General features: G+C 42.4%; 10 protein-coding genes and 1 non-coding gene across 16 annotated transcripts; 5 read left to right on the forward strand and 6 right to left on the reverse strand.

Annotated features, from left to right (window-relative positions):
• Positions 1-14,753: 14,753 nt before the first annotated feature.
• Positions 14,754-21,195, reverse strand: LOC124998700 (adenylate kinase 7-like). The gene is made up of 18 exons (XM_047573173.1): positions 20,888-21,195; positions 20,663-20,806; positions 20,045-20,159; positions 19,858-19,952; positions 19,659-19,769; positions 19,416-19,499; positions 19,250-19,338; positions 19,071-19,161; positions 18,842-18,919; positions 18,593-18,742; positions 18,274-18,402; positions 18,023-18,125; positions 17,616-17,744; positions 17,458-17,529; positions 17,169-17,366; positions 16,752-16,969; positions 16,506-16,664; positions 14,754-16,392 (listed from the first exon to the last, which is right to left on the reverse strand). The coding sequence occupies exons 1-18, from the start codon at positions 20,969-20,971 to the stop codon at positions 16,354-16,356; spliced, it is 2,088 nt and encodes a 695-aa protein (XP_047429129.1). The 5' UTR covers positions 20,972-21,195; the 3' UTR covers positions 14,754-16,353.
• A 4,417-nt stretch (positions 21,196-25,612) lies between these two features.
• actc1a (actin alpha cardiac muscle 1a) lies at positions 25,613-29,038 on the forward strand. Of its 2 annotated transcripts, none has more exons than XM_047573174.1 (8): positions 25,613-25,748; positions 27,115-27,268; positions 27,371-27,499; positions 27,592-27,787; positions 27,890-28,051; positions 28,156-28,347; positions 28,477-28,658; positions 28,752-29,038. In XM_047573174.1, exons 2-8 carry the CDS (start codon positions 27,140-27,142, stop codon positions 28,893-28,895), a joined length of 1,134 nt encoding a protein of 377 aa, XP_047429130.1. In that variant the 5' UTR covers positions 25,613-25,748; positions 27,115-27,139; the 3' UTR covers positions 28,896-29,038. The 2 variants fall into 2 exon arrangements, with proteins under 2 accessions (XP_047429130.1, XP_047429131.1); XM_047573175.1 differs by having other exon boundaries at positions 25,653-25,748; positions 27,118-27,268.
• A 902-nt stretch (positions 29,039-29,940) lies between these two features.
• Positions 29,941-37,189, forward strand: LOC124999452 (neuroendocrine protein 7B2). The gene is made up of 14 exons (XM_047574369.1): positions 29,941-30,199; positions 30,306-30,402; positions 31,087-31,343; positions 31,493-31,644; positions 31,734-31,841; positions 31,913-32,080; positions 32,155-32,245; positions 32,385-32,480; positions 33,333-33,342; positions 33,706-33,934; positions 34,635-34,784; positions 34,936-35,048; positions 36,110-36,163; positions 36,321-37,189. Exons 1-14 carry the CDS (start codon positions 30,021-30,023, stop codon positions 36,429-36,431), a joined length of 1,815 nt encoding a protein of 604 aa, XP_047430325.1. The 5' UTR covers positions 29,941-30,020; the 3' UTR covers positions 36,432-37,189.
• A 26-nt stretch (positions 37,190-37,215) lies between these two features.
• grem1a (gremlin 1a, DAN family BMP antagonist) lies at positions 37,216-38,611 on the forward strand. The gene is made up of 2 exons (XM_047573176.1): positions 37,216-37,414; positions 37,569-38,611. Exons 1-2 carry the CDS (start codon positions 37,237-37,239, stop codon positions 38,114-38,116), a joined length of 726 nt encoding a protein of 241 aa, XP_047429132.1. The 5' UTR covers positions 37,216-37,236; the 3' UTR covers positions 38,117-38,611.
• On the reverse strand, positions 38,607-64,689 carry fmn1 (formin 1). Of its 2 annotated transcripts, XM_047573171.1 has the most exons (19): positions 64,657-64,689; positions 62,064-63,578; positions 59,906-60,084; positions 55,222-55,330; positions 53,764-53,825; positions 52,042-52,790; positions 51,378-51,519; positions 50,782-50,869; positions 48,849-48,910; positions 48,685-48,773; positions 48,484-48,613; positions 48,267-48,413; positions 47,494-47,553; positions 46,896-47,016; positions 42,372-42,464; positions 40,791-40,842; positions 39,340-39,489; positions 39,092-39,173; positions 38,607-38,892 (listed from the first exon to the last, which is right to left on the reverse strand). In XM_047573171.1, exons 2-19 carry the CDS (start codon positions 63,508-63,510, stop codon positions 38,848-38,850), a joined length of 3,807 nt encoding a protein of 1,268 aa, XP_047429127.1. In that variant the 5' UTR covers positions 63,511-63,578; positions 64,657-64,689; the 3' UTR covers positions 38,607-38,847. The 2 variants fall into 2 exon arrangements, with proteins under 2 accessions (XP_047429127.1, XP_047429128.1); XM_047573172.1 differs by lacking the exons at positions 59,906-60,084; positions 62,064-63,578; positions 64,657-64,689 and adding an exon at positions 55,482-57,402.
• A 2,189-nt stretch (positions 64,690-66,878) lies between these two features.
• Positions 66,879-173,049, forward strand: ryr3 (ryanodine receptor 3). Of its 4 annotated transcripts, XM_047574441.1 has the most exons (107): positions 66,879-67,040; positions 81,961-82,080; positions 86,311-86,415; positions 88,773-88,793; positions 92,627-92,701; positions 92,984-93,062; positions 94,042-94,154; positions 96,278-96,377; positions 96,593-96,686; positions 97,605-97,679; positions 98,368-98,524; positions 99,836-100,000; positions 101,797-101,918; positions 102,031-102,211; positions 103,114-103,249; positions 104,768-104,863; positions 105,421-105,539; positions 106,477-106,610; positions 106,699-106,940; positions 107,688-107,880; positions 108,670-108,886; positions 109,317-109,421; positions 110,881-110,984; positions 111,458-111,541; positions 111,626-111,785; positions 111,887-112,031; positions 112,210-112,415; positions 112,628-112,802; positions 113,695-113,903; positions 113,982-114,145; positions 114,233-114,281; positions 114,371-114,531; positions 115,780-115,942; positions 116,761-116,847; positions 117,416-117,642; positions 117,743-117,955; positions 119,624-120,233; positions 120,366-120,566; positions 123,523-123,625; positions 123,791-123,925; positions 127,920-128,193; positions 128,317-128,431; positions 130,504-130,636; positions 131,571-131,674; positions 132,113-132,248; positions 133,028-133,211; positions 134,652-134,754; positions 134,993-135,113; positions 135,890-136,059; positions 136,230-136,450; positions 136,669-136,759; positions 138,228-138,368; positions 138,942-139,105; positions 139,214-139,292; positions 139,412-139,501; positions 139,731-139,874; positions 140,591-140,653; positions 140,764-140,839; positions 140,929-141,052; positions 141,712-141,827; positions 141,917-141,984; positions 142,072-142,193; positions 142,363-142,412; positions 142,498-142,558; positions 142,715-142,953; positions 143,850-143,931; positions 144,465-144,595; positions 144,687-144,805; positions 145,112-145,310; positions 146,664-146,758; positions 146,851-146,996; positions 147,599-147,686; positions 147,788-147,880; positions 149,058-149,225; positions 149,866-149,925; positions 150,017-150,151; positions 150,927-151,039; positions 152,823-152,919; positions 153,941-154,053; positions 154,135-154,186; positions 155,304-155,360; positions 155,445-155,544; positions 155,861-155,940; positions 156,027-156,103; positions 156,205-156,278; positions 157,929-157,943; positions 158,858-158,938; positions 159,018-159,106; positions 159,194-159,322; positions 159,416-159,520; positions 160,241-160,322; positions 160,420-161,705; positions 161,783-161,835; positions 161,920-162,082; positions 162,180-162,266; positions 162,815-163,018; positions 163,138-163,268; positions 164,736-164,778; positions 164,981-165,108; positions 165,331-165,391; positions 165,587-165,733; positions 166,763-166,897; positions 167,334-167,490; positions 167,613-167,677; positions 169,724-169,824; positions 169,917-169,968; positions 171,971-173,049. In XM_047574441.1, the coding sequence occupies exons 1-107, from the start codon at positions 66,993-66,995 to the stop codon at positions 172,064-172,066; spliced, it is 14,571 nt and encodes a 4,856-aa protein (XP_047430397.1). In that variant the 5' UTR covers positions 66,879-66,992; the 3' UTR covers positions 172,067-173,049. The 4 variants fall into 4 exon arrangements, with proteins under 4 accessions (XP_047430397.1, XP_047430400.1, XP_047430398.1 ...); XM_047574444.1 differs by lacking the exon at positions 157,929-157,943; XM_047574442.1 differs by lacking the exon at positions 88,773-88,793.
• Positions 172,900-205,421, reverse strand: aven (apoptosis, caspase activation inhibitor). The gene is made up of 6 exons (XM_047574446.1): positions 205,191-205,421; positions 202,878-203,052; positions 176,520-176,590; positions 174,971-175,066; positions 174,268-174,583; positions 172,900-173,400 (listed from the first exon to the last, which is right to left on the reverse strand). Exons 1-6 carry the CDS (start codon positions 205,374-205,376, stop codon positions 173,267-173,269), a joined length of 978 nt encoding a protein of 325 aa, XP_047430402.1. The 5' UTR covers positions 205,377-205,421; the 3' UTR covers positions 172,900-173,266.
• chrm5b (cholinergic receptor, muscarinic 5b) lies at positions 193,934-208,200 on the forward strand. Its single transcript, XM_047574445.1, has 2 exons — positions 193,934-194,866; positions 205,903-208,200. Exon 2 carries the CDS (start codon positions 205,953-205,955, stop codon positions 207,507-207,509), a length of 1,557 nt encoding a protein of 518 aa, XP_047430401.1. The 5' UTR covers positions 193,934-194,866; positions 205,903-205,952; the 3' UTR covers positions 207,510-208,200.
• A 2,658-nt stretch (positions 208,201-210,858) lies between these two features.
• On the reverse strand, positions 210,859-214,099 carry emc7b (ER membrane protein complex subunit 7b). Its single transcript, XM_047574425.1, has 5 exons — positions 213,738-214,099; positions 212,442-212,561; positions 212,218-212,356; positions 211,827-211,907; positions 210,859-211,502 (listed from the first exon to the last, which is right to left on the reverse strand). The coding sequence occupies exons 1-5, from the start codon at positions 213,968-213,970 to the stop codon at positions 211,353-211,355; spliced, it is 723 nt and encodes a 240-aa protein (XP_047430381.1). The 5' UTR covers positions 213,971-214,099; the 3' UTR covers positions 210,859-211,352.
• Positions 214,100-214,801: 702 nt separating this feature from the next.
• katnbl1 (katanin p80 subunit B-like 1) lies at positions 214,802-220,198 on the reverse strand. Its single transcript, XM_047574526.1, has 10 exons — positions 220,040-220,198; positions 219,354-219,478; positions 219,171-219,208; positions 218,676-218,955; positions 218,450-218,565; positions 218,302-218,352; positions 217,742-217,831; positions 217,362-217,466; positions 215,899-215,992; positions 214,802-215,405 (listed from the first exon to the last, which is right to left on the reverse strand). The coding sequence occupies exons 2-10, from the start codon at positions 219,465-219,467 to the stop codon at positions 215,373-215,375; spliced, it is 921 nt and encodes a 306-aa protein (XP_047430482.1). The 5' UTR covers positions 219,468-219,478; positions 220,040-220,198; the 3' UTR covers positions 214,802-215,372.
• Positions 220,199-271,888: 51,690 nt separating this feature from the next.
• trnaq-cug lies at positions 271,889-271,960 on the reverse strand. Its single transcript has one exon. It is a non-coding gene; the product is annotated as a tRNA-Gln (tRNA).
• Positions 271,961-288,358: the final 16,398 nt, after the last annotated feature.

Raw genomic sequence — 288,358 nt, forward strand, 5'->3', positions numbered from 1 at the left:
GCTACGCTAATGGCTAATGGTGTGTGGAGCCAATATTCTCAGCTAAGATAAAGTGCAGTTTATGGGACATTAATGCTGAAACCTATTCACATAGCCTGCACCAGTGAGAGACATTTATTCTTATGTATAATTTCTGCCTAAATGCAGAGTCATACAAATGTTTGAATCTCCGAATTTTCATCCAAAACAATGGAGAAGTAGCCGGAAACATTACAGTGAAAACATTCTGCTACCAAGTGGACCAATCACTCCTCTTACGGTCTACGTCACTGTGACCATGGCGTTACTGCGTTACTGACGCCAGAGCTATGTCATCAAATTGACCCAGGGGTATAAACCGTGCATAAGTTTTTAGAGCACCATTCATAAGGAAGTGGTTTAGGCACAACAGCTCCCCCTCCCCCACTTAATGACAGGTAGGTTTCCAGTCGTTAATGGCAATTAGTGGCACCAGTTTCTGGTTCTTACGAAGAGTTTCCTATTTAAACCTCAACTTCCCACCGGTCTCTTGGAACTGAAGAAGCAATTGGATGAGAAGTGAAACGTCTTTAAGAAACTGTACAAGTCTAAAACCTTTTGGGTAACTTTTTAGAGATTAGCTCCACATTTTGCTGTCACTCGTGGAACAGTAGAAGCAGGACAAATGAGCAGCTGCACACAACATTAACAACAATATGTGCTAGAATTTAAGCTAAGCTGCTTTCCCAGTAATAACTGTGGTGGCTCGCGGTAGCAACATGATACTTTTAGTGAATCAGCCCACCTGGAGGAGGTTGGGGTGGATGGTAGGTGTACAAAGTGTAGGACTCACACCAGGCTCTGATGTTAGTATCACACCGTGGTGAGGGTGTCTTGTCTTGGGGTTGTTTTGTCCTGTCATTTCCTGTTTTATTTTGAAAAGTAATTCTCCTCTCGTTTCAGGTCACTTGCCCTTCCTCATGTGTCTCAGTCTGATTGTCCTAAGCGTTTCCACCTGTCCCCTATTTCCCTCCATGTGTTTAAGTAGTCTGTGTTCCCCTTGTCTTATGCCAGAGTGTCATCGTCCTCGACCTGCACCAGAGCCTTGTTTCATGTCTAAATCCATAGTAGTTGCCAAGTAAGCCAGTTATTCCTCTCGAAGAGTGAATTTTTGTTTGTTAATTCTTTCCTTAGTTTAGATCCTTAGTCCTGCGGTTTTCCTCCATTCGGAGCATTTTTGTGTTTCTCGATTTGTTTCTTTGATTTGAGTTTTTCCTCCTTCTGGAGAGTTTTTTGTTCTCAGTAGTCAGAGTTAGCGTCTAGGTTTTTGTAGCCATTGGTTTGTCTCTCTGTCTGAGATCTCCGGAGAATCCAATAATAGCTTCCAAAGAAAAAGTACTTTGATTAAGATTAGGGTTTAGATATAAAGTAGTCTAGTAAACTGTCTGAAAATAGTGGAGGTATTTAACAAGGCCATTGCCTAAGGCCTCGACTACAGTTTTGTAAGCAAATGTTCATTTAAAACTCAAGATGTTATATTTATTGTTTTATTTTTGTGTGTGTTATTTAAATAATGTAAGCAAATTTTGCTCGTTTGTTAAAATAAACTATTTGTTCCAAATGCTTGGGTGGGGGCTCCAAGGTGCCTCTTGCCCCGGGGCCCCCAGAGTGTCTTGAAACAGCCCTGCACGTCCATCCCTGCAAGAGTCCTAGAGCAAGAGCCATCGACCATTTGCCATTTAATTGCTACAGATTAATGTTTTACTGCCAGAGGTGCAAGTTGCCAAATAACCCAGTCACAATACATCCAGCAGATACTATTACTAATCGTGCTGGGAGGCTTCCCTGCTGAATATCTGTAGCTTCGGTTTTACTTTTACCAGATTTCACAGACAGAATGTTCGTTTTACGTGGGTCTGATGTGACGGGAAGCTGGTCAAAGAAAAAACATCATAAAAGCAGAAAAAAAATAAAAAATCACATGAGAAAACAGACTTGACTATTTTCACATCACACACCTGTTTACCTTGAGCACTCGCCCGGCTCCTCCTAATCCACCGCTTCACTCCACCGGAGGAAAAATGACTCGTCCGCAAAACAGCTTCCTGCTGCAGACGCACTGTGAAGTTATTTCAACGAGTAACCCAACATTTAATCCAAATCCTACATTAAAGTATTATATGTTTGTTTGCTTTGTATGGCAGCGGTGGAAAAGTGAAGTTTGCATTGTATTACGACCATGTGTTTAGAGTTTGGTGTGAACCTGCGGCCAAATGAGAAAGATTAGTCTGCAGTCACCCACAGGAGAACATTTGATTGAACCCATTTTACTTTTGGCACATGGGTCCAGAGCTTTGGCACCGCATGCTGTCGCATGAACTGGAATAACGATAATGATGATTGTGTTGAAGCTAATTCCCAGTTATTGAAGCCTGAAGAGAAATCGGAATGAATAATTCCCACAAAAGCATAAATCAGAACATTGCACAACACAAATGGTTGACTATTAAATACAAATAAATTAAAATGAACCAAATAGATTCTGCACAAACATAAACTGTTTTCTTTGTCTTATTTCCAGGGACACCGCAACCTGGTTTGTGTATGGATCGACATTCCTGGGTCTGTTTATCTGGCGCTGCTCTTCTGTAAGCTCTTGGATTTTGTCATTAAGGTGGAAATTGGACATCTGATCCCCATTTTCGGATCTTTGCCAAATAACTCAATTAAAACATTTCTTGGTTATCGTCAGTGTGATTTAGCTGCAACACGATGATGGTCTTGTTGTGGGTTGGTGTCTCATCTTATTTTTTTTTTTTCTGCCCGTCTGCGTGCGTCCCACATGGCTGGCAGCTGTGAGGATGAACCGTGACGGTTCCTCAACATCAAAAACCAGTCATTTGCCCGTTGGAATAAACACACATTTGTTTTTTTGACTTTTTACTTGTCTCTCATTTTGGTAAAATGCTGTTGAGTGTTTGCAAACTCTCAGTAATGATCTGCAAAGATCATTAAGGAACAATCCCCTGCTCTCTCGGGTCCCTCGTGTTTGTTTTCAGGCTTGTATTTCAAAATCCTGTTAGAGTCAGTGCAAATTATGATAATTTTAACGAGGCCAAAGCTTGAACTGGGGCAGAGCCTGTTTTATTCAACTTATTCTGCAGCTGCACAGTAATTCATCATACTTTTTTTTTTCTTTTTAAATCATTAAATCATAGTTTTATATTCAAAAGCTTCAAAATGATTTGGGGAAATATGAAATGAGTCAGTGTTTTAGCGTCTTTTAGCATATTGTTTTGGTTTTATGTCCCATAAATTTTTTCTGCTCTTCTAGTGACACAACGTCTAAAAAAAAAAAACAACTGCGTGCCACCTAATTAGCACCAAACAAGCCAGACAGAAAAACCGTATGGCTAGCTAAAAATAATATGTGGCCTTGAGTTCCAGACATGTCCCTTGGGAGTTGGTGGAGACCAAAAACTGAGGTATAAACAGAGCTCGTATTGGACCAGACTCATCCGATTGCGCAAATATGCAACTATTTTGCAACATGCTCCCAACAGCTATAAAAGGATAACAATCAAATGTTGCGTTTACGACTTATTGTTATAAATAAATCTGGTTTGATTCACTGGAAACATGGAAGTCAATACTCTCTTGCTGTGGGAGCTGACCTGGGCTGAGTTTTTGTATTTTTGATTTAAAGATCACAGTTAATGGAGTTTCATTTAATAATTTAGGGACAAAAAACACCAGCTGTTTTTTATTTTTCATTTTATATGATTCTGATTTTGCCTCCCAGCAAGAATCTCCGGGTTGGAGTCCAGCTTGGGCCTTTCTGGGTGGAGTTTGCATGTTCTCCATGTGTTCGCATGGGTTCTCTCCAGGTACTCCGGCTTCCTCCCACCTCCAACGCTCGTTAGGCTGATTGGTGATTCTAAATTGACTCTAGGTGTGCATGTGAATGGTTGTTTGTCTCTGTATTAGCCCTGTGATAGACTGGCGACTTGTCCAGGTTGTACCCCGCCTCTCGCCCGATGCCAGCTGGGACAGGCTCCAGCAACCACCGCGACCCTAGTGCAGGATTAAGAGGTACGGAAGATGAGATGATTCTGATTTTGTCTGATTTTTTCCTGATCATGTTTTGAGTTTCCTGTTTTATTTTGTTAAGGGTCTTGGTTTCCTGTTTTGTGTTACTTGCATGTACCTTGCATGTACATTGTGATGCTTTTGTCCCCATGATATTGTCACCATGTTCAAGTCTTCATACTGCGTTATAGTTTTCTTGCCATGTTTTTGACCCCTTTGGATCATGTGTTCTGGGTCACCTGCCGTCCGAAACTTTTGTTGGACACCTGCCTCATCTCCAGTTGTCCTGCACGTGTGTCAAATCATGTGAGTATTTCAAAGACAGAAACAAGATTTTTTTATTATTTTTTTTATCACAGACACTAAGATAAAGTTTCTGCGCTGACGACAACAACACCTTTTTGTCTCTTGAACAGACGACTTAAATCAGAGGAGTTACTGGGGTTTATATGGAGGTGAATCTGGGCATCATCTGTGCAACGATGAAATAAAAACATCAGGAAATACTGAGACTAAGAGGAAATACACTGTATATGATATGTGTCTCCTACCTGGTGGGTCTGTTTCTTTAAAACCCGAGCCCAACGCGTGACCCTGTATAGACCCACAGCCAGACCCTTGGTTAACCCTCATCCTCTGCGTTTTTGGGAGGAGTTGCCATATAAAAATCCAACTTTCATTTCCCTCCCTCCGCTCAGAATAACAGAAATCCAGCTGAGACGACTGGAAACTGCTGCTCTCAGACACTTTGCCCCGCTGTCTGTTCTCTGTCTTTTCCTCTTGGTTTTATTTCCAGTGACGTTCGGCCCTTGTTGATTCTGTGCAGCAGCTCTGAGGGAGGTGGGCTGTTACACATTTAAGTAGCCTCTCGTCTGCGTGGTGCATACGCTGCCGAACATCTTCCTACACATAGTAAACAATCACACACATATGCAAAAAATTTCCTGAGTTTTGCTTGCAAATGTAGGGAATAAAGAAGAGGAGTGTGATGTTTTGTGTCCGTAACCTCATTTATATTCATGTGACGCACTCTGAACTTGAGTAACTGTTTGAACCTGTTCAACAAACAAGGTGTGTACTACCTGTTTTGAGACATTGTTCCTTCTGCTACTTATATTCACAAACATTTGAATAATTATGTGTAATAAGAAATCTAGTAACAAACCCAACGTCAGTCTCCCCTCCCCTCTGATCTACAAAACTTTTTAGCATCTTTAAGCGTATTGTTTTGGTTTTATGTCCCATAACTTTCATTTTTCTGCTCTTATAGATCTAGATCAAGATCTAGATACACTTTATACTACCAAAAAAGCCAGACAGAAAAACCTTATGTCTAAATAAATAGAATATTTAGCATTTAGTACCAGATATGTCCCCTGGGAGTTGGTGGAGACCAAAATGGAGATACAAGCACGGAAAGTATTGCATTTTCATTATTTATCCAACTTGAGATTGTGGAAATATGCAGCTATTTTCTAACATGTCCCCAACAGCTATGAGGGGATAACAATCACATGTTGTGTTTACAGCTTGTTGTTATGTTCCCTTGTTATAAATAAATCTGGTTTGACTCTAGATTCATTGGAGACAGTTTTGAGAGGAGGGCAAAATGTTCAAAGACTTGTTTTTAAAGCTGGTTATTTTTCTTCCTCAGAGACTCGATGTGAATTTAAGATATCACATATTCTGTAAATATGTGTTATATAAGCAGCCATATTGGACTTGTAGTGGCTAAGTGTCTGTTATGGGTGGTGCACAGGTTTGATTACCTTAATTGTTTTTGCTTCATATTTAATTATTTTCTTAACTTAATAGGGACACTGACACAGACAGTGGCCCTCACCAAATATATGTTATTATTCTTGATAGTAGTTGTTATATATATATATATATATTTTTTTTTTAAATAACAAATGTTATAGAGAACAAGAATGTGTACTGAGAAATGATATAAATCCACTTAAACATATCTCTTTGCAATTTAAGGTCAAACCATGAGATTTTAAGGTGATCTGCATATTTCTCCATAATCGGGTAACAATTTTCATGACGTTGGCAATTTAGGTCGTCAACAAGCATGTAGGACCTGACACATAAACTTGTGAAATTTATTAAAATACATATGTCATTTTAGAAACTGATCTCACCACTGGAGGAGGTGGTGGTGGAGCTTATGAACTATACTGCAGCCTCCAGCCACCAGGGTGAGCTCTAGTTGCTTTAGTTTCGCTTTAAAAGGAGACATTCCGTCGGCCATCTTTATACAGTCTATGGCATAGGTCTGGGTGGAGGTACTGCAGGGGGGGTCGCAAAATCTTTGGTTGATTAGACATATATATATATATATATTTTTTTTTTTCCCGTGAATATAAATTTCTTTAAATAAACATGAATTCAACACATTTTAGTAAAGGGAAGATTTGGAGGCAGAAGACGTTATATTTCAGTCAACACTTCACTCATTCAGAAATACAGGAGCTGTCTTTACAGCGCACTGTTTCACACAGAGCGCCCCACTAACCAAGATCTGTCAATCTAAGCCTCCTGTACACAGTAGGCCACGCCCCTATTGCTCCTGAGCCAATCACAAGGCCATATACTAGAGCCTCTTCAGTCCCGGGGTGAAATCCCAGAGACATACTGCAATATTTAAACCAGTGTATTATTTGAATATCTTACACAAATAGTGGTTTTCTAGTGGCTGTTTAAAGGCCAGAAAGTCTGCAGACTCACAGTGCGAATGGGGGGTGAAATCTATCACTTTTAGTTAAACCATAACCTGAATAACTGAAAATCACCTCATTCGTATTGAACTGAATCTGATTCCTCTTTGCTGTGACGATTTAGTTTAAAATCTAATTTGTGGAAATGTAACCGAGAGCTCTGAAGTCGTCGTCTCCGGCGTGTGTTCCTCTGCTTGTGTAATCTGATGTTTACTTGTGTGCAGTGACGTATATAATGCATAGTAGAAGCAGATGTGATGTTTACAGTGAGTCGGTGCTGGAACAGTATGTACAGCTCAGTGTAAATAAGCAGTAAACAAACACAGAGGGGCGAACGGGCAGTAATAGAGGAACAGCACTAGGGGTAAAGTTTTTGGGTGACATAGAGAAATGTGACAAACAAGAGCCAGTTTTCATGTAAACATTTCATCACAGATAATTATTTCCATGGGGAACAGATTATGGTGAGCCCATAAATGTGACAGGGCCTCAAATGTCGTGATAGCTGCTGCACGACTGCGGGTTTTTGTGGGAGTCAGGGGTCCCCGAGGCAATCAGAGATAATTGTGGGATGTTTATAATGTCGTTGCCTGAAACACACAAACATGAACTCACACGGAGGCAACCACCTACGCTACGACACATTCTCATGAATACACTCGTGTAAACACAGGATCTGGACAGAGTCCCCTGGTATATTCGGGGTATTTAGGCAGGACTCTGAAAAGCTCAAAGTATTTATGTCTTCTTTCTCTTTAAGACAACAGATTTCCATTTAAAACTCATTGTAGTGGGTGGCTAAAATGAGCAGCTTTCTGCAGGTAATTCTGTTTGTTGCATCACACATCACATTTTCCGTCCTTTAGACTCACAACAGTCTCTTTTTGCGGTCCAAACATTCCTCCTCTTGACTCCTCTGTCAGGCGAGGCCTCGGCAGAACTCACTGGCTCCCATTAGTATTTTGGAAACCGTTCAGATATTTGTTTCTGCGACTGATCAAAGACGACCCGCTCTCCCTGCACAAGCTGAAACTGCCTCTGCAGGAACTGATGCTCCAAGAGGGAAATGTTCGTCCGTGTTTTTCCGGCCTCTGTTTGACCCAGAATGGCTTTAAAGGGGCAAAAATGAATGATTATTATTGTAGCTCTCATGATGTAGATGACCAATGCTGTTTGACTGGAGGCCTTAGAGAATGAAGCTCATTCGCTTGTGATGTTGTTGTCTACATCATGATCATAGACGTATATAACAATAATGACTGAGGTACCGCTCCTCAAAACTGAAGCCAAAGCAAGTAGAGCTCCCCCTGGTGTCAGCTCCATGTTAGTGGATGGCACTCAAACAAAAAAAGGATGGTTTCTGTCATTTTAGGCAGTTACAACGTTCAAAAACAAGTACAGTTTAAAAGCAACATTTCCTAGTGACTAGTGGAGGCAGAGCGTAGTATTAATTAGTCTGGAGGAAGTCTGGCTCCACTCTTAGCATTAGCATTAGCTTGGCCAATGCAAGGAAATAGAGACGCTTTGTCTATATTTATACAATCAATGATCAGGACCAAAAATTCTTATTTCAATAAACCGCAAAGACTACATCCAATGGCCAGCGGGTAGCCTATGTTCATATGAGAGGTGGTGGAGACCAAAACATAGAAAAAAAAAGGTGCAAAACCGGTGAAGGCGCCATTAGCTGGAGGCGCTATCTTCTCCTGAATCAAACAGATAAGTTGGTCTACAGTTTATTCATCCTACATCACAGTGTGAAAATTACATAGAGGACTTTAACTGAATAAAAGTAGCTGCCATTCCTAATTTGTCGAGACCGAGAACAGCAGTGAATGCAGATTTCTCTCATTTGTCTTAATAAGTTTCATTTATTTTTTTTAATGGAAAGTTTATTAAATATAAACATTCTCCTAATTTACTTGTACTTCTATGGACAAAAATTGGAGTTGTCATTATTTATCGGTAATTATGCTATTATGTTGAGGTACTTTTTCCACCCCACTTGTGATCATATTGCGCTGTATGTGGTCCCCTGAACTAAAATGAGTTTGACACCGCTGTTCTAGACGATCACGTAAATATTTGTGTATTTCAGCGTTCAGATGAAATAAAAACACGCTTCACAGGGTTGTTTCTGTATTTCTTCTCATACACTAATTCTCTATGTCAAACAGCCAATCAGAGAGGGTTACTGGCAAACTACCTGCATGCCTGTGTTTTTCATATCCTGAGTCTATGTAACATCCATTCATTAAATTTCCTGTTTTTCTGACAAAATTGTGATAATATCTTCCTGCCACTGTCAAGAATTTAAGCGAAGGAAATGCTTTTCAAAAGGAAACAACACATTAACGGTTTTATGTTCTCGTTTTTCATCTATTTTTAAGTGTTTAATTTGACAATGGACAAAATATGCGAGGGGTCACGGCATCCTCTCTGCGCTCTTACCGTAAATATACACATAATCACAAACATGCAACGAAGACCGGGCTCGCACAAACACAGCCGGCGGCCAGATTGAGCAGCAGGAGTCCACATGCTCGGAAGAACAATGATGTCACTGAGCGTCTTCACAGAACACGATCACCTGGCATGTGTTAGCTCTTATTAAGTCTGTCCTCTGATCGTAAACTTGTTACGGAAAAATGACTGAGACTAAATGCGGAGAGTTGGAGCCACTGCAGTGAGCGGATGGGGACGATGTTCTTTTGAAATGTGCTGTTTATGAAATTGTGTTTGAGCTGCTGAAGGAATGAGTCACTCTCTTGAGCAACTTGACATTTCTTTTCAGAGGCATTTGGCAAAATTTGTATTCATGTCCCTCATTCTGCGAGGTCAAGACAAATTTATTTTGTATTTCAATAGCTCCTTACTTCACAAGTGACTGGATGAAGCGAGTCCCTCGCAGACCCCCTCACAGTTTGTAAACAGTGTGATGTTTTTTGAGGGGCGGGGCTTAACTGGAGGCAAAACATCTCAAACATCGTAGCTTATAAACGGCGGTTAGCATATTTCAAGAGACTGTTTTGGCAGGAATGGAAACACATATTTTTTATAACATACTAATACACCCACTCTCCGAGACTCTGACTGATGGGACTATATTCCCCTACACTCTCACTCACTGGATGGACACATAAAAAAAAAATCGTTAGACACGTATGACAATGTCTTGAATGGACATGTGCGAGATTCGCAGTAGAAGAATTTGAACAATGGCTTTTGTCAAGATGAACACAGATGGTCTGTCTCTCCTACAAAGACATTACCAGAAAAGTAACGTAGCAAAGCAAATTCAGCTTGGACCCTCCTTAGCTAGCGGTTAGAATTAACACACAGGTTTTCTTTCTCAGTGGCTTCTCCACAGGGTTCTTTTCATATAGTCTTCACCATTACCACAGATTTATTTTTCTTATTGGGGCATTATTTTTGGTAACATCTGATCTGACTTCAGGTTGCAGCATAAATTAACAAGCTACACTTTTTTTTTCCTGTCTAGGTGCCAAAACTAAGAGAAATCTTTTCATGAATGTTTCAATAATCTTCATATTTCTCAACTGAACCAGTTTGAGGAGTCAACGAGACATTTCAAAGCACATTTTCTTGTGACGTTCCACGTCGCCGTGTCCTCTCCCGGGAACTTTACAGCATATTTATAGTAACAGTCCCTGTAGCCAGGTTGCAGACCTCTAATCTGACTTGCCGTGGATAACGTCATTTTTGGAAAACTGGTGAAACCACATCTCCGCCGCCAGCACACACGGACGACACGTCGGTGGAAACAGAACGACGTCTGACCCTTCACGGGTGACCGGTTTACACGCGCAGTATAGCGTGTTTGCATGCACATGCACATGCACAGACACAGACACATCGGCATGGACTGAGCTGCCATGTCAGTTTCATTAGCCAACAAAAGCAAACACTGCTGTTGAACACTGGTTGGTGGAGTGTGTGTGTGTGTGTGTGCAGCTGTGGTGTGAGGGAGGTCAATATGGCAAGCACATGGCGCTGGAATGATTTAACAAATTCTTGAACTGTGAAGACAAGATATGTAGAACTACTTGTGGCATCTATGGTATTTCTTTGTGTGCGAAACAATAAAATGATTCACTTCACTTCCCCCGTCCAGTTAGGGCCACGGCATGTAAGGTGTGTGTGTGTGGTCCTCTTTTAACGTGATCAACCACCAGCAGATGTTACGGTGACCACCACGGGGGAGGTGCGCGCTATTTCCGTCGTGTGCAAGGGTGGTAAAAGGTTGTTGTGACTGGAGGCCTCGCAGATAAAACAACGTGGCAGAGACCACCTCAGCCCTCAGTCGGACTCCTTCCCCGAAGTCGCACAGTCACTGTTTTTTTCAGAGTTCGCTGCGTTGACTTAAAGTCTTTCGTAGGGAGACTATTACGCAACGACGACTTGGACTCAGGTCCTCACACGTGCTCCCGCAAGCTGTGTGTGCAGACTACCGGGCACCACGGCTAATTTTAACTCTTGCTTGTTGGGGATGCTGCGTGGAGAGGATGACGGCTTATTTCCTGCACACAGGAAGACACACAAACATAAAGAACAAGGGTGGTGAAATGATGTTGGACGCAAAAAGTGTAAAAAAAAGAAAAGCCTTTCATTGAGCCGCTCGGAGAAGTGTTGATGAATAAAAGATTTCCACCTTCAGACTTTGTATATGTCAGCCATCTGAGTCGACGCCCTGAAGCCCAGAATGAGACCTTTCTTCTTTCAGGTGAAACCTCTTTCTCTTTCAGTTCCACTGTATTACCTGGACTCAAGCTTTTCCACTGGACAGACGCCATCACGGTGGAGCAGACAGTGACCTCTGCTCCGCTGCTTTTGGAAGCCAACGCTTAGCTTTTTTTTAAATGTATTTCTTATTCATTAAATAGAAGGGGTGGAATTATATCTTAATTAATCTTCTGCCTGTGGTTTAGAAGTGTTTTTCTGAGAAGAAGTTTGGATTTTTTTTTTTTTTTTTTGGCGACTACCTGCATATACTTGAAGTTAAAACTATTTTAATGCAAACTTTATTACTTTTTTTTTTTTAAATGTATGCATAGAAGAAAACAGTTCATTTTAATGAGTGGCAAAAGAAATAGCATTGATGTCAATGGTAGCTGTTTAACAAGAAGATTAAAGTATTGAGAATAGGTCTGCAACAGGGGGTCAGCCCCCTCTAGGGGGTCCACAGAGGTACTGCAGGTGGGGTCACAAACCTTTTGGTTGATTAGACATTTTTTATATATTTCTTTTTTAATTTCTGCCCCACAAATTTAAAATTCTTTAAATTCACATTAACAAAATATTTTGGTGAAGGGACAATTAACAGCTTAATATTGAATGCAAAATGATAATAATAATGTATATTTATAAATAGCACTAGGCCGAGTTTAATATAGAACACATATAGGAGGTAGGGGGTCAGTTTTGGGGTTCTTAGCCTGAAAAAGACCCCTGGTATTGAGTATAAGGGGCATTTTTCCCAGCATGCAATGGAGCCGGTATAACAGAAACAGAAACAATGTTTTCTAAGCAAATATAGTTTCAGTTATTCACTGCAAATTCTCAGCATTTCTTCAGTCTTCTCTTGACGGCCAGGTGGTTGGAGTTTGACTGAATTGCTGTCCGACAGGTGTGAACGATAAATTTGCAAAAAAATGCTCAAAAAAAACCCCCAAAACAATGAATATAGAGGGACAAATATGTCTTAAAAGAGGGATCACATCCTCCTCTCGCGGCAGGAAAATACTTGGACTTCGGGGTCCGGCCGAGAGCTGAAGCGTCCATACATACTGCAGTCGTGAGTTATGGGAACTGAGCGTTTTTTTGGCACAACGTCATTTTCTCTCCATAAATATGAGGGTGGACGTCAGCGTCAGAGTTGGAGCTGCTCCCTGCAGAGGAAGTCCGTCATAATTTACTCCTTTCAGAGACACTCTGGCTCTCGCAGTGTCACTGCCAACACTTTTATTGTGGCTGGATGGCTGCGACCTCTTCACCCTCCTGCTACGTATAGGCCCCACTCTCCCCCAACACTTGCTACTTTCAAACACATGATATTCACCATGAAACAGTATTAACAGCTACAGTCCAATTTGATCTCAAGGGGGCCAGACCAGTAATGTTTCCCTTTGCTTTTTGGTGCAAAGCAGTACAGCTACCAATTTCTTAAGAAGTGCAAGGTGCAAGTGCAACTTCTTACTTTATCGAAAATTTTCAGCTAATATCTCACCCTCTGGCGGGCCGGTTTTGGCCCCCGGGCCTCATGTTTGACACCTCTGCTCTAGATACTAGAAATCCAAGACATGTAGACAAGTAGACACACCTTTTCTCAATATTTCAGTATAATTTACATTAATACAAGTCACACACACAACCTGTGCCTACGCCTTACAGTTCACCCTCTTTGTTTGTCAGTGTACAATTCATGCAGACTCTGTAAAGTTTCTTTTTAAAACAGTTTCTTCTTATTTATGCCATAATATATATCCTTGTTCTTATTTTTGGTTTAAACTTATGTTCGTTGCACCATCCAGTGAGCATGTGTGGTAATAAATGTGATTCTGAAATGTGAACCTGCTGCCTTCAAACACTTATTTGTGAACTTCTCGTCTCTACATGGAAAGTCACAAAATGCTCCAGAGGTAACATCAGTCATACTGTGAAATGTATTTACATGGTTCTCAATAGGCGACTCTTCATCGCTCATGTACTTTTATTCTGAACGCATCCAAATTTCACTAATACCTCGTCTTTCTCTTCTACCATTAATCAACTTCAGCGAGCACTTGCACACATGCTCTCAATTCATCTCCCCAGCAGACGCTGTTTTCTTCCCTTCAGCTACGAGCTCTTATCTGCATGTCGCTTGCCTTCCTTTTTGGACGTCTTCTTTCTCGCTGGTTTTCCCCTCCAGGTTTGTTTGGTCTGACTGCCTGCCAGCTGCAGATCTCTGCTTCGAATAATGAAACTTCTCCTCTACATGCTGTGTATTTGAGTTGAGCAACTTGTTTTTGAGTTTCCATTTGGGATTAAACGTCGGAAGGAAACTTAGAGCTGTGAAATGTTGTTGTGGAAATGTGCAGTCACTCAAACTTTAGGTGCTTCAGCTCATTGTTATGTTTGTAGGAATGGACTCTATATATATAAAAATGTACAAACCCTAAATGAGGTTAATTGTATATTTCTGGTCAAATCCTTTCAAGCCCCGGCATTTAAACGTGAGTTATATATGCATATACAGTTCTAATGAATGGAGAAATTAGATTAAAGCATGCTCCAGGTAGTAAATATGTAAAGTCATTTTTAATATTGAAGTTTATGGGGATAAACTTGCTTTAAGAGCTAGTTTCAAGAGGCCATTTGAGAAACTTTTGGCTGTAAGATCGTCAACGTTGTTAATGTTACAGACAGCAAAAAGTAGGTGGTATAATAGCGAAGGAATTCTGGGTTCAAAGGTGGTGGAGACCAAAACAGAGTTAAAATGAGATTGGATTATTTGAAAAGCGAAATAAATGGCGTTGCCAACATCCGGTTGCAGGAGGTATCTGGTATCCGTTGAAAGGCGGGGTACAATTTGTATGCGTTTCACCAGTCCTACACAGAGAGACAAATCACCATTATCACTCACATGCACGCCCACAGACGATTTAGCATCAGCAATTAAACCCAGTAAATCGTGAGAGGACACCAGAGCGTGCAGAGAGAATCCACACAAGGCACAGGAGAGCATGCAAACACAACACAGAGGGGTCCGGTGCAGATTTGAGCTGACCCTCTTTTACAACGTTAATGTGTGAAAGGTTGAGGCGACACCTTTTTGCATGTGATCAGATTATTTACTGAGTGAATTCAAAGGCCCTGCACACCCACACAGTAGTTTTATGTTACCCTGATCACATCTGTACAGCTTGGGGAAAGAAAAGTATGAACTGTGGATGGGATGAATGACTGAAAACACGTCCCGCATGAGGGTTTTGGTGGTTTTTAATTAGCCAATTGATGCACAGTCTAGGAAACAACATCGTAATAAAGGGAACTGTATGGCAGGAATGTCTCTTTGAAGGTCTGGTGTTGCTTTATTCTCTAAAAAACGACTTAATGCCTGTATGAGTGTGGTTTATAACCAACCTGATGTGGTTTGCGGTTTGGTTAAAGCTACAGAAACAAACCTAAAACAGTTTGTTTCTTGTGATTTTAATCTGCTATTTTTGGACGATCATTGTGATAAAGCCCGTACAATAATAATAATAATAATAAAAAAGGAAGTTTCCACTATTGTCATGATTTATTTTCCACATACTATGAGTGAGCTTGCAGACAACTCCTCAGTCACAAAGCAACTACAAAGCAAACTGCAGACACCGGTTTGTCTTTAATGACCACAACAACCGGAGCAACACATTCTTACTTTATGACCCCTTTTACAACAGCATCAGAACAAAGGCCTTTACTCTGGGCAGACTTATTTATTCGGCGACTATCACAGCAAGGCACAACACACCGTTTTCACTATGTTTTACGTCGGCGTAAACTCTGTAATGCATGTTACTGCGTCTTTCTCCTTCATCTGTGATGTTAATAGAAGGACGTTCTGCTCCACCTGGTGTTGAAACCGCAGACTGAAGAAGACGGAGGCCCTTCAGATTTTAGGTTTTCCAGTTGAAAATCTCATCCGGAGCTTTACACAACATGAAGTGTACACGGAGTTTACGTGGTCCCCGGATTAAAACCAGCACAGCTCTTCTTCCAGTAAATGCTGAGTCTCTAAAACACAAGCCTGAGCTGAGTCACCAGAGGAGACGGCGCCGCAATGAGTGGAAACCTGAATGAAGTCCTGTAAACAGTTTGGTGTAGTTTATGACGGGGCAACAGTGATGCATAGTTTTGTTCTTTTCAGTTTGTTTATACTGGAAAATAATATTGTAGTTCTCCCTGTAAAAGGTTAAGGTGTCGAGGCCTTGAACCCTCTCTTAGTGTACAGATAATAAATACTTTGTTCTGACTCTCGCACTTCCACCTGTTTATTATTATTAAATACTCCACTGATGCTTTCTGGTGATATCTTTGGAAAATCATTTTAGTTTGCAGTGCATTCACATTCCTCGTTACCTCGTTCCACGTGGAAGACTGGGGTTCGATTCCCCGAGAGTGAGACTCTGTGTTTTGAGAAATAAATAAAATATCTCTTTATGTTGATTCTCTCTTATGTCTTGCCACTTTATTAGGAACACCTGTTCGATTGCTTGTTAACACAAATAGCTAACCAGCCAATCACATGGCTGCAATTCAATGCATTTATTCATGCAGAGGTGATCAAGACAATTGTTGAAGTTCAAACTGAGCATCAGAATGGAGAAGAATGTAAGGTGTACCTAATAAAGTGGCCGGTGAGTGAATATGTGACCATTACTTCAGCCTTTATTGTGTTTTTGTGCATTGCCTAGAACTAGAATCGGTTGTGTGAATCTAATCAATCTTATCTCCATCTTTTCATATTTATTATGAGCTTGTGACAAATCTTTCTGCAGTAGAAACCGAAGCTGAGCACGGAGGTTAGTTCACATCCTCAATGGTCCTCTCGATTGTTCCGTAAAAGATATTCAGCCTGCACACGAGACAAAATGGACAGAATTACCTGCTGTGTCAGTTTCCTGACGTTCATTTTTTTTTTTTTAATATTTTTAGATATGAACAGATCGGTTTTAAATGTGCAAATACCAAGAAGTCGACGGGGTCGTCTGGTTTGATCCTGCAGCACTCCACCATGGCTTCAGTGAGCGAGGGCATCACGTACTTCATCAGGTAGCTCCTCAGAGGAAGAGAATGAGCTTCCACCAGCTCGTGCTCCTGTCGCCTCACCTCCGACAGGTTCTTGTGCTGATGGATTAAATAATTGAACTGAGCTGTTAAGAGTGTATCAGGAGTTATAAATAGTCACGCATGCATACTGTTCTCTGAGCGTACCCACTCCTCGTACTGAGCGGCCATCTCAGCCAGAGCGGCCTCGTTCCTCCGCTTCCTCTCGGCCACCTCCGCAGCCAACTTCTGCCTCCTCTCCTCCTCTTTCCTCCTGTCCTCCTCCTCCTGCTCCTCCGGACTCAGGCCATAGTTCTTGGGGACTCCAACCATCTCTGTGATCCTCCTCAAAACATGTGTGTACTCTGGATCATCTGCGGTGACAACTGGAGAGGAGAGGAACAGTTAAAAAACTGAGCTGCAAACAAGTCTACAACATCTGTGAGAGATCCCTCCTCATCTGGTTCTCCTGCGCCGTGAGGAGTCTTGGTTTTTATCCATATCGAGAAACTATTAAGATATTTAGCTTGACTTTTCTGACACCTGGTGGCCTGATATACAACAGTGCCACTTCAAGGTAAGTACCGATGTGTTGTGGCTGAATCTCCAGCTCGTCGAAGTAGTCCAGCAGCGTTTCCTCCGCCCTGCTGAGTTGTCTGTATCGCATCAGACGAGCTAGGAATTCATCCTGGGTGTAGCGCATCTTCTCTGCCACGCTTTCTGGAAGTCCTAGGACTCGGTTTGTCAGGAAGTCATCGGATGCATCCAGGGCAAAAACATGCTCTAAAAAAAAAGAAAAAAAAAAAGGTGTTAGAGTATTTTCTAAGTTTGTTAGACTCTAGTGGTGAATTGCCGTCAGAAGTTCTTCAGCAACCTGGAGTGATCTTCTTGTTGCATGCAGGTGCTTTCCCCGTAAACTCCATATCCTGGTTCTCCGTATCCTCGTCTGAGCAACAGAAACACACGCATACACTTCTGCAAAAAGCCTTTAATAAACTTTACACAACAAATACCTTAATGGATGAAACTCACCACTGAAAATCGCCTTAGCCTGCTCATAGGTCTTGGGGAAGCCATCGATTACAAATCCTTGGTTCTTGCATTGTTTGGAGTTTAGTTTTTCTTGCAAAATCTCAAAAACCAGCTGCTCATCCAGGCGACCTGATGCAGCAGAACATTGGTTTGAGTCAGACACTAAGAGTGAATAGTGCTATGTGACAAAATTTAGTTTAATTCTCTCCTAAGAGCTTCTGTCCCAAATCAGACCGGTTACAGCTCATAGCTGCTTTACACTTTTCTCTTAAATTTTTGAACTTAAATGTTTCAGACACAAAGTTTGAAGTACAACAAAAGTTGTACAAATGTTCTCAGATAACTAAAATTAAATGTCTATTTTATATTTTGTTTTAGACATTTATTCCTGTGCTTCTTTGACCAACCTTCATTCGCTTCCTTGCTTTTGTTAAAATCTTCCAGTTGTTTCTGAGCAGCAGCAGCTACGTCACTGTCATTCTCAGGGTCAGTGTCATTCACCATCGCCTCCTGTTACAGAGACAAACATGACAAACGTGTATTTCACATGTCATCACTGATCTAAGTGCTCATTTCCAGCTCTCTGGTTGACTACAACAGGAACTTCCACAAGAGGGCAGTATTTTTCCTTGAGTCACATGACAGAGAAAGAACGAACCAGTTGTCTGAACTTCTCTTCAATGATCTCCTTGATCTTGATGTGGTGTATTTGGTAATGATGACAGAGTTTCTCTGCAACTGTGGTTTTCCCCACAGCTGGAGGTCCAACCAGCAAGATTCGAACTGGCTGAAGAAATAAAACAGAAACAGGAAAAAGGGAAACTTAGGTTCATAAATAAGTCATGATTGTCTATTTGAATCTTTTCCTCCATTACTACCACTTCTCTTTACTCGTACTCTTTGAAGTTACAGAACTTCTTCAGAATACTGTGTACAGTATCTATCGTATGTTTCACTGGAAGGATTTAAACACTCACAAGCAGCTGCCTGGTGTTCTTGTATTCCTCCACAATGTTTTCCATGTTTTCAACCATCCCACCTTCAGACGTCCAGTGAACGTTGAAGGAGTGTTTTATATAAAAAGCATCCATGCGGAGGTTGATTTTTAGGAACTCCAGTTCCTCTGGCTGAAAAGGGAGAAGCAATATGTTTTATATTAAATATGTCTGAGGGAAATGTGCACTGACGTACTGAAGAAAACACCTTGTATATATCATATGCTGTACCTGAAAAGCCTTCGTAGTGATGGCATCCTGCACTGAGAGTTTGTTAGTTTTCTCTGGTCCAAGCACATCACTTATCATCTAGAGTTAAATAAGAGAAAGAGTTGTTTTTTTTCTGTTATTTTTTTTTGTTTGCTTGTTCTGTCGTCTTGGTCAAGCTGGATTCAAATCACACCACATTTCTTATCACAAATACATGAACCACTTTCCTAATTCTACTGCAGCTACTTACCTTCACGATGTCCTCTAAAGTGTTTTTAGACTCATCAACAGCAAGTATGTACTTTAACTTTGGCTTGAGTTCAATGATACTCTGGATCACTCTGTAAAAGAAACACAATCAAATATCAAATATCAAATATCTTTATGTATCAGGCTAACGATTTACAGTAGGCGAGTAAAGTCAATCACCCTCCAAGGTCATAGATGTGAATCATGGGTATGTGATTTGTGCCATCCCCAAATATGGGAACTTCTGGACTCTCCATCAACCAAGACACCTGTTAAAAAATACAAATTATGTATTGTTAGCATAGATAAAAACACGAATTATTATTGGTTATTATTATCTTAATACCTTGAAAAAGTAATGAAAGAGGTTCTCGCCCTTTCCGTACTGAAGACCAGCAGCTACAACGTAACCTGCGAGTTTGGACTTTTTCTGTAAGTTTGAAACATTCGATTATGATTCCATTTATTTCCCAGGCACTTTTATCACTTAAAAGTAGCTAATCATAAAGCTGAGACTACGCAAAAACACAATCATGGCCTAAACTGCTACTGTTGTGCTGGAAATAGAGGCTTTCATCAATCTACTCACTCCTCGAGTTAATTTGAGCACAAGCTTTTCCAGATTGTTGTGGTTTCTGAAGCTGGGGTGAGGCCGTCTCCTCCTGAACTCTTCCTCTGTCAGCAGAGCGTCCGTCTCATCCTGGAGGTTTAAATTACATTCACACAAATTGTTTATAAGCAACGTGACGAGTCGACAAGCTTGCCGACGGTCTTGGCTCCAGGCTCACCGGATTCTGAGGCTGGGTCACGGCCCACGTCATGACGGTGGAGACTAAGATGAACATTTTGCGAGACTTGAAGTTCTCCATCTCAGCGTGAAGGGCTGTTTGTACAAAGAAGAAACCGTAAGAGATGAGAGCACCATTAACACAGTTAGTTGACAGACCAAATTATCAGCCTGCATCCCGTCCTTACCTGTAAATGCCCACGTCGCCTCTTCGACCTCCTGTTGTGCGGTACTTTCTGAGATGTTGTACACCACCGCATCACACTCCAGAAGGTGTGGAAAGAGTTCCTCTCTGCTCGGTGACTAGCAAAGGACATTGTAAAAGATTTATTTGCATTATCCAGAAATAGATTCAACTTACCATTAAACGTTAACAAAACCTCGGTTTACTTATTCCTGTTGTAAACTTAGAAGAGTTAGCTTCATAATGAGACACAAATTAAACTAATAAATCTTGTATACGCTGAAATATCCTCTTGTTTATTTTAAGGATGGCATTTTCGAGCAGGAGAAAAATATCTAAAGAGGTTAAATACTACTCCTGTACCTCTTCAGCAACGTATTAAGCATTACGCAGAATGCCTCCTCTCAGAATATTACTATTATATGCTATTAAATTAGTAGCACTGAAAAATAAATAGACTATAGCAATGAATCAGGTCTCTACAAGTTGAGCACATGCATGAAATTAAGTGAAGTATTAAATGCATTTGCAGCCCTGCTGCACAGTATTCGTGTATTGTAATTTCCACAACTACCTGAAAGAGATTTAGGCGTTTTAAACCAGATTTTTAAGCCTCGCTCACCGTGTACTTCTCCCGCAGGAAGCTTGTTTTTTCGTCTTTGGGGGAAGAAGACACAGTTCCCACCACATGGAAAACAGGTTGTCCTCCAGGTGAGGGCAACGTGTCTGCTTCTCCTTCCTCTTCAGCTACGTAGGTTGACAAGAACTGTTCAGAAAGGTCAGAAAAAAATACTGTGATGACAGGAATATCTCGCTGTCTAATAAAATACGAGTGCTACGTCCTCACCTTGGCGATGTGTTTGGATGAATATCTGTCCACGTCGTTGACAAAGACTCGTTTGGGGCGAGTTTGTGACTTTTTGTCTCCCATTTTATTATTTTATTATTTTAAATGTCTGCTTTAAACTAACAAAATCTATCTATTAACTAACATTAATAGCTCGATGCTAGTTTCGTCAACAAAACACAGAAGAACTTCTTCCATGTCGTCTTCACCGTTGCTACGGACTCATAACGGTTGCTAAGGCTCGGTCAATGAAACCGCTGAGAAATTACGTAGTTCACGTAGGATGGAAACGTATTACGTCACTTTACGTAAACTGACTTTTTCAATGGCGCTGTCCTTAAACAGGAAGCAGATATTTGTAGATATTTCATATTTTATTTGTTGATTTATTTATATTAATACTTTTTATGAGTCACATGGTATCGTCTCCTAAGTCGAAGAAATACTAAAACTTTTATTTTATTTTTTATTTATTTTTTGATAATATAAAGCAGAAAAAAGTGCCCGAAATGAAAGAAATTGAAGCTTTGATAACATAATAAACTCTTTGCTGACCATTTATGTAGGAATTGCAGATTTTTCCAATATACTGTTCTTTAAGTTTAAATATTAATGAATAGGTTAAATATCATAAATATCATTTCAGGGCCATTTAAGTCGCTTTAAACCGTATTGTAAAAGATGCAGCAGTGTCTGAAAAAGAATACTTGACCAAATATTCAAAATATGAGAGCATTCGTGTTAACAAATGCCCACTGCAGAGTTACAGAACAGATTTAGCCTCTAAATAAACACGCCTGTGATGTGAAGTCTTAATATAAGGTTCACACGTCGCAATATCTCCTGTATTTTATTTTGTAACATGGTGTCACAATACGTTGACAGCCAATTTAATCCTCAACATCTTCCTAATGAACTCACACATGCACAAACTAGCCACCCCCCCGCGCGCCTTTAGATCTGATCACAGTGCAGGACAATGGCGCGATGACATGGAAACTTTCAAATCACCCCATATATTTTTAGAGCTGACACTATCTGAGAAACTGCTGGCAGTGCTTGATAGTGTGCGTGGCACACATGTAGTCAAAGCGCAGAGATACTGAAGGAGGCAGCTCATAGGATGATTGGCTGGTTCTTACCATTTATAGTCACACATAACCTCTAATAATCTAGCTAACTCCATCAGGACCTTACGTTAGTGTGATAGTTAATTATTTCTTTAATATCATTTCAGTTAAAGATAAATTAGTGAATATTGTGGAATGTATTTCAGGGATGTGGCTTCAGCAGATTTCTTTTATTATTCATTTAAAAAAAAAACTGTCCATGACAAAGTCTGATGTCTTTTAAAGTTAATATCACTATAAAACAGACACAAACAGCAGATACTCACATTTCAGATGGTGCTTCAATAAACAAACCAGAAGCATTTCCTCTTCAGTTTCTATTAAACGACAAACTGGTTCATCAACCAAATGTTTCTGGTGATTTTATAACATTTCTAGTATATTTTCTACATTTATTCACAGTTATTTTTTATAAAAGAAGCTGTAGTTTAGTTGAATGACATGTAAATGCACTGTACCTGTAAGCTGCCAGTTCATTAGGTACACCTAAAAGTAACAAAACTCACCTGTGACGTTTTTATTGAAAGTTATTTTGCTTTATAATGATTATTTTGAATAATGCAGCTTGACGTGCTGCCTGTCTGTCTGTCGTGCATCTCTTCACTCATATGTAACGATTTAACGTTCCTACGTGATGAATCTCTTGTTAACATCTCAGCCGACAATCAGTCTGTCAGACTCTGGCGAGCCGTCAGCTGTTTGCAGCAGGCATGCCAGACATCACAGTAACGCTGGCGCTGTCGCCAGGAGCAGCACGGCAACGCCAGGAAAAGAATAGTGATCATTGTCAGGGGAGATTTCTAAAATTTACTCCTCGACGGCCGCAGAGTTTTGGCATCGGCAGTCGTCTGCTGTTGTGGAAGTGTGGAAAACGGGGCAAACAAACAAACAAACAAACAGGCAATTAGTTATCATCACACGTCTCTTATTTCTCCTCATTCTGTTTTCTGAAAATGAAATGTGAGAAGATGTGGAAAGTAATCGCACAGTAAGAATTTCTTTTTATTCAAGTCGCCAAGCTACGAGCAAAATGTCTTCCTGTATGTTTCACCTCTAAAGAAAATATGCCACAAAACGTATCGTAAATTCCCAAATGATAAACAAACCCCTGCCTACGTTAGACGGACTGTTAGAAAGCAGCTGTTGCTAACAGCTGCAGAGGAGTGTGTGCATGTTGTGCGTTGGAAGCGGTGGTGGTGGAGTGCAGAGGGGGCAGCTGTCAAGAACAGACAAACCGTGAGCTTCCCCACATTCCCTTATAAGGACGAACGTCCCTCTAAACCTTGACCCATCTCAGGCCAATCTGCTTTATCCTGATAAAGACCAGGAGATGAAGATGAGATGCAGGGCTCTGCCAAAAAGTGTGGAAGTGTGTTGACAAAACACAGCGGCGGTTTCATCCCGGGACTAATAACAACAATCCTGCCTCAAACTTCTCCCTTTCAACCACTTACACTGGATATAATAATACTGAATGACTCATTAACGTTTATGTTTGTTGTTCTTTGGTTTTCTTTATTGGTTTGTTTTATTCACCAGAGAATCAGGAAAATATTAGAAGAAGATGATGAAGATTTGCAGTAGATTTGGATTGTTACCAATGTTGGAAAGTAATTAAATACATTTACTCAAGTGCAGCTTATGCACTGTTTTGAAGTATTTCATCTCTTCATACTTTCCCTCCTGTTATATAATTAAACAATTAAACTATGTACTATGAAGCAACATTAAAGTACATCTCATGCATGTGAAGCGAGCGATCTGCTTTTTCTTTGGATTCTTTACATAAGGTTTCTAAAGTCTAGGTTTTTTTTTTTTTTACTTTTGCTTCTGACTTAATAATAATAATCTGAAAACTTCTTCAAGGCTTCAACAGTTGCTGCAGACCATCATAGGGCAAAGTACCTCTAAAGCTCATACACTATCTCTGCTGCTGTTAAAACTTAAATATAGAAGCTGCTGCTGTGGCCAGAGGAACAACGCAGGGTTCAGATGTGACCGCACATAATCTGTGCGTGGTACAGCCGACACAAGCATGGGTTTGTCGTGTCTGCTTTTTCTTGTTGGTGTCATCGTTATCAGTCACACACTGTGTTTCATCCTGTTTACTTAGACTTACACAGGTTTTGATGATGATCCACGTCACAGGAGCTTCGTTGTTACGGAAAGATGAGCTGTTATACAGATGGGTAGAGCAGGATATAAAAGAAGTCCAGTAGTGTTCACTATGGCTAATTGTGTCTGGCTTTACTCAGGAAACACTCTACTATGTAGCACAACAAAAAGTTCGGTCGAGAGAAAAGAATCTGTGCACAAGAATTTGAGATAAACTTAAGTAAGTCATTTTGAAAACTAGTGTTTTAGCACAATTTCTGTTTTTTTTTTTTTTGATGTAATTTTGGAAAACAAACTGTGCAGCTGTGAACATGTCATTTACAGACGGGTTTAATACATTATCATCCACCCAAACTGTGTTAATTTATCAACTGGCTCATGATTTAAATGTCTCTGTTATGTAGAATCCTGGAATAGAAATGGACATGTAGGTTAGTAGTGTTTCTTTCTGAGGTACATTACAGCACATGGCTACAAATGGAATATTTGTTAGTGTGGGGTGGTGGGTGTGGGGTGTGGGGTGGGGGGGGTATTTACATTCTTACTGCAGTCACAGTGGCCTGATAGGGCCCCAGCATGTGGACATAGGAAGTAGGAGGTGACGAATGAGGAGCCCCAGCTCTCGCCGTTCTACCCCCAGTGTGCGGTTGATGTGCAGCCACCTGCTTCCCCCTCCATTTCCCTAAAAGGAGACGCCGGAGCCAATCGGAGCCGAGCACCTTCGGGCCGTCGCTCCCCGCCCAGGCCCGACGCTGGGATCTGTCGTCTGCTGGAGGTCTGGCCCCCGGGGCCTGAGCTAACTCCCTCCTCCTCCTCCTTCTTACGATGTTGCCTCTCAGCTGTTTGGCATGCTTTTACCCCCCCACCTCCTTCCACCCTTATCACACACATGCCGCCACACACACTGGTAAACTCTCACGGACCGGTCCCCTTAGACGGCTCCTTAACCAGATCGCCCAGACAACATCTCACATTACCATCACAGCCGGGAATCACCCACTTCCCGAGCGCCCTGTTCCAGCTTAGTCATATTAGCACATCCTTAGAGGCCGGCTCCACAGAGGACGCATGAAACAGGAATCTGAACTTATTACCTAATAAAAATGGAAATTAAGTCTTCTGAGTGACTTAAACTCTCTGTAGCTGTGAATTTAAAACACGTACATTGATTTTTTTTTTATTGCATCTAAATAACTAAACAGAGACTTAAGATCATCATGTGCAAAATGCAGATTTCTGTCTCAAATATTTCAATTTGAGTATCATACGAAAGCCCTTAATCACATGTAAAATACATATTCTGTCATTTATTTACGTATAATCTTCATTTACATGCAGTCACGTCCGTTTTTAATCAACCACCTTAAGTCTGATTTCCACTTCCCTCTATGGCCTTTAATCTCCAAGGCAACGTCACTCCGGTTTGGTGGCGTTCCCTGACACAGGATCCACTTCACCGGGCCATTTTGCTGAGCAACACTTAATTTGGGCTTGTGTGAAGTCCTGAGCCCGCCCACCGACCCCCCGGCCTCGGGACGGTGAGACATATTTAAGGACCCTCTCACACCCCGGCTCCTTTGTCCCAGTGGAAACTCCAGTCTTGTGGTTACAACTTGGTGAGTCCCTCTGCAGTTTATTTTCATTTATTTTTTTAATCTTAATAGCTGATGCATTTTGGAGTTTAGTGGACAGATACTACTGATACAACATGGATATGCAGTGTTTTATACAGTTTGGAGTTCTGATTCTTGGTTTGAGTAGATGATGGGAGGTATTAGAAATAAAATGTTGAGTAGAGGCTGCTGTAATGAATGCAGATTATCAGAAGCTCTGATGGTTAGGGTGCAGGAACAGGATGCTTGCCTGAAGTGGGAGTGCGAGCATCTTTAACTCAAGAGGACGCTTACACGGTTCAGTCATTGGTGGTATTTGTTTAGATTAAATAGATCATATGAAATTAAAGGAGATGTACATTTCAGACTGGATGTGATCCGTAGGATTGTTGAAACTACTCTGGAACTCATATAAGACAAAATACAGCCTTTAATGCTATTGATGCTTTCCTGGTTAAACTGATTTACATCCTGATAATTTAAGGGAGAAATAATTTCACATATTCAGCGTTTCTGGGAAGGACGAGTAAGAAGTGCAAGTAAAGAAACAATGAAATAGTGTTTAATTCAATCACACTAAATTAATAGGAAACAGTCCTTTGCCATTAATGGTACTAACTTGCAAAGTCTAAGAGTTAGATGTCAGAGTAGATTTCAGAGTGGAGATGAGGGTTATATTTAAGATATTTTTTTAGCAGAAATGTTGTATTTGCCTCATTTGGAGTTTCATTGCAATGATCACGTGTACGAGCATCACACGAAAATACTGTAGTAGTCATTAAATTATACCTCCGGATGTTGATTTGAGAGGGGAAGCCTCTAGGAAAGGGTGGTGGGGGGGTGATGCTGGCAGTTGGGATGCAGACCAGAGTCCAGAAATCCTGGAAGGATCAGAGCACATGGTCTGGATCCAAACAGAGGAGTCCACTATGAGGCGACAGCTGAGAGGAGACACAGGCCTCCTCTCTCCTCTTCCTCCTCCTCTTCCTCCTCCTCCTGCTTCACCGCTGCCACTTGTCAAAAAGACAAACCCCCTCAGCTGTCAACTGGCTCTGGCTTAACGATGAGATACAGAAGGGGGGGAGACGGAGGTGGGTGACAAGAGTCCCGAGGCTGAAAATAGACCTGTGAGTGTGCGGGGGGGCCGTTGGTCCATGTCCCGTTTTGGTTTTGCCAGGCAGCCGAAAGAGTCGCAGAGGAGATTAGAGCACTTAGACGTGTCTTCATCCTCAACATAGTAGCGCTCTGTTGTTTCTCAGATATGGAAATATCACACAATACGGGTCCTGATTCGGACGGACTAAAACACTTCAGAATAAATCACAAACTAACATTTTGCTCCCGTTTCCGTCCCCTCTCCCTCATGTAGCAGGCCAGCCCAAACCAGACCAAACATGTGCGACGACGATGAGACCACCGCCCTGGTGTGCGACAATGGCTCTGGCCTGGTCAAGGCTGGGTTCGCCGGTGATGACGCTCCCCGCGCCGTCTTCCCGTCCATTGTTGGACGCCCCCGTCACCAGGTCAGAAACCGATGTGTGACGCAGCGTTTCCGAATGGTCACATTTTTTTTGCAGGTAGTTGAATTCGAAGTTTCTGAGATGCGTTTTTTTCTTCATCCGCAGGGCGTGATGGTGGGTATGGGTCAGAAGGACAGCTACGTGGGTGATGAGGCCCAGAGCAAGAGAGGTATCTTGACTCTGAAGTACCCCATCGAGCACGGCATCATCACCAACTGGGACGACATGGAGAAGGTGAGAAGCCGAGATACAAACCTAGACTAGAAAAGGGGATTTTAATGCTGGGAAGTGGTACAAATCCTCACCCCTGCTCTTGTTTTCATTAGATCTGGCACCACACCTTCTACAACGAGCTCCGTGTGGCCCCAGAGGAGCACCCCACCCTGCTGACCGAGGCCCCCCTCAACCCCAAGGCCAACAGGGAGAAGATGACCCAGATCATGTTTGAGACCTTCAACGTCCCCGCCATGTACGTCGCCATCCAGGCCGTGCTGTCCCTGTACGCCTCCGGTCGTACCACCGGTGAGTCTCCAAACAAAGACTTCAACTGAGCGCCGCTGCAGGCTGATTTCACTCTGCACGTCATGTATTTTATTCTGACAAGCTGGCGCTTCCCCTGCACAGGTATCGTGCTGGACTCCGGCGATGGTGTGACCCACAACGTGCCCATCTATGAGGGCTACGCTCTGCCCCACGCCATCATGCGTCTGGATCTGGCCGGTCGCGACCTGACTGACTACCTGATGAAGATCCTGACTGAGCGCGGCTACTCCTTCGTCACAACTGGTAAAAAAGCAGCAAGAGTTACAAGAAAAAATAACTAATTTAACATACAACATTTAACATCTTTGGAAACTGGTTGACTAAATTGTGATGTTTCCTGTCTCCAGCTGAGCGTGAGATCGTGCGTGACATCAAGGAGAAGCTGTGCTACGTCGCTCTGGACTTTGAGAATGAAATGGCCACCGCCGCCTCCTCCTCCTCCCTGGAGAAGAGCTACGAGCTGCCCGACGGTCAGGTCATCACCATCGGCAACGAGCGTTTCCGCTGCCCCGAGACCCTGTTCCAGCCTTCCTTCATCGGTCAGTCACAACAGCCGACCCACTGCTAGTTCACAACAAAAAACATTGGAATAGCTTTAATTATTTCAGTGCAACCACCATCCTCACTGTCAACCAAGCACTTAACCATTTAACATCTCGCCTTCTCAGGTATGGAGTCTGCTGGTATCCATGAGACGGCATACAACAGCATCATGAAGTGTGACATCGACATCCGTAAGGACCTGTACGCCAACAACGTGCTGTCCGGCGGTACCACCATGTACCCTGGTATTGCTGACCGTATGCAGAAGGAGATCACCGCCCTGGCCCCCAGCACCATGAAGATCAAGGTGAGTCCGGCTGGTTTAAGTCAGGTTCTTGCGGCAAACGAGAAAATATTTCAATACGGTTGAAACTGAACTTTCATCTCCTCCCCCGTGCAGATCATCGCTCCCCCTGAGAGGAAATACTCCGTCTGGATCGGCGGCTCCATCCTGGCTTCTCTGTCCACCTTCCAGCAGATGTGGATCAGCAAGCAGGAGTACGATGAGGCTGGTCCCTCCATCGTCCACAGGAAGTGCTTCTAAATCTCCAACTGACGCCAAAAAAGAAAGAAAAAAAAACTCTAACACCAACCACACCAGCTTTCATTCTGCATCCATATTTCTATTGTTCCTTTTGTTGTATATACATGTAATGTTGTAATAAAAATAGTTGCTTTTAACAGTAATCTGGAGAGTCTGTATGTACTGTACAATTTTCAATGAGAAACAGTAGTTAGAAATATTTGTATGTTATGTTCAACTTAGCTCAAAGGAAATTTTAGGTACTGCAAAGATTTATTCATTTGATGACTTCAGGAAGTAAAGACAAAACAAACTTTTAAGAAAATTTAATTTTTTTGCAAGATGCTCAGAAGTTATACTACCTAAAAATAAAAAATAAAAATATCCATAGATAGATTTAGTCAGTGATCCTCATCAGGCCAGAGAATACATATTAATAATGATTTTATTTTATTTCATTTTATTTATAATGACCTTTTCATCAAAGGATCTCAAAGGGCTACAGGATAAAAAAAAAATCACATTTAAGAGAAAATAGAAAACAGAGAGAAAGACTTAAGTTGACAGTTGTATTTCAGTGTAAGCAGTTTTAAGCAGTATATGTTAATGACCAAATTATCCAAATTAATTTGGATTGAACCTTTTAACACTTCTGCTCCAACAGAAAAAAACTGTCTAGTCAAGTTACAGAAAGTTAAGTCTGAGGTCCTGACACTGCAATAAGTACGGTCCAAGTGCTGAATGTTCACAGAAATGCCTCCCAGTTCACATTCCCATGCCTCCTTCCACAATGAGCCACACAAACAGTAGAACAAGTGCAAAATCTCTCTGTTTTCAAACACTGTCTTCAGCCTTTTGTGTCTTCATTTTACTAATGTAGGTGGAAAAATACCAGATCAATGTGGCTAAAAGGCTAAATTACGTCTGTGTCTCACATTTACTACATATACGGCATTTCTTTGGACGTAGCTGAAAATTGGATCAACTGTTATGTTTTAAATCAAGCGCTATTTTCTTCCATTTTCCTCCTGTCACCTGAATGCACCACCGTCACAGGTGATACAGATGAGCATAATGAAGCCTGACTCCTTTACACAGGTGAGCTTTCACCCAGAGACCATGACGACACAGTGAACGGCTGAAATCATGAAGGTTACAGACAGAAACGTGATCCAGTTTCACCTTCAAGTCCTCTACGGGATTTCTGTGAAGAACCTCGAGAAGAAAAGGGAGAGACTGCTCATCATCACCGGTTCAAAGGTCTTCGGAGTTCCTCTGGAAAACCTACCCAGGCGATACATACCTGAGTTTGGCCTCGTACCGTGGTGAGTGGGCACGAGAACCGGGAAGATTTTTATTTATTTTTTTAATATCGCATAGGGCAAAAAGTCACTTGTTAAATGACGGTTTTGCACATGATTTGTGTCTCAGCTTTTTAGTGGATGCATGTTCGTTTCTGCTGGAGCGTGTTGCGACTGTAGGCCTGTTCAGGAAGCCGGGCTCTCTACCTCGCGTCAGGACCCTCAGGGTAAGATTTTGACCTCCTGGCTCATGTTCGTACTCTCTATTGGGACATTGGTGACATCTGGTGGTTTGAGTAAGTACTACAGCTCCTTCAAGCTACGGCTGCCGAGTAGTGGTGTTCGATACCACCTGGTATCCGATCCGATACTGACACTTTGTGAAAATACACCCTAATATATCTGGTAAACCTCTGATACTAGACATCAGAGTAATTTATTTTAAACTCAGAAGTGTGTTGAGGTAGTGGCCTCATTTACTATACAGCTGAGCTAATATAACGACAGAAAAACCAGAGACACAATCATACAAAATATGTGAAAATGTTGTTTCAAACACTGAAAAAAGAAACGAGTAAAATAATAATACCGTTAAAATAAATTACGTTTAATTTTTTAACAACTACTGTGAAATTACCTCGAATTACTAAAGTATCCAAAGTATCGATATTTTGGTATGAGAATCGGTTTTAGAGCACAAATATCTGTTATCGGAAGTATCGACATTTCAGTATCGATCATCACTACCAACTAGAAAAAGGTGAATTCACTAATGAATTATATTATGTTAGTGTTTCTTATTGTATCCAGCTTTATTTCAGCGATGCTAATAAAAACACCACTCAGAAATAAATTTAAACTAATTTTGTGACGCTGCATGTAAATCCCTGTCGCCCCCGTGTTGTGTTTAGGCCAAGCTGAACCGCGGAGAGGCATGTCTGTCCACAGCCCTCTCCTACGACGTGGCCACTCTCGTCAAGCAGTTTTGCCGGGAGCTGCCGGAGCCGCTGCTTCCCCACGAGATCCACGCAGCTCTGCTCAAGGCCCAGACCCTGTCCAAGCTGCAGGACAGGATGGCAGCCCTCCAGCTGCTGTCCTGCCTGCTGCCTGCCAGGAACTCCTCCTGTCTACATTACCTGTTTGACTTCCTCGCCAAAGTTTCCCAGAGGTACGAGTACAAACACATTATAACGATGTGGGGAAATTGGATCCTAATAGGCCCGAGTAAAAGACGCAATGATTTTTTTTTTTTTTACCAAGACTTTGGGCACCGTCTCCAAAAACAAACTAAGACATGTACATATATTTGTCCTTCAGATGCTCTGAGAACTTGATGACCGGCTCCAACCTCGCCACAGTCTTCGCTCCGTGTCTTTTGCCGCCTCCAAACAAAGCAGAAATGTCTGAAGGACGACTTGAACTCAGAGTTCTTGTCCTGCGCACGTTCATTGAAAAACCTCGTCTGTTTGGTAACGGAAGAAATATTCAGTGTTGATGGAAAAGATGGGGAAAAAAGTAAATGTGCAGTGTTCTGATGGTCTTCATTTTTTTTTCCCAGGTGTGATTCCTAAAGCTGTGATGGACAGTACGGAGTATCTCATGAACTGCCATTTTTTCAAAGACGTGAACTCCAAGAGAGGACATAGAAAAAGACACACTTTCAAAGGTAAAAAGACAAATCACCGTCCCGGGAAGCTGTGTCTGAAGCGTGTTCTCGACTTCTGATTTCTCCGACAGGAATAAGATCTGTGAAGACGGCGCCCTGGGTTCAGGCGAGGTCGAAGGTCAAGGCCTCCGATCGGAGCCAGGAGTCCACGTCCGGAGACAGGCCGACTCTGAGGAGAAGCTTCGGTCTGGACACTTTCCCCAACATCAGTCTGTTTAGGACCTGCATGTCTTCTGCAGGTAAATAGCGTATGTGATGTAAGAGAATTAATCTGTTTGATGGTGGATGTAAAGAAATTAAAATTTGTCTCAAGAACAAAGTTTCAAACCTGCAACAGCTTCGGTGGATTATTTGAATCCCGTTGACGAAGAGTTGTGCAAGACGTCACAGGAGAGACTGAAAAGGTAAATTCATTTTATGTGCTTCACTTTTCACCACCAACGGGAAGAAGTTTGAGCCTTAAGGGTCTTGATTACATCATATCAGAAGGAATGTTGATAATGTGGTGACGCCATCTGATGTTTTGTACCGTTTCCTTTTCAGAGACCTGCATTTGAGCAGCTTCCGGAGGATCAGCAGAGGACAGGGAGCAGACGACTCCTCGGTGCTCGGTGCCGTGGGGAAGCTGCAGCTCACACTGTGGAGAAGACGCTCCACGTTATAAAGCGGCAACGTTGTTGTGGTTGCACCAGTTTTGAACCGATTTGTTTATATAATATTTATTAGTCGACCGAGAGTGGTGATTTAATTTTAATATTTTAACAGAATTAATTTATCTGAATATTTATGTTGCATAACTTGTGCACAAATAAAGCTTCCATAATTTTACATGAAGGGGAAAATGATTATCTGAGATGCAAAATACAGGAGAAAATCCCTCAAATTACAAAATAAATAAGCAGTAGATTATTCTAAAAAATACCAGTAAAATAAAAATGATGGTAGGAGATGATGGGGTCCAATTTTCCACCTCAAATTATTGAAACCTTTGAGTGTGGCAGTGTCCGGATCAAGTAGAGACAAGATAAAATAGTATATTAAATATAACGGACAGCAAATGTAAAGAGAAAAGTTGGATAAAAGGGACAGATGCGCTGGTTTGTGCTTTTCTGTCAGGCAGCTGTGGAGTAATTACCACTTTGCCACAGCCAATGGGAGGGGAGGGTTTCTGGTTCCCTAGCAACTGCCTCTGAACCGTGAAGCGAGGCGGATCGCATCAACGTTGCGTAATGATGGCGCAGGAAATAAAGTGTCTTACTTCAAAATAAAACGGCGAGGAACGCAAATCATTTCTCCCAAGTGCTACAGAATAACAAAAAAAGAGAAACACGCAGACTCATAAATTAAATCGAAATTAATGAAACGCGGCGTGAAACGCGTCTTTTAACGAGGATCTATTTGTGGAAGAAAGGTTTTATTTTAGAAACCGGAAATGAAGGTTTTCTCTAGCTGACTTGACCAGAGCAGCAGGCAGATTGGTTCCCCCTTCAGCGAGGACAAGGTAAGAAAAACATACACAGAAATCAGCTTTTTGATGAAGTATTATCCATTTCTAGCAAGGATATTACGCATGTATTCAAACAATTGATATTTAATATACACGTAGTATGAATTAAGGTGGTTTTCGGACCATTTCAGCTTTTTATGTGCAATTTACATCGACCTTAATGACTCTGTTTACAAGCTGAGTGGCGCACTATTCTATTTAGACAACAGCTTTTTACGGTTTTCATTAAACGCCTCTATTTTTTATTTAACCCCCTGTTAATATTACGAGTCCTTATCATCTAATCATCACGTTTATTGCACACGCTTCTGTATCATTTATGTTGACTGTTTCTGCGCACCTCCACCCCCCGTGGAGATGACAGAAATGTGTTCGGCGGTGCGGTCGTCTCTGCTCGGCCTCCTGCTGCTGTGCCTGCAGCTCGGCGGGGCTTCAGCCCGCAGCCCCCGCACGGCGGACCAGGTGTCTGAAGCCGACATCCAGCGCCTCCTGCACGGCGTCATGGAGCAGCTGGGCATCGCTCGGCCCAGGGTGGAGTACCCTGCGCATCAAGCCACCAACATCGTCGGGCCTCAGAGCATACAGGGTAGAGATTTATTAAATAACCTCGCTAATATATCGTTTATTATTTTGTGTAATTATATTCTGATTAATTAACCCAAATAAGATAAGGTCAACTCACTGCTGTACTAAACCTTTGTTATTGGGAATGTCCTGCTTTGGGCTTTCCTGTGCTTATTGTATATAGTGATATACTGTATATAGTTGATAGTGTGAGCTTAAACAACCAATAAAACCTATAATGTGAACATGCATTATTATATTTATTAACCCTTTAACATTCTGCTGGGTGTTATATGGGGCAGCAGTAGCTTTTTGAACCAATCAGAGCTCTAACCTGTGTTTGAGTGAATGTTGCACGATGCAATATGTCATTTTCTAAAGATTTCATTGATAAAAGTCATTATAGGAACAAAAATTCAGGCGAACCCAACTATTTTTTTTTTTTTTTTTAAACTGTTCCAATGTTGATCACTCAAGAACAAAACCACTTAGTGATTCTGACTTCTTTGATCGAAACTTAAGAGTCTTTGCTTTCAAAATAGCTCCAAGATGTTGTTCACAGCATTAAATTTACTTTGGTTACGTCCTAAATACGCTTTTTTTCCACCAAAAAGGCTGGAATGATAAGATGTTAACGCCTATTATGTAGAGTGCATCGTTTTTGTCACCTGTCTCTGCATGTAGTGTTTTATGTTGACTGCAGCTCCCGTTTCCCCCACCAGGTGGTGCACATGAGGGCCTGCAGCACCTCGGCCCTTATGGGAACATCCCCAACATAGTGGCTGAGCTGACAGGCGACAACGTTCCCAAAGACTTCAGCGACGACCACGGCTACCCAGACCCTCCAAACCCTTGTCCACTCGGGAAGACGGGTAGAAGCCCTCATTAATTAACGGGCCGACGCCTTTACAACTAAAGCTAATGACTTCCTGAAACGTTAAAAATCATCTGCTGACCTTTTCTGTGTCACAGATATCTTTCCTAGATAACAGCTGATGTGTCCCTTCTCTCGTGCGTTTGCAGCAGCAGACGGGTGTTTGGAGAACGCCCCCGACACGGCCGAGTTCAGCAGGGAGTTTCAGAAACATCAGCACCTGTTTGACCCAGAGCATGACTACCCAGCCCTGGCAAAGTGGGTGAGTATGTTATTTTTTTTTTTAATCATTATTCTTTATTTAAATTAAGGACAGAGCATATTAATGAACACTGTAAATAATGTAAATATGCCATAAAGATTGCAGCTGAGCTGTTGTCCCTGTTCATAAAAACATGAGGAGAAGGAAAATACATTGAATAAAATGTAGAAAATACCCTGGGAGGAACAAAAAAACAGACTTGGCAATAAATATACAAACACAGACAATTACAGTGGGACAAAAAATGAGTATCCATTTATTAGTGACCAAGACAGGAAAAGGAAAATGCACACGATTCAGACTGTACATAACCCATTATTGCATATAGTCCTATTCCACAGTATATACCGCACATACATATACCCATACTTATTGGACTTAGCCCTGTTGCACATTTCAACTAGAGTAACCAGATGGTGATTAGACTGGTTAGACTGGGGCACTCCTTTATAGAGGGAGGTAGATTATTCGATTTATTGCAACCCTTAAACAACAGGACATTTTGTCCCAACAGAGTATACAGAACAGGACTGCAGGTATGATTTATTTTAATCCATTTTCTTTTCTCTTGATAATCTCTAATATTTAGTCTAGTAGAAAGAGCTTGAAGCAAATCCTCATGTTTTCAGGTTTAAATCAAACTTTCACATCAGGTGCATCAGTTAAAATGTGCTGCACAGCTCGTCTGACTAATGTAACATTTTTTATGTAAGATGTATTTGGGAGATACTTTTATGCAGAAGAATTTAAATAAAGATGTTCAGACTCGGCTACATAAAGAGCTGGAAGAGACTGATGGCAAATTATATTATTCAGTGATTTAGTTTTCTTTAAAAAAACAAACATTTTAGATCAAGACTTTTGCTTTTTTTTAAAAAAAATAAATAAATAAAAACAAACTTATTTGCGGATTCTTGTGGATCATTTTCCAGCCTGTGTCCTGTTCTGGTCTGAAGTCTTTTGATTCCCTGAAAACAGAAACTACATTCAGGCAGTTTATTGAGTGTAATTTAGGGAGAAAAATGCGAGCTGTGAACCGTTATTTCTGCGTTTCCTTTCAGAACAAGGAGCTTTTGTACCAAAAACTGAAGGGAGGACCCAAGAGAAGAAAAAGGGTATAACATTTCTCTGTCTATTTCTGTTTCCGAAACCACATCACCAGCCCGTCCTCTAAAATTGACGGATTCATTTTCTGAACAAGCTAAGAATCCCACTCAGTGTGAATGTTTTTCTATTCTTTTATTTATTTATTTTTTTGGTCTCCGTTTGCAGAGTGTCAACCCCTATTTAATGGGCCAGCGGCTGGATAATGTGGTCGCCAAGAAATCCGTCCCCCACTTCTCTGAGGAGGAGGAGGCAGCGCCGACCGTCTCCACGACCTAACCTCCAGCAGCGCTCACTCTGACGTTAACGTACACTCGCAGATGAGTTCAACACTGCACATTTAAGCATTTTGGTTCACAATGAATGCAGCTGTGATGTCAATCCAAGTATTTTATCTGTTAATTTGGCCAATTTATGAGGCACTGTTTGCTCTGTCCCAGACAAAAGAGAAAAGTCTGGCATGTATAAAGTTTTCAGTTCAATATTGAGCCAAATATTCGTTAATATTAAACAAAAGCACTGCAAAAACCTTATTACATTTTCTAATTTTAAGACGGGATAGTCCACGTTGTCAGAAATTCAAACACTGAATCCAAAATGCTAAAATATACAGTGTTAAATACTTAACTGGCAGTGTACGGTATATCTGCAACTGTATGATAATAATAATAATAATGAGTTGTATAAAGATATATTGATCTGGAAGAATTTTAAATCAGAAAGTCATCATTCCTAGCTGTACAGTTTACTCTCACATAGATATTTGTATGTTTCAGTATGAATCATTTCTTGTATCAGACATTAACTCGTAGGAAGTTTTGGTTTGTCCTTTATGGGCCCATCATGAACTTCTCCACCAGAGCAAGGAAAATGTTTTTGGAGCTTCTTCTGACTAGTATCTGTTCACTGCGCTGCGGTCACATGAGTCTCTGCAGGCAGCAGCACCGCCGGCTCTATCTCGGGCTACATCGTTCTTGTCAAACGTTCTGTTTTTGTTCTGTAAAGTAAAAAATAAACGATTTATCTGCATTCACAAAGTTTGGAGGAGGAATTTTCTTTTGTCTCTCAGAAAGATAAAGCTAGGATGAGGGTTTGGGCGGGAGGGGGCGTGTTCAATCTGCACAAACTCGAGGCAATGTGGAAACCCCCCCTCGGCGTGTCATTCATAAAGCCACAACTGCCGAGTTTGGACCTCCAGAAGAGACGCATGCTGGGGACTGAGTGGATAAAGTTTTCTAGTGGGGAGTTTAAAACAGCAACAGGTAAATAAACTTAATTATAGTTTATTACTTTTAATTTTCTGAACTCATACATAATCGTATATTTGTGCAGATTTATTTTGTGCGTAATGCGCGCGTAAAAGCTGTGCGTAAAATCCTCTCCTTACGCCTGACTGCCATGGTGTTTTCCTTTCAGCTTCAACGATGCAGAGACATTCAGTTCTGACCTTCGCAGCGGTTCTGGCCCTGCTGCTCACTCCGCTGCAGAGCATGGAGGCCGGGACGTTCCAAAGCGCTTTCCCGCATCCAAACAAATACAACCCGAACGAATCGGAGAGGTGCCTCCAGCCCCCGATCACCGCGCTCATCTCCCGCGGGACCGGCCCCGCCGCCTCGACCGACGAGGTGCTGGAGTCCAGCCAGGAGGCGCTGCACGTCACGGAGCGTCGCTACCTGCGGCTGGACTGGTGCAAGACGCAGCCGCTGAAGCAGACCATCAGCGAGGAGGGCTGCCTGAGCCGCACCATCATCAATCGCTTCTGCTACGGGCAGTGCAACTCCTTCTACATCCCGAGGCACATGTACCAGGACGGGAGCGCCTTCAAGTCCTGCTCCGCCTGCAAACCCAAAACCTTCAGCACCGTCACGTACACCCTCTACTGCCCGGGACAGACGCCGAGTACCAGGAAGAAACGGGTCCAGCGCGTAAAGCAGTGCCGCTGCACCACCATTGATATGGATTAGACCGAAACTGTTGACTGGTTGGATATTGCTGACTTTGGAAAGATTAAAGGAGGCACCAAAAAACAAAACAACAACAACAAAAAAAACTGTCTGAGGAACTTGCAGGATTATTACAGAGGAAAAGTGTCCAACAATTTAACACTAAATTTGCTCATCACTCTGTCAGATGCGGAGGTTTTGTTTGCACATGATTGATGCCAAAGTCAAAGGATTAGTTAAGTCAGAGTGTTAATGAGACTGGGTTTAAGCTAAAGGCACAGGATGGTTTGTAACAGTTTAAAGTGACACATTTGTTGCAGGTTTAATGAGGAGGGACTGTCAAGTGTTGTATAGTTTCCACTGTGTGGGACGTGAAGCCGAAAGGCGCTGATGATATAATTTTGTATTTTTTACAACCTGCACTGCTAAACGCCACTTGAATATACGACCGTGTACAGTTTCTGTATCGTGTATTGTCGTGTAAATAAAAAACAGCATTCAAGCTACTTCATCACAGTTCTCTGATCTGCCCAGTGATTTTATTTATTGGAAAAAAGATTACAGACGTTTACAGAACCAATGCAAAATGTGACCTCTATCTACAAACAGTTGGGGCTAGGTTACTGTTTAAACTGTATAAATGTATAAATAGATTACATGAAGCTGTCAGCTGAGTGAAACCGACTGTAAATGTGACGATGACGCAGCTTCTTGAGGACGACTGTTTGGCTTCGCCGATCCAGAATTTGCTTTTAACTCGGAGACACGCCGGCTTCTTTCTGGCGCAGTCGCTCTTTCTGTTGGGAGCAAAATTTGTGACTATAAATACAGACGAAGACGATGCAGAGAACTTTCCACTATTCAATCAAAGCGCCGTGACAGATATGGTTTGGTTTAGTAATATTTTCTGCGGAGACCGTGCACTTGCAGCGTATTTTCCAGGCCTCACTCGACAAATATTTTTTCCTCCAGTAAATCATCTGAATCCCGTCTTACCAGGCTGTTGGGGTTGATCTTCCTCGTCTCCACCTTCTTCTCGGCCGTGATCCTCTTCACTGACTGCTGAGCCTCTTTTAACCTGTTGCAAGTCAATTAGTTTGAAAAAGAAAAGTCTAAATTGTAATAAAACAATGAGGGGAAGGAGTTTGTCCCTTCGTGGCTCAGTCGGGCTCAAACAGAAAGTCTAACTTGTTCTAATTCTAATAAATGGCTCAAGGAAACTGATCAGAGTAGGAGACATTTACCTCTCTTTAGAGATGCTCTTGTTCTCTCGCTTCCACCTGGCCTTGAAGTCGGCGCAAAACTCGAACCAGAGCATGAAGAAGTGAACCGTCGTCACCTCCTTATCTCCCATCTTGGGCTTGAGTCCAAAGTACAGAACCAAGTCCTGAAAACTGAAATCAAGCGCAAGACACGTTTAATCTGGAAACAGCAGCTGGTTTCAGTCGATCAGTGTTTTACTAAAGACACGTATTACACAATCTATCACAGTTTATTTGACATTTGGCCTCATCTGTTCAACAAACACTGAGATATACAGTATAAACTAACGGCCAAAAGTTTTGGAACAGCACACAGGATCCTCTGGTATAGTTGGTCAGTGCTTCATCCTACAGCAAGATAATGACCAACAAACTTTAGTCAATGTTTTTCAGGCCAAGGACCCCAAACTAATGGAGAGATTAAGTAGGGACCCCCTACCTACCTATATAGTGCTATTTATAAATATATCAGTATCCTTTACTAAAATACATTAGATTGATGTTAATGTGAGTTTAAAAAACATTTTTGGGCAGAAATATATATATATATATATATATAAAATGTCTAATCAACCGAATATTTCGTGACCCCTCTTGCAGTACCTCTACGGACCCCTAGGGGTCCTTTTGAAGACCCATGCTTTAGTCCAGGCTCTACAAGAACTACCTCAGGATAAAAACAAGATGGAAAGCTTGAAAACATGCAGTGGACCATGTCTCAATGGCCCAGTCTCTAGACTTTAACCCCATGGAGCTGGTTTGTGATGAACTGAAGTAAGAAAGAGTGAAAGCAAAGCTCCCTACAAGCGACACACATTTTCTGGAAAGTTCTGCAACAAAATTGGGAGGAAAAATATTTGATTTCCGTTTTAGAGAGAAAGAATGTTCACACGTTACTCTGATGAGTCCAGGGTTTAGAACAGATTTTGGGTTGCATATTGATTCCATCATTTATTTATTTTCAATTCCAGTTGGTTATTTGGTCTTTGCTTTCATTTCAGAGTAAAATGAGACATTAAACTGCATCCATTTCAATAAAAAAAGGAAAGACGCATTGATCGGTAGTGTACGTAAAGCTAAACTCTCTAAATGACTGTTTCAACTCCTTCAACTTTTGGCTCAAGAGGAACAAATTTGATTGTATTTGCTGATTTTATGACTCCTGCTTCCACGAAATGACACAAGCGACCAACTAACTAAAAAATTTATATATCATAAAGAGGCCACAAAGAGACGCAAACTGAGCAGAAACAATCAAAAAGAGAATCAATCCAGTTAATTAGCTGACTGCACTGACAGGGAGAGACGATATTCAAGGAGACTAAAGCACCTGCTTCTCCTTATCCCAACCCAAGACTCTCTCTGATATTAGTCAAAAAAACTGCCCTAATAAATTTATTCATAAGAGACCGTACTGTAAATAACTGTCTCACCTTTCTTGTGCAGTCATCAGCTGATAGGAAGCTTCTGAGTGGTCTTTTCGTGCTGCAAAGAAACAGAACGAAGGAAAATGGTTCAGCTGTCGATTATATTTTGACCAGTCACAATCTCAGCGGATGGTCTCTGGATATAGATGCTCGTGAGGTCACAATGAGAGGCTCTTGCATGATGGTGACCTTGTGTAATGGAGCCAGATGACCATTTGGTCTCTTTATACAATCTGTTATTCAACAATGGACGCATCCTTTATGATTAAATAACAGGTGTGCTACTTCTAAACTGTGTTATTCTGATGCAACCTGCTAAAACCCATAAATCATAACCATATTTTAACATTTACCATCAATTTTCACCGTGAGGCCGAGACCGCAGAGTCAAAATCTTGCACAACACGGACTAACAAGGGCTAAGCTGGATGAATATTTTCTCAGTGAAACAGTGCCTGTATGTCTCAAGCAGGAGTCTCTCAGTCACTGCCAAATCTGTCTGATCCCTATCTGAGTGTCTAGCCTGTACGCTGAATCCACCCTATCTCCCTCGCACACAGATACCAAAGACAATCCAGGAGAAGGGACATTTCCAGGCCAGTAAATGGATGACGACTACTTCTGTCTCGCTGCTAGAGGAGGATGGGAGGTTTTTCTGAAGCTTCTGTGACCGTGTCCTTCTCCGACCTGGAAAAGGCCGATTGAGTGACTAAAAAAAACATACAATTTACTTAAAAAAAATACTGAAAATAGACGGAAAAATACCTTTTAGAAACATATATTTACTAAAAATCCATGTGAAAAGACCAAATATGATAAAAGAGCATCAAAGTTTTGCCAAAACAGACAGAAAATAACTATTAAGAGATTTAAGTCAAGACAAAAAAAATACTTAAAAGAGATAAAATACGAACAGGAGGACAATTACTGAGAGATAGATGAAACGACCAAAGGACAAACAGAAAATGCTTAAAAGAGACATAAAACAACGAAGACATGCAGAGGGACCACAAGAAGGTAACAAGGACTTAAAAAGACGCACAGGACAACTACCAAGATCTCCAAAATGAAATTAAAAGGGACTCGAAACATCCACAGAGTGACGCAAGCCATCAAAAAGACGCATAAGGACGACCCCACAGCCACAAAACCACTACAAAAGCCATGAAAGATCAACAGAAGGCGATTCAAGCACATTAAACTACTGCAAAGAGACACTAAACGAGCGTCTGCAAAGACAAAACAGGCTAAAAAAATGTCATTCAAAATGATAAAGAAGAGATAAAAATGACCAAAAATAAGAAACACAAATATCAGTCATATCTGTGTTTAGAATATTTGGAATAATTTAGAGTAGAAGGTTTTCTTTTTATATATCTAAAATAAAAAATCTGAGTAAATATCTTCAGTATTGTCTTAAGGCTCTTTACTTGAAAAAATAATTATATGAAAAATCTTGAAAAAAAAAAGGTCCAAGTTTGACGTATGACTCTCAACACAAAGCCAAACCTGTTTTTTTTTGTTTTTTTTTATCATAAGACACATTTAAGTCTGTTTTTTCAGCTCTATGTGATTTCGATGACCCACCGCTGACAACGAAAGCCTCCATCCTGTCCTTGAACGGCTGCAGGTGCTCTTCAGGCGAGTCAGAGCAAACTTGCTGAACGTCTTTCTCGCATCCTGGAAGAAATCAAACAAGGCGGGAAAATCAAAGACAGGGACACATCTGAGCTGAAGTTGGACCGTGAACGTGCTGGCGATGGATTACTTTGTGAATTTTTTTGTGAAATGGGAAGAACATTATAGTTTGAAAATGGGACAGTTTCTTTCTCTGCTCAGAAGAAACTTCCCGTCCTTTCAAACAGAGCCGGGCCATCTTACAACAGCAAACTCAAATCACAACGAGGCGATTCAACATGCAAATCATGTCACAGTGCATGTTTAACATTAAAAATTTGTTCTTATTTCTCATCAGTGACCGTTTAATCTCATATAGACTGTCAGCAGGATTAAAAAGACTGAAATTCAAGGCAGTTATTACAAAAACCTATTAAAATAAAATAATAAATAATTGACATATAATTATCCCCATTTTTGTTAGCCGTAACTTTATTTTTTATTTTTTAATTAAAGTATCAAATCTATTAACAGGACATGGAGCCAGATCAGCAGCAGAAAGTTTGATAAATGAACACGGTTACATTTTTACTAAACTTGATCACAGCAAAAATAACAAGAAAACCTTTTGCAGCATCTACTATATATAACTAGTGTTACTGTCTGTGGCAGCCAAGAAAGAAATATTCAAAACTAGGACTGGGCGGTATGATAAAAAAAAATGTATATCATGGTATTTTTCAAAATTCTGACAGTATATTACTTTTTTTTTCTATGCATAATCGTGTGTTCACAACATTTTCTACTGGATGAGAGAGGAATTAATGCAGTAGACTGACTAAGGACGGACTATTTTACTGTGATGATGAGTAAATATTATTAGTAGTAAACCAGGTTTGCATGGCCCCATGTTATCACTGCCTGCTGATGCGGAAATTTACAGCCTTCAGATGAAAATAAATAAATAATTATCGTAAAAATACCGTAATAACTGTAGTCGGTGTGCAACACTTTTTTTCTCATTCATAAGAAGCTAAAATCGGGGACATTTTCTGAGACAGCTTTAGCCGGGGGACAGATCATCCAAAACTGGGGATGTCCCCAGAAATCAGGGACATCTGTTCACCGTAAAAAAAAAAAAATTTTTTGGCACAAACCTTCTTGTTTTGCCACTTTCCCCATATTTCCATCTTCACCACATCTCACAGTGACACATAACGTTTTTATTTTTCACATGATATTGAGCTTTATGCATTTAAAGATTTTCCAAAGCCTGCAGAGGCCTACTGGGTTGAATTAGCTCCACCTGTGCCCCAGCGGGAGTTTATCTGCTCAGCTTCCTCCTCACGTATCACTTATTGAGATTCACCCAGAGATGGCGACTTGCTAACCCCCCACATCTCCCCCTCTCCCCCTCTGCCTCTGCCAGTCTGCGGCTCCACGTTGCCCTGCGTCCAATCAGTGGATCAGAGGAGCCAGTCTGCGGAGCCAGTCATAATAGAGGCTGCCCCCCCTCCCCTCACTCCCTCTGCCCCGATGCTCGATCAACATCTCCCAGATAAGATTACAAAAGAATACTGTTTTCATTCGGGTTTGTGTAAACTGTGGAGACGGGCATCTCTCCCTCGGCATTGTGTGGGGAGCCTTTCTTTCTTTTGTGTCTGACGGGAGTTTGCTCACCTCAGGCTGAAGAGGGTTACGGACCTTTGCATAAACACAGCCGGCGGATGAAGAGCAAATACACAACGGAAGCACCAGTTTAGTTCCATAAGGATGGGTGAAGGTGTTCTTGGATAGTTTTTATGATTAGATGCATGGATTGGCCATAAATCACATCATTACTTAAGTTAGATTCCACACTGACATAAATCTAACAGGGGAACTAAATAAAAGCTGGAGAGCTAAGGAGAAAATGAGAAGCTTCACAAGCTGTGAAAAGCAAAAGTAAAAATAACAAAATGTTTCACTTACTCCTTGAGACGTTCTTTAAGCACAGTAAAGCACTATAAGCTAACTTTAGCATGCTACTATGCCTGCACAGACCATGCTAACATGCTGAGGTGAGCAGGTAAAATGTAGTGTCTAGCATTTTGCTAATGTACTGTAATGTAAATCAATGCACTGACGACACTGAAGGAATAATAAACTAGAGACTAGAGTGCTAAGGAGAAAGCGGGACAAAAACATCTTCAGAAGCTGTGACTTCCATTAAAAAACATAAAGAAACCATGTTTAACAAGTGTAAAAATAACAAAAAGTTTCATTAACATTGCTCTTTGAGATTTTCTTAAGCACAGAAGTACTTTACAGCTAACTTTAGCATGCTACTATGCCTGCAAAGACCATGCTAACATGCTGAAGTCAGCAGGTAAAACGTTTTATAAATGTTTAGCACGTTGCTAATGTTAGCTAACTAGAACTAAGGACAACTAACGTTGCTAGTTTTGCAGGTATTGGCAAAAAGAAGTCAGGGAATCATCAGAGTTAAAGATGATTCATTTTTGAATCCATCCAACAGAGGAGTTGAGAACCTTGATTAGTCTCAATTGTTGCAGGGCCTCAACGTTAGCATCGTTAAATACACTAGACTGTACTAAAACATGGGATTCCTGAAGAGAGGTTGTGAAGCTCAGTGTGGTGCCTCCAAGGTGTCGCCATCTTGGCATTAATGTACAGATCGATACTGAAATATATATTCCAATACCAGGTCTTTATCGATTCTCAAATCAAAATATTGATCATTTCGATGCTTCACTCATTTGAGGTAATTAACTATTGTAAAGCACCTCAGGTTAAACTACAACACAGAACATGAGGCACTTATGATGAGGAGAGCACTGTGTCAGAATTAAGATGCAAGTTTTTGCCGATACCAGTCTGAATTTTACTCAGTTGTGGATTGGAAAGGAAATCTGTACTATTAAACATCACTACTTGGCATTACGTGTGTCCTCCCAACTCTCAGCTAATTAAGAAATGGACAAAGAGGCGGAGCTTGAATAACTACATAAATACATCCTCTTGGCCATACGTTTAATCATTCATAATATCAAGCCTAAATATAATTTAAACAGGTGAGTTAAATAGAAAAAATCACTCCGTGTACAGTCACACATACACCAATCATTTTTTTTGTACTAGGCTGTAAACATGTTGATTTATGCTAACATTTTAAGGAGGTCGATGGGGACTGACTTATTTTCGGAGGCAGCCTCAAGTGGCCATTTGAGGAACTGCAGTTTTTAGCTATGAATTAGCCACGTCGTAGCTAAGCGCTGTACGTAAGCCGGATATCTCCAGACGTGACCAATAAATCCAAATCTGGCTGGCTACATACCTGTGCAGGTGAGTGAGAAAAATGCTCTCTATTGTAGTTCGCTTGCATCATTTCAGTGAACAGGCTAATTTAATGTAAGGTAGCCTCAGCGTGGAAGGCTTCAGAGAAACTAAACCACAATGAACAGAAACATTTCATTCCAAGCAAACAGAAAACACAGGGAGAGTGAAGAACAACAAAAGCCGGGCTTCAAACCAGGCATGAGGGCAGTTCAAACGGGCAGAACAAAAGGAACCTGCGACGGGCGATCCAGATTGCACGGTGGTTTGGGTAGACGCCGCGATAAGACAAAGCTGTGTTGAGAGGTAAAGAAAGCTATCTGCGGCACACATCTGGGGGCCACACCGGAGCCCAGGTGATACAGCCGAGCAGGTTCAGGGATCGCTGCGTCTCTGCCGCAGATGCTGCAGATACCGGAGGTCTGGAGATTACATAAGTGGGGCGCTACGGTCTCCCTGCGCTGGCGACAGGGGCACAAAGGCACAGCGACGGGGAGATCTGATGGGCACGAGGATTAGGAGCTGGATCTGAAAGGCGCCAGGCCAGTATCAGCAGCACGACTCCTTCTAGTCTCCGAGTACACGCACATAGACACACATGCACCGAGAATGCATGCTAAACCGCAGAGGGACACAACAATGCGTTCACTCATAGTCCTGCATAAGCATTGTCCTCGGAGTGACTTTTAAACTGACTGGCATGCTGAGTGGCGTCATATGGGCACACTTAGGGATGTGAAAAAGAACGAGGGATAAGAGAGACGAGAGGAAATCTTTTGTTCTGGAGCAGGAGTTTGGCACTAAGTATAAACAGTTACTCAATGGCTGGGGCCAGAGATGGGAAACCAGGGTGGTGAGTTCTTTTTTGGAGGAGGAGGAGGAGGAGGAGGAGGAGGAGGAGAGGGAGACTGAAGTTTGGTCTGTGGGAACCTCTGGAGAGACGACGCAGAAATCACAGCGATAGAGTTACACGGGCTGACTCGGATTTTTTAAATACAACAAAATGACCACAAGTCGAGAACGTTACCAGTCGCACCGACGTCTGTCTTCTCGGGGCATCTAATATTATTACCCGAGAAGAGGGGAGTTTTATTTTTTTTAACTCGTCTAGATCTTATGTTCACAGTGAACGGGAGATGGGGCGGTGGCGTCACATACTTGTCAGGTCTCGTCCGAGCTGCCTCAGGTCTCTGTTGAGGTCGTCGAACTTGACCTGCGACGCCAGGAAGACGTCCTGAGGTTCAGGAAGAGGGAACATGCTCTTGTCTGTGCCGGCGTTCTGGTGATATGCAAAAAAAACAAAAAAAACAACAACAAAAAAATGCTGAATGGGATGCTTCTCAGCAATTTGAAACTCTTTACATGGACTATATACACTAATCAGGCATAACATTATGACCACCTTCCTAATATTGCGTAGGTCTCCCTTGTGCCATCAGTGATCGGTGTCAGGCTGCTGCCATCAAGGAGTGTCATTACTATGGGGTGGGGGTCCCTGGTCTGGTGTAGGTGGGTGCTACATGTCTAATGGTCCAAAAGTTTCACAACAGAACACTGAATCGCTACAAGATGCTCAAAGTTATTCACTTTTTCCTGTCAGTGGTCATAATGTTGCGGCTGATTGGAAACTCATCCTGTTAACTTAAAAACTTTGTTCCTCGAGATCTTTATCAGTGCAGCCGTGAAAATCAGAATCAGAGATATGAACCAACTGAGATATGAACGAACAAAGAGAACAACTGTTATTTTTCAGTACCTTGTCCACATTGTGCAGGTAGTACGACACCACGTAGTCCACCAGGTTGATACGATTATCCTGAGATAAAAAAAAATGAGGCAGACGCTTTAAAAAGAGGGAAAAAGGAGCTTGATATATTTTCATAATGTATTTGATTTAATTTAAAAAATGCTAGTTTATTTAATTTTTATGGAAGTATGGAAGTTTATGGAAGTAGTACGGGATGTGGCAATAAACTTTATTGTCATTTAATGAGCATTTCTGCCCAGTGTCTCGCCTCTAAGGCTACAGGGCACAGCATAGCCCAGCGGGTGGTGGAGGTAGTTTAATTTACATTTAATATTCTCCTCCTTAATTCAGCCTACATAAAAAGACGACCAGCTGCAGAAAGAAGCTCACCTATTGCCTTTTTGTTTCCTTTTAAAGACATTAACCCTTATTTTTGCGACTCTGTCATTCGACTCGATTCGTTTTATGTTGCTTCTTTCAAACCAAAATTCACATAAAAATTCTAACTATTTTGTGGAAAGTTTGCTCAGGCCTGCAACTTTTGCCCTCGCGTCCATGTATCACCGCTGTAATGGATGGGAAAGGATGCACAATACATATCAAATCTAATTATTTTAACAACTATGTAAAGTTCTGAAACCTTTGTCCACAGTAAATTTCAATCCTATCTGATGATTCTGCATCCTGCTCTTCTTTATTATTGTAGTTTTTAGTTTTTACTCTACCTTCCACCTAGGAACAGATGACTACTGAGTAACTAAAGACGCTGTATGAGGCTTTACCCTGCTCTTAACGTCCTTGAGTTTGGGGAGGATTTCCAGTCCGAAGCCGTCGGCCTGTCCTCTGGTCCTGTTGCCTCCGTTCATGTGGTTCCCCAGAGCCAACACCAGCGCCATGACCTCCCTGACGCCGTCGCTCTCCAGCAGAGCCTTAAAACACCAAACACACGTCAGAGCTGATCGCGGCAGTACATGAGTCTAAGTCTGTGTTTCACCTCACCTTACAGACGGACGAGACATTGCTGAGCTTGCGTTGAATGGAGGCGATCCCGTCCACGAAGGCTGCCTGGAAGATGATGCAGCGAGCCCGGCCGGCGAAGTCTGGGATCTGGGAGAGCTCGTACAGGAACCTGGAGAAACAGAAACGCAGTGATATCATCCATCGCTTTAACGGCGGTTTAAAGGTAGTGGAGATACTGACTGCTCAGGTTTGTCCAGCAGTTTAACGTCCTCCTCCTCAGACGTTTCGTAGTGTTTCTTGATCCTCTCCAGCTCCTCTGGCTGAGCTCTCTGATGAGAGATTCATACATTTGTACTTGCGTGATAAGCGCTTGTACTTGACTCAACTGTGATGTTGATACGTACATTTTCAAACAGAGCTTCAATGGTCTCCAGGTCCACCACAGAGTGATCCACCGTCAGCACGGCTGGAAGGATGGAAAGAAGAGGTGAAACAGACATGATGGTGAATTGACTGAGGTCAAGTAGTAAACGTAAGTAGTAAAAGTAATAAACAGATCAGTCAAAAATATCACAGTAATCATAATCATTGGTTATCACTGGTTAAATGAATTACACCAAACATTACGGCACACGTCAGTGGGATATATGTGAGAAAACGTTTTGTCCTCAAGGTTGATGAGTTGAGGCTCATTTAAAGTCCTGTATTAGTTTATTGTGACGTGGATGGTCCCTATTAATCTAATGTGTACAGTGGCAGTAAATAGCTTCAGCTAATGAAGCTAATTCCCTGCTCAGCTGGTAAAAGGCATCCTAAAAGTGAATTACAATACAAGCAAGAATCTCAAGTCTCGCATTTCAATAAGTTCACACGCTCTCACGACATTTCTCACGCGGAAAAGTGATAAAACTCCCTGGACATAGACTTTAAAACAGATTAGCAATGTATGCAGAGATGAGGCGTAGGCAGGAAGGCTCTACTTCAATCAGCGACCAATCAGAAAATCAGAAAATACCAGCCACCAATCAGAAAATAGTATATGTCGTTGCCAGGTGGAATAGGAGCGCCCTAACCACGCCTCCCACAAATACGCGAAAATGTGCACCTATCAAAGAAGAACTGGAAGTCCGTGATCTGGTAATCACTTCATCGGTTATTTATTTATTTATTTATTTATTACAACAGTTTCCTATTAAAGTCTAGGAATTATGCAGGATATTTGCTCATGAATCATGGTAGGTTACATTTACATCGAGTCTGGCTCTGTCTGTAACAACTCCGCCCAAACACTAGTCGGCGCCGTGTCTTTTTTTTTTTTTTTTTGCCAGTTGGGTTAATTTTTGTTTCTACTTCCTGCTTCACTTTTAGCAAAAAATACGCTACATATAAAATAAAAACAAACAGCCTCAGTGAATTGTGGTGGACGTGAAACTCAAAATACAGCACAAAAGTACTGGATGGACTAAAGAACTCATGGCGACTTAAGTATGTTATCATTTGTTTTTATCATTATCATTTTGTGTGTCTTTGTGTTTCTTATTATATGGTCTTGGTAATAGTATAAAATATTAACAGGAAAATATTGGTGACATGACAAAGCTAATTTTACTTATTTTATACACTTTATTTTAACCTTAAAATAGCATAAGCAAAGCTCCTCAGAATGGGATCAGTCTTTAAAGGAGACACTTGACTAATTAGTGTCCAGCAGCTGAAGGGAGGAGGCCTCCTAATGAATGAATCATTACTGAGTGCTTCCTGAACCGGACTAAATAAAGTCCAAGTGATCTTAGTGAATCATTAGAGGAGGATGAGTTCACAAATACACTCCAGCTGCCAGTCCATTAGGTACACTAGTGAAAACGACTATGCTAATATAACATGCCTGAACTAAACGAATGTTATGGCTTCAAATGACAAGAGAGAATTACTATTGAACGTCATTCTGTTGTAGCGACACATGTTTCTGTTGTGTTGAAATGCCTGTTTTCGTGATAAATTATGACACTTTTGCAAGATAAATGTTTTATATGTAGTGAAGCTCTGACATTAGAGCCTCTAAAAATATGTAATTATGATAAATTGTGATTAGCTGTAGTCATATGATTGATTCCCAGCCAGAGTCACAAAAATCCTGTTTACCTGCAAATATCGCTTAAAATGAAACATGCAACTGAATCACAACTCCAAAAGTAATTTTTCTTTGCGTATCGTTCACCAAAACAGTATTTTTTATTCATTTATTCCACATTTTGAACTGCTACATAGATGTTGTGTAAACCCTGACCCTCGTCGGTTCCCATAGCGACGCGTCCGAAACCAACGAGAGGCTCTCACCTTGCTGAATGTCTTTCATCTCCAGGTGGAGGCTCGATATGAGGATGCCCACAGCCTGAGAGCGCTTCCCATCCAGCAGCTTAATGAGCTAAAACACACACGGTTACCATGACAGCGTTACCACTGGAAACCATTAGCCAGCCATTAGTGGAGGAGACTATTGTGAGGAACGGAGCAAAAGCAAACAAAAGGTCATGTTACGGTTCACCCTAATGCATCCCTTTCTTTCATTTATTTATTTATTTATTTTTTCTTCTTTCTTCTGTCTTCTGTATGTTCCTCTGAATAATTTCTGTGTTTAAAAAGTGACGTAAATTTTAATCGATGGGTCAGTAGACACAGTGATACTCTGTGCTATAAGCTGAAACATGGAGTCATTTTTAATGTAGTTTAGTGAACGCTTTAATATTGAATGTTTAATCTGCTTCAAGTCTGAATCAGTAAATGGCATCAGCCCCCTCTAGTGGACAAATGTCTGAACTGAACTGAGGCATAAATGAAGCTTTATCTTTATACATTCACTGCGCTGAGTTATAATCGTCCGCTCCAGAAGCTGAATATAGTTTTTTAAAGTTACACTGAAGTGAATTTCTTACCTTCCTGGCTTTGGCTTTCTTCTCGTACGTCTCTGACAGCGGCTTCCTCTTTGTGTGGGTGATGACTTTGGCGAAGAGGTCCTCAAATTCTTTGGTGTTCACGAGGTTCGGCTCCTCTAAGACGTTCCACAGAGTCTTGTTGCTGAAGGCCAGAGAAATATAACAATCAGTTTGTTGCATTTGCTGTAAGAAACGCGTAAAAAAACCCACCCATTTTTACTATACTATACTATACTTTCTGGTTATTTTTGCAAATTAAACAATTTAATTTATTTTCTTTACAATTTATTGGTAATATTTTAGATATTTATCTATTAAAATATTATATATTTTATATTTATGTATGTTATTTTATTTATTTATTGTATTTTATATTTTTTATATTCATATAATTAGCTAAAATATGTACATATAAATATTTATAAATACAAATATTTAAAACATATTTATGCCACTTTAGACTCTTTTAGAGCATTAAATCCAATGGCAATTCAAGTTCAGACCTTTCAGTCTTTATTGTATTAATTAATATGTTTTATATGTGTGTTAATCCACATTTCAGGCCTTTTAAACAAATCATTTTGATCCAAAGATTAACAGTGATGGCCCTTAAACTAAATCTTTCCTATACTATTGACGGGGTCGTTCTTGGTGGTTTACCCACTTGTTGTCCTGGACCTGGATCCTGGTCCAGTAAAGAGGCTTCATGGGTCGGGAGGGCTCCACCACCGGTTTCCTGGGAGGTTTCTCAATTATGAAACCTCCAACTGGAGCAGGCGGAGGAGGAGGTGGAGGCAGTCCTGAGCCTGGCGTGGATGGAGGAGGAGGAGGAGGAGGAGGAGGAGGAGGAGGTGGAGGCAGTCCTGAGCCTGGCGTGGACGGAGGAGGCGGAGGTGGTGGTAGAGGCGGTGGAGGGAGTCCATTGGAAGTCTGCTGGAAGTCTGTAACAGGAGGAGGAGGAGGAGGTGGCGGTGGAGGAGGAGGAGGAGGAGGAGAAATGGCGTCTGGTGTGGCTGGAGAAGGTGCAGGTTGTTGTTCAGACAGAGGAGGAAGAGTTGGAGACGACGTCGTTGAAACTTCCCTCTGACCTGAAAAGCTGAGGCTGATGGAAGCCAGGTCCAGCTTTTTGGGCGCCACCTTCTGCTGCTGAGGGCTCGGGCAGGTCCTCCCCTCGCCTTCTCCGTCCTCCACAGGTTTGATGAAAGTCTCTCGGTCCGTCTGGATGCAGACGGTGCGGAACGATTTGTGCAGAAAGTCGTCGGCCGTGGACACGGCGGCGTCTCTGAGCTCCCCTCGATGCTGGGTCCCGACCTGGCAGAGCGTGGCCTGAAGCTCGGCCACGGCGTGCTCCAGACGGGCCACGTTGTCCTCGCTCTCCACCCTCAGTCTGGAGATCTCCCGCCCGTAGTCCTCCTGAAAAGATAAAGTTTACCCCCAGGTTGAGTCTCTGATATATTATTACAGCATTTCAGCCTCTTTTTCCTCCCTGTAAGTTAAAAACACCACCAGTGCTGCAGCTATTTGAAAACAGGCGCCAATGAAGAATAAGTAAGTAATTAATCTTATTACACTTCATCTTAGTCATGTTCGATACCACTGTTTTCCTTTTCCGATCCAATACTGAGAAAAATTCAAGGCTGGTGCTGATCCGATACCGATACTTTGTGTAAATACACTTTAATGTGTCTGGAAAACCTAAAAAAAAAGCAGTATAATTCAAATTATAGCTTCATAAAGAATACAAGATATCAGAGTTATTTATTAATTTATTTAAATCTCTGAAGTATATTAAGGTAGCAGCCTCATTTACTATATAACTGAGCTAATGCAACAACAGACAAACTAAACATAAAAATATGTTAAAATGCTGTTTCAAACACTAAAATAATAAGACCATTAAAAACTATTGTTTAACTGTTAAGAACTACTATAAAATGAAAACTTGCATCTTAATTCTGACACTGTTCTCATATGTCAATAGTTTAGTTACTTTCCACTATGTTCCTACATGACTGAAGTATCAAAAGTATCGATAATTTGATTTGAGAATCGATTTTAGAGCATAAAAACATAGTATCGGAAGTATCGATATTTAAGTATCGATCACCAACTTGAGGAGAACGTGAATATTTGGAAAAAACACTTTAATGGATATTTCTGAGACATTCAGCTCAAAGCTTCTCCGAAGTGAGAATAATTCATCCTCTAGAAATCAGAAGAAAATTTGAAGAGTTATACGCAGTATAATTGAGAAAAAGAAGGCTTATTTCTGCAACTTCACTGCTGTTGTAGATATAAAATAGCAGAGTGGGTACAGTGTCCATGCACCACTGTAGTTAAAAAATAATTCATTGCTTCAGCTGCGCCTCGCATCGTTCACACTGACCTGTAACTTCTCCAGCTCCTCTTTGCATTCTCTCTTCAGCTGCAGCAGAGCAGCCTGATGTTCTGAGAGGAGACGACAGGAGGACAACATCAGCATCAGCCGATACAACAGACAGCAGATGTTCATTACGTTACAACCCCGGCGTGCTAACTTATGTTTACACTGCTGCTGGAGGCTGTTGGGAGGACGTTAAGGTGAGAGGACGAACGTCCACCACACGGGGGCAGCAAAATCCTTAAATGTACCGACATTAGCGCCACAGCTGACTGGCATCATATAGGCACAACTATTTAAGCATTCATCTGGTAAAGGATGATGCAAGCTACTGAATGATATTTTGCACCAAACATTAGCTATATGTTTTTATTTATTTATTAATTTTTCATTTTTTTTTAATTTTTTTTTTTTATATGGGATAAAGGGGTCAGTGTGGGGTTTGGGGGGATGTATATTGTGGTGTAAATTATTGTCCTGATATGCTAATCAATGTTACAAATGTTGTAGCTCGTTGCTATTGATAGAATTTGTTAAAATTTCGTGTTGTAACAAACTAGAAACATAAGTATGAATAAATAAGTTTTAGCCTTTCCTACCACTAGATGGCACTAAAGCGTTTAATGAAGCAGAATAAGCTGCAATAAAACCTAAAACTTCTTGTCCCCATACGAGGACGCAGCATCTCAGCAGGTTTAAGTCAGTATCTGCCAAATGTACGAGCTTCTTTTTTTATGTAATTCTCAGTAGGACCAGCAGGTGGCACTAACGTTCTTTTTCTTTTTAAACCCGTAAACGAATGAATCTAAAAAAAAGTATTTAGTTTTCAGTGTAGTTAAAGTGTGGGATGTGAACACCGGTGTGCAGCCTAGTGAAATCCTTCACGTCCTTCACCAGGTGGAGTGGCACAGAGTGTGTGGAGGCTGCAGGGTGGAGCTGTGTTTACCTTCAGCTCGATTTTTACACAGGTCACATGATGGCACAGAGCAAACACAGCCTCTCACACAATTATAGTGCTTCTGTGTGGGTTCTTAATTATTCCTTATGGGAAAGTTACTTATATGTCATTTAATGTAATATTTTTTGAAGGATACCTTTTATTTTTGATATTTTAATGCTGCAGTTCTGTTTGAACAACCTTTACCTTCATAATTTGGCGTAAAGGCAGATTTTATAAATATACTTTGTGAAATAATGTAAATACATACAAAATGTGAACTGTTTTCTCATATTTATGATCCGTTTTATGTAGCAGCCAAGTTTGAAGCAACTCCAATTAATACAGCACAGATACTTTCAAACATAATGGATTTTAAAGGGGAATTCAACAATGTTATATATCAAAGTCAGGAACAGGACTAGTCGGGAGTTAAGTTGCATTGTGGGTAATGCACTCAAGGAAGAAAAATAAGTGTGGAAATATATGACCTCTATAGTTCAGGGTTCATATTAATTATTCAGTACCTGCTTCTGTGTACTTCAGCCCGACCTTTTCCTCCTTAAGAGGCGGCCACACGGCTTGTAGACGACCGGGGGTTCGTTCCTCTGCTTCTCCTGGAGTCCAGGCCTCTGGCTGCGAGAGAACAGATCGACAACAGAGAATTTTAACTTTTAATAATGACTGTACATGTTTGTTTTGGTAAAAGATTCCTTCGTTAACAGTGAACTGATCTCGTAGAGAGAGAACTAAAATGGTTTAATCTTAGGTTCGGTGCTCCCCGTACTTTTCCATCGGATGAGTCTTTCCTCTCTGGCGTCTTACTGGAGCTTCTCTCAAAAAGCGACCTGAACACGTCTTTATCGCCCCTCATCTTCTTCCTGACCGCGTCCAGGTCGATCTTCTCGGATGGGTCCTTCTTCAGAGGCTTCGGGGTGAAAAAGGCCTTGAAGGCGTCGAAGGCCGCCTCCGCGCTGGACACGGGGGACCTGGCGGCCTCGGACGACTCCGAGCCGTCTTCCTCCGGTTCGAGCTCCTTCCTGTCGCCCTCTTGGCTCTCTTCATTTCCACGCGCCTTGCTTTCATCCAGGTCCCCCTCAGCCTCCGACTCTTTCTTCGCCTCTTTCTCCTCTCCCCTCTTGTCCCGACTCAGAAACAGGGAGATCTGGTCCAGGAAGTTCCCCTGGATCTTGGCGTCGCCCTGCTTGTCTGCGACAGTGGTCCTGATCTGGGCCACGGTGTCGTGCTCGGGGCCGACGACCCCCTTCCTCAGGACCCTGAGGCCGCTGAAGAGGGCCGGGAGCTTGTCGGTGGGGGAGACCGGAGAGAAGGTGGCTCTGGTTAAGGTGACCACAGACGGGGGGGATTGGGAGGTTGGGGTAATATCATCATGTGGGATTAGAAGATGGTTGGGTCTAATGGGAGAGTCTGGAAATTCATCTCCTTTCCACTCGTCGTCATCTTTCTCCACAGTCGCCTTTCTTTCTTCATTTTCCTCCAACGTCTCTTCAGTCTGGTGCTCAGGGACAAAGTCTTCCTGGACGTGAGCGTCTTGGTTGATGTTTTCTACATCTCGGTTGCTCTCCTTAGCATCATCCTGCTTCACAACGATTGGTGCGACGCAGTCACAGTCGCCATTCGTGCACTCGACTGAAACGTGTTGACGTTCTGTCTGCAGAGCTTCGTCCTGAGATGTGCGACCCTCCGTACTGCAGCCGTTAACTTTACGCTCATCCGCAATCTTATTCTGGTCTTGATTTGTTGCAGAGGTCAGTTCCTCTGAGACATTTTCAGTGTTTGCAGCCACGCTTTGCAGCTCTGTTAGGTTAAAATGATTCCTCTCCTCCACCTCCTCCTTCTCCTCGTCCTCTCTCAAACTTAAATGTCCCGCTGAGCGAGACTCAGTCTTTTCACCTTCGCGAGGCCATATAACAAACGACAAGGACTCTTTAAAGCTCATTTCCACATTTTTCCTGAGATCAACATTTAGCTCTTCCTGCTTCGCGTCCTCGTTTCGCTCCTCTGAGATGGTCCTGAAAAACTTCAGGATGGCTTTTGGCTGCTCCATTTTTTGCTCTCAAACACAGCCAGTGACTGGGGTTTAAGGCATGCAACACCAGATCATCATCGGCAAACAAATGCAAGAAAAGTCTGAGTCAGTCGAGTCTTATCGCGTCAGAAAATCCGACCTGTTTCTGCTCCAGCTCGTTGATAATAAACCGACTGCTCCTTCCAACTTCAGCTTCTCCTTTATGTCTTACCAGAGAGAGCCGCTTTTCCTAAAACTGGAAGCAGCTGTTAGTGACTCAGACGAGAAATCCGCAAAGTCATGGAAAAGTGAAGGTTTCCAAGCCCCGGCTCCATGACTTTCTTGGCTGGAGCGACTCAGCTCGGCCGCAGTTAAAACCAGATCCAAGTTCACGCTTGTACTTCTTTCTCTTTATTATTATTTTCTCCTCTCTGGCTCCTCTGTAACCCGCTGTGGCGAGTTTATCGTCGTCCTGCTGATTGTCAGGGGGTAATTGGACGCAGATGGCGCCTCCAGCCGCCGGCTCTGACAACACCCTGACATCCGTGAGCCGCGAGGCGAAGGAAGCCACCCAGAACAGATGGGAGGAGAGCCACACCCAGAGCTCAAGGAGGGTAAATAGGACTGGCAGGGGAATCGCTCGGTAAACGTTTGGCCTGCAAATCCACCGCTGCACACGAAACGAAAGGGCCGCTCGGCCACACTCGGGGAACTGAAGGGACACCTGGCTAATCTGGCCGTCTTAGCTGCCGCCTAACTCCACCTACGCCCGCCTTGTTAATCAGCATGAATCTAATACACAGGATCAGTGAGCAGGAGAAGATTTGGAGGATTACTAGGAAAATAAAAGCAGCAATTACAATGTTATTGGGTTCATTTTCACTTTAATGTACTGTGAAATTACTTTTGAGTAAAAAACCTGCTCTACAAACACAGTTTTTGAGGAAAAAAAATAAAAAATACACAAATGAATGAGTAGATTTCACAATAAAGTTTAGTAGAAAGATTTATCTCATAATTATGATTTAATGAAGGCTTAAAGTTACACTTCCATGAGTTATAATGTCTTAAAGTATCTGAGAAATGTTCCCATTTTTGTTCCTCAATTATAATAATACTAATAATAATAAAAACTTCCTCTTTCACTGCTTCATGTCAGTTCTCACTAAGCTACACCCTTGTTTGCCTTCACGCTATCACAGCCAGCAGCTTGGCGACAGACCACATCAGCCAGGCGATAAGGTTTCTACTGTGTGCTGTCACTCTGCTGTGTGCGTTCCTCCGACAGGTGCCGTGCCCTCGTCGAGGCCTTAACAGGCTGCGCCGCAGAAGCTCATGAGCACTAATAATTAAAGAGTTTTCTTCCTGTCGTTCAGAGACAGTGCGGCCTCTGTGTGAGGTCCGTGTTTATGCAACAGGAATGTATCCGGATAATCCCCGTGGACTAGGTTTGGAATCAGAGAGAGAGCACGAAACAAGGTCTGAGCAAACACGTCGGGGCTACGTGGAGATCAGCCGATCAGCCATAACATTAAAACCGCCAAGGAATGTTCTTCAGCGATATTCAACCAGGCCTCCTGTCTTCCAGTGGACAGGGGTCAGTGTGAAGATTCCCCCGACTGCAGGGTTGTTGCAGGACACTCTGGGGGCCCCGTTAGGGAGACTCCCAGCGTGTCGTCGTTGCAATGTAGTGTCTGAGGGGAGCCCTTGATGTTAGCCCCCTTGTTAGCCCCCTTCTAGCCACTAGCAAGCGGCTGCTAGAAGGGGGCCCCCTTAGTGTCTGTAGGGGTTCAGTCATTGTCATTGATGTGGACCAATATCAGCCGTCTCTGGGGGACCCCTTCCAGATCGGGCCCTAGGCAATTACCTAGTTCAGGGGTCTTCAACGTTTTTCAGACCAAGGACCCCCAAACTGACTGAGAGTCTAAGTAGAGACCCCCAACCTACTATAAATATACATGGTTATTATCATTTTGTTTTCAAAAATTTAGCCATTCAAATAATACACAGGTTCAAACATTTGTTTTCTAAGTAAAGAAAGAAGTTAGGAAGTAAAAGAGGGAATAAGGAAGTAAAGGAGGACGCTTCGACATGTGGCACATTCCAGCGATGGAAGCTGTAAAACATATTTACACTAATCCGCTGGATAATTGTTGCCAGTAATTTACTGTAAGTAACTACTTTACAGCGCGTTTGTAAAATGTTGCTTTATATTCACATCAGCGTTTGTGCTTATGTACTTACAGCTGCATTAAATCCTCTCGGTTACGCAACCAGAAGGAACACAGGGGTCCTTGTGACGCTGTAGCGGTGCACAAGGCCGGTATTTGAACCTTAAAGGACTCATGGGACAATTAAGCAACGGCACCAAAGACATGTAAAAATGTAGGCTAACCTCATGTTGACGCAGCTCTGTTCACATCAGCTGATTACATCAGCGTGAAGAGCAGTGGAGGAGAGGACGGAAAGCAACACAAGCAGAATGTTATCTTAACTTTGGACGCGCGCACAATGAAGTTCTAACATTGTTCTGTTGTTTATGTCACATAAAAATTATACACCTTTGAAAAATGACTTCTGTTCATGTGCTGGACGTGTCTGTAATCCGCTAAATGTTACAAACTAAATGTTAAGCAAACACAAGAGAAGAAAAAGGTCGCAGTTTACTGCTCTTTAGCATGCATTATACTCAGCCTGGTGTTCTTATCACAATATGAGGCATTTGGATTTCATTATGTTTGTTTTCACTGATTAAAATTCATGCAATTGGACACTAACACAACAGATCAGAGGCACTTTGTCGAAAACAAAATCAACTCCTTGGCTGTCGGATGACGTTACTTAAACTTAGACTTTAAGGACCCGCGAGGGAAATGAATTGGTCATAATAGCTTAATGGTGACAAAAAGATGCTGAGCTGTTAAGGAATAAAAGAATTTGTGAAGTGTTCACTCCTCTGTCGCTCTAGTCTTTGGTGTAGAAATTTCCATCATTTAAAGCTACATAGACACGTAGATATAACCTCCATCACATTCATGTCCCTGTACTCGTTCACCAGCAGCAGCAGCACATTTTACCTCAACTGTCAAAAAAAGAGAAATTAAAAAAGAACAACAAATTCCAGCCAAAGCTGTCACCTGCAGACTTTCAGATTATCTGAGTAATGGAGCAGCTCCACTCACCCTCGGCTCTCGGGGGAGAGGGGAGGCTGCGGGTGAGTCGAGGATGTCATCGTCGGGCGCCGTGATGCGCAGGAAGTCGACGTGTTTCGGTCGGGACGGGTGAAAGAGCGACTGACAGAGGGAGAGAGACTCCTCCACCTCCCGCTGCCACGTCTCCTCCTGCCTCTGGAGAGCCTCGTCTGACAAAAACAAAAAAACAAAAAGCCTCTAAATTAAACTCAAGGCTCATAATAACTTTAATAAAGACAAAGATAAGATCAGGCTGAATTTGTTCAAGCACTGGAAGGAAACATGGCTCAATCATTTCAGGCTGGACTGTGCAGATGCAGAGAAGAATGAGGCCACAAACACCTGGTGGAAAGTGTAGTAGCTCAGTTGCACACTTGAGTAAAAAACAAAATAGATGTTAAATAGTTAAAAAAAAAAAAATGAAATGAAATTAATGAAAGCAAAAATAAAATAAAATAAGCAAAACGTATTAAAGAACGACTAGTAAAAAGCAAAATAGATGTAAGATAACTAAAAAAATAAATAAATATATTAAAATCAGTGAAAGCAAAAATAAAATAAAATAATAAAAATCACAAAGTGTGTTTGAGAACAATAGGTGTAACATGGTTAAAAATAATAATAAATTAAAATTTAAAAAATAATAATAAAAAATTAATGAATATAAAATGTATTTCAGCACTTTTGTCTGACCTGGAAAAAAGTTTCTGCCTGGAACCGCTTGAAATAAATATGAACCTCCAGATGCTATCAATATCCCATGAAGCAGACAAGGAGGCTGAGACTCATCCTTAAATGTTAAATTACTTTAGTAGCTCTGCTCCTTCTCCTGTAGTAAATAATGTGTGTTGAGCTTTGGTGTCACCATGAGGATGTGAGCGGGAATTTCAGCGCAGTCTCTCTGCACCCTGAGCAATAAAAAAAACATCTAGACATCTACATTAACTGATGTGTGATGAAGCATTTAATCCCTGCAACTAAAAATCCCAAACTCGTATGTGCAGCTGTGAGAGAGGCTCCTCGGATCAGGCGCTCACTATCGCGCCGCGCCTCGGTGAATGCAGATGTGGTGGTATGTGGAACCAGCGAGGGCTCATTATTCACAGACTGGCACACATCCTTCAGGACGACGGAGTGTGTGTTTGAGTGAGACCAGGCGTCCAAAGTCAGAGCGTTCTTTAATCGATGTGTAAACCTGACAGTCCAACAGGACTAACAGCATCTGCTCGTCCTCTGATGTTCACTTCACCGACCAGCCAGCGAAAAGTCAGCGTCACGCTCGCACAGACGCTCTGTTCAAACTCCAACACTGCCGGGGAACTTTCTCAAGGTGTTTTGTTCTCTTTAATCCGCCGTGTGCAGAATGATCACGAAGCGCGAACGAGAGAAGCCGGAGGATCATCTTTAACTCCGGAGTTAATGGAATGTGAAATATTTATCCCTTGAGATTCACCATTTCTCACACACATGACTCGAAAATAGCTTCGAAGTATGTATAGTTCATTACATTTGATTTAATAAAATTCAAGTTTAGGGCTTCGGTGTTTCTCAGGAGAACGGTCACGGGTCTGTTAATATTGGGGGGGTCTTTGAGGGGAGGGGCCTCTGTGGATACTTGGTCAGTTTGGGATCTAGTGAATTTGGAGGCCAGGTCAACACCTTGTGCTGTTCTTCGTGTTTTTTATTTAGTTGTTGCTAAAGCATTTTGTTTTCTGTGTGTCTGTGTCAGGCTGCATTCTATGCTGTGTCGTTGCTATGGGGTGGGGGTGCCTGGTCTGGTGTAGGTGGGTGCTACATATCTAAGTAACATCCACATGAATGAATGCCTGGTCCAAGTTTCCCAGAAGAACATTGAATTGTCACAAGATGGTCAATGTTATTTACTGTTATTTTATTTTCCTGTCAGTAGTCATAATGTTGTGGCTGATCAGTGTGGATCATAGTCATAATCCCCTCTTTGTCTTACAAATGAAGTTATACCCCCTCCCTAGGTTCCTCCATCTGAACATCTGAGGAGGACCTCCATCCTTTATCCTCCATCCTCTTTTTATGGGCTAAACGGAGCCTGTCACAGTTCATCACAGTATATTTCTAATACATAACTTTAAATTGACCTCTTTAAAGCAGCATTGTTTTCTAACATCTTTACCTGATGAGAGCAGATAATCTTCCTCAGGTCGCGGGTTCAACCTCCCAAACTGCTCCTGTTCACCTTCCTCATCATCTTCTCTTCCTCCCGATGTGTCTTCTACGGAGTCGGTCCACGCTCTGCGACTCTCTGAGAGACCGGACGTGAAGAGAGGAAACAGGATCGGGGACGATCCGTCCACGCTGCTGGACGTTCTCGACGTGTCTCCCGCCGGCGGAGCGGAGGCGAAGGGGTGAGGGGGTGACGGTAGATTCCTCACCTCTCTGAGGGCTTCGCTCCCCTCTTGGCTGCCCTCCATCTTCAGGACCTGCTGCAGACTCTGACTCAGAGCTTCGCTCAGAGCTCGGAGCTCCTCCACCAGCACTAGTTTATCTTCATCCTTGTCCTGGTCCTCTAACCAGGGACGATTCTTGATTTCAGCTCGGCCTCTTTTCAGTTTCTCCAAAGCTCCGCCGGAGTCCGCCTCTCCGGGACCTTCCTCCGAGTCGAACCGAGCTCCGTCTTCGCCATCATCTCTGATCCAGTTTGAGCTGGTGACGCTCACCCGCCGTATGATCCCTTCCACCTCCTCAATCTTGCCCTTTACTCTCTGCGCCGCGGCTCTCTTCCCCGTCTCCTCAACCCCCCGCTGACAGGACCTTTTGTCTAAATTTTCTGCCTCGACTTCAGCGCGAGAGATAAATGCGGAGTACATCTCGTTGTCGTATTCAGAAAGGTCAGTATCTGAGTCTGAGGGAGGAACTTTTTTGCTGTATCGCCTAGAAAAACTTGCGGACAAAGCGTCGGGCGACTTCACTGTTGGCTTTAAGTCTTGTGTTGATGCGCTTTCCTCCTTTTCTTTCCCAATAACTTTCTTTCTTCTGGCTGGAATAGCGCAGGAAGTCGGCCTCTCCTCCTCAAAATCACATTCTCCAAAAGCAGGAGAGCTCCTCATGCGGGTCTTCTTCAGTCTCCCTGCCTTCAGAGGCGTCTTCTTCCTGAGGTTATGCGGAAGGTCTTCGGTGTGAACCGACGCCTCTTCCCTTCTCCTCCTCTTCTTCCGAGGGATCTGGAGGGATTTGGGCGAAGCGTCCCGACTCTCCGCATCTCTGTTCGGCTTCAGTTTGGCGCCCGGCTGGTTCCCCATGCTCATGAAAGCCTGACACTCCGAACACGAGGGCAACAGCTCCGTCAGCAAGCGGATCCCGGGCGAGTCGTCCAGAGCTTTGAGGATTTCTTTTAAGTCAATGAGGCCGTTTTTGTCTACAAGACCCTCCTCCTCCTCCTCCTTCTTCTTCTCCTCCTCCTCCTCCTCCTCCTCAAAGAGCACAGAGGTTAGACTTTGCTGGTATCTGAGAGAGGCTTTAGAGGGGGAAGATGGGCCCCTGGAGAAGGAGAGGGATTGACTCTCACAGGACCGTTCACTGATGTAGCTATAGAGGCGTAAGGTTGTGTGAAAGCTCTCCATGGCGCTACCTGACGATGGCTTTCTGGATAAAAATCTCAATCAGCACCGACCAACCACACGAGACCCGCCTTGAAAAAGAAAAAAGACATTTATTTCACCTCTGTTTGATGACATTTATGCACTGAATACACAAACAGTTTATTTGAGGATTCAAACAAATCCTTAGATTCAGATTTCGAATAAACTATCACAATAATAGTTACATTTGATCAATTCAAAAAGATGTTTAAACTTCAGAAATAATGCAATAAATAAACATAAAGCACTATATTTTGAGCTCAATCCCAACAGCTTTTGGACACTACATGCATGGCTACAGGTATCATGGTCTGTCGCGCAGTTTATGACGTCACTACTGTCGCATCATTACGTTTCAGACTGCCGCGACTCAGTCAATGTGTTTATCCCATTGTAATTTACACATTACTAAAGCGTGACGATTTTTTTTAAAGAAATGTGTGTGAAGTTCATGAAATAAAAAAATAAAATTATGTTTAAATATGGTATATTTCCGTCGCGAGGAAACTTGAAATGTGTCTGACGAACAGCCATTAACGGCGGCGACGCTAGAGGCGCAATGCATGATGGGATATCAACCACCACACGTTGATCATAATTAGCAACTGAATATTTTACTTTTTTTCTTTCCTTTGTCTATCTTAACATTTAATTGGTTGATCGACAATGACATATAGTAGTCTAGACTACAGAATGGTATAGCTAAATTTAATAAATGAATGGAAGTGCAAGTGAATTATTATGTCTTTTAGGTTCAAAACCCCAAGTATATTCACTTTAATACCACCAAAGAGTTAAGCTGCTTTTAAAATTGACACATAGTCAGTCTGAATATTTAATTTTGGGGCATTTTTTCCAACCTATCATGAACCAAATTGTGAATCCAGAAAACAACTAATAGTATAGGTTTGCAAATGTAACATAAAAGTGAATTAATTGTCTGTTTTTACATTTTATTGTGAAACAGTACTTCTTATAAACTACACAGACTCAGTATTAGACGTCAGTATTTAACTGAAGTTATTTTGCTTTTAATTTTACTTTATCAATTGCATTTTAACTCAAATGACCTCACTGCTGCTCACATATAAGGTGAAGAACAAATATATCATTATTATATGCACTTACTTGTAGCCAACTGTTGCATCCCTCCTCTCTCGTCCTCTCAGCAGCAGGTTAACAGAAGACAACTTCCCACTCCACTACAGGGACACACAGACGGGTTTCATCCAATCAGAGTGGGCGGCTGGAAATTCAGACGACTCCCATTGGCTCCCGAGTTAAAGCTCACCACCTCTAATCCTCTGCAGGCTGACAGGTAGGCTATAGAGGACAGGGCACAAACAGTTAAACAGATGGCAGGGTCGGAGAGGTCGAGGAGATTTAGATTTCCCACCGATTCTCCTGTAAGGACAACTTTCAAAGTTAACAAACAGACGGTGAAAAGCTGCATTGAATTGTTGTTTAAGCTCCTTTTATGCTTCATTTATTTGAGATCAGTGCTAAAAAAATTAAAAAAAAAGCGGTTGAACTTTTGTTTGAGTTGAATTACATTAGTACAACACAAAAACAAAAGTCTAGCAACATAAATTCTACTTATTAATGCAAACATTTAACATTTTGTAACTTCTGGTAGGTTAAATATAACAAATCCATCATGTGCTGGGTCATTTAATTGATAATTCATCACCAGTTTGTATGTTTTATTTTCCTAATTCCACTACGATTAGTTTCCTTTTGAGAAAACTCTGAGAAATCCAGTCACTTCTCGCGAGTTAAGGCTGCGTGTATAATCTCTGCATTAACCTGGATCGTGTAAGTCACATCTGCCTTGCAGAGGCAGTACTGGTCACCATGTAGGTCACCCGTCCACCACGCTGAGCTGCACACCGGTCAGCATGTGTCCACCGGACTAATCTGACTCCTGGCCAGCTGTCTGCGGTGGATTTGCAAGATAAATTAACAGCTGTTGGTGGCAACGAAAGCACAACAGTGACACCTTTATGGACAAATGAGCAAAAAGAAGAGGAGAAGATGACCAGACAATACAATGTGTAAATATATATCAGTGCAATCTGAGGTCCCTGTTATATGTATAAGCAGGTTGTGTGCGGCAAAAAAAAGGGACACTGCTATGGCATCTCTTCTCAAAATAGACAGAGATGAAATACTCAAAACCATGAACATGGGACTCAACTAAAATATCTGAAGTGATTTAAGGCAATTGAACGTAGAACCCATTATGTATTTATATATAAAAACTAGAATTGGAAAAATTGGAAAATGCAATGTACATTTAAACTGCAAGTTCCCTCGATGGCCACTAGAGGTCAGTCATGTCTAGCTAGCAAACGTGAAACGGCACCTGTTCCTCCTCCCATGCATCTGAGTAATGTTTTATAGGCTTTTATTTCAATTCAAAGTGAGTTTAAAAGCAAAATAAATATCTGAGCATTTTTTTGTTTTGTTTTTTTAGGAGCTATTTATTTAATTTGTACCAGCATAGTGTCATGTAAAGCGCATGAGTGGAAATATTTTACACCAAGATGACCTTTAAGTACAACTTACTGCTTCTATAAAGCTTCTAACAAAGAAACAATGCAGTTTATGTATCAGATTAGCAACATTTTAAAAGTTCACATTATGTCAATATCAATCTTAATCCCAAACGGCATCTAATATAAAGGATAGACGATTAGACATTTGATTTAAAGACAGATAACAACAAGAATCTGACTTTCATTCATAGATATGAACCATAGGCAAGTTGTCAGGTGTCTCTAGCAAATATGCAATTAAACAATCCACTGAGTATTAATAATATGCAATTGGTATTGATGGAATTTGAATCAGCGTGCAGCACGAGGAGACTGGAAAGAAATGGACGTTCCTCTTAAGTGAAATCACACCTGTCTGCAGACTTTGGAGTTCTCGGTGTCAGGGGTGTGAATGTGAGTGGACACGGGTGAGGGAAGGTGAGTTGGGCCACGCTGCGGGGAGCCATTCACAACTTTACATTCTGGAGTCAGAGCACGCGTCACTGTCAGTCAGGAAAACTGCTGAATCAGCTGGCAAAGAGGGTTTGACTGCAAACATTTTCATAAGTATTTACCGCCCATCACCATCATCATCATCATCTTCGGCTGCAGCAGCATCACTACAGGGAGCACGTCCCCTGATGGCCCGGCGTCTTTGGTCCGCACTGCTGCTGCTGCTGCTGGCGTCGGGGCGCAGGGAGGAGGAGGAGGAGGAGGAGGAGGAGGGGGAGGAAGAAGGGTGGATGAGGGGGTAGATAGGTAGGAGAAGAGAGGAGAGGCGAGTAGAGGAGGAGGGGGGGCTCCGCCGGGCTGCCCTATATGGCTGTGGATGAGCTCTATGCTAATATCGGCTTGAGAGGCACAGCATCGCGTTTCTGCCGGCAGTCAGCGGTGGCTTCCAGAGTCTGAGCAGGCTCCTTCACAGCCATGGCTGAGGGCGGAGAAGGGGAAGATGAGATCCAGTTCTTGCGAACTGTAAGTAAAGATAATTTCATCGGTGCGTGCTGGATGAACCGTCTCCAAGCGTGCGCCTTCCTTTTCGCCAATTAACGCTTTCAGACGCTGTCACGCCACTTAAGAAAAAATCTACGAATCACGCACCCAAGTTGGATTATAGTAGAAGTTTTTTTTTTTTACTCATTTATTCATCTTTTTAAATAAATGCACTGTCAGCGTTTACGTGTTGCTTTTGCATGATTGATGGCTGTGGTGGAAGTTGCCGCAGGTTGCAGGCTGCACTCCGCGGCCACGGCGCACCTGTCGACAGGACTCTTGATGTGGAGAATGTCAATGAGACTCCAGCCTGCAGGTGCAAGGGCACACAAAAAAAAAAAAAAAAAACGACTGAACGCTGACTTGTCAAATCATAACGCACTCCAGCTGCAGATTTCGTCCTTCGTCGCTCTTTAGATGCGTCTGTTTTGCTCGGGGACGACTTGTGCAGAAACGTACATACGTGAACATGAATGCAGGAATGCGTGTATTCTTCTCCTCGGAGAAAGGAGTTCCAATAAGTTGTGCTCACACGCAAGCCTCCCTCTGCGATGACTGTTTTAGCTGTTTGACGCAGATTGCTTACGGTGTCTCTGCTCCGTGCGGTTATGCACAGCAGTTATCCTTGTAAACGATATGACAGCTTGTATGTTGGTGTGTTGGGAATATCTATGCGGTGGCTTTATCGGCGACTTCTCCCCTCGTACCCTGGCGTCTGTGACCGTGGTGTTGCATGAAAAGCAGCGAGATTTAAGCCACGTACTTCTTGATTGCACATGAGTGGATTTAGTTGTTTTTTGGACGTGTATACTTGGTTTAAATTGTTAAATGTGCGTTTAGCCTTGAAGATTTTTTTAAAAAAAACTTTTCTCATGTCTGGAAACTTAATATGTTGGTTGGAGTCTGTTGCTGTCTAAAAGGGAAACTCGATGTGATTTGTGATGACAAGGACTAAAAATTAGTCTGGGCTATAATTTTTCCAAACAAGTCTTTTATGGTTTAGAAAATGCTTTTGCTTATGTGGGTCATCGTTTTCTTGAAGTAACTATTGATTTCCATTAATTTGTGTGTCGTATAAAAACCCACTGCACTTCAAACTTGTTAAATTGTGCAATCTAAGTTTGCATTCTTTGTCACAAACTGCAAAATTATACTTAAAGTGTGCCTGTTTACTGTGAAATATTAGACTGGGTTAATATTTTTTATACATAAATAAAGGGAAATCAATGGCTGCTTGAAATTGTAGGAAAATATGCTTAAAATTGTTCATGTAAAGGCCTTTACGGAGGCAAAATGATCAAAACAGAAACAGGATATTCAGACAGTTTGTCACTTTAATCTGGGTCATGCCCCCAAACTCCTTTAATCCCATTGACGCAACTTGATAGCAACTCTCATTTGACCCTCTTTGACTGGTAAACACCCACATCTTTTAAACTCCACGCAGCCGAGCATCAAGACCCTTTTACTTTTACTTGTTGGTTATATTTCTCAAGTGTCTCAGGAAACCTTATACGTCTCTGCAGCTCCAATTAATCTCAACAGATAAAACTTTTCTTTTAATGTTGAGACTTAATTTGTTGGTTGGAATCAGCTGCTGTCAAAAACAGACATTCAGTAAGATTCATTACAAAGACTAAAATGACTCCTCTTTGACGTAACGTAGTAGTTTTACAAAGAATTTTAAAATGTGCATTTGCATGACATTATTTTGTTGAAGCAATCATTGACTTCCATTAATCTGTGTATGATTGCACTTCAAATTTGTAGTAATGGCAGTAAGATATCCAGATTTTAGTTGCTGTAATTCGAGTCAAACTCAAAAAGATCTTTCAGTCCCAGTGATGCAACTTGATAACACGTCTCCTTGACTGGTGAAATGTCCACAACTTTATAACTCCACGCGGCCACATATCTAGTGGACATTTAGATGAGTCAGGTGACGTCAATGGGGTTATTTTCCCTGACTGTGCTCTACTTCTCATCAGCTTATGTGTCTTCATTTGCAATATCGATGACAACCTCAATGAAGTAAAACAAACTATTTGAAGACACATTAAGTAAAGTGAGACCCTCTTTCCATTGACTCCCGTCTTGTTTATGGCTTTGAGATGTTGGTATGTACACGATGTTTAATCCATACGTAAGCCCCTTAAGAGGCCGACAGGCTGGTTGTTAGATGGAGGAGAGACCTTGTCCTCAACAGCTCCTACTATTTGTGATGCCAGTGATATGCTGACCCACGCCTCTCGGATTCAACTGTCTCGAAAGGCATCTGAGCTATGTGATGACAACGGCGATTCGAGAGAGGGGGGTTTCCCCAGAGCTCCACAGAGCCTTGTTATCAAACCTCTGTGGTGAGAGAAACGTGCTTCCACAGGAAGCCCTAGAATACGAGTGCTAATTGAGGGACGCCACTTTACGGAGTGTTGAACATTATGGAATAAGCCGGTGTACGAGTGGCGAGGAGTCGCAAGCTCTAGCTTTGCTCCTGTATTTGAAGGAAAGTAGTTGCAGGAAGTCTCCAATGGCTTTTGCTTGGTCAAAAGTGAAGTGTAATAATAGTTTGAGGCGGTGACAGAGGTCCAGACATTGTGATTCAGTTTCAGCATGCATTTGGTGAGAGCTTCTCTGTCAAAGGTGGAGACAGCAGTCCCTTCTGTAACTTTATACGACCACACTCGAGCTTTCTCCCAGGTCTGACTCTCTTATGAAGATGACTCTCTCAGCTTAAGATTTAGATCAGGATCAAGGCTTGTTTGGTGTCATTCTTCACTGAACACATACAGGGCAGCTGGTAGGTTTATCTTATCAGAAAAGGGGTAAGAGTTGAGCTGATTTGTAAGCCAAACTGAAGATATAAAAGCTGTAACAGTGAGTTACAGTGAATATTAGTATGAGAAATATTTCTTTTTCCATATAACACAAGGTCTTAATAGCTGTTTCTTTATCAGCTGGTGGGGTGACGGCCTTTTGTCTGGGACAAGCAGCTTTAGCCTTTATTACAAACACGTACAAATATAGCTACCCAGAACTGCAGGCTCATCCATGGCAGGTCAGTTAACGGGGCCATTACAGATGTGTGGCCAGTCCCCACTGGGTCTGTGGCTGGAGAGAGATCCCCTGTGATGACGTAATGAATGCAGCCAAGTCTGTTAATGCAGCCTAAGCAGCATGTGTTGCAATATTTCATCAACCTCGGAGGAGGAGCTGTGAATAGTTAGCGTGTATATCGTCATCATTTACAGGATTTTCACCTTTAAAATACATTTCTTGGAACAATTAAACGTTCTTCTGGGGAGTCTTTGTCAACAGGTCAGTTTTATTAACTACGGCGTTGTGGCTAATAAAGTCGGTGAAGGATATAGTACTTGTCATTTCAGTTGGAACAAAATCAAAATATCTCAGAACTGGGCACTGCCATCTCGTATTGGTGATGAAATTTGCAACCGGAGCCTGCATAGCGGTTACTGGTTTTTGTAGCCATGTTGTCGAGGACACAACCTTTTAAATTCACATTGCTTGACGTCACAGTCTTGACTCTGTTGTGTGCCACGCACTGGTTGTGCTCTTAGCTTTCTTGCTAGCCTTAGCCTAAGGTCTCCCAAAATATGAATTAGCACAGTTTTAACAACTAATTTTGTGGATTGAAACATTATATGATTAAGGAAAAGATCAGTCCTTTGACATTCAGGAGCTTCCGCAACTGTATAATGTTGGTATAATCGAAAAAAAAAAAAGTTTTTAGCATCACATACTCAGAAATATGGTGGATGTAAGTTACTTTAGGTTATGGAAGTAAACCTGGTTCTCTGAAATATGATATGGGAGAAATATGAGGTACATTGAAGCAAATACAAATGCTTTTATTAGCTCTTGGCCACATTCTGACTTAAAGTTGGAAAATCATCTTTCCTACAATCCAATCCTGAATGCTCTTGAACAGCTGTCAATCATGAAGCACTGCTTTACTATATTTTTAGGGACCCGTCCTGGCAAGAAATGAGAATACGGATTTTATTGACACTTATCTGACGTCAAAGACCAATTGTTAGATAGATTTTTATCATTAAGTCACATGAGAGCAGAATGCTACATAAAGTCTGGTGGGATTTTGCTAATGTTTAATTGAGGCTTTCCTTTTATAAATAGTCGGTTTGTACCTGATAAGAGTATGAGCTTTTTTATAACTCATATTGTTCAGATGAGCTGCTGTTACACCTTTAAAAACAAGGTGCTCGAGGCTTGCAGCGCACCCGTAGCTCCTCTGGGCTTATTTGGAGTTTATGTTGTTCTGGACGCCTTCTGCATACCAAGGCAAGGACTCTGGGGGTTTAAATTTAGCCTTTTTAAAGATGATGCTTCCACAGCACATACAGCTCTGCTCGCCTGGCACTAAACCACACCAGGGGCAGTGCTTCAACCCGGGGCAGCGCAAGACCAATGACACTTTAACACCATTTTTATAGGGATAAAGTAGCGTTTATAAATCAAATGCTTAATGCCACACAGTGATATATGACTTTTTCTGAAGCTTAACATGTCAAAGTAACAAGTGTCACTAGACATTTAAGGTGGGTTAGAAGTTGGTTTATTTTAACTTAGATCTGTTAACCTCCTGAGACCCTGTGTCCTCATATGGGACGTAAAGTTTTAGGTTTTATTGCAGCTTGTTCTGCGTCATTTAAACCCATTGTCCTCATTAGTGGAAGCTTTAGTCTGCCATCTAGTGGCAGCAAAGGTTAAAACTTATTTATGTATGCTTATTAATGTTTCCATTTTTGCTAACTAACATTTGAGGACGTTGAGGACGATTCTGTAATTGCACAGCCAAGTTCAGGTATTAATAAACAGTTTTATATTTTGTCACACATTGGTGACTTTATTATAAAGTAAATAATGAAATAATCCAAGTGTCATACATACGAGGACATTGTTTTTATTCTTCAAAAACTACTACTTCTTGTTCAAAGATGATGCTTAGTTTATCTTACTAATCCCAAATACCTTGGAGAAATTAAAAATGCATACCACGTAAAAGCTTGGGTCTCAGGAAGTTAAAATTGGATATGTTGGTTGCTGATCGAAGGGAACTTTGCCCTTGCAAAGTTGGAGCGTCGTCCTTCGGCCTTTCGGAGCTTGATCTAAATTGAACAGGAAAGATTTCCTCTGCACTCATTGAGCAGGCCGTGGTGGCAAAGCAACAGTGTTTTCTCTGGCAGCTCCGGCCCTCTCCACTCATCAGTGCTGAAGGACAGCGAGGCCGTTCGCCACCCCCGTCATTTACACAACCTTGGCGTAACGGTGGCAGGACCTGAACGCCACTAACTCTGCCGCCATGCTTTAAATTCATGAATGAGAGGTGAGGGCTCTGGCTTGGGTGTCTGGCCCCGTTTAGCTGAATATTTGATTAATTGATCATATAAGATGGCACTTCTATAAATATTTCATGGGGAGTTCCTTGGAATTGCACTAGCATGAAGTTTTCTCTGTCATTCATTACTCTTATGTCTGCTAAAAAGCAGACACCCTTTGAATTATTCTGTCTCCAGCCTTAAACTGAGGTTGAACAGCTTATGTAACACCCATAAAACATGAAAGAGGCGAGACTCCCATCTTTTCAGCATGAGGACTTTAGGTGTGTCTCCACCAGCAGCTTTATGTAATTGTTACATATTGATTTGGACATTCATCACACATATACAGAAAGTCACTTGAACTACTCAGCCTATTTTTGCTGTCTCACAAATGATTAGAATGTCACAGATTTAATTATATAGCAAATAATATACAGTCACAATCAATAACTTGCTAAAATTCTTGGCTCTGAATGAGCTTGATCAACAATTAAATGTCAAATCACTTTAGATTTCATGTTCTTACCGATAATATAAATAAACGTGCCCCGTGTCTTGAATACACTGATCATTTTCTTTTTTTTTTTTTTTTAGCAGTAAAAGACTGTGCAGTAAGTTGCTGAGGTAGAGTTAGTGGTACTGTCTCAGCAGGAACAGCAGCAGCAGCGTGAGCGGACTCTCAACCCAAATAATTACCTTCATTAATCAGCAGAGGACAGAGTAAAGTGCAGCCGGTAAACCTCTTAGGGTTTTGAGTGTCCTTTAGGTCACTTGGCTCATTTTCTTTTAACGCCAACAAGGTTCAGGTTGTTGTTATGTCTTTGGCCTTAATGTTTTACCCTCTTAAAACCAGTTAGCATTGTAATTATTCCACCTTAAAGTCCCTGAAAATTATTTGCTTTTTTTCCTCCCTTGGTGGTAGGTGAAGTTGCGCCAGAAATTAAACTTCTTACAAGTGCAAGAATGATACCATAGGGGCAGAAAGGCTAGACTAAAACAGTAAAACAGCGTCAGCGAGATAACTACACAATTGGTAGTCCAAATCCCAAAGTTTCAGTTCGCTGGTGGACACTCAATGCTTTGGTTGCCTAGGTAACCCTTTTGCATAGCTTCCACGCCAAATGTTTCTGAACAAAACAAGCTGAGCATACAAATATATTGCCACATAGTTTAGCTGAGTTGGTTCTTCTTGCCGACACTGCTGCCTTTTGGGAAATAAAATCCTGTCAGTGCCTCACACGACCCACAGGATTCTTTATGGAGCTGTTGGCATGGCAACTGGTTGTCGCCATTATGTCACATCCTGTTTCTGTTGCGTCAAATAACGTTTCAGTGTTTTTAGTTTGGTCCAAGTCCCATCCACTAACATGGAGGGGGTGGAGCTTCTCACCTATACTGCAGCCTCCAGTCACCAGGGGGAGCTCTACTTGCTTTGGCTTCACTTTTTAAGAAGCAGTTCCGCTATTCATCTTTACAACGTCAGTGGTACGAACCACAGTGGTAGACAAGGTTTGACTTGTACCTAGGCGTGGGAAAAAATGTCGATGTGGCAATATATCAAGATATTTTTTTCTTCCGATACATTGTCGATTTTGAAAGCAAAAAAAAAAGTCACGCTTTGGGCCGATCCGCATCTCCACCACAAATTTTTCTGTACTAGTGCAATACATTGGAAATGGATCATTTGGATTCATATTGTTTTTTGACTCAATTTGTCCAATGAATTATCAATGTAATATTGCAATATATCGCAATATCATGATAATATCGCAATAATATATCGTATCATGACTCAAGTATTGTGATACGTATCGTATCATGAAGTCCTTCCCAATACCAGCCCCTACTTGTAGCTGTGTTTTGCATCAATCAGCTGTATAAGTAGCTTCCACTGGTTGTTGCTTTAATCGCGTCATCTAAAAGTTGAGATCAGTTCACCTGCCTGGGTTCTTTAGAGACTTTTTAGAGGCTCTCTGTCAGATGCCTTGCTCACAGGTGCCTTCCAGGAATAATCAAGAAGGAAGATCAAGCACTGAATCATTTCCGCACCCAATTTGTCACGTTTTCCTTGACGTGCTGATCCGATTTAAATAATTTTCTGTCACTGTGAAGAAACACGAATCTGTCAGTTCTGTGCTAATAATTCACTCATGTTCAGTTTTTTTTTTTTTTTTTCCCAATGACATCACAGAAAAAAACTGTTTCCATTTGTTCTGTGCACCCAGCCGTGGCAGCTGCAGTCAGGAGATGACACCATGAAACCGGATGGATGTGGAAACCATTTTCAGCCTTTGTAGTGAGGGAGGTTTACTTTGTTACAGGCGGCTGCTGATGCATTGCAAAACACTTTTTCCGCTTGCTGAATTTACCTGGTGTCATGTCCTCCGTTGACCCACAGCTGTTCAGGCTTCATGAGGAATGAAAATATGACCTCCGGGGACAGTACACGACTTAATACACTGTTGTTTTCTGAGGCTTTAAAGTAAAAATCATTGAACGACTGCATCAGATTTGACTCGTGGAGCGCTGACAGCGTGGACGGTAAAATCACTGATGTCCTGCGTCAGGAGCCGAGAGCTTAGAACGTCTTCACTTTACCTGATATCTGCACTTCTTCTCTTTCCCTTTTTCAGCACAGACACAGTCAGAGGCTTTTTACCGCTTCACACCTCACTAGACCTGGCCTGTGTCTGCTCTGTCTCATCAGGCAGGATGACAGACTTTAGCCACGTCGCTGACCGAAAGCCCGCCCCCCCCCCTCATTTCTCAGCTCTTCTGCTGAGGTGGACACCTCGGCCTTGCATGCACGGCGGCCTCTATTATTATTTGAAGCTGATCTGAAGCAATATGCATACAGACTAAGCCAAGAAAATCCAATTTGTTATGGGAACACCATATAAATCTTTGCAGTCTGTGATCCATGGCAGTGTACCGCGGGCTAAAACCTGCCTGACTGCTGCATTTTTTTTTTTTTTTCTTAGACGTAAGGTGCATTATTCATTTTGACCAATGATGTTAGACATAATGTACGTTCGCGTGTCTGTGCTTGAAGCATGGCCGTGATAGTATAATGTTGGATGCGTCTCCGGTGACAAATTTTAGACTTCTGGACTTGAAAGTGAGCAATGAAGACGTATTTTAAAATAAAGACATTCATCATCGAGGCTTAGTGGCAGGTGGTTCCAAAAATACCTTTGCGGTCCTTTCTGGGGGATACAAGATATTTCTGAAAACTCCAAGTCATAAACAACTGTATTTATTCGAATAAATGTGTTGGTAGTTTTAAAATAGATGTGCACAAATCCATAGTGTTTTAAAGGGAAAGCCCAGTTGTTTTAAGAGATAACTTTCGGTGAGTTTTGTTAGTAACTGGCTCAGTAATTTTTAGCTTATGGTGGGTGTGTAGGTAAAAGAAGCTATCAAAGCTCACTAGTCCTCACAAATCTTTGTCCTAGATCACACAACATGCGTGTGGCACACATTTTCTGTCCCCATGGAGTAGAGGCAGCGACTGAAAGGGAAATTGTTTTCTGCTCCAGCCACTTGCGCGACCTAGATGTAAATCAAACCTGGTCAAGTTCAGAGCCCTGACACGCCTTGTCAAGAGGAATGAATGGAATAAAAAGGACGTACTCCAGGAGTCACCTGTCAAACCTCAAGGGGTGACAACAGGGCAGGAATAGTAAGCGACTACACTGAACGCCAGAGAAACGTCGGAACCCATTGGATGTGAGGATTTTCTACTGAGGCAACACATACTGTATGTGTGTTCTGTTAAATGGTTTAAAGCATTACGGCAGCATCGGGTAAAGCCCAATAGGTGGTTTAGGCTTCTGCGTGAATTTGACATCCGCTCAGACACAACGTAGATCCTAACGTCGTAGCACCTCCCCAGAAATGGTAACTACACAACAGCAAGAGCTGTGATTGGTCCACTTGGTAGTAGCAGCGTGTTTCCATCTCAGCAATTGTCAAAGGGATTGTTTTAGATCAATAACGATGGAACGCATAGAGGTTCAGAGATGAAAACATTCGCATGACTCGACTTAAATTTCGGGCAGAAGTTTCAGGCGGCGTTGTTGAAGTGAAGCATGAAGTAGACACCAAGATTAACCCATTTAGTGAAAAAAGACACGGTGACAACTAGAATTTGGGTTTTTACAGAGCGGGCCAGAGTGACGAGTAGCATAAATGGCTCACACCGGTGTAGGCTACGTATGTTTGGTTGTATCGTCTATTCCTGCAGAGGCATAAAGTCCTTGCTTAAGAAAGCAAGACCCAAAACACTGAGTAGAACAGTTAAACTACTACTGCTGCTTGAATGATGAACTGTGGTGTCGATTTTTGCCAAAGTTTAAATTTGAAACCAGACTCCCTGTCTCCTACTCTCGCTACGTCACTATCTGCAAATAAGTTATCCGAGAGCAAATGAATGGCAGATTTTAATGGCAAAGACGGTCAGGTAACACATTTTGTAGGACTATATAAAAAAAACAAAGAAATCTGACTGTACTTGTTTTGAGTATTTGGATCAGAGAAGTTGCAGACGAAATCTTAAACTTCCCACCAGTGAAGAAGCATCTTCAGGAAAAGTCAAACAAGTCCAGTTTCCTTTGTCTTAGATAACTGAAAATTGATAAAGATTAATTAGATAATTGGAATAATGGAAACTGACAACTAGATGACAAAAGATACGACTTTTTACATCATTGTCTCCGCTGTTTGCATCGGTTTCCGCTTGATCTTTAAGTTTTATGTTTCACTGTAGCTGCATTTTGTCTGACTTCCTTTGCCATCGATAGCTTCTTCCCATTTTCTCCCCGTTTCCTAAAGCTCTGCCAGGTTTTTAAATTTTAACACGATGGCTGGAACATTGTGAATAATGACTTCATCATTTATAGAATGGTGCTTGTGGTTTACAACTCACTCAAAAATAGCACCGTGTACTTGGAAGACAGGAATCACAATCCACAGATAAGTCATCTTTTTAAATAAATTATTGTTTCTCATATCAGCAACTAGCATCAGTTCTCCCCTGTCCAGCTTATCAGGTTGTCGTCCTCACACATCTACACTGTATCTTCTTTGCTGTCCATGTTGTTAGCTAAGCTTCACTAAAAACACGTAGCTCAACCTGCACTTAGCACCCTGCCTGACATTTATGAGAAACACGACTCCCGGACAGGCACCGCAATTTGGACATACTACACACCGAGACAGTGTGAACAAGGAGAGAAATGTGCTGGTACTTTCATAATTCTCTCTATTTTCCAACTCCCCTGTCAGTCTACTTTTTTTTTTTTTTCTGCCTGTGTTGATCTGCACTGGGCATGTGCAAAGCATGCGCGTCAAAATAGCAGCGCTGAGGGATCGAACAGATTCACCTTTTCTCAAGTTCACATTGGTGGCAGTGCCGGGTGAGTTGTGGGAGTTTATTTGGCACACTGGAGCATCGGGAGTTCTCGGGTTTCCGTTAGTGGATGCATCGCGCTGCACACACACACACACACACACACACACACATACGTACACACCTGTTGCTGTCTGTTGACTCACACACAGGCTTCCTCGTTGAGTGACAAGAGCAAGAAAAAAATAGAAGAAAACTGAGTCTCTGGTGAAAAAAGAGCGAACATATTTAAAAATAGCAATCGGTCAATTGAGAACATCTCTTAATTTGTTAAAGTGGAGGCAATTTTCAGGATCAAAAAGCGCGATTGAGAGGCAGCAGGAGGGCGGGTGGAGCCGTGTTGGGAGACGACGGGGTCAAGTTCCCGCTGTACACTTGGAAGCTGGGTAACGCAGCCACCCAACCCTCACTTGCCTCCTCCTGCTGCAGGCCAGGGCCCTATACATAGTAATGATGCTGCTCTTTAGCTGTCTAGCAGATGGTCCCACTGCTGTCGCGAGGATCACTTTGCCTCGGATTCGCCAGATTCTCTGGCCGGGGATCAAGACAGGAGTGCAGAGACAGACAGAAACTGTCTTAAAGCGTCTTGGCCGTGGGCAGACGCGGTCATTAGTCTTTTTTGGAGATCGGATCATGGCGGTTGGATTTTTATGAGAGAACGCCGCGGTGTGCTCCACCTGTGATGGTGAAGCCTCGCATACGGCGTCTCCTGTGGTTGCGTTTACTTAGAACTACGTTGGCATTATCATCCGTTCTGCTCTTCCTCTTGTTGCTTCACACCGATCAGATGACGGGATGGCACTCGGTCTATGTGGCTCTCTGATCTCATTTCAACTCAGGCTTCTCCTGGGTCTGAAGTCGCATTATCAAAGCGGAGAAAGAAAGAAAATCTATTATGGTGCAGCTGCGCCTTTCAGTTTCGTTGTCCACTTTGAGCATTTTTACTTCCAGGCTGCTGCTTTTCTGCATTGACAAATTGTCCCTTGAATTCGGTTGGTAATGCAAGCCGCATATTCTCATAAATATAGTATGCCAGTAATGGTGCTAGGCCCTGCTGGTTTCATAATGCCAACAGAATGCCAAACAGCCGAATAGAAAGAGGCGTATTTACTCGATTTTTAAGAGGTGACAAGTCTTCGGTCATCCCGCGTCCATCTTGAGTTTCTGAATCTGTAGCCTGAAACAACAAACTGCGCTTCCTCTCGTCACACAGCGAAAAGGAAAAAAGTTGCGGCGGGGACTCTGGGCCCACAGCGGTGCCCTGTCGCTATCAGTAATCACCTCCACGAAGCCCACAGTTGGGTGTTTAAAATGCTGCTGGTGTGGACTGCTGTGCCAGCTGGGCCCCTCATTTACTTCGCCGTGACATTTAGCCCAACTGCGCTTCACTTTAATGGTGGAGGATAGTTTTTTATTTCACACGAAACCCAAACTGACCAAGAAGGAGCTTGGAAACAAGAACTTCTAACCCCTAATTTGTTTATTCATTGATTTTAGAGAGGTCTTCCTTAGCTGAAGTGGTAATAAGACTGATCACGGCTATGATGCTGGTTTACAGATCGTTGGTTTACTTCCTGTTGCCATATAAGATATATTTCACATATAACCTAATACTTTTTAGGAAGAGCTTAAATGAATAACCCGAATGGTTCTTTAAACAATATAAACATGCTAATTTGGTCTCTTTCAGAGTGTTAAATGACTAAATTAATATCAGCTTGTTAGAGAGCCAGCTGAACCATTTTCTCCTCTCTCCAACCTTTAACCTAAGCCAATTAGCTGTGTACGTAGCATATAGAAACAGACTGTTCATTGAATGGTTGGCTGAGGTCCACTGGGTGTAAACCGGTGTACCATCCAGTCAGCACTTTAGATTTTTTTAACACCTCCCACATGCAGAGCACAGAAAGACACAGACTCTTTAGGCCTGCTACAAATGTTTACACCAACGACTAGTATTCCACTAATAGTGACAATAATAGCCCAAAAGCCTCAAACAGAGCAGAGTAGCCCAACCAGAAATATCAGAGTCTAATAATTACGTAGATGTCTGATCCGATAATTTTCTTCTGGTTGGAATAAATGCATCGTCTTGCATGTTGGAGGCAATGTTGGAAAAGGATGGGGCATGTTACACCAAAATCTATGGTAATTATTGTTAGCCTAATTTTGGGAAAATAAGAAAAAACACATTTTTTAGCAAACACATTGGTATCTGTATTGATATTTTAACAGGAACATGTCTTCCCCCTCCCCACTAGGTGGTGTGATATGTGTCTTTTCACTGGGTTAATACGGCCCCCTTTCTGGTTGACCTATTACATCATATAACAACAACTGGATTCATTCACGCAGCAGACCGGCATTTCAAACAACAACAAGATGGATAATAGTTCATCTTTTATTTAATCTTGTACGTAATGTGCGCACTTCTTATGGTGCAGATAAGATGCTTTTTGGATGTTTTTGTTCCAGGGTCATACGCCAGTGCAGTGGTTGTGGAGCATGCGCGTTGTCTAGTTAAACTCTGATTAAGGTGTATACATGATTTCCAATGGCATTATTTGGGCGTCTTAAACAGATAAGGAAAACTCCCATATTAGGCGGAGTAACGTGTTTACATTCACTTAAATTGTCCAGTTAAAGTCGGATTAAGGCAATAATTGGCTTTTATTCATGTGCATGTAAACCTAGTGAGTGGCGATATAAAGATGGACGGACTGCTCCTCAAAAGTGCAACCAAAGCATGTTGAGCTCCCCCTGGTGTCTTGCTGCAGTATAAGTCATAAGCTCCACCTCCTCCAAGATAATGGATGGAACTTGGGCCAAACTAAAACACTTTTTTAAGGATAGTTTTTGTCATTTTAATATATTACTGGCACAAACTGTTGTGTCCATTTTACTGATAAGCTGTGGGAGTGGGGTAAAAAAATAATGAGTACAGTGTATAATCCAACATCTACTTGTAACTGGTTGAGGTAGAGTAGAGATGGTGTCGCCTGTATCCCCGCGAAAATAGCTTCAGTTTGCCCAGTACAAGGAAGTGGGGGCAAGTTTTCCATATTTAAATATAGTCTGAGTCAGACACATGATCTGAGGGCTGCTGAGCTGAATTGGTTTGCAATAAAGTGAGTTTAATTAATTGCAGGACTATCCAATATCCAATACACGATGGGGTATTTTCTCTGTATCAGCTCAAACATGCACCATAATGAAATCCATATACCGATAAGAATCGAGTCTGGCTATGACAGGGTAAACATCTGCTGAAAGGAAATGAAATTCTGCCATAGGAGAAAATATCCTTGGAAAGACCTTTTGGTTCCAGTTATTTTCCCATTCACACTGCAATGTGATTTTTTTTTCTTTCTCTCCCGCCTCCTATACGCTATAGACAGAAGTGAGCGTGTTCCAGAGCAGAAACAAATGTCTGAAAGTATAAAGGATTCACTCAAAAACCCGAAAAACCCCATGACTATTCTGGGGCTTTTACTTTGTAATCCCACTAAATTCCCCCAGTTTTTTTGGTCCAATGTGCCTTTGTTGGAAATATTGTCAGGGTCTGCTATCTCTCGCCTCCCGAGTCTGTGGGCGCTGCACAGCCTGTATCTAAATCTATTGAATTAATACTGCTGTGAAGGAGGTGGGAGCCAGAACCATGGCAACCATCAGCTCAGATTAGTGTGGGACGTGAGCTGGCAGGAGTCACACGCACACACACACACTACACACACACACTACACACAGAAATAAATCAATATCTGTGCTTGTGTTGCCAAATAGAGGCTGACCCTCTTCACCCTGACAGATACAGATGTTCATTTATTGGTTTCGCTGATTGAATCGAGGTCTTCCTGTCTCCCACAGAGACACCAAACTGTCGCTCTAACAGGCTTAGAAATGATATTAATCACCACTGGTTGCCCTCCCTGCTGTTGATTCAGGGAATTGTTCTGCTTTTCTTGTCTGTGGCTGGATTAAACGCAGAATCTAGGGTTTTGTCTTTTAGGACACTTTTCTCTCCTGACTTTGTAAGACAAGAGAACGTACTAAAGTATATTTGGATTCCAGTCAGGGAGGTGTTTATTGTTTCTTTTTTGTGTGAACAACTCCCCTCCTCTCTCTCCTCTGGCAGGATGACGAGGTGGTGCTCCAATGTGTGGCCACAGTCCAGAAGGAGCACCGGAAGTTCTGCTTGGCCGCTGAGGGGCTCGGAAACCGTCTGTGCTACCTGGAGTCTACATCCGAAGCTAAGGTGAGTATGGAGTCTGAAGATAAAGGACAATGCAGGGTCCAAGCAAATCAATGACAGGTTTGCATGGAACAGGGTGTAGTATTGGAGTAGTATTAGATTGCTTCTTAAAGTCAGACTGAAATAAATAGAGGCGCTAAATCTTTTACCCAGTTTGCTGCACATGCAGCTAACTAATTAAATTGAGTTTTAGCTATTTCACGAAAGTCCTTAGGCTGGATTTTGCAACAAACCAACAATAATTTATATTCCATTTCAACTTCTCTTTTCCTTATTTGCTCAAATCCAATCTCAGACACAACAAGGTGCGTTCTGGTGCATTAGTCGACCTCTACGAGCTTTTTGTAGACCCTCAAGTCGATGCAAAAGCTCCAACCAGCCAACAGGTTCCTTGCTAGAGGGAACCGGTTCCTTGACAAAAGACAAATAACAAAGATTTTGCAAAACCAAATATTCATGTGAGACATTCTGAAAAATAATTAACTGGGTTCTGCTTACTGTGGACATGTTGTCTCACTCATTGTTTAATCCCAAAGACCAGGAGGAGGACGATGCTAATTCTGATTTAGTGTCACAACACAAACAAATCGGAGCTGAATAAGTATCCCTCTCTTCTCATCAAGTTTGTGTTGCCGCTCCAAAAGTGGATTACGTCTCCCAGTAATTTAATCCTCTGCCAATTAGACTGGGATCCATCCACACATGAAAAATTTTTTTTATCTTATCAGCTGCACAAAAGGGTACTGTATCCTGAATGTTTTTTTTGTTTTTGCGGTTTTGTTTCTTGCCATCTCTCCTCCCGATTGAATATAAATCAATCAGACGGCACCTCTCTTTTCCTTCCAACCGTTAAAAGGAGCTCCTCTGGCAAATGAGAGGGACGCAGATTCTGTGCAGACTCTCCAAACTACGGCCAATTAAAATAAAGAGCGTCTTAACATTGACCAGGTTGGGAACTAGCCCCGCCCCTGCAGCGATGCAGCTCCAGTTCCCGGCCGCGACGCCTCGGGCTCGGTCATCAAACACACCTGACAGTGTTTATGGGGTCAGTTCAGCGCCCTTCTCTCTGCTTCGCTGCGTCCCAGCGGTGGATCATGGGACTCGGCCAGACAAAACAATAAGGAGCCTGATTTATGGGGGACGCTTTTTGACCACTTTTGTAGCTTTGCTGTCGGAGGAGTGAAGCTTTTTATTGCGAGTGAAGGATGTGAGAGCGTATCTTATGGTCAGCGGTGTTGTCGAAACACAACCGGGCTGTCAATACTCTGTTACACGTCTCACTGATTTTCTTTTTGACGGAAGCAAAGTACAAAATGCTTGTCAAACGATGAACCGAAGCAGATCGGGCCTCTTATAATTGTTGTACAGTATATTTACAGGCACGCCATTAGTCACCAATTAATTATTTATCCAGTTCACACTGATCTGATGATGTTAGTTGCATGTATCAAAAGCAGGCGTGGTTTAGTTGAGCCACAGAGGAGCTTTAAATAAAACTCAGGGCCATGTTTTGTGATGTCAACCGCTGCTGAGCTGGAGGGCAACACCTGCCGAGATCGAAGGCAGACCATCACGCACACCTCTCACCTTGGTGCTTCAGGCGCCCCGGGTGGGAGAATGTATCGGGGTCGACGGCCGTGGTTTTTCGGCGCGGCGGGAGCGGCCGTCAACGCTCAGCCGATCTCAGGTGTTGGCACCTCGTTTCACAGACTCTAACAAAGCCTGGCTGCTTGTGGTGGCGGTGGAGCGAAAAACAAAAAACAGAGTCCCTGTTAAAGAGAGGAGATTGGGTTCTGGACGTAATGTCTCTCAGACATACGCTGATCAGCCACATCATTAATACCACTGACAGGAGAAGTAAGTAACTCCGACCAGCTTGTGACAGTTCAATCTTCTGCTGGGAAACTTTTAGACCTGGAATTCAGACACTAGACCAAATGCTCCTACCCCGTAGCAATGACACTCCTTGATGGCAGGAACTCAAAAAACATGAAGAACAGCGCAAGGTGTTGACCTGGCCTCCAAATTCACTAGATCAATAACTGTATCAGTGGGATGATCCATAGAGGCCCCTCCCCTCAACCCATAGGACCCAAAGACACCCACTGACAACATCCTGTTTGCTATGCTGTTTGTTCTATCACCCCACACTTAGTCTTTATTCGCAGATAACGGCGAGGAGAAGGGAGGATTCGTTTAATTTCCCTCTATTCGATCGCCTCTGACCGCCTCGCACGTGACGTGACACATCCCGCCCGTCCGATAATTCAGTTTGATCTCCTTTTTACTCGTTCCTACCGCCTATTGTTCTCGCCCGGGCTCCCCCGTAGAGCGTGAAAGACTTTCCAAAGGTGACTGCGACCACAGAGAGACTGTCTGTCTCTGCGACCGGCCAGGACGTTCGGCGTGTCTGCCAGCCCTGGAAGAAGTATGATAATTGGAAAATTGGTGGTGAATAATTCATAGGAGGCGCAAGGGTTTTGCAGCAGGTTGCGAGTTATCAGTGTAGAAGGTCGAGCGGCGCCTCAGGAGGAGCTGCCGCGTGTCATGTTGCGTCCCCTTGAAGGCAAAAGTAAATATTAAAGTGACCCCGTCCCGGATTTACTTGGCGAGGGAACTGGATTTTAAGTCGCCCGTAAACAACAGAAGTATAAATGGATTTAAATGGGGAAAATACGTGCAGGCTGTTGGCTGCATTGCAACACTGAAGTGGACGCACACACACACACACACGGTGGTGCCAGAGGTTCCCATGCATGTGTGTGTAGAGTTACAGAAGCAGCCCCATCCTCATTATCACCTAGCGGCCCTCCCCCTCCGCTCGCATTTCCCACTTCACTGCAGAGGTCAAGGGTCAGCCGGGGTTTGTTACCGGCGTGAGAGCGGGGCTCCCGGTGCCTTAAATCATTCCCCATCCTCCTTGTCTGTCGAGAAGACACGGATAGCTGTGTCACGGAGTAAACACTCATCGTCCGAGGAGATGAACTGATTTTGAGGGCGTGAGTGTAACAGGCTCAGGGCTAATTAGTCTGTTTACACGTCGTTGTTTACACCTCACGCCCGCGGTGGAATATTAATCAAGGGTGCCATCTAGCAAATCACGAATTCATTTCTCACACTGTGACAAGCAGACGCCTTGTTGCGTCGCAAGTGATTTACAAGCGTGAGCAGCCTCGGACGCTCAACTCTTTGGGTCGGCTCTGCGAGTAAACTTTACTTTCTTAGAGAGACGTACAGCACTCCCTTGTCGTAGGCAGTCTTTCATCACTGAATAATTTATAATCATCAGTTATTACCGAATTTACCGAGGCAGACACGATGCGGTTTCCGCGCTGAAAGTCGGAGCAGGAAGCCAAACAAACCTGCATCCTGGAGGAGCTAAAGTCCCAGACAAATTAATTACCGGTCACTGCAGCTCCGGGCGGCGCCGCACCTTTTTCGACGCAGTCCCCAGCCTCTCATTAGCAACACCTCTGGATGGCTGAGTTATCAGAATTATTTATGAGCGCCATTCCTCACCGAGCACTTTAATCATTTCTTTGTTGGTCTCTTGTCTCAGACCGGGGACCTGCAGTTAATCCGGGAGCCATCTCCCGCGGTGCAGTCGAAACGTTCGTCAAATGCACCGGCGTGCGTGCGCTCAGATAAATCAGCTCTACTTCACGGTGCCGTGTTTATTGTATGTTCATTCAGTTTAACGTGAATGAAGACGCAAACGTCCCCTGCGGAACAGCAACAGTATACGCCGATCAGCCACAACATTAAAACCACCGACGTCAAAAGTAAATACCATTTAGCACCTTGTTATTGTGTTATTGGTTTTTCTGGCCTCCGACATGAGGCGACGTCAGCGGCGCCTCGAGGCCGTCTTACTTTTAGACTGACAAGGTCATTTTTATCCAGGTCACTGCCTGCACACTGCAGTCCATCAAAATGCTTTGCGCACGACACACACGTCCAGCTTCACGACGTCAACGATAAATCATAAAACATGCTTATGGTGGAAGTTTCTAAAAAGTGAATTCTAAAGTTTGAGGAAAGAATTTTAATAAGAAGTTTGGCATTTTCAAGTGTAAAAAAAAAATCTACAGGTAATATAAAACGCACCCAGGAGAGGAGCCAGTTTCTGCTCAAAATATCCCGTTGAGTCATCAGCTAATATTTACTCCACTATGTCTTCTTCTCTTGTCCTTCACTCTCTTTCTCCCCACTTCCTTCCCTTCTGTGCTGCAGCTTGTTCCTCCCGACATGTGTATTTGTAACTTTGTGCTGGAGCAGTCCCTGTCCGTGCGGGCCCTGCAGGAGATGCTGGCTAACACTGGGCAGAACAGCGAAGGGGTGAGTGCCTCCCTCCTTCCCGCCGACAACGCTCCCCTCCCCGCCCCCGCGCTCAAACACACTTCAAACGCACACTTGCATAATTGAATCAGTCTAACATTAGAGCTCTGATGCAAGATACCCTTGAATGTTTTTTTTTTTTTTTAAGGTATGACTCGTCTCTGTGATCATGTGCAGGATCAGTGCAGCTAATATGCTTTTACACCATTTTTAACTTGAAGTAATGTAGCTAAGGAAGGTATTTATTGAACGAGCTTGAAAATACAGTCCTCACTGGCAGCACTGGAACTGCAAATGAATCAAATTTTTGAGGCCACCCAGTCAAGTCCAGTCGGCCATGATGCCTTGGCTGCTGTTCCCCAAAACGATGTTGTTTTCAGAATGAAGCAGCATTTAATATTCTTTAATTTAATTGTACCGTCTGATCTGATGCTGACAAACGTACCTGATGATGATGGTGGCTGGACTGTGGTACTGCCGGATGCTCCCACTTTCATATTTGGACTATTAATGCACATATCAGTGTGTCATGGACTTGTATCTGAAAGCAGATACAGTTTTCATGCAAACTCTTTTATAGAAAATTAATGCTTTTATTATTTCAACCCAGCTATGAACGAACTCTCCACATTAAAGACATACAACTACAGATAGAAATGACAAAAAAAAAGAAAAAAAGACAGGACATTTTTTTGTGTGTAAAAAAAAAAAATGTTAGTCTTTTGCAAAATGCATGATGGAGTTGTGTTTTGTTTGTTTCATTGAATTTTCAGGTCTGTATGGAAAATTCTAGGAAGGTCAGTAAAACTAACTTCTAAGTGCATTAACTCAGAACAGTGTGTATAAATGGAAAACTTATCAAAAAAAAGGCTATCTAATATTGGCACTGACATACAGTAACTGACGTGTCTAATTTGTTTCTCTGTCTTCATCTAAAGGTAATTGTGTATAAATTTCAGACTTGCTGTGCAGTGAGTTGTTAACTTTTATAAGTGAATGTGGTAAAAATCGATAACTTGGATCAAATCCCAACGCCGTTAAGGCCACGTGGACGGGCCACACCTGGCAATACCCCGAGCTACTTTAGCACCAACAACTGTAATTGAATTCTTAAGGGAGAGTGCCTCGCTTCATTTACTGTAATGCATTCCTGATTTGCAAAAATTAATCTGATGACTCTGATAGTGAAAAGGCCATCGGGGGGGGTCAGGGAAAGGAGAGGAATGATCCGTAAGTGCTCTGCTGCACCCGCAGCATCTTCCGATTTACATTAAACAGGCTGAGCGCCTTCCTCCTGGCTCAGCTCCAGCTCGCTTGGCATGTTTATTAGAGCAGGTAAGTAATCCTGGAACGGGCGGGCTCTCTGTGGCGCCTCGGGCGCGTCATCGACGGCACTGAAGCACTCCGATGGGTTGCGCGCTGCCCGCAAACCCGTGTCGGATGCTCATCTTCACTCATGCTGCCGTGCGCTAACAGAGTCATTTCATGTGTCGTTTAATCTCATTACCCTTCACTTCTAGCCATAGACTTAAAGGGAGAGGTCCGGAGACGGCGAGGAGCGAAAACAGCCGTGTCTGGATGAATTGTCAATGCCTATCCTGTGAATGTGTTTTGGGGGAAAACTGAGAGAAAACAGTGCTTAATTCTCTAATGAGTAGTAGTACTACATTTGGACACACAATTAATTGCTTGTTAGTGATTCTGTCTTTTAAATCCCTGTTCCTACTGAATACACATGGTCTGCGCTGGATTAGAAAGCATTGACGGACACAATTATTATTGCTATTCGCCAATACTCAAGATAGACCACTGGTATTCTAGGAACAGAGATGACAAAGATATTGTAGCATGAATCATTGTGCAGTACAGTTGCAGCAATTACAAAAATCCACGCACTGCACAGAATTCCTGTACCGCAGGCAACGTAAAACAAAAAAGAGAGCGTTCAAACGCCTACAGTGCTATAGTAGTGCAAAATGTGCTGTGCCTGGGTGCCCTGGCCACCACTGTACTTTCATGCGCAACGCAGCCCTCTGGCACAGATGGTTCTTTAAGTGTCTAATTTCATAAACCACTTGGGTCTTCTCTCCTGGAGAATCGGACCTGCATTGTTATTAGCCTGGGTAGCAGATTTGTTTTGTGCTCAACGGTGCAACATTGTTGGCTGGCCTCGTCTGGCAAGACAACCTGATGTTGGCCAGAATACAAACTCTCTGTTAGCAAGGCTAATAAATCACCCTTCTCCTACGGTCCACACACAAAGCCCCATTCTCCCTATTGTTGCTCTCAGATTTGTGTAATTGACCGGCATACATCCCAATAACCCATTGTTTTCATTTGTATTTGTGTGTTACTAGAGTGCTGACCATGAAAAATGGGTAGGTCCATCAGTTTGTTCATCCATCATGTTGTCAGTGTGCATGACAGACTGCCAAACGAAAGGGTTGGACTTCTGGCACTTTCACTCAAAGCGATGCCTATTGCTCGATTGCCACAAAGGCCGCAACTCTAGCCGGAACATTTTTTACTTTAGTAGTACATGACGGGTGCTGCATTGTGGGGAGACATTAGGCTAATGGCAATACATTTGGAATTTTCCACCTCACCGCACATTGAGCAAAATGAATATTAAAAAGACATTTATATCTGTGTGGACTCCCTTGGGATAGTAAATTAAGCGTTCACCTCGCCACTGCTCAACATTTTCCCTTTTCCCTCAGTCAGTCAGGAGACAATTAACTTGTCACAGATGGCTCTGAACTTTAACTATGGCAATCTTGAAATAGTCATCCACTGGTGTTGTCACCCTTGCGCACATGAGTCAGATGTTTTGCCTGTCCTCTTTGAAGACTACCTCGTGTGCAAGTGTGTAAGCACTTTAAAGTGAAAGTGTCTGCTTCTAATTTGCTTAAAAGCATTGATTATCCTTTTTTTTTTTTTTTTGCTTTTGTAATGTATTAAGGCTTCGTATTGAGTTTAAAAATGTTACATGCACGTATGGTTAATTGCCCACCAATTGTAGTGATGAGCTTTCATATTTGAATAAATCAAAATGGAAGGAAACCAAGAACCCACACGTTGGCAGAAAACACACTTTGTGGTTTGAGTGTGCTGCTCTGTTTTCTCTGGGTTTGGTCTCTAACATTACTTCATCTAAAGGGTGTTGACAAGAGGAAATGTCCTGAAATCAGATTTGATTTCAGCGTTTATGTGCACAGCTGTTCAAGGATTATTTATCTGTTCTGGCACTGGACTGTTTTCATTTTTAGGATTACTTTACTGGACTGTGTGTTTTAACTGCCTATAACAAACAGTCAAGTGGCCTAGACATCACAAGGCATTCAATTATTCAATATAAGGTTGTGAAGTAAATGTAAAGCAAATGGAGCACAATCCATGTCTCATTATCTGGACGATTTGAAGGACGGGGCATAAAATATGTACATGATAATCAATAAATCAGATGGTACTTAGCAAATTAGTCTGGCAGGGATCCTTTCTCTATGGCCTTAGAAAATTGATTAATACGCTATTTCCTATCCTGAGGCCATTCCATATAAGATAAGCTATTGAAATTATGTGAACATTTAGGCAAATTACTTAGTCACGGTTTGGTGTAATACCTCTGTAAGGCTCTGGCAAGGAGAAAGCAGAGACCGTTTCATTCCCGTGAAGACAAGCAGACATAAAAATGAACTGAGCGTTAAGGAGATTGGTTTCAGTGATTAGCTACAGGTACTAACAAAATCACTCATGTTTTTTGGGGGTAGGCTATTTAGGTAGCTTCTACTTATTAAAAATTTACATAACGTAATGAAATTGTGCACCTTTATCGTAAATAAACATATTAAACTTACAAACCATAAAATCATTCTATATATTTTACGTTATGAATTGTAATTTTCATTATAAATCTAAGCTAAAAGCCAAGAACTAGCATTAGTAACCCTTGCTAGCCAAGCGCAGGTTGATGACGTGAGCATCCAGCGCAGTAGAAGATTAAGAATAAATAAAATATAAATAAATACAGTTTTTTTTGTATGTTTTTGTTTCTTTAATAACGCAAATACACTCCCAAATTAAAATAAAATATATAAAGCAATAGCTTAATTCCATAAAATTGTTAGGAAATCACTGTAGTTAGCCGCGTTGTTATGGTAACCACGCTGACAGAACGGTATCTGAACCGGTCGCGCATCTGGGATAAGCTGTTACACGTATTTCGGGTTAAATAAAGTGCTTTAAACCCGGTTTTAATATTTAGGTTATTAACCTGCCGAGGTGCGGATCTGACGTAGACGTCAGGCGGATGCCAAAGGAAATCTGGAACTGACCGGTAAATTCCGACTAAATAATTCCAAGATGGCGTTCTTCGTGTACTTGTGTCGTAACTCTCATAATTAGTGTTAAAAGCATTTGAAATATCACACGAACAGGACTAAACTTTAATCGGGAGTCTCTATACGCCAACATATTCGTCTTTTATAAAAGTTACCGGTTAGCTATAATGGTCAACCATCAACAGGAAGGTTAGCCTCCGCCGTTAGCTTCCGCCAACAATATCTATAGTTGAGATCTTTTTCCGCCGCTTGAGCTCATTTACATCAATTTAAAAGTGTGTTTTCAAGTATTATCTTAGAATAAAGTGCAAAAAGTCAACAACAAGTAATGAAACGCTCCTCCTTTCACTTTCCAGACCCTACTTCCCGGAGATGTGAAAGTTAATATTATGGTTTATAGTTTGCATAGCTGTTTCTGAACAAACCTCAGGGCCCATATCTTGCAGTGATTTAATATGCCACCCAGTGCAATAACGTGGTTCAGTTATATTGAGTTTTGAAATGAGCTAAATCTGACTTTCAGTACAAACACAATACTTGTCAGTGGAATAAATGCATTGTTAGTTTCAGATCAGAACACAAACACGAACAACTTTCTAGCACCAAGCTGTTCAGGCGCTGCACTGCAATCAGCGGGAGGGGCACCAACCCAAAGGTCACAGTTCCTGGCAGTGATGTGTCAGCACGACAACAGGCCTGAAATACAGACCGGCTCCCCTCGCTTCCCTCTGTGCCCCCCTCCCTCACTCCCAGCTGTTGCTGGATACTCTTCCCATTTTTCTTTTGATCGAACCCTCCGTTTCCTTTTTCGTCTGCCTTACACAAGCCATCTGGGAGAGACCTGGGAGCCAAGGGGGAATTAGCCCGGGGTCGTATTCAGGGGACAGTTGGGAGTTCCCTTTAGGCCACTTTAAATGTGACCCCCGCCAGCGAACACACAAATTAATGCTGACAACTGGACAGGAAATGGGATAGCCTGTATGTAGTGAATGTTAGATAAACACTGCAGGGTGTGGTGGAGTGCTCTGGTTGTTTGTGTTAAAGCGTACATATTATTTACCACAGTGAAATCGGATAGACTGGATAAGCTAAATTAACTCTAGGCAAGAATAGCAGTGTGTCTGCTTACAGTCAAGTTGGAGTTTACGCTGTTAAAATGGGAAATAAATGACAAATTATCCATTTCACAATTACAATAACTTAAAACTAAGTAAAACCTAAACTTACTCCTTCTAAACTAAATGTATTCTCACATTCTCAACACACAAGGAGCCATTTGTTCCTGTTTGAGTAAAGTAAAAATAACTATAAAAAAAAAAATAGTGTTTATACAAATACCCAAACCAAATTTGAAATGCACAGGTGCTTTAGATGTGACTCCTTATGGTCTCTTCTCTTTCTCATTCTGCCGCTAGAGGTTAATTAAAAAGGTAAGTAGGGATTTCTTTTTTTCGCCGTGGTGACGATGACGATGGGAAAAAACAAATCTTCCTTTGCTCACATTTCCTCAAGCATTTTGCCGTTATCAGTTATTCTCGTTTGTCACAGGAATGAGCAAACTGTCTACCGAGTGTGGTTCCCTTCGTATGTTTGTTGACTTGCGAATGAAGTTTTGTGAGCTTCCCCTCCTTTCTATTTGTCTGTTTGCACTTGAATTTGGAAACGTCCAAAGTCGGAGACACTTTATCCTTTGAGTCCCTTACACTTTACTCACCCAAAGCAAAGGAAAGTCAGATTTAATGTCCGACACGGAGGTGTTGTATAAGATACTAACTTGGACTATAAATGTGATATGTGAAGCCTGACGTGGTTCCAGAGGTCAAGGATGTTAGGGCGTGATAATAATCTGTTACTTGTTTATTTGCTGGCAGGCGGGTCAGGGGGGTGGACACCGGACCCTGCTCTACGGTCATGCCATCCTCCTACGCCACTCCTTCAGTGGCATGGTGAGTACCAACAATAAACTGTATTTATATTATCTAATATCCTTATATATATATATGTGTGTATTATTCAGATTACTTCAAAACTAGAAATTTGCAGACTAGTGTGAAGTCCTCAAATTGTTTTAACTACAGTTAATCAACTAATCGATTAATTTATTAATCTACGATCTAATCGTTTACCTTTCACTGTTATTGTTTGGCTCATTTAAGGAGCTGAATTCCACTCACATCTGGTTTTAGCGTTTCCTCGCCTCTAATACCAATTCATCTCTCACTCACCAGTACTTGACCTGTTTGAAGACGTCAAGGTCTCTAACAGACAAGCTGTCATTCGATGTCGGACTCCAAGAAGATTCAATAGGTACAGTACGGCCGGCGGGAACTTTACAGAGTTCGCTGCTTTCGATTGAGTTCGGTCTCCCCTGAATGACTCGGCTGACTTAACCCTGAGATTGAATCAATACTCACGGGAGGAGAACTCCACGTGTTTGCTGTTTGTGTAGTAGTGCTGCATCTGCGTTGGATTTTTTGTGGCAGTTTATCAACTGGAAACGGTATTTTCACTTCTTTCTCGGATGATGGATGTACAGAATCAGCCATAACATTATGTCCGGTGCAGTAAATAACACCGACTATCTGGTCAATGTTGCACCTGTTGGTGGGTGGGATATGTTAGGCAGCAAGAGAACATTTTGTCCTCAGAAGGATGTGAGGCAAATTATGATGGATGGATGTCGGGATGTCCACACATTTAGAAAAGTAAATGCCTGTTCTGATGATTCATGTTTTCTTTTACATCATATGGATTAACTTGTGTACGCATTTTATGATGATGCACTATTGGGAGAAGGGAAGCCAGGGGAGGCTGCAGTGAGATGCTGAGTGAGACCTTGGGTCCCGCCATTCATGTGGCTGTTCCTTTGACTTGAACCACCCACCTAAGCGTAGTCGCAGGACGTGTGCACCCTTTCTCGGAAACTGTTATCCGAGCAGGATAATAGGCCTTGCCACAAAAAATGATCGCAAAAATGATTCAGAAATGGTTTGAGGTACAAAACAAGAAATTCAAGGTGTTGATCTCCAAATTTCCCACATCTCAATCCAACTGAGCTACTGCGGGATTTGCTGAACAAACAAGTCAAATCCATAGAGGCCCCACCTCGTTTCTTTCATATGTCGGCTTTTTTTTTTGGCAAAAGGTGCACGTTTGTCCTAATATCATGGCTGATCAGTATATTTAAAAGAGATGAAAACATATGTTAGAATTGTTTATATGTTGCTCAATAGATGCTCAAGGTTTTCATTACACTGAACGTCTTGATGTGTATTTGTAACGACAGGAGAGGCCTGCTGGTGGACCATTCACCCCGCCTCCAAGCAGAGATCCGAGGGAGAGAAAGTGCGCATCGGAGACGACCTGATTCTCGTCAGCGTGTCGACGGAGAGATACCTGGCAAGTCACAATTAATAAACCCCGCACCTTACATCGTCAGCTCTCAAACTCCCCAGTTACGAAGAACTGTGAGAGGGTTAAAGCTCTGACGTTCATTTATTCCGAAGCTGTAGCAGCAGCTTTCTGCCCGCTATGGGATAGTATACAGCGAGAAACCGTATGACCTGATAATTAAAGCACAAATAAGTAAGAGTGTCTAATTAACCAGAGGCGCACGAAAAATAATGAAGCCTCATAAAAAATTTATAGAAAATGTCTGGCGCTGTGCATTTCAAGATAATACTTCTAATTACTCTAAAACTGAGACAGTAACACTCGGCAGAAAAAGAATGAAGATGCAGATTTTAAAGATGATGGACTAAAAGTTGTCATGAAACTCGCAGGCCCTCCTCAAGTTCCTGGTGTAAAACTTTTCGGTCTCATGAATATTTATGGACATTCTGGATGCAGTCTCTTGTTTCTGATTGGCAGTTCATAACCTCTCATTTTCTTTTGCTGCTGCCTCCGGACTGCTGTGAATCCTCGTCGCACTACAGCCGACTTCAGAGCGACAAGGCAATTGGAGGGGAAAACTTGAGAACTCTAGTCTGCTATCTGTAATGGAAATCTGATTACCTGTAAAGCCGTATTTATTTTTCATATATATATATATATATACGTATTTTTCTTTTTTATGGAAGTCCTCTGTGGGACTGATGAGCTCCAAGTTAATGCCGTCTCCCCTATGCGCCGCTATACACCCGACCTCAATTAAATTAGTTTAGGAGGGAGAGCAGAGGAGGATTTTAAGAGGGAAAAGGAGATGCAGAGGGAAAGCGAGAGGACTGGTGAAAAGGGAAGGACGGCGACGTGCGAGGCATAGAAGAGCGAGTCGCTGCCGTCTCCTAGATGCTGCCCCGGCCCTTCAGGGAGGGAAATGTGCAATTAAAGTCAAACTGGCGAAGAGCCACGCTTTCATCTCCTCCCGTGGGGGGGGGTCTTCACCTGATGGGGCCCCCGCTGTAAGCTCGGCTTTTTGAAGAACGGGCTCCGTCCGGAATTTTTAGGCGAAAGCAATCAGCGCTTCATTGCTGTGAACGCGCGCAGACGTTGCGACGCAGCCTTTTTTAGGGCCGAGACTTTTGTTGATTTGTGTTTGCGTTTCCCTGCCTTCTGGAGAGTAATGTCAGCAAAGTTTCAAGCCCGCTGCCCAAATGTCAGGGCGATAAAAAATAATAATATTAGCGTGAGCCAGTGAATAGAAGGTTTAGCTTTAATTTTTTTTTTTTAATCCAGATGCTGATGCTGTGAATCGATTTATAGTGTTTGTCTGCACTGAAATGTGCCGTATATAGTACACACAGGATATAGAGCTAAATATACGTACCAGTAAAAACACTCAGTTACAATAGGTTTTAGTTATAGGTACATTCATTTAAATTAGAGCCAACGAAAGATTCAGCTTGATGCTTTTGCTTTGAACCGATTCTTCTCCGTTCCCTTAAACGCTGTTGCTGGCAGGTTGATTGTTCAAAGCAAATCTAAAATCTCGCCAAAGCTCTTCTGCGGATCTCATGGATGGACGATGCGGAGATCAGGACGCTATCGGAGCCGTCCCATCGGTTACAGGACTCCTTGTTGTTGTTGTTGCTGTTGTAACTGAAGACAATGCTTTATGACTCTGGCCATGAGTTTTGGATGATTTCCACGCTGCAGAGCTCGATTTGCGCCGTCGAGACATCTCCCCGAAGGAAGGCGTCGCACAGCGGACGACATCTAAAGCACCATACACATTACAAACCAGCACGACAGCTCTTACTCAGATTCATGTTCCCTCTCCTCTGAATGCTCCCCGTCAGGAAATGTAAGGCGGCGCTGAGTGTTTCTTCTGGACGCCGCTGCACAGAGAAACACTTACGCAGCAGTGCCTTTTTAGCCCGCAGCGTTATGACACAATTCGGCAGCTCCAGAGGGGGAGACACAGAGTTGTTTTTTAATCTCTTTTCAAACTCAAACACTGGGGCTGCTCCCTCCACCGTCGCAGCTTTGCAGAATCTCATCGTTTGATTCCCGCAACTTTTCCCCCGGCGGCCCACGGTTCCCTGTAAAGCCCTGCGTAAAGCCCGCTTCTCTCTCCGTTCCAGCATCTCTCCAACTCCAACGGCAACATCCAGGTGGATGCCTCGTTCATGCAGACGCTGTGGAACGTGCAGCCCACCTGTTCTTCAGGCAACATGGCTGTAGGTGAGTTTATAAACCCCCATCAGCGACGGCGTTCCTCGTTCGCTTTACAAGGACGTTTCACTGCATTTTAAATGTACAGTCGCTCTTAAATGCAGTGGCTGTCAGGTGTTTAATGGCTCTGTTCACACGTAGAACCTGTGAAGTCTTCAAATCATGCACCATCTTTTTTTTACTGGCTGTAAAATATGCTGACGTGTTGTTTTTGTGTCTGGTAGGGTATTTGATCGGCGGGCATGTGATGCGTCTGTGCCACGGCCACGATGAGAGCTTGACCATCCCCGGAGCCGACAAGAGTGAAGAGGAGCAGAGGTAATTTAACTTCATTTAGCCAAGCTGAGGTTTTTCTATTTTTATTGGCAAAAATTAAGATTGACGATGAAACTGCATCACTCACAGACAACAACTAGATGAAGGAAACATTAACGACAAGGCAGGAATCGCAAACATGGACCAGTAATTGTGTAGACGAGGGCAAAAGACAAACGTATGACTCGGATGCTTCTGTCAATTTGAACGGCCTCATTTTTTTTCCTGCACCTCAGGGAAAATGTGAGATAACGTCCGTTTAGAAAAATGAACCCTGTGTATCGTTTTAAAGTGAATAAGTGCCAAAGGTGCAGAGGATGAGCCAGTGGCCAACTTTCTAACCACTCCATCCCACCAGTCCTCATTGATTCGAAGATCTGTCTCCTCCTCCTCCCATGCAGTGAATAAGGTTATATAACACTGAAATAAGCCCCAAAATTAAGGAACTGGAAGGTAAAAATACCAAAACAGGTGGTTTGCAGGTAATTCATACAATGATGACAAAGCTACTTTTTTACCAAGTAGTCAGTGTTTTAAATATCTAAACTAACAACTGAGAAAGTAGTTTTATGATGAGAAATGAGGAATGCTACCTATTTCTGCCTATGTTATTTCAAACTTCTGTCTGTGTGTAGTTTATGTTATAAAGTGAAGAAAAAGAGGTCGACATTTTCTCAGTCCTGGGTAAAGATTTAGCCGAGCAGGGGTGAAATATCCTCAAACCGCTTCATGGTTTAGAAGGTCACCCTCTCACCTTTGACCTCGGATATTTCCTCCTTCCAGAATCAATATCACAGTCAGTGAGATTTGGTTGAGATTACTGGTATTCCCTGCTCCGCCGGCACACGTAATCTCTTCACTTTATTCCCGCTGAATGACTGAACTAACCGAGGCTCCCGCTTGCGTCCTTTCCGCTTCCAGGATAGTGAACTACGAGGCGGGTAAGGGAGCATCAAAGGCCCGCTCGCTGTGGAGACTGGAGCCTCTCAGGATCAGGTGAGATCAAGACAACAGAAAAACGCCGAGTAAATAAAAAAGTAAATAAAACATCGATATAGACGTCTTCCGTAAATACAGAACGGCGTTTGTCCGTGACCAGCAGACCAGCAGGAAAGCGGTGCTGTAGGTTATATATAAACCTCCCCTCCTTCCACTCTGAGCTGTCACTACCAATTAGTCGGCCCCTCCACAGCGCGCTTCTGTTTACCATCCCTTTCAGTCTGCTCCTCTCCTGCCTATCACTCTCCGTCTGCTTTCTTCTCCTTCCTTTCTTTTACTGGCCACCCACGCAGTCCCCCTGCAGTCACGTCGCCCGACAGCTCTCGCTGGGACTGCCTGTCACGGTGTATACACTTTGAAATGCTGCAGGTGCATCTGTTGAGGCGCACGCTCTCCTGTTCGGCGCTGTCTGCCCCGTTGAGTCGCACCACTGAAGCCACTAAAATACACTCAGCTTTTTTTTTTTAATATTTATGACTCTGCTTTTCAGATACTGAGTGTGAACAGCCAGTGGAGAATTTGAATTAAAAACTAAAAAGGCTTTCAATTTTGATTTCTGGACTCACACCAGACCAACTCAGCTCCATCTCATTCATAATCTAAGCTTTCAAAACAAAAGCACACACTTAGGCGCTACTGCCAGTGACAGTTCGGTGTTGTATCATCATTTTTTTTGTGTGTTTAGCTGGAGCGGCAGCCACATCCGATGGGGCCAGGCCTTCCGTCTACGCCACCTCTCCACCGGCCACTATCTGGCCCTGACCGAAGACCGTGGACTGGTCCTGCAGGACAGAGCGATGTCCGACACCAAGTCCACAGCCTTCTGCTTCAGGCCCTCCAAGGTCAGTGTCCCCTTCCCCCCGTGTGAACGTAAGCTGCCGTGGATCGTGGATGCAAATAAATATTCTTAGTTCACGCATTGAACGAGGTCTAAAAAAAAAATACATTTTCCCCGACAACCTTATCAAAGACCCTTGAGGCGAGTCGGTAAGCTCCTAATGAGCTCACGCCTCACCCCCGTAAATTGACCTTTTCACAACTGCTGAGTAGACGGCGCTGTAAACGTCGGAGCGTACATGCATCGAGTCGTCGATGCGATGCCTAACTTGCATTTTCAATGAGTTCCACGAAGACAAATTTACCCTCGCCCCTGTAGTATCGGGATACCTACTTAGCATTCTTTCATTCGCCTCCGCTCATTTCTTTCCCCCCAATTACTCACCCCATTTTTCTCCCACACTCGCCGCGTTGAACTCTGTAGTGCTGCCTCAATAGCTCGCACTCCAAAAATAATCTCCCGCCGCTAAAAATAACCTTGAGAGAGGAGCATGGGATTTGCTTAAAAAAAAAAAAAGGATTTGAATCTGTTTCTTGCTATTTCTTTATGATAAAAAGTAGACATAATAACACAATAAGATAATGTTTTTAAACCAGTTTGTTAAAATATCTACAGTGTAGATAGACTTTTCTCGGACTCGCTGTTTGTTGTGTAAGCGGCCCCTTATCAGTTGTCCTTTGCTGAATCGGCTTTACCGAATACAGCCACATAAAGACACAAAATGCGAAATGAGTCACCTTCCTGGAGCACCATTGTGTGTGTGGAAGCGCGCTTTTTATCTACATTAGGTACAGTTTAAAATCCTCCAGGGTACCGTCAGCTTCCACGGCTGTATTTCCCTGGCTTATCATCCTCCCGACAGTATAATTGCCCTCCTAGTAATCACTACTGTTGGATCATCAGTCCTTGTGGAATCACAGAGGACTCGTGCTCCTTAGGAATAATACAGATGACTTTCTCTTTTGCCGCCATCCCTTATCAACGCCTCCCAGCCCCCGGTCAGTACCTGAATCTGGAAAGGTCAACGCTTCGCCGTGTTGAACATTGGCAGTAATACGTTTCTTGCTACTTGCTGTCGACTGCAATCAGCTGCATTGCTCCATCTCTGCTGCACCGGAAACGAAGCAGAGTTAATGAGGCCAGCAGCGGCAGCAGCAGCAGCAGCGGCCTCCTCGCAGGCCAATGAGTGCACCCTCTGATTACCATCTAAACACAATACATCTTCATTTGTCATACATCCGTGCTCACGTGTGTGTGTGTGTGCGTGCGCGCGTTTGCTAACGTGTGTCCGTTGCTCTCGATCCGAACTCAACAGGAAAAGAGCGACGCCGGCCCAAAGAGGGACATCGACGGGATGGGCGTCCCGGAGATCAAGTACGGAGACTCCGTGTGCTTCGTCATGCACGTGGCGACCGGACTGTGGCTGTCTTACCTGGCCCCCGACGCCAAATCGTCTCGTCTTGGTCCCCTGAAACGAAGGGTAAACAGGAGCTAACGTTACATAGTAAAATGCACCATGTAACCAGAATGTATTATGCAGTGCTTAGGTCTTCAATACGGGGCCTGCGACCCCTATGGGGTCCCCAAAATCTTTGGTGGATTAGACATTTTTCATATATTTTTTTAATTTCCCCTAAAAAAAATTATTTCTTTAACTATGCATCAACATCAATCCAGCATATTTTAGTAAAGGGATCATTCATTTCACTCATTCAGAGATTCAGGAGCTGTCTCGACAGCGCACCGTCCCATACAGAGTGTCACACTAGACCTGTCAATCTAAGCCTGCTGTACACACTGAGCCCCGCCCCCATCGCTGCTCAGTTAATCATGAGGCCATATATTACACGCTGCCTGTCAGGTTCCCTGAAATTGGCCGAGAGCCTATTCAGTCCCCAGGTGAAGTCCCAGTATAAGCAGAAGAGAAGCTAACAGTGCTGCTCACTACTGAGGCCAAAATGGATCACTTTATTTTCTTATATTCTTTCTTATATTCTTTATATGTCAAATATACGCCAGTCAGGTATGTTTCTGACAGGTATGTTTACAGCAGTTCCACGGCCACCATACAAAAAAAATGAATATTTGAACCTGTGTATAATTTGAATAGCATAATATTGAATGCAAAGCACAAATAATAATGAAGTATATTTATAAGTTTAAGGGTCTAAAAAACGTTGAAGACCCCTGATGCTAGTGTAAGTGCTACAGTGAGGACAGGGCACCTCTACTGCTGACCCCACTTTTTTATCATTATACCTATAGAGTGAATACCCAAAGAGAATGAATGAAAATAATTCCCACTTTGCATGGTTTGTTATTCATTAAACCTGTTGACAATATAATCTTAGAAGAATGGTTATTGACTGTGTAAATGAAAACGTGTCACACAAACCTTATTATGTTGGCAATGATTTTCCATACTAATAATAATAGAAATAGATCAGAAAACACTTTGCGTGCTAATCAGACTTCTCTGGCGCAAGTGTCACTCAAACAGTCATGAACCAATCATCACACCGTTGCATAGTGATACAAAGCTATGTATATATCTGGTATCTGTGTAACTACGTGCTTCGCTGTTAACACCTCCGAGTCCGTGTGAACGGTAGCAACAATCGCACCCAGTCAAACAAGGGGAATTGACAGTACGGCCATTTTCATAAATGTTTTATCTCTCTTCTGGAACTGAAAACGTGTCACAGTCCTTCTTTGCAGACACCCAGTCTTCCTATGCACATGAGGCAGCGACCCGTTTAAATGTGATAATGGGCCACGCGGAGGGTAACAGTTAGTTTTGGGCGAGACAGGGGGATTAGGGCGCCACATGAACGCTGCTCATTGCCGGGCGCGCCTCCAGGGACATGGTCGCTGGCGCCAGGCTGTCCCTGCAGCCCTGGCAGCGCGCCAACGCACCTGACGTGTTTGAGGTGATGGTCGGTTTACTCTTAAATCCCCCTTCTCGATTACGCTGTTTGATTACGGCGAGTCGGGTTTCGCTGGGTGATGTATACTCCTCTAAGCGCTGGAGCCTCTCTCTTCACGGTCGCTGACATACATACTTAAATGCTTTTTCTTATGGAGTGTGGGTCAGTGGGATACCTGCTAAAATTATACAGTCACATCTGAGAACGGTAAACAAAGAGCATTGTTGAGCAAGGTTGCGCTTTTAACTAAAAGTGTTAAAATCTTACACAGAGATCACTTTTCCAAGGTTCTGTGTAGCTTTTATTTTCATGATAAAACCCTATTTAAGCCCGCGTTTGTCTCGTTTAGGCCTGCCTACATTCTGAGGGCCACATGGATGACGGGCTCATCCTCCAGCGCTGTCAGCATGAGGAGTCTCGGGCCGCGCGCATCATCCGCAACACCACGTTCCTCTTCACCAACTTCATCAAGTAAGACCCAGGGTGTCGTCAACAAGAAGACAGCGTAACAAATCACCGAGTTTTTTTTTTATTTTTTCCAGCTTGATTCTCCTCTCTGACCTTTCCCGTCTTTCCCCATCAGGGCTCTGGACAGCATTTCTGAGGGCGAGTCCTCGGCGGTGGCCGGGTACGTTGAAGAGGTGCTGCAGACGCTGAACGACCTGATCGAGTACTTCAAGCAGCCCGATTCAGAGCTGGAGCACGAGGAGAAGCAGTGTCTGCTCCGTTCGCTCATCAAACGTCAAGACCTCTTCAAAGAGGAGGTGAGAGTGGACGGCGAGGAGACACCAGCTTCTGAGAATGAACAGCCAGGAGGACACTGATTGTGAAGATCGTTTAAGTCTTTGTCTCGTTTTAGATGATCAGGATTCAGAGCTGTGGGTTCCTATCGTAAATTAACCTCCTGAGACCCTGCGTCCTCATATGGGGACGTTTTAGTTTTAGGTTTAATTAGAGCTTGTTCTGCTTCATTTAAACCCATTGTCCTCATTTGTGGATGCTTTAGTCTGCCATCTAGTGGAAGCAAAGGTTAAAACTTATTTATTTATGCTTATTAAGGTTACTGGTTTGATATTACGTGGGAATTTAACAAATTAGAATATTATTTTTGCTAATTAGCAAGTACTCGTTTGAGGACATTGGGACTTAATTGTTTGCGTGTTAATATATTTAATGAAATCATCCCTTTGTCCACATATGAGGTCATTGTTTTCTTTTTTTACTTCCTGTTCAGCGATGATGCTTAGTTTTTATATGTTTTAGGTCCTACTAATCCCAAATAAACCAAATAAATGCTCGGGTTTGAGGAGGTTAATGGATATATAATTAACAGTGTGACATATTTTTAAATCGGGTTCAGTTCAGACTTTGAAAAAGCAAAAAAGGAAATGTAATTAATTTTTTTTAATATATATTCATACTGAATTTTTCGTTTTTAATCTTTGGGTTAGGCCACAGTGGGTTTATGTGGTGTATGACAATCAAAATGAATACAAAGCAACACTGCAGAACTTTAACTATTAACTTTTTAAACTTCGCCCCATTCTGCGATTTAATAAAATATAGCTATGAATATATTGTAGCTACATTCAAAGAAGAATATGCTGTAGTTCTGACGTGATGCTATGAACCACATGTTATTCATGGAACTTCTTTTCTTTTTAAGGGCATGCTGTCCCTCCTGTCCAAATGCATTGACCGGATGAACTTGTACAACAGTGCAGCCCACTTCGGAGAGATGGCCGGCGAGGAGGCGGGCGCGGCGTGGAAAGACATTCTCAACCTCCTCTATGAACTCCTGGGTAAGCGGGTCTGAGAAATGGATTGAATTAAATATCCACGGTTTTAATCCTCTTCCTTCTACCCTTCCTTTCCTCCTCACCGTCTTATTGTCTTCCTAAGCCCACTCCTCCCTGCTCTTGTTTCTTGCATTTCACGTTTACAGTTCACAGCTGGTCTCAGCTTTTTGAGATGTATGCATGAGGTGCATTTGTCATCATTGGTGAGTGAAGGGAGTGAATAGAGAAACCGCTCAAACAGCTCATTTACAGTTTACCTCGCCTTCCATCGAGATCACATCCTTTTTTCCGACAGCACTATGTTGATATTAGAAAAGAACTGAGCTGAATATTTCAAGAAAAGATAGCGTCATTACCAAAACGCCAGCCATCTCAGGTGCCCGAGTCGTGAATGCCGACGCTTTCGACCCTGAAAAGTTTTATTTTTGGACAACTTTTTCTCGTGTAGTTTGTTTTTTTGCCATCACTGGATGTTTTCCTCCGTCAACATCTTCCCCTCGGCTCACCTTGACCGACCCCCTTATTCATTCATCATCCCCTCTCCTGCGTGTGCTCTTCCGCCGAAACCCATGTGCTCAAAACGCACTCTTCTGAGCGCACACATCGGCCTCCCCCATGGAGGAGGTCACCCCCGAGGATGCAGAGGGCAGGTTTTGTGTGATGAATGTTTGTTCTGACCTTCTCTCCAGTAAGCCATGTGGCATATTCAAAGGAAAACATATTTATTGATTCAGGTATTGAGCTCATATGTTAAATGATGAAAGTGTGAACATCAAATTAATCCTCATCATGTGCCCAAACACGGGGGATGATGCTCGTCAGATACAAACACGTTTACCGTTTGTCTTCTTTAAAATGCTTCCAGTAGCCATTATGTAATGCCAGTAACTATTAATACGCCGTATGCTAATGTGAAGTCTGTGTAACGTCGGGTTGTCCTCTCTGAGGCCCTTTCATTTCACGCTCACATCATTCACAGCGACCAATCTTGCCCCTGCGGTGAATCTCTCTATGTGTTCGTAGTGAACTACAGCTTTCCTGAAAAGGTAGAATTAAAGGAGATTAGACACCCATCAGTATTCCTTTGGCACAAAGAGCTCTTAAGTTGTTTCAGGGACATTATCAGTCTACTGTCCCTGAATCGAAATGGTGAGGAATGAGACCGTTAGGTAATAAGGAGACTTCTTAATGCCGCCGCAGTGACAGGGAAAGGGCACCGGGGAACACGACTCCACTTTTAATAGGGCGCAGAGCTCCTGACTTCACACCGCCTTTACAATTTTTTTTTTTGTATTTTCTGTCAGACAGCCTTCATAATAGGAAGTGACACGTAGATTTAATGCATTTTAATATCTATCGGTTGACCGTAAATGTCACACGGTGGCAATTTTTCATTAAAATTCATGCCGCCTGCTACGTCCAATCTTCCGGGCGTCATTTTACAAATATCGCTATTGTCCCTGCTGAAGACAAAGATGGGAATTTCCAGTAAACTTTGTGAAAACTTTGTCGTTTGTTAAGCTTCGCTGATCCGCGGGAACAGGAACAACTGCACCCAGTTTTCCCGGAAGTTGGACTGGTTGGTCAGCAAACTGGAGAGACTGGAGTCTTCATCAGGTATCACAAATCTGTTGTTTTTTTTTACAGTGCTATACTCACACTGGGTGTAATAAGTGATCACACTGTTGTTGTTTTGGATTTTATTGCAGCTTATTCTACTTCATTTAAACCCATTGTCCTCATTAGTGGACATTTTGGCTGCCATCTATTGGCAGCAAAGGTTAAAACTTATTTATTTATGCTTTTTATTCTTTATAGTTTGATATTACGTGGAAATTTAACAAATTAGCAATTTCTGCTAATTAGCTAGCACTGGTTTGAGGACATTGGGACTTTATTGTTTCCAATTCCGCCATTGCTCAGCCATGTTTAGGTATTAAAATAAACAGTTTCATATTTTGTCATACATTGGTGACTTTATAAATAATGAAACAGCCCCAGTGTCCACATTTGAGGACTTACTGTTCAAAGATGATGCTTAGTTTTTTTTTTACGTCTTAGGTCGTCCTAATCCCAAATACGAAATAAAAGCCTGGTTCTCAGGACGTTAAGATGTCATTTATTCAACAAGACATATGTTCTGATAATGGCAAATATTTTGTATAACCTCTCAGGAATCCTGGAAGTCCTCCACTGCATCTTGGTGGAAAGCCCGGAGGCCCTGAACATCATCCAGAGAGCGCACATTAAATCAATCATCTCTCTGCTCTACAAGCATGGACGCAACCACAAGGTGGGCAGCAATAAGAGGGCAAGAGCCTAAATATTAAATAAGTGCTTTTTGGACCAAAATGCCACATGTACTCGTTCATTACTATTACTGTCATGATCGTCAGTGCCAAGGTATCTGTCCGAGTTTGGGCAAGTCCAAATTTTGACTTGTTTTTTGGCGTTAGAAGTCTTTGGGAAAGTTTTGATTCCACTGCAGCTAAATGGGCCATTACACTAGATTGCATAGCGTGCAACAAACAGACCACCATTAGAGTGGCTATATAGCTGTGAAGATAGTCATCCAGGTCGGGGACATCATGCAATGTGTAAAATGAAGCTTAAAACAAAAGGCAGCTTCATCATTTATCTAAGTGACTTCTAAAAGCCACTTACAATAGATGAGCTGTGGAATGTCCGGTTGCTTTGTTTTTTTTTTATTAGTGATTCGAGTTAATGGACTAAACAGAATTTGTAGCATCTGTTATCCTTTATCTGAGCCGCCAAATCAATTCCCCCCCTCTCTCTGCCCGGGACAGAATTTCCATATCGCTTCATAAAAGTTCAATCGTCAGGCCGCGCTAGCAAATTAGATCTCAAAACAAATATCCTCAAATCTTTGTCAGGGGTTTGTGTTTGGTTGACATTCCAGCCGCGTGTCCTACACGCGATCTTCAAAATGTCACTGTCTCCTAATATTTACGCTGTAAATTGCGCGGGGCATGAAAGGGCATCCTCGTAAACCACAGCTGCACATCATGAGTGACAGGTTCTGCAGACTGGAAAGCTCCCTCAGCGTGGAGCGCATATGCTGCAAAGCACAGCAGCTTACAGAGAATCTGACTAAACAACCGATCAGTTAACAGAGAAACAAGGTGTAGATTTTTATCTCGGAGCGTGTGAATGACTGACACGAACGGAGAAAGTGAGACCGGCGTTATCTCGTCTTCTTCTCCTGCCAGATTCTAGATGTCCTGTGCTCCCTCTGCGTTTGCAACGGGGTGGCAGTGAGAGCCAATCAGAATCTGATCTGTGACAACCTCCTTCCGAAGAGGGACCTGCTGCTTCAGACTCGACTGGTCAATGATGTTCAGAGGTAAAGAGCGGACATGTTGTTTTGGATGATTCAAGAAATGTCTACGGTTCAACCTTCACCCCTCTATATCCTCTGTTTCCATTTCCAGTATGAGGCCAAACATCTTTTTGGGCGTCGCTGAGGGTTCAGCTCAGTATAAGAAGTGGTATTTCGAGCTGGTCATTGACCAGGTGGACCACTTTGTGACCGGGGAACCTACACACCTGAGAGTAGGCTGGGCCAACACTAAAGGCTACGCTCCGTACCCCGGCGGAGGAGAGGGGTGGGGAGGCAACGGGGTTGGGGATGACCTGTACTCCTACAGCTTTGATGGACTTCATCTGTGGTCAGGTGGGTATCTCAGCATGGTGTTATCACTAGTAGCTGGTCATCTCTGACTGTGGAAACATGAAAGTCTGAAGTCTCTGGAAATCAGTTTTCTCAATCAGCTTAGAAATTAGAAAGTCCCATATTTGTGTTTTTGTCCTACTGGTTTTTCTCTTTTTCAGGTCACGTCAAGAACTTGGAAACGGTTATTTCTTGTGTATAATAGAAAAAGAAAAAGTCTTATGGAAGTTCTTTGGCCTGACAGAACTTAGGGTTGAACAATGCCTCTCGGGATTGCTTTTTACTTTCTTCCACATTGCGAAGGACAAACAGTAACGACACTGATACAAAGTGCCACCATCCAACCTCTGTCTCATCTATTTATGTGGTTCCGCCCTTATTCTTTCACAACTTCTAGAAAACTTTACTCCTTCTCAAGCTGCAACCAAACCCATCGCCATTGACCTTAGCTGTAGAGCCAGGGTATTAGGCCGTAGTTTGCGTCTAGTCAACAGTTGGTTTCAGACTTTAAGTCCTTTCTCTCCTCCCTCCTTAAAAGCACGACACCTATTTCACCTCCTTCTAAATCTACCAAAAGACCCTTCGCCTCCCCTCATCCATTTCACGTCACTCCTTTTTAAAGCGCTCATCACCCCCCCCCCGCTCTCCTCGCGTCTCCTCACCCATCATCCTGTCCCACATTCGCAGTGACTTTGCAGCCGTAACAGCCATCTATCCTCCCTTCTCTGTCTCCGAACCGGCGTTGTCTAGGCCGAATCCCGAGGGCCGTGGCCTCCATTAACCAGCACCTGCTGAACTCGGACGACGTGGTCAGCTGCTGTCTGGATTTGGGCGCTCCCAGCATGTCCTTCAGGATCAACGGGCAGCCGGTGCAGGGCATGTTCGAGGACTTCAACACCGACGGCTTCTTTTTCCCCGTCGTCAGCTTCTCCGCGGGCGTCAAGTAAGGATGCAACACTTTGAAAGCGTTCTCAGCAGAGGTGCGTCCCGTTGATGGTTTTCGCCGTGGCTGCTGATGAAACTCCCAACTCGTCAGTCCACATAAAAAAGCAGTGATGTAGTGATAAATTGAGAACTTAACTGAGCTGGAGCTGGACCTGTCATGGTTGGGCCTCCACAGTTGTATTCCCCTTGGACACCTTTGTCACACGCTTTTCCCTCATCTGTCTTTGACCTTGTTTGGTGTCTTTGCCAGTTCGCTACTCCCTGCCAAAAAAAAAATAAAAAAAAAAATCCCTAAAGATTTCTCTAAATTAACAGGTGACTTAGCCGATATCCTGTCACGAAGCAAAACGAAACCATCATTGCCTCATGAAAGTTGTAAACAACAACCTCCTGTTTACTGCACATCTATTTACTTTGGAAATTGATTTAGTGGGAGAGAGTTTTATGTCAATACAGGAAATTAGCACATAATCTCTTGCATAATCAATTGCCTAGGGCCCCGACAACAGTTTTGTAAGCAAATGTGTAATTAAGATTTACTCGAGATATTATAGTTATTGTTTTATTTCGGTATTTTAATTAATTTAAATAATGTACGCCAATTTTGCCCCCCGAGTGTCCTGATACAGCCCTGTCTACTGCACAGTTGGTGCTATGAAATCAAGTGACGTTTGCTAATATTATCGAACTATATAATTATTAGTTTCATGGCAAACACCGTGAAAAGACACTCGTCAAATGTCCCACCAGGCTGCGCACAAGTCTGATCTATGATTTCTCACGTCAGGGTCCGTTTCCTGCTGGGTGGACGCCACGGAGATTTCAAATTCCTGCCGCCCGCCGGTTACTCTCCGTGTTACGAGGCCCTGCTGCCCAAGGAGAAGATGCACGTGGAGCCCGTGAAGGAGTACAAGAGGGACCACGACGGGGTCCGCGATCTGCTGGGGACCACTCAGTTCCTCTCTCAGGCCTCCTTCATCCCCACTCCTGTCGACACCAGCCAGGTGAGGACAATAAATGCAGACAAATATATTGACTGCACGGTAAAACGATAATCAATGGTAAAAATATATTACACATTATATTGAATAATAAAAACACTGATAGCAATCTGCTGTGTTGTCTGGAAACAAAGTTTATTCATCACGACACTGGTAGCTTTCAGGAGTCTAACATTTAGGATGCATTCACTTTGTGGTACACATCTGTTATATAATTTTCAAAGCAGCAGCAGTTGCCCTGAAGCACAAATGCAAACCAGATGCTGACTTACTTCCTCCAAAAGCACGCGAATATCTAACGATTGCAAAGGCAGAGGAAGAAAAAAACAAAACTATAACAGTTTCCATTTGTCAGCCCAATTCATACAGCATCTTTCTTTTTCTTTTCTTTTCTTTTTCAATCCAACTAGACCATCTGTTCTTTTTTTCACAGATTGTTCTTCCCCCTCACCTGGACAACATCCGGGACAAGCTGGCAGAAAACATCCATGAACTGTGGGGGATGAACAAGATTGAACTGGGCTGGACCTATGGCAAGGTAACGCCCGCCATCAGTCATCACGCTCACGCTGTGAGAAAATACGCACAAAAGCACTCTGGGTGTGTTTGGAAAGAGTGAGCGACCAAGGTCAACTACATCCATCAGCATTAAAATGGCTGTAAATGGCTCATTAACGCCCTTTAAATGCACGACGTGGTTTATTAATACACACAACTACAGAAAACACAGTTTGAAGAAGAGTCTTTATCGTCCTTATGTTTTACTGTAATTTGACTTTCGTTTCTACACACACATAAAGCAGTGGGCGCAGTTGGTGCAGTGCCAAGACGGCTCTGAGGATTAGCTGCCTTGCTCACGGGTACGCCTGCAGTGGCTTTGCACATTTCTTCCTGTCACTCCTGGTATTTTAACTCAGACGAGCACTAGTTCCTCCCCTCAATGTAGGACTTAAACAAGTGAAAGCAGTAAAAAAGGAAGGAGATCTCTGAAATCTTTGTATCGGCTGAAGACGAGAACAAAGCAAAGAGATATTTTCGGAAGGAGGAACAGGAGCACAAAAATAAAACCTGGTTTTCTTTTAAATGAGCCGACTGCTTGAAGGAACTAATGGTAACATTAACCTCCACATCCAAAATCAGCATTAGGAGGTGGTTCGATCCTGCAGCATTGAGCCACTTTATAATATACTGTAGGTTCGTGCATATAATGTTTTAATCTAAAATCATCTTAAAAAATGCTTCCTCTAATGGAGAAAGTTGGAAGAAAAACAAGTGAGCTATAGCCGGAAATCAGGTGAATCGTCTGGTCGCCCTAAAAGAAGCGCTACGTTGAAAATGCTCCGGTCTGAAACAGTATCTCGCTGCAGAGTTCCCAACGCTGTGTAATCAAAAATTCATATCATAATGGAAAAAAATACCAGTATTCGGTATGAACCGTCCAGCCCTACCATTGAAAGATCCTGCAGTCCTGCCCTGTGCACTGCTGCTTTATTATTGTGCTCAGTAACGACTCCCGTTCTCCCGTCATTAACGATGTGTCTCGTTCTCTGGATCAGCCCGTCAGAGGTCTGATCACACGCTCTTTAGTGGTTATCGCTGAATCGTTTCCCGCTGAGGCTGCTGCTGCCATGAAACAAATTTAATGAGTGTCTCACCTTCCAAGAATATGACATCCACGTTAATTAAGACCGGGAGATAGCTCCACTCGGGGGGTTAACGCGGGTCTTATAGTTTATTAAGGGCAACGTGTAGGTTCAAACAGCTGCTTGATGTCTAATTTTGCCATAACAAGCTTGATGAGATCAGAGCGACATTGCACTAAATCCAGGGTGGAAGCCTCTTTGGACATGAAGCAGGAACCGTGATGATACATTCGAGTGTGTCCTTGGCCTGAATGCTCACTGCTCATACCGTATGCGCACCTCAGTTCAGTCCCGCTGTTGTCATTAGCAGATAGCGATAGTCATCAAACATAAACCAAGCTTCTTTCTCCGCAGGTTCGGGATGACAACAAGAGGCAGCACCCTTGCCTTGTGGATTTCTCAAAGCTGCCTGAAACCGAAAGGAACTACAACCTGCAGATGTCCAGCGAAACCCTTAAGTAAGGCTCGGGCATTCCTCTAAATAATCCAATCACCTATTCATGGACCTGCCGCTCCCGGCTGAATGCTGAGCAAGAGCAGATGCAGGCTGAGATTAAAGCGGGTGCTTAGTAATGACACGCGACTCCTGAGTCGATTCCTGCATTGATTCTTAAGAAGTATTGGACCCAAAGTTTATTTGAGGCAGCTACTGAGTCATCTCACTGTAAAAACACTGGGCTTGATAAACCAACCTCCTCTTACAGTAAACTTTAATCAGGAGTGTATCAGTTCCATACCTTTTAAGCCCCTATCGACATGTTTTTCAGCGTTGCCGCATCGATTGACTAAGATTCATCTGTGTCTAATGAGCTGTGTTAAAAATGTAGCTGGATTCTTGTGGCGTGAGGCTGAAACTCTCCTGCTAACACAGTCCGCTGGGGCTTGAATATTATTCTGTTATAATCGTTATATATTTCTTTTTGCTCCTCAGGACCCTGTTGGCACTGGGATGCCACGTTTCCCAGGTCAACATTCACGCTGAAGACGATCTGAAGAAAATCAAATTACCGAAAGAGTACGACATCGCGCTGTAAACTGAATTCAGCGTAAGAGTTTTCTTCTAGATTTCAGAGGCTGAATATGTTCTTGTTGTCTGCAGCTATGTGATGTCTAACGGGTATAAGCCTGCGCCACTGGACCTCTCTGACGTGAAGCTGAACGCAGGTCAGGAGGTTCTAGTTGATAAACTGGCTGAGAACGCACACAACGTGTGGGCCAAAGACAGAATTAAACAAGGATGGACCTATGGCATCCAGCAGGTAAAAGACTCCTTCTCCTGCGCCGAAAAACGAAGAAACCGTTGACCGTCCGCCTGCATGTTTCCTATTTTGAACCGGTTTACTTTCTTTGCCCGTGGCAGGATTTGAAGAGCAGGCGTAATCCTCGCCTGGTGCCGTATGCTTTACTCGACGAACGCACAAAGAAATCAAACAGAGACAGTCTGAGAGAGGCCATCAGGACTATGGTTGGATATGGATATAATATCGACCCCCCAGACCAAGAGGGTGAGATCCTGCTCCTCCTGATCCTGCTTCACGAAACCATTCTGCAAATATACATAATACTATGTACTATAACATATAATGTATATAACATATAAGTAGCTCATAGTTGGTTCATAAAATGGTTTTTGTAAGTTGAAATTAGTCACGTGCGTACTATCCATCACTCCCTGGTCCACAGTCGTCCACGTTGTAGACGATCAGAGCATCGAGACCATCCGCTTCTTCCGCGTGGAGCAGACGTACGCGGTGAAGACGGGGAAGTGGTACTTTGAGTTTGAGGCTCTGAGCGGCGGCGACATGAGGGTCGGCTGGGCGAGGCCGGGCTGCAGACCTGACGTGGAGCTGGGAATGGACGACCAAGCCTTCGTCTTTGATGGATACAGGGTAAACCACGTGTTGATTTCACTCTTGGCACTTGGGCGAATGGCTGACTCTGCTAAATGTCATCATACGATAATTATGAATCCAAAACTAGGAACAGTAGACGTTTGCATATCAGTGCATTTTTGCAGCCGGGTAAAATAAAATCAGAATAGCATCTTTCTTATTCACTATATTTAGCAAAACCAAAGGTATCTGTTTTTCTGTTTCTCTAGGGTCGGCGTTTGCATGCAGGCAGCCGCTACTTCGGACAGCCCTGGAAGAAGGGCGACGTGGTTGGTTGCATGATCAACATGGAAGACAAATCCATGATCTTCACGCTGAACGGGGAGCTGCTCATCACCAGCAAGGGCTCCGAGCTCGGCTTCGCTGATTTCGAGACGGAAGACGGTGAGCGCTCCTTCCCCCGGTCATTTCTGGTTGCTAGTAATTCATTCATTTATTCTGAGTGTGTTTCCTCCACGGTGTCTCCGGGGTTAGGACCGGGGGGTTTGTCTGGTTTGCACGAGGAAAAAGAAAAACAGTTACAAGATGTTAGCAAAGCTGCAATTTAATGAAGCCCATTATGTCCTTGGCCCGTTGGTCTGTAAATAAACAATTTTTCTGAATAGCGTTAGTAAAAAGTATTGTGAGAGACGATGTATGATGGATTTTAAATCTAACCGCTGGTATTCATGCATTCGTTTTTAATATGTAACTGTTTTTCGTGAAAGGAATGAGATCACATTGCTTGCAAAGGTCTTGCAACTTCATTGAGGAAGCGTCCTGTAGAATATGGACAAAGGATGAATTGACTGATATATAATACTTGAAAAAACAGCATTACATTCTCATTAAAAGGATAAGATTTTATTGATAATGTTGCCATTATCGATTCTAGTTATCGATCCGATTCTTTATCAATTCTCTTATCAGTTGAATTTTTGGTTTAGAAAATTTAAGACGCTCGTGGTTTCATGTAAACATCAGGAAATTTATTGAGCTTTTGTAAGAAAACAAATAGGAAACTGATCACTGGGTCATTGGGTGATGTGAATGACATCCTTTGACGTAAAGTTTCTTCATCTTCTTTCGTTTTATGGTGGTTGACAAACAACTTTTAGGTGCGTTACCGCCACCGTCTGGACCGGGACGTAACAATTCGGCGGGAATCGATGAGCATGAAGCTTAATTATATCAATGAATTAAAGAGTTGGACTCGGTTCTCGATGCAAAACTCCGGTTAAGGGCAGACAAATAAGAGTAATTTGTCTCTGCTAACGAATCTTCCCCCTCCCTCCAGGTTTCATCCCCGTGTGCAGCCTCAGCATGTCTCAGATCGGCCACATGAACCTGGGCAAGGACGCCAGCACCTTCAAGTACTACACCATGTGCGGCCTGCAGGAAGGCTTTGAGCCGTTTGCCGTCAACATGAACAGAGACATCACCATGTGGTTCAGCAAGCGCCTGCCCACTTTTTTCAACGTGCCCCAGGACCACATGCACATTGAGGTAGAAACGTATTTTCATCACCGTCGCAAAGCCAGTCCTCTTCCTTGTGTTTTGACTCGCTGCTCCTGACTCTCACAGGTGACGAGGATCGACGGGACGGTTGACAGCCCACCGTGCCTTAAGGTCACACACAAGACGTACGGCACCCAAAACAGCAACAACGACATGGTCTACTGCAGACTGAGCATGCCGGTGGAGTTCTACTCTGCAGACAGGTTACTGGACGAGTCACTGAAACTCAGGTCGGACACTCAGTGAAGCAGTTTTCCGAGTTTTCTGTCAACATTTCCTCTTGTGCTCAATCCTTATTCATGTTTTTGTTTCTGCAGTCATCCCCCGAAAGAAGATGGAAGCATTGACTACGGCAGCATCACAACTGTAAGTCAACCTCAGTTCTCCTGAAGATATTCCACTAAATCACACTTCCTGTTCACTAACCTGCTGCGCTGTTTGTTATTAATCGACAGTACTACCACTCTGTGAGGGTGTTTGCCGGACAGGACCCCGCCTCGGTGTGGGTGGGCTGGGTCACGCCCGACTACCATTACTACAGCAAGAACTTCGGCCTCAGCAAGACGCGTACGGTCACCGTCACCCTGGGAGACGAGAGGGGCCGGGTCCACGAGAGGCAAGCTCCGCGCTTTTGTTTTATAATATCTGGTGTTTTTTTTTTTTTTTAAACGTGGGAAGAGAGCCCTTAAGGACACTACCTTCCTGATTTTTCTTTTCTTGATGCGCTAGTGAGCTTAAGGCTGAGATTAAACTGAAGGCAAAGCAGGGTAGCGCACGGTGTTGCAAGAAAATGTAACATGATGAAACACTTGTGGACTGAATGTAACAGCAGAGATATGGAATCTACTCTGTAGAGAAACTAGTACAAGGAAATGAAAATGTGGAACTATACCTGAGCTCAGCTACACTAACAATCAGAATGATGGTGTCATGTTCTTTAAGTTCACCTCCCTTAATCTATGGTACCAGTTTGAAACAACACATACAGCTTCACACGTTATTATTTTTTTAGATTCTTCTGTAGCCACAGACCTTGAGATCAACGTATTAAAGTTTAATGTATAGTCATAGAAATAGCTCTCATCCTCAGCTCTGTACTTTTCAGCAAATGTTGCGTGTTTGTTCTGAGAATGTCTTTTATGGGATTTTGATTTATATACTACACGTATCAGGCACACAGGTGGGTCAACAGTGTTTGGTTGAAAGTAAATCAATCTGTCCTTCTTCAGTTGTAAATAACTGGTAGGGAGTGTAGGTTAGTGAGGATCATCTGTGGGTGGCGACACCTGATTCACACGAGGGATTATGATGTATTTTTTTATGTCACAGTTTCCCTTAAACTCTTACTTTGAAATATTGTCCATTGTGCAATTAAGAAATAAATAGAAATCAAAGCTAAGCTCAAATGTAAAAAGTATACATGTACTCCAGTTGATGATCATTCATATCATGATTATTACCGTATTTCCTCTAATAGAGGTCGTCGCCTTTATTTACCCATCCGCCCAGACTACCCGGCCATTATTTAATGCTTTTTTATGTGTGGCAAACCTACTCATTAAAAGTTTCCTTAAGACATAATACAACCTTGGGTTGACAGCCACTTATTTTGGCTGAAGATATCTCGACTCATCTTTTATTGGCCCTGTTTGTTTCCGTCCTCATTCTGTATTCAGGAGAGCAAACAGGAAAGACGGCGTCTCAGTAACAGAATGAATATGAATGAGGCAGAAGTCGCAAGTCAACGCAGATCGATGTGTCGATGACATAATGAAAATCTATTGCGCCCTTTATTTATTTATTTATTTATTTGAAGCCTTTGTCACCCTGTGGAGATTTATTCGTGCCCTGCCTTTTGCCACAGCGTTCAGAGGAGTAACTGCTACATGGTGTGCGGAGCGGACGCCGTCGGCCCGTCGTCCTCCAGCCGCTCCAACTCTGACCTGGAGATCGGCTGCCTGATCGACCTGGCCACCGGCCTCGTCTCCTTCACCGCCAACGGCAAAGAGCTGCCCACGTCGTACCAGGTAAATAAACGTGATGCAGTGCAGCGCTGGGGATTGACGCTCAAGGCCGGCCTGCCTCGTAAAACTTCTTCTGCCGTGGTGAATATATCCCCTCCCCGTATTCCCTCAGCTTTCCAACCAAGTCTAAAAAACGGTGGGAAAATCAATCTCAATCGGCTCCTTAACGCTCAGCATCGTAAACCGTTTAAATAAATCTTTTGAAAGATGGCACTCGCCAGGCATTTGAATTTCTCACACGTAGTAAATAAGATCTTCTGTCCCCACTTCCTCTCAGGTAACGTTAACATATTTTTTGCTGCAGTTAAGTGGATCTGCAGAAAAGGCTCTTAGGAAATGATGCAGCTGTATTCTTGTGTTTTTCAATACCACAGTCGTAAAAAAAAAGAAAAGATGGACATCTGCATGGCAATCCTTAAAGGCAGCGTATTGAATACCTGACTAGACTCTGAAGCGATTCGCTCAGAAGTTTCCATCACCTGTTCCCTTCGTTATCTTTGTAATTGGACCCTGTTCTTCTCTCTTTTCTGATGTCTCTGGCATCTTTTAAAACGGGAAGTCCTATCAGGGAATCAAGAGGCTTTTAATTTGATGAGAAGGAGCCCCTGGTAGTATAACTGTGTCAAAGTTCTGCTCGTTTTGTATTCAATGTGAAGTCTGTGATCGGTATCGTCAATACGCTAATTAATTCGCATTGAGCTTGGATTTAAAACTCGAGCTAATCCATGAGCCTAGAGACTGGTCTCTAGAAGAACACAGTGTGCAGTATGTGATGTGGATAATTTTCCTTTGTTTTGTTTTTTTGTTTTTTCTTTTTTTAGGTGGAGCCAAATACCAAGCTCTTCCCCGCCGTGTTTGTGTGCCCCACCAGCGCGAACCTCTTCCAGTTCGAGTTCGTCAAGATCAAGGTTCGTTTCTTTCCCAACCCTCTCGCTTTCCATCAGAGCCGTTCGCTTCACCTCCCTCTCAGTAATTAACATGTAGAGCTATTTTTAAACGGTCCCTCGCGGGTCAGCGGGCCTACATTTTGACTCAGCGACCCGTTTTAGGGAGGGTTCTTGTAGTAATTAATTTAATGCTACTGCCTGTGCTTGCAAAAAACTGCCAACTTCATTAGAGATAATGTGAAGAAAATAATAACAACAATTGTTATGAGTTGTAAAGTTCTGTTCCCTCTGCTCAAGGATCCCTCAGTGTCCCCCAACCTTACGCCATCTGATCATAAGCACATCTCAACGTCGCAGGTGCCCCATTGCCTCATGTTTGTATGTGGATGCACATGATTGGTTCTTTTCTTTTTTGGTAATGATAACGAACTGCACAATGTTTCTCGGTGACCCTGATGAAGGCCACGAGCTGAAACCAGTCGGTCTACTGAAATAAGATGTAGCTGACGTCTCCCAGCGTAACTGAAAGCACCGCGCGCTTCTCTCCTCTTTAATATCGTTTTCCCTCTCTCCTCCGTCTGATTCCCAGGACGCCATGCCGCTGTCCTCGGCCATATTCAAGAGCGAGCACAGGAACCCGGTGCCGCAGTGCCCCCCCCGGGTGGACGTGCAGACCATCGTGGCCGTGATGTGGAGCCGGATGCCGAATACCTTCCTCAACGTGGAGACGGCTCGGGTCAGCGAACGGCACGGCTGGGTGGTGCAGTGTCTGGAACCTCTGCAGATGATGGCCGTGCACATACCCGAAGAGAACAGGTGATACAAGCGGATGTTAAGCCTTGGAGAATATTACACTACTGCAGTGTAATTAACTCCTCATGTCGCTTATGATTTTTTTTAACGTTGTCCCTTTTAGGTGTTTGGACGTCCTAGAGTTGTCGGAGCACGAGGACTTAAGGAAGTTCCACTACCACACGCTGAAGCTGTACTGCGCTCTCTGCGCTCTGGGAAACACCCGAGTAGCTCACGCCCTGTGCAGCCATTTGGACCAGTCGCAGCTTCTCTACACCATCGACAACCAGTACCTCTCTGGCATGCTGAGAGAGGGCTTCTACGACGTCCTGATCAGGTGTGTTAGTCGCGCCGCCATCGTTTACTGATAACATAATCATCGATCAGGTTGTTTTGGAATGACTTTTCATTTATCTCGGACTTCTTGTCTTTTAGAAAATTGTCTTGCTGGCGTCAGTTATACAAAACGAATGTCTACAAAAGACAAATAACCGTATCATGATGTTATTTCCTATGTTAAGATTATCACTTATTATTATCTCAAAGTGATGTATTGGCAAACAAAACCATCAGATATATTTATAAAAAGTTAAAATGCTTCTGCTTTTGCTGAGTCGCAAAAACATGGTGAAATGTATCAGTAAATAATTAGCAGATCAAATTAACCATTAAGAAATACGATTAATCACGATTAAATATCATTTAATCGTTAATCTATAATAATAGCGTGCACTGCAAACTGAGTATTTTGACATATCATTATTAAAATGTTCACATGATTGTACAGATTCATACAATATAAATGCTGTTCAAAGGCGCTGTATCTGAAAAAGTATAGATGTTTCTATATACATATAAATTATGTTTACACATGGGTCAATTTGTGTATCATGTTACAAATTGAATGACAAGCAGTGGTTAGAAAACGGGTACAAAACCTGTCCAGAAATCAGTTCTCCTGATATTTGTATGGACCTGATTTCAGCACAGGGACATATTATACTTACACTAAAGTATGACCTTTTGGTTCTTTATACGACACAGCTGCAGCGGCTTTGTACTAGAGTACCTCCTTATTTGGAAAAGTGGATTAGCCTCAGTGTAAGTTAGTTTTAGGTCATTTCAGTTTTGATAAATGTTGTTAAATAAAAGATGCTAACATTAAGAGCTTTACTGAAAAGTAACGTTAGTCATACAACACTGTAGCGTCAGACCGAACGTTAAAAGGACGACCAGGAGTGATCGCAAATATTCAATTTATTGATTAATCGTTGTTTATTGTTGGAACTGAAATAGTTAGGATTGGCCTCAGCTACGCCAAAACAACAACATCCACAAACTTATCCGTCAGCCCTCCAGTACGTAACTTAAGAAGTAACTTAAGGTATGACTTCATCAAAAAATACAGCATAAATTAATATAACCTGACAGTAAATGTGAACCACAGCACCAGGTTTCCGTGCAACGATCCATTTTTTCTCTATTTTTTTGGCAGATTTCTGTATAAATATATCTCTGGCTGTTTTTCAAATCTGTTGGTTCAGTCAATCGCACAACAGCTATTCACATATTCATTTTAACTTAATTTTACAATTTAGATGCTATTACAGCCTCTGATTCAAACTAATGCTAATGCTAATCTCCATGTTCAGCTGTCCCTGTCTCCATGGAGACTTCGCTTGCCGTGACCTCACGTGCACACCCTCTATTTCCAGCTCACATCCACTTCTCACATCCATTATCAGTGAAAATGCATTTTTAGCTGCATCTGAGTTAAAGAACTCATCTCCCCAGCAGGCAGTCAAAATCACGTTTATTGTTTATTAACGACCGCGTTGCCTCCTCCCACAGATCTATTACGGTAATTGTGTGTAATGGTGCTGTGAAGCTCTAACGAGCACAACATCTATTCTAATTTGGGAAAATTATCTTTAAACCTGGATCCTGGACGACTGAATCGTCTGGAGATGCATGTAATGATAAAACCAATTCTTCTCATTGGCAGCATCCATCTCGAGACGGCGAAGGAGGCCCAGCTAATGATGAACAACGAGTTCATCATCCCCGTGACCGACGAGACGCGCTCCATCCGGCTGTTCCCCGACGAGTCCAAGCGCCACTCGCTGCCCGGCGTGGGGCTGAGCACCTCCCTCAAACCTCGGGTCAACTTCTCCCCCGTGGGCATCATCAACACCAAGCGGCCGCAGTTCCTGCACAGCCCCCAGATCCCGCTGGGCATCCTGAAAGAGAAGGCCATAACCATGCTCACCGAGGCCGTGCAGGGGGGGGGGACCCACATCCGGGACCCGGTCGGCGGCAGCGCCGAGTACCAGTTCGTCCCCATCCTGAAGCTCATCGGGACGCTGCTGATCACGGGGGTCCTGACCAGCGACGAGGTGAGGCTGATCCTCCTCCTCATCGACCCCAACGTGTTCGGCGAGAGCAAGGAGGGCGAGGAAGCGAAGGGGGACGAGGTGGCCATACCGGGGGAGAAGGAGGCGGTGAGCAAGAACGAGGAGAAGGCTGTGGAAGCCGGGGAGGAGGAGACCAAGGAGAGCAAAGCGCCCGTCAAAGGGCTGCTGGAGAAGTCGCTGCCCGAGTCCGTCAAACACCAGGTGATCAAAGGGTCAAAGTCACATTTTATTTCAGAAGTATAATAACCTTATACATGATGAAGGAACATAAAGTAATCATAAAAACAAAAAGAACCATGTTTAACCTCTCTGCTTTTCTGTCGCCGCCTCTAGATGTGCGAGCTGCTGCACTACTTCTGCGACTGCGAGCTGAAGCACCGCATCGAATCCATCGTCTCCTTCTCCGACAGATTCGTGTCCAAGCTGCAGTACAACCAGAAGTTCCGCTATAACGAGCTGATGCTGGCTTTCAACATGTCCGCCGCCGTCACCGCCAAGAAGACCAAAGAGTTCCGCTCACCCCCACAGGAGCAGGTGCGTTAAGAGATTGTTTGCGACCTGTTTGAGATGTAATTTGTGCTCAATTTGTGCTTTAGCGAGAGTTAAATGTCTGTTATTTAAGAGCACAGTGTTGAAGTTTTTAATTTTCAAGTTAAGTTGAAGCTCTGGATGCATCGTCAAAGACGTTGCAGGTCGGCCTTAAGAGTGTTTGCAAGGTCAAGGAATATATTGAGTACAAAACCACAATAATACTCAGGCTTGTTTTTTTTTTACAGTAGATGATGCTCGAAGCATTAATCAGCCCAGCAAACGGAGCAGCGTGAATTGCTGTCTCGACCCCTCAGAGCAAAATGATCCTACGAAGGGTTGACTTACTTTCACAACAGATGCTGCAGCGAGTGATGGCTTTTCTCCTGGAGAGGTCAGACTTTCAGGCTGCATTAAAGTCAGAGGAATGGTCAGTCTTATGAGTAGCGGACAAAATCTGGATTATGAGGCTGGAAATATAATAATATTTAACAAGTTCAGTTGACAGATGGTGTTTCTAGGTGTGGGAGTTCAGAGTAAGGCATTTAATGTTGGCTTGGTATTTAATTTTGGTGCCAATTAGAAAAAATACAGTGGAAAAACATTGGCTAGATTTACACGAGCACTAGCATCAATAAACCTTCAATAGAACTGAGAAGGGCTTTCACCGTACAGTACGTTCAGTAGGAAAATATTATGGTTGCACTAAACAAATTAAGTGGGGCTTCTTCTTGGACTGTCTGCAGAGGACAGAACCACGCGTCAGAAACATGGACACATGTTTCAGAGCATGTAAACACACGTGTCTTTTCAATTCATTTTATTTAGAGTCCATGTAAACAGTCACAGGATGATTTCATCTGTAGAAATAAATTCCATGTACCCATTGTTTTGAATGGTGAGCTCTACTATTGTATCTACACTCACTCGCCACTTTATTAGGTACACCTTGTCAATTGATTGTTAACACTAATATCTAATCAGCCAATCACATGGCTGCAATTCAGTGCATTTATTCATGTAGAGGTGATCAAGACAACTTGCTGAAGCTCAAACCGAGCATCAGAATGGGGAAGAAAGGGGATTTAAGTGACTTTGAACGTGGTATGGTTGTTGGTGCCAGACGGGCTGATGGTCTGAGTATTTCAGAAACTGCTGATCTGGGATTTTCACGCACAACCATCTCTAGGATTTACAGAGAATGGTCTGAAAAAGAGAAAATATCCAGAGAGCGGCAGTTATTATGGTGTGAGAGGTCAGAGGAGAATGGTCAGACTGGTTTGAGATGATAGAAAGGCAACAGTAACTCAAATAACCACTCGTTACAAGGATGGAATTCAGAATACCATCTCTGAACACACAACACGTCCAACCTTGAAGAAGATGGGCTACAGCAGCAGAAGACCACACCGGGGGCCACTCCTGTCAGCTAAGAACAGGAAACTGAGACTACAGTTCGCACAGACTCACCAACACTGGACAAAAGAAGATTGGAAAAAAAAGAATTTGGTGTAAACAACATGAAAGCATGGATCCATCCTGCCTTGTATCATCAGTTCAGGCTGGTAGTTGTGGTGTAATGGTGTGGGGGATGTTTTCTTGGCACACTTTGGGCCCCTTAGCACAGACTGAGCATGTTTTAAATGCCACAGTCTCCCTGAGTATTGTTGCTGACCATGTCCATCCCTTTATGACCACAGTGGACCATCTTCTGACGGCTACTTCCAGCAGGATAATGCACCATGTCACAAAGCTCATATCATCTCAAACTGGTTTCTGGAACATGACAATGAGTTCACTGTACTCCAATGGCCTCCACAGTCACCAGATCTCAATCCAGTAGAGGAACCTTTGGGATGTGGTGGAACGGGAGATTCTCATCATAGATGTGCAGCCGACAAATCTGCAGCAACTGTGTGATGCTGTCATGTCAATATGAACCAAAATCTCTGAGGAACGTTTCCAACACCTTGTTGAAAGTATGACACCAAGAATTAAGGCAGTTCTGAAGGTAAAAGGGGGTCCAACCTTTTACTAGTGAGGTGTACCTAATAAAGTGGCCGGTGAGTGTATGTACTGCATACTTAGTGTATGCTACACAACAATCAATGTTGCATAGCTAGAGGCTGCTTTTGTTGTGAGGCTGTGTGATTGAATATTGGACCTTAACGCTAAGTGGCTCACCCTGGCACAAACTATTCACAGATCATAGTTCTTTTCTTGTTTGTTTTTCAGCTCTGTGGAGTAATAACCCCATCAGGGTTTTCAGATCTCTGAACCCAAAGAATAGGTCCCATTTAGCACCCATATGTCTTTTAGTCTGTCTGAGCCACAGCAGAAAGGAGGAGATGGAAACATACTGTTTTCCCTTTGTGCCCTGCAGCGGTGTTCTTGAATACGACGCAGTAGTCGGACCACAAAGCATTGGTGTTGAAAAGATTTAATTGCCTTCCTCCGAGTTGTAAAAACCTTGTCGGTGAGCACACGCCTGCAGCGAGACTCTGATCCCTGAGAAATGGGCGGCGGCGGCGGCGGTCAGCAGCAGGTGCTCACTGGAAGCAGCGTTCTCCGCCATCTCTGCATGTTCTTCCCATGGTTTATTAAAATGCTCTGCCAGAAATAGACATCAGAATAGCCTCATCTGGACTCTGCATCTCCTCAGCCCGAGGAAGCATCACATTTATATTTAGTGTTTTATAGTTAGCTCGGGACATATACGGCGAACTCGCAAACACGCTCCTCTGTGATGTGTGATCGGAATTGCTTCAGTGTTTAAAATTTTACAGAAAGACTCTGCCCGAACAGCAAGAGTGAACACTTTGTTTTTTGTTTTGCTGACCGTGTCACGCCTTTTTCCTCATTTTCCCTCTCTTCTCGTCATCTCCCGTTCTCTAAAGCACATCACAGCGCTCCCTCGTTAAACTCTCTCCTCCTCCGTTGCTCTTCGCCTTTCTTCCTGCAGATTAACATCCTGCTGAACTTCAGCGCCGGGGAGGACTGCCCCTGCCCAGAGGAGATCCAGGAGGAACTCAACTCCTTCCACGAGGAACTGCGACTGCACTGTGGTAGAGTCCAGCAGCTTAATCAGGAGATAAAATGTGCACACAGATATAGAGATATCAGAGCATTTCAGTTTAGGTTCATTCCAAATTTATTTTAAGGTCAACGTGACACACTCATTGTTAACGTGTTTTCTCAGAAAGCTGACAGAGAAGTGTTTTCCCTCGCAGGAATTCCAGTGGATGAGGAAGAGGAAGAGCAGGACACGTCGATCAAAGGCCGACTCCTCGCTTTGCTCTACAAGATCAAGGGCCCACCTCATAAGACAGAGCAGGAACCCACAGAGACGGAACAGGCTGCTCCGAGTAAGTTCTGTCACAAATGGCCTTACATAAAACTGTATTAACCATCCACGGTTTCTAAACATCCTACCGTACCTTCTTACACACACACTCACCCCTGCTGACAATCAAACAGATCATCGGTCACAACATTTCATAAACTGGAACTTGCACTAAGCTGCACTTTATGTACGTTGTAACAGTATTCACATTTTTCTGTACATATATTTCTTTTTACTTTAAGGGTGTTTTTTTTGTTTTGTTTCCACAAACGTCCATGTATTTATGTGTGCCTTTAAGCTGGGTGTCTCTGCAAAATTTCTTTATGTTTAGATTAGATTAGAGTCTTTATTGTCATTGCACGGTAGCATATAACAATATACATTGCACAACGAAATTTAGGTGCAGCTCTCCCGTCAGTGCAAAAGATAAATATTCAATAAATAACTAAACTAGACAAGGCATGTACAACAAACTAACTAAAAAGGACACTATATACAAATTAGAATATAAACAGGGCTGTATAATATTGCACTTGTTTGGGGAAAAGGAAAAAAACTTATTTCACAGTCATTATTTTCATGAAAATGCTCTCATAATGACAATAAAGACAAGTTAAATGTTTTTAAATCGTTCAGTTTCGTAGAATTGAGTTGAATCTCTGAACCTCATTTCAAAAAATTTCACGGTGAAGTCCACTGTCGAACCACAGGAGAGTTCTCAGCCTTTCAAAAGCTCTTTCCTTTTAATTTTCTAGAGACATCAGAGGATAAATTATAATGGGGGGGGGAGGGAAATGGCATCTTTATCCGTTCAGCTTTCATCACGGCGATGCATTATTTAAGGAGAGACATATGTGGTGGCTGCAGGTGCAGAGTGGCCTCCGCCGAAACGTCGCTACACTTCACAGCGGTGCGGATCTCAGCAACTTTGATTCGTCCAAAATGCATTTCCTCGTCCACATCTCTCATAGAAAATTAATGTTTACCTACTCAGATGTTTCCTCCCACCGTCCGAAGCTCATTAGGTTCATTGGCGATTCTAAAATTGTCTGTAATATGATTGGTCTGTCTGTGTCAGGCCTGAGATAGACTGGAGAAATGTCCATAATGGACCCCACCTCTCATCCAGTGACAGCTCCCATGATCCCCCGCCAGGACAAACGACTCTGACTAGTCTTCGTGCTCCGTCACTGGAGAGCAATGGTGACTAACGGGTCACTAACATAAGCTGCGATGTGGGCTCTGCGTAGATTCGTAGCAGAAGTATAAACCAAGCCTCGCACCAGATGGTCGGCGCGATTGCTGTCGAATCAATATCCAATTTATTTTACCTAGCTCGTAAAACACAAAAACAAACCTAACACATAGTGCATTTGTTTTAAAACTGAGTTTCTCGCCACTACTGGTGCCTTTTTTTTTTTTTTCTTTTTTTTTTTTACTTTAACCTGGGCTGAATGGTTTCAATATTCTCGCCTGCTGCCCTTTGCTGAAAGCACAGTGTGGTTTTGTTCGGTTTCAAATAATAGAAGAGTAATGGACGGCCCATTCTGCAGGCCTCCGCGCTATAAATTTTAATGCCTTGCTCCAGCCTCCCACACCTGGCCTGCATTATTAAAGGACCTTATAAATGGACATTCAAGATGATTTGGACGGACCTGCCTCACATTTCCTACATCACATCGAAGTAGGCTGATTAAATGATGCGTTGGGGGCACAATCTGTTCTTCTTCTATTCTCCTAATGCTAATGCTATTGGTTTTTTTGCAGCATGTAAAGGTTATTTAGTGAATCAAAACCTCTTGGGATGGAAATTATTTTCGTAAAATATGGCAGATGTGCCTGTGATTAAAATTCCTTCGATGAAGAACTAACCTTTCATATGAACAATGGCCTGGTGTTAATTACACAACATGGAGCTTTGTGGCCTCTGGGGGAAAAAACTGCGTAGGGATGATTAAATAAACTATTTTATAATTAAATAAAGAATTGTAAACTGTCTTTTCATATTAGTGAGTCTGCACAAAAGCTGTTATAGCAGTTAATCCTCATTCTGTCTGCTTTCACTGCTCGATAAGCAGCCCCTTCATTCTTTTTGATATTTTTTTCCCCTAATAGATTCATGTAATGTAATACTTAGCAGTTTTAGTTGATTCTGGAACACTCGATCCCATTTTTATTATTATAGAAATTATTTTCCTGGTAAGAGAGAGTCTTGCCAACTCAAATCACGGGCGCCATGTTTGCTACATCGGAGGGAAGATTCTACAGTGTAACACAATGAGGTGGCTGTGCTATGTTGAAATAAATGTCTTATTTTCACCATTAACGGACCTATAAATGTTTTCGCCAACGTCTGTCAATATGTAAAAGGCCCTCACTTAAAATATCCCAGCATCTACTTAGATAACTAGCTAGCATAAGGCTAGCATAAGACTTAGGTTAACCTTCGAACTTCATTCATTTGTAAAGCGGTGTTTTTGAGATGAAGGTTCACATTAATGATGGTGTGACTTTATTTTTCCTGTGTAAAATCTTAACAAACTTCAAAGAGAGACACTGACATTTACCTCACACAACAGGGAGAAATCAGTTGTCATCCAGCTCTTCCTTTTAATCCTTTTAATCAGCACGGCGGCATAGCTCAGACGGTCCATTCCCTAGTTGGCCGGCCTCTCTCTCTAATATACGGCTGTGATTTTTATGGGGACGCCCACTCAACCAGGTGACCTAGAGAGGTGCCCCGCTAATGCAGATCATCTTTGAGCAGCTATAAAACTGAATTAGAAATGATAGCGAGCTGACTTAGTGTGGTCATTTTCAGATTAGCTTGCAGACAGTGTCGTTTTTTTTTTTCTTCGTGATGATGACTCCCTTGTGACTGCTCGACATGATGAAGCAGAGCAGATGTGAGTCTGTGTTCACCTTCAGGGCAGCTCACCACCTCTTTCTTCGTTTCCGTCTACTCCCTCATTGGGATTCTGCTCGTACCCGACCCTTGGTTTGCTACAGATGTTGTACTGTCTGAGTTAAACGCTCAAAGTTCAGCTATAGGTTCGGATTAGCAGCGCTGTCATTTACAGAGGCGCGACGTTTAGCTGCAGGTCAGTGTGTTCCTCTGTAGTTGTGCCGTCCACTTATTGTTGCTTATCATCTGAGATGAAAGTTTGAGATGAGAGCTCGCAGCGAGGCGACATTTCAAACGCTCGGCTAGACTTTACAGGTTAAAAAATGCTCCCGTCTCCTCTCTGCAGTTTAATTGGTGCCTCTGCAGTCTCTGCGGTGCTACAGATACGGATTAAATAGATGAGAGAAGCTTTCTTCTTCTTTTTTTTTAATGAGGAAACTTTGTGAGGTGTCCTGGGAACAGAGACCACACATGTTTCTCAACAATCCTTGGAAATCGTCGACTTTTGCTCCCAGGTCATTAATTAGGACGCCAACAATTGTACCCTGAGCTTTGATACGTCTGCCAATAGTTTAGGGGAGCATTTATTTCTGTGCATGTTATTAGCTTAAAAATCAGTCAACATCGTCCAACATTTTAGAGTCAAGGTTTGTTGACTGAGTTAATGTTAATGGCAAGTCTTTATGATTTATTGGATTGGATTTATTAATGGAATCCCCATTAGCTGATATGTTGGAGGGACCCCAGATTAGTTTGACTGTATTTGTGATTGATTACACTGATTCACACAATGCATCTGCATCGCACATTGTTTTGCTTATCTGCCATCTTGGCTCTGTTGGCGAACATCTTGATCTCCTTAATGGCTGCTCTTCTTCTCGATTATACATTTTAGATTGTACTCTAGTACATCAGACTCCTCTGATCAGTTTTCCTTTCAGGGTTATTTTGCTACTATTAGCTAATAATAATTCTCTGCCAGATGCAGGTCTGGGTGTTGTGGTCAGACCTGCAGACACTATTAGCCTCTGACAGTAGATCGCCTTTAACTTTACTGCCTGTATATACCATTATTCACCTTGGGGGGGATGGTGAATTCTCTCCTCTGCAGCCAACCTGAAGGAGCTCATCTCCCAAACCATAACCAGCTGGGCTCAGGAGTCTCACATCCAGGACCCACAGCTGGTCAGGGTGATGTTCAGCCTTCTGAGGAGGCAGTATGACGGCATCGGTGAACTGCTCCGGGCCATGAAGAAATCCTACACCATCAGCGCCGCGTCCGTGCAGGACGCCATTAATCTGCTGGCGTCCCTGGGTCAAATCAGGTCCCTGCTGTCGGTGCGCATGGGCAAAGAGGAGGAGAAGCTCATGATTGATGGACTCGGGTAAGAGATCGCGATGCCCGTTGTTCCCCTGCATATATTTTCGCAAGCAGGCAATATTAGTAGATGTGTAGCCGCTGTTTAAATGTCCAGCACATTCCAGGAATCTCTTCCTCGTGTCCCCAGCGACATCATGAACAATAAAGTTTTCTACCAGCATCCCAATCTGATGAGGGTGCTGGGGATGCACGAGACCGTCATGGAGGTCATGGTCAACGTGTTGGGTGGAGACAAGTCACAGGTAAGTAAGACAACTTTTAGAGCACGTCCCACCCGGTTGCTAACAATTATTTAACTGATCACTCACTGAATAAGTCCCCAAACTGCAATTTATACCAACCCTGTCAAATTTGAATTGTCGACAGTTTCATCTAAAAGAGTGCTTACATCCATATTTTGGAGCTTTCGTTGTGAGCATCTCTTGTGTTTCCCTCCATGCCGACCTAAAAATTCAGCCTAATTTAAAACTGAAACCAGGGAACATTTGTAAGAAATTCTAAACATCTTCCCTCAAATGGTCTTTACTCCCAAAATAAGTGGCCACTTTTAACTAGGGATGCCACTAATTATTGTTTCTACCACAAATGTCCATCACAGCTTCCTGAACTGGTTATTTGCCAGTTTAACAGTATACATTAATATGAGACAGAAGAAGCAGCAAATTGGCAGATTTAGCGAGGATTTGTTTTCCGTTCAACCAAGTATTTAATTTAATACAAATCTTTATTAAAAGGTAAATGCACAAATGTGTTAAATGTACGCTTAGTTTCTGAGTTAGGTGTAGAATTTTCCTCAATGACTGGTGTACTAATCTCAGAAAAAAACAAAAAACTAATTTTATTGTAAGAGGTTTATATGAGCCAAGACCAACAGCCTAATACCCAGAAAAACCACAGGGGTGATAGAGAGGACAGCGGAGTAGAGTGGCCTCAGGATGGCATGAGGAGGGCGAGAGGGGCCCATTCAGACCTGTCCTTTTTGGGTAGTGCTGACAGAAGCTGGGAGAGTTGCATGTGATTTAATGCCACGGTCGATGCCAAGTGTGAACCTCAGATAGACGGACCTCGGGGGAGACGTTCAGGCTTCCGTGTCTGACTTGGTGTGATCGCACACGTCTCAGACATACATTCCAGAGCAGTTTGCTGCCACTTGATATGTGCGCTGAGCTTATGTGGCCATATAAAGTGGCAGCAGCGCGGCTCGTAAGCGTATATCGGGTTTATAATATTTACTCTTTGATTATCTCTGATGTTGTCTCAGCCGCCGCAGGGTGCTGTAGTACATCAAACCACGACTTCTTTGCCATGATTTTGGTACAGTGGAGACCAACGCTGATATTTACATGCAGCCCTGTGCTGCTGGAGATGCTGCAGTGTTGTGCAGCCCATACATTGCACCCTCCCCCACTAGCAGAGTGCATTGCAGCTGGAAGCTGGACAACACCTCCCTAAAAATAAGAGTTGGAAAAAAAGGGAGGGGTTATTTTATTTTATTTTTAAAAACTGTTATCAGACAAAGATCTGTTTACTTTATCAAGTAAGTAGTAGTATCAAGTATCGGCTCAGAAAAGTCAACGGCACGTATCGTCCAATGGTGAGGTGAAAAAAAAAACAGTATCCACCCTAAAAAATTCATATCGGTCGTTCTATATAGTAAAGCACTTAAGAATAGTCAACCCAGACACAGTCACACATTTAGTATTAACACCAGTAAACTGCTTATCAGAAGCTGCACATTCACAAGGTGAATTAGCTTTTGGCTTCCAAAAAAAGTTTGGCAAGATTTAAGGTTCAACAGTCGTCTGATAAGTGTGATTTTCTCCCCGTGCATTTTTTTAGATTGTAATTTGCTGATAGTGAGATGAGAACGTCCACTCTCGCTCTCTTGGAGTTTATCCCTTCCCCTCGTAGCTTTTCTGGCACGGACAGAGTGACGGATTTATGCTCGGTCCAAGCTGAGGCTTGGATCGGGTCCACAGCAGAACTTAGAAAAATGAGGATGACACAGTTGTAATAGCATTAAATGGAAAAGGGCGGTGAAGGTGAAATTATTTTCCTGTTGTTGTTTTGTTTTGTTTTTTAACAGAAAACGCATTTTATTTAGTGACACCAAGATAAACGAGACCTTTATTAGAGCCAGACAGACAGAATTACTTTTAATGCTAAAATAATTCTTCCTGAGCTCCTGCACTCTCTACCTTCAAATGTAAAACCCTTGTGTCGCTGCAGATTGGGTCATTTTGTATTTCCATTCTTATGGTGAGTATTTACAGTATGAGAAACAGGAAAAATTCATTCATTTCTCCTTCTTTAGGAAATCGCTTTCCCCAAAATGGTGGCCAGCTGCTGTCGCTTCCTGTGCTATTTCTGTCGCATTAGCCGGCAGAACCAGAAAGCCATGTTCGACCACCTGAGCTACCTGCTGGAGAACAGCAGCGTCGGACTGGGTAAGAAATGGTAGACCAAGTGCTTTTTTAGTGTGTCTTCCTGAGGAGAAAGCAGGTTTAAAGTGTATGAATGAATGTAAATATGAAGGAAAGTGTCAAAAATGCTCTCAAGCTTCCAAAATAATAGAAAATATAAGAGGTTTTTTTTTTTTTCATCTAATTGAAGTGAAGACTCGGGCTTATCAGCCACATTATGACAGGCGGCGGCTGGTGGGGAGGAGTGGTGGGGTGGGGGGGGGGGGGGGGGGGGGTAATTCAGAAACGCCTGGATATTAGGTTGAGATTGACAGGGGCAGAGAAGGAGGCAGGAGGGAGAACGACGGTGGGCAGGAGGACAATGAGGCTCGGGGTTTTTTACGCTCGCAGGGAAGGACTGATGAGTCACTGCTGTAAACTACAGCTCCTGCCGGTGAAAGTAGAGAGGCTCACGTGGTCCGGGGAGGACGGCTGCTGTGGTGCCCAGCGTGACACAATTTGATATTGGCTTATTTATAAATCACATGCTGTCGATGTGAGCATATTGGCAGGTTTTATTTTTGTTGTCTTCAGCGCTAATGGTCCCAAATGATGTGTGACCAGTGTGAATGGAGGCTTGAATGTAGGCAGGGAAAGTTTGCAATCATTCTCAAATTTTTCTTGATGTTTGTCTACACAGGAAATAATAGGAATCATAATAATAATGCAGTTTCTAATGGGGCCTTCTGTGATACTTATGGTTATTTCACATCACATACCATCATACAAAACATACAATAGTTGAAACCTTATTTCTGCTTATTACAAATAGACACACAATGTTTTAATTTATTATTGTATCTGCTATTCTGAGCTCTAACGATGTCCGAATGGATGTAGCATGATAATAGACTGCCCCCTGTTGTCTGATTGAGACAAATAGGAGGTTTCCTGGTGACACGTGTGCTTTGTGTTTTAGCCTCTGAAGCTATGCGGGGCTCCACTCCACTGGATGTCGCAGCATCTTCAGTGATGGACAACAACGGCCTGGCTCTGGCCCTGGAGGAGCCTGATCTGGAGAAGGTTTGTTTCTTAGACATAAAAAATAAAAAAAAACTTGTGGTTGCCAGAATTTATTCTGTACAATCTGACCTCTAGGTGTTTTCTAGGTATAAATGTGATAGACGTGGTTTTATTTCTTTTTCAGACGCTGTAAAATTATCAAATGAATCAAATTGTGCGTAGCATGCTGAGAGGAGAGAGTAAGATAAGTAAGATTAATCAAAAAAACACATCTGCAAGGACAGTCATCTTAACTACCAAAAGATCGGCAAACTCCTCTCGGTTAATAACAGCTGTCGCGGCGTCTCATTAAAGCTCTTCATCATGCCCACCCCAAGTTTTCTCCGTAAAGTCGCAGAGCGACGCAGCGTGAGCGCTGCCGCTGACAGCGACAGTCAGAAAGACAGAGTGCGCTATTATAATGCCCGGGAGCTGAAGCGGGATTGTTTGTGCGTGTAGGTGGTGACATACCTGGCAGGATGCGGTCTCCAGAGCTGCGCCATGCTGGTTGCCAAGGGTTACCCCGACCTCGGCTGGAACCCCATCGAGGGAGAGCGCTACCTGTCCTTCCTGAGATTCGTCGTCTTCTGCAACGGTGCGTCCGTCGACTTTCACGCTGGACTTGTTTTGTCGTTTCCGCTCACCTTCGCGTAGGAGTGTCAGCTGACCAACAAACTACCGGCCTGATCACAGCCTTCACTGTCTACGTCTTTACATACACCGATCAGACGTTACAGTAAAACCACTGACAGGAGAAGTAACGGGAAACTTTTGGACCTGGCATTCATGTGGATGTTACTTAGACATATACTGACAGATGACACACACACGAAAACACTTTAAGAATAACTAAAAAATTGGCCTATTATACGGATTATTAGTGAATGATGCAGGAAGTGATCAAATGTATCACAATACGTGTTTACATTCAGTGTTACCCAACAATTACCATGACAGTTATTGTAGAAAACTGAACACACACAGCGTGATTAATGTATACAATGTGCTCCACTACATGTGTAAGTGTGAGTAGTGTGTATAGATGCATTGAGGGATTAAAAACGTCACTCTTATTGGTGGAGAAACGAATAACAGGATTTGCAGACATTAAATCTGTCGGTGAAGGTTGCCAAGCTGCTGCTGCTGCTGCTGCTGCTGCGTCGCAAAGACCGAGAAAGTTCCAGAGAGTAATTGTTAGTCAGCTTTTCCCGCATGAAAAATGTAACAACCCCTCAAGCTGAACACCGCCTCCAGGGTTCCTACGCACTAATGGACTCTGACCTCGCCTTGTGGAGTTAATTCAAATCGCCGCCTAATGCGCGAGTAAGTTTAATGTACGTTCCCGTCCCTCGGTCGTCTGTGTTCGTCCACCAGGTGAGAGCGTGGAGGAAAACGCCAACGTGGTGGTGAAGCTGCTGATCAGACGCCCGGAGTGTTTCGGCCCCGCGCTCAGAGGAGAGGGCGGTCAGGGTCTGCTGGCCGCCATGAGGGAGGCCATCAAGATCTCCGAGGATCCTGCGCTGGACCTGCCCAAGACGCCCGCCGCAGTAACGACAGGGTACGAACCCGCAAACGCTTCCTTAACGTTCTGAATCAGCCGTTTGGTCACCATGAGACGCTAAAGACGCATTCAGAGGTCGGAAAAACGGGCTCCAGTGATTAAGCCTCCTATTGTTTGTTTTTGTGTGAGTAGTTACGTTTAATTAGATTTCCCTCTGCGTTTCAGTGTCTTCCTAAACCAGCATTATTCTTAGCTTAATGGAGCCTCATCAGTATGAATTAGATGCATCGTACGCTCAGATTAGTGGGAAATGATCCAGTCTATTTCATTTCGTATGCCTGGGTGAAGGAAAAGGAGCTTATTGAGCCCCGTGCTACATTACGTTGATTGAACCGGGGTAGTTAAGAGGGCTAAACACCCGTCTTTACGTAGGCAGTAGGCAAACTTTAAATTGCATTGGTGGAACCAATTGAAAACCATCTTTTCGATCGTTGAATTCTTAAACTCGACATTTTTAATATTAAATTCGTTTCATTTACTGGGTTTGCTGATGAACTTGTTCCGAGCGATTAGTTAAAAAAATAAAAATAAAATACAGAAACTGCTGGGAACAATGTGAAATACCAGTGCAGCTGAGATAATTGTTATTATTGTAATTATTGTTATTATTGTTAAAGTCTTTAAAGTTAAAGTCTAACATTAAAAGTGAGCATTGATGATGTCACCCATTTCTCCTGCTCTGATGCGTAGTGACTATTGTATTTCATTTCTCCCTATGACACTGCTTTGCTGCTTTTCCTTCTTTGCTCCTTATTTTTCATCCACTGTGAAACCGGATACACTCCACTAGAGCTTCAGTGTAGTAGCCGCTCGCCATCTCAATCCATTCCCTTGTCAAAGCCCCCGAAATCCTTCAACATTTATCCTGCTTTTTAACATCCAACTCTGAGGACAAAACATTCACTTGCCGCTTAATACATCCCCGCCCACTGACAGGTACGGCGATAACAACATAATCAGTCATTTTCACTTCCCCCCGTTATAATGTTGTGGCTTGATCGCGGTGAGTAAATCACGCTGACGTGCCAGTCTGGTTAGAAGCTCGAGAGAAAGCGACGATGCCGCCGCTGACGTTGATGGAAGCTGCAGCCAGCTCCCTGGAAGCGTTTGTCCCTGGCTGCTCTCATCTGCATGCAAAGGCCGTAACGCGCTGGCTGCATTTTAATGTCCAAACTTATTATAGCCTGTAGTAAGGCGAGGAATCAGGAAACAGACCGCAATCAATATGTATAACACAGCGGCCTGTGAGGAGATCACATATTGTGCCAAGGCATTACTTATAGATGGCTCACCAAAATTGCCCATCTCCCGCTCTAGCGTTGCTCGTTTTATTCTGAGGCTCCAGCGTAGAATCCAAATCCAAATCCAATCTCAGCTTCCGGGAAGATTCGCAGTGTTTTACGGAATAAAAAAAATCTTCATCTCTGTGCGTTTCAGGTCTGGTGAGGAAGAAGGAGAGGTCATCCACATGGGCAACGCCATCATGTCCTTCTACTCGGCCCTCATTGACCTGCTGGGACGCTGTGCCCCCGAGATGCATGTGAGGCTCTGGATGCACTGTCTACTACGTTATCACAGTCTCTTACGTTTACAATGAATAAATCCAAATTAATAGAAGTTGGTGCCTCTTAGCAAAGCTTTTTAACATAGCTTAAATTGGATGAATATACTTTTAATATATGTGAAAAATCCAGTTCTTTTGCTGCTTTCTAATCTAATTTTAGCATTATTGTTGTTATTATTGTCATTATTTTAGCTTATTTTAACATGTGTTATAGCTCATCAACGCTGGTAAAGGCGAGGCCCTGCGTATCAGAGCCATCCTGCGCTCTCTGGTCCCCACTACAGACTTGGTCGGCGTCATCAGCATCCCCCTCAACATGCCTGTGGTTAATAAAGGTACGCTAGCTTCTTACGGTAGCCTTAAAAAAAAAAAAAGGCTGAAGCTGAGAATAACTGAATCTACGCAGAAACAAAGGGCTACTGTATATCAGAATCTATTTGTGCTGAACTAACATGTCACATTATTTTACTGCTTGTTGGACGGGTTTCGGTGTTTGCTAGTATATGTGCTGTGCTGCCGGATCAAGGGAGCTGGAATGATTTCATATCACAGCTCTGCCAACTGGAGGTTTATCATTATAACTGTCTGTCTCCCACCAGCAGGCATCATTCAGCAGAGTCTGTTCACTTCCCTCTCTGCGTATGTCTCCAATGTGGGGGAAAATCTTGCCAACGCTGTGTTTTAGGACCTCTACGCTTTGTGCCTTGCCTTAAAAAAAATGTGTCTAGTTCATCATTTTCTCAAGGCGTCCCTTAGCGGCAGAAAATACACTTTATTTCCACGTCCATAAGAACTCATAAGATTGTGCCCTCTAAGCTTCCTGCCGTAAACATAAAGATACCTGACATAAACTAAAATTAAAAGATAAAGAAAATAAAAACAAAGCGATCCATTACTTGGCTGATGGGAGCGAGCTGCAGTGTTAGCTTCTCTTCTGCTAATATTGCGACGTGCATCAGGGATTTCACCTGGGGACTGAATAGTCTCTTTCTGTTGTCATCACCTTTCCTTTCTAAGCTAATTTCCCTTCCACTCCTTCCTATATGCCCTTTAAAATACGACTAGTACGAGATTCCCACGGTGCAACGAACGTATTTCTAATGTGTTGCAGACGGCACAGTGACAGAACCCGACATGTCGGCTTGTTTCTGTCCGGACCACAAGGCCCCCATGGTGCTCTTCCTGGACAGAGTGTACGGCATCGAGGACCAGAGCTTCCTCCTCCAGATGCTGGAGGTCGGCTTCCTGCCTGACCTGCGAGCCTCGGCGTCTCTGGACACAGTGAGTTGCAAAGAATTTTCAGCCTACACATCCCTTTTTCGCCTTTCCAACCCCCATTACTCATCACGTCACATCCCACTAGATTAACCGCAGCCTTTCTGTGAACCTTCTCTCGTGTGGATCCTGCCCTGCACCAGCCATCTCTCAGAGTTTCCTTCTCTGTCCCGCAGGAAGTGCTGAGCACCACGGAGACCGCGTTGGCCATGAACAGGTACATCGGCTCGGCCCTGCTGCCCTTGCTGACCCGCTGCGCCGCCCTCTTCGCCAACACGGAGCACTACGCGCAGCTGATCGACTCCACCCTGCAGACCATCTACCGGCTGTCCAAAGGCCGCTCGCTCACCAAGGCCCAGAGGGACGCCATTGAGGAGTGTCTGCTGGCTATTTGCAAGTAAGGCCTCGGCAGCTTTGTTCACACTCGGCTGAGTGAAAAGATTAAAGGCAAGCTGCGTATGTAGGTCTGCTCTGAAATCGTAAAATTAAACTTTGTCAATTGTCAATTCTCCATAAATCTGTTTATATTTTATTCCAAACGGTGTCTTCAGAGTCCACCCACGCCCTTTTCTTTCTTTTTTTTATTTTTCTGTTAATTCTATTCTCATTTCCCAGACACCTGCGCCCCTCTATGATGCAGCAGCTGCTCAGACGACTGGTGTTTGACGTTCCAATGCTCTCTGAATACTGCAAGATACCTATCCGCGTGAGTCGCTGATTTACGTTTGATCTATGGGTCGTCATGGGAGTTATGGTGTAATTACAGCACGCAGTCACAGGCGTCCTGTATTTCAAAATTATCTCCCTCCTATGCACTTATATAATCTCCTATAGTCCTATACTGAGCCACAAACAAGAAGCCAACAGACAAATCCAGTCTTACCATTCTTTCCACCTTACAATGTGCTTTATTTCCCGCCGCACTAGGATTCATAAAATAATAAGTTAACTTCCAATAAATAAACAACATAAACCACCAAAAACAATTCACGTACAGTCAAAAACTAATTTTCTTCCCCATCAGCATCCTTGCCGCAATAATCAATCAACTTAACAACGCCAGTCGGCCTCCAGTGCAAACCAGAGCCGTATATTACAGAGAGTCTGGCCAACTCGAATCACGGCCGCCATGGTTGCTGTATTGGAGGGAAGATTGTACAGTGTAATCCTATGGGGCCGATGTGCTATGTTGAAATAAATGTCTTATTTCACCATTAACGGGCCTATAAATGTTATTGCCAGTGTCTGTCAATATATAAAAGACCCTCACTTAAACATCCCAGCGTCTACTTACTTTAAATATCTTAAACAAGCCTGTAAAATACTTTGTTGCCCAATCGCTTCATCAGTCATGGAGCTGTGTTTACCTTCTCCTCAGTCTCCCGTGTTCATTAGCCTGTGTATCATCATTAGTATTATCATTATAACATTAGCAATTAGCTAGCCACTAGAAGTAACCAAGACAAAGTTATGTGACCAGTAAATTCGTCTATCTACATGTTTCACAGTATATATGACGGTAGCTGCTATTTTTCTAAGCCTTTAGCCTAGATAACTAGCTAGCATAGGGCTAGCATAAGACTAGGTTAACTTCAAACTTCATTCATTTGTAAAACTGCGTTTTTGAGATCAAAGTACACATTAATTATGGAATGACTTTATTTTTCCCATATAAAATCTTAACAATCTTAACAAAGAGAGACATTTACCTCACATAACAGGGAGAAATCAGTTGACATCCAGTTCTTCCTTTTAATTTTCTGCTCCCATAACTTTCTCGAATTATCACACTGTGGCATATTTTAACTTTTAATCTAACTTTATTCTCTATGGGTGAATATTGGTTAGATGTATCCAACATGGCGCCCATGAAACACGTGACCAGCTCAGAACCAATCAGCATAGCGGGACAGCTCAGATGGTTCATTCCCTGGTTGGCCAGACTCTCTCTAATAAGCGGCTCTGGGGCAAACACCGCTTGGCTGCCCTCCTGTGACTCGGAGGAGTATTGCACCCAACCATAAATTACTGCTCTTAGTCTCTTTCCCCATTTCTTCAATATGTATTTTAGTCTCTGTGCAACAAAACCTTTAGTTATTACCCCTTATTTTCCCTCACTGGCGTGTGGTAATATTAAATGAATCTAACTCCTTCATTTTCTTGTGTCTCTCCAGCTGCTGACCAACCACTATGAGCAGAACTGGAAGTACTATTGCCTGCCGTCTGGTATGGGCAGCTTCGGGATAGCCTCTGAGGAGGAGCTCCTTCTCACCAAGAAACTCTTCTGGGGAATCTTCGACTCCCTTTCTCACAAGGTATAAACAGACAACCCTGTTGGCGTAAATTATTTAAGAGAAGCTCGCAAGTGTGTGTGCACAGACCGAGAAATTATTCATTCCTTTAGAAATCTGTAATACATCTCAGTGTTTTTGTGTTTTTCTCATTTTCTGTGTCTGAGAATAAATCTGAAGCGTCAGGAGACAAAGGAAAACATTCCTGCCGTCTCTCTCTGTACATCCAGATGTTTGTTATTTGTCTGGTGTCGTTTGCTCGTGATCGTGAAGCTTTTCTCTGTTTTATGAAAATCTGGAGTTTTCAACACTTGCACCCGACTCTCTTATGAGAAAATTCTTGGTAGTCGGAGACAGGAAGGTGAAAGCTGAGTGAAGTGCTTGTGAGCAGTGGAGCTGAAGCGAAGCCAAAACCGATGCATCATTTATCAATCTATGACAAGCCTTTAGTTTGTGCAGACTTGTATATTTTATTCTCTCTTCCTTTTCTCTTCTTCTCGTGGTTTAACTCTGGTCAGTCTGTCATCTAATAGCCAAAGCAGACGTGTCCTTCCAAACCTCCTAACCCATTCTCTGCTGCGTCTTCCTCTTGTGTAGAAGTACGACGCCGAACTTTTCAAAATGGCCAAGGCGTGCCTGTGCGCCATCGCTGGGGCCCTCCCTCCGGACTTTGTGGATTCCAGTTTGGGGACAACGCTGGAGAAGCAGGCATCAGTGGACGCACAGGGCAACTTTGACCCCAAACCCATCAACACTGCCAAGTAAGTGGCCCTGACACGTTAGCGGGCCCACGGATACACACCAAGCTCAATGCAAGTAGAATAAACTGAAATAATCATAAATGTTTAAACACGATCTGCTCTTTCTAGCATCTCCCTTCCTGAAAAACTTGAGTACATTGCCAACAAATATGCCGAGCATTCCCATGATAAGTGGTCCTCAGAGAAGGTTAGCCCCCTCCCCATCTCTTGTTTGTGCATTTGTTTTCATGGCACGTTCCACAGAACGCTAAGGAACGCTAACTTGTGTGGTTTTACGGTGCGACCTGAAACTGTCTGTGGTTGCAGATGTCAGCGGGCTGGAAGCATGGAGACAATCTGGATGAGCAGGCCAAAGCTCATCCACTCCTGAAGCCGTATAAAGCCTTAAGCGAGAAGGTACAATCTGATTTCTCTTTTATGAAACGTGATCATCTTTTACTCGCAGATGGAGATTTTGTCAAACAACTTCTCTCTGAAGTGTTCGCAAAGGAAGAATGAGGATATTAGATTTCATTTTTGACGTGTTTGCAAACTGTCAGGGCAGGTTAGCAATAACTTATACAATAACTAATAATAGCAACTAGTTTGTTGTTTTCTCTGCGTTAAACCTATTTACCTGTTGTAGGAGAGAGAAACGTACCGCTGGCCAGTGAGAGAGTCAATGAAGAGCATGTTGTCTATGGGCTGGAACATTGAGAGGACCAAGGAGGGAGAAGCCCTGTTCCAGCAACGAGAGAGCGAAAAGCAACGAAAGATCTCAGAGTCCCAGGTAACCATTTGATTTACATTACAAACACCTTTCACCTCACTTAGTCGGTGTTCATGTCAGAGACGTTTTGAGCTGGTTGACCAGATTCAGTCTTTGGTATTTGACTGTAGAGATTTACACACGAACACAGAGATGGTTTATAATAGAGGCCTATTAAGATAATGTGCAATAACCCATATTTATACTGATATTGTTCACTTTCTTGTCATATACTTGTACATATTTCGTTTGATATTTACTGGACTCTGGACTCACCGTGTGCAATAATTTCCTGCCATATTCAGTGTTATTATAGAGAAACAACTCAGAACACATGTTCTCTTGTACTTGTACATATTTTTATACATATATTTTTTTTTCTTTTCAAAGCCACGAGAAGTTAGATTCATACAAATTCCACCTACTGCTGTAGAAGCTATTAAAGAGAATTTAATGAGAGATCTTCAGCCCTATTTGCACAGGACTAGGTTAACCCGAGGACCTCTGGTTATTTGTAATAATAGTGGAGGTCCTCCATGATATTAATCCCATCTGAATCAGGCCTTGTCCGTAATTTGTGAAGTCAAAATTACACCGCAAATTACCTACCCTTATTCCTCGTATCACAGAGGTCCTGTGATAATACTAATCCAGTGTGAACCCTGTGAACTCAGATGAATTTATTTCGTGCAATATTCCAATGTGACTGTTCCTTTCTTCCTTCCTTCTTTTTGTAGGGTTCTGGATTCAGCCCTGCTCCTATGGACCTGCATAATGTCCCTTTGTCCAGGGAGTTACAGGTTTGCTTTAGTTTGGCTCTTAATAACAGTCTCCACGTTATCGTCAGCACCGTAAGAGCACGTTCAGAGTTCAGGGCTGATAAAACCCCACGTTTCTCATGTTCCTGCAGGGGATGGTGGAGGTGGTGGCAGAAAACTACCACAACATCTGGGCCAAGAAGAAGAAATCTGAACTCATTGGCAAAGGTGCGCCGTTTAATTCTCGCACGTTTGAAGACACGCCAAGTTGTTGTTGGTTGATTCTGACCACGGTCCTGTCTGATCTAACCCACCAGGAGGAGGGACCCACCCGCTGCTGGTTCCCTATGACACCTTGACTGCTAAGGAGAAGTACAGAGACAGAGAGAAGGCCCAGGAACTCTTCAAGTTCCTGCAGATTAGTGGATACACCGTTACAAGGTTGGCCTCTTCTCACCGTCTTTTAGACTTTAATTGAAATAATTAAGTAAAAAAAAAAAATCGTTTGATACTAGTTACTAAGTTTACATTTTATAACTGACTGAAAGGATGCAAATAATCCATTTAATGAAAGTGTGGCCCAGTCTAAATCCTATATTTTGCTCGATGCCTGTTACTTTTCAGCTAGATAACCCTCCGATACGTTTCCTGCCACTAAATGTAAATGTCAATCAACTGCCTCAGCTCCCTCAGCTTTGTACCCGCCGACCCTGCATCATCTTTCATTGCTACAACTCACTGAATTACATTTAAAATTCACAGTCTCATGTCTCCACACCTCTGTTAGTTTCTTCCTGTGTACCCTCCTCTACACTGTAGTTCACAGGTCTTCAACAAGTACTGCAGGGGGATTGCAAAATCTTTGGTTGATCAAATTTGTTTTATGTATATATATATGTATATATATATTTTGTTTTTAAATTTTCCCCTACAAGTTTAAATTTCTTTAAATACACATTAACATGAATCCAACATATTTTATTAAAGGGGTAAAAGGAGGCGGAAGACGTTATCTTTCAGTCAGCGCTTCGCTCATTCAGCGATGCAGGAGCTGTCTGCTCTAGTTCAAATTCTAATCAGACTTTCTTTTTGTCTCTCAGAGGTCTAAAGGACATGGAGCAGGACTCGTCGTCCATGGAAAAACGCTTTGCCTACAAATTCCTCAAGAGGCTGCTGAAGTACATCGACTCTGCCCAGGAGTTCATTGCTCATCTAGGTTAGTAGTGTGGCGCTTTTTTAAACGCAGACAGTAATGTGAACGTACTCGCTAGCTGACCTTGCTAATCTCCGCCATCTTAAATCCAGAGGCCATGGCCACCAGCGGGAAGACGGACAAATCCCCCCATGACCAGGAAATCAAGTTCTTCGCCAAGGTTGGGAAGAACTTCTTCTTGCATCTGAGCCTCTTATATATACTGCTGTTACGGCTTTTTATTGAGGATTTTGTTTCTCCTCTCCAGGTGCTGCTTCCTCTGATCGATCAGACCTTTAAGAACCACTGCCTCTACTTCCTGTCCACGCCCAGCAAGAACCTGAGCAGCTGTGGTTGTGCCTCAAACAAGGAGAAGGAGATGATCACCAGGTACTGTGTAGAAGCAATGCACCATCACTGTACTGGGTTTCTCTGCATTTTCTTTACTCACATTTACTCAATTTAACAATGTTTCTGTATAACTTCCCTTATTCCTTCCTACTCCTTCGCCTTTTTCTTCTCCTCCTCTTGAATTCTGTCCTTACCTCTTTTTTTCCAGCCTGTTCTGTAAACTGGCAGCTCTTGTCAGACACAGGATTTCTCTCTTTGGTAAGATCGCTTCTGTCTATGTGTGTGTGCTTCTTTGTTTTTTTGAATGCCTTCCAGTACCAGTATGTAAATGTCTCTTTTACAGGAAGTGATTCTGCAATTATGGTGAGCTGTCTGCACATCCTCACTCACTCACTTGACACCAGGTAAGTATATATTGTTTTGTTTTTCTGTGGCAAAGCTCTGTAAAAGAGACATTTATTTCCCTTAAAATATATACATTTATGAAAAGTATGCCTCTGTTTTATGTTTTTTTTTTTTGCATGCACACTAATAATGATCCCGTTTCCTCCTCCTCCCAGAACAGTGATGAAGTCTGGCTCGGAGCTGGTCAAGGCCGGGGTCAGGGCTTTCTTTGAGAACGCGGCCGAGGACCTGGAGAAGTTGCTGGAGATGCTGAAGCTGGGGAAGTTCATGCAGTCCCGCGCCCAGATGAAGAGCGTCACTCAGAGCATCAACTACGTGACCGTGGCTCTGCTGCCCATCCTCACCGCCCTGTTCGACCACATCACGACGTATGAGTTTGGAGTGGACCTGCTTTGTGAGTTTCTGTGGACGTTCCCGTCATTTTCTGCGTTTTGCTTCATTTTCATTGCTCTTTAAAGTAGTAAAAACAAAAAAAAGGAGTAAAACCAACTAGGTCACCAGGGATAATATAATACATACGTCATACATTCATGTTAAGACTTAATATTCCTAATCTCCACAAAACAAATAAGGCCTCTCTTCATTTTATGAATATGAAATCTTCTTCTTCTAGGTTTAAACTATAGAACGTATAAAGACCATTGACTGTACATACTATGCACAAACCCATTGGATTCTGAACCTCGAAAATGAAGCCCAAAGTGGGTGGAGCCCGTGGTCGCCATGTTGGATGAGCTTTACTCATGTCCAAATATGGACATGGGGGTTGTGTTGGGGCGGAGCTAAAGCATATACGCTGTGACATAATGGTGACTACCACACCAACAGTTCCTTGGCAGCTGTTTCATGGGACCACAAGAACTGTAAAAACAAAACAACATTAGTGCAGTCAAACATTTCCTCATAACTGGTGGAGTTAGAAAAAAAACTGAAGTGTGCTCAGGTCATTAACAGTGACTCCACTCTAAATAGCGTCAGTTTGGCCAGAACAAGGAAGCGGAGACACGTTGTCCACATTTACACAGTCTGTGGTTTTTATAAATAATAATTCTTGTCATTTCGACACACTGTAATTACCTGTAATCACTGTCATTAAAGAGAGAGAAAAATTCACAATCTAAAAAAAAACCAGACCTTGCTGTGGTGGTGTATTAAAGCCATGTGAAGTCCAACAAGTGGTGCTTCAGAAACCATCTTTACACGTTCATTATGCGCATAATTCACACTCTCAGCGCGGCATGTTTGCTGTTCTCACTAATGACGCTTTGATGGGTCCTTTCTTTGTTCCAGTGGACGACGTGCAGCTGTCGTGCTACAGGATCCTGACGTGTTTCTACTCTCTGGGAACAGGAAAGAACGTCTTTGTGGAGAGGTGGGGGTTCGAACTCTCCTAAGGCAGCGTGAAATACCGATCAACACAGCGCATTACGTTCGTCACAGTCAATTAGCAAATGGCCCGTTGAGCTCTTTTTCATTAACTCATGCACTCAGGACCTTAGAAATGAATCACCGCTGCTCGTGTACTCCGGTAAAAGGTCGCCTATGATTTGTAAGCCTCCGTCTGCGAGAAATTGCATTTGTGGCAAAGTAATCGATTTGGCTGTTTTATGAAAATCTACTTAAAGTAAACGTGTTGTGAAATGTTTTTCTTGTTAGCTATTATTCCCATGACTGGCTGATGCGTGGTCATTTCTCACTATTAGCTGACTCAAGCTGGCAAATAACCAGAGCTAAATGGACCTCAGCCTTTTTTTTTGCTGTGTGGTCTGAAATGAACTTGGTATCATGTAGAGCTCTCAAACCTAAATATATATTTCCTTGCCAATTTCCAAGTGATTAATGTTGCCTGTCATTTTTTTTTCTTACTTTATATTTTACACTATGAATTTCCGTGTTTGTACTTAGGCATCTGCCAGCTCTGGGGGAGAGCCTGGCAACCCTGGTGGCGGCCATGCCTGTGGCGTTCCTGGAGCCTCAGCTGAACGCCCACAACCCGCGCTCCGTCTTCAACACCAAGACCCCCCGAGAGAGAGCCAGTGAGTGTCCCCCTTTACAATTTAAAATTTGGTCCACCCCATCAGTTTGGGCTATTTTCCTGACTGATGATCTGATGATGGTGTTTTCTAGTCCTGAGCATGCCCGACACCGTGGAGGAGATGTGTCCGGAGATGCCTCGTCTAGACAAGCTGCTCAAAGATGTCAACGACGTCTCCGAGTCCGGTGCTCGCTACAGTGACATGCCACAGGTCTGAAGTGCACATGGGATGTTTTAGTGTAGAGAAAAGAGACACTTGATTGTGTATTAATATGAAACTAAGGTTCATTTTAAGCTTAATATTGTATGATGGGACTATTGTATGTAACTCATTAGTGTTAAAATCAACTGAACCCTTTAATTTGTGCACATAAAAGTAGATGCTACTACTTAAAAGTAGCATAAAACACATTGACCTTTTAAATGAAATGTGGCTTTGGGGTGTTTCTTGGTTTTATAAAGTCACCAACTACTTTCTTTTTTCCCCAAATGTTCTGGGACGCCCTGCCTCCTGCAGGTCATTGAGGTGATCCTCCCTATGCTGTGTAACTACCTGTCCTACTGGTGGGAGAAAGGCCCGGAGAACTCGCCCCCGGATGCCCAGTGCTGCACCATGGTGACCTCTGAACACCTCAGCATCATTCTGGGAAACATCCTCAGGATCCTCAACAACAACCTGGGCATCGACGACGCCCCTTGGATGAAGAGGATCGCAGGTGAGTGTCCACCTCTGCTCCGCTGGGGGAGGTAAGAAATGAGATTGTGCTGGGCTGTTTCTGGGCGCGGAGAGTTAAGGGACGTAAGTAGTTCTTTGGGGAAGTCATTTAGTATTAGAGTTTTCTGCTTTTCTCCACAAACACAGAAACTTAGTTGACCATTTTTTTTTTTACCTTTACAAGGAAGGAGCCCATTTTCAGTAATGGAGGCAGACCAGTGTATTTTTTTTAAATATAGTTCAGTTTTATTTGTATGGCATCAATAACAATCCAAATTGTCTGAAGAAACTCTATGAAATGCAAAGCCTGAAATCGCAACACCAAGCATTAGAGCAATTTTGGCAACTTACATGCAGGTTAAATACATCATGCAGAGACGGGTACATGACACATGGAGATGCATGATACTTGACAGATATAAAGGATGGATGCAGGGTCCCCCTGGCCATGGTTCAGTTTAAGTTTTGACCTTAAAGTAGAGAGGGGTTCTGCATCATCAGCTTACCACAAAACTCAGGCAAGAACTTGGGTTTTTATACAGAAATAGGTCCAGTTTAAACCTCAGACCCCCTCGGTCTGTCCTAAACTTCAAGTCCCACAGATTCACTCTGATCTGGGAAAATCTGCCTTTAGTTTTTGTGCACCAGCAGCATGGAACAATCTCCAAAATCTACTATAAATATACACTCTCATTACTCCTGGACACATTAATACATTGCTCTAAAACCACCTCACCTCGGTGTGCACCTGCTTCATTGAGTTTGTTTTAATCTTTGTGTTGTTGTACCCCAATGATTTTCGAGACTTAAATAAAGAATAATAGTAATAACCCAAACCTTTGGGCTTGTTCCTTTGAAGATGAGTCTGATAGCTGAAGGCTCTGTCTCCTGTTCGACTTTTAAAAACTCTGGGAACCACAATCAACCTTCACTTTAAGAGAGAAGCGTTCTATTAAGTTAATGTGGTACAGCTAAGTGTTTAAAATAGGATGGACCTTTAAGGACCCTTTAATTTGATCAGATGTTTAAATGTAAACTCAAACAGTTACTGAGGCACTTTCTCAGTCTTTAAATCTTTAATCTTTTAGCACTATTCCTTTTATATTTATAGGATAGAGGTAATATTTGTTCCTTGATTTGATTTGGCATCCTGCTGAATTTATTCTTTTGTAATTTATGCATTTATTTACAGTTTGTTCTGTGAGAAGGTTGTTAAAAAAAAACTTGCTAAAACTATTTCCTAATGCGTTGACACAGAGATAACTCTTTCAACTTTCAGTGCAAATCCTTCCAGACACATGTGATTTGTTCTTGGAAGCGTCCAGGGAATAATTTTCCCCGTCTCTTTCTCCAGTCTACTCTCAGCCGATCATCTGCAAAGCTGGAGCAGATCTGCTGAGGTCTCACTTCCTGCCCACACTGGACAAGCTGAGGAAGAAGACGGTGAAGGTGAGAACTTAAAATACCCGGCGTGGCCTGTGGTTAAAGTGGGTTAGTTGCTGGCTCTGATGATGAGCTGCTGAGCTGTCGATGTGGTGCAGGTGGTTTGTGAAGAGGAGCTGCTGAAGGCCGACAGTAAAGGAGACAACCAGGAGGCAGAGCTCCTCATCCTGGACGAGTTCGCCGTGCTCTGCAGGGACCTCTACGCTTTCTACCCCATGCTCATTCGTTACGTGGACAACAACAGGTACTTTATACATACTGACTAATCTAGACTTGTAAACCAGTGGTTCCCAACCTTTTCCAACTCAGTGTTAATTTTAACTTAACTTTTAAGTCTCTCTTGCTGTAACAGGCTAATTAACAAATGATTCATAAATAACAGTATCCTTCAACAAGGGAGAAATGCATTCTCATATATAACAATTTGAGATCCAAACAAATTCCAAATATTAAAAGAAGAAGTACAAGAAATCCATTAATACATACGATTCAATTAAAAACAAATCCGATATGAAGATGATGGAAATTCTGCTCGGGTTTGTCCGGATCAAACTTCAAATTAAGCAAAAATACACTAAATAAAAACTGCTAAACACAACCAAAACCCATATATCAAATGAAATGGTTTCGTGAATCACTGTTGTAAATATTTCCATTGATGTATCTGAAAGATCTGGCCAACACCTTTTTGGCCTATTTTCCAAATGTCCTTCTTCTTATTATTATTATTAAAAGTTTGGGGCATTACTTCACAGTTTGATACTTTGTTTTCAGTCCAGTCCTGCACAGTTGTGACGTGATATTTAATGCACGTCAGCCAAAAATGTCTCTTGTCCCCGTGTCCAGGTCCAGGTGGCTGAAGGAGCCGGACGCAGACTCCACCGAGCTCTTCAGGATGGTGGCTGAGATTTTCATCCTGTGGTGCAAGTCGCACGTAAGCCTCATTCTGCCACGGTAAAAGATGCGCGATGCAACGACACTGCTCCTATTAACACGTTTCTTTTGTTTTGTTGTTTTTTTTTGTCCTGAATGCAGAACTTTAAACGTGAAGAGCAAAACTTTGTGGTTCAGAATGAGATCAACAACTTGGGTTTCTTGACCGGTGAATGCAAGTCAAAGATGTCCAAGGTAAAGATACAGACTCAGGGTGTTGTTCCTGGTTTAATAACTTTTGAATGTTTGTGGAGGAATAACTGAGCTCAGAGAGTTTCTTTCTTTGAGTTTAATCAAGGAGAATTCTGATCCTGCAACCAGAAATGATCAGTTATCTGCTATTGTTCAGATATTTTGTATCTTTTTGATTAAAATGCTCCTCCTACCATCAATATTTCTAGTACAGTCAGTGGAAATCATCGTGTGCCTTCTTTTCTTTTCAAAGTGGACCTCTTCATTCTGGGTGACGTCTTTCCAGATGTAATAAACCGCGGTCATGGATCAGAGCACATCTCAGTCCTCCTCTTTCCTCCTTCACTATGTCAGCAGTTTGAAAAAAGCACAATCTGAGTTTCCCGTCGGGCTCCTTAAGTGCTCCAATCTCACAGGCTCTGCTAGTGTAACTCCTTATATAGGCTTTTTTTTTTCTCCTGACACGTGCTGAACAAGCCAAATATGTAGATGAGAGATGTTTTACAAATCAACCGCATGGGTTCACGCCTCTTAAATTCGCTTCTCCATCAAGGGTTTACGACGTGCGACATTTGCGTCGCGGTGAAGTCGGTCGTATATCCAGATGCTGACGGCGCTCGGCGCAGCCGTCGCTCGGCCGCCCGTCACCGTGGGACCCGCTCACTCATTTGTTGTTTCCCCGAGACAGTTGATTTATTTGCGCTCTCTGGGTTTTTTGACTCGCGGTGCAGAAAACGCTCCCCGAACATAATTAATGTTCTTTACGTTCATCGTTTTTTGTGGAAGCGCTTTGGACCCGTTTCAACTATTTCATCTTAATCAGTGGTTTGAAGGTCAAACCCTCCCGGTCATGAGAAATTGGATTTGGGATTTTATGGCTAAATAAAATAAACTTCAGTTTGTTAAGAAAAGAGCAGCCTGTTAGAGCGCATAAAACTGATTAAAAATGTTTTCAATTATTTAAATTGCTTTGGAAATACAAAAAAAAAAAAAAAAATGCTTACAATCTATTTATATTCTTCTCTAATGGGCTGTAACATTTAAAGATGTGATATACAGCAAAATACAAAACACAATAAACCTTTTAACAAAATAAATAAAAAAAAAAATGGACAAATGAGATTATTTCAACATGTCTGGTTGGAGTTTCTCAGGGAGTGACTCCCGTGTCTGTCTTTAGTCCGGCGGGGACCAGGAGAGGAAACACAAGCGGCGCCGCGGTGAATACTACTCCATTCAAACGTCTCTGATCGTGGCTGCCCTGAAGAAGATGCTTCCCATCGGCCTCAACATGTGCACCCCCGGAGACCAGGAGCTCATCTCTCTGGCCAAGATACGCTACAGTCTGGTGAGTTAAACAAAACGGGGCCTGGTACAACGCTTTTCAGGCCTAGGACCCCCACACTGATGTAGAGATTGAGTAGGGACCCCCTACCTACTGTATGTGTTATATATATTAAACTCGTCCTAGTGCTATTTATGAATATATAGCATTATTATAATTTTGCATTCAATATTAAGCTGTTTAAATAATAAGCAGGTTCAAACATGTGCAGCAGTAAAAGACAGATAAAGAAAATAATTGACTTTATAATTGTGTAGAACCTGACAGAGTCGGGGCGTAATATGCAGCCTCGTGATTGGCTCAGCAGTGATAGGGGCGGGGCCTACTGCGTATAGGAGGGCTAGATTGACAGGTCTAGTGTGGTGCTCTGTGCTGTTGAGACAGCGCCTGTATCGCTGAATGGGTGAAGTGGATATTGTATTTATGCTAATGTGCATTTAAAGAATTTTAAATTTGTGGGGGAAAATTAAAAATAATATACATATAAAATGTTAAATCAACCAAAAACTCCATCTTTGTTTCAGTAGACAGAAAAGACATGTTGAATAGTGGTTGCTTTAAATGTGCACAAACGTTCTGACTATTCACGTTTCACTATCTAGAGATATCTAGGTTTTGATTTTTTCCACGTTTCCTTCCACAGAAAGACACAGACGATGAGGTGAAGGAGCATTTACGTCAGAACCTCCATCTTCAGGACAAGGTAGAATTATATATATTATTATACTGTAAAGCGTCTTTTTTTTTTTTGTGTGTAGTTGTAAGTATTGATCGAGCGTTTTTCTCTGCTACAGTCTGAAGACCCAGCGGTTCAGTGGCAGATGAACCTCTACAAAGATGTGGTGGTGAAGAGTGAGGAACCGGTCAACTCAGAGCACACGGTGGACAGAGTCCAGAGTATCTCAGCTGCAGTTTTCCACCTGGAGCAGGTTCACAAACACTCACATGTGCTCACATAGAAACAATACAGCACAGTAAATAAACTCATCCTGAAAAAACTATTAGCTGGATGTTATTAAGACATAAAACTGGACTGGTAAGATTAATTTACACAATTATACAGCGAAGCTAATTAATCACAGCAGTTTAAGTAAAAAAAAGGCATAAATTAACTCATTGTATATTCAATGTTTGTGGGTGAAAATGAATCAATTTGAATCAATCTTGAATGATTATGGACGATTGCAGTTATGACATTTGCATCTAACATTTATTTCAGTTAATGAGCCTGTTAGTTTCATGATTCATGTCTATTTGGTCTTTAAAAGTCAATAAAAAGTGAAGAGGAGGAAAATGGTTCCCGGAGGCAAAAAAAATAAATCTTTAAATTTCAGTCCAGCAAACAAATGCTTAACTCTGTGTTATTAATGCACATTGTTGCACCTTATTAATCATTTTTATATAATATATATTTAATTATGTGTCTATTTCTTGTAAATTTGTTCAAATTTCATATTTATTTTATTTTAGTAGATTTTTATTTATGTATTTAATTATTATTACTATTGTTTTTATTATTATTATTTTTGACCTGAAAGGTTTTTAAGATTTAGAAAAGCTAGAAATTAAATTTACAAAAAAAAATCTTTTGCCATTTTTACACCAGACTGATAATAGACTAATAAAATGTAAATTAGCTGAACTGCAGACAGTCTGCAAGGCTGCATGAAGAGCTACACACGACATTAAACTCTTACTCCTCAGGTGGAGCAGCCTCTGAGGAACAAGAAGTGTGTGATGCAGAAGCTGCTGTCGAAGCAGCGTAAGCGTGCGGTGGTGGCTTGCTTCCGCATGGCTCCTCTGTACAACCTCCCCAGGTGAGTCTTTCCCGTCTTCCGCCCGCCGCCCTGCTCCATTTTAAACAATCTAACCGTACATTACAAACAAGTCAGTGGCAGTGGCGAGTGGGTCATTATTTATCTTGACTCTCCGCCCGTGTAAACTCCTCATCAACCCTCCCTCCTCCTCTAATGACATTCTCTCCTCTGTGTTGTTTTCTTGCATAACACTGCCCTCACCCTCCCTCAGATACAAAAATAATAATTACTTCCTGAATGGCTATCGGGAGGTTTGGCTCGAAAGGGCGTTCAAAGCCTCCAGCTTTGACCGCCTGTTCTCCCTGCTGACGGTAAAGTGAAACTACGGGGCGAATGCTTCATCTGTTCAACCTTCCACCCCTCCTCCTTGCCCCCCCCCCCCCCCCCCCCCCCTCCCCCCCCCACCAGTCCTCTTCATCCACCAGGCTGTGGACTGATCGCTGCCTCGCAACCGACTCTTCTTCCTGCACTGTTGATTCTGATTGGTCAGCTAGCGTGAGCTCGAGAATTGACTGAGACAAACTTATTCGTAAAAAAGTGGAAAACGCAGTGAAAGCGCTGCGGGCCTCTTGTTTCGTTTCAGGTGAAGCCTGAAGGAAGGAGTGACGAAAGGAAAGAAGATGACAACAGAGAGATAGAAATCTCGACTTTGATTACTTGATTAGCTCGTTTACGACACTATGCAAATATGTTTTTTATGTCATTTTGCCTTCTGCTATTACGAAGATTTGTTTTTCTTCTGCAAAAGGTTGTGCAGTTTTACAACACATCTGTGCTTCTTTGTGAGGGAGAACATGGACTCTAACAACTGTCTAGGTCTTCAAAAGGGGATCTGCGACCCCTAGTGGGTGTGTGGAGGTACTGCAGGGTGGTCGCAAAATCTTTGGTTGATTAGACATTTTTCCACATATATACATTATATATATATATTTTTAAATTTACCCCCACAATTTTAAATCTCTTTAAATTTAGATTAACATGAATCCAACACATTTTAGTAAAGGGATAAACGGAGGCAGAAGACGTTATCTTTCAATCAGCGATACAGGAGCTGTCAATCAAAGCCTCCTGTACACAGTAGGCCCCGCCCCTATCACTGCTGAGCCAATCACGAGGCCGCATATTACACGCCGACTTTGTCAGGTTCCCGCAATTGGCCGAGAGTCTGTTCAGTCACAAAATTAGCAGAAGAGAAGCTAACAGAAGCTAACAGAGCATGATTTATATAGGTGACCCTAGTGTTGCACGTGTTTGAAATAAAAAAAAATAACATTTGAACCTGTGTATTGTTTGAATAGCCAAATATTGAATGTAAAATGATAATGGTGTATATTTATAAGCACTAGGCCGAGTTTAATATAGAACACATGTAGTAGGTAGGGGGTCCCTATTTAATCTCCATCAGTTTTGGGTCCTTGGTTTAAAAAACGTTGAAGACCCCCTGGTCTAATAGATCCACTGATATGTTGGAAAACCGCACATCCTCTCCTAAAGTGTGCATGCTCCTATAATGAATCTCTTTCTGACCTGATGGAAATAACTGAGTTTTTAGAGACCAAACATGACCAGTCAGAAGAGCCAGTGGATCCCACATTGCCTAATCACCACCCTGCCTGAAAAAGCACTTCCTGTAACCCCTTCCTCCTCCTCCTCCTCCTCCTCCTCCTCCCCCCCCTACATCTTTCCTTCCTCACCAGAAACCCGCCCTAATGCCACTGTACCTCCCTCCCTCCCCACTCCCCTTCATTCCTCTCCACCTCCCCTCACCTCCCCCCTCCCCCAGGCATCGCGCTATCAACTTCTTCATCCCGGCCTATCAGAGACTTTGGATAGAGGCAGAGGAGTACTCCTTTGAGGAGAAGCTAGTTCAGGATCTGGCAGTAAGTACTGGGCTCGCCTCGCCCTCCCCCCGCGTGCCCTGCGTTGGCGCCCCCCCGCCAGCCCTGTCTGCCGAATGCTTCTTTAGCGCCGTGCCCGTTGAGCCTTGGGAGCGCGCCCGGGTGGGGACCTCGCCCAAAGCCGCCAGAGGCCCCCGCCCTAGGCGTGCGAAACCCTTCAAACAGAGATCCGTCAGGGGTCAGAGGCTGCATGACCAACTCAGGAGACACAGGGCCAGCTCCGGCGCTCGCATCTCTAGAAAAGCAGGCTTTGCCGTTCTGACAGCAGTGGTAAGGAGGGCCCTTTTCGCTACAGTAGGAGACTGTTACTAGCTGTTGGCTGTCAGATCTGGACCCAAACCCCATCAGTTGTCTTTTCGCTGTACTCTGTAAGTCTGTAGTGTGTGTGAAGGTGGCATTACAGTGTGGCGTCAGTGGCATGCTCGCGTAGTCGTGTGAAGATCACATTTCATGATAGGTATCTGTGCGCAGATGTGCTGCAAATTCATCAAAACAACAACAACAAAAAATATGTATCATTGCTTTAGACGCAACAGCCCCTTTTATCAGATTATTCTTGTGCGAAGACAGTTTTTTCTCTCTGTGTTAGATTAGTTCGGTTAGTTTCTAAAAGATTTGTGTAGTTGTGGTATTTGTCAGGCTCCTTCACCATCAGGATCATTCTTCACGTTCACAGTCATACCACCAAATGGCTTACTGCTCGCATCTGTTTGCTGTTAACATGCATGTTTCTCAGAACTTGTTTCCGACACCGTCCACATCCACTCTTTAACGTCCTCATCCTGTCCTCTCCACGGACCACCGGGCCAAAAACTCATCTGCATGCCGGTGCTAGGTGAATGTTAATGACTCATTGTGCTGTTTACGACAAATGGTGTCATGTGAAGATAAAAATAAATAAATAAATAAATAAATGCTGATGAGTTAAAGCTGCTGTGGGATGAATGTTAAGCAGATGAGTTTTGGGCAAAGCTAACTTTTTGGTTTCTCTGGACTCCTGCAGAAAACCCCAATGAAGATTGTGGACGAGGAGGAAGAGGAGGTGGCTGAGGTGCAGCCCGACCCCCTCCATCAACTAATCCTCCACTTCAGCCACAACGCTCTGACGGAGAGAAGGTGAGACGACGAAATGACAAAACATGACAGCCTTTTACATGTGGAATATGTTAATTATATCTCTTATTTCTCTTTTTCCAGTTTCTTGGAAGTTGATCCTTTGTATATTGCGTATGCAGACATGATGGCAAAGGTAATCTTCTTCACCCATTATGAATATATACCATATTTCCCCTAATAGTGGCCAGTATTCAGTTAATAGCCGGGTCTCTAATAATGGCCAGGGATCAGCCTCAAATACATAGATGTAGTAACACACATGTACCACAGGTGGCAGTAGCTACATTTGAAGTGACACATGAACACAGATTTTCAACATAACGCTGTAAACACCAGAGATTTAGCAGCATGGCGCTAACAAGAAAATCTTGAAGGTTTTGATATTTGCAGAGCAAAATACAAGAGAGGAAGCTGCGAAACGCTTTAATATTGACCGGTGAAGAATAAGTTGTTCTGACACCGTTACTCTCTGGTAGCTACTCTCTGACCATTTAAGTTTGATACATACTTCATGTGTGTACGGTCCAGTTTAAAAAAAAAAATAATTTGTCGAATAATTGACCCGTTTATTTTAGCTCAAACTGATAAAATCGTGCCGTAAGTGTTAATTAACCTCCTGAGACCCAAGCATTTGTTTATAATGCATCTTAATTTCTTTAAAATAAGATTAAGATCTTTAGGTATTTGAGAGTAGTAGGTCCTAAGAAATATAAATAAATAAAAATAAGAGTTTTTCAAAGAAATTGTGTGGACACAGGGATTATTTCAGTGTATATTACAATATAAGTCACCAATGTGTCCCAAATTTTAAACTGGAAACGGTGAAGTCCCAATGTCCTCAAACGAGTACTTGTTAATTTGGTAAATTTCATGTCATATCAAACTAGAAAAGTTAATAAGCATAAATAAACAAGTGTATTTACCCTTTGCTAACAAGACAAAAGTGTCTCCTTTTGAGGACAACAGGTCCAAATGAAGTAGAATAAGCTGCAAACCTAAAACGCAATGTCCCCATATGAGGACGCCGGGCCTAAAGTGAAAAAGAAAAAAAAAATAGAGTAAATGGTGTGAAAACTAGGGAATTACAATAAAAAGCCTCACTCTAATAAAAGCCTGCCTCCAGAAATATCTGGGTATTCTGGGCGGTTGAGTAAATAAAGGCCCCGGCCACTATTAGAGGAAATACGGTAGTTCTAGTAAATATTTTTTTTAAATGCAATGTTTTGAGTCATGCCTGCTTGTGTTCTCAGAGCTGTGCAGAAGATGAGGAAGAAGAAGAGGAAGAAGAAAAAGAGAAGACATTTGAGGTACCCTGTTGCTTCATAGCGACGGACTTTTAAATTGTTTCCTTTTCGTTGGTTGCCGTATTACGTGTGTCCGTTGCTCTTCAGGAAAAGGAGATGGAAAAGCAGAAGATCCTGTATCAGCAGGCGAGGCTGCATGCCCGCGGGGCCGCCGAAATGGTGCTGCAGATGATCAGCGCCAGTAAAGGTAATAAGGATCCGGTGATTTAGAGCCGCTTCCAACGCAGCAGTAAAAGCAGTCAAGAGGTGCTCTGCTCAACTCTTTCAGGGATATTTAAAGGGAATTATACTCCTTTTAACCTTTACAATCGTTTACAGACACTTAAAGCTGACAGGTAACAGTGGTCAGACATATCTAAAACCATGAGTTTGAGTTTCCTTGACGATATTTCACCAAATAGTCTGACACAAACGCTTTTTCTCTTGGTTTATATGTTTTTTTCTATCACTTAAAGGTTCTTTATTGTATCAAGGCTTTCAGCTTTTTCCGTTTCCGTCTCCAGGTCGTCTGGGCTCCATGGTGACCTGCACCCTCAAACTGGGCATCTCCATCCTAAATGGAGGCAATGTGCATGTTCAGCAGGTGAGTTCATTCTGCTTTAAAACGTGCATGTATAATGCACAGGGATGATTTAATTTTTTTATTAATCTCCACTTCTCTCGTCGCAGAAAATGCTTGATTACTTGAAAGAAAAAAGAGATGCAGGCTTTTTCAAGAGTCTCTCAGGACTGATGCAGTCTTGCAGGTAGGCACCGTGACGTTATCCTCACCAGGAAAACAACTAAATGTGAAAAACAAATCGATAGCCGGTGCTCAGATTTGACTTTTTTGAGTTTCCTCTGCTAGCGTCCTGGACTTGAATGCATTTGAGAGGCAGAACAAAGCAGAAGGACTTGGCATGGTGACAGAGGAAGGTTCAAGTAAGTGAAGTCTTATTAGATTCTGTCATTTTTTGTTTTTATTTATTTATTTATTTTTTTACTCTCAAAGTTCAATAGATTCCCCGAACCGGATTACAAAACAGCACATACTATAATCCCCCCCCCCCCCCCCCCCCCCTACCAATCAAATGCTGAACCATGACGACGTTCAATGCTCGTTCCTAATTAGTAGTTTCTGTATGTATGGCCTTTGAAACAATCAAAATTTCATTGCTGTCAATGTAAATTTTGATCAAAACAGATAGTTTGTTGCTTGTGCTGTAGTCTTCAAGTAGAAATCGTCAGTGTGGTGTCTTTAACGTGTATTTTTTGCAGTAGACAAAGGAGTAAGTGGTGCTAAATCGTGCTTTCTGACTTTCTGGCAGCAATTTTTTAGGCGAAATCAAGGTTATTTACGTTAGGGGTGGGCGTGTCAATCTAAATGTCGATAGTAACGATAACGAGGCTGGAAATTGGTATCGGATCGATACTAGTGTGGTGAGATCGATTTCTTTGTTTCAGTTCCTCTTCTATACGTCCAGTAAATCTTCATCCACACATGTAGTAAAAGGTGGATATGGGCAGAGTTTGATACTTCTTAGTATCACAGCAGAATCACACAGCTGCCACTGATGCTGTTAACTTGTTTTATATTGTAATTAATTAATAAAAAACAGATTTGTTTTGCCTAAAATATTTGTCTGGTGTTTTATCATAATCGTAATCAGCTAACTAAAGGCAAAATTACAAAATCATTATTATTATAATGATCAGAATATTTCAAGTAGACAAAGTATCGGTATCGGGCGATACTAGCCCTGTATTTGCTTGGTATCGGATCGATACCAAAATTCCCAGTATCGCCCACCCCTGATTTACGTAATCAGTAAAGATGTAATAGTGAATTACGAGATTCATTAGCGATTAGCACCAGTCTTTAGCAGAATACTGGAGATCTTTACGGACTCAGGAGCTCAACCTGAACGTGGCGACAGGAGGAGCACGGGGTAGAGGAGGGTTGGGAATGTAGAGGAGCGCAGTAAAAGGTTGACAGGAACGATTGGCTGATTGAGACTAAACGGCTAAACTGAAAACGTCTGTAGTCGCCTGATTAGAGACGCAGGAAGGAGGAGAGAGTTGTGAATGAGTGAGACTAATCGTAGTCTTTTTTATGCGCTTCATAAAATATTCAGTCTTAACAGGACATGGTCCAGCATTAAAACAAAGCCTCTCATCCCTCTCTAACTTTCAGCACCTTTCACTTAATGCTTTTCACATCAAACTACGTCAGTCTTCTCATCATTCAGGCCTCCGCTAAACATTTCCACCGAGTTCTGTGTTTAACAATCCACTGTTACTACTCGTGTCTCTCTGTTAATGTAATGATTTCTTATTTGGTGCTCATCTTGTTAAGACGCAGCCTAGACTAGAACAAACAGACCTGAGACTTTTCTTTTTTTACCCTCGTCTGAAAAAACAAATTTCTTTTTAACTGCATGTCTGTGTTTTTCCACTCCTAGCTGATATATTCATATTTCTTCGTACTGTAACTCAATGTCCTCTCTTTTTGCTTATGTCTTCGTGTATTGTTTGTCTCCTTCTTGTCATTTGTTTTAAAAAAAAAAAAAAAAAAAAAACCATCGATGGCAGTCCACACTGATCGGGGTAAATAGCAAATTTAGATCATGCTGATATGGCTATGCTCCCACCCTGAATGTCGCCTCCATATCTGTGGCCATACTCCCCGCTTCACTTTATTTATCACCCTCCCCTGGATTTTCTGTAGGGACACAATGTGCATGCATGAATTACAAAGAGCTCCAGAATCCATTGCCTGACATTTTGTGTGATACTTGTTCCCATTCCCTTCATGTTAACATCTACTAACGCAAATCCTATTACTGATGCTGAAATATGTCATCGTAAGGCTATCAGCGCCACCTTTCCAGGGGGGTTTGACTGAAGGTCTGTGGACTCTTCCGCAGCCTAAGCAAAGCTTTGTCTTGCTTTGGACTTGGGGCCTATTTCACAAAGCTGGTCATGATACATACGTCTAACTTTCACATGACTTTTTTTGTCGTCTGCACTCATAAACGTACTCTGCTCATTTTGTATAGCTCTCTTGACTGGACTATGTGGTGACTTACGTGACCACATCTCTCTGCTGCTTTTTTTTTTTTTTTTTTTTTTCCGTAACGATGAACCCATCGTCGGGCCCAAACCACCAGGCCTGCATGTGAAAGTTATCAGGCTTCCTCCAGCTTATGGAAATGTCCTGTTGTTTCACTGTTGTGTTAATATGAGAGCATTTTTACCTCCCCCCCGCCTCCCCCTAAAAAAAAATTAAAAAATAATAAAAAGCACTTTGGATTCAGCTTTGAACCTGCAATCTAAAGGTCCCGATCTCCTCAGATACTTTGAACATGAAACCTGTCCTGCTTGCCTCATGTTAGTTGCTTTTGGGGGTGGGGGGGGGGAGTTTCACACATTGTTACACCTCCTTGTGTTTTGAGCGAATAAGGACTTTCCTGTTGGGGCTCACCTGTGTTCACCAAAATATATTTTTTTTTACCCCCAAGGCTCCAAGGTGCTACAGAACGACGAGTTTACCAAAGATCTTTTCCGGTTTTTGCAACTTCTATGCGAGGGGCACAATGGAGGTAGGTGCGCTTATTGAAGTCACGCATTGTTATCAAAAAATAGGGGTGGACGAGGTGACGTTATATCCTTTTCTGTCAGATTTCCAGAATTTCCTGAGAACCCAGACTGGAAACACAACCACAGTCAACATCATTATCAGCACAGTAGACTATCTTCTCCGTCTCCAGGTGGCTGCCCCCCGTTTCTTAATCGTCACCGTTTTCTAATTCCCTGTTAAATTTAACCACTTAACCGATGGGAATCCTCCTCTTTAGGAATCAATCAGTGACTTCTACTGGTACTACTCCGGAAAAGACGTCATTGATGAAACTGGAAAGGTGAACTTCTCCAAAGCTTTGTCTGTGGCCAAGCAGATATTCAACTCACTCACTGAGTACATTCAGGTAACGAGCCTGGTTCATTTTCTCAAATACATTATGATTCGTGTTTCTATTTGTTTGTTTTTTAATTATTGTTTTCATCCTTCTTTCCTACAGGGCCCGTGTATCGGGAACCAGCAGAGTTTAGCTCACAGCAGACTGTGGGATGCAGTGGTGGGATTCTTGCATGTATTTGCAAACATGCAGATGAAGCTCTCTCAGGTACGTATAAAAAATAAATGCATTTAGATTTAGTTTTACTTTGAAAATTCTGTCTGTTACTTCCTCATTTGAAGTTGCATGCTGTCTAAACTTTTATCAGGGATTTTGTGGGTAATAATTTACTGATAGTAGAATCTGCCAAATCCATATACACTGATCCGGCATAACATTATGACCTGTTATGTATGTCTCCCTTAACAATAATAATAATAATGAATTGGCTTTATATAGCACCTCATCATAGACACTCAGAGCGCTTTACAATTAATTGCATTATTCATTCGCTTGCAAATACCGTGAACTACCTCAGTAGTCACAGACAGAAACATGACTGCCAATATCTATCACCAACATTGCTCACTTACAGTCATACACCACTAGAGTTCACACTGGGGCCTTTGGATCTTATGGATTGAGGGGAGTGGCCAAGGTGTGTCATTGCTATGGGGTGGTGGTGCCTGGTCTGGTCTAGGTGGGTGGTACTACATGTCTAAATGTCTAAACATTCACATGAATGAATCCCGGAAGAACATTTAACTGTCACTACGTGGTCACTGTTATTTACTTCTCCTGTCAGTGGTCATAAACTTATGGCTGATTGGTGTATTCTCTTACGTTCGTACATATATTCATCAGGATGAAAATAAATGTGTTATAAACAACTTGGAGCTCTTATCTGAGAAAAACTCAGAACAAAAGCAGTTTTTAATCTCCTTGTAGGATTCCAGTCAGATTGAGCTGTTGAAGGAGCTGATGGATTTACAGAAGGACATGGTTGTCATGTTGCTGTCTCTGCTCGAGGGTAAGAGCCTGAAGAAAAGGTTTAAAATTTGACCCAAATATTCAGATTAAGTTCGCGTACCGTTTTAGTAGATGATTGTTTTTGTATGTGATTAAAGGTAATGTCGTGAATGGAACGATCGGAAAGCAGATGGTTGACACCCTGATGGAGTCTTCCAGCAATGTTGAGATGATCCTCAAGTTCTTCGACATGTTCCTCAAGTTGAAGGATCTCACAACCTCCGACAGCTTCAAGGAGTACGACCCCGAGTTTAAGGGCATCATTTCTAAGAAGGAGTTCCAGAAGTCCATGGAGAACCAGAAGCAGTACAGCCAGTCGGAGATCGAGTTCCTGCTCTCGTGCGCGGAGGCCGACGAGAACGACATGTTCAATTACAAGGAGTTCGTGGAGCGGTTCCACGAGCCGGCCAAAGACATCGGCTTCAACGTGGCGGTGCTGCTCACCAACCTGTCCGAGCACATGCCCCACGACTCCCGACTCGCCACCTTCTTGGACCTGGCCGAAAGCGTGCTCAGCTACTTCGAGCCTTACCTGGGGCGCATTGAAATCATGGGCAGCGCCAAACGGATCGAGAGGGTCTACTTTGAGATCAGCGAGTCGAGCCGCGAGCAGTGGGAGAAGCCGCAGGTCAAGGAGTCCAAGCGTCAGTTCATCTTCGACGTGGTCAACGAGGGCGGCGAGAGCGAGAAGATGGAGATGTTCGTCAACTTCTGCGAGGACACCATCTTTGAGATGCAGCTGGCCTCGCAGATCTCCGAGCCGGACGTGGTCGAGCAGCCCGAGGAGGAGGAGCAGGAGGACGGACACAGCATCCTGGAGGAGCTGTCCGCAGAGGAAGAGGCCGCTCTGGAGTCGCCCTCCGCCTTCACCACCGCCTGCCGCTCGGTCAAGAAGAAGATTGCGCACGTCCGCGATATGTTTTCCCTCAAAAACGTGCGCAAGCAGTTCAAGAAGGTGAAGAAACTGAGCATCAAGGAGATAATCACCGGCTTCTTCTCCTTCTTCTGGATGCTCTTCATCGGCTTCTTCAAGGGCATCTACGGCCTCATCTTCGGGTTCTTCCACCTCATCTGGTCCTCCATGTTTGGCGGCGGGCTAGTCGAGGGAGCCAAGAACATGAAGGTGACGGACATCCTCGGGAACATGCCGGACCCGACCCAGTTCGGTATCCACGGAGACGTGATAGAAGGGGAGAAGGTGGAGGCCATAGAGTCGACGGGAAGCTTGGACAAAGCCATGGCTCCGGCGGGCGACGTCGCCGAGGTCGACATGATGTTGGAGATGCTGTCGATGCCCAAAAGAGAAGGAGGGAAACACGTGGAGCCTGGCCTGGGTGACGTTTCCGAGCTGAGCGCCGAGTCCTCCGCCACCGACCAAAAGAAGGTGCGTAGTCATGAAAATGACTTTAAATTATCACTTTCACGTCCAGTCTCATGAAGATGCGTTTTCACGTGTTGCAGAAAGCCGCCGCCAAGCCTGCGGAAACCCCTGAGAGCGAACCGGAGAAAGCAGAGTAAGTAGATGAATTAAGACGGAAACCCAAAATAGTACAGAATAAAATGATCAGTTTAGTAAAAAACAAATGTGACTGATGCAGCACTGAGAAACGGGAGAAGGAGGATACACCAAAGGAGGAGGCGGCTAAGGAGCCGGTGGCTGAGGAGAAGCCCAAGACCAAATCGAGTCAGCCCAAAGAGGCTGCGCCTGCTTTCATGTCCAGTGTCTTTGCTGTTCTGGACGTCTATAAAAACAAGATGCTGGTGCGCTGCCACAGTATTCCACATTTATTTTTATCTCGTGTAACACGGTACAGCTGCAGTTGTTCTCACTGCTAATCGATATGTTATTTTCCTACAGAACTACCTGGCTCGTAACTTCTACAACCTCCGTTTCCTGGCTCTGTTTGTGTGCTTTGCCATCAACTTCATTCTGCTCTTCTACAAGGTAGAACAAAAAACAAAACTCTGACTGTAAAGCAAGTTTCAACAGGGGGTCTGTGCAGAGGGGGGGTCACAAAATCTTTGGTTGATTAGACATTTTTATGTATTTCTTTTAAATTTCCCCAACTCGAAAAAAAATTGGATTTCTTTAAATGCACATTAACAAGAATCTAACATATTTTAGTGAATGGATAAAGGATAGTTTAATATTGAATACAAAATGATAATAATAATATGTATTTCTAAACAGCATTAGACCGAGTTTAACGTAGAAAATATAGTAGGTAGGGGGTCCTTGGCCTGAAAGACGTTGAAGTAATTCAAACGTGCATGAAGTTGGCCTAAATAAAAGTCAAACGCAGCCAACATGTTTAATTTAATTAAATTAATTTAAATTTAAATTATATATATCCCCATAGTCCATGAACTATCCTTGAAGCATGTAATAGAACTTGAAGGACGAAAAAAAATTACTAAAACACAAATTTGACGTAAATGGAGCCAAATGTTGATTGTTATGTGTCGTATTTACCGTATGTAATTTCTCTTCAGGTCACCGGTGAAGCTGAAGAAGACGCCGACGATGAAAACCAGTGGGGCGGAGATGAGGAGGAGGACGACGAGAACACGCTCTTTGACATGGACGAGTTCGTGCTTCAGGAGAGCACCGGCTACATGGCGCCGACGCTGCGCTTCCTGGCGATATTCCACACCGTCATCTCCCTCCTCTGTGTGGTCGGCTACTACTGTCTGAAGGTGGGTGAGGAGGGAGGGAGGGGAGTGGAGGGAGGGGGGTGATGCCTGTGAATCTCTCAATAACTCTTGATGATGCAGCTGTTTAAGCTCAGTTGCCCGTGTCACTGTTTGGCTTTTAGGTTCCTCTGGTGGTTTTCAAGAGGGAGAAGGAGATCGCCAGGAAGCTGGAGTTTGACGGTCTGTACATCACCGAGCAGCCGTCTGACGACGACATCAAAGGACAGTGGGATCGACTCGTCATTAACACCCCGTGAGTCTCTGGCATCGTTCTCACTGCAAACTACAACATTTGGATTATTCTGGATCATTGAGATTTATTTCCCTACCTGCACAGTTCATCCAACATAACTGTCTCTTCATGCTCTTTGTTCCAAAGTGTAAATATCATTAAAAATATATGTATTTATTTAAAACACTAATGCGATAGTTAATTAGTAGTGAAGTGACGGAAAGGTAGTAAACTGTTTTAATTGCTAATTTATCATTTTAAGTTTTGTCTTTGTCAGTTTCGGCTTCTCGACCGTGTTGGAATTTAAAATCTCTCCATCTCATGTCATGAAGAACTGAATCGCTCGATTGGATAAAAGATTAATTTGGAAGAAATTAGTGTTTTCTCTTTGAATAGTTGACGTTTCAATTAATAAATATGGGCATTCAGAATAATTGGGCTTTTCCAAAACGTGAGCAGCCGACACCATAGAAGCTCATGCTGGAGTTGAAGTGTGTGTTTTGAAATCACTGCAACGCACAAAAGAGAGAAGACGACTGGCAAACGACCAAAAATCTATGTCACAGTATTTTTCAAAATTCTGACGTATCGCGGTATTTTTTGTATTTTTCATGTATTATCACGTATTCACAACATTTTCTACTGGTTGAGAGAGGAATTAATGCAGTCGATTGACTAAAAATTGACTATTTTACTGTGTAAATATTAAATTATTAATAATCACACATTAGTAGTGAAACAGGTTTGCATGGCCCCGTGTTAGGACTGCGTTTTGATGTGGAAATCGGAAAAAAAATAAAAATGTTATCAGGATGAAATGAAGAAACAGGAACAAATACAGTTTAATTCATTTTAAACATATTTATTCATATTTAAACATGTTTAAACTGCTTTTTTTGTAATGTCAACTGATTACCGTAATAACCGTAGTCTGCGCGCAACTTTTTTTTTTCTCATTCGTAAAAAGGTAAAATTGAGGACATTTTCAGGGACAGCTTTAGCCAGGGGACAGGTCTTCCAAAACGGGGACTGTCCCCAGAAATCAGGGACGTCTGGTCAAGTAAAAAAACAAAAAACAACTGACATGACACTTAGTTTTTTGGAGCTTTCCATCTTCACTACACCTCACAGTGACACACACCATGCGTGTTTAGAAGCGCTACGTTGAACATGGTCCAGTCTGAAACAGCGTCTTGTCCCAAGTGCTGTGTAATCAAATGCCAGTATGTTACAAATGTATTATATTAAAAGAGAGACGTGTTTGAAGAAATGCATCTTTGGACAAATGGCAGCTGTTGTGTCGCTGTAACTTCTAGTTATATTTCTGGAAATTACACATCAGGCTACAGCGCAAACCCAACGCACAGTTACAACTGAACATGTAGAATCATTAGCTGCCTCATTTTACTGTAGTAGTTATCAGATATTTGAAAGAATCTTTAGGCTTCATTATTAGTTTCATCACTATTTATTCACCGTCTATTACAGGTCCTTCCCGAGCAACTACTGGGACAAGTTTATCAAGCGTAAGGTAGGTGTGACTACGTTTAAGTTTGGTATTTTTCGGTTGATTCCTATGGACAAACCTGATTTTCCTCAAGTCATATCAGAGTTAAACATCTTAACAAATGTCATGAGATCTGAGTCCACGTCCTCTGTGGTCTCAGACACTTTCCTTCCCGTAGCTTTGTGTTTAATTAACGAACGGTGTCCCCGCTGTGCTCCCTCTGTAGGTGATCAACAAGTACGGCGACATGTACGGGGCCGAGCGCATCGCCGAGCTCCTCGGCCTCGACAAGAGCGCTCTGGACTTCGACCCCACGGTGGAGACGGTGGAGAAGGAGGCGTCCCTGCTGTCCTGGTGAGAGCAGCGTAGACACTAAACGCAGCTAATGTCTGCCATGATGATGATGATGATGAAATAGAGAGCAGGTGGAAAAATGTTTGAGTCACCGGTTCTGATAAACAAATTAAACAAATCAGTTGTTTTGAGGAGTTAAATTTATCCGGCTAGATTTGAATATCACGTGTGTTTCTGTTGTCGATGACGCTCACAAAAAACATTTTGTCTCCTCGTCGACAGGTTCAGCTCCATCGACACAAAGTACCACATCTGGAAAATGGGCGTGGTGTTGACTGACAACGTGAGTTTGCTTCATGTGTTACAGGCTAAAAGGACATTATGAAGATGTACAGTGGTTTACGTCCGTTAATTAAGTTCTCGTCTAACCCGTTTAAAAATTAAATGTGCATCAGAGCTTATTAAAATGTCGACCCTGACTTGTTTGAGCATCACGGTGACACTAAATGATGTAAATGTTCACTTTCCCTTCCTCCAGAACTTCCTGTATCTGATCTGGTACACCACCATGTCCATCTTCGGCCACTTCAACAACTTCTTCTTCGCCGCTCACCTGCTGGACATCGCCATGGGCTTCAAGACCCTGCGCACCATCCTGTCGTCCGTCACCCACAACGGAAAGCAGGCGAGTAGTTCCCCCAGCAGAGGGAGCCGCAGCACAGATAAAAAACAGACGCACAACCTTCCATTTCCTGCCTACGTCCGCACAGTTTTATAATGTTATTTATAATACAATGAGGTTTATTACAGATTTTATAAAGTTGAATTAACTCTTGCGTTCCTGTAAATAATCTGCATCTAGTGGCAGATCATAGTAATAATAACCAGCAGCGTGATTCATCCTGAACATAATCAAATCAAGGCATTAAAAGGGTAAAGCCTCAGGATACAAACAAGACGTCCAGACTCACCAGCTCATGTGATGTTGAGCCACGAGGGAAAAATTAATGGAATCAAGTGGTTTTTATTTTTGTAGATTCTGCTTCATTCGTATATATTTTTTTCCTTTTCATAATATGTCAGGGTCTAAGCCAGAGGAACGGGAAGGACAAATGAGTTACACAGCTGTTGGAGAGATTGTAGAGACTTGTTCATAAAAGTAAATTTAAACACATAAATAGTTGAATTCCAAAGCTAAAAATATTGGATAAAAGAGTGAATGAATAAACTGTTGAAATGACTAAAAGGTTGAAAGAACTCACAGTGAATGAATTAAAACTAGAGTTTACACTCGAGTTACTTCTTCTGTGGTATAAATAAAACGTAGTTAAAGGTATGAAAAAAAAAAAGAAGCTTAAAATCAGTTCAGGTGAATTGTCATCCGGTGCGATGGTGTCAAAGGCTCCTTCACAGCTGCTGATTTAGACTATTAGCTCAGTTGTTTAAAATTCAGCTCGGATAATAAGGAGGCATTGACGAGGAGGAATATTTGCAGGGGCGCTAATTGTATTTCCTGCTCTGCTGAATGCGTTCGAGGTCTGAATGCTGATGAACGCGGCCACAAAGGTGCGGGTTCGGCCTTGGGAGTCGTTCTTTTGTGCTCCTTTCTTTTTCCCTCGAAGCATTGTCGTATCGATTCACTTCCGAGGCGCACGCCGCTGCTGCTGTTTGTTAGGGATGAATGGAAATAATGGCTCCTCTCTCCGAAAAACAGCTCGTGCTGACGGTGGGTCTGCTGGCCGTGGTCGTCTATCTCTACACCGTGGTGGCCTTCAACTTCTTCAGGAAGTTCTACAACAAGAGCGAGGACGAAGACGAGCCCGACATGAAGTGCGACGATATGATGACAGTACGTGACACCTTCTGTTCTATGAGAGAGAAACGGCTGGAAATTAATATATATATATATATATTTTTTCCTTTTGTTAATGGGAAAAATAGACTGTTGGCGAGGGCAAATATTTGAAGCTGAAAAAAGATTCCTCAGGCTTTTATTCCGTAGTGGTTGGTTGGAACATTTTAACCTGCCGGCCTTGGTTGAGGTATGAAAGAAGGAAGTGAGTATTGTCTCCGTCTCCGCTGCCTCTAAATAGAAAAAAAACTCTTATGCACGAGGTCTAGTTATTCTCTTTTACACGACACATCCTTTACTTCCAAAGACTTTGTGAATACTTTCCCGACTACCTGCTCGTGCAAAACTTGCAGCAGCAGCATCGTGGACTAAATGAACTACTGAGTGTAACCCAGCCGTCTCCTCTCTCCTCTCTCCTCTCTCCTCTCTGCAGTGCTACTTGTTCCACATGTACGTGGGCGTGAGGGCTGGAGGAGGCATCGGAGACGAGCTGGAGGACCCAGCTGGAGATCCCTACGAACTCTACCGCATCCTGTTCGACATCACCTTCTTCTTCTTCGTCATCGTCATCCTGCTGGCCATCATTCAGGGCACGTTTATATATTTGTTTATTTATTTATGTATCTCACCTCGGAGCCTAAAATCTCCTCTGCATAATATCCTGTTGGCCGCGCTCAGGGCTCCTCTGACAGACTGTTTCAACTTCCTCCAGGTTTGATCATCGACGCCTTCGGTGAACTGAGAGACCAGCAGGAGCAGGTCAAGGAGGACATGGAGGTGAGACTAAGGATCCACAACCTAAGACTTAAACCCGCCCAGTTTCATTTCCTGTGTGTATAATGTCTTTAAAAACTCTTTGCTGAAGCTACTTTCCAGACTGTATTTGTCATCCAAATACTAGTAATAGTTTGAATTATTAGACATGAGCAGATGAAGCTTTGTGATGTTTCTGGGGCGAAAAGATTGTGAAGTGTCAAAGCCTCAAAGACACAAAGACGCACTCAGACATCAGTGGTCATCTGCCATTATGGTGCGTTCAAGTTCAAAATTGCAACTCGGAACCCGTAAATTCCGACTTCTGAGTACAACTGGAACGAGTCAGATTTTCTACTCAGAAAGTCGTAGAATCTGAGTAGAAGAAGTTGAGTTTCCAAGATGGCCGCCCTGTGTGTAAATAGTAATTAAAAGCTCCTGTAATATTCCGTTTATTAGCTCTTCTAATTAGTTTTTGCTGCATTAAATCAGTCGTACAGACAGTATTTTTCCACATACATATGTTGAAATGCTGTTACAGTGTAATTTAAGTTTTTCATGTGTTATATGGGAACTACAAACCCATGTCGCGCTAACAACGGCTTAAGACAATAGCCTGGTAAAACCAAAACGGAGGGAAACACCATGGTGGCAAACTGTGATTAATAGTGCATTTTTTTCCACATTTAAATTAAACAATCAAATTTCTTGTAGATTTCATCACTGTAAATAATTCTAGTTAAAAACTCATGAGTTGGCTCAATTTATTTGTTTGATTGATAATTTATGGAACTTAAATAGTCTAGTTTAACATTATAGCAACAATATCAGTTAATATGAAGAATTTTTTTTGGATGGGGCCATCTACTTTTCTGACTTCTGTAACTAAAACTCAGGTGTGACGTCAGGTAAATGGGTCCACGTTGATTTCCAGTTCCAACACAAACAAACAACAATCATAAAGTCAGTCTATTAGTGAAATTACTCGTAAAACTTTTGAATTTGTTGCCAGACTTCAGAGCCTCAGTGTTTAACGACCCATTTCTGTTAATTATGCAATTATGTGTAATTCTTATATGTAAAATAAACAACTGCCAGAAGATTGTAGCTGTGGGTGATGTACTTCATACAAATCAGGAGTATCAGGAGAGTCAAGAGTATGATGCACAGGATTTTATTCAAGCCGCCCAGATAAAACTGTCACCAACAAAAACAGAACAACATCTCCTCTTAAAGAAGAATATAATGAGTGTGGCCTTGAAGTGTGGACTCTCGGCTCTAATTTGGGTGCGTTCACATCCTAAACAGAGGAAGCGTTTAGTAATTACAGGCCTTTAATTGACAGCAACCTTCTTTCTGAAGGAACCAAATATAATTGGACAATTGAATCAGAACCAGAGTTTGTATCTGGAAACAGCTGCTGTGAAACTATGCTGTATGTTTAAAGGAGCGTTCAGTGGGAGTGAAACAAACATGAAAATGAATCTGTTCTGATACAACAGACCTGAATTTAAGCTTAAGTTTATAATCTAATGGTTATAGTATTCAGGATTGGTATAACATAACAAAGAGCCCTATTCCCACTTTTCTTTTGTTTTCACTGGTGTACCTAATAAACTGGCCAATAAGTGTAAACGTCATGTGATATTAGCATTTTCTCCTAACATGTGAAATAATAGTATATTATATGTAGGGCAAGGATTTCACGATACGATACGTATCACGATACGATTATTGCGGTATTATGATATGGTGATATATTGCAATATTCTACGTAGTTCACTGAGAAACTTTAAATACAACTTAAAATACACCTTGTATATATCTACATCAGATGACAGTGACTCAGAACTTTTACTTTCAAAATCGATATCGTATCGGAAGAAAAAGTATCGTGATATATTGCTATATCGATATTTTTTCCCACTTTTTTTTTTATAAATAGGAACCAATCAAAAATAAGTTCTTTGTTTATATTATGTAATAGATTTTGTGTTTAGATTTTAGTCGTATGACAATAATCAGCAGATTAATCGACATCCGTCGTCACCCTTCTCACTCCCCTTTCAGACCAAATGCTTCATCTGTGGCATCGGCAACGACTACTTCGACCGGACGCCTCACGGGTTTGAAACCCACACCTTACAAGAGCACAACCTCGCCAACTACCTGTGAGTGAAGCAGCAAATACTAAAACTTTAAGACTAATAAAATAAGTGTTTTTTGTTTTTTTTCTGATTTCCACTGTGAACATTTCCCACAGGTTCTTCCTGATGTACCTGATTAACAAGGATGAGACTGAGCACACGGGCCAGGTACGTGGCCGGACTCGCTGCTGTCACTGATCAGTCTTATTAAAACAAAATAGACACAGGAAGGTTACAGGATGCGGGAGGGTTTACTTGTGCAACATCTCAACCCACTTGATTTGTTGCGTAAGTAGCAGGAGGAAGAAGAGATGCGTGGGTTTTGATATTAACTGCTTCTTGTCGTGCACCTGAGATTCAAGTAGTTTTTTTTTATATGATCCACATTGTTCTCATGCCTCTAATTGCGACAAAAGGAAGCTTGTCGTAGTTCCTTCAAGCTGCAAACAACCAACTTGAGCTACTTGTAGGGAACTGGTAATAAAAAGCGATTCATATTTTAGTTTATTTTTAATCATAAACCTTTTTATGAGGAGGAGTGTGGACTACTACGCTGATCCAAGTCAGTTGTACACAGCATTGTGCCAACTCAATATCCTGCACAATTCAAGGTCTTATTCCAATTAGCTGCTCTGTCAAAGTGTCTATTTTCTTCTATGGCAGCTCAGGGGTAAAGTAGCATTAACTGGGTTATTATTTAAGGACGTGTTTTAATTTAGGCTGCCACAAGTGATTGTTTTTTCAATCGGTTATCTCGAGTAGTCATTTCATCCTTTAATTTACCACCAGATTACAAATACATAAAAACTTCCACTCATTTGAATATTTGTCTCATAACAACGTATTTGAATCAGGAAAGCATTTCAGACTTTTACCTCATTACTCTTCATTGCAAAAACAGAAGAGTTCTTCAGCGTTGGCCCAATGACACTATATTCTGTTATTAATTAGCGTACACAGCTCTCAGTAGGATTTCATTTAAATGAGTTGTACATATTGCAAATGCAGCTGTATTATTCATCTGCTTAAACCTGCTCGTGAAGTTAATGGAAACCCACATTGTTTTGTTGTATAGGTAAATGTGAGCAGAAACAGACTGGTTTGTAAAAGCACTGCCATGCTCATTTTATTTCACATTCAGTCCAGTTTGATCTCAAGGGCCGGACCAGTAACATTATAACATAATCACCTATAAGTAATGACAACACCACATTTTTCCCTTCGTTTCACTTCAAAGACGTGGATTATCTTTCATCAACAACCTGAAATTTCTTAAGAAAAATCTACATCTACATGCTCAAAACTTGACTTTCTGAACATGGTCCTTGTCCCAGTTTACAAGCAGCGGAAAAAATCCAATAACTGACAGGAACATGTCTTCCTCCTCCTCCGCACTAGGTGGCGATATGTGTCTTTTCGGCTGGTTAATACCATGTTAATACGGTCCCCTTTCTAATAAACAACTGGAGTCTTTCATGCGACAGCCCGGCATTTCAAACAACAACAACCAGATGGATAATAATTCAGCTTTTTTAACGTAATGTGTCGCTACTTCTGGTGCAGATAAGATGGCGCTGTCCCTCAGGTGGTTCTTCTACCGGCTCCGTTTACCTTCTTCTTCTGCGACCCTCTTTCTTAGATGTTTTTGTTCTAGGGTCATACACCAACGCAGCGGGTTGTGGAGCATGTGCACACATGCTGTCCAGTTAAAGTCTGATTAAGGCGTATACATGTAGGAGAAAATCTGTTTCCAATCACATGATCTGGGTTTCTTAGTTGGATAAGGAGAACTCCGATACTAGTCTGAATACCGCGTTTATGCAATTAAGTTGTCCGGTTAAAGTCGGATTAAGGCAATAATTCACGCACATGTTTACGTACAAGTAGATCAGTGGCGACCCCTAGTGGAAACATTTCAGATAAGTGCAAATTTTATTGAAAAATTGCTCTTAAGCTAAATATAATTTTTACACTTTGCAAATTCATCCCGTGGACCAGATAAGACCCTGTATCGGCCCAGGTTTGACACCTATAGAAGCAGCAGGCCACATAATTCAATGTAAACATAAAAGTATTTCTGTAACTATGTGTTCATTTATGTTGCTTAAGGCACTAAACAAGCTTTGAGTGATGAAGTGAAATGACTGTTTCCCTTCCTCCTCGTCTCCAGGAGTCCTACGTGTGGAAAATGTACCAGGAGAGATGCTGGGACTTCTTCCCCACCGGAGACTGCTTCCGTAAACAATACGAGGACCTGCTGGGTTAACAGGGCGGCCAACGCCCCTCCCTACTTTCCTACCTACTGGAGACACTGAACTGGACTTCCTCCTGATAACAGACCTGAACACGAATACACAAACACACATACAAATATTAAGAGGAAAAAACAAAACAAAAAAAACTCAACATTTTGAATTCAGACTTGACGACTGGACGGTTCGAGCATTCAAGTCTTTGAAAGTCTTCACCTGCCACGACGCCTCTTTTTATGCAAACTCTTCTTTTGGTTCTGATTCACATTGCCTTTTCACCTGCTTAACCCCAACCTGCTGCACAATCGTGTTGTGTTGTAGACATCTGAGACATGTGAAAGGGTTACAGCATGACAAATGAATGTCTGAATATGCACAATTTCTAGGTTAACGCCAGGATGTTAGCGTCACTTACTACCGAAACCCACTGAACGGACGTGTGCTGCTATTACTGTCGATCGAGATCGAGCTGAGACGAGTGAGACCTGATCTGCCTTTCTAAGCTGGTTCAGTTCTGCCTGATGAACTGAGGGGATGGTTCTTCCAGAAACGACTCACTTTAGATGTTTTACCAAGCGCCGACGTGCCTTACGAGAAACTATGCAAAAAAAAGCAATCATCATTTTTGTCCCTCTTGACACAAGCAGTGCTCTAGTTGTGGATTAGTTAGAAGCTAGGTTTGTGGCTTTAAAAGAAAAAAAAAAAGAGAGAGAAACATTTGTTGTATAAAATCTAGATAATCCTTGTGTAAATGTTGCTTAGTTTGGTTTTGTTCCTAAACTGTGGTGTCCTGCCCGCCTGCACCTCTTTCCACAGTAGAAGAACCACACACACACACACAACAGAGGAGAATAAAAAAAAAAAAGAACATTAGGATTTATTAACGACAAACTACTGCTATTGTATGGCCATTTGTATGTATGTAGTAGCTTTGGTAAACAAAACGCATTTCTTTTGAAGAGGGGGAGGAAATGAATAAAGTTATTCACGCAATAAACCAACTGTTGCGTCTGTCTGTGCGTCTGTCCGTCCCTCTGACGGAGACAGGCTGGCAGCGTCTCTGAAGTCGCGTTCAAGTCTCGTCTCAACGCCACTTAAAAACAAATCATCTCTTTGAGCTCCGGAGGGGTGGAAAGATGAGAGCATGGCGTGAAGCAGTAGAAACATCAGACGGTTGCATCTTCTCGTCCTCGTGTGCGTTTAATCGAGTCTTTTCAGGAGATCATGCTGTCGAGCCAGTCCTCCAGGTCCTCCTCGGTGACCTCCTTTCTGACGGTCGAAGGCTTCGGAGGAGTGACGTCTTTGTCTTTCACCTCCTCCATCACCTCCTCCTTCGCTTCTTTGCACTCTGCAGATCGAGAGGAGTATGACATGTTTAGAGTCTTAACTTTGACAGTCAGGTATAATTTTCTCATTGCTGTAGTTGAAGGAAATGTTGGACTTTTTGAAGATTGCTTTGTATTTTTTGCTAGTTGTGCCTTTCTTGGATAGTTAGCTTAGCTTAGCATAAAGACTGCATTCAGTGGGAATGTAACTAAATCCCCCAACCAGTAGTTCAGAAACATGTATTTTAGATAATGATTAGTTTGTATGATACCAAAGTTTAAGGTTGTACACTGGTTATGGATGAGATCTGGGTAGTTGCCTGGCAACCAGTCAAAACCAAGTTACCCTCCAGCCTATTATAAAACCGCTGGAAAATATCATTCACCTTCCTAAAATAAAATAATAATAATAATAAAGTCATTTTTTTACGATGTTTTTTTTAATAATAAATGTCATATATTCAATATTTGCTTCAGTTTTTTTTTTTTTTTTTTTCAAAACCTTTTTTTTGGGCCATTATTTTATTTTAGGATGACGACATGTAAGTTTCATTTTTACACAACGTTTTGAATGAGCTTGGGTTGTTTTTGTGCTAAGCTAACTGCAGCATAAGGTTCATCATTCTCTTCGGCATCCATTCCTTCAACTAAGCAGAGATACACCAATCAGGCAAAACATTATGACCACCTTCCTAATATTGTGAAGGTCTCCTTTGTCATGCTGCCATCAAGGAGTGTCATTGTTATGGGGTGGGAGTGTCTGGTCTGGTTTCGCTGGGTGCTACATGTCTAAGTAACATCCACACGAATGAATTCTAGGTCTGTCAGTGGTTTTAATGTTATGGCTGATGTGTCTCCACCAACACACGGGGAGCAGTGACTGTATTCACCTTCCTGTGGAGCGTCTCTCTCCTCCTCTACGCCGACGACAGACTGACTTCCTGTCACTCCTGAGACTGGTTTCTGTAAACTGAGCAGCTGGTCCAGTTCATCGTCTCCATCGTCCACCGGAGGAACGGCGGCGGCGGCGGCGCCGGGGGAAACCTGCGGCTCGGAGCGCACCGGCGAGCCTCCGGCCGCCACGGGCGCGTTCTGGTTGGTGCTGAGGCTTTTGAAGGATGCGGGCGGAGGAACGATTTTGGACGTTTTTGGCACTTCCTGTTTCGGCACGAGGGTCACGGACGGGAGTTCTACTGGTGTCGACACCTGAAACAAAGATATTTTGAATATCTTCAAGCCAACAGCTGTTTAATAGCTTAAAATGAAGACGTGAGCAAACAAGTAAATCAGCTGCATTTCAAACTCATTTCTTTTAGTTTTTTTCAGAGATTATTTTTTTATTTAAACAGAAATAGCTTAAATCGTGATGGCTGCATTAAATATCGACTTCTTGTCTTTTCATGCCATACAGGACAGCTAAACAATGGCAAGGTAATTCAATTAAAGTCCTGAAGGCTGGTTATCTGGATTAGGATTAAGTCGAAATCGTCTTAGACTCAGATTGTTCTTAATCAGTCTGAAAATCTTATCTATAACGTTTTCCTGGTTCTTCAAAGGAAAGAAAACAAACTTTAATTTTCTCTGAGGTTGTACCTGAACCAGCTCGGCCTCCAGGTTGAGTCTCTGATGTAGAGGCACCTGCTGAAGAGTCTGGGCCAGAGCTGGGAGGTCCACAAACACCGCTGACTTCTGCACAGGAAAAAGAAAAGAGAGTGTTAACAGCAGGAAGGCTCCACAGCTGATGCAACAGAAATACTCTTCATCTTAAAAAAGTTTTAAGAGCAATACAAAAACAAATAAAAACAACAATAATCCTAAACTCAGTCAGAAGCAGAGCTGGACTGAATCTTGATAGAAGAGCTGTTGAAATCTTTTTCCCTTAAGCCCCTTTTACCCTTTTTTTTGCTGCTTTAATAGTTTGTATCTAAGACTACACACATCTCAGTCTTGAGGGCTACTGGGATGCTTTGGTGAACCACTAGAAACACACAAGTAGCCACTTGACGACTGAGATATCAAGTGTAAGTGTGGCCGTTGAGAGCGGCTGCTAGCAAGCTAACGTGCTCACAGCGTCTCATATGGTTTTAGCACGTAAACGTTTTCCTGATTTAGCTCCAACCTCGTCATCAAGAGCAGTCAAAGCTGAATTAAGATGAAAGCGTCGACCTCCAGGGCCGGAAAAGCCGGAAAACGCGTCATATGCAGTTCCTCAAATGGCCACTAGAGGTCCAGCTCCAAGAGTGAGTCAACCCCATTAGACCTGCATGTTAAAATGTTTTGGTACAAAAGGTATAAAAAGTTTTTATATCACACTAACAGTGTTTAAAGTAAAAAAACTAAATAAAATCCTGAGCCTGAACTTTTTTCCAGGGGGATCAATTTATACAAAAACAACTGTACATCATGTTCTAATTTGAAGATTGCAAAGTTTGCATGCTAACATTTAATACTGTTTATTATTATTATTATTATTATTATTATTATTACTGTTTTTAAGTCCTTTGTTTGCAGTTAGGACACTTTCTCCTAGCTTCATAAAACGCAGCTTCAATGACGCCTTCACGAAAACTCAAAAATTCTATATTCCAACTCGGAAATTTCTGATATCATAGTGTTCACGTTACAGGTGAACTCAGAGGAGAAAAAATAAGTTTGGTGTGTTGTCACCTTTTGCTGAAGATTAAAATATGTGCAGCAGCTGTTTATTTCTAATTTGGAATCAGTCATTTCTGATTTTAACAACACAGAGTTAGTTTTATCCCAAGTTGTCTTGAATGCAGCATCAGCTGCAGCTGGATCTCAACTAAGTTTTCCAAGACCCACCCCCGTCCTACTTCTGATTGGCTAATGGAGAGAGAAAGCTGCGTTACTCTCATTCCATCGGTAGACGAACTCGACTGACTGCTCCAACCTGACAATATCCCGCTTTCTTTCTTTGAGTGTCAGGTGTTGTCGTTGCAAACCTACATGTCACCAGCTCAAGCTCTTTGCCCATTATTGAAATATCTGGGAGTTAAGAGGAGTTAAGGGCTCTGTCAAGATGGCGACGTCCAGAGACTACGCACCGAGCATCAGAGCGACCTCCAGTCGATGCGACTCGTCCGCTGGGAATCATCCAATAACCACACAGACTTAGATTTACCTGACTGGCAGCGAACGGATCCATCTCCCAATCCTTTTCTTCGGAAAACCGGAAATGAGTGAAGGAATCCCCTGAGAAAAAGACACAGAAACAAGAGGTTAACATCATCTGCCCTAGTTTAGCTTCACGTCCTCTTCAGTTTATTCCTCCCTTCGATATCACAAATCAAACAGGCCGAGAGCTCTAGTGCTCACAAAGATGGCGGGAATGTTTTCTTCATTAGCTGCAGAAATGGATAAAGGTGAGAAAACAACATCGAACACGACATGAAAGCGGGGTCAGATGTGAAGCGGCACTCTCACAGCTCCTCGTGCTGCAGGAGCGAGTCCATGTGGACGGAATAACTGGATATTTTTAGGTAACACAATGATACAATGGCAGCGCTTTGAGGCGACAGTCAGACGCTCCTTTGTCGGAGGTGAAGAAGACGAGAAAACCTTCAAAAACAAGCGAGAGATACAACCGTCGATAAAACAAAGCAACCACAAGAAGAGCCGAGAAACGTCGATTCGTAACGTTTACCGCAACAAAGGACTCGAGTCCCGTTTAAAAGCTGCATCCAGGGTTAAGTAGCTTCTGGATCGAGTTCGTGTCTGAAAGGTGTGAAAGAAAAGAGAGAAACTCAGAGCACCAACTCAACAAGGAGAGGTTTTTTTTTATGTTAGATATAAGTCTGGAGATTATCAAGGACGGGGTGATGCTACAAGCAGTGAGGTGGCAACGATGGAGACTATGGATGAAAAGGCATCTGATAACAAACGGCTGCGTCAGTGTCGAGCCCTGATTCTTTATGCCTGAGAAATGTCAGCATTAGCATTAGCCAGAGTAAAGTCCTGTAATCGTTACAAGCTTAGCAAGAGCTGGGAGGACTATCGACTGTGCACATGGATCAGCCACAACATTACGACCACTGACAGGAGAAGTCGATGACATTGATCGTCTCGTGGCGATTCAGTGTTCGAGTGGGAAACTTTTGGAGCTGTCACTCATGTGGATGTTACAGACCAGACACCCCCGTAGTAATGACACACACTAGTAAACTAGTTTTGTACCAGGCTGTAATCATCGTTCATTTCTGCTCAATGGACGGGGATTGACTCGACGTTGGAGTGAGCCTCAAGTGGTCGTTTGAGGAACTGCAGTTCGTGGCATTTTTTTGTACAGTCACTTTTGTTCGCTTCACAGTTTTCTTCTCATTTTATCCCATGAAACTGTAAGAATAGAGTGAGTTACACCGTGGGGAGCATTAACTTTAAGACTGATGGGCAGACAGATAGAAGCTCCAGGAAGTTCAGAATGTTTTTGCTACCCTTTTGACATTTAATAAAAACCAAATGAATGATTAAAAAATAATCCGCAGCAAAGGGAAGTAAACACTAAATCCAGATCTAATTGTCTAACTGGACGGGATAGACCGCGGTCAGCGTGCCAGAAGCAGATGGGCGGTCAGTGGGAGATCTGACGGAGGAGCCGCAGTCAGTCGCAGCCTCTCACTTCGTTCCTCTGCCCTCTGTGCATTGTGCTGCAGACACTCGGGCTTCAGGTGCGACCATCAGCACCATCTGCGGTTGTCCTTGATTGCTCGGCTGTTTGAGAAGTGAAGGAGGTCAAAAGGGAGAAGCTGCAGGAGGCTTTTTTCATTTTTTTTTTCGTTTTTTTTTTTGTTGTCTTTGTTGTCTTCTCCCGAATCCCTGCTGCCAAAGAAGCAGAGGAAAGGATGACTTATGAATAGGAGTATTAGCGGGGTCCGTGGGGCGGGCGGATGAGAGGAGGACATGTCAGCTTTATGTGACGGCTGGGAGCGAGGGAGGGGGCCGTCAGATGCCTTCATGTGGCGCCACATAAGTGTCTGTTATCAGCTGATTTTGTGACACTGTGAGTGAGTTAAACCTGGATTGGGCGGACGTGAAATCGATGCGCGTCGCTGTTAGCATCTAAAGCAGATCATTTGCTAAGAATGTTCGGTGAAGACGTCAAGAAACAGGCGGATATTAAACAAACCTGGGGCCTGAAAGTAAAAAAAAAGTGGTGTAAAGTCACAATTAGTCAAGTAAATTCCTAATGCTCATTATTCTGTGTTTTTAGGTGTTGAAAATTAGCACGTCTGCTATATACACCCAAGCAAAACATCTGGTCTGTCCACTGGGACAGTGTCAGTGTATTTGTGATGTACTTATCAAATACAACATAAACATAAACATAAATCCTTCTCTAGTTGTTAGTCTTTAGCTGTTAGCTACAATTAAATCTGTCTTCTTCTAATACAAGAATGTTTTGGTTTTGTTCAAAATTCAGTTTTCTGAATGAGGTCGTTGTTATTTACATGCAACAGAGAAAATCCAATAACTGACGGGAACACGTCCTCCTCCTCCTCCACACTAGGGGGCGATACGTATCTTTACAGTAGGTTAATATGGCCTCCTTTCCAGTTCACCTATTACGTCATATAATAAACAACCGGAGTCGTTCATGAGTCAGACCGGCATTTCAAACGACAACAACCGCATGATGGATAATATTTGAGATTTTTTAATCTTATACGTGATGTGTGCGCTACTTATGGTGCAGGGAGATGGCGCTATCCCTGAGGTGGTTCATCTACCAGCTCTATTTACCTTCTTACGTGTTTCTTGGATGTTTTCGTTCCAGGGTCATACGCCAGCGCAGCGGTTGTGGAGCATGCGCACACTTGTGTCTAGTTTAACTCAGATTAAAGCGTATACATGATGGAGAAAATTACAACGGAAGTTGTCCAGTTTAAGTCGGATTAAGGCAATAATTCAGTTGTTTTTTTTTATGTAAACGTATTGACTCACATTTTAACTAAAGCTGAATGTGTTACAGTCATTTCTTCATGATTTGATTTCACGCGCACAGAAAAGATCCAGAGCCCCCTCGACTCCAACGGAAAACTCTTCCCTCATTTCGGCTGTAATTTGCGATTCATCACGAGGAGCAGGAAAGCCTGCATTATCATGTCATTCCAATGTTATTATATGTCCACTCCAGTGTTAATGGAACAGCTGCAGGAATCGTCCTGGGAGGGGGGGTGAGGGGGGAGGGGGGAGCTGCTTCATTCCTCTCACTCCTCTCTAAATGAAACGAATTTGTGTTAAACCAGTGTCGAGGTGAAATCATCCCTCGACTGAAACACTCTGGCCTCTCACTCGGCTTCCGGGCCTCTGCTCCTCTCTGTTTAATATCTTCCACCATCCTCCTCCTCCTCCTCCTCCTCCTCCTCCTCCTCCTGCTCCGTCTCCTCCAGTCCGACGCACAGAGCTGCTGACGGGGTTGAACTGTCTCCCTCCTACACCTCAGAGCCCAGTGTCCTCTCCTGATCAGTGTCCATGGAAATACCGTCGCCAGGTAGTTCAGCGGCTTTGACACAACCATGGCAACGGCTGCCAGCGAGGATGAGAGAGACTTCTATCAAACCTCCAGAAGACACAAAGGCAGAGGAGGAGGAGGAGGAGGAGGAGGAGGAGGAATGAAAGAGAAATCCAAACAGATCTGAGACACAGTTTTAAGAGCAGAGTTACCCCCTGTCCCATAGCTATAAGACAATATGTCCGTCCCTTAAAGTTTCTGATAAGTTTCTACACCCACAGATGCTTCACTTTTAACCCCAAATAGTTCCTCAGATCTGAAGACGATACTTAAATGAAACCAAGTCCAGACCTTTCTTTAATGTTCTTGTATATATTTTATAAATATATATAAATGACCTGAAGTGTTGGTCCTGAGGAGCTTCATTCCACCACTCTCAATGTGATCATCCCAGACTGGACACGTTTGTCCAGTCTGGATTTAAATAACCACCGGAACATTTTTAGAGCTTTCAGCCTTTTAGGAAGCATCTCAGAAGACAAATGCGTGAAGATAAAAGCTATTTAAGCTCGAGGAGTTCACCTTTCTTCCTGGTTTCCTGAATATTCAAGATGACTGATCGGAATCGAACCGTTTTTTTTTACCAGAATAAATTTTCAATATACACCAGTCTGTCCCCAACCAAAACATCCAGCCCCTTTTATACAGTTTTCGCTGACATACACCGATCAGCCACAATATTATGACCACTGACTAGGATTAGTGAATAACATTGACCATCTTGTGACAATTCAATGTTCTGCTGGGAAACTCTTGGACCTGGTTCATCCATTTGTGTGGATGTTACTTAGACATGTAGCACCCACCTAGACCAGACCAGACACCCCCACCCCATAGCAATGACACTCTTTGATGGCAGCAGCCATCCCCAAATGGTTTAGGAACAACTCAAAAAAAAAACATGGAGAAGGTGTTGACCTGGCCTCCAAATTCACTGGATCCCAAACTGACAATTGACACCCCCAACGAACAACATCCTGTTACCAGACACCACAGGACACCCTCATAAGGTCATAATGTAACACCTCATTGGTTTAAGTCAACAACTTGACTTCTTTTCAGCAGATTGTTTCTACGATCGTGACAGGGATTAAATCTGAACTTCTACAAACATCAACAGTATCTCAGCTCCGACTCCTGTTTCATCTGGAAGCGATTGGCCCGACTCTGAAAACCGTTCCCTCCCAGCTGCCGGAGTTCTGATAAATGTTTCCCTCTCGTGAACCCAACTGATTAAAGATCAAATTCATACCTGAAAGTGTTGTTAAAGTGCGTCAGTGGCAGTCGGGCCGGTAGACCCCTGTGAGTTATTCCGCGGCGGATAAACACTGCATTACTCATGCTGCGCGCTAAGTGGCTCGGGCTGGCATTGTGTAACTTCTGTATAACGTGGTATCCTGTCTCTTGACATCTCGCTGGCCGAACCCCACATTAACAAATGAGGCTTTCTGCTCTGCAAACCGCCGGCTCCTCCTGAGCCGAAGCCCTGCTCTCAACTTTTTTTTTTTTTTTTTATATATATTTTGGGATGCGTTGTTCGCTCGCTGCTTTTCTGTTCCCCGCTCTGCTCTTTTATCTGCTCCACTCAAACCCCACTCCACTTTCACCCACCTCTCCTCCGCCGCCGCTCGTTCGGCGCTCGGCACGACCGGCGAGATCCAGCGCAGAGGACGAGGCTGATGCGGAACCAGATCACCTTGTAGCAATTCAAAGTTCTGGTTTAGGAACAAAAAAAAAAATCAAAAACATGTGGGACGATCCACGGAGGACCCTTCCCTCAACCCGTAGGACCCCAGGGCGGCCACGACGCTGCGCCTGACTGATGTGTAACCAGCGTTTGACGAGGCCTTCAAGGGGCTCCAGTTGGAGATGTTCTTCGTCTACTGTCAGCGACTTCCTGTATTCGTCCCTTTTGAATAATTTCGTCCCACTTTCAGGTGACATATTTTAAAGTTCCACCGTAATGGATGCACAACACCAGAGTGAATCTTTTCAAACACTAAAGCTCTAGAGCTGATGCTCCTTCTATAAACCTGTCACGGAGCTGGACGACCCAAATAAACAAGGACTCTGAAGGTCTGAAAACCATTTATTTTTTATCTGATTGATGACAGTTATTACAAATATTATTACAAATAGAGCCCATATAGAGTTTACACAAATATAATCCCAGTATGGCGCTGGGTTGTGTTGCCTTCTTGCGCGGGTGGCCGTCCAGAAAGCGGTTTGCCAGAGAGCGCGCGTGCTTGCTGCTGTTCAGCTTTAAGACGCACACTGTTTGCTGACCGGGCCACACCTTACGCACACATCCTTCTACACACGCCCAACCCTCCGAACGCAGACGCCTCCGTCGGCTTTTGTTTCCAGATCGGTGACTGGACACAAAACTAACGCCGCTGCTCAGTGTCCACGAACACCTGTGGTGAAATGTTGACATTTTGTGTGACTGGAAGAGGGAAACACACACATTCCCCTCAACCCCCTTCGTCCTCCATTTCCTTGTAGAGTTATGGCCTGAGATCAGTGAATAATTACTCCTCTATTAAACTGGCTGTCGGGGCAGATGCTCTCTTCCTGATAAGAGATAAACCGAGGCAGATCACAGAAAACTCTTGAGCAATTGAGTGTTACTGCGACCGGGACGTGTCCCATCTGATACGTGTTTGGTGAGGGACGGGAAGGGAAACATTAGAGTTTCGCCGGATTTATCGTTTTGGAGAAACGTCCTCTTCCCCGACGTCTCCGAGAGCCGAAGCGTCCCCCACCCCCCTGCATGCTTCCCGTCACGCCTTTTTAACCAAACCAATTAGCCTAGCGTGACACGGCGCTGAAACCACACCACGAGTCGATAAATCACTGTCCGCGCTAATTGCAATTAAAAATCCCCCGGCAAACCAGGCGAGACAATAAAGCGGGACGCAGCTATTTACTCTTAACTTTTTAATGGCGATCGGGGCGAGGCTGCGTTCGTGTCAAAGTCGCATCAGCGGAGCTCCAGCTCACCCGGGCTCGGTCTCATTAGGCAAGTATTTTTATTTATTTATTTATTTTATTTATTCAGCTCGTTCGGAAGGTAGGAGGCTGGAGCTCGGGCACCTCCTACCTCGGAGCTCATCAATCACACCCAGCATCTGATAGAGGAGTCCAGGAAAATTGTCCCATTACGGCCTTAGATGGATCTTATTAGGTAACAGTAAATGTGGTTCTTTCCTGTTTGTAAGGAATTAGAGACTGTTGTGATCAATTGTGTCAAAAAAGAAATATGTGGTGCATTAAACTGTCCTGCTGGTGGACAACACACACACACACACTCACAGTCTCAAACGGTTGCACAGAGCTCACAGAACTGTTTCAAAATTCAAGCAATTCAACATAAAAAAAAATAAATGTTTTTTTTAATTATTAATTAATTGGTTGCAGATGTCAGCAAGTTTACAAATCGTCTCAAGATGTTTAACTGAACCCAGAGTCTGAACCCTCCAGCTCTGAGGCCACAGTTATAAGGTTCATCTTTTATTACACAGATTAAAAAGTGTTGAAATTACTTTTTTAATTATTACTGTCTTATACAACCTGCATCGTTTCCCACAAGACTTTGTGAGTTTTTTTTGTTTTTTTGTGTGTGTGTCTCAACAAAAGTCTATAAATTAGCGTAATAATGCGGATAAATAGCAGCAGCCTGTGCAGTTCACACAGAGGAATACGAAAGCTGCAGGGACGTGGCATTTTATAGGCAAATGTGTGTAAAATTAAATAAAGCATCAGCGAATAAATCAAATGTTGACCTTCCGTTAGTGGGAAATAATAACAACAACGCGAGCGCAACGTTGTTTGAAACGTGCAAAAATATTTCCAAGAGGAGGGGTCAATTAGACCCTGATGGGCCACCGTAGTGTTAACACTGGTCCTACAAACAAAACGTGCAGTTCCTCATACGGCCACTAGAGGCCAACTCCAAAAACCGAGCGATAGGAGCAGATAATTTCTCTATTCATGACAACTGCTCAGGGGACAATTTAAATAACATGATGTGAATTATCAGGACATCCCTTGTTGAATGGTTCATACACTAATAAGCCATAACATTATGACCACCTCCCTAATATTGTGGAGGTGCCTCCAAAACAGTTGTGACTCATCAGAGAGAGGACATGGGTCTTCTGAGGGCGTCCTGTGGTGTCTGGCAACACAGTGTTGTTGGTGGGGGGGCTTTTGGGTCCTATGGGTTGAGGGGAGGGGGCTCTGAGGATCATACCACAGATACTTGATCAGCTTAAGATGTAGTGAATTTGGAGGCCAGGTCAACACCTTGTGCTGTTCTTCATGGTTTTTTTGAGCTGTTCCTAAACTGTTTGGGGAGTGTCATCGCTATGGGGTGGGGGGCGGGGTGCCTGGTCTGGTCTGGGTGGGTGCTACATGTCTAAGTAACATCCACATGAATGAATACCAGGTCCATAAGTTTCCCAGCAGATCAATGAATTGTCAAAAGATTATCAGTGTCATTTAGTTCTCCTGTCAGTGGTCATAATGTTGTGGCTGGTGGGTCTATATCTTCATATACAGTCGATGGTGTTTGGTTGTTTTTAAGTTTGCAGTTTGTATTATAATGTGTCTATTAATTTATCCGTGTCATTTATATCAGCGATGGAGCCTTAAATAAAATAAACTGTATAATTCAACACACTCATTTATCTGGATGGCACAGATAAAGTGCACTGTTGGAGTGGGTTCCTGGTCAGAGAGTGCTTGGATATCTAGTTCCTTATCATGAAGCTGAAAGTTACATCATCCTGGACTAATAGAGAGCAAATGCTAATCACCACCATTCATAAACTGGGTCAGTGATAGTAAACAGGAGCACCATACATCAGGATCACACTGCACATTTTATCTGACGAACAGCTTCACTTGGCAGAACATTACTGCTGTTTGTTCTTCCGTCTTCACAAAAGAGGCCCTCAAAAGGTCAGAGGAAGATAAGAACAACGCACCCACGGGTGGCTAAATAAAGAGCCGTGGAATCGCCTTAAATAAGCACCGAAAACCGCCAGAAAAGCATGGACGTTTCAACCCCTTACGGAGGCTTGAGCGGATGAAACGAGACAGCCAGTCCTCAAATCCAAACAAGGGCTCCAAAGCGGCCGCCCCGGCTGATCTATTCGCTTCAGAAATCCACAGTTCCTCTGTTCTCGTGGTAAATTCATCAAAAGACACTCAAAGCTGTCCGTGTCCGCCTGAATCATGGCGCTGCGGTCCCTCCGACACAAAACACACGCCGCCACCTGCACTCTGTAAAGACCCACTTACGAGAAAAATACAGTGTGTGGGATCCTTCATTGTGCGCAAAGACAATGTGAAGTTGAGAGTTCTTCTCAGCGGAAACGGTGATAAAAGAGTCTCCTGCTGTCTCCTGTGAAGCGCCCGTCGGGCTCCGTTAAGCTGAAGCTGAAGTTTATCATCCGCCGAGACTATAGTAATGTCTTCAAACTGCAAGCTTGCCGTCAAAAAACTGTCAGGAGAAACTAAATACGCTGAATTTACAGGAGGAGAACCTGAATTTGTAAAGCATACGCCAGATATTTGCAAAATGTTTTAACCTGCAGTGGCCAAGAAATTTCAACACACTGCGACTAAAGCCAACAGATAAAATCGGACACATCTTCATTAATTTGAGAAAACATGCGTTGGATATCCAGACAGATATAAGCTTTCTTCGTTGCCATAGTTACCTGCAGATCTGTCGACGTGCCCAGATCAGCAGAAGCACTTGAAGCCACGTTGATTATTTTTAGGGATCCACTGATGCCACTTTTTAGCTGGACCAATAATAAAATTACAGTTCTAAAAGTATCGTATTGAAAAGTGGTATCAGTGCATCTCTAAGCATTTTAGTCAACAAACAATTAATTGCGTTTAACCACAGAGTGTATAAAGATGGACGGCAGAACAGCTCCTCAAAAGTGAAGCCAAAGCAAGTAGAGCTCCCCCTGGTGTCTGGCTGCAGTATATGTCATAAGCTCCACCTCCTCTGTGTTACTTGGGACAAACTAAAACACTAAAATACAAGTCAAAACATTTTTTAAAGGATGTTTTCTGTCATTTTAGGTAGTTAATAAAATGCTGATGCGTGTTCAAGTGTCAATTTTTATAACTTTCATTTCATTTCCTTGTAACTGCTGGAGGTAGAGCAGAGGGTAGCATTAATTAAATAAAGACTCGAATGTAGTGATGGAGTCTGGAGGAAGTTTGGTCATTGATATCATGGCTCCACTCCTGGACGGTACTGATCAAACCCAAGCCACAAGATGGCGCCGCCCATATCCCCGGAAAAACAGTCTAAGTATTGGCCGAAGCAAGGAAGAGGAGGACTCGTCCATATTTATACAGTCTATGGTGCAAATAGTGAAGGAAATATGAAATTTTCTATTACAGGCCTGTACAGTACAACAATTTATGTTGCGAAGAGAAATATGCATCGACTAGCACACGTGCAAAGGAGTTGCGCTGGTATCTTCTTTAAAAGTAATGGAAACTAATCGGGCTCAAAAGGTGACGTAACGGCAGCCAAAAACAGCAATGCATTGAAGGCTTAGCAGGCAATTGGAAAGTCTGTTTACATTGCGCGACACTGCACTTGTGTTTAGTTGTTCGTCTTTTTAGCGTGTTAGCATTAACGTTTGCGATATAAAATGGTGCTCCAATGGTTCATCTGCTGCTCTGTGAAATTTACCAGCATTAAAGTGGCAGATTTGTGAATGGAGTACCAATGAAAACAAACAATCTTTGACTGCAAAAATAGCACAATGCATTACATTTTTAACTTGCTAGCACCAGTGCTACCACCTAGAAAAAAAAATAATAAGCGGACTGCCCTGTAATCCTTTCATCATCAACAACTAGACAAAATAACTGCAGTCATATCAAATAATTACAACCAGGTGATTATGTAATAATAGTTAAAGTCCAACTCAGACGTAGCTTTTTGGGGCAAATTGACGTTTAATGCCATGAGTCCTTTGTGTTTATCGTATAATATACAGTTTCCATTCTAAGGACATGTTGTTCCTAAGGTACAAATTGAATTGGACACAAACACCTTTTAGGTTTTCTGCTCCTGCTGCACCTAAACTCCAATCTAAACTTCAAAACGTAGTGTCCCTGAACGAGTTTTAACAGATGGTGAAATCTGTGCAATCCAATTTGTGTGGGAGCAAACATTTTAACTGAGCTTTTCTTTGTCGTGCGTAAAAAGAGATTGTCGATCTCAACGGGACAAACCTGGTAAAATAAAGGCTAAATGTTAATCTATAAAGTCAACCACTGGAATCGGCCAACCAATTTGTAATAAAAACATTGGAGAAAACGGGATTTGCATACGAGAAGAAGAGCCTCTCCGACCACTTTACCCCCAACTGTTAATTTGAAATGCTGCAATCAAAATAAAATGATCAGGGCCAGTATATAAATCGGAAGAGATCCGGCACCTCTCAAATTAGACATGCAGAGAGGTTGCATCATGGATTTCAACATCTTCAGAGAGCAGGTCCGCGGGGAGGCAACATTTTACAAGCCGGCCACATCGCCGTATAGACGTCTCCCTTTAACATCAATTGAGGTTTTTAACAGCTTTTCAGAGCCGGTGTGTAAAACATTTAATATTGATTCATTGAGCTGCGCGATGCATCACAGTATTCGTGTGCAATCGACATCTTTATCCACACACTACACCCACATGGCACAGGCAGACGGCGGAGCAGCCACACAGGGGTCGGCGGTGAGGTCCGGGTCGCTGAATAAGCGGCAGAGTAAACAGCAATTATCCGAGCTGCCTGTTGCGTTCTCAGCCTTTCTAATCTCACTGTCTTTAACTCTGGCTTTTAATGACCGTCATTCATCTTGTTTTCCCCAGTTTCACCAAGGTTACATTCTTTTATTCAGCGGTAAACCCCTTCAGACGAATCATAGACGAGTGGGGGTTAATTCAAAAGAGGCATTATCACGAAGGCTAAACGCAAAATATACTAATCCCTCATCAAGTCATTCTGTAGCATATCTACACTGGGGGGAATATTACGTAAGTAATCTCAAGTAGCTAATTTAAATGCTACTCAAAGCGAGGGCCATCATGGATTGCGGCATCTGTTTGAGTAAAAGACCATTTGACTCATGACAAACGCTACGTTTGGTTGGTCACAGCTAATAAGCAGCCGGCACAAACGTTCAGGGACAAGGTTGATGACAACCAAATAATAATTTATTTATTTTTTTCTTTGAAGCCATACATCTGGCGGAAAGCCATTGTTTTTCCGCCCTGCTATTGTTATTTACCACATGACAAGCAACGCTGTGTGGGAAGTGTGAAGCACACAAAGCAATTATCTTTAATTGAGGCAGAGAATCACACCATTAAATGACTAATTTGTTTTTTCTTTCTAAACCACACACTCTTTTTGTATTTATTTAAATAACTGTCTCATCTTTGGGGAATTAAAGGTTATTGTTGTTGCCTTTGACACAATTGTATACACACACACACACATATATATTTATATATATGTGCATAATCGTCTGTGGGCTGGAATCTATAGGCAACATCAATATCGATATTATCAATAGAATATCGAGTAACGTCATCGATGCACTGGATGACATGGTTTAAAGGGAGTTTTCGTCTTTGAATTACAAATGGTCAGATCCCACAGATTTCCCCAGCCACAACAGAAGTCTTACAGTTCTGCCTTGTTGCCTCTCTTAACTTTCTTAAAAACACAGGCAAAGAAATCTCAAACCGCCAAATTTCTTGCGTCATATTGATGTCAACCAGACAGCCCCAACACGCCACACGTCTTCAGCCTCTCAAAGGGAATCTCTACTGCTGCGCTGTCACAGAAATGGGGAAAAGAATCGTCTCGACGGAGCCTAGCGAGCTGGAGTTTCTGAAAAGCGTTCCTTCCCCTGCCAGACCACATTCCGAGTCAAAATGTGAAGTCCCTGTCTAGAAAGCCCAGAGCATGGACCTGCCTACAATTCTTGAGACGCCTGAGGGTTTGAACGAGTTTCTTTTACACCGACAGGACGTCCCGCACCCCAAATCTATCCCACAACACAGCATTCCCTCTTTTATCTGCACGTTTAGTCCCTTCTTTCTTTAATTTATCATTGTCGTCTCAGATAGCTGCCACGGATGACGTCCACCAGTGTAGATATTTGGAGCAAGGTTCATTTTAGTGTCTCCATCTACCCCAGAATGCTATTTTTTTTATTTATTGCAGATTGATGCTAATTGGTCCTGATGGACAATGCACTTAGCCAGAAATTCACAGTTCCTGGCGTATGTTATAGTCAGCTCATAAATGGCACCAGGATACAACATCAAATCAAACAGGCACCCCAGTTACCTCAAACCTAGGCCCCAACCAGAAAAATGGCAAAATACTGTCTGAAATAGATCACTCCCTCGTTTTTTTTTGTGTGAAAACTCAAACAAAGAGGCCCTAAAACGGGGGATACGGAAAGCGTCAAGAGTTCCCAAACTATAAGCAATGTCAAGAGAAGCCTGAAACCCCAAAGGAGACGGTGCTAAGACAAAACACTGGCCAGTGAGGTTTTGTCCAAACCAATAATGGAATTCAATTAATTTCAAGGGGGTATCTCAAGTCTAAAGTTCATAAAAAAAGGACGAAAAGCCTTTATCAAAGCTTCTTTTTTGTCTGATGCACATTCTAAAGGACGCCATTAGTATTTAAGCTATGTCATAAGTACGTCTTATAATTGATGGCAGCTGTATTGATCTTCCATATCCCTTAAGCCTACGCCAACTTCCATTCGCAGTAATGACTTTATGACATTTTGCCGGTGTCACCGTTGAACAGCCATGTTGATGGAAGTCTGACATGTCCTATCTACAGAAATTAAGCCCACAGTGCCTGCGGGCCTCATTAAACAAACTCCTGGAGGATTTCCGAACACCTTGTATTGGATTCTCCTCACAATCAATAGCTAGGTGGTGGATTAGCGGTCCACGGGAACATACATGATAAAGTCACATGAAACTTTTCACGAACCAGCCTGGTTTAATCACGCAGAGGGAAGATGAATCAGCTCACGTCCTCTCAGCTGTTTAATTAAGCAGTGATTTCTAAAAGGGGGGGAGATAAATGGTGGTGCTTCTATGGGTGGATGTAGGCTATTGTTAAAAATGTTTTATTAAATTGAATAAGTGTCACTGACACAGTAAGGGGCAATTATCGGGTCTCCACACCGCTGTGGATCGATTAAAACTAGAGCTGGGTATCACTGTGGATTTCCTGAATTGATTTTGTTTTGATTCACAGGGACCCAAAGTAATTCAGTACCGATTCATTTAGGGATATTTCTGTTTTGTAACAACTTTACTCAAGTTCCCTTCCAGAAATTTGTACTATTTAAAATATTTTACTCTTAGGGTTAGGGTTAGGGTCAGGGTCATAGTCTACACTGGTGCAAGCCACTGATACTCGTCTGTCCAGCTCGCTCTGTAAAAATCACTTGGGTTCATTTTTGTTTCTTGACTTTCAACAATGACGATTGAAACTTTTGCCAATGACGAGTCATACAAATAGTTGTACTCTCTCGAATCTTCTCAGTTCACCTTTCCTCACTGAACTCTATATTTACTCTATCTTTGCTGATGCAAAATAATTAATCAAAAAAATATAGAGATGGAGAAGCCGCTTGAAATACTAAAGCGGAAACACGCTATTACCAAGAGGACGAACCACAGCTCTTTGGGTCTTTGTCGCCGTCTGTCATGTTTTAGATTGCTCTCACAGGTGGACTAATCTTGTTGCGCTAATCTTGTCTTATGAGATGCATCTTGCAAAAACAGCCTCACAAGCGAGATTTCCTGATAATGGATCTTATTGTATTATTCTAATGGTCCCTGGTTTAATGCATTAAAAATAAACATGGCTCCCGTGGATGTTTCTGAAAGGTTTACTGCGACTTTGCACTGTTTAGCTACAAAGATTTCACAGAAAAGTGCAGCAGTTAATTACACACCAAACTGTGGCACGGTGTCAATGACTATTACCGAGTTGTGCCAATCACTATGGAGTAGTCTGCAGTGGGAGTTTGTTGCCTTTGCTTTCCAAGCACAGTGGGCCAAGAGCACAAGGTTTATATTTGGAATAATTTCTTGCCAGAATTTTAATGCCATCTGTGTGTCCTTGTACTCTTATAACTATGAAGTATAAGGTTAAAAAAAAAAGGTGTGAATAGCAGAAATCTCTACTAAGGGCCAGCTGTTTTCCTGGCGTACGCCCATTTGATGCAAGTGAATACAAATTTTGGGGTGCATGTGGACATCTGCTGAGGTTTCTGTGTGGACCTTCACAAACTCGAGCAGATGATGAAATCTGTGACACATGGACGGAAGCAAAAAAAACACACAAAGTTGTCTTATGTATGGGTGGAAGACAAGCCAGCATCGCCATCTGCTTCGATTGTACAAAGCCCCCCCGCCCAATTTGAACTAATGATAGAGGTCATGGAACTTTTTTTAATTTTGATAAGAGTCAACCTCCATTTAGACCCAAGCTGATTAATCTTTGTTCTGTGGCCCCCATTTGGCGTCAGGCATTGCAGGGTAACACTTTCTCAAGTAAAAAACAGCTTTAGCATAGATTGTATAAATAAAAAAATAAATAAATAAAAATAAAAATGGATGACGCGTCGCCACTTTCTCCCATTGGCCACACTGAGGCTTGAATTTCTAAAGACATGGTGGAAGACACTTTGCACCACCTTTGTACCATCACCAGTTACAAAGAAATGTTGAGGAAAAAAATGAAAAAGCAAAGCAACCAACATCAAAAATGACATAAATGAAAGACATTGTAAATGCTAACTTCAGATTGCGGACTTTTTCACCACAGAGCTTAAATAGACCCCTTCACAGTTTGAAAAAAATGTGACATTTTTGAGGGGCGGGGCTTAACTGGATGCAACACATCTCAAACACTATAGCCTGTAAACAGCAGTTAGCATATTTCAATGGATTTTAATGGACTGTTTTGGCAAGAATGGACGAGGAGAAAGCACATTTTAGAGAATATACTAATACACTCACTCCCCGAGACTGTGAGTGTTATTTTAAAAAGTTGACTCTGACTGATGGGACTATACTCACCGACATGACGCATTACATATTAATCTGACCTGATATGAAGTGTGCGTATTGCTGTTCATTGTCTCCCTCTAATCCTTTCTTTTAACAGCCAAGGTCGAACCAAAGATGTCTACGACTGGCAGTAGCTGGTATGTGATAAAACCTTCGACTTAGTCTTTTAGATTTTTTTTGGTTTTAGCAGCCAAAAACACAGCAAGACGACATTTTCACGTTTGAAAGTGACAGTGTTCACCTCAACCTTCCCTCTGTTCTGCCTCAAGCTAATGTACTGACGTCACAGCTCACTACATTTTAGCTAGCTAGGCAGTTACATTACCAATTAGAACCTCACAAAAACAAAAGTTAAGAGAAATTATTATTTTGACTTTTCTACTCTATGTCCTGCTCTCAAGTTCCTATGGGACGGCTTCACTGAGCGGTTGTCAATGCCAAGTATCAACCATCATGATGGCACATCCGCTACTTTCTGGATTTGGATTTTCTGCAGTCAGTCACCAGGGGGCGCTCCACATACTTTGGCTTCACTGTCATAGCTTCCTCTTTTTCTGCAGCTTATGAGCTTCAGCAGAAAGGTGACGGATGAGAAAGTGCTGGGATATGTAGCGTAAATTCTGCTCTGTGAACAGTTTTGGAGCTAAAATTAGAGCAAAAGTGATGCCCAGCAACACAAACATCTTCCTCCCTGCTGCTGCTGCTGCTGCTGCTGCTGCTGCTGGCTGCCGGGACGTTGCTTCATGTCATTACAGACGTGGTGGGTGCTGACAGCATGTTCCACAGCGACTGACGATGTGTTAGTCTCATTGCGTCAACAGCAGTCACCGAGCTGCTCTCCACTGGAGTGGACGCTGCTTACGGATACGAACAGCTGCTCATGAATCCAACAACCAGCAGCAAACAGATGAGCTTCCATCACTCTCGGGCCTCGGATTCCCATCAAATCATAAACCCTGAGGAGCACTCTTTTTTTTTTTTTTTTTTTAACCAATAAGAGACTAAAAGGGACCTCCTGAGGATCACAACCACTGGCATCGATTCAGAGCATGTTGAGAATTTGCTTGGAAGGTTTAAGTTTTATAATTGTTCACTGGCCTCCTGTCAATATGGAGCCATTCTCTTGCTATTGATATGTCCCTGCTCATCCTCATAATGACACACAGCTCATTACCTACATGTTCGTAGGCAGGAATCTGTCGCATATCTTGGTCATAACAAGAACACGTATTAGAAAATGTAATTAAAAAAGGTTTAGTGTGGATTTTAACAACCAAATAGCATCAGCTTCATAAATATCATAAATCCACACTACAAATATCCCCACAATACTTGTTTTTCTGTCTGCCCTTCACTGTGTGAATGCTGTTTCAGACACTGTTTGCTTCCCCTGTAAAGTTGCAACAACAGCAACAGCAGCTTATCTGCACAATGAAGGTCACACCGAGAGAAACACAAAGGAGACAATCATAGCGGTTCAATGAAAAGTCTGACACTTCTGCAGTTCACATTTAAAAAAGAAAAAAGGGAAAAGGAAAAGGGAAAAGGAAAAGGGAAAAGGGGGCTGCACGGTCAGATGCATTTGGGATTACCAACCAAGACACCATGAAGTGGGGCAAGTGTGGCAGATTGAGGAGCCGGGCAGGTGCGCAAATGCATTTCCTCTCCGGTGAAGACATACAGATCTGCTGCGCTGCCATCGCAAACACTCACCTCCTCCTGAACTACCGTTGACACCCGCATCAGCTCCTCCTCCTCCTCCAGCTCCTCCCTCCTCCTCCTCCCCCCCCCCCCCCCCCCCCCCCACACACACACACCGCCGCTCTGTTTCACACCACTCCTCCACCTCTTCCACCCCCTCACCTCTTCCTCCCTCCTATTCCCTGCTTTCTTGCCACAGCGCGAGGCTTCCACCTATGTGGGAATTTTCTCCTAATAGTGAGCCGCCACTATCGGGAGGCTGAGCGTTGCAGAGGATGTGAGGGCAGAGAGCATCCAAGCAGCTTTTTTTATTTTAGCAGGAGACGAAAAAAAAAAAAAAAAAAAAAAAGTCATTCAGCCTGTGCAGCCTTGAGGAGATAAGAGGCTTTACTTGTTGCTTAAACTTTGCAAAATAAGAGCAAGCGAAACGGCTCATTTCTGCCGATTTGTTCGGTTTCTTAGCAGATTCTGAGTTCACAAGTTCATCTCTGGTGAAAACGGCTTTGACGCGGACTTTCGGCCGATCGTCGCCGCTGAGGAGAAGAAGAAGAAGAAGAAGAAGAAGAAGAAGAAGGAGAAGAAGGAGTTCTTCTCAGTAACTCACCCTTCTGTGAGAAAAAGAAAAAAAGGAAAAGAGGTCTCATCTTGACACCTCAGCTGCTTCGTCACATGGACATTGACACTGAACAGCTGTTGCGTTTGCCATCTTCCCTCAGGAAAAGAAGCCGGAGCGCCGCGGGGAGCTGCGAGCAGCGTTTTTGACGCGGGAGCGATGCTGATGAACCCGGCTGCGCCAGAGTGCCTCGTACTTAGCAACTGACGAGGATGAGAGACGGTGTGATGACCTACCTGTATTTGACAAGAGTGTTTTTCACCTCGTTGGAGAGAAGCGAGCGCGAAGGGAAAAAGTCGCCGAGAGGGGGAGAGAGGGGAGGGAGAGCCGGCGAGGGAAGGCGTGAGGCAGCGCAGAGCTAATGAAGACTTAACGCAGCTGGAAGAAGAAACGGAGGAAACTCTGGCGGAGAGAAGACGGGAGTAAAAAAAAAAAAAAAGGGGAAAAAAGACAAATTAAAAGATGAAGATGTCGGAGCTGTAGAGCGTGAGTATCCTTTTGTGTTTGATGTGGCTGTTATGGCAGGAAATGAAACAGTTTACAAGAGCAGCTGTCAAACGGACCCTACTTACTGTTATAGTTGAATCATATTAGAAAGTCCAACATGACAAAAATTTTATTGCCGAATTATAAATAAATGTAGCGCAGAAGTATTAATGAATCATGGAACAAGTGCTGGGGTTCATCAGTTGTCACCAGAGCTTTTTACAGCCCGGACTCGGAGCCCACGGCACATTTTTTGCACCGTGGGGATTTAAAAATGACAGCTTTTTACGGCGCCACGACAGGTAATTAACTGAGCTTAAACAGGTTTGTGTAGGAGTTTACTGAAGGGGACGTGAGGCGTAATTGAAAAATGTTGTTCCATTGTGTTGTGAAGCTTGTTAAATTTAAAGATTTGCTTAAAACATTCCAAAATGACCAAATAATTTCATTTGTTTAATGGAAAAATATTAAGTTTACTACAATGTTATACCAAGAAAAGCTGCTAAATTTCAACCTAAAAGATTCAATAATGATAAAAAAAATGTGATTGTTGATATTAAACTGAACATCAATGGGATTTCAACTATTTCTTATATATTCTATAATTGCACACAATTAATATTTTCAGAAAATAATGCATAATTGATTGATCCAGAACCTTGCCAGGTCATATTTCTCAAATGTTTGCTGCTCTTTAACTGATTTTAAGTTGACATTTTATTTTTATTTTTTCAGAATAAGAACCCCTCAAACGAACCCTTTTCTTTTCTTTTTTTTTTGTTCAAACCACTCAAACAACCCCTCACATATTTAAGGGTGGAAGTGGGCAGACTGCTCCGTGGGATGATCTCGGTGAAGTGTCTATGATCCACCTGCGGCTTTATTTAGCCTCGCGCCCTCCTCTGCCGGCTTCGTCTTAATCAGCAGTTGCAGGGAAACAAAGCTAAGCACCTGTAATGCTATCGTTTCCTATCCCTGCCAATCAGACGGCGCGCGGCCGTCCTCATTCCTCTGCTTTGACGCCACCCTCCTCCAGTCTGCGCGGCTAATCAAGTATCCATAACGACACCGGAACATAGGAATTAATGGCATGATTGGGACCATGCGTCTCAGTTAGGAAAACGTCCTTGTGTTTGTCAATCCAGTTAGCCCGTATCACTGAAACTCTAATGCGATTTCCTTCTGTCTCATTATGATTGAGCATTGATAGGTGCCCATTAGAGGCCTCTGTGAACTACGGCTGCGGGGGAGGAGGATTGATTCTTGCGTTAATGTGTACAGATAGATGACTGTGTTAGGATGTAAATAACCGGCCGGCTATTTCCCCCCCGAGTCACACACACACACACACACACATGCACACACAGAATAAGGGAACTGCAGCATATGTGCATTGCCCCTAGCAACGGCACAATTAACCCCCAACAATGCAAGATGACAAAAAAAATAAAAAAGCTGCACAGAAAACAGTCAACAGCATTTAATTCCTTGAGGCTCGAAGGGAAACTTGAAGGACATTTAATTCAATAAAAAGGGATTAAAACATTTTTCGGCGAAATGCAAAAGCAGCACGGTTTCATATTCGAGAAGTCGTCGCCCGAGTCGAGGATATGAGAAGAGAAAATAATAATCTCCCGCTGCCTCTTGACACATTCAGTCATTGAGCGTTTGAATCAAAGAGCCTCAAAGCGCTGGCTGTAATAAAAAGGTGTAATCGGACTCAATCAAAGACGCGCGAACGCCGCAGAGCTGCAGGGATGTTCAGACAGGGAGCAGGGCCCACGTGCGTATAATAACCACTCGCGAGCCCAGAAAATAACAGAAATCAACCTGACCTTCAACTCAAATCAAACGGTCTGTTTACATACTTTCGTCGACAGGCTCCGTTTTTTTGCTAATCACACACGAGCACAGCGGCGCTTTCAATAGCAGCTTTTGCAAACACAAAAAAGTCAGGCGCCCACCGCGTGTCCCAACAACTCAATTATATACTTTTAAACAAAAGCGGCGAGGGAAATCCACTGAAAGGCTGCGGGTCGCTCTCCAGGCAGTGGTAAATGTCCCAGTTGGGGCGAATTCATAAATCCTCGCAGTCATCAGGTGAATCTCTAAAGCTGTCCGCGGGGAGAGTGAGTCACTCGCGCAGCGGGCGAACGCGTTTGGATACATTTGACGGAAGAAAAAGTCAAAATGAAATATAAACAGGCTGAAGTGATACAAATGGGGGATTTATAAACAGCGGTGGCAGGTTCTGCACTAGACCAGCTGAGCCAGAACGAATGAATGAATGAAAAGAATACAACGTATGGGGTAAAGAGAGAGTAGAACCATTATGTTTGGGATGTTTGAGAAGCTTTTAAAATCTATAACATGTCTCATCCATAGATAAGTACATAAAGATGATGTTAACCACAGGGTTTAACGAGAGACGTTTTGAAGCTCAACGTTGGTGGCTCTGGCCGTCGCCATCTTGCCATCGCACGACTCTCGTTTAGTTCAGTTTAAATATGCGCAAGTTTAAACTTTGACTATATTTTAATTAACTATGCCACATATGGAGAATGGAGAAATTAGACGTAAAGACATAATACATGGCTGCAGACGTGCTTATTTCCGCTGTTAAACATTTTAACATTGTTGACTATGGGGAATGACTCACATTTCATAACCAGCCTCAAGTGGTCATTTGAGGAACTACAGTTTTTGGCATCTTTGCATTAATTTCGTTGCTTGGTTTCATTCTCATTTTTCGACCGTGTCCATTTAAAATCGGCCATTGATCGTCCTGCATGAACACACGTCTTACAAGTTGAGCGTATAAGAGGTTGTTTAGACGACGACGGGCTGGCTCACACGTCCGATTACGCCGATAAATGAAGTAACCACTTCCAATGAAGCGCTCCTCATTAATTTCCAAGGACGGGCCACATGGTGGGGTCGATTTGATTTTTCAGAGAGCGTCACATTCCCACATTCAGCGGCCTTGGTAAAAAAAAAAACCACAGAAGGTTTTGACAGCTGTGCCTCGGTGGAAACTATAATAGCTTCAGAAACCTGTCGACTGTTGAGCCATTCTGATAAAACGATAAAACGTCTCTCCTGGCAGGACACTACGCAAACAAGGAAGCTTTATTTTTGATTCTTTTGTCACAGTAGTGATGTTACAATAAGAGGAGCCAACTTTCTTCCACCTACTTTGATTTTATTTTTGTCAAATGATCAACTCCCAGTGTATTTCATGAGATTTCATGAGTATTTTTTCATGAGTATTAATAACAGACGAATATGTTATGAGATGAAGTTTCCATAATAATGTAATGAGAATCTGATTATTATTATTATTATTGGTGTTAAATAAGAGACAAGTATTATATAAGATGAGGATTTAATAAGTTATGAGTATAATATGAGAGGAATAACTGAATAACTGAGTAACTTTTGATTAAATCAAAAGTTACAAGAATGAAATGTTTCTGTACATATGCAAAGTGCATGGTATATTCATACAAACACACACACATGTGTTCAGTATGTCACTATAATGACCAGATCAGTAATTTCTTCAATTCAAGCAAATTCATTTAACATTTTTACCACAAGTGACGACATTTTAATATGAACAAACTCAACCTGTTACATCCGTATCTGTTTAAAGCTTCAAATGATGATTACTTTTCATGGGTGATTATTTTAAATCAGATCTTTGCTCTATGAATCACCAGAAAACACTTACAAGCTCAATTTGCCAAAGTGCACGCTGACAAATTTGAATGCCGAAGACACGCTCGGGGCATTATTCTAACCGTGATCGTTTGAAAACAGCAAATCTATAAAAATCTGAGGAGGTGAGACGAGTGGATCCAGGATAATTTCCCGTCAGCTAAGAAATCAATCGATCAACTGCTGCAGCTTTTAATGGTTTTATTTATGATTTAACAAAACCTCAGAGCTTTCTTCTCCTAAATATCAGGCAGGATGAAAAACAATCCACCCACTCACAAATATATTTGTGCAGTTTTGTTTTGAGGCTGTTCAAATGTCCTCAGCTGCGAGCAACAAATATCTGGCAAATAGAGGCTCAAATATGTGATAAAAAATGTGCTGTTATGACAGGCCGAATCTCTTTGTCTCGCAAATGTGAAAACATCGCATCTACTTGATTAAAAACGTTGTAAACATGTTTTTCTAAACCGCGCTGGCGTCCGACGCCTCCACCACGCTGTAGGTAAAGCTCTGCCCTCGACATCTCTGCTCTTGGATTTTTGAATCTCGTAAAGAAGGTTGAGAAACACGACCGCGGGCCATTTTTATTCTGATAATGCCTAAAAAAAAAAAATCGCCCCACATGCACATTCTGTCCGGTCTTGACCGTAAAACAATATTTTCACTCCTTAGACACCAAAGGCGACGGCGATTGAAAAAGAAGAGGTGTTCTGTAATAAGTTAAGAGGAAAAGGGAGGTTTCTGCGGTGGATTCCTGATTTCATAGCTACCTTAATTGGCCAGAAAACGGCTCTTAAAAGCATCACCTCCCACATACAATTAAGTATCCTCTGGAGAGCCGCTGCCTCTTGCTGTACGGCATGACTAATCTGCCAATGTGGGCAAAACACAGAGACGAGAGATGGGAGTCGAACAACTCACAAGAGCACCTTTGGCATTTACACTACAAGAGAAGGAGAGGGAGCGAGAGACAGCAGCGACACAGCACTGCAGAGGCTGCTAACCGATCCAAACAAACAGCCTAATGGCTTCTTAATGGACAACAAGAGAGTCCAAATGTTGCACGGACCTTCAGAACAAACACAGAGATGTTGAGTTCAACCCAATTTCCTCATTCAGTTCTAATATTTCGGTCCTACATCCATATCGAGGTTTGAATGTATTTCTAATTTTGGGGCGTGGCCACTTTGAGTGACAGGTGGGTGTCCTCACAGGTCGCCTGCCTGGATGTTCCACCTCCATTTTTAAATTAGGTACAGGCAAGATGGCGGCGGCCAGAGCTGCCGCACTGAGCTTCAAAACCAGTTTTGAGGAATCCTTTTTAATATTGTGTAGATCTGCCTTGTTCCTCAGGAACAGTTGTGACTCATCAGAGGATGGACATGGACCGTCTGAAGGTGTCCTGTGTTGTTGTTAGTGGGGGCCTTTGTGTCCTCTGGGTTGAGGGGAGGGGGTCTCTGTGGATCACCCCACAGATACTTGATCAGTTTGGGATCTAGTGAATTTATGAGGCCAGGTCAACACCTTGTGCTGTTCTTCATGTTTTTTGAGTTGTTTCTAAACCGTTTTTGTGCATGTGTGTCTGCTGCCATCAAGGAGTGTCATTGCTATGGGGGGGGGGGTCTGGTCTGATCTAGTTGGGTGCTACATGTCTAAGTAACATCCACACGAATGAATGTCAGGTCCAAAAGTTTCCCAGCAGAACATTTAATTGTCACGAGATGTTATTTACTTCACCTCTCAGTGGTCATAATGTTGTGGCTGATCAGCAAATAATATCAAAAATGTATTATAACCGGCAAAAATCCTTTTTAAAGTATCTTGAACACAAACAGTTCATTAATAGTGAAATGCAATGATAATTTTTGATAAAACAAACCTTTATTTATTTGCTATTGCTCTACTACTTCTACTTCTACTTTTATGCAACTTTAAAAAAAAAAGTGTCAATCGTCACAGCATGTCTGGTTTACTTTTGCTAATTAAAACAAGGGTAACGTGTTGTTTTGACCCTACTTTGAACCCTGCTGTTTCAAAAAATTCTCTAATGCTAGATAACATTTTTAGCCTTCCACATCCAAACCCCTGTTTATCCAGTCAAGTACTCCTCTCCCCGCCGCAGTGCGTTATGAAACCTACTCAGTCAGGCCGACGAGAGGCTACAATGGACGGGATGCTGAGGGAAGGGAGAATCACACATTTATGGCTGAACATAAATGTCCTGAATGTATAAAAGATTCAGAATTCAGCAAGGTCCCCAAGAGATGTTTGGAAAAGTTTAAAAAAAAAAAAAAAAAACATTGGAAATAAAATCAGCCAATACTTCATTCTCACATTTATCTGTGTTGGCATCTGAAGCCGAGTCTTTGTGTCTGCTTCAGCTCAAGGCTACATTCTAGTAGCACAACACACTCACATCTTGGAGGAAAATCTTGGCTGTGATGTTGCATCGTGGGTAATGGAGGAAACTATTTCTGTGAGGAAAGAACAGAATCTCATTTTTGCTGCTAAAAGAATTGTGAGCGAGACACAGTAGGTGCCAGGGTAAAATAATGGAATAATGGAGCAGTGTTTTGTAAGCCATGTTTAAAAAATAAATAAATAAAAGTACAGGCAGCGACAGAGTGGATGGAAATGGAAGTGAATTTAACCGGTTGACCGTTGTGACACCACTACAGCAGATGGATTGTGTTGGTTTATTAATTTGAAGCAATCATGTTTTGTTTTTAAAATATGGGAGGCATTAAAAAAAAAAAAAAAAAAAAAAAAAGGAAGAGAAAACCACTTAAATGTGCGATTACTGCTTCGAATTGTGTTTAAATTCTTCCGTCTCAGGGGAAGATCCGAGATAAACCGGCCTGACTGAGAAAGAGGCCGTTCACTGCTGCCAGTTTCATGCTGTCCTCACTACAGACGGAGCTGAAAGCCGGCGTACCGATGCTAGCCAATCACAGCGTGTCTGCTGTCCAGATTTCAGAGGAGCTGCACCAGCTCCGTCCTTTGAATTCCTCTTTAGGCAGATCCAAATCTAAAATAGTTTGACGACATACAGGCAGAAGCCCATCCACCACATCACAACACATAGAACTGAAGCTGCAGAAGCTGTTCATTGATCAAGAAGAATATCAAGCTACAAAAAGACTGCATCTTAAATTCACAGTAGCTGGCTTACATGGAGCCAAATACTCCAATTACAATCGAATGAAAATGCTCCATACAAACACCTCAATCAGAACAAACAAGGTTTCACGGGGGTAGAATATTCCATTTCCCAAACTGATCGAAAGTCACGTAAACAGCGAATCAGAATGAAGTCGGGCTCTGTTCTGTCTGAGCATGCTCTGTCTTGACGTAAACGCTTTGAGTAACGTTTCCTCAACTGGTCTACGGCGCCGTGTAGAGCTTGTTTTTAATAACAACTCTGAAAGAACTAGACGTTATTGCAAGCTTAGAGGGCAGAAAAAAAAAACAGAAATATTGAACTGTTCAAAAAGGTTCATCAAAAATTAACTGAAGCAAAAACAGACTGAAACGTGGAATAATTTCAGAACCACTGGAAAACCTTGAAACCCGGCTACTATAAGGACAACACAACAGCAAAAGTGGATATGACCCCACAAGCTTTATCTGAAAAGACATTGCTTGAATAATAAAAGTGTAAAAACAATAGCAACTTCTGCTGATTAGACGAGAGAGCTCCATCTTTGATCAGTCACATGATGTTTTCATCGATCTGCGCACGTCACACATCTGTAAAACGGCCAGACACAAACACCAACAACAGCTGACCTGAAACCTGAAGTCTCCATGCAGAATCCTTACAACTAGCAAACATGATAGACCTTCATCTTTGTTTAATTAAACTTGAGTCCCGCATTGAATCCTATGGTCGGTCAGACAGAGCTGAGATCTCTCACTTGTGAACCTCGAGGAAGAGATATCAGCAGATTGAGAGACCGCAGAGAGACGAGGGGCTCGACCGCTGAGCTACGAGAAGAAGCACGTAAACCGCAACAAGGATCTTCTGTTCTTGACAGGATGGTCCACGCAACGCGATTAACGTCCTTTAAGACAACCTCCTCTGAACAAATTAGGACAACTTCAGAAAACTGCATTAAGACTCGGCGGAGTATTTGACACAGACGAACGCGCTTTTAATCTTTTAATCCCGAGGTCCTTTTAATATCTGTGGTAAAACTGAATACAGATGCTGGGGATGCACCAAGCACGTAAGCCTCCGGAGCAAACTAAAGCAGTCCTCCTCCAGCACCGTGAGCTCAGGTCTTACCTGCCGACTCCAGCAGCACGTGGTAGTCCGTTCCTCTCTGAGACGGCACGTCGTCGTCGGGCTCCTTCTTCTCCGACTCCTCGTATCGGTCCCAGTTTGACTCCAGCTTCCTCCTGGAGAACACCTCCATCCGGTCCTCCTCTTCATCCCGAAGGCCGTCCCCTTCATCTTTATCCTAAAGGACAAACATGAGCATGGGAAAGAAGCTAGGGTCAATAAGATTTAAAGTTTTGTAAATTAACCCTTTGTAGACCTGCAATATAAATTCAGCAAGATGAGCAAGTGTAAAATTTTACATGAAAAAAAAAAAAAAGTATTTGTGTGCAGATACAAAAAACCATTTAAGACTCTAAATTCTGAGCCTGTCTTTACACCTCTGATGCTCCATAGTGAGCAGGACCAATTTGCGCATTTACACCGATTCTGACTGATGTCTCGGGGCTTGTAAACATACGGTCTCATCAATTTATTTCACTTAGTGTCCATGCAGACAGGTAACCAACCACTAAGCCGAGAGGAACTATTTAACTTGGCTTTATTTCTGCTTTGGGAAACTCCCAAAAGGTGGAGGAGGTTCTTAAGAAAGATGGACGCAGGTTCCTTACGTGAGCCAAGTGCTCTTACAGCCAGCAGCTCTTTTGCTGGTATTGTAGGAATATTTACAAATTTATGATAATAAATTGAATACCCAGACACTTTAAGTACAGGTTTTAAAAAAATAAAATGCCAGTTCAAAATGATGGATACAGAGAGGAAAATACATGTGAACTTTTAGTTTAACCTCCTGAGAACCAAGCATTTGTTTGGAATACATCTTAATGTCTTCAAGATAAGATTAAGATTTCAGGTATTTGGGATTAGTAGGACCTTAGAAGAAGAAAAAATAAACACCATCTTTGAACTGGAAGTAAGTTTTGAAAAAAAAATATTAGAATTTAAGTCACCAATGTGTACCAAAATGTAAAACTGTGTATTTTAATGTAAAAGCAGAATTAGAAACGATGAAATCCCAATGTCCTCAAATGAGTACTTGTTAATTTGTTAATTTTTCATGTCATATCAAAGAAGAAAACTTAATAAGCATAAATAAACAAGTGCACTGACCCCTGACTAACAGTACATGGAAGACAAAAGTGTCTCCTTATGAGGACAACATGTCTAAATGAAGCAGAATAAGCTGCCACAAACCTAAAACCTAACGTCCCCATATGAGGACGCTGGGTCTCGGGAGGCTAAATAGTGGCTGCGAGACTTGTTTGTCTCCGTATAAGCAACTTTAAAGAGTCTAAAGACTGTGCCTTGGGTGCTGTGATTAAGACTTTCCTTTAACAAAAAAAAAATAACACACGCATTGACTGCATTGCACAAAGTCTAATTCAAACAGTATTTTGCAAAGTGGTCATTAACACATAGCTCATATTCATGACTGGTAGCTAAGCTTAACAAAGGGGTCAAGTTAAAAGGCACGTCCCCGCACTGTAATGACAGAAAAAAAAAATAAATAATAATAATAAAAGCTGTCTGTGCCAGAACCGAACTCATTAAATCCGTCTGAGTCATAGCTTTCTTCCTGTTTCTTTTTTTTTTTTTCACACAGCTGCAAAAATCTTTTGACACTGTTGCCGTGGCGATGTGACGAAGCTGTGGACTTGTCTCCACAATATCATCAAAGACCACATGGTGGCTTATGGATGCACCAAAGGAGATTTTTTATGATTGCAATCAAGCAGCACCACGTACACACCACGAATCCTGTGATTGCAATCAACCGAGCCCCTATTGTTTCTCCTCTAATGCTGTAGTTGCCATGGCAGGGGGAAATAACTGACTGAACATCCCCAGTGGAAATGAATCTGAAGCCTCTGGAGTCTGGAGTCTAGAGTCACACCCCAGGCCTAGACCCAGCCTGCACAGTGATAACGTTTAAGTGCTGTGGGAGACATTTCAAGTGCTTAATCACTGTGATGATACAGATAAAAAGGCTCAATTTGCTCTATTTGGTTGGCAGGCTCTCATATGTGCACTTTACATGTAACATGCACTACTGTTCAGAAACATTTCAACCAAGGTTCAACTTTTCAATGTATCTCTGTGGGGGTATTTTGTTTGAAATTAGCTTAAGTACCAGATACCCACTACACTAAAACGAGTGCTAACTATGCCGAATTGAATGTGAGGTCCTGTTAAGATGAACAAACTAGTTGACGAGTGTGTACGTTGAAAAAGAAAGAAGAAAACTTCAAATTAATATGATTTTCGAATGGAGTTTGGTTGAGTGATGTAACGGTTCGGGGATCCCATGCTCCATCTCACCCGCTGATGGAAGTCCGCGCCTCCCCCGCGTCCACGACCCCGGTAGTGGTCTCGTTTACCCCGGCCGCGGTGGTGGCCTCCTCTGCCTCTCCCTCGGTGTTCTCCGCCAAAACCGTCGCCGTCGTTTCCACCGCGGCCGCCTCTTCTCCAGCTGCCTCCTCTGCCTCTGCTCACTCTGCCCTCCATTACTGTCAACAGCCGGCGGAACGTTTAGCATGTGACACTTAGCATTTCAACGGCGCGGGTGTTCTACCGAAAAGTGTCCGATGGCAAAATGGTAGTAGATGTGAAGGTTCCGGGTCTCATTTGGACCAACGTGTGGTAGATACTTTACAAAAATGTAGAAAATTACTTTATATTATAATCATAATGACAAGTAAGCAAAAAATAAATAAATAAAAGAACATATAAATAAAATAATGGAAAGGGAAATTACAATAAAACAATATTCAAATACAAGAAACACAATAAACCACATTCAAAACATCAACAATGTACGACATTTAATATAACAGCAATGAAAATAAATAATAAATAAATATACTTATTATGACATTAAAAAATCAGAAATCAGATTTTATATGAATAAATAATTTTGAAAATGTGCAAAAAAAAACATATTATACCATTACTTCAAAATATGAAAGAAAAAGTGTATTATTTAGAATTTGTGCACAGTTATATCTCACTGCTGTTTCTCTTTTCACTTTAGGTAAGCTGCTCAGTCTGCATGGGGCCACAGAAGGACATTTTTCAGCTGTAATGCAGACAGAAGACAAAGCCATGGATCCTCTAAACAGCACTTTTGGCAACACTTCACATGTCCCGATTGCTCCTCACAGTTTGTGGGAGGTCATAACCATCGCCACAGTGTCAGCCATAGTCAGCTTGATTACTATCGTCGGTAACGTGCTGGTGATGCTGTCCTTCAAAGTGAACAGCCAACTGAAGACTGTGAACAACTACTACCTGCTGAGTTTGGCCTTCGCTGATCTCATCATAGGAGTTTTGTCCATGAACTTGTACACCACATATATACTAATGGGTTACTGGTCCTTGGGGAATCTCGCGTGTGATCTCTGGCTGGCTGTGGATTATGTTGCCAGCAACGCTTCAGTTATGAACTTGCTTGTCATCAGCTTTGACAGATACTTCTCCATCACAAGGCCACTGACATACCGGGCAAAGAGGACTCCAAAGAGAGCTGCCATCATGATAGGCATGGCTTGGGTGGTGTCTTTTGTCCTCTGGGCGCCACCGATTCTGTGCTGGCAGTACTTTGTGGGAGAGAGAAAAGTGCCTATGGACCAGTGTCAGATCCAGTTTTTGACAGAGCCTGTGATCACGTTTGGGACAGCCATCGCTGCTTTCTACATCCCAGTCTCAGTTATGACTATCCTTTACTGCAGGATCTACAAGGAGACACAGAAACGGACCAAAGATCTGGCCGAGCTGCAAGGACTCACGACGGAAAATGTTCCAGAGGGGAATAAGCCGCAGAAAACCATCATTCATTCTTGTTTTCACTTCACCAGAGAGAGGAGAGGCCACAATCAGGCGTCCTGGTCCTCGTCTAATCAGAGTAATGCCACTAAAACGACCATAAGATCAGACGACGCTTGGGCGAAGGCAGACCAGATCACTTCATTCAACAGCTACTCATCGTCAGAAGAGGAGGAGGCTCACGTTTCAATAGAAACTCCACAAGGATCTTTCAAAGAGCAAGGTAGCGGACAAAGTAATAAGAACGGACAAGTGGCTGACTACACGGGGGACCAGTATTTTTCCACTCCCCTAAAGAAGAACAGTAAAACGTGCATCTCTTATAAGTTCAAACCCGGCTCCAAGGGTAAAAACAGCAGTCCCACGAGCGCAGCGACGCCGTGTCCACCGAAAGCAGAGCAGCCGGACAAAAACGCCTCGCCGTCCTCCGCCTCCACCACCTCCAAACCCATGGACCCCGTCCTGAAGAACCAGATCACCAAGAGAAAGAGGAACGTGCTGGTGAAGGAGAAGAAGGCGGCCCAGACCCTCAGCGCCATCCTCCTGGCCTTCATCCTCACGTGGACGCCGTACAACATCATGGTGCTCATCTCCACTTTCTGCGCCGAGTGCATCCCCATGTCCCTCTGGCACCTGGGCTACTGGCTGTGCTACGTCAACAGCACCATCAACCCCATGTGCTACGCCCTCTGCAACAAGACCTTCCAGAAGACCTTCCGCATGCTCCTGCTCTGCCAGTGGAGGAGGAGGAGGAGAGGCGAGGACAAGCTGTACTGGGGCGGACAGAATCCAAATGTCAACAATAAAATGATATGATGTGCCCCCTGTAATGATACAGCAGAAGCCCCAGCTTGGCCCACATGTTGGATTTTGTTGCTATATTCTGTAGTCAGTGGTCATTATCGGCATGAAGTGCTGCATGTGATTTTTATGTTAAAATGTGTTGGTGGAAAATGCGCTGAGCCTGACGCAGCGCTTAAACATACGTTCCAGATTATTACAGGAAAGAAACCTCAGCAAGGGGCTGCGCTTTCGCATACAAATAAAAGGTTAAAGAACAGGTTCAGAGTTTCCTAGTCTATCCCAATTTTTTACTTTTCTTTTACTTGTCACAGATAAAACTAACCTAGCTGAGGACACAAATTTGAGGGTGTTGAGTTTAGAAAGAAGCCTCATCTTGTCTCTGCTTCAGGCTAATTGCTCTAGGTTACATTAGCCAATGCTACTGAGACAAACCTTACATTTCACTTCAGATAAGGAAGAAGTTTAATAAGAAATCTGTAGCCTGAGCTGTGCTTGAGGCTCAAGTTGATATTAGCCTTTAGCCTCATCTGTGCTTGAGGAACAGGTTCATATTTGCTTTTAGCTTCATCTGTGCTTGAAACTCAGCGTTCTATTAGCCATTAACTTCATCTGTGCTTGAGGTTCAGGGTTATATTAGTCATTAGCCTTATCTATGCTTAAGGCTCAAGTTCATATTAGCCCTTTTAGCCTCATCTATGCTTGAGGCTCAAGTTCATATTAGCCATTAGCCTCATCTATGCTTAAGGCTCAAGTTCATATTAGCCCTTTTAGCCTCATCTATGCTTGAGGCTCAAGTTCATATTAGCCATTAGCCTCACCTGTGCTTAAGGCTCAAGTTCATATTAGCCTTTAGCCTCATCGTTGATTAAGGCTCAAGTTTATATTAGCCTTTAGCCTCATCTATGCTTGAGGCCCAGAGTTATATTAGCCTTTAGCTAGGGAGAACAGATGTCCACTTTTTCCCAGACACGTACACTTTTTGAGACCTAAAAAAACAATATCAAACTTGTCTGGGATTTTGTTCTACTAGAACCTATAACATCAAATTTGCTTTGTGTTTTTCTGTGTGTGTCTCCTCCTGAAAGGTCTTTTTCACAAACTCAAATCTAGTAGCTTTACCTCATCTTTGAGTTATATTATTAGACCTTTAGGTCCCCTTTTATTTTACTCTCACAAAAACACACCCACTTAATCTGGCAACTGTCTCTCTTGTCTTTAAAATAAAGCAATTAGGATTCATTTCTGTTTTTTAATTTTTTGGTTGTTGTTGTTTTGTCACATTTGTACTGGTAAAAGTAAACTAGTGTAACAATTTGTATTCGCATAGTATCCATGCAAGTACAGAAAATAATCACTTTACACATCTACAAAAGAAAACATAACAGTTCAATGATTCCCGAGCAGATTCTGACATTACAGACGACAAATCTTTATTTTTCTAAGCAGACAGATAAAAAACCAGTTGGGCTAAATTACCAAACTCTGAACCTGCCCTTTAAATCTCATATAATCCTCTGTTATTCTAATGCTCAAATGCACTGTATATAAAGGACACAATACAGGCTTACACATTTAAAAACAAACAAACAAAAAAAAGGTTTTATATAATGAAGAACACGTCACACTAATTATTTTACACCTCACACATGGTAAATGTAAATCGTTTAGTGTATACTCGTGTTTCGTGAATGTTTTATTTTTCTTCTTGTTTTCTATCTCGGCTCTCTCAATCGATATTTGATCTTGTGTTTAAGGGCTAATCTGAATGTTTAAGTGTGTGCATTTACACCTGCATCGTGGCTAATGTGACATGTGTGATTGTTTATTGATCGCACCTCTGCTCCTGTCAATAGTCTGTTTAAAAAAAAAAAAAAAAACATAAAAAAAATAACTAAGACTTTGTACACAGGCGGTTGAAGCCGATGTCTTTCCCGACTGAAGCTGTTGTAGATTATCACACTTTTTTTCCCTGGTTTTTATGCTGTAATGTCCCAACGTTTCTCCCTGAACTCTGTGCCTTTAGTTCTGCTTGTGCCGCTTTGTGAATGGATCCGTGCTCAGTGTCCGTCTGCACAGTTTTTGTGAACATGAGCCCCGTGTGTGCTGATATGAACAGTGGAAAAACAAACTAAAACCGAAATGTATTCACAGCCAAATGTCTCATTTCCCTGTTCTTTAAGAGCTATGGAAAAATCATCGCCAAACACAAATAGTCGAATGGTCAAATGTGCCTTGGATAACACGCACTGAAAGCATGACTGTTGCTAAGTGGAGAACAGGCTTCCAAACCAAGAGCTCTCTGGAGACTTCAAAGCTCCCAAGACTCCCATCTTTACTCTGACGCAACAGCAAACGGTAATTAATTAATCCCTCCACAACAGTTGGCTTCATCACAGCTCCACACAGCTCCTTTGATCAATCCTGAAAAAGGGTCCTTTATTATTACAAAGAATTTGGTTTGACTCAATCCACAAAAAAAAACCTACTTTAAAAAGATTAAATCGTGTCTCGAGAGTCGCAGTCAAGCTGGAGGACATTAACACATTCTTACTTTCTGTCTTTTCATTGCATCTTCTGATATGAAAACCACAAAATATTTATAGTCTCTTCCTTCACATCACTGATAATCATAGTCTCTCGTCCTTTCAACCTTATAACCCTCCATCTTCATCAATGGACGGCATTCGCTTGGTTGTCAAGGAGCTCAACAGTCAAGTTTGGCACGTTTTTATTCACTGTTGCTGAAACAAACACGTCGTATCCTTGAGGTCTGATGCAGTTAAAAGTCTAATTTGAATCCTTTCTCAGAAACTCCCTTTCAGCGAATCGAGGCTTTATGTACACGTAAGAGGAAAATAAAACTTACTTTATAGTGTCATAAAGGGTCATTTTAAAGACACAGTCAGCCCAATTTGGGGCCTGTGGGCTAAACTTTGGACATTAATCTCAGAATTCAGATTTTTTTTTTCCTCATTCAAAATTCTGACATTAACGTCCAATAAAGTCTGAACTAAAAGAAAAATGAAATTCATTCATTCTAAACTCTTCCACATTACACGGAATAAAAACTTCTGTCAATCATTTTTCAAAATTACTTTGGACAGTGTTCATCTTGCACATGTTTGGACATCTAGATGAGCTTTTTTTGTCTATTGCTTTAAACCCTTTGTTATTTGTTATTATGTTAGGCCTCCTGTAACTAGTTTGGAGTGACAGAATTAGGATATTTTTCACAAACACATTTAATCCCTGCTTCATTAAAAGATTCTTCTCAAATCTTGAAAGCAACCACTCAGCTCTGTCACCACCTTTGAGAAGGAATGAGAAGATCGCGCTCGAACAAATGAGATGAAACCGCAAGTTGTCATATACCATCACAATTTATTCATCCAGGCTTTTAAATAAGAATTTATCAATGTTAAAATTCAATTTATCTTCATTCACAGTCATATTAACCAAATCGAGAAAAGAAAAAAAAAAAAAGAAAACCTCTGAATATGTATATATGTTCTCTTTCAGGTAGTGGAATTAGCAGCAGTGAAAAAAAAAAAAGCACAATGGAGGGTTAGCACAGAAAAGACTGATGCGTAGCAGGTTAAAGAATGAGAGTATTAGCAGAAATTTATATCAGTGCAGCATGGAGTGGGAAAAAATGAACTCCGCTCAGTTCTCAATAGCGCATTAGAAATAAAGATGTGCTCAAAACATCTGTCAATAAAGAAATCTGTACAATAAACCTAGAAGAGGGGGTGGTGGGGGGGAAATGACACTTAAAAATCTTGCTTCCATGGCATAAGTCAGGCTTATTTTTTTTTTTTTTAGGCAGAATCCAGGAGACGTGTACAGTGTACAGTACTACCTCCTCTTAACAGCTGGCCTGGTGCCCTTGCTGCTGCTGCCTGCCTTGCTGGAGCCCTTGGAGCCAGAGAAGAGCTTGGTCATGAGCTCGGAGACGTCAGGAAGCTCGGGGTTGGGGTTCAGCATGTTCATGGACTGCTCCATTTCCTGCGGGGGCGACGGTGACAGTGAATGAAAACAGCGGCAGGTGGAGGAATGGAGGCTGGGCACGGGCTCTGAACATCCTTTCTGATTCTAATAATATATCGCAAAATGGATGATCCCCGCAGTTATAATAAGCTCACGCCGGCTTTAAGACGCGGCCAGGACAGGATGTGGTGGAGTTAATATAAGCACTCCTTCTGCCACAAATATCACAAAGTCCTTTTTTCTTTTCTTTCAGGAATCCAACATAATTCTTGCCCGCAATAGTTTCAATACAGTTCAGAGACAATGATGAATGAATAATAACACTTTAAGGGAAGTACTTACCTTTCTCATCTCTGGGTCATTGGTGTTGACCACCTTGGGCAGCAGAACGATGATGAGCAGAGGCAGAACCATCATCATAACCTGCGTTTAAACATTAAGAACAAGAAATTCAGATGCAATTCATTCATCTTTGACAGCAGCATCGTGCGGTTTGGAGTCTAACAGCTATTCCCACTAATGAACACAATCTAAGAAGATAAATGTGACAGCTAAAGACAATTGAGACATTTTCTATATTTCCCTTAGGAAGTGAAACATAGTCATTGTGAAACAAAAATGGTGATGAATGTCTTGTGACAAAACCCAACAGTAATGGGAATCAGAGTTTTTGCACAAGAAAGATATGCTCCATATATATGTAATCCACTTATTATCATTTCATTTTTATTACCATTGGGTTCATAAGGAAGTCCGTCCAGCCCCAGGTTTCCCTCTTCATGAAGTAGGTGTGAGGACCGTGAGCTCTGATCTGAAGCGGGTACGGCTGCCGGATGACCTCTGAAGTCTTGATGTAGTTGACGAGGCGCGCCCTACGAAGCCAAACATGGTTCGAGAGGGTTAGCTGCCTCTGAACGTAAAAACAAAAACAACATGTAAAACGGAGTAAGACCTCACCTCATTTTCCCCTTGGATGTGATATCCACGCGCACCGGCTCAAATCTATAGGTGGGGGTGACGATTTCAACGACGTAAGATCCCGACGGGACGTCATTCACAGCGAAACTCCCATCGGTTCTGCAACAAAAGACAGTTTTCTGTTAAAGCTGCACAATTTATTTATAAGAAAACTTTATTTGTCCCCAGCGGGGGGCAATTTAAGGCAGCAGGATGTGCAAGTATGAGACACTATTAGGGAACAAAAAATAGAACAATACAAAGTATATACAAGTAGCTACGCCATAAATGTTTGAACTGTTTTGGCTACAGTAGCTTCAACAAAAACTGTGTGGGCATTTTTGAGCCTGTAATCAGGTGTAAAGTAGTGATGGTCTGTTCACCCAGTTTTTTTTTTTAATATGAAGCTAAATGTTAGAAACGCAACAGAATATGCTACGATAGGTTCCAATAAATAATACTTTAGGTACAAGGCATGTTTAAGCCAGGTTAATGGTTAAGGTTAAGACTCTGGCTTTACAAACCTTTAAAGGTCTGGCCATTTGCCAAAAAAATAAAAAAAAGGATATATATATATGCCACTGTGACAGGTAAACAAATACCAACTCAGAATCAGAATCAGCTTTATTGGTCAAGCATGTGTGTACATATAAGGAATTTGACTCCAGTGACATTGCTCGATTGTACACAAACACAGAACTTAAATAAGGGTAAAAGCATAAAAGCATCAGAAATATCATACTGCACAGCATAAATTAGATTTGAGGAAAGAACATGAAATATGAGGACGACATATGACAATTCTTACTTTGTTGATGGACTAATTTTTTCATAGAAAAAAACAAAATGTTATTAGCAGTTACTTTTATTTCATACCTGCCTCTCAGACACAATCCACCAAAAATAACTGTACACCCATTACACACTGCCCTTATTTTCTGTTGTTGGTATTTTAAATGTAGCGTGTAGCCTCAGTTCCTCTTCTTTGCCCTTAGCCCTCAATAACAAGACGCGTCTCCTGTGGCCTCGGTTTGTTGTTATTGTTACAGCTGCAACTACAACTGCCAAGAAGGGCCTGGCCGAGGTTATAATAAAATTAACAGCCGCGCACATAGACAAAATAGCCACAGCTACACCCCCACCAGAAGTTAAGCTGTGAATTAGCCACAACCATATGGACACTAGAGCCTGGAGCTGCCGTACGGTGACCAGACGCAGCGGACCTCCAGGCTAAAGCCACGAGCTAGCAATGCTAATGCTACCTAATTAGCAGACGTCACTGTAGCCGTTGCTCACCTCAAAAATCCGACATATTCTTCACCTTCCACTAGGACCCGCGCCGTGGACACCCAGTCTTGTGTTTTCACCCCGGGGACGATCGCCCTGCCCTCGATTTTGAACCGATCTCCGTTCGGCTGCGTCGCTACACCTGCCCCAGGCCCCGTTTCCACGTCGGTGAAGCAACGCGTCACGACGAACGCAGCCTGCACGAAAACACACAGCAGCGATATCCTCTCCCTGTTCCACATGATGTCCGTCTTTACTCGATTAAAACGCCGTCTGGGTGTTTGTGCGTCAACATCTATGTGGTCAAGAGCAGTTTGGAGACGGAGCGGAAGCGTCGGCGCATCAGCTGGGACCTGCGGAAGCTGACGTCACTTCGTTGAAACTTTATTGTTCCAACCGTCGATCACACTGTTTAACTGTGAAACTGTAAAATGTGAAACTTTTAACTTTCCTGTCTTCGAAATTAAAGTGTTCGGTTTAAGATTTAAATTGAAATCGTCTTTTCTTAAAAAATGTAATACTAGTTTAATATCATTATAATATTTTAAATCTATTTTAATTGTTACTATTAACAAATAATACGGTAACTGTTGTTAAGGTTTTCACGTTTTCAATCTACTTTTTAAACACCATACTTTATATTTACGTATGTTTTATCTTAAATCGTCATTGTGATTTATTTTCTTTATTATTGTCTTCTTTCTTTATTATTATTATTATTATTATTATTATTATTTTTTTTAAGTTTAAAACGTAATCGTACTCGTCAATTCCGGTTAAGTACTTCCGTTTTCAATAAAGTTTTTAGACTGGGGTAAAAAAACAACAACAGTCTTAACTCTAAAGAAGTAAACCTGAAATACAGGTTTGGCCACCTTGAAAGACAGTAGAGCAAAACCATTTAGCTATTATTTGCTTTTACTTTATCACTACATAAGCATTTCATTGACCTACATGTGAAGCAATAATTATTACAATATCTAAAAAAGGAAAAATTGAGAGCAATGAGCCTATTTCTCATCATTCTTGTGGTTTATTTTCTGCATTTGGAACACACAAAAAAAATGATCACGTTGAGATTTTTATCAAATTTATTTAAAAGAAGTTTAAAAGAATCACTTGTTTTTAACATTGTACGTTATTACAGTCAAATGACATACAAAGAGGCATGAAAACAAGAAGACAAGCGCTAATAACTTAAAGACTGATTCAAGTTCCTGATTCCGGAGAATCCAGACGCCAATAAACAAAAAACAAAACATCAAAACAGTGACGCATTCATAACATCCACACATGCATTTGCATTCCATGGCGAAGAGTGGTGTAGTGAGAGACAAAGAGCTTGGCACTTCATAGAGCGACATTACACCCGGTCTCGTGGAGGTCCACTAAACATGCCCCTTCACAAGACGGTCCACTTCAATGTGAAGCAGTCATTTGCTGTGCAGGAAGGCTCTCGCGGCCCTCCTTTAAGTGTCTCCAGCTCCAACTGAGCGAGTTGTCTGAATTGTCAAGTTCAGTCCCAGTTAAGAGGTTTGAGTAGCGGTACGAACCAGTCCGTTTTTTCTGGCGTCATTATCAGCTCGAAACACAGCCGCAATTGGCAGTAGTGGTCACATCCTGTGTGTGCTACATCGTCAACTGTCAGGGCAGCTGTGATAGATAAGCCTCGACGGCCTGCAAGTAGAGATGGAACATTAGTTCAGTCAGCAAAGCCAGTGAAAACATGCATGCTTTAAAATAATCTTTGGTTTAAGATAATAAAACCACACACTTTCATAATTTCTGCTCTTATTTTTTTATATATCTGTAATTTTCATATCATGATATATGCAAAATAATAATACAAAATACTTCTCTCTTACTAAACTTGTGTTTACCACAAAGCAGGATGTTATAGTTGGAAAAATTAGCCACAGCAACAACCACATGATGATCCTAGATATCTTTTTTTGGGAGTGGATGGGAGTGGTTGGCCGTGTCCACCCAAAATCAACAGGGAGTGGAAAGAGCAGGAGTATTTGTACAGTCTGGTGAAACAGCTCTGTGACACTGCTCATTTTCAAACTTAAACATAGGTCCGTTCAAGGCCTTCAAACAAGTAACAAGAGAAAGTTTCTGTTAACTGTGAGTTATTATAAGCCGAGGAGAAACAACGGCATCCTCTAACCTTTGCCAGTTCTCCCGTAGATCCTGGAACCAAACACAATCGGGCTCCTTCCTTCCACAAGTCTTTCAGTCGCTGCTTCATGACTTCAATATTCCTGCAATAAACAGAGACGTACATTTTTTTGCTGCGACGTTCTCGTAACTTTGACATTAGGTCGTACAAGAGAAATTCAATAGGAAACTGACTGCACAGAAATAACATGTTGACAAACTTGTGAATGGATCTGAAAAACCGGACACCATCTCAATTCATCAGTCCATACTTATGGGTCAAACTGATGATCAGAGTGATAGTGAAGCCTGGTGGATTTCCCAATTTGAAAACTGATGGCTAATTTTAGTTTGTACAAAGGAGCCATGATTACATTAAACAAGCAGTTATACCTGGCTTGACTATATAGCTTTACCCACCTACAGATTAAATTAACATGTCTGTCAGGGTCAATATAGAGTTAATGTAGAGTTACTGTAAAGTTAAAAATAACCAACACACATTCCTTATAAGCCTCAGAATTAACATAACAGTTTTAGGTCAGTAGGTCACAGACCGGTTAACTGGACAAACTGATTTGTCAAAAAGGCAAATATATAATCCACAGTTAAAGCATCGGTAAATATAGAGGGTATGAACGTGACGTCACAGTTACGGCCACTGAGTGTCAAAAAGTGGCAGGTGAGCATTGAGATTAGCCACGTTACCGTCCAATTTAGATGGTATTTAAGCTTAAACAGCATCAAAATTGTAAAATTAATTTAAAAAAAATGAGGAAGAGCTGTTTTGCGATTGACTGAACCAACAGATTTGAAAAGCAGTCAGAGATATATTTTATATTTTTACAGATATCTGCCAAAGAAAAGAGAAGTAAATGGATCGTTGCTTTACAAAGAAACAACTGGAATCTAGACACAGAAACCTGGTGTTGTGTCATATTAATTTATGCTGTATTTTTTGAGGAAGTCATAACTTAAGCTGCTTCTTAAGTTACGTTCTGGAGAGCTGTCAGATAAGTTTGTGGATGTTGTTGTTTTGGCGCAGTTACGGCCGACAGTAACTGTTCCACTTTCAACAATAAACAAAACAATAAAACAATAAACGGGCTACGTGTGATCACTCCTGCTCGTCCTTTTAACATCCAGTCAGACGCTACAGTATTTTATGGCTAATGTAACTTCTCAGTAAAGCTCTTGGCATTAGCATCTTTTATTTAGCTACATTTATCTTAACTGAAATGACCTAAAACTAACTGAAATTGAGGCTAATCCACTTTTCCAAATCCATATTATTTCATATGAATCACTGTCGAGTCCAACTGCCCTTAAACTGATCTGATAATCCACATTTTTCCCAGTCTCCTTGTATTTACCGACACATTTCACCATGTTTTTGACATTCAAGGGGGCGTGGCCCCAGGCGGCAGTGACATCAATGCAATACCCTCTAATATATAAACATCCAGTTCTCACCTGTCTTCTGAACAACTGTCCCGCAGTCTTTTCTCATTTTTAGAAAGTTCTGGCCACCATTTCCTGATGACGGATTGAACCCAGTGTAAACCCACCGTTATGTGTCTGCACATGTACAGAAGAGAAGAGTAGAAGAGGGTTAAACCAAAAAAAAAAAAGTTAGTCAATACATGAATTTTTCATTTTCAATTCTCTCATCTGGCTCATGAATTATTAACATGTTTTCGGTTAAAGGCATTTCACCCCTCGTCCAAGCGATTTCATCAGCTCTCACTTAAATGAGAGCAGGGTTGTCTTTCAGACGTAAACAGCAAGTTCGGTCTCTATAACCTAATAAGAACATTTAGATGAGCGCTGCTGTTCTTGTCAGCGCCACTTACTCTTCATATTTACTGCCAAGAATCACTTTGACTTGGGGCATGAGGTCAACGCAGCAGCCAAGTGACAAACATGGTGCTTCAGTTTGAAGGCTGACGAGAGAGAAGGAAACACAACATGAGAGGAGGGGCGATTATAAAATCAAACCACAAACTGTTTTTAACCGTTGTGTCCTACCACAAACTGTTACACCACAATAAATTATTGATTTAAGACTTAAAAACATGTAGAAAAAAAAAGAAAAAGAACATTAGAGATTTTGTGATTTTTACATTCCAGTGAATTAGTTTAGCGTTTTGTGACTTTAAAGGCTCCTTATGATCAAATGTATTTAATAAAAGCACATATTTACACTGAAGAGACGTCAAAAACATAATTTAGATGTTAAAATATTAATTTATAAAGTGGAAATTCAAAAAGAAACGTGCAGCTTGTTGTTTGGATGTCAACGTGAAATGAGACCGTGCAAAACTGCAACTAATTCAGACTTGAATTAATAAATTGAGAAGGAAAAATATTAGTTGTAGTTAATGTGAAACTGTAAAGCCTAAATGTGACTTACTTGGTTGTTAAGACAGGTAAGCAGTCAAGCAGTACACTTGTGTCTTGAATTCTGTGAAGCCACAAAAAAAAAAAAAAAAAAAGAACGTGGTGTAAAACTGAGACAGAAACACAGACTATTAGCAACAGTATCAGGCCCAGTGGTTTACCTTAACAGGTAGGCCACTAATTCACTGGCATTTCTTCGCCATAGTGTTAGGGCCACTTTAAGTCGAAGATTCCTTCCAAAAAGGACGTGAGTCATAGCTTCGTGGTCCTTCGATAGCTGTATATTAAAAAATAGGACATACAGAGGAAATTCTAAAATGTTGCAGAGAATAGAATCAATAAGGTAATTTTTTCCCCTCCCCAAACACAACCAGGTTTGTTTCCCACCTCGGTAAAGTCGCTGTACTTGGAGCTGGCCCCTGCCATCTTGGAGGCCTCCGCAGAGTTCACCGGGAGCCCACGGCTGTCATTGCAGTGAATGCCCCGCACGTCGTCGGAGCACGTCAGCTCATTTTCTTTGTTGGCCATGCCGGGATCACAGGAGAGGCCTACATCTGAGGCGCCGCGGTGCAGCTTTATGCCCACCTCCGCCAACGCGCAACCCTTCCTCTTGCAGGATGACAGCCGCTTCGCTTTGCCTGGACTGTGTACTCTGTGCACCTGAAATCTGCCGGGAGGGAGACGCGTCAGATGTGAAGCTGTTGTAGTTTGGGAAGTTAAAAAAAAAAACAAAAAATAAATAAAGTTCAAAGTCACACACATTGTGATAGTGGTTATGGAAAAAGTGCCTTAATGGTCCAGTGACTGAGAGGGATGATCCGTGGGACACAGATAGTGAATGAGTGATCGTATGAATCCCACAGAAGTGGATCGGAGACTCACCTGTCTTTATCTAATTCTTCCTTATTAATAATATCCACCTAAAACAAAAGGATAGGGGATGAGGCCACCACTACAGTCTGCACTACTTCAATACCACTGAACTGCACTTCACAGTCACCAGGATTTAAGAGACAAACTTTAAAGGACAGTTATGTTACACACAACCAACAAGCATCTCCATACCTGCTTCATGTTCTTCTCAGCAGAAACCTGCAGGCAGGATCGCAGAAAGCCATTGGATTTACTCTGGTTGACCTTAAAGACTTCCCGTGGCCAAACATGCTTACCAGCTGCCATAATAAGGGACGCTGTTGGACAAACAATTGGGACAATCCCTGATAACGTCAAGTCAAGTTTCAAGAGTCGGGTTTTCTCTTTATATAAAAAGACCCAACAGCGAGAAAGGGTGGCTAACTTTTTTAACAGCGTGTGGTCTAAGACGGAAGTAGTGTCGCTGAAAAACACTAAACGCGCAAGTTAAAGCGAAATAAACAAAAGCAAAAAACGCTAAATTGTGCGAGAGGCGTCGGCTGCTGTTAGCTCGGGAGGCTACATCAAAAACACTAGCAAATGTCACAATATTACAGCTAAACGTAATAAATGCCTTTAAAAAAAAAAAAACAACAAAAACACCTAATATTTAGAGAAGCGAAATTGTGCTTTTAGTTACGTGTCTCGGCTAAAAGTGTCCACGGCTGTTAGCATTTAGCTCAACTATCAAGAAAACACGGAGACGTAGAAAGTAACGAGCTGGGCCGCTAATGCTAGTTAGCCACTTAGCCACTTAGCCTTTCCAACTGAGTGAACATATGGCTCCGCGAGAGCGTTTTGTTATTTCCAGCATTTACACAGGAAAGTTAAATACCAACCGATTCATCTTGTGAGGTGTCACGGGAGCTCCACGCGTGTATATCCGAAAAAATAAAACGTGAAAAACGGTGTTGAACTCAAAGCCGACTCCTCTCCGTTTTCAGAGTTTTACCATTCAAATGAATACACTACCGGTGTGTGGGGATTGTGGGATTGATTTTTTTTTTTTTTTTTAGCCAAGAAAAGCTTAAGTTTCAGCGACGACTGCTGGACGTTAAGGGGACTCGTTAAAATGCTCGAGTATTTATGGCGCCACCTGCTGTCGTGTAGTCTGTAATAAGATAAGATAAGACAGGCGGACTTGATCAATCAATCAATCAATCAATCAATCAATCAATCAATCAATCAATCAATCAATCAATCAATCAATCAATTTTTATTTGTATAGCCCTTTACAATAAAAAGCCATTCAACAATACATAAAAACACGACCCTGAGTAGTACTTGATAGACAGGGTGTGAATTTTCTTTTAATTGTGCATTTCATTACAGTTTTACAATGTGTTTGTTTACAATGGAAATGAGGCATGTTTATTTGTTTATACCCAGAGAGACTGTACTGCTGATTTACTGGTGCTTCACAATAAAAGTATTCGAAACAATACATCAAAACAATATGGAGAGATTGAAGAGACGTTACATAAAAATATAAAATCAGTACATAAAAACACAATTGAAAGGTGCTACAGAGTTTTAAACGCCTTCAGTACACTTAAAAACAAGTCAGAAGTACTTGTCAGAAGTGAATGTGTATTTAAAAAAGTGGGTCTCCAGCTTTGATTTAAATTTTTTAAAGGTTTGTCTACGATAAGATGACAAAAATAAATCAGCACGACAGTGTAATGCTCCATGAGGATGAACAAGTTACACAACCAAGACAACATACTGTAAAATCTCCCTACTTCAACCTCTTGTCTTCATTGTGATTTAGTTGTCTTTTGTTCCATGCAAAAGAAACAAGAGAGCTTCTTTTAGGCAAATGTCTGTTTAATATAGAACAATTTAGGACTTTATATCTGATGTATTTCCCTCTATTTTCACTATTCATTATTAAAAATGATTACATTAATAATCTGATTTTAGCTGCACAAAAGACTTCATGAATTGAGGTAAGAGTCTGGACGTTGATTATAGTCATTAAATTCTCCACTGCAGGGCTTTTAGAAGAGTTGAAACGGAGATGGAGAGATATCAGCAGCAGTTTAGGGGTTGAACACGTCTGAGTAGCGTTTCTCAAAAACGAGTTCTGTCTGCAGTCGGCCGTCTGTCGTTTTGGAAATATGCGCGCAGGTCTATTTGAATGAAGCGTGCGTTCTCCAAACACTGAGGCTGATCGACTGAACTCTCCCTCAAAACGGTTACGAAGAGTTCAGAAGCAGTGGATCATAAGTCACAGCCTGTACAGATATATTAACCATCGAGCCCTGACAAAGACAAAAGTGTCCTTTTCCATTTTGTTTATTTTTTTTTGACAATTTAGTGGTAGTTATCCTTTTTTTTGCAAAAGTGTGTTTTTAAGCAAATTTTGATATTTTAAACTCAAATCCCATAATGCTCCAATTTTACTTTTAACCTGTTACTTGAAAGACAGAGAGAGTCAAACCTTTGGTATTTATGATTAGTACTGAAGTGGATTAAAAGATTTATGTAAAAAAAAAGTAGAGAATTTTTTTAATATAAGCTATTTTTAGGGCATTTTTGAACAGGACACTCTTAATATTCCCAGTGTTCTCAGGCTTTCCTTACACATTTGCATTTTCTAAACTAAATTACCTGGTCGTTACCTTGGTAAACTGTTAGCTTCAGCAAGGTTTTCACGACACGTGGCTGATGCTACCACGTAAACATTGACTATTTTGTCTCCACGACTTCCTTTGACCTAACCACAAGCTCACAACTCCCTTTAAAAGAGAATCTAAAGCTGTACGTGTTACATTTTTTCATCATGCTCACCCCAATTAATATTAATGTAGCGATGGAACATCACATTAAAAATGATGATTACTGGAGGACTGTCTTTACATATTCTTTATCTCTGTCAAGTACCTACAATGTACAGTATGTTCCATTACTTGAGTGATCCACTTTTTTTTTTTAAGAAGAACAAAACATTGACGTAGACAACACATCTCATGCAGCAGCCAGAGCCAGAGCAGCTAATTAGCATACCCTGACAAAGAGCCACTAGCCTGGTTTGTCCAAAGCTAACACAATGTGTTACAAGCTGTACAATAAACATGTTAGAGTTCGCTTGTTCAATCTGTACAAATGTCTGACGTGAAGAATTTCAGGCACACTGTGTTCTTGACTAGTTCTTCGTCAGGTACTTCATGTACCTTCCTGATTGTGCCAAGAAATAACAGGGCACATGACAACTCACCCTAAGATGATAGATTGCAGAGTGTACACTTGTACATAAATATGTAAACAGCGCAACATAATTTCTTTTTTCTTTTGTTTTATTATCTCATCCCTTTGTCACAATACACACACATACACATTCATTTCACTCATGTTCATATTCGCTGTATATACTATATACAGATGTACATACTATTTTTTTATTCTGGAAGTCTATTGATGTTGTACAGTTTTTCTATTTTTTCATACATTCTATTTTATGCTTATTCAAGTGTTGTTGTTTTTTTTTTTTAAATTTATCTTGTTGTACCACTGAGCAAAGTGAGAAAAGAGCCAAATTCCTTGTATGTGTTCACATATCTGGCCAATAAACTCTGATCCTGATTCTGATTTTTTTTTTAAATGTGAACTGAATCAGGCTAGCCTTTTCATCCGTTTCCAGTCTTTTTCTTAAGCTAAGCTAACAAACTGCTGAGTCCACCTACATATTTACTATGCAGATGTTTGACTCTTGGCAAATAAAAATGAGCATATGCAAAAGGGGCTTTGAATAAAGGAAACTGGACTTGTAGAATTTCTTGAAGACGTTTGGCCACTCATCCGAGTGGATTCTTCAGTTCTGAGAGACTGGTGGGAAGTCAAGGTTTAAATCAGTGGGTAAACCCATCAGAAACTTGCTTGACCAGAAACTGCTGTCTCTAATTTCCTTAATGGCTGAATACTGTTAACCTTGAGCCTCTAGTCTCAAGGTGTGAATGTTGTTGAAGCTTCTTGGGGACAGAAGTCAAGACTGAATTGTAAAAAGATGGTAAATTAAATCTCAGTTTTTCCTCAACTTCCCACTAGTCTCTCAGAACTGAAGGAGCTACTCAAATGAGTGGCCAAACGTCTTCAAGAAATTCTTCAAGTCCAGTTGCCTTTATTCAACGCTGTTTGTATTACCATGACTGAGAACCTTCACAGACAAAAATGAGCATAATTATAATTTCATTTGTAGTGATAATTAAGCAGTAATTCTACATTAAAGTGCCTCAGTAACCTTATATATACATTACATTGTTTATTATTCTTCATATTGTAATTATTTAGCACAGATGACTGTTGTATAGCTGTGATCCTGCACTTTTTCTTTAATGATTCCTTCCACAATATCGTTCATTTCACAATGCTGAATGGCTGTTCTGTGTGTGATTTATTTATAATATAAAGAATAAAATGTCCTGGCACGTCTTTTTTCGGTACACTGGAATCCTTAACGGGCAACGTGAATGCCAAAAATCACAAAACAATTCAGAGTGATTGCCGTCATTACCCCCCTTCTGAAGAATGTCAGGCCTGATGCATGTGGAATCTTCTCTGGATGTCTCCACAGGTCCTGAGTGGTCATTTGAAGGGTGGATGAAAACCAACGCAATGCAAATCAATCACCAATGGCTGTTGCCGTCATAGACTCATCTGGCAGTGGCAGTGGACAATCAGAAACACTTGGCAAAAAAAAAAAAGAGGAATTTCCCTACAAGGTATAATGGTGTAATGGGTTTGTAAATGAAGTCCATGAAATCTGAGACTGTGGAAAGAAGACTGAATAGTGTTCTCTTTATTTTTGCAGTTACTTTAATTACCTTCAAAGTCGCATCTGTCTGTTTCCCCAGACAGCCACAAAAATGAAACAGCCTGGTGGCTGTTTCTGTTTATTGTGTCCAAGAACTACAGCGCAGCTGCATGTACCAACCCAAACATACCAAATCTGGGAGATACTCAGGTTTATTTTCATCCGTACGAGACATGGAAATGAATGTTCTGTTCATTTCTGATCATATGAACCGCATCCAAAGCAAATGTTCCAGCTGTTTGATGGAAGTGTAATTTGATTTTGTTACATCATTCAGCGGTAGTTGTAAGAATTTGAACCCCATTAGCGCTGCCATCAGATGCCAGGGAAACTCGAAACAACACAGGCTTTTATAGGCACGTGACAAAATAGTCTGATTAAACACTGTTTAAAATGATTATTTAAAATGTGAACATTAGGTAAATCTAAATTACACAACAAGGAGAAATAAAAAAGACTTGGCAGAATCAATAAATATGAGTTTAAAGAGAAAAAGCTATTTGGTGCATTTACATTAAAGGTCCAGTGTCTAGAATATCCTTCCATCCATGCACTAACTAAAACCACATGTGCCATAGAGAATCACGGGGGCTGAAGCTGATCCAAACTGGCAATGAGGGTGAGACAGGGTACACTTTGCCAGTCCATCACAGGATACAGCGACAAAACACCACTCACATGCACAACTTTGTCCAATTTAGATTCACCAGTAAACCAAACATGCAAGACTTTGGACCGTGGGAAGAAGCACCCTGAGAAAACTCATTAAAAGCTGCAGCATTAACGCATCTCTTATCATGGAATGGAATATAATAATTGTAATTTCTTGTAATATTCTTTGACCAGTGTTTTTGTTAGCTTAGAATGAGTCTTTTACATCTGGATGTAACCACGCTGTGCCACCATATTTCTGCAGTAGGCCCAGAAATGTAGGAGATGTGGTTGCAATTAAGAAGCTCACCACTAGATGTCACTAAATCTGGCATACGTGTCCTTTAAATCTTTGGAAAGTTGAACTCATACATTTTCTTTATGAAATTGTCAGAGCCTCAGTAATCTGTGTCAGGTTTATAATCTAAGAGTTATAAACCCTGATTTGTACAGAACACATGCACCAAACATGGCAATCCAATGAAACAGCTTTGCCCAAGTTGCCATAAAAATTGAAGACAGACCAAAGAAAGCTATTTTAAGCTATTAAGATATTTCTCTGATTTGCTTTACAGATGCGACAGGTGTTTCTGATATTGTGTCCACCACATGCATCCCACACAATGGTGGTTCTGTAACACATGTTAGCCATTAGATGGTATTTGTTTTGATTTGTTAAGTAATAAAACTTAAGCTTTAGGCAGGAAATCGGGAAGACATTCTTCTTTCGGGAGAATAAAAATGTTATGTACACTGTAACAAATGGCTGTGAAATCTACAGTTATGTTTCATTATCACTGAAACAGCGCTGCTGCACGAAGCTTCAGTAATTAATTAATTACAGTTCGACAAGAAAGTACAACCAACTTAAAGTGTAGAAGTGGTAGAGGTTGAATATCATGACCAAGAAACCAAATATTACACAAAAACAATATAATAATATATACACAGACTAAAATGCACTTGCACGCACTTGCTGCAGGTAAATCCTAATATGGTATTTTGTAAAAAATGATTAACAGCATCATGAAACCCTGCAGTGATTGCCTGTGTATTTGGATTAACAAAACCTGCTCAGTGAAATACAAATTTTACATTATATGTTTGTTTAATGAGTCAAAATGGATTATGTTCTGCATGTGTCAACCCACCAAGTTAAACAGCTCACAGCCTGTGTTCATTTCTGTCCCCTGAGACCTTAATGTAAACATCTTCTTTAAAATAAAAGAAAATAACATGAAGCTGGAGATAAACATGGAGTGCTAAATCTGATTTCCCCAGACAAAGGTAGCCACCCACAAAGGCGTAAGCGCATTAGGAGATTTACATTAGCAAAGGAAGGATTTATATGACAAAGTTTCCTCCAGATGAAAACAGAGTGCTTGCTGGAGTCCGCGGGGGTTGGATATTTAAGCTGGAATTTGTTTGACGGTGCAGAAAAATAACCTCATATTTGTGAAAGGCTAAATCTGCCTTAGCAGGATGTGCTTATTGCTAAGACGCAGACTTGTAACGTTTGTGGTGAAACATGAATGAAACTGTTGCTCAACCAAAGCTGGTGGACACAGTGTAACCAATCCAGTCTGTGAGCCCGTCCAACTCTCTGGGTTATTCTTCTGCATCAAACATTCAGTCAACAGTCGTGTGTCATTGTCATAGAGGTGACAAATAGTAACTTTTACTGTCCATTTATTTGACAAAAATATTTCCAGCAGATTCAAAGCTCCACAGTGAGCTGTGTCGAAAAAGTTCCATTATGATTGATGTTTTGGGGCACGTGAACATATATATAAACCCATCGGACAGTAGGAGTGAATAACATTGGCCATTGTATTGTGACAATATTATGTTCTACTGGGAAACTTCCATAGCAATGACACAGACACACACATAAACAAAAAAACATGAAGAACAGCACAAGCTGTTGACCTGACCTCCAAATTGACTAGATCACAAACAGCTCTTACCTTGGGAGAGATAACAAACAAGCAAACTAATGAGTTACTTTCTTTTATCACGAGAGGGAAGAGGACAAGGTTTTGAATTTACTAAGACCAATCAACATTGCCCCATAACGTGTCTTCTCCTGCCTCCACCTCTTCGCAGAAGCCCCTCAGATCAGGGGATGAAAAAGCTCTGGCCTGTTGCTCTTGAATTTACTTGTCGGTAATTGCGTTGGCGTTACATAAGACTATCACGGCAGCTCGTGAAGGGGATGCTCGTCCGCAAAACCGAATGAAATCAAGCAGATGGCACAGATCTCAGGACAAGGGGGAGGTGGAACAGATTTTAACAGTCTGGTCATATGATTTAAGGACCGGGCAGAGGTTCCCTGGGGAAATGGCTAATAACCCTTCTAACCAATAAACCTGCACCTCAGCTGACCCTCTGTAGAAGTCTTTACTTACATCATCCTGCACTGCTCCTGTGATCGAGCTATGTCCTTCTCGTGCAGCAGAGTGCCCTCCACTGATGTGATTTTACCGAGGTAACGATGTCTAACACGTATCAGCTGCATGGCTGGAGTGTGGGAGCGTTTCTATTCTTTTTGAAGTAGTCAGGGACTTCACACAAGGTTTCCGAGATTCTGATTTTTATCTCTGACTTGGCGAGGAGTAACAGTCACGTTTTATGTACCATTACGAGCGATGGAAGAAAAGAAGTCAGCACGCTCCAATATCCTTAAACCTGCTCTCATTTGCAAGTTGACAAATCGAGTTTGGATATTTCTTCACTACCTGCGGCCACGGCCGCACCGAAGGTTTCCGCTAACCGCATCCGTGCGTAGATGAACACGTGCATCGAGTGTCTTGGTTTCCAAACATCCACAGAACGCCAGAAAGCACAGCTCACGTGTTCACCTCATCCAGAGAGTCTGTTTCTGGTTTTCTGGCAGGTTTGATTGCGGTTTTTTAGACCAAAGAGGTGATTTATTTGAGCCTCTATAGTCTGCTGGGGAGACGTGCCGTCAGGGTGAGTGGCAGATCCCTTTTGTTGTACAGAGTAGGGACATACAGATTTCAATGTAGGTGGCCCCTTTACAGCAAACAGATGCCGTGGGCCTGAAGTCTGTCCTTCTCTTCCGTTGAAAGCTCGTTCCAGCACTAGATGGCAGTGCATGTCTGTATCTGCCGGACATCTGGCTGCATGACAGAGGAGTTTGCTGCCGCTGTTGCTGCTGCTGCTGCTCAGTGGCGAGACACTTTTGAGGGACCTTGAATGGTCTCTAAAAGATATGTGCACGGTCAGAGGACTGCCAGAGACTCTATTTGTTCCACAGAAGCACAGAGTGTTCAGGGTGAAAGAAGATGGTTTACAAAAAATGTCAGGGAAAACGTGGTTCTGGTGTCCCTTCACGGCATCTGAAGAATCAGAATCAGGTGAGAGGTGAATCGACTTTAACACCTGTAGCCTTCCTCTGTGAGAAAACCGGCAACAGTAAAGCATCTGTTCATTCAGAGTCGATAAAGTCTGTTAATTTATGGACCGCGCACTGTAATTATGTTCAATTACTACTGAATATAGGTTAGGGTGGGCTCCGCTTCAGGCTGACATTTGCAGGAGCTATGCAAGGAATCTAATGTTTTAGTACGCCGCATGCCATCTGGCATGTGGCACATGTTGCACCGAGATAAGGGCCGGGCAGGGAAATCCAGTCAAATGAAGTGCAGGCAGCCCATGTGGTGGCAGGTATGATCACGATGATGAATCTTTATCAAGGGATTGTCGAACAGCAGCGCTTGCACAACAAGCTGCTGACTCTTAAGGGACTCATGCCAAGCCGAGACTGAGGGAAATTTGTAGACTACCTTCCCAACAGTGAGCAGCACCAAGGTACAATTAGCCCGACGTTCTCCTCAAGACTCAAGACAATCAACGAGACTTCACGCATCGTGGAGAAGCCCAAAACTCCAACTCACTGTTGTGTTCTACATAAGGGATGAGAGAAATGACCATGACCAATCTGATCAAGTACCCATGAGATGATCCATCATAGAGGCCCCTCCCCACAACCCATAGAAACCAAAGGCCCCCAAATAGCAGCATCCTGTTGCCAGACACCTCAGAAGGCCCATGGCCATTCTCTGATGAGTCACAACCGTTTTGGAGGCACAAGGGAGACCTAGCCAGTATTAGAGAGGTAGTCATAATGCTATGCCATATTGTACCCATATGTTTACATCTTACCAACAGGAGCTGTTCCTTTTGCCTTTTTTTCACCCTATAGTAAAGATAGAAGTTCTGCACACACCTATTCAGTCCTATGAAACCATCTAATCGCTCACTTAAATAGAGCTACAGAGGCTTCGTGCAATCGTTATGTCATTATTCGCTCCTATCCCATGCATCATTGTTCAAAACTTTTCTTCTTCAGTTGAAAGCAACAGAGCAGTACGAGCAACAGAGACGAGGATGCAACCTCTGTGATGGTTATATTCGCTTTTCTCAGAATTCCAGCGAGAAGCCATTAACCAGGCATGTGTGAAATGCGCCGTAGGCTGCGGATGTCTTCCATTATCATTTTACCACCGGGATAAAGGGCAAGGTTTTCAGTAATTCAATTACACTGCAGCGAAACATCAAAACACAACACGAGAGCAGCTCCTAAATCAGAGCCAACCGTCCGCCAGAAACATCACAGGCATGCAGCTGCCCTCTTCACATCTCACCTCCGACCCTGGGCCGTCATTCAAGCCTCTTTTACTTGAACATATTTCATATTTTAACTGCTCCTCTCCATGCGTTTATTATTATATTATATTGCCGGTGTGCTGCTGAGGAGTATGACCCTGTGTAACTCCTACAATAGTCACAATAACCACTTCATTTCAGGATGTGAACCTCAGGCCGGACCAGTAAAAACACACTTCTGTACATTCACGCCGTGTGCTCAGAACAAATGATGATTTGTGTGAAGTGCCTCCACACTTGAAGGCTAAAAAACACATTTCAGAGCATGCACGGAGCATATGGTAGCCCGGTGGTTCTCTCCATGTTTATCCTTCTTCAGCCAAAGATTTATAGATTGAATTTTCAGGATGTGAGTCTTGGCTTAAGGTTCCGTTCTGTACTTTGGTCTCAGCACAAAGCATGAAATCAATGCGAATTAAGTTGTATCTATGTGCAGCACTGCTGAGGTTTTGAATGACTGGAGAGGGCAGGTTGACCTTTCACTGAGCTGGGTGATGGGCTATGGTGGGATATGTGGAATATATGGAAGAAATCAAGGTCTTAAAGGTTAAGTGTGGGACCTGGAGGGATCTATCTGTAGTAGTGAGATGCGAGTTGTATTGAATACCTCTGTGGAAGATCACCCCCTTCATGTGTAGATACGATAAACTTGTTCTAGTCTAACAAAGACACAACTAATCTTAATTTTAGGTGATTATAAAATAATGGATCTTATGGAAAGTAACGGTTAGGTTACGAAAGGCTATTATAAATGTTCCAGTCCTGTTTATAACTGTGCCCTTCAAGCTGTTACAGTCAAAAAAAATAAATCACTTTTGTGACATGAAACTTGTGCATTTGAAGGTCTGATTAGGTGCTTGGTGATTATGGTTTGGCTTGAAACGAGCATTTCATTGAAGCTGGGGGACCTTCCGCAATCATGGTTACTATAATAAACCCTGTGGTTAAGGTTATAGGACGATTATGGCAAAGCAGTAAAAAAAAAAAAAGAAAAGAAAAGAAAAAGAAAACTTGATTTTGGGTTGGATAAAGCAAACAACAGTTAAAGTTGGATGTTATGCTGACCCGTCCATCACAAAGATTTATTGCTTAAATGTGAACATATAGTCTGTTTCTTCTGGGCACTCGCTAAAAAGACTGTCAGGTGGATGAGGATTGAGTGGGAGCATTAATTTAGTAGCATGGTCATGCAAAAAATTTTGTCCGTTAGACTCCAAAGAGTTACGGTGTCACAAAGTTTAGTCCCAAAGAGTAGAATAGGGACAAGAAGATAGGGACAGGAGTTTAGAAACTAGTGGTGGTGGAGAAGCTGATGAAGACTCTAAAGACAACCAGGTAGAGGTGGAGATGGAAATTAAAAAAAAAAATAAAGACACTGTGGATTGTGGTTAGCACTGAAGGTTTTAGGTTTGAATCCATCAGTTGACGAGGGCCTTTCTGTGCGGAGTTTGCATCTGCATGGGTTCTCTCTGGGTGCTCCCATCCAGGTACCACGCCTTTTGCCCAGTGACAACTGGGATAGGCTCCAGTAGCCCTCCAGAGAACAAGTGGTTCTAGAAAACAAATGAATGAATGAATATGGTGTATTGGGAATGAAGGGATTTTGACAGCATTTGAGTATTTTGTTGCCAATTCATGACAACCCATGGAAACTGTTTTCACACGGGCGTCATACGTGCACACAGTGACGCTTGTTCGAATTTAAAGCGTAACGTGACACGAGTGCGTCACACTCGGGTCTGCGGCTCCAAACCACTGGCCTGAGACGTCCGAGCAGTGGCAGTTTCGGTGCAGTCCGCGGGCTCCGTGCTGAGCGACGCGGCCAATCCATTTTACGTTTTAACCATGCATGTTTTGGTAACCCCAGGATCCCAGGGAAGTCATAACCTACAGGCCAAGTGAAGACATGCAAGAGTGGCCCCATACAGGAGGTTATTTGTCCCATTCCCAGCATTCGCAAATGAAGTCACTATTACACACCTATAAACAACTGAGTGGACGCACTGAGAAATCAACATTAATACTAAGAGTGATTTGCACCGCTGACCACACCAAACTTTCACTTTCATATTAAGATAGGAAGAGGGCGGCAGACGGTGTGACACTGATGGCTGATGGATATTGTTTTCAGAATGTGGGTTTGGGTGATTAAGGCGTCACAGTACCCGTCCACGTGTGCAAGCACATCTGCACAGAGCAAGTCTTGTCAGTCAGTGGAAAACTGCACCGGATTACAAACATTTGGGAGCTAAGATTGCAAGAAAACAAACCACAGTACACTTTGCACACAATGTACTCAAATCTGAGTACATATGGTACCACAGCGCAGGAGTTCCTCAGCAGCAATTGCCCCGGTGACCTCAGAGTAACAACATTTTGTTCTGCAGATGTCCCAGACTAAAATGCAATTTAGTTTGTAATGATCCTTAATGAACCCAAAATGCTGGGTAAATTAGAAAAACTGGATTGTATTTTGAATGCGTGAGTGAATGAAGATTAATCCATTTTCAACATGGTTTCTAACGCAGTTACTCATTGAAATCCAAGATCTAAAGCTGTCACTCATTCAGGCTGCTCAGTGGCCAAAATATAGTTATCGTACCACCATGTAATCCCATCAGACTCTACATAAATTGCTCACGTTCAGGATGTCTTGTGCAGTCTTGTGGGGGAAGTCTACAAAGCAATAAAGAAGATTCATGTTTGAGGGGCTTAAAATGTTTTAAGCAGAGCCTGGTACCATCCGAGGTCTAACGTCCGGGAAACACGACCCTCTCCCCATGTGGTCCGAGAGTGTGTGCGCGCCTCACAAAACACACTGCGAGCAAATTGAAGTAAGTTTCCATTTGGATATTTTCTAGGTGCCTCCCCACTGGTGGTACGTGCCTCGCCTGACAGCTCGTAGGGCCCTCGGGATGGAGCTACCATGAGCGTGTTCAGGTGCTAATCTCTCCGGCTGGGTTTTGTCTCAAACTGGACGGCTGACATGCAAACAAAGAGCCAGGGAAGGCTGATATCCAGGCCTGCAAAGTCAGAAAACCGATCTGTCAGCCCATCAACCTGCTGGAAAAGTTACTTGACTCCCCCTAGCGCTCGATATCGGCTTACTTCAGAGGCTAAGGAGCAAGACGCAGTTGGGAATACTCTTTAAATCTTTAAACCTCCGAGATGTTTTACTATTTTTGTGTTAAATCTAGAAGAAGAAGCGTATTCCCTTACATTAACTGTAACATAACTTCTTAATTCCCCAAAGTGGGAGACATGCATGACTCACTTAATCATCACATTTCCTGCCAGCACCGTACTGTAGAAGCACAAAAGACAGAAGAAAAGAACTGAAACCTTGAAGGGTTTTGCAGTCACTGCCAGCGAAACATGTTTGCTAATGACACATCCAGAAGCTTTCAGAAGGCATCTTGGCAAAGAAGACACCATTTATCTCTGATGCCTACCCAAACTACACAAACTTCAGCCTTTTGAATTAACTTAAAAAGCACCTCTCTGAGTCAACATTTCCACTAATCAATATGTCTGATAAGTTTAAGATAGAAGTTAAATAGTTTTCTCTTTGAGAGATGTTGCAAGATTGACACCTTAAATGACTACCTAACGCACTAATCATCCCACATTAATGGATTGATTATGGATGCAAATGCTCTTTTAGCTTGTTGATATTCTTTTGCCTTCCTCGGGTGTACCATCCAACTCAATCACACGGCTATTTTCAACAATTATGTTGTTTCTTAAACTGGCTCCAAGCTACGTACTCATCCAAAACCACACGGCTGACAGACTCACTCAACTCCTGCTTCGAGCAATGAAGGTTGTTACACAATCCGGCTAATATGTAAGGAGGTTGGAAAGCGGAGGCTCTTTGTGTTGCATTTTTATTGTATGAAAAGTGCTATATAAATAAAGTTTGATTTCATTTGATTTGATGGGATGGGTTGACAAAACTTCACCAAAGTGTCTGTGTCTGATTCCCACTGCGACAAGTCACGTATTCAGCATGAGGACACCTCACGGGTAACACCATGCAGAGACACAAACGTAAACAACAATGGCGGAAGGCGAGAGATGAGCGTTTTTGAGCTGGAACTATTTTGAGTTTGTGTCAGTTAAAGATGATTAGAGGTGCAGCTCGGAGGCCGAATAGTCAAAATTTGTCTCCACAGTGTGTGAGCTCAAAAAAAGAAAAAACTGTAACTAATAAAGTAACTGTTAATCTAACTTAGTTCCTTTTAAAGGAGTAATTACTTTTTCAAGGTAACTGTAGCGATACTGCTCGTACCCAACCTCCAGTCTGCATCGGTTCCTTTAGCCACAAATGTTCTTTAACGGTCCATTAACCTTAGTGAAATAGTTATTTTACTCCAAACCATGATTCATGTCTAATAAGTTTATTTTGGGGGCCTGATCTGAACCAAATTTTCTACCAGTGATGTATTTTTTTCTTTTCATCTGTTCTTTTTTTGATGGTGCATCTGTGGCATAGCTGCTACATTTCTAGCAGTTGTATGAGAAGAAAAAGTCTTTAATTGCTTTGGCTGGAGGACTTCTTGCACTAATAACTATATTCTGACAAAATGCTGCCAATGCAATGAAGTTACCATACTGCATGCTATCTGTTTGTCATTACAGGCTCCAATTTAATCCAATGTACGCCCCGCTCCATTCTTTTGTTGGTGCCGTGCTCTCACCACTATACCACCGGGCCACAGCTGGACTGTAACAAGATTTCCACTGCTCTCTCACTCACCCTTCAATTCTCGATGAGGACTAATTGGACACACCTGGAGAAAGCATGAATCGCGGACCGCTTCACCAACAAATATCTGACAACAATTTGAACCAAAAGGCAGAGATAAAGGGAATAAACAGCTGAGGGCAGAGGGGCAACACTCAGCGAATACCGCTATCCGAGCACGCTACAACTTCCCATGCAGAACTAAACAGCTTTGTCAATGAGCCACAAGGAAATATCTGGAACAGTCTGTAGCTTTACTTCTGTTGGATGGCGTGTCGAGCCGTGAGAGCCCATGGATGAAAAGTATTTTGACATGTGTGGGCCGACACTGACCGGGTCGCCAGTGCGTTGCACTGGCCTATCACTGTGCGCTGTCACCACCAGCTACTGGTCAGACGGCGGCCCGGCCTCCTGTTGGCAGTGAGCACACGGCAGCATGCTGAACAGATGTGTGAAACTTGCCTGCGGCTCGGAGTGCTGCTGGAATAATACCCTGCACATCAACACATGGCCATGTGAAGAAGAAAAAGAAGAAAAAACAAAACACTGATCACGTTCCCTGCAGCATGCCGGGCTGTCGTCCCACGGGGAGAAAAAGGTCAGCTGAGAGAGAGTATGGAAGTCCTTAATGCACTTTTAATGCAAAGTTTTTGCTTGACTGCCCTCTTGGTCAAATGAATCAATGAGGACACAAACAGACGACTTTTTACAATTCAATACCTCCAGTAGACTGAGGGGAAGTTGACGTGGACTCAAAATATGATTAATGAAGCCTTTCAATGTTGAAATGACATCAAGCCTCATTGTACTAAACCTAAATTATGGTTTGTGGCAAACACTGGCAGTCTTGTACAGGATCAATGTTAATCTGTGCATTTACTGAGCTTTAAGTTGATCCAAGCACATGTGCATTAAGGCAAAGCCATTATTTATTTTCATCTTCTACTATCGCTTATCCTCACTAGGGTCATGGGGGTTGCTGGAGCCTATCCCAGCTGTCCATTATTTTCATTTTCTTTTATTTTATTAAACATAAATTCCCTCTCTGCCCTTGACCCATCCATTCGTTCATGCAGGCAGTCTGTGTACATTGAGCTATGCTTGAAATTTGACTTTCTGAATGTGGTCCTGAGAAAAACGAATAACTGACGGGAACATGTCCTCCTCCTCAACACTAGGTGGCGATATGTGTCTTGTCAGCAGGTTAATACGGCCCCCTTTCCTTTCCCCCTTGACTTATTACATCATATAATAAACTAAAGTCGTTCATGTGCTAGACTGGCATTTCAAACAACAACCAGATGGATAATAGTTCAACTTTTTTAATCTCGTACGTAATGTGCGCGCTTCTTCTGGTGCAGGTAAGATATACACTATCCCTCAGATGGTTCTTCTACCAGCTCTATTTACCTTCTTCTTCTGCGACCAGCTTTCTTGATGTTTTTCTTCCGGGGTCATACACCAGTACAGCAGTTGTGGAGCATACGCACATGCATTGTCCAGTTAAAGTCTGATTAGGCGTATATTGGTGGAGAAAATTGATTTCCAATCACATTATCTGGATGTCTTTTCTTGTACATACTTTTTACTTTTTTTTACTTTAAGGGTGTTCTTTTCTATTATAGTTATTTAAATTTTTGCATATTTAGGTTGTGCCTTTAAGCCGGGGTCTCAAATGGGGAGGACTCCAATTTTAGTCAGAGTATCATGTTTACATGCACTTAATTTGTCCAGTTAAAGTCGGATTAAGGCAATAATTATTTTTTTTTTTTCACGTGCATGTAAAGGTACTGAGTGGTGTGCAGTGTCATTTAGGCCTCGTCTGAGAAACAAATTGTAGGTTGGGTGCTCAGGGCTGAGGTGAACCTATCACCCTTTGTCAAGCTGCACCTCTAAACCCTACTCACACCTCCCCCTAAAAGTTCCAAGCTAGCCAGGAGTCGAACCTAGAATCTTCTGATCTGTAGTCAGACGCGTTATCCATTGCGCCACTGGCCCGTTGTTGTGCTAGGCACAGAAAGGGGGGAGCGAAGTCAGAAGTTACCAGCCTTAGGGGTTGGGGCACAAGATGAATGTGGGAAAAATAAGTGTCAACTTTTGGAGCCAAAGCAGAATTGACAAAAACTGCAGTTCCTCGAATGGCCACTTGAGGTGGACACCGAAACGGTTTCAATCCCCAAAGATGTCTTTGTTAAAAAGACTAATATCACAACAGAAATAAACACGTCTGCAGCCTGGTACAGAAAATGGTGTAGTCTCTACAGCAGTTTTCCCCATTCATGAAACCTACTGCTAACCGTAGGGGTGGCAAACTTTAAATAACTCACCCATATTAACTGAATAAGGACTATATGGTATATGCAATTAAGGATGTAGCTGCTCGTTCTCTGCCTCAGCATCAGACCCTGGCCTCCATTTCAGTCACACTCTATCTCCCTGCCTAACCCTAACCCTAAGTCAGGAGGAGTCAGGCACTGCCAAGATGGTAATGGCTACCACACTGGGCTTCAAAAGTTCTTCTCAGGAAACCAAGCATCGTTTTTTTTTTCCTCTTGTATGAGGATGAAATATATTTTTCAAATCAACCTACACATAAACCAATGAAAAACCTAATACGCATTCATTCAAACCTGATCTGGAAACCAATTTAAGAACATGGGTCACATGGCATACATCTGGTAGAGGAAAATAAGCATTGTTTCCACAGGAAATAAATGTGATGGCTACTAAAGCAGACTAATGATCACAAACATCAAAAACCTCTTTTGCTACAAAAAAAAAAAAAAAAAAAAGTTAATTGCCCAGTGGAAAAACACCCTCTGTCCCGATGACTAAAGACGTTATGTTCCAGTTACCGGGACATGTTTTCACACTGCTGCTGACCGATATAGGATAACAAACATCTGACTCTTTGAACTGTGGCAGAAGTTAATCTCTCAGCACCAGAAACCTGAGGCGGAGAACGGACCACCGATGTGTGTGTTTGTGACAGTATCCGCAGAGGGTTTTCCTCAATGGTTAGTATATGGTGGAATATGAAAATACCCAAGGAGGCAGTTAATCTGAGAACCTAGCTAGAAATCTATAGAAAAAAACAATAAAACACAGACTCTTTGTTTAGTGCTTCAGACTAAATGTAATTAAACATGTAGTTTCTTAGGAAATCTTAGGATTTATCTAGCCTGACACAGGTATACAACACTTTAGGAACATCTAAAAAAACAAAACAAAGTGTTGACCTGGCCTCCAAATTCACTAGATCCTAAACTGATCAAGTATCTGTGGGATGATCCACCATTGAGGCCCCTCCCCTCAACCCATAGGACCCAAAGACCCCCCACTAACAACATACTGTTGCCAGACACCCTCAGAAAGTCCATTCTCTCATGTGTCACAACTGTTTTGGAGGCACAATGGAAGTACTACACAATATTAGGAAGGTGGTCATGATGTTATGTCTGATCAGTGTGTATCATCTCCACCTTTAAGTGAAACATATTCTTCTCACAGGCGTTCTCTTGGCTCTTTTGCCGTCCTACATTCCTGCCGGCCCTGATTAGTCGCTAAGCCTTTCGCTCCGTTATTATTAGAAGACCATCTCAGGTCATGAGACTTAAACACCAGCAAATTCTTGCCCTCTGGACCCTCATGTACCCCTTGTTAGGTTCTGTCCATTAATACTGTGAATTACCCAACTATCCCAAGCATGAGAAGAATGGACGTCCAGTCGTGGGTTTCTTAAAAGGAAACAGTTCCTGCCCTGTGGTTTGAAAGCTGTCGTGACACTATGTGTACGCCACAACTCCCTGGTAAAATGTTTTGTGGTTGGTTTAGATCATCTGGAAATTAATTCCAACAAGAACATCCATACTTATTTGATTACCAGAGTTATTCATAGTTCCGCTAAATGTTTACAGTTTTCCTCTAGCGTGGAAATGTGTTGTCAATTTACATACCCCTTAGGTTTTCAATATCATTAGTAGTAAAATGTTAAACTCGGATTTCCAACAGTGCTACACCTGCATTTACCTATTTGTGTAATATGAGTAAAATAGCTCAAAAGCTTGTTTACAGGCTCCAAATTCATCCACATGCAATCATGTCTGCTTGCAAGTCCATCCCTTAATTATAATAATTAGAATTTTTACTTAAGTGCCTTAATATTGACTGACAGTATGGTTGTGCACTCTGACAGTTCTCATTGTTGCCTCAACCAGATGTTGCGGTCGAGCACACGTGCAAAGAAAAACACATGTTCGTGCATATACGAGGCCGTGGTCGGACAAACGGAGCTAAATTACTTTCCTGCTCATAAAAAACGAGGAGCCTTTAGAGTCCACTGATAGACCTCTGACATACTAGGGAATGGGCTTTGAGTGAGTTATCACACAACTAATCAGCGAGCCGGCTCTCATGTTACTCTAGCCCCCATGGCTCTTTGGGTTGAGAACACACATGACTTAATCAGTGACATTCATGGAGCTGGGATCTTTGGAGTCAGGGGATCACATTACCCAGGTAAGGCCCGGAGGAATGCAGCGTAGACCGTACATGTTATCAACTCGTGACCAGGAGCCGATGAAAGGTTGACCTTTTTGATGATTAAACATGATGTAACTGACAATGGTGGCGCTCTGACAGCAACGTGATTCTGGGAAAGAGAAGGAGCCCGGTGAAGCCACCTGGTAGCTGAAGCTGGGATCGGTCAACCAAGGCCTATGTGTTGTGTTCCCATCTTGTGATTCGAATAGGTCTGAACCACAGACAGTACGAAGACGATTGATGGTGCTGCTGCTCCTGAAAAGTGAAGCCAAAGCAAGTAGAGCTCCCCCTGGTGACTGGCTCCAGTGTAGTATAGGTGAGCTCCACTTGGGCCAAACACCACATTACACACCAAATAATTATTTTTCAGGGATGGTTTCTATCATTTAATATAATGTTGATGCGTGTTCAAGTGTCAGTTTTTCTTATTTGATGCTATAGAAACGGGATGTGACATCATGACGATGACTGCTTGTTGCCATACCAACTGCTCTGTGAAGTAGTCCAAATGTTGGGGGGGGTGGGGGTGGGAGGTGGAGGGGTACAGTGTATAATCCAACATTTCCTTGTACTCTTGGACCGCACTGATCCGACTCTGGCTCAGCGTCAGTTTGGCCAATGCAAGGAAACGGGGACGTGTTGTCCATATTTATATACAGTCTATGGTCTGAACTGAACAATCTGATTTGAATACTTAATTAAGATTAAAGATGTTTTTCTACATAGCTTTTCATTGCTTTTCAAAGCAGCAACAGGCAAGCATGGCTGAGATCCATAGACGTAGAAGAAGCTGTAAATTTATGTCAAAACAGTTAACATGAACATTATAGATTTTTTTTTTAAATAGATGCTTTTCAGGCTGGGGAAACAATAGCCATTATCATTGATGTGGAAAATGTTTTGTCAGGTACTGCTCTAAATCTGAGAAAAATAATGTGTTGGGTGCTGAGTGGATGTTCCTGCGACTGAATGAAACATACAGTTCATGAATATGAAAATGGAAAACACTTTTCCTGCCAATTGTTTAGAGGTTTTCATGATAAAAGTGAAAAGATATTTTACAATCCTCATTTCAAACTAGCCCACAAACCTACTTTAACATATGGGCGTTTTCACTTGAGAGATTATTTTTAAATTCACACATGAGGCCGCAAATATTGTTGGACTTTCAATCAAACGCTTGCAAGATTATACATATATAAAAAAAAAAAACACACTGAAGGCTTTAATTAAACTTATTTTCAGCATATTTAACATTGTGGCTCACTTTGTTTAAAAGTAGCATGTTACCCTCTAAGCCAAAACCCTGACCGATCCTCATATGGAACATGTGTAGGAGCTTGGGCCCCTGTGCAACTGAAGAGGCCTTTGAGGAGACATCTCCCCTCGTCTTCCTCTGTCTGGTGGTCTAATCTTCTCTGTCTGCTGCCGAATCCACACAAAGCTCAACTTATTTGCCAGCTAAGGCTATTTACCCTCCGTCACAGATTCAACCTGCGTGGGCGAATTGTTGCGCAACCCGGCTCATCAAAGCCTCACTTAAAGCTCCCGGATCATCACACAGACATGATGTTTTTAAAGAGTAAACATTCTTGTTTGGGGTTTTTGCGTAACTCTTTGGTGACTGTATGCATTCACAAGGGTGAAAAGGCAAATTACTGAAATTAGGTTGACGAAAGAGACCAGCGCCAACTGTAGCTGTCAGACTTACATGTTATTTTGTTTGATTTAAACAGAAACATTGAAGCTGGGCCAATGTTGACTCATCACGTTGATCCGTACCTACGTTTGGGTTAATCTTGAAATAATTTCCATTCAATTATTTAACCACGAAATAAATCCATACCACATGAAATGGATAGAACAGTCTTTTAGTCTCTGAATATTTATGTGTTTGCTGTAAAAGCTAGGCTTTTACCTAGCTTTCACCTCGTTCGGAAAAAAGGCTGGTGTGGATCTCTCACATATGTACGAGGCCCAGAACCGAAGGGTCTTGCTAATGACAGAAAGAAGCAGTGGAAGGATTTCATAAAAGCATTTCACTGGACACCAAATTAGTATACGCCCCCCTAGTCTAGTGCAGGAGTCATCAAGATGTAATTATTTTTTTTTCAGGATATGCCAACCCTGATGGAAAGTTGGAATATTTTAGTTTTTCAGACACGTTTCTCTTTTTATTCCTATTTATAGCATAGACTGTATATAAATATGGATGATGTGTCATCTCTTCCCTCATTCTTGACCCACACCACACTTTAATTCATACTACGCTCTGCTCTACCTCCACCAGTTACAAGCAAATGTGGGATTAAACACTGCTGTTGGCATGGCAACGTGCAGTGATCATGATGTCACGTCAAAAAAAATAGCTAAAATGAGACTTATCATAAAAATGGCCGCTTGAGTAGACATCAGTATTATATTAACTACCTAAAATAACTGAAACCATCCTTGAAGAAAATGTATCTGATTTTGTATTTTAGTGTTTTAGTTTTCCACTAACATGGAAGGGGTGGAGCTTATGACCTATGTTGCAGCCAGACACCAGGGGGAGCTCTACTTGCTTTGCTGTCGATCTTTATACTGTCTGTGGTTCATACACATCAGTTATATGTTTGGAAAAGATTGATCAATAAAATTCTGAAAAGATATTTAATTTATCCATCAAGAATAAATTATACTGTCACATTCATTTCATGAGAAGAGGTTAGAAACATATTTTATTCCAACTTTATAGGCAATATTGTAAAAGACATTTTTTCTTTGTTGGAGAAGGAACTGGTATAACACAAGTTGATTATAAAATGTAATTTTAAAGGGGACTTTAAACACTCCAATATAATCTACAAATATTTAGTATTGGCCGTGCTGTAATCATTACTATGATCCTATAATTGCCCATGAATCTCCTAAAATGAATAGATTTTTTTAGACATGTTTTCAATGTGAAGTTGAATCGTGTCTTCTTGTGTCCAGCTGGCAGCATTGAGCAATAACGATTACCCTGTTATTTTGTGTAAACACATCAGTCCAAATTTTGACACCTCACATAAACCCTTCTGCTGAACTGAATTAATGAAAATGACTTCCTAAAGCCAAGTGTGATTATAAATTAACGGCGTTGTGACAAACTGGGCTTGTATGCCGAACTGGAATCCATCATCAGCGTTCATTTGAAATTTGTAAGTCAAATATTGTTTTATGCAAATGCTAAACGATGAGAGAGGCTGCTGGAAAAGGCCGCAGCATTCCTCCTCTGTGAATCCCGTAGTTTGTTTGAGGCTGGCAGCCTCCACCGGACCCGGACGCACCAAAGCAAACTCAGAAAAATCATGCGACATGTGACATAATTTCACCCCATCTCAGCTCGCAGAAGGTAGTGCAATGAGTGCAGAGAGTACGAAGTCATGGTGGTCAGGGCCGCAGTGTTTACAGTTTCAGTTTGATAGAATACGGTGTACGTCATTAATTCACAGTAAGAATGAGAGAGACGGAGACAGACGAACCTCCCCAAGATCCCAGCCCTGAAAATCGAATGTGGTTTTGATCAGTGCAAACTAGGAAATAAAACGAGTCTAAATAAGAGCAACATGTGCGTTGACATGCGTGTGCGAGGGAACAACACATCGATTAGATGAAAAGAGGCTCGAAAAGGTCATTCATTGCTCTTGATAACATTTCCCACAGTTGCACGATGATAAACAAGAAGCTCAACACAGTTGGCAGGTTGGAAAATACTATCGTTTGAATTGGAAAGACAGGAACAAAACAAACTACGTATTATTCAGTTTCTCCGTTAAATGTTTTTATATCCTGATATAAAGCAAGAAAGGGTTTTATGGAGAACGGCGTCCAAGCTCACGTGATAATGGCAGCACTGGTCGAATCAATAATACCAAGAAAGCCAGATCCATGGCCCAGAGTTTCACAATGAGATTTTAAATAGCTGCTCTTTGATTCCCCCAGCATCACGAGCTGGTCGACACATTGCCAGGCAACGTGATGTAATCCTTTTGGGACGAGCCAGACAGTTTTGTCGCTGGCTCTCCGTCACCACCTTGCATCATTTGGCAGCCGAGCATCTGTGTATAAAATCGGGAAGCCAGGGCTCGCTGTCCAAACCCGAGGGCTGTGTAAATTCTCAATATTAAATTTCCAAGGATCAAAGTTTAACTGTCCAAATTCAATGATGGCTCCCTGATGGAAATGAACAAATAGGTTAAGTGCTTGGTTTTCTTCCACCGGCTTGAGGGAGTCGGTCTGAACCGTGGGTCGCTCTCACACCACTCAGGTGTTCCAGCACAGGAAAGGGAAACCTTTCCAAAACCAATTAAAGTGATCGGTTACGGTTAAATCGCAGCGTCGCCCAGTCAGGTCAGCGGTCTGGGGAAGTAGCTGTTTATTTAAGCGGAGGAGAGAAACGCTGAGCGATACGGACCCATGGTGAAGTGGATACGAGGAAGGTGGTGGGGTAACGTTAAAGACAGGATGCCGGGAGATTTGTTGAAGGGACGGAGATGAATATGAAGGAAAACGGAGAAGGAAACATTTCAAAGGAGGCCTCATTTTGGTTTGTTTAAAGTTGAATTAATGTTATCTTGGTTAATAGAGAAGCCAGACGTTGAGGTACAGTACGGGGGGGGGGGGGGGGGGGTGTGGGTTTGTGCGAGTCGACCTCATACAATGCCCCTCTCTGTCTGGGCTGCTTAGCCAGCTATGGTCCGATACTCGCTCGCATACCCCGTCACCACCCCTTTTTACCACCAGATATGCTCTGGGGCTACAGAATTAGAGAGAAAGGAGCAGGGGGTGGGGGTGGCGGTGGAGGGGTGAGTGGCTGCATATTTCATTTTTCAAGCTGGTCTCCTCAGAGAAAAGGGCCGCCGTCTGGTGACCTTGTGGTCGGACCTACCTCTCGTGCTCTGGCACGCTCGGAGACACGTCCTTTCCAAAAATGAACATTATCCACCTGTAGCGTACTACGCGCCGGCAGAGGATCACATGCAGTTGCACATGTGGGCGCATGATCAGCTGGACACGCATGGCACGAGGCCCAGTCGTGCTGGCAGTCACGATATATATGCGAGCGGGCAAGGAAGACGTAGGATTTAAAAAAAGGTATACAAGGGTTGTGGACGCCAGGGAGCCATGGCAACGGAGAGAGAGAGAAAGTCCAGACACAACGAATCTCGGTCTTTGCTACCAGATGCTTAGCGATATTCAAAAAACACAACATAAATGTAGAAAACACACACTTGCAGGAGCATGGGAACTTGTGAGCACTCAAGAAGGTGAGGGTAAAGTATCGGAAATTGGACAAGACTCCAGATCAGTTCTTTGAAATGGAAATATTCAAATGAAGAAGAGTTCGGCAGATTTTAGTTGCAAGAGACAGTTTGGCCAGAATGATCTGGTGCATAATAGCCTAACAAGCAGCATTATTGGTCATTTTCTAATTTAAAGTAATGGGATTACCTCTGCTCGGCGTAAACATCTGCTTCTATGTGAAGCTGAGGAGCATGAAATCGCTCCGGTATCAAGTTCATGTCAAAATTTCAAGGAGGAGGCTGGAAAAGTTTCGGATCCCAGGATCTGACTGAGGTGTCGCTGAGCAGGATCGCATCTGGCTGGAAGGTGTGTCGCAGCGTGTCTGTGAAGATTCTCCAAGTTATCCAAGTCATGCTTCATCTGTTACATACCAATCAGCCACAACATTATGACCACTGACAGGGGAAGTGAATAACACTGACCGTCAATTCAGTGTTCTGCCGGGAAACTCTTGGACCTGGTATTCATTCATGTGGATGTTACTTAGACACGTAACACCCACCTAAACCAGACCAGGTCCCCCCACCCCATAGCAATGATGCACAGCAGGATGCAAACTGACACACACACACACACACACACACACACACACACACACACACACATAAAAACACTTTAGAAACAACTAAAGCTAAAAACGTGAAGAACAGGACAAGATGTTGACCTGGCCTCCAAATTCACTAGATTCCAAACTGATCAAGTATTAGTGGGATGATTCCCCTCCCCTCAAAAGGCCCCCACTAACAACATCCTGTAGGCAGACACCACATTACACCCTCACAAGGCCCATGTCCTTTCTCTGATGAGTTGCAACTGTTCTGCAGGCGCAAGGGAGACCTACACAACATTAGGTCATAATGTTGAAAGTTTCAAGTGCACACCACCCACCAACATCCTTATAAAATCTCAACACTTAGATACCAGATAAACCTTGTGTTTTATATATATATATATATGTGTGTGTATCTAGCTACTGCTCAGTGCTTAAAAGTTTCATTTCAGTGAATGTGGGCAGACAGGGCAGGAACACACCTCAGCCACTCAGTATCGGGTATCGCATGGCATGAGATGTTATTTCAGGTATACACTAAAGCTATTGTAATCTCTAAGCATTTAAAGCTGCAGGTTCACATGAAGCCAAATAAGCAAAAAAAAAAAAAAAAAAAGTGCAGACAGGTGATGCATCAGGTTTGGGTGAATTCCCCCGCACATGCTCGATGAAGTGAGTGCAGCCAGGGACATCCATCAGTTTCAATTACCGAGGCGGCAGAGGACCGTCACAGTGAGCATCTGTTGAGCTGTTATGTAACGTTTAATGAGGCTGCGGTTTTTAGAGTTTATATTGAGGATGGAGGAGGAGGAGGAGGAGGGGGAGGGCGGTCAAACCAACCTCTGTGACTTTCTGTGGTTCTCTGTGACCAGACGCTTCACGGCTTCAAAGTATGAATTTGGGAGCTTCTACTATTTTGCAATTACCGAAGACATCCAAACTACGAAGTAATGGAAATATGCGTCAAAGCGAAATATGTTCTCCACGTAGCTACTGCTTACATTTTAAGTCAGCTTTGAGTCTGGAGCTGCCTTGTAGCTCATCATTCTGCAGAATATTGCAGGAGAAACACTGGCTAACTGATGGTTTTGGTTCAATAAAGATGGAACTCACTGAGGAAAGGTGAACTGAGGAGGTACAAACATTTGTGCAACTCGTCTACGGTGAAATTTCGGCGAGAGATTTAGTCGCCATTGTTGAAAGAGGAGCAGGAAGTGGAAACAAACATTAGACCAACTAGCGACAAAAGACACAGCGCCTACTAGTGTTTGGATGCCGTTGTTACAGAGCGAGTCAGACTGTAAGGGTGAGGGTTACTTTTAGTATCGATCCGATACCAAGTAAATCGCAGATACCGATACTTTTTCTTGAAATGTCATGATCATTAAATAACTTTGTAATTTTGCCTTTAGTTGGTTGATTATGATAAAATACAGGATAAATATTTAGGCACCTGTTTTTCTTAGCTAATTCCCCTTTTACTACACAAAAAAGTCATACGTGCAACATAACAAAAAGGAACAATGTACAAAAAATACAAATATAACAATATAAACAACTCAACAACAGTGGAAAATAAAGTCAGTTACAGGAGTTAGTTGAGCAAAATGAGTAAACAAAAGCAACAATGTAATAATAATTGATCCAGTGGCCTTGGTATCGATACTATCGATATTTAGATCGATACACTCATCCCCTATCAGACTGACAAGCTCACACCAGTACAGGCTGCGTGCGCAGGCAGTACCGTGAACGAGCCTTAAGTGTTGCCTGAAAACGAACAGTTGAACCACACATGCGGAAACCTTCAGTCCAAACAACCACTGATCTAATAACGTCCGTTCCTCGTGTTTTCCCCAGTCACTTCTCATCTTATTATCAGCTTCCCTCGGCGTAAGCCGTTTTGCCACGAAATCCAGATCCATACACGATCTTCATGTGCTTCGTCTCCTACTTAAGTGCTTCCATGTGTTGTATCTAGTCATTTCAGTAGCTTATCTCCTTGTTTTATTACCGTTTTTTTTTTTTTTTTTTTTTATCTGCACCCTTCCCGTGTTCCAAGTTTTCCTTGGAGTCTCTGAGTGTTGACAGACTTCCTGTTTGGTTGAGGACGGTCTCGTTGATGTAGCTGAGGCCGACTGATAACAGTGGGTCTGCTCACTCCTCCAAAGACTTAAACTCTGGGAGGCTTTAATCTGAGGAGCCAGTAACTTCTGATTTCTGAGGCTCTAATGAATGAACTCTTGGCCTTCCCTCTGCCTCTTCTTTGGGCCGTTCTCACGACAGTTTAGACTGCACTTGGGGAGACTGGCCGACCCTCTTGTGTTAAAGTGGTGATGGATTAACAGTGTGTCTACACAATGAGAGCAGCATGAGGAGCATGTTTAGGAGAGCAGCAGGAGAGATTCTCCTCCATTTGAATCCCCATAAACAATATGAAGTGAGTTTCAGAGTTGGTTCTATTTTAGAGTCTTTTTATTTTGCTGCCAAAAACTATTTGTCACACACTGGGACAGGGAGAACTGCTTATCTTGTTGTCCGAGCAGCTCTCACCGCCATTTAAAATGTAACACAGGACCGTGCAGACTGATTGCAAACACCCCGTCCACCGCGGCATGTGTTTACAGAGTGTGTGTGTGTGTGTGTGACGCATCCACGTGCACGTCCCTGTTTATGTTGCCGATAAAAGGACGTGGCCGAGGTCCCGACACCGAGGTGCCGCAAGCCGCCGAGTGTTGTCAAACAACGGGAGAGGACAGGCGCGCCGGAGACCGAACACTTCATTCATCTGCGCTCTCCTAATTTACACCTCCGCAGGACACAGGCCTCCCCCTCCAGTGTGCGTCGGCGTGCACGTGTCACGTGTTCGCTCAGCCCCCGGAGCTCTGAAAACAGACACTGGAGGTGGTCAACGCTGGAGGATGTCAGAGAGAGAGAGAGAGAGAGAGAGAGAGAGCAGAAAAACAAACATGACGGATTCAGACACTGGAAGGGATACAAAGAAGAACCAGAGCCGGGAAAAAAAACAAAAAAAAAAAACTGAGGGAACTAGTTACGATGTGGACGTTGTTTTGATTCAGTGATTAAACTCTTTCAGAGTGTAGTTTAGAAATGTTGCAGACATGTGAAACCTATGAGAGAGCTGAAACATGAACGCTTAAAATGCTTATACTTAGGTTCCCACAGATACTTGATCAGTTTGGGATCTAGTGAATTTGGAGGCCAGGTCAACACGTTTTTTTTTTTTTTTTAACTGTTCCTAAACATTTTAACCTTTTTTTCTTCTTTTATTAGTTTTTAAGTGTCTTCACAGCTTTCTTATCTGTCTATCAGCCCTCGCGGACCCTGAGGTCCTCCGGTACCGGCCTTTTAACTGTTTCCAAGGTTACAACGAAAACCTGTGGTGAAGCCTCATTTTATTATTAAAATGAGGCTGGGCTGCTGGGAATTTTGACATTTTTAAGGGCAGGCTCAAGTCCCACCTTTTTAATTTATCGTTTTAATCTTTTTATTATTGCTTATTTAAGTTTTAATCAGTTATCTATGTATTTATTTATGCATTTATGTATGCTGAGCCCCCTTTTTTTGTTTTTAATTAGTTTATTTGCTCTTTTTTTAATGAATGTTACATGTTGTTTTTCATTCTTTTTAGTATTATTCATATTTTACTTCAGTGTTTTCCTCATACAGGCCCCCCATCCTGGCCTGGTCTGGATGGTAGGGGGTCCTGCTCCAGGGCTTGAAATAATTTTACTGTCAACATTGCTTGTGGTTACATCCGCTAAAGCTATATATTCATATTAAACTTAATCCTTTAAGACCTAAACTATGGAGGACCAGTTCTGCCACAACAATAAATAAATAAATAAATAACTACAGATAAATGCCATAAATAATTAAATAAATAAATAGCATTTATGGCATATATCTGGAGGTATTTATTTATTTTTATTTGATCTATTTTTAATATTAACCATCGTGAGTTACAGTAATTTGTGCTTTACCGGACTGCCGGCAATCCATTTGGTATTAAAGGATTCATTTTTATTAAGGGGTTAGGTAATGACAGCAGGTTCTGTAGTTCCCCCTCAGCTCTGTTGAGGATCTTATAGTTTTATGACCCCAAAGCTCATAAATTCCAGCCACAGCAAACGATTTTACAACTCTAAGGTACTTTACCTGTTTGTAGCAATCTGCACACACGTCTGTGATATTTGCAGTGAAAGATTTTTCCTTCGGGAGTTCAAAAAAAAAAAGCTAAAAAAAAAAAAGTGTGAATTTTGGCCTAATACTCCTTAAATGGACAGAAGTGCGACTCCAGATGATGTTGCTCCGTGTTTGCTGGACGTGAGAATATTTGTCATCGTCATTTCATCTTTACGAGGTGATAATATGTCGGGGTTATGTCTGCGGCTACAAACACTGGGAGTCAAAGCGGACAGAGAGAATAAACAGATGGAGTTTTGAGATGAAGGCGTGAATCGCCGCTGACGACCGTTGGGTTCAGGGGAACCTGAACCCCCTGGGTCCCCCCCCCCACGGCCCACTGCTCTCTTTCCCTGTTTTCCAAACGACGTGGGTAAAGTCAACACATTCGGATGGAGGAAGGAGGAGGAGGAGGAAGGCTGGAGGAGAGAGCTGTGAGACAGGACTGTGGTTGTCAGCAGGGCATGGGGTGCGCTTGCCAAACAGTTGCAGGGTGTGAGTGAATGAATGAGTGTATCTGCAGAGACCAACAAGTGTGTTGTATCCTCCAGGCTGTTAATCACTACGCTGCCTCGTCCGCCAAGACCACAAATATCTGCAGCTGATTCTGTGTAGGTTACGGTGAAGTCAGGCTGGCAAATGAAACGGAGCGATCAGTCGGTATCAGTATTCGTCGAGGTGTTCGTACCTTGCTCTACATTTAACAACGAGACCGGCGGACACGGAGATCCGGACTCCACGCTGGGCACTGGGCAGAGGATGAAGGGGAGCATTATGGGTGAATGTTTTACTTCGTGCCCTGGCCCAGCACCGCTCGGCAAACACGAGCGAACCGAGCCACGGTGAACGGTGCCGCCGACCAAAATCCGAAACAGACGTTCCTAACAGCTCCAGGATCTAAATTCACAGTCAGTTCAGGACCGCGTCCACAGGAACATCAAGTGAAAATGTGTCCAAATGCGGTTGAATTTAACTAATTGCCGAATATACGACAGAGGAACGTGGGCCAGACTGACAAGAGCAGCTTTTAATTATTCCAGATTTTAATTTCAGCGGTCTGTACATGTTCTGGTCTATAATCAGCGTAGCCCAACCCAAGTACGATGGAATCCCCACTCTACCACAGAAACATGAAAAACTGGAAAAGCACACACAGTCACTTGTTTTGATTTCACTGCTGAACAATCAAAAACATGTTATGACTGACTCAAAATAAAAGAATGCGGTTATTTAATTTAAATTAGTTCCAAAGAAAATGAAGCCTGCGTGTAAAAACTTGCACATGACACCATGTAGTGACTTCATATGAAACATATAGGGCTGCGTTGGAAAACAGTTGGAAACATAATAGCGGATATGTACACCGATCAGCCACAACATTAAAACCACTGACAGGAGAAATGAATAACACTGATCGTCTTGTGATACCCAGACAAAAAATGGTTTAAGAACAACTCAAAAAACATGAAGAATGATCCACCAAAGAGCACCCTCCCCTCAAGCCCCCCCACTAACAACATCCTGTTCCCTGACAACACAGGACGCCCTCAGAAGACATATGTCCATTCTCTGATGAGTCACAACTGCTTTGGAGGCTCATGGGAGACCTACACAATATTAGGGAAGTGGTCATAATGTTATGCCTGATTGGTGTGTTATATACATTACATGAAAAACATTTGTTTTCCCTTCGTTTGTTTCATTCTTTGAAAAGATTAGAAGGTAAAAAAAAAAGTTAGGAAACAAAGTTTGTAAAGTGACATAAGAGTAACTTGCAGTCACTTTTCTTAAAGGTCATTTGTTTCTGCTTTTAAGAGTCGAGCTGGTTGAAATGTAAAGACGTCAGCACCCGGCTGAGCACATGAGGTGACCCGGACGGATTAGTTGCCAGTCCATAAACACCTCCACGAGCTGATGTGAATGTTTATGGAAATTACTTCTTTTTTTTTTTTCTTTTTTTTTGCTGGTGTGTGAACTTGAAATATCATAATATAAAGCGCATTTTATTTTATCTCATATTAAACTTGTGAGTGCACGCTATGCTTCCAGTGTTTATGTCTGTGTCAGTGTGCCACTCGACTATACTACACGCCGATCAGTCATAACATTATGACCACCTTCTTAATATTGTGTTGTTTCTCCTGTCCAGGTCAAACATCTTGTGCTGTTCTTCATGTTTTTTGAGTTGTTCCTAAACTGTTTCTGTGTGTGTGTCTGTGTCAGGCTCATAGACAGTATAAACGTGGTCGGCATCTCTGGCACTGTTTTTAACTGATTCAGGTCTTATCTCACAGACATTTCTTCCAGTGTGGATACGTGTTCCTCCAGAACGCATACAATTCTGTCTGGCGTCCCCCAAGGGTCAATTTTAGGTCCAACTCTTTTTAATCTTTATATACTACCACTTGGGGACGTCATCGGGAGACACCGCATCAGCTTCCGTAGTTATGCTGATGATATGTAGCTGTACGTTGCTGTGATGACACAGGACTGACTAAAACTTAGACATTAAGTCATGGATGGCAGAGAACTTCCTGCAGCTCAAACAGGACAAAACAGGTTGGTTTGTTTCTTGTTAGAATGTTTTAAGTTCTCATTTGTGTTTGATTTGATTAAAGAAGGACGGTGGAACTGCTCCTGCAGAACACTGAATTGTCACAAGATGGTCAGCGTCATTTGTCGTTCTTCGTTACTTCTCCTGCCAGTAGTCATAATGTTGTGGCGACTGGTGAAGCAGGTTTAATGCATGGGAATGGAAATATGTCACACTCAAACTCTAAATAAAGCGATTTGCTTGTTGCTTATTGCTTCGCAGCTGACGGCCGGCCACGAGTGGACGATCCGGGCTCTGGTTGCCACGGTAACCCCAACACTCCCAGTCTGAATAGCAGCTGTGTGCACAGCGGCAGGGCAAAGCCATCAAAGAAACGCTCAGGAATCACAAACATGAGGCGCACTAACAAGGACTCAAACGTGATTACGTCCAAACTTAATGCAGTAATTATCTTTCATGCGGCGGATGATGTGGTTCCTGTTAGCGTCAACTGAAATGCTAAACACTGTGATCACGCACTCGGCACCGTTCCGTGTGCGAACTGACTAATGCGAGATTGTGAGGCCAAAACTTCACTCATTAATGTGTGACAACACTGAGAGAGTTCAGATTCTTTAAGTGAAGGTCAGCTGCGCTAATCATCTCGGTTGCCAGGACAGAGGCCTGCGACATGTCACATGCAAACTTTGCAATATACTCATTTCCCTTGCACACACATCAAACAGAAGATTCCTCCTCCTCCTCCTCCTGCGTAAGTTGTCTCACCCCCTCTGAGACCTGGCCTCCGCTGACGCCGGCATGTTGAGCTGCAAGCGGCCGCTGCTCTTTGACAATTACTCAGCTTGTTTCGCAGGCACTCTGACCTTTCGCAGGCAGTGGCGAGGCCCCCCCGCGCCGGCACACGTCACGCCGCCGAGCACCGGCGTAGTCTGGAGCGCCTACCTGCAGCGCGCGGGCTACTGCACGGAGAAAGTCAAAGGGGCGATTCTGCTGCGCGGCTCCTCTACAAAGCTGCTGTTGATGCGCGAGAGCCAGACGTCACTGGCAGGGACAGATGTTTGGCCCGGAGAGAAAGCACAGCTCTGTCTTCTCTCGCACACTGATTGATTTCCAGATTAAGTTTTACTGTCGACGGTGTTGGAGTAAATATGTGTATTCGCCGCGCGGCCGTCCACAAAGACATCCTGCAGTTTTATATAAAAAGGCCTCTGTATTCGTATTACACAGTCCAGCCCAATCCGGTATCGTTTGCATTAATGTGGAAAATCATCCTTCAGAGTAGCTGCCTGCGATGCATGACTTCTCTCCCCATTTCCCTGCTGGATACGGCGAAAAAAATAAATTATATCAACATCTGTTAAAAGTAATGTTCAAGCCTCCAGCACATGAATGGATATTAGCAATTATGATGAAACGGTAGAAGTATTTTGGCAAAGTCAATGTTTTTGGCACTTTGTCTGGTCTGTGAACTTGGCGACGCGGTGGCTCACGCTCCTCTCTGTCTCCGGCCTTGTTTAATCTGTGAAGTAAATGTGAGAGCTTTTAACTGCAGCCCCAATCAGGGACCAGGCCAGTCGGTCTGAATGAAGGACCTGGAGTTGATGCTGCACTACCAGGAACTCTTTTACATCGGGGGCTGGTTTGCAGCTGGAGTGACCGACCTTATCTGATGGAAACCTGATGTATCCCTCGCTGCCTCCAAAACAGTCGTGACTCATCAGAGAGAGGACGTGGGTCTTCTGAGGGTGTCCTGTGAGGTCTGGAAACAGAAAGTTGTTAGTGTGGACCTTTGGGTCATACACAGATACTAAATCAGTTTGGGATCTAGTGAATTTGGAGGCCAGGTCAACACCTTGTGCTGTTCTTCTTGTACTGCCATCAAGGAGTGTCGTTGCTATAGTGACATCCACATGAATGAATCCCAGGTCCAAAAGTTTCCCAGCAGATCTGTGAATTGTCATAATATCATAATGTTATTTACGTCTCCTGTAAGTGGTCATAATGTTATGCCGTAGCCCAAATAAGTGACCTCTGTAATTATATTGTCAGAGCTCCAGTCAGCTGTGTTGAGTTTCTCTGTGTACTTTAAACAATGACTGGAATTGTGCAGCTCATGCCGGAGTTAGAGTTAATAAATGGCGAACAACAGTTCACCATTTATTAGGTTACAGTTGTTTTCACTGACATCACTGCCATGCACAAAAGAGAGAAGACATCCGAGCAGATGGTGCATGTTGAGTTTTCTGCCACGTACTTTGCTTCTAATTGGTCCTTTCTTTCTTTGCAGAAGTCAAACACACGCGACTCGCCTGACTCAGTTTTCAAAGTTACAGTATTTTGCTGCGAATTCCGGATATTTAGACAAACAGACGAGATGCCCGAGGACACGGAACCAAATCCGAGGTGAAGTAAATTTGCGGAGAGACGCTGCCAGCCCGGATTTCTCATCTCATCACATCTCATACCGCACAGATTCACCAAAAGGGAACGAGCTGTTTGAGGGCAGCGTGAGGCTTTCTAGAAATATCGCAAGCATCTGTATTTGCTGCGTTAAACGAGGAAAGAAATAGCACCGCTTCCCTTGACTTAAAACAACCTCCCACCGACCAAAATGCTGTCTCATGCAAGTTAAGCTAATCTATATGCACAAAGAACATAAAGAGTGACTTGAAGCATGCAGGCGTTTTGGGGCTTATTGGTAGACAGAGAAAATAAATCAAGTAGGACAGGTTTTCACCATGTCTTATGTGTAGTATTAAAGGATTTCTACCAACTGGAGCCTAAAAATATGCCCTCTAAGTACCTATAGAGGCAGTTCCTGAAGGGTTTAAATTATCTAACAAAGGAGTGAAAGTTTTAATGTAAGCCAACAATGTTTAACCTGCACAACACCCATCCTATGGAAAGCTAGATTTATTCACACTTCATTATTTTAATGAGAATTTCAATAGAACACTGCACACAGCAAACATCTGTATTCCTGCAAAACTAAGGCATGTCTGCACACCGAGTTTTTCAGGGAATTCAAACCTCATACAGTACGTACTGTTCCCTGCTGAGTTTGGTTTGAAATGTACCAAAGCCTTGGTGCAAGATTCAGCATGCTGGTATTTAGTCGGTTGTTTCTTTTTTTTTTTTGTATTCTTTTTTTTCCCTCCATGACTGACTTACATTTGTTCTGAATCTGTTTCAAGATGTTTAATGGTGCATTTGGTGCGTGGGCAAAACACATAAGTGGTCCTTAGATCTCCTGAAACATCCAGTGTCGTGATTACTGCAAAAACTAATAGAAGTTGTCAGGTTTTAAAACCAAAACTGAACACAAAATGTTTTCTGGTTTTAGCTTCTCCAGTTTCCAATACAATGTTAACACTATGGCCTCCAGGGTCTACGAAATATACGTTGTGCCAACGATATGTGCACTCTTGATCATATAGACTGGATGTCTTCAACATTTTTTTAATGAAAGTAAAACCCAAACTGATGGAGAGATTAAGTAGGGACCCCCTACCTATTATATAAGTTCTATAAACTTGAGTTCTATTCATAAATACACATTATTATTATCATTTTGCAGTATTAAGCTATCCCTTATCAATTTACTAAAACATGTTGGATTTGTGTATTTAAAGAAATTTAAATTTGAGGAGGAAAATAAAAAGAAATATAAAAAATGTCTAATCAACCAAAGATTTTGCTTTACTTTTTATAGAAGCCTTGCTTTCGCACAGATTTAGTGGTTGGAGAGTTTCAGAGGTGTATCTGCTGAGCGTCAAAGGCTGTCTTTTTTTTCTCTATGCATCAGACTGGGAAAAAAAAGGAGAAAATGAAGATAGATGAAGAAGAGGAAGAAGCAGAACTACGAGTGCGGGAGCTCCAGCAGGGCACAGTACCCGTCTGTTCCATGCGTCCAGCTATCACAAAGATACCACTATGCAGCCAGTGAGCTGCTGGACTCATGGGAGACGGAGAGGCCAGACGGCAGACATGGCGCGAACACGCTGATCCAGACGGAGGAAGCGTCCAGCTGCTGTGCAGACCGGTAACACAGAGTTCAGGTGGTTCTTTTACCCGGGAATGTGTTGCATCTGATCACTAACCTAATATTTGCGGGAAGAAACGGATATACCGTGCAGCGGGAAGGAGACGATAATGACACTGTCTGACATACTTGTTGAAATCTTAGCCTTTATTGCTCATTACATAATATCCAGCGCATGAAATCTCACATTTGTTATTTCAAAACCTCCACAGTCTGGTGGTTACATCGTCCGCCACGAGGATAAATGGGCATGTGAACCAGCAGAGTGCAGCAGACAATGATCTAATCTCTTCTTGTGTACAACAGTTGGCAGCGGTTTTGCCGGTTTCTCTCCAATCTTAGGGACATCGTTATCAAACTGCATCAGATCGGCAGCCCAATAAACTCCATACATTTCCCTTTACATACCTTGAATTTGTAACTGCAAGCATATACTGATCAGCCACAACATTAAAACCACTGACAGGAGAAGCAAATAACATTGACCATATTGTGACAATTCAGTGTTCTGTTGGGAAACTTTTCGGCCTGGCATTCATTCATGGTGTTACCAGACCAAGCACCCCCACCCCTTAGCAATGACATCCCCAGCAGGATGCAGCCGGACAAGGTGTTGACCTGGCCTCCAAATTCACTAGATCCCAAACCGATCAGGTATCTGTGAATATGATCCACAGAGGCCCAAAGGCTCCCCAACCTGTTGCCAGACACCACAGTCGTGTAGTGAAGGCATTAAGCCTCTAGTGGATGACTCTACGAGTCTTAGCATGTAACTTTCCGCGCAAACAGGCAAGCAACACATAGTGCCCCCTGGGTAATGTAGTTGAAGTGCCATTATGAACTGAAAGGAGAGTGCATCGCTGCACGATGAGTGAGACGTGCGACGGGTCAAAGCTGAGCGGGCTGACTTTTTCAGAGCTCAAATGGCGCGTTGAAGCATTTTGTTACTACACAGGGCATATTTAGAGTAACGCTGCATTTTTTAAATTTCATCCAACACAATGTTATCGACAGGAATGCGGCTTGACACTCGATGACAGTGTAGCTGGCCATGTTTGGTCATAGTATTACGTTGTACTACACTGGTGACCCGCATGTTGGGTTCAAACAAATTCAGACAGGCACCGCTATTGTTTGCAAGTCATTAGACCAGAATTGTGTGTCCAGACATTACCCTCTGCATGGGTTGCCGTGGTAACGAGGTAAGCATCCTAGCTACACCAGGTGATGGGTTAGAATGAGAAACTCAAGTCCATCATCCATACATTCAAGCAACCTCACTCGGTTTAGCCCAATCCTCCGATGGATCAATCAAATCCCAGCATTCCAGTTGGAGACGTTTCCCCAGCTCTCTGCAGGAATCCCTGCACGGGTCTTGGAGGAGGGGGCCCGCCACTCTGGAATGTCCTGGGACATCTTATCTGATGGGCCTTGAGTTTATAGCGCTGGTGCTTGGTAAACCGACCAAAGTTGGCATTGACCCCGAGGAACGTTTTGTGCAACCGAAGGCCACTGGAGACTCAGCAACTCTGAGGCCCTGGGCCCCAGGCTCAGTCAAGGACCCTAAGATGACTTGATTGCTATCGGAGGTCTTGACAACTTTAACGGCCCAAGAAGTGAGTTTCCCACCTTCTGCAACGCTGAAACTCCCCAACTACTGACGACCTCAGGTTATTGTTTTTAGGTTTCACGTTTTAATGGCTTCAGCAGCAGCAGCTCCTCCATCACGTCCGCGGCCAGTTACCATCCACCTGAGTGTATTCATACCTGCTGTTTTTTACACATATTGGACATTTCTTGCCACCTACTTGCATCCAGATTAATCTTTTGTGAGTTTCTTGGTTAGAACTTTGCTCGTAGCTCTTTTGTATTGTTGCTGGGAACACCTCTTGCAGGGAAGATCAGCTCATTTATAGTATGTTTTTACACTTTACAACATATTGTCTTCTGAAAAATAAGCCAGATTACATCCGTCTGCTAGGATTTGTGTTACCCTTATGTTACCTTTTCCAGTAGACTATTTTCCAAGACAGAGTCTACAGGAAAAAAAAAACCTCAGTTCACTGAATGCTCATTGTCCAGTACTAAAACCACTTCATGATGGGATAATATCAAATTAAGGTAAGAGCTTGCTGCAGCTGATGTTGGTTTCTAAAATTAACCGTTAAAATCTGCACAGTGTTTGTCATCTGTTTTGGTTCTTTTACAGTATTACAATGACAATAAAAAAGTTAATTATCCACGCTCTTGGAGATGAAATCCCAGCGGAGCATCTTTATGACAAGCAGAAAAACTGCACATTGTTTCCTTTTCAATTTACATTACATGGTTAAAAAAGATGCAAAGAACAAAACAAAACAAAAAACTAAAAAAAAACATTGCGCCAACATTTTACATTTATACACGGCATTTATGCCACGACAAGAACTGGATGCAAAACAGACACCGGAGTGGATCCAAGGTGAACCTCAGAGCGACGGAGCCAAAAGGCCTGTGACGGAAACACTCAAGCCCCTCTGGAACCGTTAGCGACTTGAACCAGGAGGATATGGTGTGGAAATAGTTTAGTTTTGGAAATGACAAATCCTTTTTTCCATTTCTACTATAGTTTCACTCCGTGAAATCTGTCATTCATTTAATTACGTAACGTATAAAAAGCTAGTCCCGCAAAAAGAAACACCCGGCTCCGCGGGTGCCAAAGCAAATCTGCACCGAGCGGCTCCGAGCAGGTAACATGCACTTCCTCTCATTTCACTCACGAAAACACGCAACCAAGGAAAGGAGGGAGGGGGATTAGAGTGATTTTAAAACACATTTTTTCAAGGGTTTAGTCAAAATAAGTACAGGGGTGATTATCATCTTGTGGATTTTTGGGGGCCCAGGTAAGAACCATTCCCCTCGTGCCGGGGTCTGATGAAGCATTTGCTTGAAAGAGTAGCCGAGGGGCCAGGAAGGTGCTGAACTCTCACTCACAAAGGCACCATTCTACGGGCGCTGAGAGAGGAACAGCAACACCCAAGGAAAGTATGACACTGGATGTCCAGGTAAACATTTCCAAGGCAGCTACATTTACAATCGCATGTAGACCGCTCTGCCCTCCTCACCTCTCCTCTTCACCCCTTAATGCCTTGAAGCATGCCCTAAATAGAGGAGATTCTGAGGGCCGGGCGTTGGTGTACGGCGGTTTATTTTCCCTCTGTGTAAAAACATTCCAGGCGAGGGTGAAGGCGGACGAAAGATCGGGAATGAAGGAGAATTAAAGGGATCGCAGGGCTGCGGGGGAGGCGGCGAGAGACAGAAAAAGAGCAAATGTGCAGTTAGTGGGCTGCGCGAAGGGGGTCGCAAAGCGGCGAGCGCACGGACGGACACGGGTGCAGCGGGCCAGGGCTCGCAGACCGCGAGCGCTCCCTTCGCAAACAGATAGACGTGTTTTCGACAGGAACTGTGGAGCGGGGGCCTCCCCGCTCATGAAAGCTGCTTCATAAACTGGTAAACCTAGAAGGCCCGCCGCTTTTTTCCTCCCCCCCTCACGCCGCTTATTTTCTCATCCCGATGCCTTAATGATGAAACGAGCAGAGGGCAAACATGATGCACACAGACGTCTCTTTATGAAGGCCGACGCACACCTGCAGAGGAGACGCACTGTCCATCAGGGGGAAGTAGTAGGTGGAGGCGGCCGGGGTCCCGCCACACTGGACCTGTATTCCCCTTCAGTGCAGCACACAGGGGCACCTACTGTATATTCACGGCCAGGTGCATGTTCAAGACCCCCACCAACCCCACCAACCGAACAGTGAACAATAATTGTCGTAGCTCAGCATAACAGGGACAAGTTTAGCAATCTCTAAAAAAGTTGGTAAATAGACACTTTTACATCAAGAGAGTTTGAAGGAAGGTGCCTTGGGTTTGGCTTTTAAAAGAATAATATATCATTTGAAAAAAAAGAATCCTTGTGATGCAAACAGTTTGAACCAGGGGTCTTCAACGTTTTTCAGGCCAAGGACCCAAAACTGATGGAGAGATCAAATAGAGCGACCCCCTACCTATTATATGTGTTCTATATTAAACACAGCCTAGTGCTATTTATAAATATACATTATTATTATCATTTTGCATTCAATATTAAGCTATTAATTATCATGTTATTCATGTTAATGTGTTTAGAGAAATTTGAATTTGTGGGGGGAAATAAAAAAAAAAAAAACATAAAAAACGTCTAATCAACCAAAGATTTTGTGATCCCCCTGCAGTACCTCAGCGGACCCCCTAGGGGCAGCGGACTCTCTGTTGAAGACCTATGGTCTAAACTATTTAAATACACCAGTACCAGTCAGAATGAGCACACAACAAGATGCCTTCCCTTTGGGCTTCCTTTGCCGCATATACACCAACCAGTCATAACATTAAAACCACTGCTGGGAAACTTGGACCTGGCATTCATTAGTGTTGATGTTACTTAGACATGTACCACCCACCTAGTAGACCAGACCAGGCACCTTCACCCCCCTTAGCAATGACACTCCTTGATGGAGCCATGTTACCAGACACCACTTTTCAGACACCCTCAGAAAAGGCCCATGTCCATTCTCTGATGAGTCTCAACTGTTTCGGAGGCACAATGGAGAGCTGCGCGACATTAGGAAGGTGGTCATAATGTCGTGCCTGATCGGTGTATGTCAGCTGGAAACGTCCCCCTGCAGACGACCAACAATCCCACGGATTTTAAAGCTTCATTTTTCATCTTAAGTAGTTATGTCTGGCTGTCATTTCAAAAGCAGCTTCTCATTTTTACTGATTCTGCTAAATCGATAAAGCTGCTATTGTTTGAAGGCATTTCATCTCCAAAATTATTAGGATGGTACACCGGCCAAAGTACAAGTCGAAAACTACACATGCGGCTTGCGGTCTAGCAAAAAAAAAAAAAAAAAACAAGTGATCATCCTGCTGTGGAACTAAATCATGTTTCACCCCCATAAATATGTTATCACAAGAGACCTCCGCACGTTTTCTTTTTTACATATCGCTGCAGAGTCGCTGACAAATTCTGATGCATTATTAAGTGTCTCGTGTTGATAGTGATGAGACTTAAAGAGGTCTGTCTCGCTGACAGACAAAAAGGAGAACATTCTGCTGGCGGGTTAAACGCCTCTTCCTGTCTTCCAGAAAGTCGTTTATCACGGGACGCGACTGATCTCAGCTTTTCTCCCAGAATCATCCTCCAGAGGTCGATGCATCTTCATCAGAGCAGCTTCAAAAACCAACTCTCAAATTGTTCTGATTTATTTTATCTGGCAAAGCCGCACTCCTCGCATGAAGTCATTAATTTTCTCTGAGCCGTAAATCCTTCTCACTTAGTAGACTCTGTGAATACTAACTTAGAAAGTAAGTCTAATACACACGTACTGTACATTTCATTCATTTGAATCAATCAGTTATGGATTATTAAAGGGAGAAATTAATTTAACAGCCACTAACTTTCAATGGAGCTTTAATGTTGTTGTTGATCAATATCGGGCCTCAAAAAGTACTTTACCAGGCTGTAAGGTTTCTGGCTTTTAACATGGATTTTCCAGGCTTCACTGGAACAAAAACTCTTGACCCGCTAAGGGGTAAGTGGGTTTTGTGAGTGAAATCTCGGCCCAGCAAATTGAGTCTACAGTTCCGATGATTCACTTTCAATAGAAATGGGGATGGGGGGGTGGGGGGTGTTCCAGGTGAAAACTGTCTGGAGGGAAATCAGGATGATAAATTCACCGCTGACATGTGAAGGAAACGGTGGTTCATGTGGGGATATCGCTTTATCCAGGCAATATTTGTCAATTTGGTGTTCTCGTCTCAACTTCGAGTTGCATTGGGGTAACGAAAAAAGGGAATCTGTTGCTCTTGAAATGATCCGAGTGCGTAGCATGATGTAGTTTTTAGCCTGTGACCTTATATTTGTTTCACTAGGTTACGTTTGCTTGTCCCAATGCAGTTTATTTTAAGTCGGTGCTAAATAAACCACCTGCCAACCCAGCACCAACCTTGGTCTGTTGGAGCAGAATGACTCATTTGCAGCCACCGTGGCTAGAGTCCGACTTCTGTGTCATACCTGGTAATGGGAACAATGTACTAACACTGGCCTCCCTTTGCTCTCAAAGCAGCCTGAGTTCTTGGTGAAGCATTCTCTTTAGAAGGGCATCACCTAATAGTCTATGGACTTGTCAGCTGCACATTTGTGCTGCAAATCTTCTACCTCGTCCAAAATGTGTTCAGATATGGTGACTGTGAAGTCCACTGATCTTAACGGTCATGTCAGGGATGCATTGTCTCACTGGAAGTGACCATAGTAGGAAGCACATAGTCACTATACTTAGACAAGCTGCATTCAAAAGCTTACTGATTGTTATTAAGGACCCTATTCTGTTTAGCACAATGATATATCAAGGCCCAACCATTTAACATCTACACCAGTGGTTCCCAACCTTTTCCAACTCACTTTTAAGTCGTTCTCTGATTGTGTTCTCTGATTCACAAATAATGGTATAATTCATTCTCATACATAACAATTTGGCATCCAATATCAGATCCAGACAAAATCCAAACATCAAAAGAAGCCCATTAAATTGATACAAATAAACACAATCCTGATATAAAGATGATATAAATTCTGCTCGGGTCTAGCCAGATGAAACTTCAACTCAAGCAAAAGCAACACATCATCAAAGAAACAAAATTAAAACATTGCGCTCTTACTTATGGCTTTTTCCTTTTAAAAATAAAAACTGCAGTGGATCATATTAAGATGTCACGGTGTTGGTGTTTGAGGTAGAATGACAAAAACACAACCAAAACCCAAATATCAAATTAAATTATTTGGTGGCCCACTTGAAATACCTTTGCGGCCCACCAGGGGGCCATGGCCCACAGGTTGGGAATCAGTGTCCTACACCAATTGGTGACACCAATAAAACCACTGACAGGAAGTGAATAACATTGTGACAATAAATTCAATTCCATGTGACACTTCAATGTTCTGCTGGGAAACTTTTGGACCTGGTATTCATTTGTGTGGATGTTACTTAGACCAGGCACCCCCCCACCCTATAGCAATGACACTCCGTGATGGCAGCAGCCATCCCCAGCATCTACTACATCCCGAACTAATCCACAGAGGCCCCTTTCCTCAACCCATAGGACCCAAAGGACCCCCACTAAAAACATCAGACACCACAAGACACCCTCAGAAGACCCATGTCCATTCTCTGATGAGTCAAAACTGTTTTGGAAGCACAAGGGAGACCTACATGATACTAGGGCGGTAGAACGTAGGTCCTAATGTTAATATTCAATATTTTTGTCTATGAAAGGATGAGAAGTGCTTTCGAATACCAGGCTGCTTTGAGTGAAAGGTGATCAAAATCTTCGATGCCACGTCTCAATGCAGGGTGTCAAGGTAAGGTTAAGGTAATCTGAACTGAACTGCATGCAAACAAAAAAGTAGTACATGGTGTTTTCCACTTGCACTTTCTTTTCAACCCACATGAACGGGATCAGGATGGTTGCATGGCTCGACATCACAATATCTTTAACTTTTATCGATTTTCCCAATAGGAAAAAAGGCTCAATAGCTTCAGCATGCCCCGACCACATCACTTATCCGCAAGCTGACAGCCGCTCCAGATTTAAGAAATAAGCCAAAAAAAGACAGCTGTCCTTGTAAAAACTAAAAAAAGATAAAAAAGAATGAAAGAAAGAAAGAAAAGAAACTGGAGAGGCTCTACAGGAGGCAGGAGGATGGAGAGATTGCTTTCATATGAGACTGAGCCAGTTATTTTAAATAAGTAGGAGGATAATCAGAGAGGACAGGAGGAGCAATACATCATGTTAAAAAGATCTAAATTATGCCAAGGGTCTTGTTTACCGCAGGAACTGTGAATAAGAAGTTTTGTAAAGGAACCAGCACAGGAACCGGCTCAAACCTCACATATCCATATGGAAATTCAATTCATTCGTAACTTTCTCAGAGCCCTTCCAACACCCAGGAAGACCTCCCACAGGTAATTTTGCTGACTCTACCTTCGGGGCTCCAATCTTTTGACCCGTTTGAAATTTGGCCACGGTACAGTTGACACAGAGGGGTTTTTTTTTTTTTAGGCCTGAGCCGGAGGTCTGGACCTACAGTACGAACGAATACATGGCTGTTGGCTCTTGGCAGGTCATGCAGGAACTCCTGCTGGATGTGGGCGCGGAGGTGACGCCGTGAAGCCAAAGAAACCTGAACACAGGGAGGTTATGTTTAGCTTGGTTAGCTGTTGAGAGAAAAAGCTGCACACTCACTGTACCTGGGGTGAGACACAGCCCTGATATATCAGAACATCAGCGTGTGAAAGAGCATAAAAGATTTATAAGTTGTAGAGAAACTCTCCGTAAAGTCAAACATACTTTGTTTGGCCAAGGCAGGGCTCAACTAAAAGCTGGATTGACAGCTAACAAAAAAAAATATTTTATTTTCTTGGCTTTTCTCTCTCTTCTCCCTGTCTTTTCATCATTTTCTTTTTGGCATCTGTTTTTCCTTCATCTCGCACCGGCAGCTTGAATTTCCTTCTCTCCTCTTCCCCACAAAAGTGACAATCCTGCAGCCTGTAAACGAGGATGAGGATAAACCTAAGATTCCTCTATTTATGATGAAATAAATTTAGGATTATACCTTTTTTTTTTTTTTTTTTACTCAATTTCAGCCTTTCCAGTTAGTGATGGCAAATCTGACCCTTTTGTATCAGCTCCCTTAGAAGTGCCAGCTCTTATGGCTCTCAAACGGCTCACTTCACTTAGAGCCTTCTGTTTTATCATAATTTAGTGATTATGAAGTGAAAACATCAAAATCGGCTTATTTTTATGTATTTTCTTTGTTACAAAAATGCTGTTGTCATCATTTTAATCAAAGGTACCTTCCTTTTTTAATACAATGATATGATCTTAGTCTGTACTCGCATGTGATTGTTAGCATGGGTGACCCATCATAGTAAAGTTCTGCGTGGATCCGGCTCTCCCCGAACAGACAGGAATCGACTCTTGCCATTCGCTGAAAGAATCAGCTCTTAGAGTCAGCTCGTTCGTGAACGGCACATCACTATTTCCAATATTCTAGTCACTGTTTCGGGAACTCTGTCAACAAACCATGCTGATGATAATATTTGTGAACAACTTCATTCAGAAGATGCATCTAAATCTAAATCTGCAGCTCATAAATATTAAAACCAAGTACTGGCATTTCTTCTTTACTGATGCAGGTATGAAACAAAGTCAAGCTGTCGCTTTTCTGATTTATTTTTGCTTGAGGAGATTAAAAACATGTAAATAGGACAAATAAAACTGATTTTAGTGGTTGTCTTGACATTAACACACTGAAGGGAATGTCAAGTGTGAGGGCCTTTACATGCTCAGTGCCCTAATTTTAAATATTGGACAAATGGACAAGTGCTTAGTAATTTCTTATTAGATACTCTGATGCTGTGTGCTTTCCCTTTGTCTATAATAGTTGATAATTATTGTGCAGCCTGGTGCGGTTGTCCTCCCTCAGTGTTCTTGTGTCTTGTGTAACAATATGATACGACGATATGATACGAAACAATACGATACGATACGATACGATACGATACGACAATACAATATGACATGATACAATAACTACGATATAAGACAACGTGATACAATATGTCATTACAATACGATATGATACAATGCGACGATACGATACGACGATATAATATGATACGATACAATACGACGATATGATACAATACGTCATTATGATACGATACGATACAATACGATACCCTACAGTAAAGAGACAGAAAGGATCGGTGGCTTAAGGGTGCTAGTTTGCATGCTGGCATTACCAGTGCAATTTACAGCTCTTTGAACAGACACTAGTGTGTCACCAAGAAATTAAGATAAAATGTCCCAATGACAGAAAAGAGTGAAAGACTTCAGAAATACAAGGTTAGATTCACTGAGCTATATGTCAGGACAACACATATTTTCATGTTTGTGTTTTCTTTGTTTGGAGGAATGCAGAATTTGACACAACATGACAGTTTACCTGATTTGTCATAAGGTTTGTGCGTCTAATAGCTAAAAAACAAACAAACAAAAAAAACAGGATTTTTATTTTACCATATTTATTGACAAATAATCTGAATTTGAATTTACCACCAGTTAAATCAGAAGGTCTGTTCCCACCTTTAAAGGCGGTGACCATATCATGTAAGGGGAAAGTACGCAAATATGTGCTTGCTTACACTTGGCTGGACGACAGTAAATGATCTAGAGGAATCTGATTTGATGGAAGACCTTCATTATTTTCAGATTACTGCTTTAAATTAATACTCGTAGCTGGAAGGCTCCTCGTGTCTGCTTTTATGAGATTTGTGATTTATTAAGAAATGTTTACTGTAAGTATGGCCCCAAAATATGAGAAAATAAGGTGCACTTTATGTTTGATTACTGGTGGGCAGCCCTCTCCGGATTCAGATAATCCGCTCAGGTTGTATAAAATAAGATGTTATCTGCCGGTTCCTGGCTTCAGGTCATGCATTACTTTTCAATAACTGCAGGAGTCTTTGTGTACTGACCCTGACATTCATGCAGCAGGACAATATACGAAGCCCCTCAGGGTCAGATAAAGGGGAGCATTTCTGGGAGTTTTCATTTCAGTGAAGTAACCTGAGTTAATTAGTGCAGTGGTATGTATGTATATGAATGCCTTATTATTCTGTAGGATCTAAGACTCGATGGAGATGCCTGTTAGATGTTATTCAGCCTCATTCAAACACTGTCATCTCTGTCCTACGTGGCCCCGGTGTCGAGGCGGGTAAATCCACTCTCTTCGCTGCTCAATGAAAGTATTTTGCTTGAACTTCAGCAGCTTTTTTTAAAGTCAACATCTATTTCCAGTCGAGATTCCCAAACAGCTTTTCATATTTTATTACAACGGTCGTTCTGTCCCTGTCGTCAGGATGATAAATACAAGAAGAAAAAAAAAGGTTTTCATAGGTTTCACGCCGGTGGTTGGACCGGTCAACAGTAAATTCATGAGTCAGCAGAGTGGATACTTACATTAAGTGTAAAGCGCCCTATTTCCGTCAAAGCCTCCTGTAAATATAAGTGATTTATGTCTGTGGTCTTGAGCCTTTTTTTAGATTTTTTTTAGAGTCCCTTAAAGGAAGGCATTGACTACTAGATCTGAACGAATTAAATACTTTGAGAGCCGAGTCATATTTCAAATCAGTAATAAAAAGTCTTCTGTCTATATAAAAGTTGGCATCTATTCATTTATACAGTTTATCTAGTTATTTACCTACATGCTAATTGATTTAGTTTTAAATGTATGTGCATAATTTTCTCTGCCCCTTCAATTAATTACCCTAATGACTCAAAAGTAAAGTGTACACTGATCAGCCACAACATTATGACCAATGACAGGAAATAACAATGACAGTGTTCTGCTGGGAAACTTTTGGACCTGGCATTCATTCATGTGGACGTTACTTACACACATACTCCCCCCCACCTAGACCAGACCAGGGACCTCCATCCATCAGCAATGACACCACTTAAAGGCCCCAGCAGGATGCAGCCTGACACAGACACACACACACAAACAGTTTAGGAACTACTAAAAAATAAATAAATAAAACAGATTCCATAGGACCCAAAGGCCCCTACCAACAACATCCTGCTTCCAGACACCACAGGTCACCCTCAGAAGGCCCATGTCACAACTGTTCTGGAGGCACCATGGAGACCTACACAATATTAAGAAGGTGGTCATAATGTTATGCCTGATAGATGCTTGTGTAGATGCTTATATAGAAAGTGACAGTAAATAGTGCACGATACTTGCGTAATAAGCTCACTAGGTGCTAAGTTGGTGAAAGATTTTGTTCCTTCGTCCCTTTCATCTGACACCACTGAGGCAGTGAAAGGCCAATATGCTGATGTCACCTCTAACTTCAGACTGCATGTGTTATCGGTCCGACTCACAAGGCCTCATCTGATCTCCTGTTATGACTAAGCAGGAGCGCCGCCGTCCCAGTGGGGAGGAGACGGTGAATGGGGATGACAACGTGAAGTTGCTAAACGGCAAAGCCTGCATGTGAATCGAGCACAATAGGAAAGCTGGGAATGTTTAATCCAACATCTGGAGCCTATTCATCAATTTCTTCTTATTGATGGTAATTATTGCTGAGGGAGGAACGGTGGATAACTTCTATCATATGCAGCCAGACACAACTGAAGTGACTTTCACCAACTGTTCTCACTCTCACACTCAAGAGTGTTTTTGTGGGAGAAGAGTTCAGTTGTCCTGAAGGCCTGCTCTCCTCTGGAGAACATTCCCTTCCTACCCGTGAGGGATTCTGTTGATGAAAGATGCAGAATACACAGTCCAGCGCAGATACTTTTTCTTATTTTTGTCTGTGCTGCTGGATCAAAGGTGACACGCACAGTTTGTGTTTTGTTTTTTTTTCTAACTGAATGCATTTCAAGAAGGGAATGTTTTCCCATCTTGGACTTTCTTAAAAGCTGTTCTTTGTAAGATTGCATATTGTGGTGGATAGCTTTTACAGACTGGTTTCTGTGGTGAATGAACAATTATCTGGAATTCCAGTTAAGTCCAGTTTGTTTATAACGACAATACAATTGGATCATTGAAAGACGTGAGCTTATATCCTATAGGTCGGATAAAATTCTGTGCAACATAAGTAAGCTTTCACAGCCTTTCACCCAGATATATGAAGCACTTTAGCTTGTTTTGGCTAATAGTTTTGGCAGTACAAAAAAAGCCCATGTCGGAATAAGAAATCATAGAACCAGACGTGTACTTCTCCTCGAGAGTTAACCAAAACAGAGTCGGACATATGCTGACAAGTTTTCCTTCTGCTTCCTTCAAGGGGAAATTAATAATACTTTAAAAGACAGCTAGCCAAAAGCAGTTCCTCCTCCGAATCGCAGTAACTGTGCTAGGGAAAGCAGAACAGCAGCTTGTCATTGCCTATTTTTTACCATATAGTACATACATCGATGACCGCAACAGGTGACGTAAATAACATCGACCATCTTGTGACAATTCAGTGTCCTCAGAAGGCCCCTTGTTCATTCTCTGATGTGTTTTGGAGGCACAAGGGAGACCTACACAGTATTAGGAAGGTGGTTATAATGTTATGCCTGATTGGTTTATCTGGGACCAGTATCGATCTTCTAATCAAAAATCTCTCATGTGTTATTTCTTTACGGTTATGGACAATAAATCTGTTAAATCTCACTACATAAATCTCTATTTACATAGTTTCCATGCTTGTCTACACATGTTTAATCATTCTATACGTGTCTCACATATTTCTAGATCAACAGACATATTTGAGATGGAGACGAATGCATGGACCCTTTTTTCAAATTAATCAAACGTGCACTCCTGAGACAATTCCTTATCTGCATCTGGCAGAGCTCCTTCCTGTATCTCTATCTCCCAGAGATAAGTTCTTGCCATCCTTTCCCCTCACATGTCAGCGTTCAAACGTCTTTAGTCTCGAGGATTTCCATGCATCTGTTCTGTCTCTGCAGCTCCTAAATTATACCCCTTGTCCTCACCTTAAAGCAATAGGAACGAGGAGTGGACCTCATAAAGTTAGGGGCTCATCCCCCGCAGTCGTTTTCCCCCTAGGTCTTCCTAATGGGAACCCGCTGCATGTTCAAAGACGGGGATAGAGAGCCCTGCCGGGGCAGATTCCTGGGGAAAGCCCCCGACTTTACTATCAAACGACAGCAGCAGGGCGAGCAAGTGTCATCGCCACTGTCTCATCAACGTCGGATAAGGCTGCAGCCACTGAAAAACAAGGAGGAAGAAGGGTCTTAGGCGTCCGACCAAAACATCTTCCTCTCGGGTTTATGAGGCTGAGGAGAGAGATCGGAGGGAGTGGGAGTCATGTGCCCACAGACTCTCTTTGATGGACCTTCACAGCCCCAACTTTGAAATGTTTAACACACGGAAAAAAACACCTTTTGACCATTTTTTAAATAGTGCTTCAAAGGGGAGCCAGTGTAGGGAACCTTGGCCTTTCAGAGAGGACCTGGGTGGGATCAGGCTTGCACAGTATAAAATGTCCTTTTGTGACTTTGATTTATAAACGGGGTGGAGGCTCACTCAGCAGGGTTGAGATGCACTTCCCTATTTCCCTAATTCCACATGGAAAAAGATGTAAGGTATGAGGACTTGAGACCAAAGGAATCTGGTTATAGAAATCTTCCGCAGTAAAATTTTCACAAAAATAAACCATTAAGTCATTAGTTCGGCATTAAATCCTGCAAATTGGTGGTTCCTCGCTGCATTTGACAAATAAAATGGTCTGGCTGTTTCTCAAATGGCATAACTGATGCCGATGGCACCCTGGAATACGTTTTATTTGAACTTTTACTTGTAAATCTTGCTGGCATTGCTCAAAACTAGGCCACGTACCAAAGCTGGCATTACCTCATGAACATAATTTCCTCTCAGGCATGCATTATATCATAGTATAATGTGTCATGTGCTACCAAATCCCAGCGAAAAACCATAACACCATCATCAAAATCATGCTCCATGGTTCACCATTTTACTTCCTGATTTAAATAGACTGGAGGATCTGCTAAGGCAGAGGTCCGTCTGGGAGGACTGTTAAAGGATTTACTGCTAATAAAAAACAATATGGAGCTCATATAGACTCCTGGTTCCTGGAATTTACCTGATTTCAGATGGACCTCCGGGGCAGCTAGAGAAGAGGAGGCTAGCGATAGCCGCAGGGAGACTGTAAATCACGCACGTTTTACCGAACGGGGGGGGGCTTGAAACCTTGAACACATCACGTGGCTTTCTGAAGTACTTTTTCATCCCGGTTTCAGCCTAATCTTCAACTTAATCTTAAATGACATGATGTGTGAAAACAAGATGACAGGCCAGTTCAAACAGCTGCAGACCTTATCTGAGTAACGAGACATCTCTGTCTCTAAAACAAATTCTTACACACACAAGTCGATCAGAAGATATTTCATTCTGCAGCAGAAGAATTTAGATCCTAAGTGTAAGGGATTGCTTTCTTTCCCAAATTCTGATGACTTGAGGAATCGTCCTTTCCCGTTTACTGTGCATAGGTGGTAGCTTATCTGTAGAGTTGAAAGAACCAAAAGGAACGTTGTGAAGGTTTTTAATCACAAAGGATTCCGTTGATTTGATTTGTATCTTGTGCTCTGCTGTTCTCTTCATGAGGCTACGCACACATAAGAACAAGAACTCAGGTGATAGAGATTGCAACCGATTGTAGGCGTACTGTCAGTATGCAAAGAAGATGAATAGGTGAAAAAAGACCAAACATGCTAGTGAACTGAACCCTGTAGCTCTGAGGTTAATGGTCAATTAAACTATTTCTCCCAAAGTAAGTGTATTTAGAAAGATTGTTTGGTAGGGGAAGTCCATATAAAGTTTTGTTTTGATCGAATAGACTCCTTCACAATTTGTGTGACGCATTTTGAGGGGGGTGGGGCTTAACTGGAGGCAAAAAGTCTCAAACACTCTAGCTTGTAAACACTGGTTGGCCCATTTCAATGGACTGTTTTGCCAAGAACGGATGAGGAAAATACATACTTTAGAGAAATATTAAAACACTCACTTCCCGAGACCGTGAGTGTTATTTTACAAAGTTGACTCTAACTAATGGGACTACTGACTTCTACACACTTGCTCACTGGATGCACGATTTGACAGGTTTGCCCACCGTGCAATGGCCAGACATTTACAAGTACCCAACTGAGAAACTGAGCGTCCACACGAAAGAAAACTGAAGGCATACAAATCATTAGACGCCTATAACCCCTGAAACATACAACTAATGTTGAGTTAGCTAGCGGTTAGCATTAACACGTAATGATCAACTTATTTCAGTCACAATTTAGTTCAACCCATAACGTTTTACATGCTGAAACTGATGATGCATTACATATTAATCTTCCCTGATATGAGATGTGAGCATTGTTGATGAGTGTCTCACTCCAATCTTTTCTTTTAATCGAGTTCAACCAAAGTCATTTACAACTGGCATTGGCTGGTATGTGATAAAATTTCAAGTTAGAGGTTTTGCTTTTTTGCTTTTGGCAAGAAAAAATACAGCAACACAGCAAAAAATACAGCTAACATTGTGACGTCATCATGACGTAGGCCATGAAGGGGTCTTTACAGATTTTTTACGATTCCATATCGGCCAATGAGAATCCCGATTAAATAAACCAGATGTCCTCCAATGCAAATTCATAAAGGCTTTACTTGCATTCTCCTAGATCTTGTGCACATCTTGTGACTGAAATAGTTCTGTAAAAGCAAATATAGTGAGGAGAGGGTAGTTCCCCTTGGCCCAAGAACAGCCGCGCATATCCAAGGAAAATAGGTGTCAGACCAAAAATCAAATCATCAGGAAGAAAAAAAAAAGAAAGTCCGCACACTGCAGATAGATAGATGCTTAATTCATCCCAAACTGGGAAATTTAACAAAAACAAAGGTCCCACTGAGATTTGAACTCAGATCGCTGGATTCAGAGTCCAGAGTGCTAACCATTACACCATGGAACCCCTCCCCCATGCATTTATTGGGCACATCGAGCATCAAGCATATGAGATGCCCTCTGTTTTAAAATCTGTTTTCACCTGGCAACGCCTGTTTTTAACTTTTAATTTTAATTGTGTAGTAAATACCACATAAACACACAAAACCATATACAAAGCCACAACACAAAAACTTTATCTCAAAAGAATGGAAGAGCTCATTTTTACCTTTGGGAGCAAGAGTACCCAATGTCTAAATCCAGTAGAGTTCCCTCCTAGATTGTAGTAGAGTAGATTGTGCACATCACCCCCTCTGTGGGGCTTTTTGACTAGATGGGTCATGGTTTTGGAGAGCGCAATTGAGTTCCGTGATCCTGATTAAGTTTGTTGTTGCTTCGGTGCTGAGTGTACCCAGCGTATTTTGTTTATTTCTTTTTGAATCAAGTGGGCAATATTGAATGAAGATTACTGTCTAACACCTCAACAAACATCCAAATGCCACAATTTACAAACGTCTGTCTGATTGACTTTATTTTCCAGAGTCAAGTTCTTCCTAAGCATCAATCTCAAGGTCTGAACTATGACCACTTCATTTTCGAGGTTCAGAATCCAGTGGCTGATACAGTCAATGGTTCTTCTACACAGCAGACACATGATTATGGCACTTCTTCTTTTTCTTCTCAGATATTTGGCAGCTCAGCCACTACCCAACACAACCGCAACTAAAACAGACGAGGGTAAGATGCTTTAATGCTACAGAGGAGTAGTTTTGGTTCATGGTAGGCCTAAAATAAATAACTACAAAAGACCAGGCTTGGCTGAATCCCAGTAACGATCAGATCCTTGGATTAGCTGTGATACCGATCAGGACTTCCCTGATTTATGGTTCCACAGTGGTCAGAGTAGCTCCGCTGTGCAACGCTACAACTACAAGAAGCCAACAGGAAGAAGCACGGACAAATGAAACACAGGCAATGACAATCAAAACTCGATTTCACAATAACGAGTGGCGTGCACATGATAGATGCATCCTTCATTCAACCCACTGAGGGAGGCTTTGAAGTGTGCGCCATTCAATGTGCAGCCAACAAATTAGCTAACTGGCTAACTACAGATTTGAATCCCCAGGCTCTTGACTCAGACCGGATCAACTTGTCTCCGTCTCCTCCTCACGTGCTAAACGTTAATGAAGGCAGCTAATTTTGAACCACGTCCACGTCTCTGCAGCCGCTCAGTGCGATTCACCTTCAGCAGAGACAGTATTAGACTATAGAGCTGAATTATGAAGAGCATGCACGTGTTTTTATTTCTCTGACTGTGTGGAAATACGCATCACAGCTTATGTCTAAACGAAGGTAAATTAGGAGGCTAACGTAGGCTGTTATAGTTTCAGTGTAGTGCAGGTGTGCTGAAGTGTAAACAAAGCATTAGTAATAGGGTTCATACTGGAAGGACATCAGATTAAAATAGTCATTATTTATAGTTTGCTCTATTTAAATGAGCTCTGAATGTTTTATTCATTTATTTCCTTGGATTCCACGTGATGTGACAGTGATAGATGAAGTCCCGCCCCTTCCAGAAATCTATTACTCTTCCAGGAAAGCAGTGAATTCGTTTGGATTCAGTTCTGAGCTGAAGTCCAAACATTACAAGAAATATTATTACTATAACGATGAGCCACGAATATTACAAGAAAATAAATATGATTTAAACCATTATGCGGAGTTGAAAGTCTGTTTTTTTTATAGATTTCGCTAAAATAAACCGTCTCCTCCAACGAATATGTAAGTAGGTCACTTCTGATGCATTAGTTTGAATGACTTGTTTTAAAGATTTCCAACTAGAACAGGAGTGGAAAAGAGACCTCCAGACAGCCATCGGTTACTTCCAGAGAGCTTAGCTACATATATGCCTGAGGTATGTAGCATTGTTTGACTGATGTCGCGCAGGAAAAACACTCCTCGTGCCAAAGATGACACGGTCCACTGCCAACTTCGAAATCACAACCAGTGTCACTCCCCCTCCCCCACCAACACCACCAACACGTGAGCACAATGGGTAAACGCCGCGTGGGGCTTGCTTACATGCGCATTTAAAGTTTATCCTGCCTGCGTGTTTTGCTGGTACCGTCAACAGAAACCGAGAGGCCCGAGAGCGAACGCTGCCGAATAAGGCGCCCAAGCATTTAACGGGTTTCCAAAGAAGAAGCCTGTCAATGATTAATGCCAATAAACACATTTCTTAACATTCATACTCCTCCGTTTATATTCCTGAGAAGTCTGAGCTTAATCAAGCCGTAAATATAAACCGGGACGGTTGTGTTACACAGAAGTAGCTCCTGGAGGAGAAAGTTCAACTGTAATGGGTCTGCAGGGCAAGAATGTTTAGTGAAGTATTAAAAATGGGAGAAGAGATTTGTGGGTCAAATACGGTTGCAAGAAAATTGGTGAAGTTTTTCATTTCCGTGATGAAAGTAAAGAAAAAATGAAACGATTTCTCTATTATGTCTCTTTTCTAGACAGACAACACACAACTAATACACTTAAATGTAGATGAAAAGAAAAAGTTATTCCAGGTTAGTAAGATATGAGCAGTGGATTTGTTTTTCCAACTAAAATCTGATTCTGACTCTGATCTAAACTGAATTTTGCCGCTATTATCCATTTAAATTATGAATAAATTAAAGTTTATTTGAACAGAGAATAAAAGAAGAAAAGCAAACAAATGACAATAATCACATTTTCATGTTTAAAAGAAGTAGGAAGAAGCCAAAGCTTATTAAATCCCACCCGTTCTCCTCATGTTAATTCAATATATACTATGATAAGTTATAAAATAGTAATATTTACATATGACATATAATAATGCACACTAAATGAAGTAGTTTACATTTATCTCTGAATGAAAAGACAGACGAATATAAGCTCAATGGGATTTTCTAGTGACTTTCTTTACAAAGTCTGAGCAGAAAATTGAAGAGAGCTCAAATTATTGAAGGAGAAACGTGGGATACAGTTTGTCCTCAGTCACATATTCAATTTATTTTTCTCCTCTTTGAGGCTTTTGGCTTGATTAGGTTAATCCTTTTGTACTTTGATCAAATTTGGATTTGCACTGTATATATTTTAATCAAGCCGTAACAGGAAGCCGGGCTGATTTTAGACACATTCTCAGCCGGCTGATTAATTCATTGTTCCCACAGCACAGTCTGATATTTAATGTTCACTGCACAGACGAGAATATATTAATTGGAGTATGTCCCAGATGCACACCGAGGGTGCTTAGAGATCAGATATTGTTCTCCTTAGATTAGATTGGATTTGACTGGATTCTTGCCATTGCACATAGTGCACGTGCATGTAATGCTTCTAACCAACAGAAAACGTGCAAAATTAACCCAAAAATAGGAAAATAAAAGCAATAACCATTGAACAGGATATGCATATTGCATTAAGTCAGTTCCAAACTACTCATTTTACTTCTGCTAAACACAATTTTACATCACAGTCATCCTTCCTTTCATCTAAAAAAACAGAGCTTGACAGTCTCTGGGTCAGTACTGTCCCAGCTGAGCGACCTCCATGAGAAAATGAACAGCTCCTTTTTCCTTTTTTTTTTTTTTTGTTTTGGCGGCTGCTTGCCCCTGGCCTTTTATGGACACGAGGGCTCGCCAAGTATTCAGTCAGCCGTGCTGAGGAATGAGACAAGTGACGGCGGCGCAATCAAACAAACAGGCAGACAGAGCTGAGAGGAAGACATCAGTTATGTCACAGCTGGGTGAGCTAGATGAGGCAGAGAGAATGTGTTTAGTGCTTTTAGGGCAGATATTGCCTTGTCTTCTCGTGTCTTCCTCCTCAGATACGTTGGGTTTCCTTCCTGACCGCAGCTACGGGCTGTATTTCCAAGTAAATATGCAGAAAGTCATGTTTCTGGAGATTTTACAACAAATGCAATTCGTTTTGAAATGGGGAGCATTTGCCTCCAGTTGGGTTCATTTGGGCAGGTGTGAACACAGACATCACACCCTCTTTAAGGAATAAATCAACTAAGCTGAGACCGGTAGGTGGTCTCAGTCCACTTACAATCACTTCATGGAGCGATTCTTCGAAGTAAGAACACACGTTACCCAGGACTTACTGTTTATTAGCACTGAATTACACACCAATAAGAACAAGAACCCATATTGTTCTGCACGATTATTGAATATTGTGCCTCCAAAATAGTTGTGACTCATCAGAGAATGGACATGTGGCTACAGGATGTTGTTAGCGGGCGTCTTTGGGTCCTGTGGGTTGAGGGGAGGGGCTTCTGTGGATCAGGCTTGTTCCAGTGCATCCCATGGATACTTGATCAGTTTGGGATCTAGTGAATTTGGAGGTCAGGTCAACACCTTCTGCTGTTCTTCATGTTTTTTGAGTTGCTCCTAAAGCGTTTTTGTGTGTGTCAGACTGCATCCTGCTGGTGTCATTGGTCTGGTCAAGAAGCATCCACATGAATTCCAGGTCCAAAAGTTTCAAAAGAGAACATTGTATTGTCACAAGATGATCAGTCTCAGTATTTTGTCAGTATATACATTTTTTTCTTTATATATAATAGAGGTTTCAATTAAACGGAATGTGTTGTTCATAAACACAACTGCAATAAATGGTGCTGATGCTCAATTTTCAGTGCAGTTATTTCCTTAATTCCTGTTTTTTTTCTTGGAGAATAACAACCAAACTCAAAACCATTTGCAAGCACACAATGTTGAGGCCGTGCCAGAATTTTGCTTTTTTCAGCATGTGTACAGCACTGCACTGCTCGACTCTCTTAATCACTCACACAGAAGGTACAAACAAGCAGTTAGTTTGAAATCTTATGCAGGAGTGCAGAAGGCAACTGACTGTAGTTTCAGTCATCAGTGTTGATTCTCAGTGGAATCATGAGTGTCAGCAACACTTTCACCATGCAAAGAGACAGTTGAATCATTAAAAGAACTGCACCTATCAACAGACTTCTGTTCTGGTCTGGGGACATTTCTGCATTTGACCACTGCAGTGGTTCAGATGAATAACGACGTAAATAAAATGACGTAAATTCACTGAAATTGCGCAGGGTTTTTCTTCAAAGTTCAAAAGAATCTAGCCCCCGGATATCTTGTGCGATTCCCGAATTTGTACCACGTCAACTGTAGACTTGCAGTATGCCAGGAATGCCGAGGACAGGAGCTGCAGGAGGTGACCATAGGAACACAGTGAGGGCAGCCAGGCTGAACCAGACACACAGAGTGGCTATTGTTCCCTCTGGCAGCGATCGTAGCTGCTGCCTTCCACGCTCCCAAGTTTGTTTTTGGAACAGAGTGTTTTTGTTTTGAAGTGAGAGCACCACCCCCTCCCACCCCACCAAGTGATGATCCCAATTATTGATTGTCATGTCCGCGCTAAATGCTGACATGGCAGAAAACGTACTAAAATTACAAGAGAAAGTTGACACAATTGCATATAATAATAAGGCACAGAGCTTCGTGCTGATTCACAACAAACACTATTAATCAGTTCGAGCCTCTTACCACATTTTCCTTCCTCTATAATCCATCACCTTTATTATTTGACTCACTCGATTAAAAAGTTCGACATGGGCAAGATGTACTTTTCTTTCGAGGCTGATTGCAGAGCAGCAACTCAAACCATACTCGGGGCTTGATTTATTTGCGGGATAAAAAGTATCCTTTTATCCGTCCTGTCCTGACAGCCTAAAACAAAAGCTGCATTTTACATGGGGTCACCAGAAAACCTCAAACTCAAAGTGGGTGGGAAAAAAAAAAAAAGCCAGACAGAAAATACTGGAATCAGACTCTCTCTGAGCGGTGTACTCAGGCAGACGGAAAACGCTGATGAGCCATGAATGCTGGCTAATTGGCGTTTGCTCGCGTCCGTCAAGTACGTTCTCATCTGAAAGCGTTTAGAGAGAACGTGGTGGAAACCTCCTCGGTTCCCTGTCGCTGCCGATGCCCTGGCACTTGAGGCTGCCGTGAGATGGTTTAGTGGAGTCTGATTAGCGGCCTCCTTTGTGTATTCATGGGTCAGGAACCGGACGTTTCGAAAAGCCAAACCAAATAGGATCCTACACTTTGTTTACTACCGAAAAAAATTAAACTTTCTCTGACCTGTTTTTGTGGGTGCTCTCTAACTGCTGTTTTATAAAGTTGTACCACTGTGTAGCCCACAACACTCTCATGCATCTTCTGGTCTGAGGAACCACAACCTGGGAGAACCCAAAGGCAAGAAGATCGTAAGGAATGCCGACAGTGACAGATGGGTCACGCGGTTTGAATGGAAGAGTTAAACAGTGGTCTGAGGCTGACTCCTCCAGCAAAAAGAAATCCTGTGAGATCAAACAGAGCGTGAGGTGATTGTGGTTCAGATCCATAACTAGAGCAGGAGAGTTCCCCCTCGGATGCCATGTTTTTGATTTTCTGTGTGAATGAAAGACTTAAACATTGTTCTGAGACTGATAAATAAATCGTATGGCCAAACAGATGAGTAACCTACGATGAACCCGGAAAGGACTTAAACATGTTGCGAGACAGAGACAACTGTGGCCAAAGGAGGTACTTTTCGACCAAACTATAGTTTGGACTCCCTCAGGGTTCCTTAAAAAGCCCCAAACAGTACGGCATACCTTTTGGGGCTTTAATCTGCTGGCAACTATTCTAACAGAATGGTAGACGAAAAATGCTGCTGAGTCATGAATGCTTGCTAAATGGTGTTCGCCTCCATCAAGGATGTTCTCATCTGAAAGCATTTAGACAGAAAGTTATGGAAAAGTCCTCGGTTCCCCGTAATTGTTGATGCCCTAGCTTGAGGCTGTTGTGAGATGGTTTAGTGGAGTCTGATTGGCAGAAGGCTTTGGGTATTCATAAGTCATGAACCGGACATTTCGAAAAGCCAAACCAAATGGGATCCTACACTTTGTTTACTACTGAAAAGAATTAAACTTTGTCTGACCTGTTTTTGTGGGTGCTCTCTAACTGCTGTTTTATACAGTTCCACCACTGTGGACTACTTCAAAGCCCACACTGCAACACTTTCATGCATCTTCTGGTCTAAGAGGCAACAACCTGGGAGAACCCAAAAGCAAGAAGACCACAAGGGATGCCGACAGTGACAGATGGGTCATGTGGTTTGAATGGAAGATTTAAACATTGTTCTGAGACTGATAAATAAACCCTGTATGGCCAAACAGAAGTGTCACAGATGAGTAACCTACGATGAACCCAGGAATTATTCAGCATGTTGCGAGATGGAGATGACTGTGGCCAAACGAGGAAGTTTTCGACCAAACTATACTTTGGACTCCCTCAGCGTTCCTAAAAATGTCCCAAACAGTATGGCATATCTTCTGGGGTCTCAGGTCCTTCTTTGAGGTAGGTAGAAACCATGAGTGTGCCAAGATTTGCTGAAAAACACCAGCGACTTCTTTTAGCAAGGAAACTCTTTGTAGAGCTAAAGGAATGGTCAAAAACCTGGACAAACAGACCGACATTGAAGTCCAGGCTTTATCTGTGCCAATTTGTTTGATGTTGCACAGAAACTGAGAAATATTCCTATACTTATTGCCAATATTACATCAGTTTAGAGTTTCTGTTAGCAGTTGCCAACAGAACAAAGCCCCAGAAGGTATAGCTGGGAGACTTCCTCCTTGGAGGGATGCCATACAATCTCACCATTCTCACTCTTACCATTTCTTTATTTCTACACAGAGTTTCCTTGACTAATGCCAGTGTTTTTCGGCAAATTTTGTGGCACTCAAGTAGGATCCAATCAACAGTTCTGGGAACTAGTATTACTTTTAGTACCTGCTGTGCGGACACACTGAAAAGAAAATACTTCCTCCAACAATTTTTGGGAGCTATGAAAAGGTTTCAGCTGTGTGAAAGTGCAGGATGTTCTGAACCCAAGTGGATCTGGTTGGTGAGGATAAAATAGAACAAAAATATCAAACACATGGCTCTGATTCAGGTCCCTGTTTTATGTTATCTGCCGTCAGGTTGTATGCACTAATCTTTGGTCTGACATGATGATTTGTGTACAGCTTTACAGCTGTTTGACATCTTTACCGCCCAAAACCCAACATCTGACCTTCTCTCAGATAACTATAGCATCAGCTACAAACTCTGGTGAGGGAGATGTATATAAAGCCTTCAGTTTTAGATCTTATCCGGTGCTCAAGTCATCAGGTGTACAACATTAGATACAGATCTTACAGAAGTTTGCAGTCTGTGGTTGATAAGAAGATACTTGATTATATGTGGCGTGGAGATATGAACATATTTCCGCTGCATAGCATCAACAAATCATTTCATATTTCACTGAATCGTTTGCGTCTCTGCATAGATGCACATTTTCAGTACATTGCAGAGACATTTGTTTGAATACTTGCTCAGTCTTCTGCTTGTTATATGAATCACACCAGCTTGGACGCAATATCAGAGGAACGTATCAATGTCAATTCTCATTAAGTGTAACAGGGGATGTGCATGTAATAAACAGGGCCGGCTCACCTTCCACTCCAGTGCATTCAACACAGTAGAAACTATTTTACAGGCCGCTCCATAAAGTCCTCGTCTAGATGGTGAGATTCCTGTGGCTTTATACTCTCATGATCCCTGTCGATGTTAATGGGTTCTCCAAATGTCCAGCTGTCTCCTCGATTTGAGTTTTCATCCCTGCCTTTGATAATGGCCCTCACGAAAAAGACTATGCTAAGGGACATTTATGTATTCTAATTTTTTATTTCAACAGAAATAAGAAGAAACACATTTAATTTAGCATATGTGGATAGTAACATTATCAATGTAATTGATAAAAAATGACAAATTTTTGACATTCTCATTCTCAAATGGTAAAATTTGTTAAAACCAATAAGTCAACCACCTGTAATTTAATATGACTATATTAACAATCTTTTCATCACAGAGTTATGAAATTTTGCCAAAAATCTTTACTGTCCAATTCTCAAATGTAAATATTTGCAGTTTTTTTCTTTTTTTGTAATAATCAACAGGCTACTCAATAAGAAGGTTAATTAATGAAAGCTCGTTGATATACTGATCATTTATCAGAAAAATAATAGATCAGTTCATCCATAATGAAAAGCAAAGTTCAGAGGGATGGAACTCTTTTTCTTGAAACTCAAGATATACAAAACATTGGATGGACTTGGACTAACAAACTTGAGTGGCTGCTAATTATTTTTAATTTTATAATTTTTGTGCGTGATACTTTGTTTCCTTGTCTTAGCGGGGTACTTCAGTTCTGCATTATGAATGTCTTGGTTTTGGGGAGAAAAAAAAAAACAGGAGGAGGATCAAACGGTTTAAACACTGATTAACAAACTTATCGGTGACATCATTTCATGTGGGGGGAGTTGAATTGTGCCAGCCGCAAATATCAGGAGACACGTAAGGGAATCTGGGAATATCCAGATGTTTGGATCGAGCTGGTCTCACACTAACTAAGTTTTATTTATAAAGAAACATGAAAACTGATCAGTGACTGTAAATGAAAAATCAGAGCTATTCTATGTGCATGGAACTGCAATAAGCTAAAGAATAAACATGGGGGCTGCTTTATTCATTGTCAGTCAACTGGTTAACTATCGTATATTTGCCCTGAAACTATCGTATTAATGTAATAATTATCGTATATGTTGCAACATTTCCACTGATTAACCCATAAACATGTAGATGGCAGTTAAATGAGCTTTTTTTTTTCCATTCATTGAGCTCCTTGTATGATGTATATACACGAGGTAGCATCGGTTTTATCATGCCCTGCTTTCACAGACCAGATCTTTTAAAAGCAAATGGAAGAAAAACACACACAGTTAAACAACTTCCTCTTCTGTTTCCCAGAGTCAAATACGCTGACAATTAAAAATAATGCAGTAAGAAGAGAAGTCTTGGAAAAACATCCCATTTGGCTCATTGTTTTCTCTCACTGCCTTTTTTTTTTGTTGTTTTTTTTTTAAACTTAACCACGGATGTTTAAGAAACACCACAGCATTAGCATTTGTTAATCTGTGTGTATAATCACTAGGGCAGAGCTGTTGCAACACAATTCTACACACAGCCTCCACGTGCGGCCGTCCCTGAAATTAAAGGCCGAGGCCGTCCACGAAGAAGGAAAGAAAAAAAAGAAAACACAGACGAGGTCGTCATGATCGACGCAGACAAAGCTCATCCTGCTCTTGGCGAAGGGGCGTGAATGGTAATCAGATTAATGATTAGAGCGACCAAAGCCAGCGAGCTAGCTAGACAGAAGTGACGCCAACTGGATGGCTTTTAAAGTTCAGAGAAGAAAAACCTTCATCAAACACTTTGTCATTGTTAGCGAAATGTGGCGCCATAGCTGCCGAATTAAACCGAATTAAACTGGATATTGTCTTTTTTTTTGTTGGTTTTCTCGACGCTGTAATACTTAAGACTTTAGGTTTCCGTGTGGGAAACAAGATTGGACAAGTGATTGGATGTTTCCTGTAGAAATGCAAAGTAACTTCATTTATCCGTATATAGTTGTTGTGACTTGGACTGAACCAGTGCTGCTTTACAATGGACGTGTTAGCAGTGAAGTAGCCATAAAAAAAATTATTCTACTTTAAATTGCAAAAAATAAAAAATAAAACAGGTGTAAAGAAAAGAGTTATTCTATTCTGCACATACGCTGATCAAGCACAACATTGAATCCAGTGAATTTGGAGGCCAGGTCGACATCTTGTGCTGTTCTTCATGTTTTTTTCAGGTGTTCCTGAACCGTTTTTGTGTGTGTGTCAAATTGCATCCTGCTGGGGTTGGCTGCTGCCATCAAGGAGTGTCATTGCTATGGGGTGGGGGTGCCTGGTCTGGTCTAGGTGGATGCCAAGTCCAAAATTGTCACAGGATGGTCAGGATTACTCACTTCTCCTGTCAGTGGTCATAATGTTGTGGCTGATCGGTGCATCTTACAGTAACAGTAAGTCACAGAACATCATCAGTTATATCTTGTATTATTGTCAGTCTGATGTATGTGTCTATAAAGGAATAAACTGCTCCTATTTTCTCTTTCTTTCTTTTCTTCACCTTCAGACTTGCTGTGGAGGTTTCAGGACGGTTTTCGTAAAGTGCCTTGAGACCATTTGTATTGTCTTTGATGCCATGTAAATAAAATTGAATTGAACTGAATTGAATTGAAAGCATTCTGCATGGATGTGACCCAAAAAAAAAAAAAAAAAAAAAAACAGTCAGAGCACCTTGCTGACATGCTTTTCATTTTTTTTCCGACCCTGGTTTTCAAAGTTGTGCCTGCATCGACATTGTTTTTCTACCTCCATGTGTCTGTCTCTCCTGGAAGCTCATCACATCACCTGATGACATTCCAATCAACGACAGAGGCAGTCAGAGCAAGTATTTACACTGTTATCAGGAGTAAATATTTCCATCTTGAACAAATCAGCTGATCACGTCGGCCTATTCTGATTCTCCGAAGTGGTTACACGGGAAAGTTTTGCACTGTTTATTAGCAGAACGCTAGCGGCCTTGCAAATGTAGCCAGTGTCAGTCAAACCGCAGCCGGCCTAAGTGGTTGCTACTGGCAACACAATGATAAAGTCAAACTAACTACTGATGACAGTTTGTTTATTCTCTCTCGTCCCCTTTTTTCCCCCCATCTCTGTTGTTGAGTTTTTGTTGATGTCTGACTTTTTCTGGCCTGGATTATCGTCTGTGTTTGGCCGCGGCAGCCATCAGTGTCGAGTGATAATTACTCAGTTCCTCTCGTCGTTACAAACAAACCAGAATTGGAAATTGCATCCTGATTTTCCCGATCAAAAACTAAACAGTCTGCGCTGGATGGATAATTAATCGCGCGATAATCACAGACGTAAACATCGCTGCATGAGCTCCATTCGCATTTTCATTATATTTAGTCTCGGTTCGTTTTTTTTTTTTTTCGTTTTTTCTTTCAACATTTTTGACTTGCATTGCTTTACTATCACAAAAGGGTGATGGGGTAATATTTATGCAATAAAATGCATAAAAAAGCAAGTGAAGAGGCTGACTTTATATGAGGCTTTCTGGCTGCTTTGCTGACTTGCTTATTTATGATGTTTTGCATCCACACACACACAGTCAGCAGCATGTGTCAGACTGTGAAGGACGGCTTCCTCTGCCAATCATCTCCATGTGGCAGGAAACCAGAAGTTCCTGTTTATGCAGTTTTACATTTAAAAAAAAACCACCACAAGCGCACGCACTCATGTCACATTTCCAACCGGACTGACGGAAGATAAAACCGGGACGATGACTGAGGGTTCCTTAGAAGCATCGGGGTGACAAATGAATGCTCGAGCCGCCCGGGGGATGGCTGGTGCCAAATTGGTTCCCGGTTTTCAATTCAAGTGTGGGTGAATTCTGTGTTAATTGCATTCGGGCAGCGGTAACACATGGATTGTTGTGACAAGGAGTTAGGAAGAAAAACCCAGAGGACCGTGCCAATGACAATTAAAATTCCATTTGGTCAACAGCTTTTCCTGTTAAATGTGTTAAATTACTGCATCTGATTCATGTACTTGGAATCGTTTGATCTGAAAAAAAAAAAAAATAATTCACCCCACACCCACACAAACATAAACACACAAAAGCTACTCACACTCATAAAACTTAAGCTGGACAAAACAATCCAACAACTGCAGCTTGTTTCCTTGAAATCAACAGGGAGAGAAAGGAAGAAATTTAAAGTCGGAGTTAAGTGTGCAGTAAATCCAGAGGACGTAACTCATGCCACGCTGCAGGACAAAAATACCGCATAAAAAACAGATTTACACATTTAGCTTTTTTTAAGCATGCAAGTGAAAGAGAAAAACTGCATTGGCAGGGTTGATAAGACCAGCATAAATCCACAGTCATGCTTAGGTCTCTTACATAAAACAAACTGCCTCTCAGGTCTCAACACATCACTTCATCTTTTTATATGGTTGATTCTGTTGCACCTTCTTTTTGGTGGCTTTTCATATCATCAGCTATGTATTGACTCGTTTAGATTTCAGAAGTTCCACTTCCTCTTTGCCACCATGGAAGTTGCATGACAACGGGCAGAAGCCGTCAAAAAATACTTGGCGGAGGACAGGACGAACCATCTATTTATCCCGAGCTGTGACTCAAGTGCAACGTTTGGGTCCAGCGACGTCTTTGAGGTGCAGCTAATTTCTGTATGTGAAACTGTGCCACGCGTGTGCACAGTGACGCTCATCCCACAGCGGATTAATGCATGCCAAACTCTGAACGTACATGAATTCTTCTTGCAGAGAAGGAATTTCCTCTTGTTACACACAACTGTGTGAGAAGATTACCCATGGAAGTTGCATGGAAAAGGGCAGGGACTTGGCAGACGATTGGACGAAACATCTGTTTTTCCCGCGCCGTGATTCAATCAATCAGATCGCGTCAAATGAAGAGTTATTTCCTTTCATGCAGGTACAGAATGTACAGTATGTGCTGGGCCGTCTTAGCGGTGTGTTGAAGTGCAACCTTTTGGTCCAGTGACAGTTGGCGTTGCAGCCGATCTTCGTTGCCGATAGTTCTCTGATTTGATGCGTCTATAGCTTTCGAGTGCAGGTAATTACTGTATGTGAAACATGTGCACGGTAAAACCTTTGTCCTACAGCAGATTAATGCAGGTTAAACTCTGAATATACATAAATTCTTCATGCAGAGAAATAATTTCCTCTGAGAACCATCTGAGAAGATCGTCAGAAAAGGGTAGGAAGTGTCAGAGAACTGGATGAACCATCTGATTATCCTGGTCTGTGACATCAACCAATCAGATTGCTTCAAATTAAGAGTCAGCTCCTTTCACATAAATGCAGAACGTACGTGTCGGCGGCCTTTGCGGTGTGTTCAGGCACATCTTTTTGATAGAGTGACAGTCAACTTCACAATCCATATTCATTGCCGGCAGTTCTTTGATGTCGATCTAGTGTTAGCTGTGTGCAAGTGAAGCTAATTATATGCACTATAAAAGCTGAATGCATGTCAAACTCTGGATATAAAGCTTTCTGCACAGTGCAGGTCAAACAATTAAGTTCACAAGAAGCACAACAGAGTGACTTACGCCTACGAAATCCCTATTCTCCAAGCAGCTGAAAAACAACTCTGATCTCACAAAAACACTTGGCCTTCGGAGAAGATTCCAAACAGGTCACTATAGTGACTTGTGTTTACTCAGATGACGAGTGCTGCACAATCTAATCATCCCCTAAGACAGATAGAGCTCCCTGCATTTACTCAGTAAGCTGGAGGGAAGTCTGCTCCTCCTCTCTCTTCGTGTCTTTGATCTTCTCCATGTGAGGAAAACTGTTTTTGGTAGCAGCAGGCAAGCGTCCTCCTCCATCCTCGCTGGTGAAAAGATAGAAGTTTCCCTTGAATCCATCACACGGCGCGAGGAATTTCTCCTGCCAGTAAGTGGAGCCACGTTTGGACCAAAGATGCACAAAACAGCTCTTGTTTCCTTTCTCTTCGACAGTCGCCGACAATCTTGGCGACTTTCGGAGTCGGCCCACGTGGACCTTTTCCGTCGCCTTGTCAGCCAGGGGCGGCCAAGTGCAGCGAGTGGAAAACCGGACGGAGAGAAAAGGCCTGCCAAGCTGGACGTTCGCAAAAAATCAAAACAGTCTCCCACGTTCTCGTGCACAGGAAACCGGAGACAAGGCTTGGTGCAAGAGTGGAACCTCTGGAAGTCCAATTTAAGTGGGAAATGGGACGGGGATGTCCTGATGGATGTAGCGGCAGCACGAACATGGAGAATAAATGTAAATTTGCACAAGCCCACACGGATGGTGTTCAAAAGAAAAATCCACATCCTTTTCTGCAACCTTCATTTCAGTAGAATGTGGATTGTACACCGATCAGGAATAACATTATGACCACCTTCCTAATATTGTGTAGGTCTCCCTTGTGCCTCCTTATAGACTCCTCAGAGAAGGGACATGGGTCTTCTGGGTTGAGGGGAGGGGCCTCTATGGATCATCCCACTGATACTTGATCAGTTTGGGATCTGGTGAATTTGGAGGCCAGGTCAACACCTTGTGCTGTTCTTTGTGTTATTTTGAGTTGTTCCTAAAGCGTTTTTTTTGTGTGTGTCTGTGTCAGGCTGCTGAAATCAAGTAGAGTCATTGCTATGGGGTGGGGGTGTCTGGTCTGGTCTAGGTGGATGGTGCATGTCTAAGTAACATTCACAGGAATCCAAATGTATCTCAACATAACACTGAATTGTCAAAAGAAGGTCAGTGTTGTTTACTTCATCTGTCTGTGGTTTTGATGTTCCAGTCTGCTGCATGCCTCTGTAATGTTACATATGTAGCGGCTGCTACACTTAATAGCCACAGCGAAGAAGACAGGAGAAGACAAGCTAGGGCCCAGTAAAAGCATAAACTCTCTCACACAAACACACACTGAACTTACGTTTTCCAACTTTTGAGGCCGGTCTCTGACCTCACTCACACTCTTATCTCCTCCTCATCTCCGTTGCTCTCCCTGCACTCGATCTCCACAACTCCACAACCAGATTCCTCCTCAGCAGCGACACGCTCGGGCCACCCACCGCACCGCCAAACAAACCGGGCTCTGTCAGATGTTGGTGGTGGCGTGGCAGTTTCCTGCTCTGGGCTCCGCATACTTACCAAGCCACAGACAATTATCTCGGCATGGGGAAACGGGACGTGTTTGCCTTCTTTTAGAAAAGCAACAAAGTGGCCGTGTGTGGTCACGCAAACTAATGAAGCAAGTACCTGAAACAACATTCTCACACCTGGACAGATATGAAAGGAAACCGAGGGACTGCAATGGTGTTTTGAGAGTTGGCTTCATAGTTGAATATCTAACAGCTGCACTGGGATCCAAGTTTTTTACACCTGAAAGTGTCTTGCATCATACAGGCATCTCTTTATACTCTAAATTGACTGATTTGAAGACGGGCGTGTTTCTGACATGTAAGGAATGAAGCACGGTTCAGTCTGATCCGGACCGAGACGACCTCTGTTCCTCAGACGCAGGTTACATCATCCGGGAGAGGCTTCACAGCAAGTTATTTTGTGTCACATCCAACTAAAAAGTCTGGACAAAAGAAGTTAGCTGTTAACGAGACCTTCGATGGGGCTTGTTCCAGCCTGCAACAGGAACGTCACGAGTGTGTTGTTGATCTAGTTTGTTTTTCAGCTATGCCATCTGAATTATCTCACTTTATTCTATGACGACTACCCGAACGGGGAACATCTGTGATACAAAAGGAAAAACAAATGCTTTTAAAATCTAATTTACTTCACATTCGTGAAGGAAAAATGTAATATCCTAAGAGAAGTTGACTCGCAGTAGGTCAAAAGTCTCTTCATTTCCACATTTGCCTCGACTCCAGG

The sequence above is a fragment of the Mugil cephalus genome, chromosome 21, assembly GCF_022458985.1.
Source record: "Mugil cephalus isolate CIBA_MC_2020 chromosome 21, CIBA_Mcephalus_1.1, whole genome shotgun sequence".
NCBI lineage: Eukaryota > Metazoa > Chordata > Actinopteri > Mugiliformes > Mugilidae > Mugil > Mugil cephalus.

Coding starts and splice junctions, on each gene's coding strand:
- LOC124998700 (XM_047573173.1), bottom strand. CDS start 20,971: ATGGGAGACAAAAAGTCACAAACTCGCCCCAAACGAGTCTTTGTCAAC. Junction 19,500..19,658: donor TGCTCAAATTAACTCGAGGA/GTGAGTAGATTG, acceptor TCAAACTTACAG/AAAAAGTCCAAACTCGCAGG. Junction 17,530..17,615: donor GGCTAAGGCGATTTTCAGTG/GTGAGTTTCATC, acceptor TCTGTTGCTCAG/ACGAGGATACGGAGAACCAG.
- actc1a (XM_047573174.1), top strand. CDS start 27,140: ATGTGCGACGACGATGAGACCACCGCCCTGGTGTGCGACAATGGCTCT. Junction 27,269..27,370: donor TTGGACGCCCCCGTCACCAG/GTCAGAAACCGA, acceptor CTTCATCCGCAG/GGCGTGATGGTGGGTATGGG. Junction 28,348..28,476: donor GTTCCAGCCTTCCTTCATCG/GTCAGTCACAAC, acceptor TCGCCTTCTCAG/GTATGGAGTCTGCTGGTATC.
- LOC124999452 (XM_047574369.1), top strand. CDS start 30,021: ATGAAGGTTACAGACAGAAACGTGATCCAGTTTCACCTTCAAGTCCTC. Junction 31,842..31,912: donor AAAAAGACACACTTTCAAAG/GTAAAAAGACAA, acceptor TTTCTCCGACAG/GAATAAGATCTGTGAAGACG. Junction 36,164..36,320: donor GACCCAAGAGAAGAAAAAGG/GTATAACATTTC, acceptor CTCCGTTTGCAG/AGTGTCAACCCCTATTTAAT.
- grem1a (XM_047573176.1), top strand. CDS start 37,237: ATGAGGGTTTGGGCGGGAGGGGGCGTGTTCAATCTGCACAAACTCGAG. Junction 37,415..37,568: donor GGAGTTTAAAACAGCAACAG/GTAAATAAACTT, acceptor TTTTCCTTTCAG/CTTCAACGATGCAGAGACAT.
- fmn1 (XM_047573171.1), bottom strand. CDS start 63,510: ATGGAGAGCTTTCACACAACCTTACGCCTCTATAGCTACATCAGTGAA. Junction 53,826..55,221: donor GCTGAAGTACACAGAAGCAG/GTACTGAATAAT, acceptor GTCTCCTCTCAG/AACATCAGGCTGCTCTGCTG. Junction 48,911..50,781: donor GATGAAAGACATTCAGCAAG/GTGAGAGCCTCT, acceptor CCATCCTTCCAG/CCGTGCTGACGGTGGATCAC.
- ryr3 (XM_047574441.1), top strand. CDS start 66,993: ATGGCTGAGGGCGGAGAAGGGGAAGATGAGATCCAGTTCTTGCGAACT. Junction 131,675..132,112: donor AGGAGCCTGATCTGGAGAAG/GTTTGTTTCTTA, acceptor TTGTGCGTGTAG/GTGGTGACATACCTGGCAGG. Junction 155,941..156,026: donor GCAATGTGCATGTTCAGCAG/GTGAGTTCATTC, acceptor CTCTCGTCGCAG/AAAATGCTTGATTACTTGAA.
- aven (XM_047574446.1), bottom strand. CDS start 205,376: ATGGAGGGCAGAGTGAGCAGAGGCAGAGGAGGCAGCTGGAGAAGAGGC. Junction 175,067..176,519: donor ATCCGTTCGCTGCCAGTCAG/GTAAATCTAAGT, acceptor TTTCCTGTGCAG/AAGTCAGCGGTGTTTGTGGA. Junction 173,401..174,267: donor GAGAGACGCTCCACAGGAAG/GTGAATACAGTC, acceptor CTCGATCTGCAG/AGTGCAAAGAAGCGAAGGAG.
- chrm5b (XM_047574445.1), top strand. CDS start 205,953: ATGCAGACAGAAGACAAAGCCATGGATCCTCTAAACAGCACTTTTGGC.
- emc7b (XM_047574425.1), bottom strand. CDS start 213,970: ATGTGGAACAGGGAGAGGATATCGCTGCTGTGTGTTTTCGTGCAGGCT. Junction 211,908..212,217: donor ACTTCCTTATGAACCCAATG/GTAATAAAAATG, acceptor GTTTAAACGCAG/GTTATGATGATGGTTCTGCC. Junction 211,503..211,826: donor ATGACCCAGAGATGAGAAAG/GTAAGTACTTCC, acceptor TCGCCCCCGCAG/GAAATGGAGCAGTCCATGAA.
- katnbl1 (XM_047574526.1), bottom strand. CDS start 219,467: ATGGCAGCTGGTAAGCATGTTTGGCCACGGGAAGTCTTTAAGGTCAAC. Junction 218,956..219,170: donor GAAGAATTAGATAAAGACAG/GTGAGTCTCCGA, acceptor CCCTCCCGGCAG/ATTTCAGGTGCACAGAGTAC. Junction 217,832..218,301: donor TTACCTGTCTTAACAACCAA/GTAAGTCACATT, acceptor CTCTCTCGTCAG/CCTTCAAACTGAAGCACCAT.